The sequence below is a fragment of the Euprymna scolopes genome, chromosome 27 (genome assembly GCF_053919585.1).
Source record: "Euprymna scolopes isolate OS-2025 chromosome 27, ASM5391958v1, whole genome shotgun sequence".
Taxonomy (NCBI): Eukaryota; Metazoa; Mollusca; class Cephalopoda; order Sepiida; family Sepiolidae; genus Euprymna; species Euprymna scolopes.
In genome coordinates this window covers 92,059,136-92,347,493 of record NC_136508.1, presented here as the reverse complement: position 1 = coordinate 92,347,493, position 288,358 = coordinate 92,059,136, and the positions used below count along the sequence as shown (strand labels likewise).

At 36.0% G+C, this 288,358-nt stretch overlaps 4 protein-coding genes across 4 annotated transcripts in view; 1 reads left to right on the top strand and 3 right to left on the bottom strand.

The window, feature by feature from the left end:
• LOC145248744 (uncharacterized) overlaps nucleotides 1-72,557 on the bottom strand; it is a 164,968-nt gene extending 92,411 nt beyond the window's left edge. The window contains exons 1-5 of the mRNA XM_080110390.1: nucleotides 72,449-72,557; nucleotides 70,455-70,592; nucleotides 12,213-12,341; nucleotides 9,354-9,375; nucleotides 6,173-6,210 (exon numbers count right to left, since the gene is read on the bottom strand). Of these exons, the coding sequence (XP_079966516.1) occupies nucleotides 6,173-6,210; nucleotides 9,354-9,375; nucleotides 12,213-12,341; nucleotides 70,455-70,592; nucleotides 72,449-72,557 (436 nt within the window). The remainder of the gene's footprint in view (nucleotides 1-6,172; nucleotides 6,211-9,353; nucleotides 9,376-12,212; nucleotides 12,342-70,454; nucleotides 70,593-72,448) is intronic.
• Nucleotides 72,558-76,537: 3,980 nt separating this feature from the next.
• On the top strand, nucleotides 76,538-77,125 carry LOC145248743 (uncharacterized). Its single transcript, XM_080110389.1, has one exon. The coding sequence runs from the start codon at nucleotides 76,538-76,540 to the stop codon at nucleotides 77,123-77,125; it is 588 nt and encodes a 195-aa protein (XP_079966515.1).
• A 5,788-nt stretch (nucleotides 77,126-82,913) lies between these two features.
• Nucleotides 82,914-229,292, bottom strand: LOC145248742 (uncharacterized). Its single transcript, XM_080110388.1, has 7 exons — nucleotides 228,866-229,292; nucleotides 143,751-143,888; nucleotides 133,164-133,301; nucleotides 130,695-130,832; nucleotides 111,864-112,001; nucleotides 99,024-99,160; nucleotides 82,914-82,970 (listed from the first exon to the last, which is right to left on the bottom strand). Exons 1-7 carry the CDS (start codon nucleotides 228,954-228,956, stop codon nucleotides 82,914-82,916), a joined length of 837 nt encoding a protein of 278 aa, XP_079966514.1. The 5' UTR covers nucleotides 228,957-229,292.
• A 37,702-nt stretch (nucleotides 229,293-266,994) lies between these two features.
• LOC145248989 (uncharacterized) overlaps nucleotides 266,995-288,358 on the bottom strand; it is a 126,171-nt gene continuing 104,807 nt past the window's right edge. The window contains exons 13-14 of the mRNA XM_080110827.1: nucleotides 275,161-275,242; nucleotides 266,995-267,147 (exon numbers count right to left, since the gene is read on the bottom strand). Of these exons, the coding sequence (XP_079966953.1) occupies nucleotides 267,072-267,147; nucleotides 275,161-275,242 (158 nt within the window). The 3' untranslated portion in view covers nucleotides 266,995-267,071. The remainder of the gene's footprint in view (nucleotides 267,148-275,160; nucleotides 275,243-288,358) is intronic.

Genomic DNA, 288,358 nt, shown 5'->3' with positions numbered 1-288,358 from the left:
GATATGTCACTTCCAGTATCCAAAAGACAATTTGGCCATTCAATCTAACTTCAATATATTTCCTTTTTTGACCATACATGGACTCTTTTTTAGAATCAATGGTCTTTATTTCAGGTTTACAGTATTTCTCCTTTTTGCATACTGTTGACTTGTGTCCTTTACACCCGCACTTATAGTATATTTTGCTTTTGATGTAGCACTCTTTTGTGAAGTGATTCTTTCCTCCACATTTTTTTTTAATTACATTTTCACCCCAAACAAGGCACATTGCCACTCAGGTGTAGGGGGCTACTATCAGGGTCAGCAACTACGGGGGGCACTATGCAGGGATTTGGGCAGCAATATGTCGGTTCACGTTGCACTTGAACTTCTGCATGTCAGTACAGTTAGGGAAGCATGATCCTGGAATGGAATTCCAGAGTCTAGCTGTTCTGGGGAAGAAACTACTGGAGTAGAAAGATCTTTTACATCTAGGGATCTCTACTGTGTGGGGGTGGGATTTAGCTGCCTGTCGGGTTTAACGAGGGTGTCTGCGTCGTGGGGGCACAAGTGTCTGCAGTTCGTCAGAGCATTCACCACTAAAATACTTGTAGAACAAGCAGAGGGATGCAACGTTTCGTCGATGGGACAGAGGCTGAAGCTTAGATGCCAGTTCAGGGCCTATCAGATTGGCGACTCTTTTTTGAACCTTGTCTAGGAGCGAGAGACTAGTAGTAGACGCACCAGCCCAGATGTGACAACAATACTCCGTACATGGGCGAATGGTGGCCTTATAGAGATACAGGATACTTTCAGGTGTCAGTAGTTTTCTAGCACGGTAGAGAGAGCCTACCTTTTTTGCAGCGGCCCTGGCAATATTTTCAATATAATTGTTCCAGCTCATGTTTCCTGTGAACGTTAGGCCAAGTAGTTTGAAAGATGTACTCTCAGACAGGGAGTCACTGGCCATTGCTATTGGTGGCAGAGAAGGTTTCTTGTAGTTATTGAAGGAAACCAGTTTGGTTTTGGCAGCATTGAATGTGACCATCCATTTATGTCCCCATTCCACTACAGATTGGAGGTCATCCTCTAGTGTTTTTGCCATTTCTTTAGATATGTGTTCATTTGTTTTCCTGTCATGCCTTTTATAGAGCATAGTGTCATCAGCATATATACCCATCTCAGAGGCAGTTTTGTCGGGGAGGTCATTAATAAATATGAGGAACAATAGAGGTCCAAGGATAGACCCTTGAGGCACTCCCGCATTTATATCACACTGTTTAGAGGTTCGACCGTCGAGGACAACCTGGATTTTTCTCTTGTCTAAGAAGGATTCAATTATGCTAAGTACTCTACTAGTGATACCGTATGATTTAATTTTCCTGAGGAGACCCTTGTGCCATACCCTGTCAAAAGCCTTAGATATATCTAGAGCTACCGCTCTGCCCTCCCCCGCTTTGTCCAGTGAATGGTATATACGTTCAGAGATTACATTGAGAATGTCAGCTGTGGAACGGGCTTGTCTAAATCCATATAGTTTGTCAGTCAGAAGTTTAGCGTCTGTAAGGTGCCGGACTAGAGCATGGTTAATTATGGTCTCAAATATTTTGGCGAAAAGTGGGAGGAGGCTAATGGGGCGATAATTTGATGGGTCAGTTCTTTCGCCAGAATTCTTGAATATTGGTACCACAGAAGCGGTTTTCCAACAGCTCGGAAAGCATGATTCATTAAGGCATTTGTTGAAGAGTTTGGAGAGAACTGGAGCTACTTCGACTGAGCACTTTTTTAATAGCACAGCTGGGATGAGATCAGGTCCGCATGCTTTGGAAGTGTCAAGATTTATTATGATAGCATGTACCTGAGCAGGGGTGATTTTTAGATCATCTAGCGTGGGGTCTGTCCGCAAAGGAAAGTCAGGCAGGGGGTGGTTGGTAGGGTCCAGTGTGGAGTTCGAGGCAAACCAGCTGGCAAGCATATTAGCTTTGTCGGTTGCTGAGCAAACAACCTCGTGATTGTTGGTTAGTGGGGGAATTGTTGATTGCCCATTGTTTACTACACTGTTGTTGATTTTCCAGAAGTCACGATTTCCTAATTTTTGTGCTTCGATACGTTTTTTGGTGGTTTCAGTAAATTCTCTCTTGGCTGTCGCTATTTTTTTCTTAACGTTATTTCTCGCTTCTATGTACTTCTCTTTGTTTGAACTGGACTTATGTCGGTTAAGTCTGCAGTGTGCATGCTGCCTTTGAGCAATGGCAGTTGCGCAAGTCGAAGTAAACCATTGGGGAGAGTGGGGCTTGCTATAAAATTTCTGCATGGGAACATGTGCTTCCATTGCTGTTTTGAACCATTCAGTGGTCTCATTTGCACACTGTTCGGCAGGAAGAGAAAAAATATTTCCCCATGGGGCATCTCTGATAAGATCTCTGATGGCTTCCCAGTCAGCCTTTTTAAAATATCTCGTTGTTTTGAGCACTGGCTCTTCAGTTTTGGGTCTAGAATTTAGGGCGATTTCTACCATTATCACTGCATGGTCAGCGTTCCCGGGTGGGCTGTTAGCATTTGTTGTACAATCCTCGGGAACTGTAGTCAGAAATAGATCTAGTGATGCTTGTTGTTCTTGCTGGTCAGGGAAACGGGTTGGAAACATAACCAACTGTGATAGGGAGTGAGATATAGCGAAGCTATGTGTTGTGCTGCCCGCTGCATCTGTGTGAGTAGAGAATCCAAGCCAGTTTTTGTGGTGAACATCAAAGTCACCAAATACATGGACTTGGGCGCTAGTGTCCAGGGAGAGTGCTGTGTCTATACTGTCGGAGACTTTGTTTATTATGGTGCAGTCCTGGGTCGAGGAAGAGCGGTAGAGAAAATAAAAGTAGCTAATGTTGCGTTGTATGGTTAGTCTAAAGCACATAAAGGCTTGGTTGTCCGTTTCTAGGTTTGTTTCTCTAGTCAGGGGGAGGGTATTACGAATGTAGACTCCAAGTCCGTGCATATGTCTGTCAGAGTCCTTACAGCAGAGTGGGAGATAGCCAGGCATGTTAAAGTAGTTAGAGGGGATGGAGGAGTGTAGGTTAGTCTTGCTTAGTGCTAAGATATCCGGGGTATTTGTTAGGAGAAATGCTTCAACATCAGCTAAATTAGTTCTTAGCCCACGGATGTTAGTGAATGCAAGCCTCAAGGGAGGAGGCAAGTTGAATTTGTTTGTCCCTAGGCCTGGTTTAAGCTTATTTTTAGATTTTAGTGTCATCATGGTTTTAAAGAGTTTCAGTTAGGTGAGGGGGAGCTGAACAAGAGGTTATGCAGGATATCAGACATGCAACGCAAGTAGACCAATTGGCTGACCCTTCTTCAACTAGGACTGTGGCCTCGGGAAAGCCCATCGGGACAGTATTTTTTTTACATGGTGGTCACCTTGCTTTACCCTTTGTATTTTGTCAACATTTTTCTCTTCGATACTAGTATTATCTTGTTTTAAATTTAACAGTTTCTGGCATTCCTCAGTAACTTTCTGTAAGTTTATTTCTATGTCTTGGTTCAAAATGGATAATATTCAAGAACGAATCTCTTTATCCGTCGAGGATGTTAACCCTTGCACAAATATCAAGCATTTAAACATGTCCTCTTTTAGGTCTTTCAACTTAAATAACTCGCATTGGGCATTTACTCTCCCAGCATTGGCGATAAAGTCTTCATCATCTTCTTTCAAAATATTTAAACACCTATAACAAGTATAAAATAAGCTATTCCGTTCCCTGAAAATGTTCGATAAAATTTCTATAGTCTTTTTAAAAGAAATATCTTCAGGTTTCCTTGGGAGTATAAAATTGGTATACTTGGTATTGTCATGGGAACCAAGTTTTTGCAACAGTAAAATAATTTTTTCTTCATCCGACTAGGCCTAACATCGTTTGGAAAACATATATTCGTATCTATGATAATATGCTGGAAACGTTAAGCCATTAGTTGGTTCATATAAAAATTCTGTCAGCGAAATTGCAATTCCTTCCGGAGTGAACCGACAATCCATTCTTTCTTCTTGTTTCATTAATATTGTTTTTAATACTTCATTTTGTTTTAACTGGTCTTTTTGTAAAAATTCCATCTGGCTTTGTTGAGCTGCCAGTGCTAATTGTATCATTTTTGTAAACTCGGCTAATTGTTCCATGTTGAAGAATTTTTTTTTTAAACACAGTAATAAAACAAAAGGTTAACAGTACGTGCACAAATTCACTGAATAGTTTTTTTTTTTAAACCACAAAAAAAATTCTTTTGTAGACAAGGTTTTTGCAACACACACGAAATTGACACTGAACCAACAGCATGTAAGCGTTCTTTTCCACCGTATTTTTTCCTTCTTATGAAACAAAAGAAATTTGAAATGGACAACTTTCAAAAATTGTTCTTTTCGATGCTTTGTAAAATGTCAATTTCTCTTCTTTATTTTTCAGTAGAACCGTAACAGACTGAATTAAAAAATATATAACTTACTTTTTGTGTGTGTCTTAGCTTTTTTTTTTTAGTAGTTGAATTTTTCCGTGCAGTATTTTTCTCTTCATTTTCCAATATATTTTTGGCTTCCAATATATTTTTGGCCTTTTTGTGAATTCGAATCCTGTCGCCATTTGTTATAACCTTACTTTAATTAGAATACAGCAAGAAACACGGGGTTATGGGTGAAAGACAAAGGGGTTTATTTACAAGGGAATACATGTGAAATAAGAGTTACTCGACCTCTTTTCTTACTTTAAAAATCATATGTGTGTGTGTGTGTGTGTGTGTGTGTGTACATGTTTTATATATGTATAAATATGTTAGAAACAGTGAAATAAATTTGTAGACAAAGAACTATATATAAAAAGCCTTTTTGTTGTATTTCATTGGCTTGATCTGAGAGAAAAATCCAAAAATAAAATAAAAATGTCAGTAAGACACTCCCAACCCAACCCACTGTTTTCTGGCATGGTGTGGGCTGAAAACAAGCAGGTTGCATACTATACAGGGCTGAAATTCTAGGCGGAGTCAAAGAAACTGGGATTTGGGGGAGAGTATGTGAAGTTTGTCCAAGATTACTTATTGAGGTACCTGGGGACGAAAAAGAAAGGATTGGGGTGAGGGCATCTTGGAGGTTTCCTGTTGGGGATGGAGGGGTCATTCACTCGGCTTGCTAAGAACCTAGTCTAAACACTTGTTGTAAGGGTCTGGAGTCCAGCAGGATTTGAAACCGTGTGCATCATGCTTAGGCAGGGAACACAAACTCTAACTTGGCATCTCTATGCACACACATATCCTTACTTTAAATAAGAATAAAACATGGCGTTATGAGTGAAAGACAAAGGGGTTTTATTTACAAGGGAATACATGTGAAATAAGAGTTACTCGACCTCTTTTCTTATTCTCTTCCTGTCTTTTTTCCTTCTCTCTCAGTCACGTGAGAGGGCAATATATCTATAGTTCATTTCATCCATGAAGGGATGTTAGGTTATTCCATTACATCACCTTCCTCCCAAGCTAAATTTTTCCATAGAATTTTGCTTCTACCATTTTTTCCTGATCAGCAAAAGATTCAACCCCGCGCTTTTCTTGCATTCTCGAACTCCATATAACTATTCTGGCCACGGCCAGGATCGCAAGAAACACCATTCATATTTCCCTGTCCCATGGCGGCTCTGCACTGTGGATGACGTACGACACGTCCAATGAGCAAGTTTGCTTGGGATCGATGCAAGCCATCACCTCGTTGACATACGCCCAGTACCGTCTGAGTCTGCTGCAATCAAAGAACACGTGTTCCAGTGGTTCCTCGGTTGGGGTCCTGCAGGGGGACACCTTAAAAACCTCACTAGTCTGTCACTTTTCAGTATGGCATTGAGGGGCAACGCATTTTGAACCAATCGCCAAGTCAAGGAATCCTGCTTATCTTGCAATGTGGTCGAAGTACACTGCATCTATTTAGTAGGAGACACATAACACTAACGATGTCATTAAACAAAGAAGTATTAATTAATGACCGAATTTGTCTTGATCAGAAATAACTAAAGTTTTGGTTCATTGTATTTGTATAGTCTTGAGTTAACATTGTGAAAAACGAAAAGACAATGGAATAAAGAATTTTAGAAAAGAAAGAAGAAAAATTAAAAAGAAAGAAAACAATGAATAAGTCGAATGAGTAGAAAAATAAATGTAAAAAAATTACCATCTAAATTGCAATCGTTTATTTCCTCGTAATTTTTCCTTAAAATGAGAAAAAAAAAATTACAATCATTTTCTTACTAAACAAAATTTTTACATGAAATATTTAACTATCAAGATTTTGTAACAGTTAAATGATGCCCATTAATAGATTGAGTCAAAAAAGAAATAATCTTAAATTACACTTCAGATTAAAAAATAAACATGACCCCCCCCCGAACAAATCATAGAAAAATTAAAGCAAGAGAATTAAACAAAGGATTTTCAATTATTAAAGTCAGATGTCATAATCAATCAATAATTGTGTATTTTTACAAATTAAGTAATGGCTATTTAGAAGAAATTTTTTTATGAAACAGTATTAAAAAATAACTAAAAAAAGATTGAAATGCAAAGAACAAAATGCATGACATAATTTTTATAATTTTCTGAGTGTGATTATTAATTTATTTATAATTACTATCAATCGATTACACCCACGTCATCTCTCGAAACATGCAATTATAGAGTTGTATAAACTGATTTCAACTTTTATCATATATCTCCTTATATACATCTTTTAATATCACAAACAGGTCACAATTAACCATGGCAATTTATACTCTCAAGAAAAATTTAACAGTGAGATTTCTGCTTGATTCAAATACAATTGCTTTAGCTTTGTCTGTTTTCTTTTGTTTCATGATTTAAATTGCTTGAATTATTTAAAACTAGTAGGGTTTGTGTCCTGGTGTTTCCTAGAGTGGAAAGAATAAAAAAGAATAATTTAAATAAAAAAAAAAAATTGACTATTATTTTCTGTAAACCTACCTTAATAATCAGGTGTGAATATGGCATTAAAATTTTTCACAAATAAGTACTTTTCTAGGTATTAAGCAAAAATATGCACGCGCTTGCACGTATAACAATAGTCACCACTTATAAATAATTACATTGCTTAACACCCGGATAAATACTTATTTGCGGAAAATTTAAATGCGATATTCGTTTTCAGCACACCCGAAAACCTTACGAAAACAAGTTTTTAAGGTAGGTTTTGTGTTGGTCTACCAGGCCATAATTACCAAATAAACACCACCCTTAAAAAATAATAGCCCCTCCCTCAAAATAGGTAGCTATAAAGTGGGTGTTCATTTTACGTTAAATTAATATGGAAAAGTGATCCCCACTTTTTAAAAGTATAATTTCTTCATATCTTGGAAACTGCTCGTTTCCTGGATTTTAACTGTTATTTTCATTTTCAGCAACCTCGAAATCCTAAAATAGTGGATTTTTTTTGTGGGGGGAAAGATCCTGCACCTTTACCAATATTTCAATCATAGTCATTTGCTTTCCTAATTTTGCATATGAATTATAAAATATCTGATATTTATCCAAAACCTCTGGCTTTGATGGAGGGGAGACTAAACCTTGCTGCTATGGTTTCAAATGATCTGAAATAACAGCAACGGAAGACTTGATTCCAAATATTTCTCATATGTTATATCTTCCCTCTTTGGTTTTCATATATAAAGTAAATTTCACAGTGTATAAGAATTATTTGATACTGGAGATATTCAAAATTGTACCCTGTTTCCAAAAGAAGGGAGATATAACATGAGAAATATTTGAATCAAGTCTCCTCTTGTGATTTCAGATCACTTGAAACAGCAAGGTTTAGTTCCCCCTCCATCAAGGTCAGAGGTCTTGGGGAAATATATATATTCTTTTTTCTAAAATTCAAAATGGCGTCATGAAAAAAAAAGAAAGGTATTTGCAACTCCTCTTCCAATTTTCAGATTTTTTAATCATGTCCAAACGCATTTTATTTCCTTTTGGTGAATTAATTGTTGATATTTCTTCCGATGAGTTCAGGAAAAAATAGATACACTGATTGATATAATAATTTAGTGATTGATCTTGTGCTACAAAACAGATACTGTAAGAAAACAAGTTTTTTTTAGGTAAATTGTGTTAACTGAATTAAAGGAATAAATTATAAGATGGTCAACATCATGAAATTTGATATATAGATTTTTTTTCATTTATTATATATATATATATATATATATATTATATATTATATATAATATATATATTATATATATATATGTATTATATATATATATATTATATATAAATGTATTATATATATATGTATTATATATATATATTATATATATATATATATATGTATTATATATATATATATATATATATAAAATATATTTTAGTCATCGACATCTGTTTCGTTGTTTCACAACTCATCAGTGCCGCTAGACTAACACCTATCCCAAGCCGAGGATCGAACCTAGAACCGTCGTGATGACAGTCGGCAGTTCTACCCCCTGACTACGGAAGCGGTGGCCGCAAATTAATCTGTCCGAATGTCTATTTAAATAAACATCCGTCCGCCGCTCGTAGAGGGTTCAAACGTTTGTTTGTAAACAAACCGTGAGCTTCGCATTTTTTCAGCTAAATTAAGTGGCAAGTGAGATTATTTACGATAGTGCTCAACCCAAGAGGGGGGCTTTATAAAATATATTTTATATATATATATATATATATATATATATATATATATATATATATATATATATATATATATATGGTGGTTGAGCATTTTGTCATTGCTGAGTTGAGTTCCAATATTCAAAGCTGCTTGATTGTTTTTTTTTCAGTTTGACTTTATAAGCATTTATCATTTTGCAAATTATTTGGCCCAGTCCAACAAATGCATTAACATATACCTCTGAGTAATTGTGTTGGTTTAACGATTTATTCAAACCATTGAATCCATCATTCACCTGAGCATGGAGTACTGTTGCCATATATGAGCAGGTGCACAAACCACTAGCCTCTCCCTATTAAATAAGGTAAAAAAATTCTAACTTTGTGTGCATTGAATTGTATCAATGCAGAACTGTATCTCTGTGTTTGTTTTATAAGTACTTGAAGCATGTAATATTAATAAGAAATAAGAATAAATGAATGGCTTTTTGAACTGGAATCAAATTATTCAAGACCTATCATGGAATAATATATAAATAGATATTATAACACATTAACCGTGAATCATTGAAAGTAAAAATAAATATTTACAAATATTACATAAATCGTTGAGAATTGGGACATAGCTTCAGTTACAGACAAACACCAAATTTCCATTTTAGCAAAATGCTTTCCTTTGAAAAGTGAATACTTACAATTTTAAATTTGGAGTTGGAGCTGAAGTAAAAAATTAAAAGAAATTTAGAAATTTATTTTCAAAGTTTAAAAAAAATTATATAATGTACAATATTCCTTGTATAAAAAAAGGTACTTTGTGTGTTTGTGGGCGAATTCATTCTCCTTTTTCACTCTGAAACGGATGAACCGATTTAAAAAAAATTCACATAAATGTACTTTTATGTTTTTAAGTGTATTCTTAGATATATTTTTTATTGGAATGCCTCCTATAAGTATCGAAAATTGATAATGGAAAAATTCTGGTTAAAGAAGGAACAGTCTGATAATAAGCAACGTTAACATCACCAGTGCATTTAAGAAGAAGCCTGCATATAAAATCAACAGAAGGTGATCTGAGATGACGTTCAAAATACAGTTGCACCATGATACTTGACTTTCGCATTTTAAACTTTACTTCAAGCCATTATATATAAAAAAATAATTTTATAAAATCAGCAGTAGGCTTTCTTCAGTGAAATGCAGATTACAATGTGTTGTGGAATAAGTCGCTGTGGACAGGCATGTGAAGCTTCATCTCTGTGCACCGTGGTGCGTTCCTGGCTAGAGCAGGCAATCAATTGATTTGATTGAAAAATGGGTGATTGCATTGATTTCCATGATCCTTGACTTTACATGTCTGTTTTCCTCAACGTTAACTTTCTTTCTGTCCCGAGCATTTTTCTCTCCTTTTTTCCTTTCTCTTCTCGTGCACACTTCCTAATTTGTATTTGGCAACTGTTGTTGCTAATCTCTTCACAAGTCAGCTATCCTCCGCTGCTGCTGATATTTTCCCACGTACTCATATGCACCATGTTACATCCCCTCCCCACATTTTTAAATGGCTTTGTGCTTAATTTGTTTTGATTGTATTATTCTTTCCAAACTTTATGTACGCCAAATCAAGCGAAAGAATTCGAAGAGCCTTGAGATATAATTTAAGAGCTAATGCAGATGAAGAATTTGTAACATTTTTTTTTTTTTTTTTTTTTTTACAAAGGCGTCACCACATTATCAAGGCCCAGAGGCCACTCAAGGATAAGGGTTAAAGAGTGTACAGTAGAAATCTACAGCAGATGTGCTTACAGTTATATTGCATAGGATTAGCAAATCTCTCGACGGTGGCAATCTTTCTAGGGACATTGCTCTTGACATATCTAAAGCCTTTGATAGGGTATGGCATAAAGGTTTACTTCATAAGATCGCTAGCTATGGTATAGCTGGAAAAGTCTTCTCAATTATTAAATCATTTCTTTCTGATAGGTTCATAAGAGTAGTAGTTGAGGGGCAAAAATCAGAAGCTCACAGTATTAATGCCGGTGTCTCTCAGGGGTCCATCCTGGGCCCAACTCTTTTCCTGATCTACATTAATGATCTTCCAAATCACATCCTTACATCATTTGTAGACATTTATGCTGACGACACTACCATTTATGGTAGCACATCTAAGACAGTAAACGACCAAGTTCTCTCCAATTCTCTCTCCTCTGATCTTGAGCACGTAGTGCAATGGGGAAAGGAGTGGCTGGTTACTTTTAATGCATCTAAAACCAAGCTTCTCTCTTTACATCATCAACATTCTAATCCACATCTGGCATCAATTGAAATGAATGGCTCGCGTCTTCAGGAGGCCTAAAGTTTTGACAAGCTTCTGGGCTTGAACTTTACTCCTGATCTTAAATGGAACACGTACATCAAATCTGTTGCCAAGGCCGCTGGAAAAATGGTGGGCTCTTTCTATCGATCCGGTAAATATCTCACTGCTGATGCTATTCTCTATCTATATAAGAGCCAGGTACGTCCAAGGATGGAATACTGTTGCCACATCTGGGCAGGAGCTGCTAGAAAGGACTTGTCCTGCCTTGATAGAGTTCAAAATAGACTTCGTAGCCTCGTAGGAGATGTCCTTTTCTCCTCCTTGCAACCTCTATCTCACAGAAGAGATGTTGCGAGTTTGTCTCTGATGTATCGTTATTTTCATGGAAAGTGTTCGACTGAGCTTCAATCTATGGTCCCCCCTCGCCAAACTTTCACAAGAAACACTCGTCTAGCTGTAAACACTATCAATAATTCCCCCCACTCTTTATCTGTGCCTAAACCTAAACGTAGATTCCATGAACAAAGCTTCTTTCTTAGAACTGCACGCCTGTGGAATTGTCTTCCGTTTTCCTGCTTTCCGGCTGACTACAATATGGTTGTGTTCAAGTCTAACGTAAATAAGTTCTTGATGAGCCGTTCCATATAAGTTATTAAATTTACCAAATTTTCATTACTAATGATTACTATATTGTCCAATTTCTACTGTACACTCTTTAACCCTTATCCTTGAGTGGCCTCTTGGCCTTGATCATGTGGTGATGCCTATGTAAAAAAAAAAAAAGAAAAAAAAAGGGGGCCATTTTTCAGGATGTATCCATGTTACTTGATGTGTGAAGTCCAAGGAATGAAGAAAATACGAATTATTTAAATGAGATGAATCAAGTGTTAGAGGAGGAAGATGAAGGACAATGTAATAATAGTTTTAATAGCGATAGAAGGAAAGTGAAACAGTATAAACCAAATAGAAATAATTGTAGAATATGAATAGAGAGGGAGTGAAGAGCAGGAGAAAGAAATGGTTATGAGCAAACAATCAAAGTCAACAGAAAAATATAGCCATTGGCTAAATATAAAATCAAAAGCAGAAAATGAAAATCCTCTTTCTGTCAATTGGGATTGTGTTGATCAACACAGAAAACTTCAAGTAACAGAGGGAGTAAGTTGTTTAATTTTACAAACTCTTCTAATTTGTTATCCATGCCTTCTGATTATAATACATGAAGCAAAAGTGGCACACTTACCGGTGGGAGTTGAATGATACTTCTTTCGTAGGTAACAAAAGTAAATGCAACCGAAAATGATGCACATCAAAAAGTTACCTGACGCCGTGCCAATCAGTCCAGCTGTGATCAATGCTGTATTCGACTTGACTAAACAGAAAAGGAAGACAAATTTGGCATTAAAAATGGAAGCTTTGCAGAGTCAGAATATATCAGTCCTAGATATTTATCTTTATTTATATAAAGTGTATATATTTGTATATACAGGATTTAATTAACTGATTTTGGAACACCGCTGCTAGAGGTAAGGATGGGCAATGCAGATTATATGTAGTTTAATTTAGTTTTACGAAAAGAAGGAAAAGAGAGTGGAAGTTCTTCATGAAAATTCAGATACCCCAACTTTTTTATTAGACATCAATTGATAAATATTCTCTAAATTTCAGCTTATTTGGAGTATTTTAAAGGGTTTTTAGGGAGTATAAGCTTCTATTTGAAAATTCAAATGCATCAGATTTGCATTAAATTTGATATATTCATTAGTTATCAATTAAGCAAAATCCCCTGAATTTCAGTTTATTCTTACAACCTCTTAAATTTCAGACATTTTTTAGAATCAAAATCACGTAATGCATTTTAATGTAAATGCAATAAAATATTTAAATTCCGAGAGTGAATTTGAAATTCCTTCAGCTGAAAAAAATCCTTGAACCAGATTTTGTGATTTTAGGTAATACGTCTTCCCAAAGTGATTTTTGTTTTTTGTTTGCTGTTTTAAATAACTTTTCAAACCTCCCTTGTTGCTGTGTGAATTATTGTTGTTAAATGGCGTGTGACACTTTGGTTAATTCCGACATTTGTTCCATTTTGCTAATATAGCAATAAGAAAAAAACCTTCTTCCATTTTGCTAACATAGCAATAATAAAAAAAAACCTTCTTCCATTTTGTTAACATAGCAATAAGAAAAAAAGCCTTCTTCCATTTTGCTAACATAGCAATAAGAAGAAAAAAAACTTCTTCCATTTTGCTAATATAGCAATAAAAAAACCCTTCTTCCATTTTGCTAACATAGCAATAAGAAAAAAAAACTTCTTCCATTTTGCTAATATAGCAATAAGAAAAAACCTTCTTCCATTTTGCTAACATAGCAATAAGAAAAAAAAAACTTCTTCCATTTTGCTAACATAGCAATAAGAAAAAAAAACCTTCTTCCATTTAGCTAACATAGCAATAAAAAAAAAACTTCTTCCATTTTACTAACATACCAATAAAAACAACCTTCTTCCATTTTGCTAACATAGCAATAAGAAAAAAACTTCTTCGATTTTGCTAATATAGCAATAAAAAAAACCTTCTTCCATTTTGCTAACATAACAATAAGAAAAAAAGCCTTCTTCCATTTTGCTAACATACCAATAAAAACAACCTTCTTCCATTTTGCTAACATAGCAATAAAAAAAACTTCTTTAATTTTGCTAACATAGCAATAAGAAAAAAAACCCTTCTTCCATTTTGCTAACATAGCAATAAAAAAAAACTTCTTCCATTTTGCTAACATAGCAATTAGAAAAAAAAAACTTCTTCCATTTTGCTAACATAGCAATAAAAAAAAACTTCTTTAATTTTGCTAACATAGCAATAAGAAAAAAAAACCTTCTTCCATTTTGCTAACATAGCAATAAAAAAAAAACTTCTTCCATTTTGCTAACATAGCAATTAGAAAAAAAAAACTTCTTTAATTTTGCTAACATAGCAATAAGAAAAAAAAACCTTCTTCCATTTTGCTAACATAGCAATAAGAAAAAAACTTCTTCCATTTTGCTAATATAGCAATAAGAAAAAACCTTCTTCCATTTTGCTAACATAACAATAAGAAAAAAAGCCTTCTTCCATTTTGCTAACATACCAATAAAAACAACCTTCTTCCATTTTGCTAACATAGCAATAATAAAAAAAAAACTTCTTCCATTTTGCTAACATAGGAATAAAAAAAAAAACCTTCTTCCATTTTGCTAACATAGCAATAAAAAAAAACTTCTTCCATTTTGCTAACATAGCAATTAGAAAAAAAAACTTCTTCCATTTTGCTAACATAGCAATTAGAAAAAAAAACTTCTTCCATTTTGCTAACATAGCAATAAGAAAAGAAAACCTTCTCCCATTTTGTAGTGACAATAAATTTTTCCAAGTACAAACACATTCTTACTTTCTGTAAATATTGAAAAAAAAAATGCTTTTTTGTACATTTCTTGTTAATAATTTCCAAGAAAAAATGTGTATGAAAAACAATTAATCACGTTCTGTAAGTAACAATGAGTCCTTTATAACTTTCTTTTGTTAATGTAACACCACTCTGGGTGGGACATCATCATGCATACAGGTAAAAAATTGTGCACTAACCCTAAGTCCCAGTGGCTACACTTTAAACTCTATTTAGTGGTGGACTCCTCAAGGGTGACCAGACTTTTACTGGTCACTGGAAAATACCGCTCAGATGCTCAGAACACACAAAACATGCACGGCCCTAAGCCTGTGTAGTATCATTGTTTATTTCGGCCGGCTGTACGTGCTTTGGCTTCATGCTGAGTTCTCTTTCACAATGGCCTGGTCTGTGTCTTCACCGTCTGGCATCAGGGTAGATCTGAAATCAACTGCACCTTCAATTTCTCTCATAAACAAAAACATAATTATTCATCGAAAGTTCTAAGACTCTGATCGTTCATAAGTTGTGATTTTAAATACAAATGCTCAGGGGAATAGTGACTTCTATTAGTAAAGTCGGGCTTGTCTCTTCAAAGTGTAGATTCAGGGATTTAGCATAGGGGAGACTTAAATCAAGGGTTTCTCTCAGACTAGTGTGAAAGTCCCAGGCAGTTGGCAGAGTGTGTCTTAAGTCAGGAGTTTCTCTGATTGGTGTATAGGCCCCACGTGGTTGACAGAGTGTATCCTGAAGGCTATCCTTGCCTTTCATTATATTAAGAATCTGGTGCGCTTAACTCTGCCTTCAATTCCCAAAATTCGATTTCACAATTCTCAGAAAACCAATCTTCGGCAGCTTTTGAAATCCTCAAGCTCAAAAAATAAAATCAGTATCTTAATCAGTATCTCTGACTGCTACTCTCAGCAGAGGGTCCTTTGCTTTCATCCTCCATTGAGTCTGTACCTTTCACCATCACTCATAGGGGAAGGTCCCTTCTTTTTTTGCTTCATTAGCATAACAAAGGGGTTTTTTCCAAGTACTGTTTCATATGAGTAAAAGCATGAGTAATTTGGTTATCTTTTTGCCGTGATCAAATTCTCTGGACAATAATAAACACTTGACTTTCTATCCACCATCTTGTTTTTCCTTATCCAAAGAATCTCATAATATCTGACCAATATTTCAGGTGACCTAATAATAAATTTGGACCACCCACAATTTGGTTACCTGCTTTTCTTCACAGGAGTGGCCTGTTCAGATGAACATGTCAAATCACCAAAAGACGCCATTTCTGACATTTTTTTTTTTTTTGGTTTAGATATCTTTGTATTGGAACATCACATTTTCAGCTAATGTTTTTTTTTTAAGGCCATTTATGTTAATAGAAATTATCATGAAAGAAAACAGATTTTTTCTTTATCCACAAATAAGTGTGTGCATGTATTAAATTAATACCATAAGAACCTTTCCCAACAATGCTCTTTCTTTCTATCATCATCATCATCATGAACATCATCGTTACATCCACCGACAGTCACATAAGCATTTATTATCAACTTGTTTATTGTGAAATCATTTTGAATCTTTCAATGTTAGTTTTTCTACCTTTTTTTAGACATGTGAGTTCATTTTGAATCTTTTTCACTATTAATATGTGCTATTTAAAGTCATAGAGTGGTATTGACTACAGTATTCAAATAAAAATCTAGTAAATCAGATTACTGAGCGAGTATTTGCGGTTGGAATTGGTATTATCAGCTCGAAAAATACAATGTTTACCGATGTATTCGAAAATTACAAATGGCGGGGCACTCTCTGGTAAACACGGTAAGCTTGAGAAAACGAGTTAAAACTAAAAAAATGCACAAAATACTGTTAAAAACCCACCGAATATATGTCAGCCTATGTCATGGTAACTGTAGGGAAACGCGTGACTTACCTAACTAGCATGTGTGCATAATTCAATGGGTCAGTCGTAGAACGAAATGAATGAAGAAGAAAGAAACAAAAATGGCTGCCTGATCTCTTTATATGCCTGCAATGTGACCACCTGATATGCAAATGAGATGCTCCTGGTTGGAGATAAAAGAGTGTTAATTTTTTAGAGGGACGTTCATTTTGAAGTTGGATTTCAAAGAAGTTCGTTTGGAGTTGAGAGAAGGTACGTTATGTATACAGAAGTTTGGAAGTTGGAAGTTTGGACAACAGTGTCAAACTTACCCAGGAAATTATTGTGGTTACGGACAGGAGAAATAGCACTCAAGTTATTGAATTATAAGCTATTTCGGCTCTCGGTGTGCGGTGACTCGAAAGGCAGAAAATGGACAAATTTGACTTTCGCTTGATACCTGAGTTTGACGGATCAACCACTGGACTGTCTGTCGTTGAATGGGTTGAGAAGATCTGTACACTATGCAGAATTAAAGAACCAGCCACAGTCATTCCTCTGAGGTTAACTGGAGGGGCCTATGCAGCCTACCAGCAACTCGGGGATGAACCAGACTGGGATACAATCAAACACAGCCTCTATACAGCGTTTGGTACAGATCCATTTGTTGCATGGCAACAGTTCACGAGCCGGTGACTTCACCCCAAGGAAACGGTTGACGTGTACCTAGCTGACCTACAAAAGTTGTCGGTACCATTTGCTAGGGTCAACGATAAGATATTAAGATGTGCCTTTTTAGTAGGCTTACTTGAGGAGGTCAGCAAACTGTTGCGGGCATCGTCACGAATTGATGAATTGACAACAGACGAGTTATTAGCCTGAGCTCGAAACATCTGTAAGGAACAGGAGCCAAGTGCAGAAGCAACTAGTGTTCAACATGCAGCTGTCAAACCGCATGGAGGCAATGTAGATTCTCTCCCAGGTAGAATAAGCGTGTAGACCCAGTGTGCTATAAATGTGAGGAGGCCAATCATTTTGCTAAGGAGTGCCAGAGAGATAGGAGGTGTGTATATCCACGAGCACAGAGAACAGTACAATGCTATCACTGCAATAAGTTTGGGCACATATCTCGCAACTGTTCGGGGAAACAACGTTGGGGGCAAAGTACTATCGCCACTCTTGCCCCTTGCCAACCAAAAAACATAGGATTACCAGTCATTGGCGTTAAAATTGAAAATGTGCAGTGTTCAGCACTCATAGACATGGGTGTTCCCGGTCTATAGTTAGTGCACATCACTGTCAGATGTGGCGGGAGCAACCAGTTGGTATTATGACGATCAATAGCTTGTCCCAAGCATGTTGTGGTGAAGGGACAGTCACGATCTGTACTGAGAAGGGTGACACAGCCAAAGTTGACTTTCTGGTGATGCAAGAAAAACCCCTTGGCTATGATATGTTGATTGAAATCGATGCAATACAAGCACTAGGAGGCGTCATAATCACAGTGACTGGAGGTGTAATGCTTGAAGAAGGGAAACAAGTCTGTGCAGCCATGTCTATTGAAGAAAAAGACTTCTGTGCTACGTTTGATGACAACGAAAAGGCGTGGACTGCAAAGTGGAAATGGACTATGAGCCAGGCATCAGATCGGCTGTGCAACAATTCCAGAGTATGCAGTTTCCACGAAGTATAGCTCTGCATATAAAGAACTTCAGATGTAGATTGATAACGGATGATTAATACCATACCCACAGGAACGTCTGGGACCACCCAAAGGATTAATTCTGTTCATGGCTGTTGAACAACCTACTAAAGACAAAATTTGGCCCGTAATGGATTACCAAGAATTGAATCAACATGTTGATGCTTTCAGTGGAAACGTAGATGTGTGCGCTGCTAAACTAAGAAAGAGGCGTCAGAAAGGGAGTAATGTAGCACTGCTGGATTTGAAGAGAGCCTATCTGCAGATACGTGTCCATGGGTCATTATGGCCATTTCAGACAATGATAATCAAGGGAAAACGATATTGTTTGACACATTTAGGTTTTGGCCTAAATGTAGCACCCTTAATAATGACAACTATTATTAAAACTGTTTTGATGCAGGAAGAGACCACAGCAAAAGCTGCTTCAGCTTACATTGACGATATCTACGTTAATGAGGATATAATGTCTGCAGATGTGGTTCAAATAAAACTGGAATCGGTTGGGTTAATAAGCAAAGGCCCTAAGTGCCTAAAGGATGGAGTGCCCATGTTAGGCCTAGAGGTCTAAGAGAAGGGCAATACTTTGCGATGGAAGTGAGCGAGCGTGATTCCAGTGTTACCCAGTGTATTGACAAGATGCATTGTGTTTTCTATTTGCGGTAAATTAGTAGAACATCTACCTGTCTGTGGATGGCTCCGATCGGCAACAGGAGTGTTAAAAAGACGAGTAACTGCAGTAACTAAAGGATGGGACGACATGGTGGATGATGATTCTCTCCAGCAAATGATGGCTGAAATGTTGTCCAGAGTACATAGAAACGACCCTGCCCAGGGTGAGTGGCAAGTATCTGGAAACGAACTGAATGCATGGGTTGACGCAAGTTCACTGGCTACAGGTGTCGTGTTGGAACAGTTGGGTGCTGTTGTGGAAGATGTGTGCTGGCTTCGTCCGAAAAATAATGCCCGGCATATAAATTTGGCAGAACTTGATGCCACGTTAAAAGGGCTTAATCTTGCATTGCAATGACAGGCTAATGTTGTGCATCTCCACACTGACTCATTGTGTCTTTACCACTGGTTGACCGATACCTTGACCGGAAACGCTCGAGTTAAGACTAGAGCTGCAAGTGAGATGTTAGTGTAAAGGAGACTGGCAATAATAAAGCGTAAATAGTTGACGAATACAGCTTGCAGAATTTGGCTGATAGTTTGACTAGAGTACCAAAGAGGTGGATTGATGTAATGAGGCAGGGATCTGATCCTCCACAACAGACATGCGCGGCCATAACAGATCAATTAACACCTGACCAGATCCGTACAATACATCAGCAAAGTGGACATCCCGGAATTCGGAGGACAACATATTTTGTCCAAAGAGTGTGCCCTTCAACTAAAAGAGCATCAATCAAGGCAGCTATACGCTCATGTGAAGAGTGTCAGTGAATGGATCTGGCACCATCCCAATATCAAAAAGGGAAGCCTGAGGTGGAGGACAACTGGTATCGAGTAGGAATGGATGTAACGCATTATGAGGGCAAGCATTTTTTGACCTTGGCAGATTGTGGTCCAACGCGTTTCATGATATGGCGCCTGTTGACACGACAGCTCTCAACTGTCGTATAATGCTAGAAGCATTATACGACAGTTGAGAGCTGTCTTTTTTTTACGTGGTGCCCCACTTGAAATTCTGACTGATAACGCCACTACGTTTCGATGTCAAGAATTTCAGAAATTCACACAGGAATGGGGGATTAGAATGTGTTACCGATGTGCATATTTTCCCGAAGGTAATGGTATAGCGGAGCGGTGTCACTGCACCATTAAAAGAATTGCAGCCAGGACACAGTGTTCTATTCCAGAAGCTGTATACTAGTATAATGTGACACCAAAGGACAATGCAACACCAGAAACTGCACCACCTAATGGGATTTACCACTATGAACAGCGTATAAAAGGAATTGATGTCACACCATCAGTGGTTAGCATTGTCAATACACCATATCAAGTGGGAGACCATGTTTGGGTAAAACCCCCCCAAATGCTGGGTGTACTGTAAAATAGTGTAGTGGCAATAGTGATGAGAACGATGGACATGAGGAAGTAATACCACCAGTTCCTCATCAAAGTACCCGAGAAAGAAGAATACTGCCCACCCGTCGTGATTGTGAAACACCGCCTACAGCACCACAAGAGGGGATGATGGAACATACTGAGGAAGATGGGACCAAGGAAGTGATGCCTCCGATTCATCGAAGGAGTTCCCGACAAAGACGGATACTGCCCCCTTGCCCTGATTGTGAAACACCGCATAGGGAACCACGAGAGATGATAATGGAACAGACTGGTGGCAATAACGGTGGTAATGAGGAAGATGGCAATGAGGAAGTGCTGCCCCTGATTCTTCGAAGAAGTACCAAACAGAGAAGACTGCCCCCCTCCCCTGCCCTGTGTGTGATCATGAGATCAGGGGGGAGTGTAGGGAAACACGTGACTTACCTAACTAGCACGTGTGCATAATTCAACGGGTCGGTTGTGGAACAAAATGAATGAAGAAGAAAGAAACAAAAATGGCTGCCTTATCTCTTTATATGCCTGCAATGTGACCACCCGATATGCAAATGAGATGCTCCTGATTGGAAATAAAAGAGGGTTGATTTTTTTAGAGGGACGTCCATTTTGAAAAAAGTTGATTTAGCAGAAATTCGTTTGGAGTTGAGAGAAGGTGCGTTACGTATACAGAAGTTTGGAAGTTGGAAGTTTGGACAACAGTGTCAAACTTACCCAGGAAATTATTGGGGTGATGGGCAGGAGACATAACACTCAAGTTATTGAATTATAGTAAAATATATTGAGCGAGTTTCTAACAATATTTTTGTCAGTTTTTTTAGTTTTAACTCATTTCCCCAAGCTTACCGTGTTTACCAGAGAGTGCCCCGCCATTTGCAATTTTCGAATACATTGGTAAACACTGTATGTTTTTCGAGCTGAATAAACATGTTAAAATAAAAACACTAAAAAATTATCCAGTTAGGTAGAAAAGTTGCCTTTGATAACATTTATTTGCTATATATTTGTTTTTTGACAACTTTTTGGAATCTATGTGTACAGTAATACAAACCCAATAAAGCATAAGTAAAAAAATTCTTCTTGTTTTTCTTTTTTTTGTTCGATAAAACTTATTTTCGGTTTGTATTACTGTACACATAGATTCGAAAATGTTGTCAAAAAACAAATATATAACAAATAAATGTTATCAAAGGCAAGATAAGTTACTTTTCTATCCAACTGGAGAATTTTTTAATGTTTTTATTTAATGTAACATGTTTATTCAGTTCGACAAACATACAGTGTTTACCGATGTGTTGGAAAATTCAAGATGGCGCCGAACTCTCTGCTAAACACGGTACGTTTGGGAAAATGAGTTAAAAATAAAAAATATGCAAAATACTGTTAGAAACTAGCACAATATATGTTACCGTGACATACGCTGATATATATTCAGTGGGTTTTAACAGTATGTGGTATAGTTTTTTATTTTTAACTCATTTTCAAAAACTTACCATGTTTAGCAGAGAGTTCGGCACTATTTGGAATTTTCCAACGCATCGGTAAACACTGGATGTTTTTTGAGCTGAATAAACATTTTACATTAAATAAAAACGCAAAAATATTATCCAGTTAGGTTGAAAATTAACTTATCTTGCCTTTGATAACATTTATTTGTTATATATTTGTTTTTTTTTGACAACTTTTTCGAATCTATGAGTATAATAATACAACCCCCTTATTTTAACAAACTAGAAAGTACGCTTTTTTGCCGAGTTGTTTTTATATAAGAAAATATGAATGCTTTTCCTTTATTAAAACCGTGGTAGCGTTGTGCTTTAAACTAACAATTTATTTTAACAAACTAGAAAGTACGCTTTTTTGCCGAGTTGTTTTTATATAAGAAAATATGAATGCTTTTCCTTTATTAAAACCGTGGTAGCGTTGTGCTTTAAACTAACAATTTATTTTAACAAACTAGAAAGTACGCTTTTTTGCCGAGTTGTTTTTATATAAGAAAATATGAATGCTTTTCCTTTATTAAAACCGTGGTAGCGTTGTGCTTTAAACTAACAATTTATTTAAAAATAAATAAATAAATTTTTACTTTAGCTCCATCTCCACAATTTTTAACATGGGTGGGTAAACGTTGTTTATTCTGCAAGCCGTTCTTAACATGGGGAGGATGGGGGTATTTATTCCAAAAGCCGTTTTTACATAGAGGTTAGAGTGTTTATTCTGAAAGCCATTCTTAACATCGGAATATTGAGGGTGTTTATTCCTAAAGCTGTTCTTAACATGGGGAGATTGTCGGTTTTCATTCCAAAAGCCGTTCTTAATATTGGGATGTTGGGGTGCTTATTCATGGCTGCCAGTGAATTATAGTGCATAGCACAGGTCTTTATATCTCGAAAACTACTTGCCTCTGCAAATTGTAAATATGCATTTCTTATTCAGTATCATCAAAAACCTTTAAGATTGTAATTTCAAAACAAATCGTGGAGGGGGACCTAATGTAACAAAATACAAAAAAACAGACACCGTGAAATTTACATTCATTAAAAGCATAAAACAGGAATTGTTATATTTACGAAATAAAGCATAAGTAAAAAAAAATTTTTTTTTTTTTTGATAAAACTTATTCTAAAAAACTTGGAAGTATGCTTTTTTTCGGAGTTGTTTTTATATAAGAAAATATGAATGCTTTCCTTTATTAAAACCGTTGTACACAATAGCATTGTGCTTTAAACTAACAATTTATTTAAAAATAAAAGGTAAATTTTTACTTTAGGTCCACCTCCACAATTTTTAACATGGGCTGGTAGGCATTATTTATTCTGAAAGCCGTTCTTATTGGGAGATTGGGGGGTGTTTATTCATAGCCGCCAGTGAATTATAGTGCATAGCACATGTTGCAATATTTTGGTTCTATAATGGGGTATGATCCCACACAGTCGGACGATTCTATTTATAAACGATGCTGCTAAGAACTGACGAATCAAATTAATTCACGTTCTGCTACCAACCAATCCGAAACCAGAATTACTTCATAAATATTAAACCTTTTCTGGAGCAATTTCACATGTTCTTTTCCGTCTCGACACGGTAAGAATATTTTGTTCTGTGGAACTGTCTACTACAAACAAGTCACCTCCCAGGACTTGTGTGTAACAGCGAACCATCTGAAACTGTTCTGAAACTCAAAATGGCTTACACTTCTAGAGGTTATGGGCCCAGTCTGCGTCTTTATTTCGATGGATCCGAATCAAAATTCGAATTGTGGCAAGTTAAATTTCTAGGATATCTACGAATCCAAAAGCTACACAAAGTACTACAAACACAACCTGAAAACAGAAATGACCCCGAATTCATTGAAAAGAACGCAACTGTCTTTGCGGAATTAATACAGTGTTTAGATGACCGAAGTCTCTCACTGGTAATGAGAGAAGCTCTGGACGACGGCTGCAAAGCATTAAACATATTGAGAGAGCATTATTTATCGAAAGGAAAACCCAAAATTATTTCTTTATACACTGAACTGACCTCTCTAAAACGAATGGAAGCCGAAACTATTACTGATTATATTATAAGAGCCGAGACAACTGCAAATTCTTTAAAAATGTCTGGTGAAGTTATAAGTGACAGTCTGTTAATTTCCATGGTCCTTAAGGGATTACCGAGTGATTTAAAGCCATTTACCACCATGATAACCCAGAAAGAAAAACCCATGACTTTTAGCCAATTCAAGGTAGCACTTAGAAGTTACAAAGAAACTGAAAAAATGATCACAGAAAAAAACGAATCCACAAATATCATGAAAATTTAAAAATACGCACATAAAAACACCAAAATCGAATTATACCCATGCCAGGAATAAAAAACGCAACTTTGCCAAAAGCAAGTTTTTTCCTAAGAAAAGTACAAAAATTATTTTTTATAATTGTGGACGACCTAATCACAAGAGTTTCCAATGTAGATACAGGACTCAAAATGGCGACTACATTAAAAATGTAGAGAGCTCTGTTAGCGAACATAAATTTTTATTTTCGTCTACATTTGATGCTTCAACAAACAATAATAATTTTCTTGTCGATTGTGGGGCCACGGCACATGTGATTACAAAGGAATCTGATTTTATCAATTTTGATCCCAACTTTAAACCATAAAATCATTTTGTAGAACTAGCTGTCGGGAGTCGAGTCAATGATATCGTTTTGAAAAGAGGCAATGCGAAAATCTCGCTAAAGAACAATAAAGGTGAACTATGTTTCTGTATTCTAGAAAACGCTCTTCTAATCCCAAAATTTAAACAAAATATATTTTCTGTACAAGCTGCCACAAAACAAGGTGCAAATATAAACTTTAGCCCCAATAAATCAAAACTGGTATACCCGAATGGAACTGTATTCGACATTAAAGAAAATGGAAGACTATATTATTTAAATAGCGTAGTCCCATCAAAAACCGCCTGCCATGATCTACAGACATGGCATAAAATTCTTGGACATTGCAATATTCCTAATATCAAAAAGTTGCCGACTGTAGTTGATAGAATGCAAATACAAACATCAAAAACCTTCAACTGCGACGTCTGTACGCAAGGGAAAATGACAAACTATCAAAACAAGATACCAGACAAAAAGGCCCAAAAAAAAAAATCCTATCAATGGTGCATTGTGACTTGAACGGTCCCGTAGAACCGATGGCCAGAGAACATTATAGATATGTGTTGAATTTCGTAGATGACCATTCAGGTTTAATAATGGTTTACTTTTTAAAGAACAAATCTGATACCCTGCTAGCAACTAAGAAATATCTTGCCGACATGGCTCCCTACGGTGAAATCAAGTGTATTCGCTGACAACAGTGCGGAATTCACCAATAAAGACTTTGAACTTTTACTAATTAACCATCATATCAGGCATGAAACATCAGCTCCTAGATCGCCACACCAAAACGGGACTGCTGAACGTGCATGGCGGACACTTTTTGAAATGGCAAGATGCCTACTCATTGAATCTAAACTCCCTAAAAACCTCTGGACGTATGCACTTATGGCGGCAGCCTATATACGCAACAGGTGCTTTAACAAAACACTATCTAAAACTCCATATGAATCTTTCTGCGGTAAAAAACCAAATTTAAGCAGAATGCATATATTTGGTTCAACTTGCTTCGCATATATATAGAGAAAAAGAGTAAATTGAATATTAAAGCCGACAGAGGTATATTTCTTGGATACGATAAAAACAGTCCAGCCAATTTAATATTTTTTCCTGAAAAAAATAAAATAAAAAGAATCCGGTGTGTAAAATTCACAGACACGTTTAATTGTAAAGACGAAAACCCGTCATATGAAGAGGATGAAATTATATTACCTCAAATAATTAGAACAAACGAAAACAATAAAAATGACGGAGACGAGAGTGTCCATGATGATGATGATGATGGTGATGATGATAAAGTCGAAAGATATCCCAAAAGAAATAGAAGACGACCCGATTTTTTTGTGGTCGACAATATAAAAGATTATCAAATCGACTATTGCTATTCAATGGAAAATGCGCCAAAAAGCTTCAACGAAGCAATTTATTCAGAACATAGTGATGAATGGAAAATTGCCATGAAAAAAGAAATAGATGCCTTAACTGAAAATGATACCTATACGGTGGTGCCTCTCCCAAGAGATAAACATATTATTTCTACCAGATGGGTCTTTACAAAAAAGAGTGCAGCATCAGGCGTAGAACAGTACAAAGCAAGATTTGTTGCTAAGGGGTACTCTCAGATTTACGGTAAAGAATACTTTTCTACGTTTTCACCGACCACAAACCTAACGACAATCAGAATTTTACTACAAGTCGCATCACAATATGACCTAAACATCCATCAAATGGACGTAAAAATGCTTATTTGAATGCCCCAATAGACTGTGAAATTTATATTACCCCTCCAGAGGGATTTATAATGAAAAATAAAAATAGCGTGTGGCGACTTAACAAGTCATTATACAGTCTAAAGCAGAGTGCTTAGTGTTGGAACACAGTATTTCATGATTATATTATTAAACAACAATTTAGACAATGCGCTGTAAACTCCTGTTTATATACCCAACACAAAGGCAATAAACTACTGATTTTGGTTTTATGGGTCGATGATATTTTAATCGCATCAAATTGTGACACTGTTGACCGATGTTAAGAACAAATTAAGTAAAAGATTCAAAATGACCGATCTTGGCAAAATATTCTGGTTTGGGGGATAGAATTTACTCAAAGCAAAATACTTATTATGATGAATCAATCGAGATACATTGACAAAATACTATTAAAATTTGGAATGGGAGAGTGCAAGAAACGCTCTACACCGGTCGAAAATGATATTAATAAAAATATACACACAGAATCTGAAATACTGCTGAGCAAAGAAATACAGACCCGAATAAGTTTAAAATGATCCAAGTTTATAAAAACAAAAAATTATCGATTGCCTTTATTTCCCAAGGCTGGGGTTAAAAAAAGACCCTTAAGGAAACATTTAAAAATACATTAAAAAAATACAAAAAAAAAAAAACGTCAAGCCTTACTTGCAAGAAAGGCTGAAAGAAAAGAACATATAAAAACGGAAAACAGTCCTTGTTTAGAATTCAGTCCTTTTAAGAAAATGTTCAGTCTTTCTTTGACAAAATGTTCTTTTTTTTTTCTTTTCCGAAAGGACAAACAAAAAGTTTCTTTGACCTAAAATGGGAGAAAAAAGTAATTTCCTTTGTGAAGGCTCATGTGCCTTTTAATTCAAAGGGGAGAGAAGACCATAAAGCTGCTTTGGTAGGCTTTATGTGTACAAATGCGGGGTAAATTCTTGAATTATGGAAGATTTCCTTTCTGAAGGAAACTTTGGTTGGAAAATCTTTCAAAGAGGGGATTTCCTTTCTAGGGGCGATATTCTGCTCGTTTCGTCGGCGGAATTAAATTTTGTTCTTCTTAGAAAAGAACTCCTCAACACACGGTAGTTTCCTTCGTTAGTCCTTTGCGAATAATAATTTACCAGTTGTAAGAGTCGTTTGTCTTTTAATAACCGGTATTAATCTTCCAGCCGTAAGACCTTGTTGTCTCATAATGACTGAGAATAAAATAACGTTAATAGTTTAGTACCAACCAATGAAGTTCTAAACAAACGTCTTTCTCCAAAGGAGGAGAGAAAAAAAACCCGTAGAATTTAACGTCAAGAATCCTTTTTGACGGAGCCGAATAGCGTCCTTCCTCTTGGCCGGCTAGATTCGAACTGACGAAAAAGGGCAAAAGCCCTTTCCTCCTCCTCCTCCGCCCCCCTCCAGAGGGTAGGAGTGGAGCCGACTGCTACAAAGCGAACTATACCGATGCTGATGATGATGGAAGTGACCTGCCGGTCAAGGAACGCATTCTTTGACCCAAATGCAGAGATATTGAATGGGTATGAATAAAAAAATAAATAAAAATTATTTCTCTATTAAAAATTTCAACAGTTTTTTTACTTGCTAACAAAAAAACACTGTAAATTATTTTTTTTTCATGCCTCCTTATTTTTTACATAAACAGTAAATTCACTTGCATTATTGTTTGTTCACTTTACATTTATATATAAACCATTGTATTAACTCCTTCTTTTTTATGCAGCCTGCCTTATCCTTTATATATATTAATTTTGACACTTTGCGGTGTCGTTTACTTTTCCAGTTTTTATTTGTTTTTTTTTTTTCCTCTTTTCTATTTTGATCAAATTAAAAAAAACTTTGTTTCCGCCAACGTTACTTGCATTACTTTTTTTTCATCCTGCTTTTTATTTATATTTTTTTGCATTTGCGGTCTACAATTGCCTTATCTCAGTGTATGCTATTTCATTTCGCTATTTGTTCTTTTTTGTTTTTTTTTACAACCGTTTTTTTTTTTGCATTTGCGGTGTATAATTGCCTTATCTCAGTGTATTTCATTTCGCTATTTGTTTTTTGGTTTTTTTTTACAACCGTTTTTTTTTTTTGCATTTGCGGTGTACAACAATTGCCTTATCTGAGTGTATGCTATTTCATTTCGCTATTTGTTTTTTTGGTTTTTTTTTACAACGGTTTTTTTTGCATTTGCGGTGTATAATTGCCTTATCTCAGTGTATGCTATTTACTTTCGCTATTTGTTTTTTTTTGTTTTTTTTTACAACCGTTTTTTTTTTGCATTTGCGGTGTATAATTGCCTTATCTCAGTGTATTTCATTTCGCTATTTGTTTTTTTTTTGTTTTTTTTTACAACCGTTTTTTTTTTGCATTTGCGGTGTACAACAATTGCCTTATCTCAGTGTATGCTATTTCATTTCGCTATTTTTTTTGGTTTTTTTTTTACAACCGTTTTTTTTTTGCATTTGCGGTGTACAACAATTGCCTTATCTCAGTGTATGCTATTTCATTTCGCTATTTGTTTTTTTTGGCTTTTTTTTTACAACCGTTTTTTCTTTTGCATTTGCGGTGTACAACAATTGCCTCATCTCAGTGTATGCTATTTCATTTCGCTATTTGTTTTTTTGGTTTTTTTTTTACAACCGTTTTTTTTTTGCATTTGCGGTGTACAACAATTGCCTTATCTCAGTGTATGCTATTTCATTTCGCTATTTGTTTTTTTTGTTTTCTTTTTTACAACCGTTTTTTTTTTTTTTGCATTTGCGGTGTATAATTGCCTTATCTCAGTGTATGCTATTTCATTTCGCTATTTGTTTTTTTTTTGTTTTCTTTTACAACCGTTTTTTTTTTGCATTTGCGGTGTATAATTGCCTTATCTCAGTGTATGCTATTTCATTTCGCTATTTGTTTTTTTGGGTTTTTTTTTACAACCGTTTTTTTTTTGCATTTGCGGTGTATAATTGCCTTATCTCAGTATATTTCATTTCGCTATTTGTTTTTTTGGTATTTTTTACAACCGTTTTTTTTTTTGCATTTGCGGTGTACAACAATTGCCTTATCTCAGTGTATGCTATTTCATTTCGCTATTTGTTTTTTTTTTTTTTACAAACGTTTTTTTTTTTGCATTTGCGGTGTACAACAATTGCCTTATCTCAGTGTATGCTATTTCATTTCGCTATTTTTTTTTGTTTTTTTTTTTACAACCGTTTTTTTTTTGCATTTGCGGTGTACAACAATTGCCTTATCTCAGTGTATTCTATTTCATTTCGCTATTTGTTTTTTTGTTTTTTTTTTACAACCGTTTTTTTTTGCATTTGCGGTGTACAACAATTGCCTTATCTCAGTGTATGCTATTTCATTTCGCTATTTGTTTTTTTGGTTTTTTTTTACAACCGTTTTTTTTTTTTTTTGCATTTGCGGTGTATAATTGCTTTATCTCAGTGTATGCTATTTCATTTCGCTATTTGTTTTTTTGTTTTTTTTTACAACCTTTTTTTTTTGCATTTGCGGTGTACAACAATTGCCTTATCTCAGTGTATGCTATTTCATTTCGCTATTTGTATTTTTGGTTTTTTTTTACAACCGTTTTTTTTTTTTTTTGCATTTGCGGTGTATAATTGCCTTATCTCAGTGTATGCTATTTCATTTCGCTATTTGTTTTTTTGGGTTTTTTTTACAAACTTTTTTTTTTGCATTTGCGGTGTATAATTGCCTTATCTCAGTGTATGCTATTTCATTTCGCTATTTTTTTTTTTTTTTTTTTTTACAACCGTTTTTTTTTTTTTTTGCATTTGCGGTGTACAACAATTGCCTTATCTCAGTGTATGGTATTTCATTTCGCTATTTGTTTTTTTTTTTTTTTTTTTTTTACAACGGTTTTTTTTTTTGCATTTGCATTTGCGGTGTATAATTGCCTTATCTCAGTGTATTTCATTTCGCTATTTGTTTTTTTTTTTACAACCGTTTTTTTTTGCATTTGCGGTGTACAACAATTGCCTTATCTCAGTGTATGCTATTTCATTTCGCTATTTGTTTTTTTTGGTTTTTTTTTACAACCGTTTTGTTTTTCATTTGCGGTGTACAACAATTGCCTTATCTCAGTGTATGCTATTTCATTTCGCTATTTGTTTTTTTTTGGGTTTTTTTTTACAACCGTTTTTTTTTTGTTTGCATTTGCGGTGTACAACAATTGCCTTATCTCAGTGTATGCTATTTCATTTCGCTATTTGTTTTTTTTAGGTTTTCTTTTTCAACCGTTTTTTTTTTTTTGCATTTGCGGTGTATAATTTCCTTATCTCAGTGTATGCTATTTCATTTCGCTATTTGTTTTTTTGGTTTTTTTATACAACCGTTTTTTTTTTTTTGCATTTGCGGTGTATAATTGCCTTATCTCTGTATTTCATTTCGCTATTTGTTTTTCTGTTTTTTTTTTTTACAACCGTTTTTTTTTTTTTGCATTTGCGGTGTACAACAATTGCCTTATCTCAGTGTATGCTATTTCATTTCGCTATTTGTTTTTTTTTGTTTTTTTTTTACAACCGTTTTTTTTTGCATTTGCGGTGTACAACAATTGCCTTATCTCAGTGTATGCTATTTCATTTCGCTATTTGTTTGTTTGGTTTTTTTTTACAACCGTTTTTTTTTTTGCATTTGCGGTGTACAACAATTGCCTTATCTCAGTGTATGCTATTTCATTTCGCTATTTGTTTTTTTTTGTTTTTTTTACAACCGTTTTTTTTTTTGCATTTGCGGTGTACAACAATTGCCTTATCTCAGTGTATGCTATTTCATTTCGCTATTTGTTTTTGTTTTTGTTTTTTTTTTACAACCGTTTTTTTTTTTGCATTTGCGGTGTACAATTGCCTTATCTCAGTGTATGCTATTTCATTTCGCTATTTGTTGTTTTGTTTTTTTACAACCGTTTTTTTTTGCATTTGCGGTGTACAACAATTGCCTTATCTCAGTGTATGCTATTTCATTTCGCTATTTGTTTTTTTTGTTTTTTTTTTACAACCGTTTTTTTTTTTGCATTTGCGGTGTACAACAATTGCCTTATCTCAGTGTATGCTATTTCATTTCGCTATTTGTTTTTTTTTGTTTTTTTTACAACCGTTTTTTTTTTGCATTTGCGGTGTACAACAATTGCCTTATCTCAGTGTATGCTATTTCATTTCGCTATTTGTTTTTTTTTGTTTTTTTTACAACCCTTTTTTTTTGCATTTGCGGTGTACAACAATTGCCTTATCTCAGTGTATGCTATTTCATTTCGCTATTTGTTTTTTTTTGTTTTTTTTACAACCCTTTTTTTTTTTGCATTTGCGGTGTACAACAATTGCCTTATCTCAGTGTATGCTATTTCATTTCGCTATTTGTTTTTTTTTGTTTTTTTTACAACCGTTTTTTTTTTTGCATTTGCGGTGTACAACAATTGCCTTATCTCAGTGTATGCTATTTCATTTCGCTATTTGTTTTTTTTTGTTTTTTTTACAACCGTTTTTTTTTTTGCATTTGCGGTGTACAACAATTGCCTTATCTCAGTGTATGCTATTTCATTTGGCTATTTGTTTTTTTTTGTTTTTTTTACAACCGTTTTTTTTTTTGCATTTGCGGTGTACAACAATTGCCTTATCTCAGTGTATGCTATTTCATTTCGCTATTTGTTTTTTTTGTTTTTTTTTTACAACCGTTTTTTTTTTTGCATTTGCGGTGTACAACAATTGCCTTATCTCAGTGTATGCTATTTCATTTCGCTATTTGTTTTTTTTTGTTTTTTTTACAACCGTTTTTTTTTTTGCATTTGCGGTGTACAACAATTGCCTTATCTCAGTGTATGCTATTTCATTTCGCTATTTGTTTTTTTGGTTTTTTTTTTACAACCGTTTTTTTTTGCATTTGCGGTGTACAATTGCCTTATCTCAGTGTATGCTATTTCATTTCGCTATTTGTTTTTTTGGTTTTTTTTTACAACCGTTTTTTTTTTTTTTTGCATTTGCGGTGTATAATTGCTTTATCTCAGTGTATGCTATTTCATTTCGCTATTTGTTTTTTTGTTTTTTTTTACAACCTTTTTTTTTTGCATTTGCGGTGTACAACAATTGCCTTATCTCAGTGTATGCTATTTCATTTCGCTATTTGTATTTTTGGTTTTTTTTTACAACCGTTTTTTTTTTTTTTGCATTTGCGGTGTATAATTGCCTTATCTCAGTGTATGCTATTTCATTTCGCTATTTGTTTTTTTGGTTTTTTTTTTACAACCGTTTTTTTTTTGCATTTGCGGTGTATAATTGCCTTATCTCAGTATATTTCATTTCGCTATTTGTTTTTTTGGTTTTTTTTACAACCGTTTTTTTTTTGCATTTGCGGTGTACAACAATTGCCTTATCTCAGTGTATGCTATTTCATTTCGCTATTTGTTTTTTTTTTTTTTACAAACGTTTTTTTTTTTGCATTTGCGGTGTACAACAATTGCCTTATCTCAGTGTATGCTATTTCATTTCGCTATTTTTTTTTGGTTTTTTTTTTACAACCGTTTTTTTTTTGCATTTGCGGTGTACAACAATTGCCTTATCTCAGTGTATGCTATTTCATTTCGCTATTTGTTTTTTTGGTTTTTTTTTTACAACCGTTTTTTTTTGCATTTGCGGTGTACAACAATTGCCTTATCTCAGTGTATGCTATTTCATTTCGCTATTTGTTTTTTTGGTTTTTTTTTACAACCGTTTTTTTTTTTTTTTGCATTTGCGGTGTATAATTGCTTTATCTCAGTGTATGCTATTTCATTTCGCTATTTGTTTTTTTGTTTTTTTTTACAACCTTTTTTTTTTGCATTTGCGGTGTACAACAATTGCCTTATCTCAGTGTATGCTATTTCATTTCGCTATTTGTATTTTTGGTTTTTTTTTACAACCGTTTTTTTTTTTTTTGCATTTGCGGTGTATAATTGCCTTATCTCAGTGTATGCTATTTCATTTCGCTATTTGTTTTTTTGGGTTTTTTTTACAAACTTTTTTTTTTGCATTTGCGGTGTATAATTGCCTTATCTCAGTGTATGCTATTTCATTTCGCTATTTTTTTTTTTTTTTTTTTTACAACCGTTTTTTTTTTTTTTTGCATTTGCGGTGTACAACAATTGCCTTATCTCAGTGTATGGTATTTCATTTCGCTATTTGTTTTTTTTTTTTTTTTTTTTTACAACGGTTTTTTTTTTGCATTTGCATTTGCGGTGTATAATTGCCTTATCTCAGTGTATTTCATTTCGCTATTTGTTTTTTTTTTTACAACCGTTTTTTTTTGCATTTGCGGTGTACAACAATTGCCTTATCTCAGTGTATGCTATTTCATTTCGCTATTTGTTTTTTTTGGTTTTTTTTTACAACCGTTTTGTTTTTCATTTGCGGTGTACAACAATTGCCTTATCTCAGTGTATGCTATTTCATTTCGCTATTTGTTTTTTTTTGGGTTTTTTTTTACAACCGTTTTTTTTTTGTTTGCATTTGCGGTGTACAACAATTGCCTTATCTCAGTGTATGCTATTTCATTTCGCTATTTGTTTTTTTTAGGTTTTCTTTTTCAACCGTTTTTTTTTTTTGCATTTGCGGTGTATAATTGCCTTATCTCAGTGTATGCTATTTCATTTCGCTATTTGTTTTTTTGGTTTTTTTATACAACCGTTTTTTTTTTTTGCATTTGCGGTGTATAATTGCCTTATCTCTGTATTTCATTTCGCTATTTGTTTTTCTGTTTTTTTTTTTTACAACCGTTTTTTTTTTTTGCATTTGCGGTGTACAACAATTGCCTTATCTCAGTGTATGCTATTTCATTTCGCTATTTGTTTTTTTTTGTTTTTTTTTTACAACCGTTTTTTTTTGCATTTGCGGTGTACAACAATTGCCTTATCTCAGTGTATGCTATTTCATTTCGCTATTTGTTTGTTTGGTTTTTTTTTACAACCGTTTTTTTTTTTGCATTTGCGGTGTACAACAATTGCCTTATCTCAGTGTATGCTATTTCATTTCGCTATTTGTTTTTTTTTGTTTTTTTTACAACCGTTTTTTTTTTTGCATTTGCGGTGTACAACAATTGCCTTATCTCAGTGTATGCTATTTCATTTCGCTATTTGTTTTTGTTTTTGTTTTTTTTTACAACCGTTTTTTTTTTGCATTTGCGGTGTACAATTGCCTTATCTCAGTGTATGCTATTTCATTTCGCTATTTGTTGTTTTGTTTTTTTACAACCGTTTTTTTTTGCATTTGCGGTGTACAACAATTGCCTTATCTCAGTGTATGCTATTTCATTTCGCTATTTGTTTTTTTTGTTTTTTTTTTACAACCGTTTTTTTTTTTGCATTTGCGGTGTACAACAATTGCCTTATCTCAGTGTATGCTATTTCATTTCGCTATTTGTTTTTTTTTGTTTTTTTTACAACCGTTTTTTTTTTGCATTTGCGGTGTACAACAATTGCCTTATCTCAGTGTATGCTATTTCATTTCGCTATTTGTTTTTTTTTGTTTTTTTTACAACCCTTTTTTTTTTGCATTTGCGGTGTACAACAATTGCCTTATCTCAGTGTATGCTATTTCATTTCGCTATTTGTTTTTTTTTGTTTTTTTTACAACCCTTTTTTTTTTTGCATTTGCGGTGTACAACAATTGCCTTATCTCAGTGTATGCTATTTCATTTCGCTATTTGTTTTTTTTTGTTTTTTTTACAACCGTTTTTTTTTTTGCATTTGCGGTGTACAACAATTGCCTTATCTCAGTGTATGCTATTTCATTTCGCTATTTGTTTTTTTTTGTTTTTTTTACAACCGTTTTTTTTTTTGCATTTGCGGTGTACAACAATTGCCTTATCTCAGTGTATGCTATTTCATTTCGCTATTTGTTTTTTTTTGTTTTTTTTACAACCGTTTTTTTTTTGCATTTGCGGTGTACAACAATTGCCTTATCTCAGTGTATGCTATTTCATTTCGCTATTTGTTTTTTTTGTTTTTTTTTTACAACCGTTTTTTTTTTGCATTTGCGGTGTACAACAATTGCCTTATCTCAGTGTATGCTATTTCATTTCGCTATTTGTTTTTTTTTGTTTTTTTTACAACCGTTTTTTTTTTTGCATTTGCGGTGTACAACAATTGCCTTATCTCAGTGTATGCTATTTCATTTCGCTATTTGTTTTTTTGGTTTTTTTTTTACAACCGTTTTTTTTTGCATTTGCGGTGTACAACAATTGCCTTATCTCAGTGTATGCTATTTCATTTCGCTATTTTTTTTTTGGTTTTTTTTTACAACCGTTTTTTTTTTTTTTTGCATTTGCGGTGTATAATTGCTTTATCTCAGTGTATGCTATTTCATTTCGCTATTTGTTTTTTTGTTTTTTTTTACAACCTTTTTTTTTTTGCATTTGCGGTGTACAACAATTGCCTTATCTCAGTGTATGCTATTTCATTTCGCTATTTGTATTTTTGTTTTTTTTTTACAACCGTTTTTTTTTTTTTTTGCATTTGCGGTGTATAATTGCCTTATCTCAGTGTATGCTATTTCATTTCGCTATTTTTTTTTTGTTTTTTTTTTACAACCGTTTTTTTTTTTTTTGCATTTGCGGTGTACAACAATTGCCTTATCTCAGTGTATGGTATTTCATTTCGCTATTTGTTTTTTTTTTTTTTTTTTTACAACCGTTTTTTTTTTTGCATTTGCATTTGCGGTGTATAATTGCCTTATCTCAGTGTATTTCATTTCGCTATTTGTTTTTTTTTTTACAACCGTTTTTTTTGCATTTGCGGTGTACAACAATTGCCTTATCTCAGTGTATGCTATTTCATTTTGCTATTTGTTTTTTTTGGTTTTTTTTTACAACCGTTTTGTTTTTCATTTGCGGTGTACAACAATTGCCTTATCTCAGTGTATGCTATTTCATTTCGCTATTTGTTTTTTTTTGGGTTTTTTTTTACAACCGTTTTTTTTTTGTTTGCATTTGCGGTGTACAACAATTGCCTTATCTCAGTGTATGCTATTTCATTTCGCTATTTGTTTTTTTTTGTTTTTTTTTACAACCGTTTTTTTTTGCATTTGCGGTGTACAACAATTGCCTTATCTCAGTGTATGCTATTTCATTTCGCTATTTGTTTGTTTGTTTTTTTTTTACAACCGTTGTTTTTTGCATTTGCGGTGTACAACAATTGCCTTATCTCAGTGTATGCTATTTCATTTCGCTATTTGTTTTTTTTGTTTTTTTTTTACAACCCTTTTTTTTTTTGCATTTGCGGTGTACAACAATTGCCTTATCTCAGTGTATGCTATTTCATTTCGCTATTTGTTTTTTTTTGTTTTTTTTACAACCGTTTTTTTTTTTGCATTTGCGGTGTACAACAATTGCCTTATCTCAGTGTATGCTATTTCATTTCGCTATTTGTTTTTGTTTTTGTTTTTTTTTTACAACCGTTTTTTTTTTTGCATTTGCGGTGTACAATTGCCTTATCTCAGTGTATGCTATTTCATTTCGCTATTTGTTGTTTTGTTTTTTTACAACCGTTTTTTTTTTGCATTTGCGGTGTACAACAATTGCCTTATCTCAGTGTATGCTATTTCATTTCGCTATTTGTTTTTTTTGTTTTTTTTTTACAACCGTTTTTTTTTTTGCATTTGCGGTGTACAACAATTGCCTTATCTCAGTGTATGCTATTTCATTTCGCTATTTGTTTTTTTTTGTTTTTTTTACAACCGTTTTTTTTTTTGCATTTGCGGTGTACAACAATTGCCTTATCTCAGTGTATGCTATTTCATTTCGCTATTTGTTTTTTTTTGTTTTTTTTACAACCCTTTTTTTTTTGCATTTGCGGTGTACAACAATTGCCTTATCTCAGTGTATGCTATTTCATTTCGCTATTTGTTTTTTTTTGTTTTTTTTACAACCCTTTTTTTTTTTGCATTTGCGGTGTACAACAATTGCCTTATCTCAGTGTATGCTATTTCATTTCGCTATTTGTTTTTTTTTGTTTTTTTTACAACCCTTTTTTTTTTTGCATTTGCGGTGTACAACAATTGCCTTATCTCAGTGTATGCTATTTCATTTCGCTATTTGTTTTTTTTTGTTTTTTTTACAACCGTTTTTTTTTTTGCATTTGCGGTGTACAACAATTGCCTTATCTCAGTGTATGCTATTTCATTTCGCTATTTGTTTTTTTTTGTTTTTTTTACAACCCTTTTTTTTTTTGCATTTGCGGTGTACAACAATTGCCTTATCTCAGTGTATGCTATTTCATTTCGCTATTTGTTTTTTTTGTTTTTTTTTTACAACCGTTTTTTTTTTTGCATTTGCGGTGTACAACAATTGCCTTATCTCAGTGTATGCTATTTCATTTGGCTATTTGTTTTTTTTTGTTTTTTTTACAACCGTTTTTTTTTTGCATTTGCGGTGTACAACAATTGCCTTATCTCAGTGTATGCTATTTCATTTCGCTATTTGTTTTTTTTTTTTTTTTTTACAACCGTTTTTTTTTGCATTTGCGGTGTACAACAATTGCCTTATCTCAGTGTATGCTATTTCATTTCGCTATTTGTTTTTTTTTGTTTTTTTTACAACCCTTTTTTTTTTTGCATTTGCGGTGTACAACAATTGCCTTATCTCAGTGTATGCTATTTCATTTCGCTATTTGTTTTTTTTTGTTTTTTTTACAACCCTTTTTTTTTGCATTTGCGGTGTACAACAATTGCCTTATCTCAGTGTATGCTATTTCATTTCGCTATTTGTTTTTTTTTGTTTTTTTTACAACCCTTTTTTTTTGCATTTGCGGTGTACAACAATTGCCTTATCTCAGTGTATGCTATTTCATTTCGCTATTTGTTTTTTTTGTTTTTTTTTTTGCATTTGCGGTGTACAACAATTGCCTTATCTCAGTGTATGCTATTTCATTTCGCTATTTGTTTTTGTTTTTGTTTTTTTTTACAACCGTTTTTTTTTTGCATTTGCGGTGTACAATTGCCTTATCTCAGTGTATGCTATTTCATTTCGCTATTTGTTGTTTTGTTTTTTTACAACCGTTTTTTTTTTGCATTTGCGGTGTACAACAATTGCCTTATCTCAGTGTATGCTATTTCATTTCGCTATTTGTTTTTTTTGTTTTTTTTTTACAACCCTTTTTTTTTTGCATTTGCGGTGTACAACAATTGCCTTATCTCAGTGTATGCTATTTCATTTCGCTATTTGTTTTTTTTTGTTTTTATTACAACCGTTTTTTTTTTTGCATTTGCGGTGTACAACAATTGCCTTATCTCAGTGTATGCTATTTCATTTCGCTATTTGTTTTTGTTTTTGTTTTTTTTTACAACCGTTTTTTTTTGCATTTGCGGTGTACAATTGCCTTATCTCAGTGTATGCTATTTCATTTCGCTATTTGTTTTTTTTTTTGTTTTTTTTTACAACCGTTTTTTTTTTTTGCATTTGCGGTGTACAACAATTGCCTTATCTCAGTGTATGCTATTTCATTTCGCTATTTGTATTTGTTTTTGTTTTTTTTTACAACCGTTTTTTTTTTTTGCATTTGCGGTGTACAATTGCCTTATCTCAGTGTATGCTATTTCATTTCGCTATTTGTTTTTTTTTGTTTTTTTTACAACCCTTTTTTTTTTTTGCATTTGCGGTGTATAATTGCCTTATCTCAGTGTATGCTATTTCATTTCGCTATTTGTTTTTTTTTTATTTTTACAACCGTTTTTTTTTTTTGCATTTGCGGTGTATAATTGCCTTATCTCAGTGTATGCTATTTCATTTCGCTATTTGTTTTTTTTTGTTTTTTTTACAACCGTTTTTTTTTTTTGCATTTGCGGTGTACAATTGCCTTATCTCAGTGTATGCTATTTCATTTCGCTATTTGTTTTTTTTTGTTTTTTTTACAACCGTTTTTTTTTTTTGCATTTGCGGTGTACAATTGCCTTATCTCAGTGTATGCTATTTCATTTCGCTATTTGTTTTTTTTGTTTTTTTTACAACCGTTTTTTTTTTTGCATTTGCGGTGTACAATTGCCTTATCTCAGTGTATGCTATTTCATTTCGCTATTTGTTTTTTTTTTTTATTTTTACAACCGTTTTTTTTTTTTGCATTTGCGGTGTATAATTGCCTTATCTCAGTGTATGCTATTTCATTTCGCTATTTGTTTTTTTTTTTTACAACCGTTTTTTTTTGCATTTACGGTGTACAATTGCCTTATCTCAGTGTATGCTATTTCATTTCGCTATTTGTTGTTTTTTTTTTTTACAACCGTTTTTTTTTTTGCATTTGCGGTGTACAATTGCCTTATCTCAGTGTATTTCATTTCGCTATTTGTTGTTTTGTTTTTTTACAACCGTTTTTTTTTTTGCATTTGCGGTGTACAATTGCCTTATCTCAGTGTATTTCATTTCGCTATTTGTTTTTTTTTTCTAACAAAAAAACTCCATAAATCAATTTTTTTCTACGCGCTTCCTTATTTTTTACATAAACAGTAAATTCACGTGGATTACTGTTACGTCACTTTTACTATTTACCACAAACAAAAAACCATAGAATTCTTTCTTTTGTTTTATTCTTTCATTAGCAATTTGTCCATTTACTGCTTAGGAAACCCCTTTTCCTTTTGGCTGTTCTTTGGATCTAAAGTCGTTCTTGGTAAGGTGGCGTTAGTTTTTCCATTTAAAATGCCCATGCCTCGACTCCATGCTTAACCAACCCAGGATTGGGATCGGCTTGCATTCCACTATGACCCAATAATGATTGCAGTTTGAGTCACCAGGTTCAAATCGGCACAATGACTGAAGTGTGTCCCTACTGCAAGGCTCTGAAATTTAAAGGGGAAACTAAAGGATTGTGTTGTGCCAATGGAAAAATTAAACTACCTCAACTTGAAGAACAACCAGAACCATTAAAATTTTTGCTTGCTGGATATACTGCTGAATCAAAGCATTTTCTATCGGACATCAGGAAATACAACTCATGCTTCCAAATGACGTCGTTTGGTGCAGAGATCATTACAGCACAATTCATGCCAACTTTTAAAGTTAAGGGACAGATTTACCATAAAGTTGGATCTCTGCTTCCTTGCCCAGACAGTCATCATAGATTCCTACAACTGTATTTTATCGGTGATAACAATGATGAACTGAATGCACGCTGTGGAATTTCAACTGGCACAAGAAGGTCCATTGTTTCCGAACTGCAAGACATGCTTCATAATAAAAACAATTTGGTGCGTTTATTCAAAACTGCAATTGAAATGATGCCATCTGATACACACAAGATTGTTATTCGTACTGACAAAGCTCCTGCTGGAGAACACGTGCAAAGATTCAATGCTCCAACTATAGATGAGGTGGCAATTGTTATAGTTGGAGATCAATTTCAACTGAGGGATATTGTCCTTTATAGGAGAAATGATCAATTGACAAACACTGCAGAAACTCATCGATGCTATGATGCTCTGCAATATCCAATCATTTTCTGGGATGGTGCTGATGGATATCATTTCAATGTTAATATGATAAATCCAGTTACTGGTGAGGAAACAAAAAATACAGCGCAATGAACTATTATTTATACCGATTAATGATTCGGGAAAATGAAACCAATCACATTCTGAAATGCTGCTAATTGTTTCCACCAATACATCGTAGACATGTACGCAAAAATTGAATCTGAACGTTTGCTATTCATACGTTTGAATCAGTAAAACTTTGCTTTGAAGAATATGTTCTCTTGCGAGGTGCAGTTCAAATTGATGGTAATACTACAAACGTTGGAAGACTAACAATTTTGCCGTCTTCATATAAAGATAATCCACGTCATATGCATGAGTACACTCCGGATGCTTTTTCATATGATCGTCAGTATGGTCGTCCTGACCTGTTCATTACATTCACATGCAACCTTGCCTGGGATGATATACAGCAACTATTATTTCCTGGACAATCATCAGTGGATACGCATGATATTACAGCACGTGTTTTTAGACAAAAGCTGAAATCGCTAATAGATTTCATTGTTAAGCATAAAGTCTTTGGGTTTGTGTGCTGCTGGATGTATTCAGTGGAGTGGCAAAAGAGAAGATTACCACACTCACACATACTAAGCTGGCTCTATAACAAAATCAGTCCAGATCAAATCGACAATGTAATATGTGCTGAAATACCTGATGCTGACATTGATAAAGACTTGCATGAGGTTGTGACAAAACATATGATACATGAACCTTGTGGTATATTAAATCCAAATTCACCATGCATGAAAGGTGGAAAATGCTCTAAGCGATATCCTCGGGCATTACTATCAGACACAGTTACAGGAAATGATGGATATCCTTTATACAGGAGAAGATCTACAGATAATGGTGGTAAATTAGCAATCATACAAACGTGCAATGGTGATATTGAAGTTGATAACTGGTGGATTTTTCCATATTCACCTTTGCTTTCAAAAACCTACAAATCGCACATTAATGTGGAATACTGTAACTCAGTTAAGTCCATCAAATACATTTGCAAGTATGGGAATAAAGGTGTAACACTAAAGAGAGGCCACACCAGACTTGTAGGGTTGATGTGACGTTTCTTTTGGTTAAAAGTAATTTTTTGTTCCCGGACGATGATCGGGTTTTGAAGGAATAAAAATTATTATTAATTTTTTTTTTGTCAATAAATTCTGAGTTAAGTCTGTTGTTGAGATGGCGGCGGCAAAAGTGCCTTTGTAGCGAAAAGTTAAATCACATTCTAAACTTCAAAAGCGAAAAATAATGCATAAAATATTTTAGCCAAAAAACACAGGCGTTTGATCTGAAATAGCCGAAATCATAATTGTACAAGAACCAGAGAATTGGGAATTGCACACCCGCGATTGCCAAAACTATGAGCCAAGTTTGATCTGTGAGTTTGACAGTTGAAAAAGTCGGGTTGTTTTTGATCTGAGAGAAACACACGCAGTGACTCGGCATTGTGTTTTAGAACAAAGAATAGGAAAAAAATGAATTGTCCGAAATTTCAAAACAATAATACATATTTTTATGACGTATCGAGAATTGTCATTTGGTGAATCAGGTCGAACGAAAATTGAAGTTATGAAATATTTTTGCTCGGATGGGAAAATGTGTTGTCCGATAAGTTCAAAGCGACAAATGCATTCTTGGTCTTTTGACGTAATCAAAATGTCTGATATAATGGAATGGCCGACAACCAGAACTTAATTCAAAGATAAACTAAAATTCCTTTGAATTATCAAAGCGAAAAATGAGATCAATAGATAATTTTAAAACAAATAAAATCGCGTGATTTACTTTCAGTCAAAGGAAAAATAATTCCATTAGTAAGCCAGGGAGGAGTTAAATAATACAACGTGTAAGTTGGGCGTTAATTAAAGGAGGAGTCAATCCAATTTTGGAAATAGACCAATGAAAAAAGGGCCCTGTCGAAGTATAATCAACCAATGAGAAAAGGCCCCGTCGAATTATAATCAAGCAATTTGATTGGTCGATGACGAACATGGGTGTCGTCATCATTCCATAATTGTATAATAAAAGAAATGAAAAATCAGAGATTAAGTCAGAGTCCGGGTCTGAGATTGGGAATCAGAGTCAAAGAGAGCTAAATCGAGTTGTTCCGTCCCGGCAGAATCACCTCTCCTCTCTCTCCCCCTCGCTTGTTGCCTGATAACTCAACGCTTATAACGTGTCGATCACTTAACGAGAATTACGCAAAGTCCGCGATACCGACCAGGTATTTCAACAACAGAAGCTCAGTTGTAGAACTAACTGCTTGCTTGAATTAATTGTCAACTATATGTATATGCTGTAAATACTTCTTTTATGAATTTCCGAAATATATATTATATTAACCAACCTCCAGAGTTTTGTTGCTGATGTGCGTTGATTCCTATATGTGTATATTTCTTTATTTGCCATTTGTGACACCGTATCCGTCAACGAACACCCAGAATAACTAGACGATCCACGGAGAACAGGCCTTGAGGACCGAGCATCCGAGAAGAATCCCCAACGCCTTAACGAAGAACTCACTGGGTGACGCGACGTACTAACGGTTGGCAGACCTGGTTGCCCCGTCGACATATCATAACTGTACCGACCAGGGTGTAGATCATAACTGGGCCGCGATCAGAGGTTCAAGGTCGTGTAAGACCACGTTACAAGGTTACAAAGGCAACGATATGGCAGTTTTTGGTTTGAAAACTCAAGGCAATGATACGAATGCAAACATACATATCGATGAAATTGCATAGTTTCAAGCTGGAAGATATATAAGCAGTAATGAAGCTGTATGGCGAATTCTTTCATTTCCCATACATGAACGAAGTCCAGCTATTGTTCACTTATCAGTACATTTAGAAAATGGACAACGTGTTTACTTTACAGCTTCAAATGTGCAACAGATAGCTCATAATCCCCCCGGCGACAACATTAACGGTTTTTTTCACGTTATGTCAAAAAGATGCTTTTGCATCAACACTGCTCTATTTGGAAGTGCCCATGTATTACACATGGAATAGGAGTAGGAAATTATTTGAACAATGCAAACGAGGAGATAGGGTAGACGGGCACCCTGGAATTTACAAAGAAAACACAATAGGCCGACTTTATGCTATTCATCCCAAACAAGATGAATGTTTTTTCCTTCGCATGCTATTGGTAAATGTCTCTGGTCCAACATTTTTCCAGCACTTAAAAATTGTCAATGGTGTTACACATGCCACTTTTCGCAGTGCATGTTGAGCACTGAATTTATTGGAGAATGACGGACACTGGGATGAATGCATTAATGATGCATGTTACACATCGCATCCAATTCAAATTCGTGCATTGTTTGCCATCATATTGACAACTTGCTCCCCTTCATCTCCATTAGAGTTATGGGAGAAATATAAATCACACATGGCCAAAGACATTTTGCATCAAAAACGCAATGAAACTGCAAATACCTACCTGGATTTTACATCAGAAATTTATAATGAGGCATTGATACGGATTGAAAACTTGTGCTTAGAAATTGCAAAGTCCTCAGTCAATTGGGATTGACGTCACCGAATCGATCTGCTGCGACTTTGTTTGATGTAGAATTGCGTCGGGAACAAACTTACAACACAGATGATCTTTTGTTGTACATTCATTCAAATATTACAAAACTAACTATTGAGCAAAAACACATTTACAACAAAGTAATGGAAACAGTCAATAATGGGGTGGGAGAAATTTTCTTCTTAGATGCGCCAGGAGGAACTGGTAAAACCTTCTTAATTAAATTAATTTTGACAACCATTCGATCACATTTGTAGAAGACTAGGATATAAATACTAGGACCTTCACCTTCACCGAGGTGCACGACTTATATGACCTTCACCTTCACCGAGGTGCGCGACTTGACACAAAAAAAACAACTTCTTAATCAACTGCTAACGCATGCATCACTGTAACGTCCAATGACAACAACAACAACCTTCTAACTCTAACATCTCACTGGCTGCCTTAGTGCGGACTCTCGTTCCTCCTGAAAGAGTGTCGGACACCCAGTGGTAGACGCAGAGAGAATCCGTGTACAAGTGCAACTTCTTTGACTGCCATTGCAGTGCCAGATTTAAACCCTTCACAACAGCATCCAGTTCTGTCAGGTTGATGAGTTGAGCATCATTCACGGGTCGCAGCCAGCATGCGTCTTCAATTACGTTTCCACGTTGCTCCAATAGCACTCCCAATGCCAAAGAACTAGCATCAACCCACACATTCACAGTGTCTCCATCGACACACCATTCTCCATGGGGAGGGTCCTCCTTGTCAACTCTCTCTAGGGTTTCTGTCGTCATCAGAGTTAGAAGAGCATCATCAGATACATCATCCCAACCTGTAGTTACTAAACTTGCCCTGCGTTTGATGATGCCCACAGCTGCTCGGAGCCAGCCACATGCTGGTAAGTGACCAATAAGTTTCTCACACAAGGAAAAAATAGTCCGCCGCGTAATAACATCAGGGATGTTTGGAATCTCACTGCCATGCCTCCATCGTAAGGTACCGTCTTTCCCGCAGACGTCCAATCCTAATACCCGTGCTCCAGCCCTCAGATGTTCGGGATCCTTGCACTCCAACCCGAATTGAGCTAACTTTTCTCTGACGTGCGACGCAGATTGTATATCTTCATTTACATACACATCGTCAATATAGGCCAATGTTGCATCCTCAGTGGTCTTTTCCAGGGACAACACTGCATTTACAATGGTCTTCATGATTTGCGGTGCCACATTCAGCCCAAAGCCAAGTCGAGTAAGGCAGTATCTCTGACCCCGGAACCACACTGTCTGGAATGGCCACAATGTCTCATCCACTCATACCTGCAAATAAGCCTTCCGCAAGTCTACTATAGGCACATTGGAGCCCTTCTGGCGCCATTCTCTCAGCTTGCTGGCGCACACGTCAGCATCGGCAGTGTATGTCTCAATGTATCTATTGAGTTCACGATAGTCCAGCACCAGACGAACTTTTGATTTGTTATGCTGGACTACCGCCATTAAGGGAATCAGACCCTTGGGTGGTCCCAGCTTGTTGGGGTAGGGGATCAGCCATCCATCCTGGATCCATGCCTTAAGCTCCTTCTCGTATTCATTACGGGCCTTGTCGGGTATCGAGTACTCTGCAATGCTATTCTTGAGTTCGGTTGGCGCCCTTCCTTCTGTCCACTTCCAGGATGCAGTCCATGCTTTTTGGTGATAGTCGTAGTCCACCTTAAAATTAGGCCGATCAATGTGAACTGCAGCACACACTGGAGTTCCAAAAATCGTACAGTCCCATCTCTTCCGATAACAACTCCCCCCAATGCCTTAATAGCATCATATCCCAACAGTACATTGCATCCCAGCAAATCCCCTCGCATCACCAGCACATTAATGTCTGCGGCCACACGAGAGTCTGTGTGAACTTTGACAGTTCCGGCTCCACAGCAAGCTTGCGTATTGCCACCTATTGTGGTTACTTTGATGTTCTGCTTTGTCCAGTTTCGACACAACTTGGCACTCATGATGGTGTGTGAGCACCCGGAGTCTAGAAGAGCTGAACAAGGCACTTGGTCCATGTACACATTTATTGGCGGTTGCGCCTCAATTAAATCTTGTCCGGGGAACAGGGCGGCGCTGACGTCCTGCCCCCTGATGCATTTCCCGCACAATTTTGGGATAAATGTCCATAACTACCACATTGGAAACAGCGCGGGTGCCCCTGCCCCTTGTTAGTACAACTTCTTGCGAAATGGCCTCGCTGGCCACAGCAGAAACATCTCCCATTGGTCGTGGGTCTCAAACTGGGACTCTTTTCAGCATTAGTCTTGGTTGCCTGCGCCATCATTACAACCGGTTCCCTCAGGTCCTCCTCATCTCTGATAATGTCTCGAGCGCGTTCCAACAAATGTTCCATGGGCGTTACAGATATGCTGGTGGAAGCCCTCAGCAGTTGCTTAACATGGGTGGGAAGGCCGGTCACAAACGCATACGCGAGTGGCTGCTCTGACACTCCATTGCCAAATAGAACTGCAAGTTTCTTCAGCTCCGCGAAGAAGATGTCCACGGTTTCTCCTGGCATGAGCTTCCTAGAGGCAAATGTTTTGTAGGCTGTGCAGGGATCCATGGCAAATGCCTTGTATAAAGCATTTTTTATAGAGGTAGCATCAGCTATCTCCACGGCACTAAGTTGCTGATACAAACTCAGGGCGCCTCCAGCCAATCTCAGGGGAATCACGGTATGCACCCCCTTTACTTCACAGAGGTTGCAGGTCAGCTCAACCCTTTCGACCCAGTCGACAACAGAAGTGGATCCGTTGAATTCGGGTATCAGTTTAAAATCAAACTTTGCCCCAGCCATAGTTGTCCAGGAAAAGAGACAAAACGAAATAGCCGAAATAGCTTATGACCTTCACCTTCACCGAGGTGCACGACTTATATGACCTTCACCTTCACCGAGGTGCGCGACTTGACACAAAAAAACAACTTCTTAATCAACTGCTAACGCACGCGTCAATGTAACGTCCAATGACAACAACAACCTTCTCACTCCACCTGCCTTTTATACCACTCTCTCAATCCCTCCTCTTGCGCATGTGCCCGGAGATTCCTGACAACCTCGAGACTTCCGCTTATAAAAACCCAAGTTTTGTTGTCGCGCATGCCTACACAAGGCACAAACACGTGGGCGTTTGTTTTGTTGGTAAGTACTACAAATACCCTAACTCGGTACAAAATAAATAATAAAACGAATTGAATGAAGAAAACAAAGAACTCAAATGCTGGAATAAAATAAACATATTGTTTATTTTCTGTTGAGAAATGAAAGTCTTGGGTGTACACATGTTCATTCAGCCGTTGACGACTACGCGCGTGGAAGGAAAGGGGAATGCAATAGAGAAGCGCGAAGTGGCAAGTCAGCTTGTAGAAATAGAGGGTTAAGTTCAGTAGAGAGTCGCGCACATGTCTGTGTTGATGGACCAAAGCCAAAGGGGAGATAGAGTGAGAATGTCAATCCAGTTCGTGGAGAGAGAAAGGGTATAAAGTGTACGTATGGTCTGTTAGCTTTTTGTCCCACATAGTAGCAAGTGGCGTGAGGTACGCGCATGCACGCACATGCCGAAAAGGCACACTGTCAGTCTGTAGACCGCCCAGCTAGGAAGCTGGTCTGAAAAGGAAGAAGCCGCTTATTGCTCTTTCTTTTATACTTGTTTCCGGTGGTCTTTTACGCATGTGTGGGTTTCTTTTGAAAGGGGAAGTGACGTTGTCCTTGTGTGCGTACATGTGCGCGTGTGTGAGTATACACGTGAATGCGAGTGTATGTACGCGAACATGAATTTATGTACGTGTGTGGACGTGGGCGCGTATGTTTGTGTGCGTGTATGTATATGACAAGTAATATAGCTTGAAATGTGAATGCATATTTTTGTGTGAGACTAGAAAAGGCTCACGCATATTCTGACATAGCCTTAGCTCTTGCATCATCTGGAATAGCTGCAACATTACTGGCAGGTGGAAGAACTGCTTATTCAGCTTTGAAACTACCATTGAATATGCAATTTATGGAAACTCCATTGTGCAACATTTCCAAAACATCGAGTATGGGAAAGTTATTGCAGAAATGTAAATTTATTGTTTGGGATGAATGCACAATGGCACACAAAAAATCACTGGAGGCTCTGGATCGATCATTGCAAAACTTGCGTGGTAATGACCGACTCTTTGGGAATGCAGTATTATTGCTAATTGGAGATTTCAGGCAAACACTACCTATAATTCCTCGATCAACACCAGCAGATGAAATAAATGCTTGCCTAAAATATTCCACTTTTTGGCAACACGTGAGAACATTCCATTTGACTAGAAATATGCGTGTCCAGCAGCTAAACGATCACTCAGTAGAGTTATTTTCAAATCAATTACTGCAAATTGGGGATGGAAAACTGCCGGCTGATTTGACCATAGGGCAAATTACATTGCCACAAAACTTCTGTAATTTAGTGACAACAAAAGACGACTTGATTAAAAAGGTTTTTGCAGACATCCAATTTAACTACAAGGATCCCAGTTGGCTGAGTGAACGAGCCATTCTTGCACCCAAGAACAAAGATGTTCATGAACTCAACAGTATTATTCAATTGAACATTCCTGGTGAGTTAGTCACATACAACTCCGTCGACACTGTTCTTGAAGAAGCAAGTCAGTCAACTATCCAACAGAATTTTTGAATTCGATAGATTTTCCAGGGATGCCACCTCATGTACTGCAATTGAAAACTGGCCTGCCAATCATCCTGTTGCGAAATATTAATCAGCCCAAGCTTTATAATGGCACACGTCTTTCTGTAAAAAAATTAATGACTACCCTAATAGAAGCCACAATTTTAACGGGGTCTTTCAGAGGTGAGGATGTCCTGATTCCACGCATTCCTAAGATTGTGCAGAATACCATTTCAATTCAAGAGATTGCAATTCCCAATTAGACTGGCATTTGCTATCATGATTAACAAAGCACAGGGACAATCTTTAGAATTGTGCGGCTTATATTTACATACTGATTACTTCTCATATGGGCAATTATATGTTCTAGAGTCGGCAAACCAGGCAATCTCTTCATTTGCACTGAATTAGGAACCACCAGGAATATTGTGTATCCACAAGTATTGGAAAATTGAACACATCAGACACATGCATTTTTTTTGTACATTTACACCATTCACGCCACAGCAATGTGTAGCAGGGTATAGCTAGTGTGTGTGTGTGTGTATATATATATATATATATATATATATATATATATATATATATATGTGTGTGTGTGTGTGTGTATATATATATATATAAGTCAAGGGAGAAAACTTTAAGAAAATCATACACAAAAAATGAAAAAATTAGGCCTAAAAGCGGACGTATCAGCTAACATATAAATAACAAACTTCCTGGACGTCACGTTAAACTTAGATAAAAACACATATGAACCATTCTTAAAAGATAACGCTACTCCAATTTACGTAAACCCTAAGTCCAACGACCCACCATCAATTATAAAACACATTCCTGACTCGATCGTAAGTAGACTCAGTAATAACTCAAGTGATGAAAATGCATTTAACAGATCAACCAATATCTACGAAACAGCCCTAAAAAATAGTGGATACAAAAATATCGATATCAAATATAAGCAACAAAACACCAACAACTATAATAAAATTAAAAATAGAAGAAAAAGAACTATAATTTGGTATACGGCCTCATACAATCAAATGTTAAAAACAAAACTTGGCAAGAAATTTATAGATCTTATTGAAAAACACTTTCCCGCAACCAACCCCTTACACAAAATCTTCAATAAAAATACCTTTAAGTTATCTTACAGTTATTGCGAAAATTTAGAGATGATAATTAAAGCACATAATAACAAAATACTAAATGAAAACAATGTAAACAACAACAAAATGAACAATAAAAAAAGTAGACACCATAACAGAAATAAAACCAACACTAGCAGAAATAATAATAATAATAATAATAATAATAATAATAATAATAATAATAATAATAATAATAATGATAATAATGATAACAATAATAATAATAATAACAAACCAACCCCGGACAAGAACAACCATACCATAAATAAAAATACTAATAACGAACAAGATAAATGCAATTGTAGACACCGCACACTTTGCCCAGTCCAAAATAAATGTCTAACAAAAAGTGTAGTTTATCAAGCAACAATATTTGTGAAAGAAAACCCGAATAACAAGAAATATTACATAGGCATGACTTCCTTAGATTTCAAAACCCGATACTATGACCACAAAAGTACATTCAAAAATAAAAAAACACCGTATAAAAACAACACTAGCGAATAAATACTGGGAACTCAAAGAAAGCGGACATTCGCCAGTAGTCGAATGGAAAATAATGAGACAAGCTATCACGTGCAGACATTTAGACGACCCATGTAAATTATGCCTCCATGAAAAATTTGCTATCTTGTACTTTAAAGAACCTCAAAATCTATTAAACTGTAGACGAGAAATAGCAAACAACTGTGTTCACAAAATAAAACTTACTCTAGGATAGCGATACAAAATAGCTTTAAAACTAACAATAACAAGAGAAAACAAACAAATAAATAAATTAAATAAACATGAATATACATAAACGATCACACATATGTATATATATTTATATATATATATATATATATATATATATATATATATATATATGTGTGTATATATGTGCATGTATGTGTGTACACATAGGTATATTTATATATATAAAAAAAAAGGAGGGAAAAGATCTACCTAAAACCACTAACCTAGTTCAAAAACAGATCCTTTGTTCGATAAAATGCATGCCCATTGGCTGATAGGAAGGGGCGCGGTGGATACTAGAAAGCTGATTGGCTAACTAGAAATCCTCAACATATATAAAAACAAGAAGCAACCACAGAATTCGCGCATAAGCCTGACGAATCCTACAGTGGATGAAACGCAGAATATTCAGTGTAGCTTAATCGCCATATATATTTTATAAATTACTACTATATATATATAGAATAACATAAAATGTAAATAAACATCCAAATTAAAAGTAGGTCATTTCCAATCACAAAGAAAAGAAAAAAATCCTCACTAAAACTGTAGACAAATGTGTAAGGAAAGTCCTTTAAAAAAAATTACTGCGCCCTCTGTAGATGTGTAAGGAAAAATTCAAGATGGCGCCCGACTCTCTGTTTAACACGGTAAGTTCAGGAAAAGATGTTATAAATGTTGCAGCAATTCAATAACCAGTATACACCGGTTCTGCACGGAATCCAACTAGCAAGGTGTCTAGACGGACGCGAACGGTTACTCAGACCGGACCCAACAACGGTAAGATATCCTCACACGGCATGCGAAGCAACAGCAACACGATTCCCGACCAACTCAATCGTCGCTCCCCCAACGTCCTTTTCATCACCCGCTTTTATGGTCGTTGTAGGCCGGCTAAATTTGCATATTGCGAGAATTCGTGTGACTTTGCAAGATATCATCCTTTACAAAAGACGGCGACCGCCATCTTGATCATTCTTTATCTATTTTCGGTTGGTGACGCCGAGCCGGTCTCGAGGTAAGTCTTTCCTTTTCGTCCGTCTCTCTTACGCATCCACACAACACACAAACACGTGGGCGCTTATCTCCTGTATGCACATTACACTCCCCCCTGATCTGATGATCACATAGAGAGCACTGGGGGGGGGGCCTTTTAGTGCGTGTGCTTCTGCGAAGAGGTACATTCACCGTTTCAGATTCGGGCTCTGGATCTGGTTCCGCCTCATCAGATGAAGTATCGCTATCAGTCTCTGGAGGGGGCTCACTGAATCCGTGCATCAGCAGCTCATCACTAGATGCTTCACTGCTTTCTTCTGTAGTTGTGACGCACCTCGGTAGCTGGGCGAAGATCTCGCACATGTGGGGTTCCATCGACCAAAACAGACTGCTGGCTAATCACTCCAGATATTTGTCCTCGCTTAAACTTGTCGGTGCACCGATTTCCTGGGGGCCGCACCCACACTGGATCTCCCACTTCATATCTGTTACATGTTCCATTGTTGGCTGGCTGCGTAGTGTTGATTCCCTTCACTCCGACTCGGTACGTGTAAATAGCATTCGCAGGTGCGGTTGAAGGAGACGTCCCATCCTTTGGCGTAATGTTGTACCAATATGTGGCTTCCGTAATAGTACATCGCTTCCTGGCAGCAATTCTCTTGATGCTGCGATAGCTTCTTTCAGCAATGCCATTTCCTGACGGCACATGCGCACATCGCAACCGTAGTCGGACGCCCCACTCATCTAACAACTGCCGGACTTGCTGGCTACAAAACGCTGCATCATTGTCAGTCAGGAGCTCTTCCGGTGCACCTTGCTCAAAAAAAATGGATGATAGGTGGCGAACAACATTTGCTGAATCCTGTCTGGTCATCTGCCGCCACACCGCAAATCTCGTAGGCCCGCAATCAATGAGAGTTAGAAAGGGCTTGCCACTTTAATGGGTAATATCCATGGCCAGCCGCTGCCACACACTCTCAACTTCCAATCGACCCTTCTGCCATCGCTCTGGTGCAGGATCAATAGACTGGCAAGCCTCACAATTTCTGATGATCTGTCTGACATCCATCTTGGTCACTGCTGGGTATACGCGCCTCACAAAATAAAGGGTTCTCTTGATACCTGGATGTCCACTCTGTGCATGAATTTTTTGTATTTGACATGGGTCGAGTGCAACTGCACAAGATCAAGCAGTAATCTCCATTCCCATCTTCGCGGCTTCATACCATTTGTGAGGTACTCGGGTCAGTTGGTCAGCACGATTACAATGTGATGGCACCAGAGTGACGCTCAGTGATAGCCCATACTCAGATACCAGGTTTTTTAGCGTGTCTAGCCTTCTCCGTATTAACATTTCACTTGCTGCCTTGGTACGGATTCGTGTCTGTCCTGAAAGTGTGTCAGACACCCAGTGGTAGACACAGAGAGAATCTGTGTACAAGGTCAACTTCTTAGACTGCCACTGCAGGGCCAGATTTACCCCCTTTACAACAGTATCCAGCTCTGCCAGGTTGATATGCTGAGAATCTGTTACGGGCCGCAGCCAACATGCATCCTCGAACATGTTTCCTCCTTGCTCCAACGATACTCCCAACGCCAAAGAACTGGCATCAACCCACACACCTACGTTGTCTCCGTTAACACACCACCGCCCACAGGCAGGGTCTTTCTTGTTCACTCTCTCCAGTGTCTCTTTAATCATCAGAGTTAGTAGGACATCATCGGATATGTCATCCCAACCCGTGGTTGTTAAATTTGCTCTGCGTTTAATTACACCAACAGCTACGCGGAGCCAGCCACAGACCGGTAAGTGACCAACAAGTTTTCCACACCAAGAAAAAACGGTCCGCCTTGTAACGATGTTGGGGATGCTTGGAATTTCACTGCCACGCCTCCATTGTAGGGTGCCATCTTCTTCATAAACATCCAATCCCAATACACGTGCTCCTTCTCTCAAACGTTCGGGATTCTTGCATTCCAGACCAAACTGAGCCAACTTTTCTTTGACACACGACGCAGACTGTACATCTTCATTGACGTATACGTCGTCAATGTAAGCTGACGTTGAGTCCCTCATAGGCTTTTCTTGGGACAATACTGTGTTGACAATAGTCTTCATGATCTGTGGTGCCACATTTAGGCCAAAGCCGAGGCGTGTAAGGCAGTACCTCTGCCCCTGGAACCAAACTGTCTGGAACGGCCACAACGTCTCATCAACTCGCACCTGTAAATAGGCTTTTTGCAAATCCAATATCGAGACATTAGTGCCTTTCTGACGCCATTCCCTCAACTTGCTGGCGCATACGTCAGCATTGGCAGTGTAGACTTCAATATGCTTGTTAAGCTCCCTATAGTCCAGCACGGGCCGTACTTTCGACTTGTCATGCTGGACTACAGCCATCAAGGGTATTAGACCCTTGGGAGGCCCAAGCTTGTCCTCAGGGTAGGGGATTAACCAGCCATCTTGGATCAACGCCTTTAGTTCCCTTTCGTATTCTGCTCGGGCCTCACTGGGTATAGGGTACTCTGCAACCCCATTCTTGAGTTTAGTCGGTACCATTCCCTCGATCCACTTCCAAGATGCAATCTAGGCCCTCTTGCAAGAGTCGTAGTCCACTGTAAAATCCGGCCAATCGATGTGGAGCGCTGCACACACTGGGGCCTCCAAGAATCGCACGTTTCCATCCCGATGAATTGCAGCTCCCCCCAGCGCCTTGATGGCATCGTATCCGAGCAACAGGTCAAACCCCAGGAGATTTCCTTGGGTCACGAGCACATTGATCTTAGTGGCTGCACCGGTGTCCGTGTAGATCTCGACAGTTCCAGCTCCACAGCATGTCTGAGTCTCACCTCCTATCGTGGTGACTTTGATCTTTCTCTTAGTCCAACTTGGACACAGCCTGGCGCTCACTATAGTATGCGAACAACCTGAGTCGAGAAGTGCTGAGCAGGGTATCCTGTTTACGTAGACGGTCATCACTGGTTTCGCCTTGTTCAAATTTTGCTCGGGGAGCAGGGCGGCACTGACGTCCTCTCCCCTGATATGTTTCCCGCACAGTTTTGGGCTAGATGCCCCAAACCGCCACAATTAAAACAGCGCACACGCCGCCTGTTGGTGCAATTCCTTGCAAAATGTCCGCGTCGGCTGCAGCGAAAACATTTCCCATTGCTTGCAGGGTTTTGATTCGGAATCTCCTGAGCGCCAATCTGGCCTGTCTGTGTCGCCATCACAACTGGTTCCCCCAGGTCCTCCTCATCTTTGATGATGGCTCGAGCACATTCCATCAAGTGTTCCATGGTCGATGTTGAAACGCTGGTTGAGGCTCTCAGTAGCTGCTTCACCCGAGTGAGAAGGCCCACCACAAACGCGTACGCGAGCGTCTGCTCCGACACCCCTCCACCGAACATGACTGCGAGTTTCTTTAACTCCGCGAAGAAAACGTCCACGCTTTCCTCCGGTAGAAGTTTTCGGGAAGAAAATTTCTCATAGGCCGTACAAGGATCCATGGCGAATGCCTTGTACAGTGCAGCTTTAATTGCGGTGACATCTCCTTTTTCGGCAGCACTGAGTTGCTGATATACACTCAAGGCCCACCCAGCCAATCTCAGGGGAATCACAGTGTGTACCCTTTTTACCTCACAAAGGTCGCACGTCAGCTCGACCCTTTCAACCCAGTCGACAATGGACATGGACCCGTCAAACTCGGGTATGAGCTTTAAGTCGAATTTCGACTCGGTCATAGTCCTAGAGGCCAAACTGCCGAGATAGCTCGTAGAAAAATGTGTAAGGAAAGTCCTTTAAAAAAAATTACTGCGCCCTCTGTAGATGTATAAGGAAAAATTCAAGATGGCGCCCGACTCTCTGTTTAACACGGTAAGTTCAGGAAAAGATGTTATAAATGTTGCAGCAATTCAATAACCAGTATACACCGGTTCTGCACGGAATCCAACTAGCAAGGTGTCTAGACGGACGCGAACGGTTACTCAGACCGGACCCAACAATGGTAAGATATCCTCACACGGCATGCGAAGCAACAGCAACACGATTCCCCGACCAACTCAATCGTCGCTCCCCCAACGTCCTTTTCATCACCCGCTTTTATGGTCGTTGTAGGCCGGCTAAATTTGCATATTGCGAGAATTCGTGTGACTTTGCAAGATATCATCCTTTACAAAAGACGGCGGCCGCCATCTTGATCTTTATCTATTTTCGGTCGGTGACGCCGAGCCGGTCTCGAGGTAAGTCTTTCCTTTTCGTCCGTCTCTCTTACGCCCCCACACAACACACAAACAAGCAGGCGCTTATCTCCTGGATGCACATTACAAAAACAACAAAGAAACAGATGCATGTTTGCTCATTGGCTACAATAAATGGGTACAACTAGGACTTGCACTTTATCTTTAAAAATCAACATATATATCTATAACAGTTGAAGCATAAAGATTCTAGAGCAATATAATAAGGCATTAAAACTAGTCTACTTCTTAACTATTACCACGGACAGAACTATTACGATGAAGTACTGTCAACAAATGGATGAAATGTATTAGAAACTTTGACAACAACACTCAGCATTAGTTAACAGAAAGTTCCAATTCTTCTCCATAATAATGCCCGACCATATGTTGCTAAATTGACTCTGCAGACGTTGAATGAATTGGGCTATGAAACTCTGCCTCATCCGCCATACTCTCCAAACTTCTCACCTACAAACTACCACTTTTTCAAGCATCTCGACAACTTTCTGCATGAGAAATGCTTCAAAAACCGAAGCGATATCAAAAATGCCTTAAGCAACTTCATCGCCACCAGAACGCAAGATTTTGATGTAATTGGCATAAATACACTTGTTTTGTGTTGGTAAAAATGTGTTGATTCTGATGGTGCTTATTTCGATCAATAAATTTTTATTTGAGCCAAGATATGTTCATGTGAATTTAAAAGTTAAAAACCACAAGAACTTTCTTGTCAACCTGATAATGGAGCATTCAAAGTTTAGTTTTGCATTGCGTGTTAGTTTATTCCTTTAGGATATGCAGCACTTCCACTTGTTAACTGTTACCCCCTCCTTGGAAGTTGACCAGAGATTGGAGTTTCAAAGGAATAAACAGACGAAACCATGAAACTTTACCTGGAGGTAAAGTAGAAACCACCAATTAATAATTTTCAAACGTGAACTAATCTTTAGTGGGACACAATGTTCAAGGTTTTAATTATCTGGTGCAAAAATGTAGAAGGATTCTGTTAATCATACTCCAAAATATCCCATAGAAAACTTCCATTGCTAAAGTGAAGTCAGGTTGAGTCAAATTAACTCGGAACAGAAGTCTTTTAAATTCAATTGGAGAAACTGTTGGAATTAGAAGCTGTAGCAGATGAAAATTGCAACAAGCACAAGCAGGAGCGAATTCTGGCAGTTTAAGATTTTAAATCTACTTTCTTCCTGGCTTGTCCAATCACAGGCCAGCTCTCAGTCATGTGACCGAGTGTATAAAACATGAAATCGGCAACAAGCTCTCTCTCTTTCTCCCTGGCTACTGCTGACAGCAGACATAACCTGGGACCTTTGGTCCCGGGCTAGTGTGAGTACATACAAGCCAACACGGCTATCTTCAAACACCGACTTGCTTCCACGTGTGGGTCACACACATACTCTCTTTTCTACCATGGGACTCTAATCCTTTGCCTCCGTCTCTACATGCACGCACGCTCCTATAGCACCTATACACAGGAACATTTTTCTCATGAAACTGGGCTGTCTAATCAACGTCTCCACATCAGAAACTCTTTTCACAACTACTATAAATACAAGAACATATGAACAATGAACTAATTTCTCTTTCAACAAACCTTTCTAATATCCAATCTATGTTTCCAAACAAAAACACATTCAGCTACTAATCTGTTTCTCTCTTATACATGCTATTAACGAAGATAACCAATAAAGTTGTTTTTTAAATGTTAAAATGACAATTTCTTTTGTTTTATCTTTACAAAGCATTTTAAAAATGAGAGTCTCCTTTTGACATACCATTTAGAACCACAGGTTCTATAAATATTGAAGCAAGATAATAGAAAATGAAAATTTTAATTTTAATTTTAATTGTGTGTTGGCTTATCTGAGACTTCTAAGAAATTGAAGAATCGAAATGAAGGGAAATAGAGAGCTTACCTCGGATACGTCAATTGTGTTTTGGGCCGAGCGAAAGGGAGGGTTCCAAGATGCCGTCCATGGGTTTTTATTAGCGTTTACCCCATGCAATAATCGAAGAATCACGTTTGCTCTTGCGCGATTATGCAAATACATAATTCCCGGCTGCTATAAAGGCAGGACACTGGACAGGAGTCATGGGCATCCTGCAGAGTGTGTGTAGGTGGTCCTGGCGATTGGATTGTTCTTTGTGACAAATCACGTGCCTGTGAGAAGCGAGTTTTTTTTTCTTTCTGTTTTTTGTCTTCTTCTTTCTCTACAGGGTTTTTATTACAGACAAGAAATCCTTCTCTTCTAGAGGTGGGCGATACTGACTATTTCCTATCTGTGTTCCTGTTTTTTTTTTGCCTACTACATTTTGCTTCAAGCTATTTTGCCGTGACTATGGTGAAGGTGCGGATAAGCAGTGATATTATCATGCCATTCTCTGGCAAGGGAGACATTATAGCATGGCTGAAAAAAGTGAGACTTGTGGCACAACTTCAGCAGGTGGATGATGTAGCGAGTCTGTTACCTTTATATCTGGAAGGTGATGCACTGGCCCTCTAGATGGAAATGGAGGAGGACGATCAAAAGGAAATAGACCAGATTGGGGCCCGATTAAAGGAGGCATTTACCGATGCGTTTGCAGCATACAGAAAAATAACTATGGTTAGATGGGCTAGCGGATGTGTGGATGTTTACACCAACAAAATATCAGGCAGTTGGTTGGATTGGCTGGATTCGCAGGAGATGGCTTAGAGAGATGCACAAAATTGACTTTCGTCACTGGGTTCGCCATGTCAATTGTTCTTCAACAGGTGCTGAACATTAAAGTCCTGACCATGGGGGAGCTAATGTCGAGAGTAAGAATTTTGACGATGACTGGGGAACAAAATCAGGATGTGGTTGCAGCCACACGCTCACCCAACAACAACAGGGCCCAGAATATTCCTGTTAGTGTGACCTGTTTCCAGTGCAGTGTTAAAGGCCACCTTGCAAAGGACTGTCGAAAATGCGGAACACAGTGTTACCGCTGTGGTGAGAGTGGACACTGGGCTCGGAACTGCTTGGGAAATGAGCAAGGGGAGGACGCATAAGCGCCAGTCTCCTTCCCCACCAAGATGCGAACACGACGCTCCCGGTGATAAGCATCCATGTTGATGGGATGTGATGTTTGGCGCTTATTGATACAGGCTGCTCTAGGACGATTTTACATGCAGACTGGTACCGGTCTTGGAGAAAAACGAACGTGAATGTCAAAACGATTGGTGGAATGTCCCATGTGTGCTGTGGTGTTTGAGTGGTCTCTATGTCCACTGATGAATGTGCGTCCACCAGAATCGATGTGTTGGTGGTGCGTGGCAAACCGCTGGGGTTTGACTTACTTCTAAGGATGAATGCTATAAAAGCTCTGGGAGGTGTCGTTGTCAAGCCTACAGGATCAGTGCGGCTGGGCGGCAGGAAAAATATTAAATGTGCAGCCATTTCTATTAATGAACCGGATTTCACTGCCACCTTTGACCATCAAAACCGAACGTGGATCGCATCGTGGAAGTGGTCTGAGGACCACCCCCCTGAAAGGCTACACAATCGAGTGTCAGAATACCCAGTGCCGGCAGAAATCCGTGAAGAATACACGCAGGAGCTCCGCACCTGGATTGATAATGGTTGGCTCGTGCCATACTCAGAGAATAAATTGGGACCTCCCAAAGGCCTAATTCCCCTGATGGCTGTGATACAGCAGAACAAAACCAAAGTGCGCCCAGTGATGAACTACCGGGAGCTAAATCATTACGTAGACACATTTACGGCCAACGCAGATGTTTGTGCGGGTAAACTGTGCGAATGAAGATAAAAAGGTACAGGATCTCAGGAGAGCATACCTACAAGTCCAGGTGCATGAGACACTGTGGTCATACCAGACTGTGGAAATCGACGGGAAAAAATACTGTCTGACCCGTCTGGGGTTTGGTTTGAATGTGGCTCCCCTGATAATGAGAGCAATTGTCAGCGAAGTATTATCTCAGGAAGAAGTTGTTAGCTGCGCAGCATCTGCTTACATTGATGACATTTTTGTCAATGAAGATGTAGTGTCCGTGACTCATGTAAGAGAACACCTAGTGCAGTTGTAGTTGGAGTGCAAGAACCCGGAGCGTTTGAAGGACGGTGCACGGGTGCTGGGATTGGCGGTCAGGATGGAACCCAGTGAACTGCAGTGGAAGCGAGGAAATGCAATTCCAGAGGCTCCCAGCATTGTTACACGACGAACAATGTTTTCCTTGTGTGGTCAACTTGTCGGGCACTTTCCGGTGTGTGGTTAGCTTCATGTGGCTTTTGGAATACTCAGAAGAAGAGTAAGTTCGGTAACAAAGGGCTGAGATGATGAAGCAAGGTACGCCGTACTTCATCATATGATATTCAAAACCTTAAAATCTGCACAGCAGAACGATCCAGCTCAGGGAAATTGGTGTGTGGACGGCAAAAGCTGAATGTATGGGTCGATGCTAGCTTCCTAGCAATTGGTGCAGCCTTGGAGATGTGCAAAACTGTGTTGGAAGATGCATGTTGGCTGCGACCTGAAGATGACTCTCAACATATCAACTTAGCCAAACTGGATGCCGTATTGAAAGGCATCAATTTGGCTCTTCAGTGGCAGAACAAGGTGCTACACATGAAGACAGATTCTGTCCGTGTATACCATTGGATTTCAGACACGCTAACTGGATTAAGCACTCTCAAGGAGCTCGTGAAAGAGTACAGGCTGACAGTGGACGTGATGCTGGTTCCATCAGCACGAAACATCACTGACCAATTGACATGAGTACCACAGCGATGGTTTGAGGCAATGAAAAAGAAAAACGGTGATAGGCGTGGTTCACATAGATGAGCTGGATGAGTCAAATCATGGCTATTCACAAAGGTAGTGGACATCCGGGGGTGTGATGTACTACCTACTTTGTCAGAAGAAGTTGCCCAACCGTGACAAAAGCAACAGTTAAAACAGTCATACGGAAATGTGAGGAATGTCAGTCCATTGACCCAACACCAGTCAGGTGGGGAAAGCTGGAAGTTAACGAGAATTGGCAGAGAATTGGAATGGATATCATGCATTATGGCACCTTCCATTTTTTTAACTCTAACAGACCGTGATCCATCGCGTTTCTCCATTTGGAGGAAATTGGCAAGGCAGGACTCAGCAAGCGTGATTCATCAGTTGGAGGCAGTGTTCCTCGAACGTGACTCGCTGCATGAAATCCTTTTAGACAATGACACGGCTTTCTGCAGCAAAGCATTCCAAGCATTTGCACATAAATGGGGAGTTCACTTGCGATTCCATTGTGCATACGCTCCAGCTGGGAATGGCATAGCGGAGCAATGTCACCGTACAGTGAAACGAATAGCAGCTAGAATGCGATGTCCCATACAGGAGGCTGTCTACTGGTATAACATCACACCAAGAGATGACACATCACCCTTCACTGCGCCTGCCAACAGGATTTATTGATACGAGGTTCGAGTAAAGGAGACCAATCTCGCAACAGCGTCCCCAGGTCCCAAGAACAGCTCTTACCAGATTGGAGATCGCGTGTGGGTCAAAAGACTGCAAAATCGATGTACCACGAGGTTCGGCAAGGGTGAGGTGACCAAGGTAATCAGCCCTCAATCGATTTTGGTGGACGGTGTGACTCGCCACGTGATAGGTCTGCGCCCTCGCCATTATGTTGTTACATCGGAGGAAGGGGAAGACTCAGACAGTACAATGTCTTCTGAAAGGACAGAGTATGATGCACATACTGAAGAAGCGGAAGAGAGACCACCCGTCTTGCCATTACGAAGGAGTACCGACAAAGACAGCTACTACCCCCCTGCCCTGATTGTGAAACATCGCCTATGAAACAGACTGGTGGCAATAACGGTGGTAATGAGGAAGATGACAAGGAGGAAGTCCCGCCTCCGGTTCTTCGAAGAAGTACCCGACAAAGACGACTACCCTCCTGCCCCGTTTGTGATCATGAGATCACAGGGGAGTGTAGCAGAATTAGCAATAACCGAAATGAGGGGAAATAGAGAGCTTACCTCGGATATGTCTGTTGTGTTTCGGGCCGAGCAGAAGAGAGGGTTCCAAAATGGCATCCATGGGTTTTTATTAGCGTTTACCCCATGCAATTATCGAAGAATCGCGTTTTCTCTCGCACGATTATGCAAATACATAATTCCCAGCCGCTATAAAGGCGGTACACTGGACAGGAGTCATGGGCGTCCTGCAAAGTGTGTGTAGGTGTTTCTGGCGATTGGATTGTTCTTTGTAACGAACCACGTGTCTGCGAGAAGCCAGTTTTTGTTCTTTCTGTTTTTTTGTCTTCTTCTTTCTCCACGGTAATTACAGACAAGAAACCCCTCTCTTCTACTACATTTTTCTTCTTTTTATTTAAATTTTTTTACAATTCTTAAACTCTGAGGTCAACTTCATCATTAAATTTATAATATCACAAGATGACATCCACCAATGACGTTTTTTCTATGATAATTATATCATTATTTTAAAACACCAAACAATTTTATAATAAACTAGAGCACTTGTGACCCATTAGGTCAGTATTTATTATGTATATTATTAAATATTTCTCTCATTCCTCCTCTATTTCCTATCCTTATCGTTTTTCTATTTCAAATGATTGTTATCAAGAAAGAAATATTTACTTGAAAATAGATGATGTCATAATGGATAAATGATAGCGTTATGATAGTGTAGCAGGAATTCTTGCTGATTGCATCTTCGAGATGAACCAAGAAATTGAAGAATCAAAAAAAGTATTGCACAACGTGTTTATCTGAGGTTGAATCTTTAAAACAGAAAATAGCTTCTAGATGAACTAGGACCCACATCAACAATTAATATATAAATAAAAATGCACCAGAAAAAAGTTAGAGGTTATATCGACTGAAAAGTGAGAATAACTTCCACGAGAAGAGTAGTTAGAATCATCCAAATGATACAAATTATTTTTTCTCATTTTGTGGTTTGATAAAATTTTTAAAACCATTGTTTTCCTAAGTGATTACTTACTAGCATCTACAAAACAGCAAAGTTACATACGGTTTGCCTTTAATAGTGAGGGAAAATCAAACTACACTATAATGAACTTCTGTTGATCAGATGATAACATATATCCAGTTTGTTGCTAAGGTTGCTAGAAAAATGATTGAATCATTTAATTACTTCTAATGACTCTAGATGCATTTGTCAGCGTCAATGGACTGAAGATTTCCTATTAGCCCGATCAAATAATTAAAAGACGTCAAACAAATTGCAACACAATTTTTTTTTATACCATACATTCCTATAAAAAATCTAAACATATTAAAAGTCTTGCAAAATCGACTAATGGGAAATATGAAAATGTAATATCATTTATTACTTTTTTTACTCTTCACGCCAAACAAGGCGTATTGCAATTTGGACATAGGGGACTACTATTTAAAAGTGTGCCTAAAACAGCCTTGACAATATCCTCAATCTATTTCTTCAAATACATGTTTCCTGTGAATATTAAATCAAGGAGCTTTGATGATCAACTCTCAGGTAAAGTGCTATTTGTAATGGCAATTGTTGGTTGAAAAGTTTTTTCGTAGTTGTCAAAGGAAAGAAGTTTAGTCTAAGTAGCATTAAATGTAACCATCTTTCTTGGAAAACAAATCTAATAAACATAGATTTATACAGATGTTATCTGAATGTTTGGAATATTTCAGCGTATCGATGCCAATGTTGATGTTGACTGGATGATTTATGTTCAAATGAAAAATGCTGTCAGCCAATTGATTGCAATCGTTAGTTGCAAACACCCTTTTTAGGAAAAGGGAAAGCCATCTTATTATGTATTAATCTAGTCCAGCAAAGAATAAAGTCTTCAAAAGAGTTAAATAATTGACTAACACGAATATGGATATTGTTGGAACATTAAAAATGGTTTGTTAGTAAAAAATAAACAGAAAAATGTATTCTTGGAAATGCTATTATGAAAGATTGTTGACTATAGAGTTTTCATGGAACTGAGACAATCTAGAAGTTGCAGAAGTGGTATCTGGTGCAGCTATAAAAATTGAGGTAGAAATGGTACAAGAAGCTATAAGAACATTAAGGCTGGAAGAACCTCCAGTTTTCTTACAGAAATGTTAAAGGCCATGGGTGAAACAAATCAGATGAAAAGAGGTTATTCCAAAAGAATGAGAAATTAGTACAATTATAAATTGCAGATTACAAGGTCATCCATATATAAAATGTCATTAAAAATTAGTACAATATTATCAAAATAAAATGGAAGCAGAAAAAAAACAGTTGGCACAAAATAAAAGATTTGAGATGACCCTTCAGACCCTACAGAAATAGAAATTATTGGAATTTTTGTTAAATGGATGGCAAAATTGGTACAGACAAAACTTGTTCTCTGAGAACACGATTTGTAACAACGTTGATAAATGGGAGGTGATGGTGGTTCAGTGGTTAATGACATAGACTGACGATCTGGGTGTCTCAAGTTTAAATTCTATTCATTCCACATAATCACTTTCACTTAGGATGTTGGCAACCTTCATGTGATCCCTCCCATATATACTAGATGTCTTTCTAGAAAAACATTTGACTAGAAAAATATTTGGAAAACTAATGCCAACAATAGAATTTTTGGATTCATAGAAAATGAATGACTGTTGAATGAGGCTATTTATTTTTCCTCATATTTCAGGCATTATGAAAACATATACGGACAGTGAAAACTGAGCACATTTCAAACAAGTTTGGTTGTTAAGGAAATTGAGCAGAGTGGAACATATAAAATTGGTAAATTATATTTTACCTCAAAAGAATAGCGATCGAAAATTTAGTGAAGCGATACAATTTTAACCCAATTATTTAGTCCAAAACATCTGTCTTCCACAAAAGGTGGAAGTGCATAAACTTTAAAAAAATAGATGAGTGACCACTGTATGTATGTACAACAATATCTTTCTGCAAAAAATTAATGTTGTCAAATATATCAAGACTTGATGCACCAACTTAAGCTTCCATAATTAAGTTTATTTTTTAACTAAAATTTGTAAAAGAAAAATATGTAAAGCAATAGACTTCATCTCTAGATCCGAGCGATCGTTATCCCTGAAATATGTAAATAATCAAAGGAGATTATACAAACATGGGATTGCAAACAAGTGAATTTGTCCACTTATCTAAACAGTGAATAAGTGTCCAAATAATTTGTGTGTAACGCTTTGTCGAGACTGTGTTTATATTTTCTCTCTATTGCCTCCCCAATAGCGGAGTTACTATCTTTAAAAGCATTTCTGAGAAAATTGACTACATCCTATCTGCTCATCTGCCAGCTAATATTCGTGTCTGTGGAAACTTCAATGTTCACAATGTGGAATGTTTAACTCACTCAAACAAGATCGGTGATGAGGGGAGGTTCTGTCATGATTTCTCCATTGCTTATGACCTCACTCAGATTGTTCATGGACCCACCAGTGTGCCCGATAGTGATGATCAGTATTCAAGTCTCCTATACCTTTTTCTCACAACTTGCCCTGAACTGTGTTCAGCCTCCGTTCTGTCTCCACTTGGATCTTCCAACCACTCTGTTATATCAGTTAAGATAAAAATGAAATATAATAAGTCCTCAGATGTACCTCTCTATCGTACAGTATATGGATACTCTATGGCTGACTGGGATAGCTTCCGTACATTTATCTACCTCTGCATTCCATGTTTAAAAAGGATGTGTCGTCTATAGTATCAGATCTGACGGAATGGTTAATTGTAGGTATAGACCATTTTATACCCTCGAAAAAGTTCCAGCAAAACCCTAATAGCCAGCTGTGTTTCTCTCCAGAATATGCTACTGCCATCGCGCACAGAAATCACTTTTTCTATAGCTACCAATTTAATAGATGTACTGAGACTAAAGCTGCTTTCAGGACTGCCAGCAACTACTATAAAAAAGTAATAAAAAATGCAAGAGAGCTGTATGCTTAGTTCGTTAAATTCAAAGTAGCTGAGCAGCGGCTTGGTTCCCACCAGTTTTGGCAAATAGCAAACAGAATCCTGAACAGAAGCATGTGCTCTATCCCAACTATCATCAATGGACCTGAGGCCATCTCGTCAGCATCAGACAAAGCCAAACTCTTTTCCAAGATCTTTGCAGCTAATTCTACCCTTTGCGACCTAGGCCATCAACCCCCAATATTTCTTCCTGTATCAGAAAACATGCTATGTGATATACAAATATCTGTATGTGATGTTGCCAAGCTAATCCAAAACTTTGATTCCAGTAAAGCAACCGGCCCTGACGGTATTCCGATTATAGTACTCAAAAAACTTCAATCAGAACTAGCACCCATACTTACAAAACTATTTAAACGTTGTCTTAAGGAGAATTGCTTCCCATCACCCTGGAAAATCTCATCAGTATGCCCTGTATTTAAGAATCCAGGTGATCGCTCTTCTCCCTCTCGGTACAGGCCAATAAGTCTCCTGTGCGTCACGAATAAGTTGCTGGAATCTGTGTTACATAGAGAAGTAATCAACCATCTCAGCAAAAATAACCTTCTTAGTGACATGCAATATGGTTTCCATTCTGCTAGATTTACAGCAGATGTGCTTACAGCTATATCTTATAGGATTAGCCAATCTCTCAATGGAGGCAATTGCTCTTGATATATCAAAGGCCTTTGATAGAGTATGGCATAAAGGGTTACTTCACAAGATCTCCAGCTACGGTATAGCTGGAAATGTCTTCTCAATTATTAAATCATTTCTCTCTGATAGGTTCATAAGAGTAGTGGTTGATGGGCAGAAATCAGAAACTCGCAGTATTAATGCTGGAGTTCCTCAGCCCAACTCTCTTCCTGATCTACATTAATGATCTTCCAAATCACATCCTTACATCATTCCTAGACATTTATGCTGATGACACTACTATCTATGGTAGCACATCTAAGACTGTAAATGACCAAGTTCTCTCTGATTCTCTCTCCTCTGATCTTGAACAAGTGGTGCAATGGGGAAAGAGGTGGCTTGTTACTTTTAACGCATCTAAAACCAAGCTTTTATCTTTACATTATCAACGCTCTGATCCCCATCTGGCATCAATTGAAATGAATGGCTCTCGTCTTGGGGAGGCCTTATGTTTTGACAAGCTTCTGGGCTTGACCTTTACTCCTGATCCGAAATGGAGCACATACATTAAATCCGTTGCCAAGGCTGCTGGAAAAATGGTAGGATCCTTCTATCGATATCTCACTGCTGATGCAATTCTCTATCTATATAAGAGCCAAGTACGTCCAAAGATAAAGTACTGTTGCCACATCTGGACCAGAGCTGCTAGAAAGGACTTATCCTGCCTTGATAGGGTTCAAAATAGACTTCATAGCCTTGTAGGGGATGTCATTTTCTCTTCTCTGCAAGCTCTTTCTCACAGAAGAGATGTTGCGATCTGTCTCTACTTTATCGTTATTTTCATGGCAAGTGCTCGACTGAGCTCCAATCTTTGGTCCCCTTCCGCATCGCCAAACTTCACAAGAAACACCTGTCTAGCAGAAAACACTATCAATAATTTCCCTCACTCTTTCTCTGTGCCTAAACCTAAACGTAAAAAATGAACAAAGCTTCTTTCTTAGAACTGCACACCTACGGAATTGTCTTCCGTTTTACTACTTTCCAGCTGACTACAATATGGTTGTCTTCAAGTCTAACATAAACAAGTTTTTGATGAGCTGTTCCATATAAGTTAACAAATTTACCGAATTTTTATAACTAACGATTACTATATTGTCCAATTATCTACTGTACACTCTTTAACACTTATCCTCGAGTGACCTCTTGGCCTTGATAAGTGGGGATGCTTATGTAAAAACAAAGAAGAAGCAGTTTTATCCCTCAATGTTGATGGCACTTTTTTCATTGGGTGCAGAACGCTGATGTCATGAGGAAATCAACCATTAGCCAATAAAGAGATGCTGTTCTTCCAAAGCAATTTATACGAAAATCAATTTGTATTGCTAATTTACGTGGAAATCAATCAGTGTTGTTATTATTGAATTGTTTAAATCTTATGATGCCTTCTAAACAAAACACAAAAGTTTAATGAAAATGAACTTTTCAAAAACACAAAGCCTATATTTGATCACTTTGTTTGCTAAAGTGAAAATGCACACAGAGTTCTAATTTTGACGCATCATGTCCTGCAACCATGTTCAGTGCCATGAATAAAGTTAATAAATATGTAATGGAGACAGTCGACAATAGAACTGATGATGCATTCAAACAGTTAATCACTTAATTGTTACAATTTTTCTATCAAAACCAAATCGTTACGAAAATCACACTCAAGATGAGAACCGTAGTTCGATGAATGCAAATAATACAAATCAATATCTTTGTTGTAACAATCTGTACTAACTCAGTTTGTTCATTGAACATTTATTTCAGTTTCCTTATTTGCCATGTTTCAATTTTGTTCATATTTGTATTTGTTTTTGTATTTCACTCGAGGTAGACCAAATATGAAGTGATAATTCAAGAGTGCACGTTTGAAGAGATGTCTCACTTACAATGTCATTTTAATACAGAATCAATATGAAAAACAAATATAAACAATAAAAAGGTTTTATATAAATTCAAACATACAAAATTAACATATGAACTTGAAAGCAAGTAAAAAAATGTTGTATTGAATTGCTTGCAATAATAAATGTTGATCATTTCCTGATGTGGTGGATGTGAATGTATGAGTGTGGTTATCGATAGCGAGACATGTGTCTTTAATTGCATATATGCATGTCAGTAGCAAGTATGTGTGAAAAGCTTGATAATAGAACCGTACAAGATAAGGAATGATGAAAAGTTCATGAAGTTCAAATCTAAGGTGTTGGCTATATGTTATATTATAACCCTTTTTAAGAATTCAAAACACAACAACCATTGGTGTAAGCAACAGTCCGTTTTTTATTTCTCCTGTTGTTCTTGCTTATGGTAGATAGATAGATAGATAGATAGATAGAGAGAGAGAGAGAGAGAGAGAGAGAGAGAGAGTGGGGGAGCGACAGAGAGAATTATCGTGGCGTCCACTTGGTTGACAATCAAATCTCCAACTGCAATCTTTTTCCTTCTGTCACTTTTTCCTGTCAATCTTTTCAAAACATCCACGTAACCAGATTCCTTTCTGTTACATTTTTCATAACAATAACAAGCTTTGTTTATATTTGTGAGAAGTATTGAAACAATTCCCGTTTAGCTTGTCAATTTCTGACATTTCATCCGCGGACGCGTGCCACATTTTAATTCATGAACATAAATATATGTATATACACCTATACACATATATATACTAGCATGTCAACCCGGCTTAGACCGTGTCATTCGTGTAACATATATAAATAAAGTTCAAATCTAAGGTGTTGGCTATATAAATAAAGTTCAAATCTAAGGTGTTGGCTATATAAATAAAGTTCAAATCTAAGATGTTGACTATATAAATAAAGTTCAAATCTAAGGTGTTGGCTGTATAAATAAAGTTCAAATCTAAGGTGTTGGCTACATACATTTAAAGAGAAAAGAGGTACCATTGGTAAAAGATATGTCAAGAAATATGCAACAAACCATATGAAATAAAACCCAATGAATGCCATTAAAAATAGTTGGATCCTAAAGTTACACTCATGGCATGGTTTGCAAAAAAGGAGTAACATTTGCTTTGAGTTCTATTTTGAAAATGAAAGATTTATCAAGGGAGGTAACCCAATCTTTTAATAGAATTTTTATGGGTGATTTTTGAAATCTAAACAAAACAATGCAGATATTAGTCTCTTGTTTTGCTTGTCAATTAATACCCAATCATTTTAAGTAGTTTGGACTATTTACTTACAACCAAATGCTCGAGTTTGTACTGGTTTGTTTAGGGAAAGCGATTATCCTTCTTTCAGTGAAGAGAAGCTCAACATCACCAGAGACAATACGCAATTAATTTTGAATATCAATTCCAATTACTCATTCCGCAAAAATTTTAAATGGTGGAGTAAAATTCTTCTACCTTCAAGTTTTTAATTCATATACGTTTTAGTAATTAATTAGAATTAACATTTACTCATCAACATAATTTGATGCATTCGTTCAGTCTCCAAAGACAAAGGATACCCCTTGTAGAGGCAGCTGTGCATGTTATTGTGAGGCAAAGGTTGCACAATCCCTAATCACACCTCTCCTGAATCGGCACTGTTTGAGCCCAGTGGCAAGGAGAAGTCCAGGACGATTGGAAACAATGCCAAGTAGAGAGTACATACAGCACCTGGAATTCCCAAATGGTCACCCATTTAGTGCTGACCAGGTTCAATGTTGCTTAACTTCGATGCTCAGCAGACACCAGTGTGGAAACGTGATTACATGATACTCAACATAATTACAAGTGGAATTAAATATGTTCAATTGTAAATCTGATATGAAATATGAAAAGTAGTTATTTTTTAAATGATTGGATTTCAATGTTTTATTATTAACCATTAATATAATTTTCCATTCAATTTTTAAAATATTTCTTCATTCAAATTAATTGAAAAATTTGAATGAAATTTACTTTTTAATTATTTTTACTTCACAATATTTTCATATACATTTCAATTATTCTTTAAATATAATTCAATAAATTTGCTTACTTTCCTGGCAGTTATCTCCCTTGTATCCTGCTGCGCATTTCCCATCACTGCATTTCCCATTTGTTTTATTACATTTTCTGATGTCTTCACAATGACAGACCTTCGTACATTCACTGCCAAAGAAACCATTATTACATTCTGAAAAGATTGAAAAAGAAAACAATGACTTTAGTTATCAATAATGAATTTGCCAGCAGCATCTTTCAGCTGTTGTTTGCTCATCTGGTAGAAAATGAGCTAAAAAGATAAAATCACTTGCATTCTTCTCTTTTAGTGATACCATTCCACTCTCCAACAATTGCTGAATAATAATCGAACCATAAATAAAACAAACTTAAAAACATTATTAATGTGAAAAAGATTCATATTTTCATATTATATTTATAATATATACTATTTTTATAATGTATTTTTATTATTAAAAGAATTCGATTTGTTCTAACTTTTAGAAAGGGACAATATTAGTCCGTCTTAAAAACAGGCTGAGATTTTGAAAAACAAAAAAGAAATAGAGAGATTGTTGAATTTTATGTGAGAAGATATATTGACCCATGTTATATCCAATATACTTGAAGAGATGCATCTGCTAGAATTATTGTGAGAAAGAATGCAATATATAAGCTATATTGAATTGGAAATGAAAAGAAAAAAACGTGTTAGTATTTTTATTAGATAGAGATGGATAGTTAAAGTGATTGAAGTTAATCATGTAAGCGATCAAATCATAATTATTGGCGAGAGAATTGTCATATGTTTATGCACCATAATGTGACTTGAGTGAATATCTGAAAGATGAGTTTTATGACAGGCTTATTGCAGTAACTTGTAAGGTTGATGAGAAGGACGTACTTGTCGTAGGAGATTTGAATGGTCATGTTGGAAAGACTCCTGGTGATGTTGAGAGTATATATGGAAAAAATGGATATGCTGATAGGAATACAGAAAGAGATGAAATTTGTTTTTGTTGTGGACAAATTGGTTGCAAACACTTTTTTTTAGGAAAAGGGAAAGCCATCTTATTATGTATTAATCTAGTCCAGCAAAGAATAAAGTCTTCAAAATGGTTAAATAATTGGCAAAGACGAATATGGATACTGTTGGAACATTAAAAATGGTTTGTTAGTAAAAAATAAACAGAAAAAAGTATTCTTGGAAATGCTATTATGAAAGATTGTTGACTATAGAGTTTTCATGGAACTGAGACAATCTAGAAGTTGCAGAAGTGGTATCTGGTGCAGCTATAAAAATTGAGGTAGAAATGGTACAAGAAGGTATAAGAACATTAAGGCTGGAAGAATCTCCAGTTTTCTTACAGAAATGTTATGGCCATGGGTAAAACAAATCAGATGAAAAGAGGTTATCCCAAAAGAATGAGAAATTATTACAATTATAAATTTTTACAAAGGCAACAGGAATGCTTTAGATGGACATAATCAAAATTTAAAGCCATTTTCTATGGTCTACTGTGTTAGTTTGTTTATGCACATCTGTAATTGACGTTCTAAGGTATGAATATATTTGGATCTATAGCAGATTACAAAGTCATCTACATATAAGAAGCCATTTATCTCATTTAAACATTTTGCAATATTAAAGATTTTATATTGAATGGAATGACTGACAAAATATAAACTCGTGGAACTCCTTGTGTTCCTCGTTTGTTTCTAAAACCACTTTGCATGTTGGTAATTAAGCCATTGGTTTCCAAGTACCAGTTTAGTCTTCTATTTAACATTCTTTCAAAAGTTTTGCAAAGATAACTTGTCAATGCTATACATTTAAAATTTTGTGGAGTTGTACTCTCTCTTTTTGACTTAGGAATGGGGATGGGGATCCTGATAACTTCTTAATAGGTAGTTTTTCCTTGAACCATATTTGATTGAAGGTGTTGAAGTGATGCGTTATTGATTTCAGAGAAAGAAGACAACTTGTCAATACTTCTACTAATATTGTGACATTTCTTAATTTTTTAATATTTTGAGGGATTATTTTACTTGATATGGATTTTTGGATAAGGAAGGGTGATAGTGGTTCATCAGAAGTAACTTCTTGCACTATGAAGTGTGGAAAGGCTTTATTTGCATTGTCATTGTCCAAGTCCATCTCAGACTCTACATGTGGTCTATTAGTTTTTTTTTTATTCATAATAAGGTTAGAAGGTTTATCAGTCATGCTTCTCATCCATCTCGGAGCCCTTTATGGAAGGAGAAAAATCCCATTTGCTTTGGTCCTACAGGTCTACGTGGCTGGTATACTCAAACATGGGCAGGATTCATAATATGTGGTTTTACCCACCCAAGTATAGGTTTTCTGTATATTTTTATTATTCCTGTCATTTACCTTTGTCCCAGCTGGATTGATCATTCAGCCACTGCTTTATTAAGTCAGGAAGCCAATATCTAATTGACGTTCTAAGGTATGAATATATTTGGATCCATGGCGGATTACAAGGTCATTCATATATATATATATATATATATATATATATATATATATATATATATATATATATATATATATATATGGTCTATAGGAGAAAATATCCAATAAAGCTACTTGTTTGTGGTAAGTCATGTTATTGGTTTGTCACACTGGGTCAGGTGAAAATTTGGTACTAGTGCATATTATAAACTGGATTTCTGTAAATCATTAAACTTTGTGGTTGCCTTTTTTTATTTTAAATAAAAACAGTTCTTAAATGTTATTGATTGATTTTGTTTTAGTTTTATTTTTAGTTTTAGTAAATAAAAAACATTTGTAAAAAGTAGTTTTTAGTTTAATAATAATAGTCACCTGTATATGTTATCAACAATAACACCTAAGTGAAATTAATCAATCCTAATCCTACCAAAATGCCAACTGCTTTTTTTCAAATTTATTTATTTAATGTACTTTAATTATATGCGCATATATTGTCTTTAACTCCTTGCTTCCATGCGAGCCGTTTTTTTTTTTTTTTTTAGCTTTTTACCAACTGTTGTTTATATCTTCTCTCTTAAATTTATTTATTTAATGTATTTTAATTATATGCGTATAAATTGTCTTTAACTCCTTGCTTCCATGCGAGCCGTCTGTAGTTAGAACTCGACTCGAAAAATGAATAGCCTAGTCAAAGAATACCGAACAGGAGCGAGGATTTATCTTCTTTTTTTTTCTACTATAGAAGACAGAAGAACTTTATTTAAGTAGTATACTTAATATCTGAAATTACCGTACGCTTGCTTGTATTAAAGTGTCCTCCATGATATCCATACCAAACCACTGAACTTGGCTTATAATTTAACTATCACTATATTTGTAACTGCAATATACATAATCTTAGCTGTGATACTAGGGCTAATTTTCTGAGTAGATGCAACACTCTGTGCCTGACCTTAATGACTACAATTCCAAATCCCAATGAACTAGGTGTTCCTCTTATAACTGGGGGAAAAAACCCTGACAGCTAGCTACGAAATCTTAATATACATTTTACCTCCAAGACGACTGCGTTTGTCTTACCTGCATGGCAAAAAATAAAAAAAAAACAAAAATTTTTTTTCCCTTTCTTCAAACTAAACCTTACCTGTAACTCAAAAATCCTAATGGAGATCTACTATCTGTAAATAAATAACTCCTTTTCTCTTGAATGCTAACAATCTACTCCTTCCCACCAAGCCGCCACTAAACTCCCACATTGCACCGCATTTGTACTGGAATCTCTAACTTCCAGCCCCTAACCCTCACATGCAAACTGTTTTAATAGCCATCACTAAACATCTATACATTTCTACCTCTAAGACATGCATTAGAGCTCATTCCTATCCAGTAAGGTATTTAACAGCCTAAGCACTCAGAAGCAGGTATTTAACAGCCAAAGTACTCAGAAGCAAAGCGATCTGCATTGTAACGATGTTATCGTTTCGTTTCGTTACAATCCTAGTTTTGTAACAACGTTATCATTTCGTTTCATGACAATCCTTGTTTTGTAACAACCACGCATGCGCACTGGAAATAAAGTGCTCCATGTTTTATATTTAAAACTAACAACACGCGTCTTTTCGTTTCTCTCTATTAACCAACCACACAACACGAGCTAACACAGCTTGACATGGTGACAGCGGCGAGATAAAGGGAAAAATAAAATAAAACAACGATAAAAGTAAGACATTATATTTTTTTTTTCTCTTTTCTTTTCGAACCAAAACTTCGTAAAACACACACACACACTCGTTGAAGCTCGCAACAACACTACTACTACTATGGCTAATATATCGATACCAGTTCCCATTCTCGACTGGGACTCGCCTAACACTGCAGAGTCATTCAAGATATTCCAACAACGTTTGGAACTTTATTTCACAGCGAAGGGAACTAAAGAAGAAGAGAAAGTGCCTATCATTCTACTCGCAACTGGTGAGGAAGGAATTCGTAGATACAACAGTTGGTCTATGTCAAACGGAGACCGGAGAGACGCCAACAAAATTTTCAACGCATTTTTGGAGCAGCTGGAACCGGCAACCAACCACCGTATATGTAGGCTCGAACTCAGTAGATACCAACAAAAACCTACCGAGACGACCGACATATTTCTAAACAGGTGTCGCTTACAGGTGAAGAAATGCGATTTCACAGCCCATGAAATGAACGAACGTTTAGTAGAAATACTGATAGCCAACATGCCCATACCGGACTTACAAAAAGAACTGTTGAACAAGCCGACGGGCTACACAATAGAAGAGGCTGTGAAATTAGCACGCACATATGAGGCTTCAGCCGTGTATATAAACAAAATACACCAACTACATGGCCTGTCACAGATAGACACCATAAATCGCGGTGGTCGCGAACGCCAGGAAGGCAACAGAAATACCAGCAACTTGTGTAAAAATTGTGGACGGGACCACCGTTTTGGCAAGGAGCATTGCCCTGCCAAGAACGACATATGCAGCTCCTGCGGGAAAATGGGCCATTGGGCCAAATTGTGCTTCTCAGCGAGACTCAGACCCAGGAAACAAGAAAAACCCTGGCACAAAAGCCGCAGCCAGCCAAGGCACAGACAACATGGAACAGGCCGAAAAGTCGACAGCGTTGCTGAGCATGACGACCGAGCCACAACAAAACTACATGCGGCGATGGAGCACCTCACATTCAGCACTATTAACAGTGAACATCCACTGCACAAACAAAAAACAACACAAAATGAAGCGTTTGTCAATATCAACGTTATATTGACAGACCACCCAGGTACGCACAGCCTCAAACTGAAGGTAGACACGGATGCACAGGCAAACACACTACCTTTACGCATATTCTGCAGTATGTGCCCCTTCGCCATAAACGAAGATGGAAACCCAATAACTGGATCACTAAACCCAACGAAATGTGTACTGACAGCATACAACAACACTGAAATAAAATGCCATGGCACCACAAACATCAGGTGCAAATACAAGGACTCTTCATGGCTCAACACTCAATATTATGTGGTCAACACTCCAGGACCAGCTATACTGGGCCTGCCAACATCTGTAGCCTTCAACGTTGGGACAATGAACCGCGCCATATCCGTTCAGCAACAACCTATCAACAGCATAGATGATCTGATGCGTTTATACCCCGACAGATTCGACCGCATTGGCGAGTTCAAGAAAACACACAAGCTCACTGTCAACCCTAACACTTCATGCCACATAGACGCACCAAGAAGAACGCCAATAGCCATGCGGGAGAAGATCAAGGCTGAACTAGACAAGGTGGAGTCACAGAATGTCATTCGTCGTATTGAGGAGCCAACTGACTGGGTAAGCTCCCTTACATATGTAACCAAACGCGACAACACAATAAGGGTCTGCTTAGACCCAAGGGCACTAAACAAAGCCCTAATGCGGCCGTATCATCAAATCCCAACAGTTGAGGAACTCAATCACCGGTTTGCAGGTGCAAAATACTTCTCAAAACTGGATGCTAAGGCAGGATACTGGTCTATAAAGCTTGACCAGGAAAGCTAGATCCTGACCACTTTTCAAACACCATTTGGAAGGTACTGCTTCCAACGACTTCCATTTGGTTTAAACGTGAGCCAAGAAATCTACCAGCTCGAGATGGACAGAATACTTGAGAAGTGCACAGGAGCATGCGGTATAGCGGATGATATTGTTGTATATGGCTTAACAGAACGTGAACATGACAACAACCTAAGGCACCTCATGGAAGTCGCCACACAAGAGGGCCTCACAATGAATTCCAAGAAATGTGAGATAAAACGCCAGGAAATCTCCTTCTTCGGAAATATATACACCCATTCTGGAATGAAACCTGACCCAGCAAAGGTACGAGACCTACAGGAAATGCCAGAACCACGCAATAAAACAGAACTGCAACAGTTTCTAGGTGTAATGACATACCTATCCCGCTTTATTAAGGATTTCAGCTCAAAAACCACTGTATTATGTGACTTACTTCACAAAGAGTCAGAATTCCAATGGGAGCCATACCACCAGACGGTTTTCAAAAACCTGAAGAGTGAAGTGTCTGAAACGTCCCTGCTTCACTACTTTGACCCCAAGCGCCCTATCTACTTACACTGTGACGCAAGTCTTCATGGAATAGGAGCAGCGCTTCTACAACCAGACTCAGCTGGCAATTTAATGCCTGTCTTATACGCAAGCAAGAGTCTGACACAAACATAACAACGATACGCATGTATCGAGCGGGAACTACTGGCAATCGTGTTTGGCACACATAGATTCCACACATATTTATAGGGTCATGGTTTCCAAATTGTCACTGACCACAAACCTCTTGTCATGATCATTGACAAATCTCTCACCTCAGCTCCAGCTCGCCTACAACGAATGCTAATCCAGCTACAGGGATATAATTTCAGATTATCCTACAACAAGGGATCCGAAAACATATTGGCTGATGGGTTATCACGCCTGCCATCACCCGGTAATTCGGACCCTATCGATCTGGATGTTCGAGTTGACACCATTCGTTTCTCTGCTGACCGCATTGAAAAACTGAGAGACTGCACAACAGCTGACCCTCTGCTTAACCAGCTAAGAGATACCATTGTCATGGGATGGCCTGAGACAATCAAGCAACTGCCTACCGATATCAGAGAATTCTGGAGCCTAAGAGATCAGCTATCAATTGATGACGGCCTCATCCTTAAAGGACAACAAATTGTCATTCCTCAGACCCTCCAAGAAGATATCCTAAAGCAACTCCACACCGCTCACTTAGGACAGGAGAAAACTAAACTCCTAGCCAAAGACACTGTCTATTGGAAAAATATAAACAGAGACATCGAACAATTCACAAACTCATGTAGCATCTGTCAACAACATCAGCCATTACAAATGTCAGAGCCTCTTCTGCAGCACGACATTCCGACAAAGCCATGGGATGTAGTTGGAACAGACCTTTTCGAGCTCCATGGACATCAATGGCTGATCATAGCAGACTACTACTCCAAGTACCCTGTTATCAAACAGTTATCTGCCCACTCACCAAGCAGTGTTGTCATAAAAATAACGCAACAAACCTTCGCGGAGTTTGGCATACCGTCAAAAGTGGTTAGTGACAACGGGCCGCACTTCTCAAGCGCCCTTTACCACGAATTTGCCACAGAATGGGGTTTCAACCATCAGACCACCTCACCTCGAAGACCACAGGGAAATGGTTTCATAGAGCGCCAGATAAGGACCATCAAGACCATCCTCAAAAAGGCCAAGCAATCTAGGACAACACCCGAAATTGCATTATTGCATTGGCGCTGCACACCTATCTCAAACGCCATACCCAGCCCCGCAAGCTACTCATGGGTAGACGAATCCAATCCCCAATTGCAACAAAAATAGAAAACAACCACCAAGATCAGGATCAAATATATGATGCTTTTAAACAAAGGCAACACAAGCAAAAGAAATATTTTGACCAGCATGTACTCAAGGAAGACCTACCACCTTTATATCCTGGCCAGAGGGTAAGAGCACAAAACCCTACACACGGAAACTGGGACTTAGCAACCGTAGCTTCTCAAGCAGATGGTCCTCGATCATATCTCCTACAAACTGCAAACGGATATATGCTACGGAGAAACCGGCAGCATATTAGGAGTGCTCCAATAAGGCCAACACCACCACAAACGCCAAAGCATGTAACATTTGCAGAACCACCTGCATGTACAACTCAGTCTCCACAAAGAGACTCCCAACAATACACTCGCAGTGGCAGGATGGTACGACCACCATCAAAAATGAACTTGTGAACATTTTCTAGAGAAGTATAGCAAGCAATTCATGGGGCAGAATAATCCCCTGCTTTGCTGTAGCTATTCAGGCAGTCTACCCTGAATTAACCCTTACCTTTTATCATATATTGAATATGCTCAATATCATAATCTTCATATTGGTAAAGGGGGGATGTAACGATGTTATCGTTTCGTTTCGTTACAATCCTAGTTTTGTAACAACGTTATCATTTCGTTTCATGACAATCCTTGTTTTGTAACAACCACGCATGCGCACTGGAAATAAAGTGCTCCATGTTTTATATTTAAAACTAACAACACGCATCTTTTCGTTTCTCTCTATTAACCAACCACACAACACGAGCTAACACAGCTTGACATGCATTACATAAGTGTCTCCTCGAGAGTTTTGCAACGATTAATACGAAATTGAACCGACACTCCTTGTTATGCAAAATGTCCTATGACTCTTACTTGAAAATACCTACAACCTCAACTCTATTCGCACCTACTGAAAACCTGCCCATATATCTATTCACCTAATTACGCATGACTCAAAACTTGCTGTTTTATCCATACTATATTGCACTTACATCTTAACCCTCCTATCATCTAAAATAGTTTGGGCACAACTCGTAGCTCAATTCTTAATACCTACTCATACTGTAAGATTATCCTAGACCTAAGTTAACATAAACAAATAAATAAAAAGGGAAAGACTCAAACCACATTATCTCCTCCCTAACAAGACTTCTTACAATCATAGATGCTTACACTACATGAGTCCACTCACCCCCTTTATCCATTAACATTAAATAGCAATGTCCCTATATCACATTGAGGAGTGTAACTAATCAGCAGAGATATAACCTCCACAAACTAACCCAGTAACACTAACTAACCATGCGGGATTGCAGAAATACCTGGATTAGAACTTAGGCGTGCAGCAAACACTCTCAGTGCTGACGGACCCAGTAGGTCTTCCCAGATCATCCGTCTAGGAGAAGGAAAACTGTGAAACTAAACCAAAGGGGAGGGAGACCTCTTCAGTCTTGGATGACAACCTTCCTAGAGCTGGTGACTCAAACAAATTCACCGGTTTGCAAACCTAAACTGCTTAAAGAGTAGATAGGCTCTGTCTATCGCCCGGCTTCCATATCCTTCTTTGCCTATTAGTCAAGCGCAGAGACACTATCTCAGTGATTCGACAGAAACACCCAGCGGTAGATCTTGTTTCTTGGCTAGGGCAACAAACGCTGTTTTCCCAATTCCCGGCACACCCCACCCCTAAAACTGGACATTTGGGAGTGCTTGAGTATGAGATATGCCTGAGCAATTAGATTGGGTTGACCTTCTTCTAATGGGTTGAGGGTACCGGATTGACAGTTCCTGGCTGCTGTTCCCGACTGGTAGTACAGGAGCCCTAACTCTTTGGTAGCGCTTAGAGCGGCTGCTCCATCAACAGTTGAATAATATCGGGTTGTTTGTAGTGCCATGACGCGCATGGAAAGGGACCCTGCACTCATCCCCGGTGGGCTTTCCTGAGGCCACAATCCTAATTGGAGAAAGGTCAGCTGATAGTCTACTTGTGATGCATGTCTGATGCTCTGCATAACCTCTTGTTTAGCTCCCCCTTACCTAAACCGAAAGTCTTTAAAAAATATGACAACAGTACAATCTAAAAATAAGCTTAAACCAGGCTTAGGGACAAACAAATTCAACTTGCCTCCTCCCTTGAGGCTTGCATTCACAAATATCCGTGGGCTTAGAACTAATTTAGCTGATGTTGAAGCATTTCTCCTAACAAATACCCCGGATATCTTAGCACTAAGTGAGACTAACCTACACTCCTCCATACCCTCTAACCACTTTAACATGCCTGGATATCTCCCACTCTGCCGTAAGGACTCTGACAGACATATGCACGGACTTGGAGTTTACATTCGTAATGCCCTCCCTCTGACTAGAGAAACAAACCTAGAAACAGATGATCAAGCCTTTATGTGCTTTAGACTAAACATGCAACACAATATTAGCTACTTTTATTTTCTCTACCGCTCTCCCTCCACTCAGGACTGCACCATAATAAACAAAGTCTCTGACAGCATAGACACGGCACTGTCCCTTGACACTAGTGCACAAATACATGTATTTGGTGACTTTAATGTCCACCACAAAAACTGGCTTGGATTCTCTACTTACACAGATGCAGCGGGCAGCACAACTCATAGCTTCACTATATCTCACTCCCTATCAAAAACTGTTACGTTTCCAACCCGTTTCCCTGACCAGGAAGAACAACACGCATCACTTCTAGATCTGTTTTTGACCACAGTTCCCGATGACTGCATAACAAAGGCCAAGAGCCCACTCGGGAACGCTGATCATGCAGTGATAATGGTTGAAATCGCCCTAAACTCTAGAGCCAAAACTGAAGAGCCAGTGCTCAAAACAACGAGATATTATAAAAAGGCTGACTGGGAAGCCATCAGGGAACTAATCAGAGATGCCTCATGGAGAAATATTTTTTCTCTCCCTGCTGAACAGTGTGCAAACGAGACCACTGACTGGTTCAAAACTGCAATCGAAACGCATGTTCCCATGCGAAATTTTATAGTAAGCCCCACTCTCCCCAATGGTTTATGTCGACTTGCACAACTGCCATTGCTCAAAAGCAGCATGCATACTGCAGATTTAACCGACATAAGTTCAGTTCAAACAGACTGAAGTATATATAAGCTAGAAATAACGTTAAGAAAGAAATAGCGACAGCTAAGAGAGAATTTACGGAAACCACTAAAAAACACATCGCAGCACAAAAACTAGGAGCTCGAGACTTCTGGAAAATCTACAACAGTGTAGTAAATAATGGGCAATCAACAATTCCCCCACTAACCAACAATCATGAGGTTGTCTCCTCAGCAACCGACAAGGCTAACATGCTTGCCAGTCGGTTTGCCTCAAACTCCACACTGGACCCTTCCAACCACTCCCTACCTGACTTTCCTATGCGGACAGACGCCACGCTAGACGATCTGAAAATCACCCCTGCTCAGGTGCATGCTATCATAAAAAACCTTGACACTTAAAAAGCATGTGGACCCGATCTCATCCCAGCTGTGCTATTAAAAAAGTGCTCAGCCGAAGTAGCTCCAGTTCTCTCCAAACTCTACAACAAATGCCTTAATGAAGCTTGCTTTCCGGGCTGTTGGGAAACTGCTTCTGTTGCACCAGTATTCAAGAATTCTGGTGAAAAGACTGACCCATTAAATTATCGCCCCATTAGCCTCCTTCCACTTTTTGCCAAAATATTTGAGGCCTTAATTAACCATGCTCTAGTCCATCACCTTACAGATGCTAAACTTCTAACTGACCAATAATATGGATTTAGGCAAGCCCGTTCCACAGCAGACATCCTAACTGTAATCTCTGAACGTATATACCATTCACTGGACAAAGTGGGGGAGGGCAGAGCAGTAGCTCTAGATATATCTAAGGCTTTTGACAGGGTATGGCATGCGGGTCTCCTCAGGAAAATTAGATCATACGGTATCACTGGTAGAATACTTAACATAATTAGATCCTTCTTAGATAAGAGAAAAATCCAGGCTGTCCTCGATGGTCGTACATCTAAACAATATGATATAAATGCGGGAGTATCCCAGGGTTCTATCCTTGGACCTCTATTGTTTCTGATATTCATAAATGACACTCCCTGACAAAATTGCCTCTGAGATGGGTATATATGCTGATGACACTACACTCTATGGTAGGCATGACAGGAAGACGAATGAACACATTTCTAAAGAAATGGCAGAAACACTAGAGGAAGACCTCCAATCTGTAGTGGAATGGGGACAAAAATGGTTGGTCACGTTCAATGCCGCCAAGACTAAACTAGTTCCTTCAATAACTACAAGTAACCCTCTCTACCACCTAAAGCAATGGCCAACGACTCTTTATCTGAGTGTACATCTTTCAAACTCCTTGGTCTAACGTTCACAGGAAACATGAGTTGGAACAATTACATTGAAGGCATTGCCAGGGCCGCTGCAAGAAAGGGTGGGCTCTCTCTGCCGTGCTAGACAACTACTACTATTTCCAATTTGTTTTATTACATTTTGCTTTGTCTTCACAATGACAGATACCCTTACATTCACTGCCAAATTGACCATATGAACATTCTGAAAAGATTGAAAAAGAAAATATGCCTTTAGTTATCAAGAACAAATGACAGTAATTCTTACATCCACTGCCAAAGAAACCATTATTACATTCTGAAAAGATTTAAAAAAAAACATAAACCAATAATTTCAGTTATCATGAATAAATTTGCTTCTTGGCCTTCGGGCCGGGATCAAAGTGTAATATCTGTCCTGCAGGTGCTGCACTTGAGATAATTTGTACCAGTCAATGGAGAGGAAACCCTCTATACTGAGACAATTATTATTTTTGGTCACAACCAGGGTGCCCCCTTTTTTAACCTACTTTTAGGGGAGCTGGTTTCCCCCCACATTAAAAAACGGCCTTGTACCTAATTTGCTTTGGTGGGAAAGCAAATAAATACAATAAATTTGCATCCTTTATCTGTTGTTTGCTCATCTGGTAGAAAATGAGCTAAAAAGATAAAATCATTTGCATTCTTCTCTTTTACTGATACCATTCCACTCTCCAACAATTGCTGAATAAAAGACTTCAACTCACAAATTTAAGTAATGTTTAAAACCTTTTGAAATTAATGTTATTTATGGATTATTCGTATGATTTTGATTCTTCAGCCTACTGGTCCTGTCAGTGGGCATGAGAATACGCCGACTACCCCCCCTGCAGAGGGTAAAAGTCCCTCGATGGGGGTCCTGGATATGACCTTAAACTATATCCGATGGTGAGACCCCAGCTTGCGGGCTCCGGGGAGTGTGGAGCCACCCTTTAATGGCCATTGCTCCCAGGTCCACTCTGACCCGGAGTGATAGTACCTGTTAGGGTACCAACTATGGATTAAATAGAAACTGACTTGCAAAAAACAAATATATTCTATTAAAAAAACTTTCTTCAAAATCTTTGGATTCGGCATTAAATAACCTGAAAAGGGTTGATATGCCTTAAAACAAAAACAACCAACCAACCAATCTTCAGCCTACTGTTCTCATCTTGAGTGTCATTTTTATAATGTTTTGGTCAATGTACCCTCTGACCTTCAGGTGTATCATGTTGACCTCAGGAATGTTTCTGTCTAACTTGTGAATGTCATGCAAATTCTACAGATAACCAGTCCTCATCTTAAAAATTCAGAAACATTATTTATAGAGTTGAGAACAGTTATTACAAATCTTAAAGCTGTTTTTTTTTAACTAATCTTCTTGCGGAATTTTTAACTTTGATTTCAAATGATGTATTTTCAAATAAATTTTTGTTATAATACCTTTACTTTATTTATCATTTTAAAAACGTTTTTTGCTCTATATAATCATTTAAATTATTATTGTTTTAAAACAATTATGTTTTCCTCTCAGAATGCTGAATAAAAGATGAAAAAAAAGCAAATTCACATAATTTTCTTACTTGAATTCAAGCTAGGCTGAAAATCTAACATAACAACACCGTGATGGTTTAAGAATATTTGTGGCCACGACAGAAGCCTTGAAGATGATGAGCATAGTGGTCAGCCATCAGATGTTTACAATGATCAATTAAGAGTCTTAGTCTTTCCAACCATCATTTCCCAATTTTTTTTTATTGATTTATTGAGTATTGCTGCATATGAACAATGAACTAATTTCTCTTTCAACAAACCTTTCTAATATCCAATCTATGTTTCCAAACAAAAATACATTCAGCTACTAATCTGTTTCTCTCTTATACATGCTACTAACGAAGATAACCAATAAAGTTGTTTTTTAAATGTTAAAATGACAATTTCTTTCATTGTCTTATCTTTACAAAGCATTTTAAAAATGAGAGTCTCCTTTTGACATACCATTTAGAACAACAGGTTCTATAAATATTGAAGCAAGATAATAGAAAATGAAAACTTTAATTTTAATTTGTGTTGGCATATCTGATTGGTTGGTTGTTTTTGTTTTACGGCATATCAACCTTTTTCAGGTTATTTAATGCCGAATCTAATTATTTTGAGGAACGATTTTTAATGGAGTATTTTTTTTTTACGTCAGATTCTATTTAACCCATAGTTGGGACCCTAACAGGTACTACCACTCTGGGTCAGTGGACCTGGGAGCAATGGCAATTAAAGGGTGGTTCAACACTCCCCAAGGCCCGCAAGGTGGGGCCTCACCATCGGATATAGTTTTAGGTCATATCCAGGACCGTTGTATAAAGGGTTCTTTTTAACTTTTTTATAAAGGCCAATTTTTTAAGATATGAGAGTATCGTGTGGGGATTGTTTTTATCAAATAATTCTTTAATATTGTTTTCTTTGTAGAATCGATTTCTTACGGTTACAAAATCAGTACATTCAATTAATATGTGTTTGATTGTGAGTGGTGTTTGACAAGGTATACAGATGGGTTGGCTTTCTTTTTTTAGGAGATATGAGTGGGTTAAGTGAGTTAAGTGAGTATGGCCTATTTTTATTCTTGTTAGTTTGACTTCTTCTTTTCTGTTTAGTTTCGTATTTTGTTTTTGTTTTTTGATTTTTAGCATGATTTCGTGAAGTTTGTTGTTAGGGTGTTCATTCCAGTAGGTTTGCCATTTCTCTGTTGTATATGCGTTGATACGTCTTTTTAGATCTATTTATGGAATTTTAAAATTTGCATTGATTGGGAGATTTAAGGCGTTTTTTGCTGCAGAATCTGCTAATTCATTACCTTTAATACCGGAATGGCTCGGTATCCAGCAGAAAATAATTTCTTTTTTACTTTCAGTTAATTTTTGGAGTAATTTTGCGATTAGGGGGTTGTCCATCTTTTTATTTTTAATTGCTTTTAGAGTAGATTGGGAGTCTGAAATTTGTTTTTTATTTTGTTATTGGAGGCGAGTTTGAGAGCTAGGATTAGAGCATGTATTTCAGCACTGAAGATTGAGGTTTCTTTTGGGAGGTTTGATTGTTTTTTGATTGATTTATTGAGTATTGCTGCAGTTGCTGTTGCGTTATTTTGTTTAGACCCATCCGTATAGATCTGTGTGTGGTCTGGATACTTTTCTTTGATTTTATCAAGATCATCATGATAAGTTATTGGATGAATATGTATCTTTTCATATTTACTTAAACTTAGGTCGATGTTAGGGGATACGATTTTCCAGGGAGGGGTTTTGAGTAGGACAGTTTCGTGAATTTTAGTTATGGGTAGACTTGCTTCTTTGGAAATTGATTTTATTCTAAGTCCAAAGGTTTTGATTGCATTTTCTTTTTGGTCGAAAAGGTGTTTACGGTTTGGATTTAAAGTGCTATTGTGTGCTGGGTTTGTGGGGTTGGCTGTAACACTCAATATGGTTTCCGTTCTGCTAGATCTACAGCAGATGTGCTTACAGTTATATCGCATAGGATTAGCAAATCTCTCGACGGTGGCAACCTTTCTAGGGCAATTGCTCTTGACATATCTAAAGCCTTTGATAGGGTATGGCATAAAGGTTTACTTCATAAGATCGCTAGCTATGGTATAGCTGGAAAAGTCTTCTCAATTATTAAATCATTTCTTTCTGATAGGTTCATAAGAGTAGTAGTTGAGGGGCAAAAATCAGAAGCTCACAGTATTAATGCCGGTGTCCCTCAGGGATCCATCCTGGGCCCAACTCTTTTCCTGATCTACATTAATGATCTTCCAAATCACATCCTTACATCATTTGTAGACATTTATGCTGACGACACTACCATTTATGGTAGCACATCTAAGACAGTAAACGACCAAGTTCTCTCCAATTCTCTCTCCTCTGATCTTGAGCACGTAGTACAATGGGGAAAGGAGTGGCTGGTTACTTTTAATGCATCTAAAACCAAGCTTCTCTCTTTACATCATCAACATTCTAATCCACATTTGGCATCAATTGAAATGAATGGCTCTCATCTTCAGGAGGCCTCAAGTTTTGACAAGCTTCTGGGCTTGACCATTACTCCTGATCTTAAATGGAACACGTACATCAAATCTGTTGCCAAGGCCGCTGGAAAAATGGTGGGATCTTTCTATCGATCCGGTAAATATCTCACTGCTGATGCTATTCTCTATCTATATAAGAGCCAGGTACGTCCAAGGATGGAATACTGTTGCCACATCTGGGCAGGAGCTGCTAGAAAGGACTTGTCCTGCCTTGATAGAGTTCAAAATAGACTTCGTAGCCTCGTAGATGTCCTTTTCTCCTCCTTGCAACCTCTATCTCACAGAAGAGATGTTGCGAGTTTGTCTCTGATGTATCGTTATTTTCATGGAAAGTGTTCGACTGAGCTTCAATCTATGGTCCCCCCTCGCCAAACTTTCACAAGAAACACTCGTCTAGCTGTAAACACTATCAATAATTCCCCCCACTCTTTATCTGTGCCTAAAGCTAAACGTAGATTCCATGAACCAAGCTTCTTTCTTAGAACTGCACGCCTGTGGAATTGTCTTCCGTTTTCCTGCTTTCCGGCTGACTACAATATGGTTGTGTTCAAGTCTAAAGTAAATAAGTTCTTGATGAGCCGTTCCATATAAGTTATCAACTTTACCAAATTTTCATTACTAATGATTGCTATATTGTCCAATTTCTACTGTACACTCTTTAACCCTTATCCTTGAGTGGCCTCTGGGCCTTGATAATGTGGTGATGCCTATGTAAAAAAAAAAAAAAAAAGTTTTGTGTAGTATCTTAAACCAAGGTTTTGATTTCTGAGCATTGGAGGAGTTTCATGTGCTTCTGCATACAGGCTTTCTACAGGGGAGGTTGGAAATGCTCCTAGTGCTAGTCTTAGTCCGGAGTGGTATATTGTGTTGAGGGTTTTTAGATATGACTTTCTGGTGGATTGATATATGAAGCTACAATAATCTATTTTTGATCTAATTAATGCTCTATATAGTTTCAGTAGTGTGTTCTTGTCAGCTCCCCAATCTGTATGGGCGATGACTCGTAGGAGTTGTAATGCTTTATTACATTTGGTTTTGATGTGATTGATGTGTGGAATGAAATTTAGTTTTTTGTCAAAAATGATTCCCAGGTGCTTGTGTTCATTTACGAATGGAATTTTTTTGCCTTCAATCTGTAAGGTTGGGTCAGGATGGAGTTTGCGTTGGTTGCAGAAATGGATGCATTTTGTTTTAGTTTTGGAGAATTTGAAACCATTTTTAGTTGCCCATTTATTAATTTTATTTATGTTATGTTGTATTTTTCTTTCAATAGTGTGAGTGTATTTAGATCTGTAGCTGATTGAGCAGTCATCTACATATAAGGAGCTATGTATATCAGGAGAGAGTTCTTTTATAATGTTATTGATTTTTATGTTAAAGATAGTTGTTGATAATATGCTGCCTTGGGGCACTCCTTCTTGATTTTGTGGGTCTGATAAAGTTGAGTCTATGCGAACTTGGAAAGATCTGTCTGTTAGGAAGTTTTTTTATGAATTCAGGTAGTCTGCCCCTTAGTCCGATGTTGTGGAGATCTTTTATGATACCGTGTTTCCAGGTAGTTTCATATGCTTTCTCAAGATCGAAAAAAAAACAGATGTTACGTGTTCCTTATTGATAAAAGCTTCTCTGATATAATTTTCCAGGTTAGTGATGTGGTCTATACATCCTCGATTTTTTTTGGTATCCACACTGGATTTCAGAAATTATTTTGTTGTCATCTAGATACCATATAAGACGGTAGTTAATCATTCTTTCGAACGTTTTGCATAGGCAGCTTGTGAGAGCTATTGGTCTGTAGTTTTCTGGGTTTGATGTATCTTTTCCCAGTTTGGGTATTGGCATTATTGTTGCGTTTTTCCATGAAGTTGGGAAATCTTTTGTTTCCCATATTTTATTATAAATTTGGAGAAAGAGTTTTAATGATTCGGGTGGAATTTCTTTAAGGAAGCTGTAGTGCACTTCATCTGGTCCTACAGCTGAGTTATGGGATTTTTCTATGGCGGTTTCTAGTTCATTGAGGGAGAAGATTTCATTGTAAGGCTCTTGGTTTTTGGAGTTAAAGTTTATTTTGTACTTTTCTTCATGTTTCTTAAGTATTTGGAATTGTCTATTATAGTGTTTTGATGATGAGTTTTCGGCAAAGGTTTTAGCTAGTGTGTTAGCAATATCTTTTTTATCAGTTATTTTCTGTTTATTTGTAAGAAGGTGTTTGATTGAATTCGGATTATATTTTCCAGTTATTTTCCTAATCATTTCCCAGACGGTTTTAGGTTTAGTGGTGATGTTGATTTTGTTGACAAATTGTTGCCAGCAGGATCCTTTGCATTCTTTAATTGTTTTTCGAGTTTTAGCTCTTTGGTGTTTGCATTTTATTAAGTTGCTGGTTGTGGGTTGTTTTTTAAATTTTCTTAAGGTTGCCTTTCTCTGTCTAATGGCCGTTTTACATTCTGGATTGAACCATGTTTTTTTTTTCCAGGAGGAGAATTTTTGGGTATGCATTTTTTGGCTATTGTTATGCGTACTTCCGTGAATTCTTCTGTTGTTTGGATTTATGTTCTGTTAGTTTTAGTGAACAAAGTTCTTTAAATTCGGCCCAGTTGGCTTTGTTTGTGTTCCACCTGGGTATATGGTTTTGGATGGAGTTACTGTAATTGATTATAATAGGGAAGTGATCATTTCCACAGGGTTCTTCGTAAGTGCTCCATGTATAATCCAAGAAGCTTGATGGATCACACATGGTAAGATCAATGGCACTAGTTGGTCTGTTTATTGGATTTAAGTATGTGGGATTTTTTTGATTGAGAAGGCACAAGTTATTTTTGTTAATTAATTGTTCGATTTTGTTTCCTTTTGAGTTCGTGACTTCGCATCCCCATAACGTACTGTGGCAGTTAAAGTCTCCTAGAAGAATGAATCGTGAAGGTAGTTGTTTTATTAAATTTTCTAGTTCATTTTCATTTATTGGTTCATGAGGAGGGAGGTATATTGAGCAGATTGTGATTGTTTTGTGCAATGTGACTTGAGTTGTAATTGCTTGGAGATTTGTTTTGACCGAGAAATTGCTTTGAGGTATGTTATTCCTTACAAGAATTGAGGTGCCTCCATTAGCACAAAGGCCTGTGTTATGGAAATAGTTGTATTTTTCATAGTTTGGTGTTTTGAAATGGTTATTGTTTTGTAGGAATGTTTCTTGTAAGCAAACAATGGCTGGGTTGAAGAGTGAGATAAGTATAAGAAGTTCATTATAGTTAGATCTTATTCCACAACAATTCCATTGGATAATTTGTTGTGTTTTATTTCTATCCATGAGGCTGTTTAGTTTTCCTCTATTTCAATCTCTTTAGAAGTAGAGGGTTTATCTTTTGTCGGAGTTTGTGTCTTTGGTAAAGTGCTTTGCTGGGTTTTTTTCTTTTTTTGTTTAGATCTGGACGTCGATCTGGATCTTGCTTGAGATGTTGCCGTTTTGGCTTCTTGTTCATTTTTCCCTCTTGATTACTTGTGTGTGGTTTCTCTTTTTTTATCTAGGGTGTTTTCGGTTTCCATTTTTTCTAGAATTTGGAATCTATTTTGAGTATCTATTGTTTGGTTTTCTTCTTTTCTGGAACGTTCTTTATTTGCTGTTTTATCATTGCTTATGTTTTTATTAATTTCTGGTGGTTGTTTTCTTGGTTTCTGTGATAATTTTTTTTAATGGTTCTGTTGTGGATGGAATATTATTTTCTTTGTTTGGATTTATTTTTATTTTATTTCCCAGATTTGAGTATTTTTCTTTTAGGCTATTTTGAAATTCTGGTCATTCTTTAATATTTAATGTGTTTATCAGTTTGTTTATCAGCTCCCTATATTGATCATGTATTTCATTATGTTGGCATGGTTTAGTTGTCTTTTTTGTTGTCTCAGCATATGTGTTGTCTTTCATGTACGTCTCAACTATTTTTCTGGCTTCTGGAAAGGTTGTGTTTTTTTTTTTTTGTACTTTACTTCTATAATTTCTCTTTTCTTTTATATGTTTTGCATATTTTAGAGAAGACCGGTTGATCTTCTTTGCAGTTTGCACATTTCACCTCATTTATGCATTTTTCTTCAGTGTGGTCAGGCTCTTTGTTGCCGCATTTTCCACATATTTTTATTCCTTTACAGGCTTCTCTATGATGTCCATATTTTTGGCAATGGAAACATTTTAATGGAGCTGGGATATATTGGTCTACTTTTACATTTAAGTAGCCAATTTTTATTTCTTTAGGTATTGTTGATTTGTTAAACGTTAATATATATGTGTTGGTTGTTATTATTGTATTGTTTCTTTTTATGTTTATGCGGATGTGGTTGATTACTCCTTGTTTTTTCTAATTCGGTTTTTATTTCTTCTTCAGTTGCTAGCGATAGTTCATAAGTTCAAATTACTCCTTTCGAAATGTTTAGTATTTTATGGGGAAAGACTTTGCACTTGTACTCATGGAAGTTCTTCATTTTGAGTAGAGATTGAGCATCTCTAAGATTGGTTATCTCAACTAGTAGATTTCCATCTTTTGTTTTTTTTTATCATTTTTGGTTTACTTTTTTGTGGATAATGTCTTTTCTATTAGAAAAGGTGATAAATTTCCAATTTTTTTATTTTCGATTAATTCAATAACCAAGAATCATGGGAAGTTTCCTTCGTCTATAGCTGGAACGGTTTTTCTAGTTTTTAATTTTTGTTCTTCATCTGAGCTTGAGAAGTCAGAGTCAGAGGAATGGTTTCTTTTAAGGGTTTTGAGGGGGATGCATTTGTTTTTATCAGCCATGGATTTTGGGATTTATTTTTCATCAACCATGCTCCCTACCCACCTCGGAGTCGAAAATTGGGGAATAAATAAAAAAAAAATGAAAAAAAAAAAAAATGGGAGTAACTTTAAGTTTCGTTCTTTGTTGTGATAGTTGGTACTTTGGGTGTAAGTGCTAGGGCTTCGTGTGACTGGCCAATTGGTCGGATCGGGCCTCTCCGACCGCCCGTCTAGCCGAAGTAAGGGCCGAAGTAATGTGTTGCAGTGCCTAGACCTTTATGCACCCAAGTCTAGGTTAGCTCAATCACCAGGATCACGTCCTAAGCCATTACGGGTAGCAACCCACGGCTAACTGGTTGTCCCATTGAGGGATTTTTACCCTCTGCAGGGGGGGCAGTCGGCTTATTCTAGTGCCCTACCAACAGGGCAAAAAATAAGGGGGGGGCGACGGGGTTGGGAAGTAGGGAAGGAAAAGGAAAGGAGAGGGGAAGGGGGGTTGTTTTGGTTTTTGGTTTTGCAGAACATAATTAAGTTTTACAAAAGAGAATAGAAAACAAAAACAGAAAATCGAGGTAGGTGCATTTCGTCTCAGGAAGCCAATAGACAGCCTGATCTGGTAGCACCAGTGGCATATCTGAGACGTCTAAGAAATTGAAGAATCATGAAAAGTATTGCACAACTTGTTTATCTGAGGTTGAATCTATAAAACAGAAAATAACTTAAAACAATATTTTGAAGATAAAGAAAGAAGCTTTAAAAAGTGTGAGTACATACAAGCCAACACGGCTATCTTCAAACACCAACTTGCTTCCACGTGCGGTTCACACACGTACTCTCTTTCCTACAATGGGACTCTAATCCTTTGCCTCCGTCTCTGCACGCATGCACGCACGCTCCTACAGCACCTATACACAGGAACATTTTTCTCATGAAACCGGGCTATCTAATCAACGTCTCCACACCAGAAACTCTTTTCACAACTACTATAAATACAAGAACATATGAACAATGAACTAATTTCTCTTTCAACAAACCTTTCTAATATCCAATCTATGTTTCCAAACAAAAACGCATTCAGCTACTAATCTATTTCTCTCTTATACATGCTACTAACGAAGATAACCAATAAAGTTGTTTTTTAAATGTTAAAATGACAATTTCTTTTGTTTTATCTTTACAAAGCATTTTAAAAATGAGAGTCTCCTTTTGACATACCATTTAGAACCACAGGTTCTATAAATGTTGAAGCAAGATAATACAACATGCAAACTTTAATTAGTGTGTTGGCATATATGAGACTTCTAAGAAATTGAAGAATCATGAAAAGTATTGCACAACTTGTTTATCTGAGGTTAAATCTATAAAACAGAAAATAACTTAAAATAATATTTTGAAGATAAAGAAAGAAGCTTTAAAAACATCAGAACAGCAATTTTTTCAGACAAAATTTAAAAATTAATAAATTTAATTATTAATGTCAATTTATTTACAAAAATAAAAAGTAAAATACAAAATCAAGTTAACATTTTTTTTGTTTCTTTTTAATAATCAGCAGAAACAGAAAAAAAGGTTTGCAAATAGGCCAAAAGTAAAATAAAACCAACAATTTTAAAATTTACAGTTGACAGCTTGATGAGATATATTAATATGTTGAAGAGAAAGAGGTCAACAAGGTTGATTGAACTCAAAATTTGATGTTATAATAAACTTCCAGGATTATCTCCCTTTAATACAACTCTTAAATGTACTCTGCTAACAAAAAGATGACTACCATGCATGCTATAACAGCAATAAAAATACTAGCAGCGTGTCGGAATTTTGATTGTTGTTTTCTCCGGAAAATCCAACCTATCATGGATACGCCAGATTAATCTCCCGACAACCACCTCTCCAAAAGCCAAGAATAGAGGACACTGTATCCCTGTCTAACATACATGAGATGATGGATGTGGCAAAGATGGATGATAACGTAGTGATGGTAGATGACACATCTAACAGATATAGAGGTGGAAAACCAAGACTCGATTAGACACAAACCTATGAGTTTGATCTCACAACGCAGCAGGAGAGTAACATAAGCACCAAGACCATTGTCTCCACAAATGCAAGAATCAACTCAACTACACAGAACTTTCCAAAGCACATTGAACTCAAATTTGAATTCTGGGAAATAAAATGGAAATAAGATCTTAACTATACACAAGTTTCATTTAACTCTAATTCTAAAGATTGAGGGGTCAGAATCAAGACTGTCAGTCATTGTGCATAGAAAAACTGGAGCTTGTATACAACTTCTATGAGATGACAAAAATTGAAACATATTTCTCCTCTGTGTAAAGTGGACTTAAGTCTTCCGAGTCCGAGACTAGCACTGAATTTATAACACCAGATGATGACCGGTGTTCCACTTTTTTCTGACTCATCTCATCAGTCTTCTCCATTTTCTACATGCCTCCTCCCCCACCTTATGACCGGTATTTTTGGGGAGGTGATTGTACGAGAGAATAATCTGCCATTTCCATCCAACTGTATCTGGTATTGTCTATTACACATGGTCTCGATAGCTCTCCCCAGTTTTATCCATCTGACATAAACTGCCGGAATATGCCGAGTTCTGCCAAGCAAATCTTAAAAACATTAAGAAACAGAGAATAACAACATTCATCATTGAAAAAAAAAAATCGAAAAACAATAAAATAAAATATAACAACAACCTCCAATCAATAAGGGTATGTTTAGAGCCCACCCTACATTCTTTTCCGGCATAGTTAGATTAATTGCCATGTGCTGCTCCATTATTTAAAATTAATTGCCATGTGCTGCTTCATTATTTAAAATTAATTGCCATGTGATGCTCCATTATTTAAAATTAATTGCCATGTGCTGCTCCATTATTTAAAATTAATTGCCATATGCTGCTCCATTATTTAAAATTAATTGCCATGTGCTGCTCCATTATTTAAAATTAATTGCCATGTGCTGCTCCATTATTTAAAATTAATTGCCATGTGCTGCTCCATTATTTAAAATTAATTGCCATGTGCTGCTCCATTATTTAAAATTAATTGCCATGTGCTGCTCCATTATTTAAAATTAATTGCCATGTGCTGCTCCATTATTTAAAATTAATTGCCATGTGCTGCTCCATTATTTAAAATTAATTGCCATGTGCTGCTCCATTATTTAAAATTAATTGCCATGTGCTGCTCCATTATTTAAAATTAATTGCCATGTGCTGCTCCATTATTTAAAATTAATGAGAAAGTTTTTTTATCCCCTTTTCTTCAAATTTATCAAAAAGTGTATGCTTGGATTTTTATAGGCTAATCACTTTTGTTGTCGCATTCTGATTGGCTAATCAACTTGACCAGCACTCAACATATTTCGGTGGTTTGCATAAGTTTCCGATCTACCCCTATTGGACATTTACGAAAATCCAGTTTGTAATATGCACTAGTACTGAAAAATTTTGTAGGAAGTTGGAACACATTGAAATATAGGTTATGTACAAGTTCTGTTTTTTCTATCTATACATAACTGCTGACACTCCATACTTAGACCCAGAAAATTCTGAAATAAGACTAAGATCAAACTTGTAAATTGTCTAAATCGCTTGAATTAAAAATCAGACCTGATCATTTGCTACTGTTGTGTGCATTTTCACTTTAGCAAACAAAGCTCTGATTTTGATGAACTTTTTCATGTGTAATGTCTTGCAACCATGTTCAGTACTATGAATAAAGTTGCTAAATACACTGCTGATCAAAAATTTAATCCTGCTCCAGTTTCTGAAGATGGCTTAACAAAGTTCATTTTTTTTTAAATATTGTTTGCCATTTCGATAAACCTCTCTTGTCATCCATCACCAAACGTCTTCAATTGAGTTCAAGTCCTGTGAGCATGCAGGATGTCCCAAGAGATGGACTCCATTTTCTTGTAGAAAGCTCAAGGTCCGTATTGCAGTGTGAATTGCAGCATTATCCTGTTGGAATAACCATCCATCCCACACAAACGATGACTCTCCATCATCAAAGATGCTTTTTGTAGCATAACCAGCTGCTGTCTGACAACCTGAACCACCTGGAGCTTCATCGTCCATCTATAAGAAAAGGCACCTCATACCATTATAGACACTCTACCACTATGACGTGTGGAAAAAATTTCAAGACGCATGTTTTAGTCATGCCAGCATTGCTGGGAGCCATCAGGACCATCTAAATTTAATTTTTCTCATCAGAAAACAGGACTTTCTTCCACTTCTCAACGTCCAAGGTTTGGTATTCACGACCAAATCTCAAACGGTCCACTTTGATTTTCCATAATTCTCAGTGTTCTTTAGAAAGTTGCAAATAACAGTTTTACTGCGATTTACCTTAGCTGCTATCGCATGCTGTGACAGACCTTGCTAATAAAATAATTAGTTTTTGGACACGGAAAAAAAAACAACAAAAGCATTTATTTAAGCAGCAGAAAGTTAGACAGTGTTTGGATTGGATAAAGAAGGAATGAAAAGTTCTTTGGCCACATTGGTCAGGCAGCCATTCTCTGTGGAGTTCCAGATTGGCGGCAGTTGTCTTCTGTGAAAACCGTCAATGCTGCTATGTCGAGTGGACAGGGATGGGAGATAAGGGAGAGAGATGTCTGGATTTGAGTTCCCTCTACTAGCTGACCACTGTTCCCAAAAGAGACTAAAGAAGTTCTTTAGGGGACAGGTGAATCAAAGCACTCTGCCAGCTGATTGGTCAGTGTGTCCTGAATCACTCAGTGGGGGGGGGATGGGGGGGTGCATTAATTCACAAGATAAAATAGGCTTTTTTTGTGACTTCTACACCCTCTTTCACTTAACTGAGAGTTTAACAAAAAGTGAATGCAGTTGAAGTGAAAATGTTCATATCAATGTTAATGACATTGACTTTTGAAAAAATTAAAATCCAAAATAATCTGTTGTAATTTGATAACAAAATATATATTAAGATATCTCTCTCATTCTCTCTCTCTCTCTCTCTCTCTCTCTCTCTCTCTCTGTTACTCTCTTCTTTTTTGTCTCTCTATTTGAAAACATTAAAATAAAAAACAATCTGTTGTAATTTAATAACAAAATATATCTTAATCTCTCTCTCTCTCTCTCTCTCTCTCTCTCTCTCTCTCTCTCTCTCCCTGTTACTTTCTTCTTTTTTGTCTCTATTTGAAAATATTAAAATTAAAAACAATCTGTTGTAATTTAATAACAAAATATATATTAATCTCTCTCTCTCTCTCTCTCTCTCTCTCTCTCTCTCTCTCTCTCTCTCTCTGTTACTCTCTCCTTTTTTGTCTCTCTATTTGAAAACATTAAAATCAAAAACAATCTGTTGTAATTTAATAACAAAATATATCTTAATCTCTCTCTCTCTCTCTCTCTCTCTCTCTCCCTGTTACTTTCTTCTTTTTTGTCTCTATTTGAAAATATTAAAATTAAAAACAATCTGTTGTAATTTAATAACAAAATATATATTAATCTCTCTCTCTCTCTCTCTCTCTCTCTCTCTCTCTCTCTCTCTGTTACTCTCTCCTTTTTTGTCTCTCTATTTGAAAACATTAAAATCAAAAACAATCTGTTGTAATTTAATAACAAAATATATCTTAATCTCTCTCTCTCTCTCTCTCCCTGTTACTTTCTTCTTTTTTGTCTCTATTTGAAAACATTAAAATTAAAAACAATCTGTTGTAATTTAATAACAAAATATATCTTAATCTCTTTCTCTCTCTCTCTCTCTCTCTCTCTCTCTCTCTCTCTCTCTGTTACTCTCTTCTTTTTTGTCTCTCTCTCTATCGCTCTCATGATGAACTTGATGACCCATCAGCAGATGTAGCCAACAACAAATCACCCCCTTAATCTAAAGAGGATGTACCTATTGTTTTATTGTATCTAACACTCAGGAAGCTGGTTGCCATGCCCAGATCATAACAACCATTTCAGAGACATTCTCATGGCACAAACAAACCAAGACACTCCACGCAAACAATATTAACGCACTCAGATGGGATCGGAATTAGGAGTATGCTGCTTTCATTTAAAGAAGCAATGATTTAAAGAAAAATAACTATCCATCATTTTTCTGTTTTTGTTTTCAGATTTTTTTAATATAATTTGCATGAAAAGTTGATTTTGTCTAAAAACAATATCTGAGGGATGCTGATGGTGCATCCAACCTTTAAAAATGTTAAAAATTTAAACGGTGATAAAGTAAACCTTGCGGAAATATAAAAACCAGAGTCCAACAAATGCGAGCACATAAAACAGATATCAAATCAATGATGATAGAAATCATTGTATGTGTGCATCTGAGGCATCTATTTCTTTTCATGTTGAAAGTGTTTCTCTTTGACAAGAGCACTAAAACATGTCTAATCTTGTTTTCCAATTTTATTTCTTTTTTTCAAAAGTGACAAGAAATGGCCAATGTTATTTTAATATATTCTCCATCTTTTTCAGATTAATTGAATATTGATGAGCTTCATTCAAACTGATTGGCAGTTTTACTATAAATTCTAACTTGAAACAAAGATGTCAACTTCACAACCTAAAAAAAAATAAAGTGAATCATCACAACAAAACAAGATAACATTTAAAAAAGTCATTTGCAGTAAAAACAACAAACATCGTAAAGGTAGTTGCTTTGTTGAATTTGAAATATGGACATGTTCTGAAAAGGACAATTTATCTCATTCTTATTCGTTGAATCTCTACGGTTCCAGATGAACATTGTCTGAAGATAGCGGTTTCAATCCCACCCAAAGCGTGCCAGAGGTAATTGGTCAAAAATGTGGTGAGACGACAACAACTACGGATGGCAGTGATGGCTGAGAATGCAGTTAGGAGATTCGAAGCTCCTATCCGTCGCGGTTACCACCTGACGAAGGCCAGAGGAAGTTGGCCGAAACGTTGTGCATCAATAAAAAGATAAGATGAGACTAATAGTCCGAAATAAAATAAAAATTAACAAAACAAGATAACATTTAAAAAAGTCATTTGCAGTAAAAACAACAAACATCGTAAAGGTAGTTGCTTTGTTGAATTTGAAATATGGACATGTTCTGAAAAGGACAATTTATCTCATTTACATATACGTTTTAAAAACGTTCTTATTCACCTGTGTGCGATTTCTGGTTGCAACAGCATCACTTATTTAAAATTAATTTCACTGGAAATTCTTTTTGATATTTAGAACTGAACCTTTTAAGAATTCACTGCCTTAATAATAATAACTAGAATTTTACGCATTATATTCTTTTATATTTCTTTTCATAGCTTCAACGAGTAGAAAATATAATCTATTGTTATTTCTCTCCTTTGATTTAATTAGATTCATTTAATTCAGATACAAACTGAAAATGCAGAAAGAACAAAAATGACTTTCTGTTGACAGACATAAACATGCGAGTAGGCAAACGATTCATACATCTTTTCATAATAGAAAAAATATCAGACAAAATCAAAAGTGTTAAAGTAGAGTTCAGTAAACTTGCTTACCAGTTTGGCAGTAATACCCCTTGTATCCAGCTGTACAATTCCCATCATAGCATCTCCCATGTTTTTACTGCAGTCGTAATAGTTTGCACAATGACAAGTGTTCAAACATCCACTACCAAATTTACCAACTGAACAAACTGAAAAAAAGAATGGAGATAAGACATAAATCAATGAATTATTATGATTAACTGAGTTTAGATCAAAACCAAATTAGATTTCTTTGCTTTAACATGGACATCTTCGTAAACATTTTATGCGAAAGGCAAAAGAAATAAAAGTGCAATCCTATTTCAACTTTAACAAAAAATAAAAATAAAATCTAAGTAAAAAAGACAGAATCACTGGGTTTTGTTGTTTTGTTGTTATTCCATTTTATGAAGCCAAACTAAATCGCATCTTATCGGTTAAAAGAAAATTTTTTTAATTATTTACTTATTTTTTTTATTAGTTCCATTTTTACATTGGTTCAACTTTTGACAAGTTCAGGTACTTTAAAAACATCTGCAACCTCCCAATTTTGTCCATACAATCCATTCTTTACTGCATAACTAGCAGGGAGACCTGACGTTGCCCGGGATTGAATGTCATTGAAATCAGTGAAATCGCCTGCTCTAGTTGAGAATCCATCATAGTGCACCAAGAGGAAGCTTCACATGTCTCTCCACAGTGACTTAATCCCTAATACATTGTAGTCTACATTGCACTGTAGAGAACCTAATGTCGATTTTATAAAATTATTTTTATATAATGGCTTGAATTAAAATTTAAAATACAAAAGTCAAGTATCATGGTGCAATTGTGCTCTTAAAAGGAACATTCATTTCGAACATGTCCTATGTCTTATCAAAGAACCTACTGTTGATTTTATATTCTGGACCCTTCTGCTTGTGCGGTGATAAAACTTCTCAAATACACTTGTGATGTTAGACCATATAAGAATGTTAACTTTGTGTCAAAATTGGACCGTTCCTTCTTTAATCAGATTTTTAGATTATTGATTTTCAATATTTATTGGGGCATTCCGATACAAAAACTCTCTAAGAACACTCCCAGACACAGAGTATATTAATGCGAAATTTAAAAATAATCAACCCGGCTGTTTCCAAGTCCACAGGAAATGAATACACACACAAACACCCCCACACACAAGTTTTCTTTTACATATAAGTAAAGATAATAGAATCAATCAATATTATATGAATATCTAACATTAGTTACATTTTTGAAATGCTGAGAGAACTTGTTTCAGCAATTGATTACTACCTCATGAAATCCCAATGTTTATTGAGGTGAGCGATCAAATTGTTTTTTTTTCTACCATGTTGTATCATAGTCCATTTTACTAAGCTATTAATAATGTTTAGGAAGTATTCAATCTATAAATAATAATGAAAAGTATTTAAAATCTTTGAAAAAACCAAATGAATAGTAAAATGTAACCGGTGTTGTCCAGCAACAAAAAGTAGTATTATGATGAGATCCCTGGCGACACCAGATGATCTTACTTTTCAAATAGAGGATGAGGTATGGTCGGCATGCTGACACTTGATCAAGGAAAAACAGATGTTTATGAAAAATGTCCAGAAGAAATAAAACATTTCAATGGGAAATAAATAGTTATCGCTTATCACATCAGTGCCGGGGTGGGGTTTTTAAGAGAAAGACAAATAAGAATTGACATCTATCAACAACGAAAAGGTTGTTTTTAAAATCTCTGAGCGATATGGAAGACAGCTGGGGTGACTAATAACTCCTAATTACATGATAAGTTAGTTGGACAGATAAATAAATAAATTGAACCTAGGGAGAGATATGGTCATTAATGAGGGAGAAGGTTCGGGACAAAAGAAAGAAGAAAAAGGGAGTACAAATTAATATGATAAAAGAAGAGAGGGAGAGGAAGGGAAGAAAAAGAAAGAATAACTCCAAAAAGGGGGAAGGAGGAATTTCTGATTTGATAAAAACGATTGACTTTTTGGAGTTAGGGTCCTTGGTCCTTTTTTACTGACTGGCATTCGAGGCGTCCACATCGCTCTCACCCCGCCTGGGGGGGGGTAAACCCTCATAAGAGCTTAGTTGAAAAGCTCTTGTTCTTAGCTGGGAAATTGATTAGTGGAACTTAAGTATGCAACCTGCATCATGAAGCTTGAATCAAAGAACTCGACTAAACAAGTGTAAAACGATTTATGAATAATTATTTTGTTTCGTTATATAAAAATGTCCCAGAGTTTTTCCTTGTTTTCGATTTGCTGCCTGAATGAAGATGCAGTTTATTTGACACCAGATGATGAAGGAGACAGACTGGATCCAGCACAAAGCCAGAGTGACGACTGAAATCGACAATGTTGCCACACGGACTTAGGGTCATGCACATTTGCGTGCCCTGAGCAGCAGAGAGATATTTTCCAGTGACCAGTGAGAATCTGGTCACCCTTGAGGGGTCCACCACTAGGCAAGTAAGAATGTAGCCCTGCTGGGTTGCATCTATGGTCCTGTGAGCTGGGAGCGACGAACACGGCCAGAAGTACATCACAAGTATGCTCCCGTGAACCAGGATAGCGACGGATGCGGCCCGGCCCTCGGAAGAGAGGGGGTTAGAGTTATAGTATATAGAATGTAATAATGAGAAATAAATAAAATAGCAATGATTATATAAGAACCATTTACGCAAATATTGCCTAATTGTCTCTGAACAGCGCATAGTGTTTAAATGACATAAAAAGAAACTGTTAATGGACAATTGTTTGATTGAAGATGGCTTTGTGTTTACTGATTGTCAACCTAATAATCGGTTATTTAGGCAATAGAAAGTCTTATCCTTCCTTGAAAGAGTTCAAAATAGACTACATAGTCTAGTGAGTGATGCACTTTTCTCTTCCTTGCAACGTTTTTCCCACAGAAGAGCCATGGCGAGCCTGTCTTTGCTTTATCGTTATTTTTATGGCAAGTGCTCATCTGAGCTCCAATTTATGGTCCCACCTTACCAAACTTTCACAAAAAACACTCGTCTAGCTGAAACTACTACCAATAACTTCCCTCACTCATTATCTGTGCCTAAAACAGATTCCATGAACAAAAGCTTCTTTCTTAGAACTGCACGTCTGTGGAAATCTCTTCCATTTGCCTACTTTCTAGCTGACTACAATTTGGTCGTCTTCAAGTTAAACAAATTCTTGATGAGCCATCCCCTTAAGTAATCCAATTTACAAATTTTCACTACTAACGATTACTACGATATTGTCCCATTGACTACTGTACACTAATTAACCCTCATCCTCGAGTGGCCTCCTAGCTTTGATAAGTGGTAACTCCAATGTAAAATTTAAAAATAAAATTTGAGAATGTCATTCTGAAAAAAAAAAAAAGAGTAAATGAAAGTAGTGTACAGTCTTTAGATGAAAAATTCAGAGTAGTTGCGATAAAATGTTTTTCTTTGCTTTTGATTAGCTACGGATTATTGCAATTTGTCAACTCTGTCCTTCATTAGAAAATGTAACACCTCTTTGGTTTTAAATTTAAAAAAAAGTAAAGATGTTTATATAAGTCAACATAAGTGACCCCCCTTTACTAGAAATCTTCAGATATCACTCCAGAAATATAAACAAGGCTTAATGCTGTACAATTTAAGGTAAAATCCATTGAAAGCATACGGTGGTTATATGAGAAAATAAAGCTGTGCACGCATTATAAATGTTTCTTTTCTGTGTCTTATGTTATACATTAGTACATTAGGGGTCATTTTGAGTTAAAAATTTGTTTACTGAACCCATCTGAACTAGAGAAAATTGTTGCGGGGGCCGGTCATCCGGAGACAATCGACCCAACAACTAACAAAATAGACACAGGCAAAAGGTAAACAGCATAAAGGCAAAGAAGAATGACAGACACAGGTTGTTTGGTTAAAGACGAGGGTTCGCCTTTTGTTTTGTATAAAGGAAGCAAAAATCGTTTAATCTGGGTGTTGGTCGCCTGGAAGGTCGCACGTCACTGGAGGCAAGGTCTGGAGGTCCGGACTGGTACTCTGGACGTAGTGTGGTTCAGAGGGTGATCGCTGGGTATGGAACGGTCAGCTGGGCGTCAGAGCGATCCGGAATGAATGGTGGACACTGAGAGCTCGGAGGTCAGTGTTAAGGAACGGACGACACTGAAAATGGAGGGATCAGTGTTTTGAAATGGACGACACTGAGAACGGAGGGATCAGTGTCTAGGAACGGACGACACTGAGAGCGGAGGGATCAGTGTTTAAGAACGGACGACCGGTAGGGAGCCAGATTGCAAACCAGAGGAACAACGTGCGAGCGAGGTAGCGGACCAGAGGTGCAAGCGAAGTAGCGGACCAGAGGTGCAAGGTGCAACCGAGGTAGCAGACCAGAGGTGCAAGGTGCAAGCGAAGTTGCAGGCGGGAGATGCAGGTGCAGTGCAGGAAGCTGAGGCTGCAGGCAGGAGGTGCAGGAAGCTGCAGGCAGGAGATGCAGGCAGCTAGAGGCTGCAGGAGGCACTAAGAGCTGGAAAAGGCTGCTGCTGGAACTGTGATGAGGAGGGCTAACAAAGTAAACAAAGTGGTAGGTCTTTCGTAGGAACCTAGCCCTGAAAAGGGCTCTTTGAATTACTGCTGTTGTTGCATCGGCGCTGGTTTTGGTTCTGAAGTGGTTCCTGACCGCTGCTACTACTGCATAAGATCCTTCGGCAAGTGAGTGGATCTCCAAATTCGGGGACTCGTAGCCCCCTAGCTGGCTTAACTTTTTTGGCCGAGACGCGCTTTCTTTGTGGAGACAGGGTGTTACAAGTGACGTCACTCTCGGAAAATGAATAAATGAAGGTCATTAATTCCAGACGAAATTTTTACAAATCAAACTTAGTTTAGAAGTTTGAGAATTGTATTTTAATTCATTCCGTCTGAAACAAAAAGACAATCATTTAGCTTTTAATCATAAAAGATTAATTTTTATGTGTATTTCCTTTAACAGCGAGGATGCTGGGGAAAGGAGACATAAGTAGGTCAGCTGGCCTTGCCTTTTAGGTGTGGCTATTCGTCCACTCTCCTTTCTTTTCTTCTGTCGCTCATGCTAGAAATGACGCATACTTGTTTTATTGTATATAAAACGGTGGAGTGGGGGGAAGAGGAAGGTAGTTTTTCTTGTCCCCACGACAAGGCCCTCTCCCTGGATAATTGATCATACTCAATTACAAATAGGGCTCTTTGAATTACTGCTGTCTTTCCCCGTTTTTTGGAGGAGGAGAGGAGTTTTTTTTGCAGAGATTATAGTTATAGGTAAAAACATTAGAAACACTTCAAACATTGGGGAAGGCACTTAAACTATAAAAAATAACGGTAACATAAATGTATGAGCACCAAAATTGTCGGGATTATTTCACCAACAAGAAGAGGGGGGGGGGGGTAAGAAAAGGCAGTAAGGGCTTGCAACGAAATGGTGACGTTGCTTACAAGCAGTCTTTTCTTGTAAAGGTAACAATTAACAGGTAACGTTTGCCGAAGAACAGTAACGAGGTAATCAGCCTAAGAGACGCCAACCGACTAGCAAACTAGGTAACTAGCTTCTTAACTAATCACTAACCCGTAGTGAGACAACTCCTTTTATACATACTAACTCTTAGTGGCGAGAATTCCAACGTGATTTCCAACGAGATTAGAATGTCTATTTAACTTAGTAGGAAATAGACATCCAGTTTTTCAGTAACGGCAAAGCAGCAGTTCAGTGTGTTTTCTTCCCTCCGACCCACCCCCGGTAAGTCAAATCAGTTTCAATTCTTACACACATTCCCCACAACAAAAAAAAAGAAAGAATTCCTGATTAAGGGGAATAAAACAGTCAGTTTAGACCCTTGATAGGCTGGGTTTGCCCCTTGTTAAGTCTCGAGGATTGCAGTTATTACAGCACCACTGTTCATCTTCTGGTGGTGCTTCTATTAGGCCCACACAGTCGAAATGAAACCAATCATCGCATGTATCACATGCTATCATTGGTATAGTATCTTCTGGTCTGTTGCAGGCTGGACAGATCCAAATTATCGTGCTTTCTCTCCTTTGCAGGTCAAGGCTCACATCTTGAGAGCTTGATGGTTCCATGTCTGTTGGGTCGGGTTCTTCTGGCTGTTGAGAGAATTCTAGAGGAAATAGATGTTTGATGGAGTGCATGTCTATAGTTCCATTCCCTTTCTTCACCTTCACCATGCATAACAAATTATCACTTCCTCGGATTAGGTCGAGGACTTTACCTAGGGACCAAAATGGCCTAGTCTTCAGAGGACTTTTAATGAGTACTATATCTCCTGGTTTTATCTTATCTTCAAAGGAAGAGTCGGCTAGATTCAAGGTTCTTTCTGTGAGACTCAATAAGTAGTCTTCATTCCAAAGTTTCCTAAACTTTTCAGACTATCTTCTCGAGAACGCAGGGTTTGAATCAAGTCCCTTCGTGCAAGTGGGTCCATGGTTTCCAGGTCCTGGTCTTCAACCCTCATTAATATTCCACGACCAACATTGGCGTTCATGAGAGAGTTTGGAGTTAAAATGTCCAGCTCCGAGTCAGAGCTTATGTATGTCAGGGGGCGGCTATTTACTGCTCTTTAAACGTCCAACAAAATGGTTAGTAGACCAAAATAGTCTACTTTTCCTCTTCCTATAGCTTTATATAGGCACGATTTTATGGTCTTGATAGACCTTTCCCAGCTGCTATAGTACCAAGGAGAAAACAGTGGAATAGTACAATGTTTAAGGTTGTATGAGTTGAACCGTTCTTTAAATTCATCTGCTATCATCCCTTTGTTTATAATTCTGGCAGTAGCAGTAAATGTACGGGCATTATCCGAGTAAAGGTGAGTGGGGATTCCATTCACGTTCGTAAATCTGACAAAGGCCTGTATGAACGATTTTACAAACATATCTGGTACTAGTTCTAAATGTACTGCCCTAATGATGATGCATGTAAAAAGGACAATGTACATTTTATAGTCGCCATCTTTCCCTTTAACATGAATATGGCTGGTAAAATCCACAACATTATGTAAAAAGGGTTTGGAAAAATTCACACGCGGAGTCAGTAGGTTGGTTGGATTAGGTGTTGAGAAGGAAACAGCATTAAACCTTTTACATTTGGCACAAGTATTAACCACATTCTTAATAGCCTGTATGGCTTGTCGTATTCAGTAACCTACTAATCTCACCTCATTTAATGTTGTGGTCAAGCCTAAATGTTGACTTCTTTGATAATAATAATCAATTCTATCAGACGATGCTTTTTTCCCAATAAAACCGGATTTGGAACTTCATATAGGTTATATACAGATTTTTCTATTCTTCCCCTAGATCTTACAATGCCTTTGGGGTCCAGAAAGAGGTTCAAATCTTTTACCAACTTGGGCACGTTATTTCCTTCAGGATTTAATAAAAAGTCTAGCTCTGCTGAAAAAGATTGCTTCTGCATTGTTTTAAACAGGTAGGTATTTGTCTGTAACTTGGGATCCATCACTCGCTTTTTTAATCTATTAAATAACTCAAAGATCAATGAAGTTACACTAATCAAATTACTAAGGCTGGAAAATCTCTCCAGCTCGACTACAGAAATAGCGACTTCATTCTCTGTTACATAATTCACCGAGGGACAAATCCACCCCATCTGAGCCTTAGAAGGGCAACCCAATTGATCATGGTGCCAGAAGGATTCTTCCTGCCTTATCCATTCAGGCCCCTCATACCAAAGAGGAAGGTTTTCTTTAAATCTGTTAATAGTTAGGCCTCTGGTGAGGAAATCAGCCGGATTGTTAGCAGTGGGAACATACCTAAAATTCACTTTTATATCAAGATCAGTTTTAATGTTCTCACTCATTTGAGTTATGTCCTGTAATCTATGTCTTAGAAATATATTTTTTGTTTGGACAAAATCAGCAAGAACCCAAGACAGAACTACTTGGGCATCTGTAATCACATAAATATTTTTTACAGTAATGTCCTTTAGGGACTGTTTAATAAAAGGGAAACATTTCACAGCCAAAAACATAGATAAAAGTTCCAACGTTGGGAGGGATCTTCCTTGTAGAGGAGCCATTTTTGCTTTTGCAAATACCAAGGGTGATTTTCCATCCTTTACCGCATACACTGTAAACCCATATGCGGATTTAGCCGCATCACAAAAGAAAAATAATTTTGTGTCCTTTCCTTCACCTAAAACTCTCCTCGGAAAGGATACAGAGTCAATTGTTGACAGGTCACTTGCCAGTGTTTTCCAAACAGAACACATGCTTTGAGAAACAGGATCATCCCAATTCAGCTTTGGTTTCCAAAGTTCTCTCATTAATAAACGACCTCGCACTGTTACAGGTAAATAAAGGGAGAAAGGATCAAATACCTTTGAGGTCTCGGACAATATTTTTCTCTTGGTTGATGCTTCCACGTCGCATGATGGTGGTGGAACCCTTATGGAATCTTGCACAGGGTCGTATAGATAACCCAAGACTTTTTCACAACCAAAATCGAATGCTGATAAGGTTCCATCAGCCTCCATTTTCTTCTTGAGCGCTACACAGTTAGAATTACATGATTGCAAATCCAAATTTCCTTCGTGTAGACGCTCTCTCACAGAGGTATACAAGGCAGATAGGGTTTCAGAGTTATTCCCAGTTTTAACTAGGTTATCAACATAAAAATTAGACTTCAATGCTTCTGAACACTCATCCAAAGGAAATTTGTAAGCATGGAACTTTAACACATAATTCAAAATAAAAGGGCTTGCATTGAAACCAAATATTATGGTTTTGTAATGGTAGCAATGCAAGTTTTCACTTTTCTTTAAAAAGAAACAAAATCGATTCCGATCTTTTTCAGATTCCAACCGAATCATCAGAAAAGCATTTCTGATGTCGGCCAAGAAGATATATTTGTTCGTTCTGAAACGGATTATCAGTTGTAGCATATCAGTCATCAAATTTATGCCTGGATATGCTGCTTCGTTTAATGACACAGAACCCTTTTGCTTATAAGAACAATTAAAAACTGGTCTTATCTTTGTAGTTGTCTGGTCAGTTAATTTTAACACAGGTCTATGGGGAATCCATGTATAGTCTTTAAAATTTTTAGGGGTTAGAATTATTTCTTCAATAATACCTTCGTCTTGCTGTTGAAAAACTTGAAGGTATTGGTCATACAACTTTTTCTTCTCACGATTCTTTGTTAGTTTATCCAGAATCCGTAAAGATGCACTATAATTAGAAGGAACAGATTTTAATTTGTCCTCATACCACTGAAGATGCACATGATATAAACCATCTTTAAATATGATGGAATCTTTAAACTGTTTCACCTTCTCTTCATCCAAGGTGGAGAACTTTTCGTCAGTAGGTAATCCAATTGATTCGAGATTAAACATGTTCTCCAACCCTTGCTCAACGTTACTGTCTTTAAACCAATTATTTAGAGGGTCTGGGTAACATTCCTCCGGGTGAATTACACAGTTGATTCTGGAAGTCTTGAGTGGTGGCGTTCCAGCCAAAACTTCTGCATAATTTACTTTTGTTTCTTTTCGTTTCTTGATCTGGCATTCAAAGAGAAAAGAGTTAACATTTCCGAAAGGGATCAATCCTTTTTGTGTTTCAAAAGAAGCTCCATACATACAAGGAATCACCTTTAGGGATTCTAGGTACTGGATTGCGTCAATCCCTAGCAACCCATCTATAGTCAATAAAGTTTTCTTGCCATAAAAATGAGCGGCCAGTCTACGATTCTTCAGATTTCTAAGCATCTGGGGGAGGCTTTCCAGATTATAAGACAAATTTAATTTTGTCGCCAGAATTGGAAAGGTATGGGTTTTGCCAGTGAACAAATTTAAATCCAAAAAGATTTCTTTAAACATTTTAGGTTGGTTGTTTTTGTTTTACGGCATATCAACCCTTTCCGGGTTATTTAATGCTGAATCCAAAGATTTTGAAGAAAAATTTTTTTAATAGAATATATTTGTTGTTTTCACGTTGGTTTCTATTTAACCCATAGTTGGGACCTCAACAGGTACTACCACTCCGGGTCAGAGTGGACCTGGGAGCAATGGTAATTAAAGGGTGGCTCCACACTCCCCAAAGCCCACAAGCTGGGGCCTCACCACTGGATATAGTTTAAGGTAATATCCAGGACCCCCATTGAGGGACTTTTACCCTCTGCAGGGGGGGGGGCAGTCGGCGTATTCTAATGCCCCACCGACAGGGCCAAAACATTTTAGGACTTGTACCTAAAAAAGTTTTCACATCAATAGTTCTATCCTTTGCTAAGGAGAGGCAATTCAGATTTTTTAAAAATTGAATCGTCCAGGTAAGTCCTCTGACTGCCGGTGTCTAACAAGCAGTTAACTTTTACTTCCTTATCCCCTTTTTTCACAATAATTCAAATTATAGGAGACAGGAAAGCGTTATCACAGTCTTTAGTGCATAGGCATGTGTCAATATGAATATTACTAGTAACAGAAGAACACATGGCAGTCACGTGTTCCTTAGATTTACAACGAAGACAACAAACTTTTCTAGATGTCTTCAATGGACACATATTTCCTAAATGGGATTTTTTAATACAACGAAATCAGAGGCGTAGCTCTCGACACTTTCTTATTTTGGCCTCATGGGTTGTATAATTACTACAGTTGTCAGACAAATGTTCACTCGATTTGCAAAAATCACATTTGGTCTCTGTTATCAGTTTTGTGTTGAACGTCTCGAGAAATGAGGATTCAGTTGGTGTCTTAAACTTAAGTTGCGGCCTAGGTTTTACCGTCATCTTAGCAGGTGTTCTTGCAACAAGCACTTGTTTGACTATTTTCGGGGTCTCCTTCAACAGCACAGACAATGAAGGGTAGTAACTGCCAGAAATTCGCAGGAGTTCTACTTTTATTGCTGGTGGGATCTTCGCAAACAACACTTGCGATATTATAATTGCTCCGGCTATCATCATACAAATCGCAATTGTATGAAGACCTTAATTCCCACATGTCAGCCTGGGTCTTCACAATAAAATTTTTCAATTCCTCCAGATTCCCAGGATTATCCAACTGAAAATCCAGTATTCCCTGTATAATCTTGCCTCTTATTTCTTCCTCGTCCACATATTGGTCCTTTAAAAGTTTCAGGGCCATCAGGTAACTTTCTTCAGAGGGAGAAAGGTGATCTATCAATTGGAGAGCCTTGCCTTCTAATGAACATCTTAAAAAATACAGTTTTCCGTGTCCGAAGTAATGGACTTAGCACAATTTTCAAATTTTACCAAAAAGTCCTTAAAACTCCTTTTGTCTTTTTTAAAGTCATTTTCGTTGAAGTGAGGTTTCTTCAACTTTACCGAAAATGATGCTAGGGTTACCAATTTGGAAGGTGAAGATCTCTTATCAGGGGTCACCGGGTTCTCTTGCTTAGGAATCGAGTCAATATCTCCATCCAATGAGGTGACCGCTGGGGTCTCGGCTTGCTCAGTCTCTCGCAGTAAACTTAGCCTTCGTCTGACATCCTATTTAAAGCGAAAGAAGGCAGTACTTAAGCTGGCCAGGGTCTCTGCATCTCCTTTAGCATAAATCTCCTCCATACCAAATGAAACGGCTTCCAACTCTTCCATCCATTCCTCAATTTCCCTCTTGAAACGAGAAAGCACTTCCTCGGGACTCTTTTCTTTTTCTAGTCCTTCTAGAGTAGTCAGCACATTTCTTTGCAGAAGTTTCCGTTTAAGATCAAGCTCTTCCATAGAGACTGAATCCTCCATGTTATAATTCAGGCAAAAGACAGCAAATACTAGAATAATTCAATTCGAGAAGAGAAGTTTTGTTGAAATTTTGTCAGGATTATTTCACCAACAAGAAGGGGGGGGGGAGGGGTAAGAAAAGGCAGTAAGGGCTTGCAACGAAATGGTGACGTTGCTTACAAGTAGTTTTTTCTTGTAAAGGTAACAATTAACTGGTAATGTTTGCCGAACAACAGTAACGAGGTAATGAGTCTAAGAGACGCCAACCGACTAGCAAGCTAGGTAACTAACTTCCTAACTAATCATTAACCCGTAGTGAGACAACTCCTTTTATACATACTAACTCTCAGTGGCGAGAATTCCAACGTGATTTCCAACGAGATTAAAATGTCTATTTAACTTAGTAGGAAAAACTGGGTGTCTATACACCCAGTTTTTCAGTAACGGCAAAGCAGCAGTTCAGTGTCTTTTCTTCCCTCCGACCCACCCTTGTGTTCTCGTCGAGTAAGTTTTTTTTATTCAAGAAAATAAAAGGTACTCATTTTTGTTTACAAGTGCTACTAATCTGGACTTGCACCAATTTTGTTGTTAATAATTACCCATAACTGTAATCTCTGCCCCCCCCCTAAAAAAAAGTTCAAGCAAAAAAAAAAAAAAAAAAAAAAAAGGCCAGTTGTCAATTTGGTCTCATTTCGTTTTCCGGGACGCTTAGTCTGACTTTTTGATCACCTGTTTGGTTGACCATATTAGATATTTATCGTTAGTTATTTAGACGAGACATAAACATTTAAATCATGATTTTCTCTAGTTCAGATGGGTGCAGTAAACAAACTTTTAACTCAAAATGACCCCTAATGTACTAATGTATAACATAAGACACAGAAAAGAAACATTTATAATGCATACACAGCTTTATTTTCTCATATAACCACCGTACGCTTTCAATGGATTTTGCCCAATTTAGATGTGTAATAAAGAAATAACAAGTTATCTGTTATGTTATGTGATGATCATGTGACCACATAACAAGTGAACTAGGAAATAATCCTTATAAGATCAATGTCACATCCAATGATTTTTATGAGTTTTAATTAAATGTATTTTTTGTTAAATTTTCTTACCAGTTTGACAATTATATCCCATGTATCCTGCTTCACATCCATAACGAGTACATCTTCCATCTGTTTTATTGCAATGGCGTTTGTTTTGACAATGACATGTCTTCAAACATCCAATGCCAAACTTACCATATGGGCATGCTGAAAAGAATCAAAATAACAAACTCATCAAATCGAAACATAAATAAAACGAAGTTTAAAACATTATTAATGTGAAAAAGATTCATATTTTTATATTATATTTATAATATATATATATTATTATAATATATTTTTTATTATTAAAAGAATTTGATTTGTTCTGACTTTTAGAAAGGGACAATCCAGGGTGACCAAAAAAAAACGGGCCCCAACTCTAATTAGGCCCCGTTTCTTAGTGTTTTGTCCGAATGAAATGAAACTTTGGTCAAAACTAGTTTATTATATTCAAAACATCACATCAAAACACTAGGGTATTTGGCCTTTTTTTCTCTGTTCACTGTAAAATGCTCAGAAAAACAATTGAATGTCCTCTATTCTTTTTGGGTCACCCTGTATTAGTCTGTCTTAAAAACAGGCTGAGATTTCAAAAAAAAAAAAAAAAAAAAGAAAAAAAAAAGAAATAGAGAGATTGTTGAATTTTATGTGAAAAGATGTATTGACCCATGTTATGCCCAATATACTTAAAGAGATGCATCTGCTAGAATTATTGTGAGAAAGAATGCAAAATATAAGCTATATTGAATTGGAAATGAAAAGGAAAAAACGTGTTAGTATTTTTATTAGATAGAGATGGATAGTTAAAGTGATTGAAGGTAATCATGTAAGCGATCAAACCATAATGATTGGCGAGAGAATTGTCATATGTTTATGCACCATAATGTGGCTTGAGTGAATATGACAGGCTTATTGCAGTAACTTATAAGGTTGATGAGAAGGACATACTTGTCGTAGGAGATTTGAATGGTCATGTTGGAAAGACTCCTGGTGATGTTGAGAGTGTGCATGGAAAAAATGGATATGCTGATAGGAATACAGAAAAAGATGAAATTTGTTCTTGTTGTGGACAAGTTGGTTGCAAACACTTTTTTTTTAGGAAAAGGGAAAGCCATCTTATTATGTATTAATCTAGTCCAACAAAGAATAAAGTCTTCAAAATGGTTAAATAATTGGCAAAGACGAATATGGATATTGTTGGAACATCAAAAATGGTTTCTTAGTAAAAAATAAACAGAAAAAAGTATTCTTGGAAATGCTATTATGAAAGATTGTTGACTATAGAGTTTTCATGGAATTGAGACAATCTAGAAGTTTCAGAAGTGGTATCTGGTGCAGCTATAAAAATTGAGGTAGAAATGGTACAAGAAGCTATAAGAACATTAAGGCTGGAAGAACTTCCAGTTTTCTTACAGAAATGTTAAAGGCCATGGGTAAAACAAATCAGATGAAAAGAGGCTATCCCAAAAGAATGAGAAATTTTTACAAAGGCAGCAGGAATGCTTTAGATGGACATAATCAAAATTTAAAGCCATTTTCTATGGCCCACTGTGTTAGTTTGTTTATGCACATCTGTAATTGACGTTCTAAGGTATGAATATATTTGAATCTATAGCAGGTTACAAAGTCATCTACATATGAGCCATTTATCTCATTTAAACATTTTACAATATTAAAGATTTTATATTGAATGGAATGACTGACAAAATATAAACTCGTGGAACTCCTTGTGTTCCTCGTTTGTTTCTAAAACCACTTTGCATGTTGGTAATTAAGCCGTTGGTTTCCAAGTACCAGTTTAGTCTTCTATTTAACATTCTTTCAAAAGTTTTGCAAAGATAACTTGTCAATGCTATACATTTAAAATTTTGTGGAGTTGTACTCTCTCTCTCTTTGACTTAGGAATGAGGATGGGGATCCTGATAACTTCTTAATGGGTAGTTTTTCCTTGAACCATATTTCATTGAAGATGTTTAAGTGATGCGTTATTGATTTCAGAGAAAGAAGACAACTTGTCAATACTTCTACTAATATTGTGACATTTCTTAATTTTTTAATATTTTGAGGGATTATTTTACTTGATATGGATTTTTGGATAAGGAAGGGTGATAGTGGTTCATCAGAAGTAACTTCTTGCACTATGAGGTGTGGAAAGGCTTTATTTGCATTGTCATTGTCCAAGTCCATCTCAGACTCTACATGTGGTCTATTAGCTTTTTTTTTTATTCATAATAAGGTTAGAAGGTTTATCAGTCATGCTTCCCATCCATCTCGGAGCCCTTTATGGAAGGAGAAAAATCCTGTTTGCTTTGGTCCTACAGGTCTACGTGGCTGGTATACTCAAACGTGGGCAGGATTCATAATATGTGGTTATACCCACCCAAGTATAGGTTTTCTGTATATTTTTATTATTCCTGTCAGTTACCTTTGTCCCAGCTGGATTGATCATTCAGCCACTGCTCATTAAGTCAGGAAGCCAATATCTTCAGACAGCCTGATCTGGTAACACCAGTTGTAGAAAAGGGGTGCAATTCAATTTTTTTTTTTGTGGTACTGGTAAGCATTAGGGACACAAGAAGTGCAGTGGAATTACTAATCCGTTGTGAAATGATAACCAGTTTGTGTGTAAAAAGTATATAAGAGAATGTATACAGATGAGCAACTGTTGAGGACAACTTGGATTCTTCTCTTACTTAAGATTTACTTATGTTAAGTGTTCGTCCAGTGATACCATATGATCTGATTTTCCTGAGTTTGGTGGAGATTCCGTATAACATAATATTCTGCAAAAAAAATTCACTTTCTCAGTCAGTCTGGGTGGAAATAGCTTCCAATTTTCCTCATCCTATAAAGGTTACACATAAGTTACACTTTTTCTATGCACAACTACTGACAAAAGGTAATACAATCCAGGTGCGCAATGGATAAACACAAACTGACAAATTAAGACATAACAGTGGAATGAGTTTTAAAGTTTCATCCTATAAAGGTTACACATAAGTTACACTTTTTCTATGCACAACTACTGACAAAATTTTTCTTTTTTTTATTACATTTTCACCCCAAACAACGCACATTGCCACTTTGGTGTAGGGGGCTACTATCAGGGGCAACAACTACTGAGGTACTATGTAGGGATTTGGGCAGCAAGATGTCGGTTCACATTGAACTTGAACTTCTGCACGTCAGTAAAGTTGGGGAAGCAGAGACCTGGAATGGAATTCCAAAGTCTAGCGGTTCTGGGGAAGAAACTAATGGAGTAGAAAGATCTTTTACATCTAGGTATCTCTACAGTGTGGGGGTGGGATTTAGCAGCCTGTCGGGTTTGCCGGGGGTGTTCACGTAGGTGTGTCAGAAATTTCGTGAAAATAGTGAATAATTCCACCCCATCTTTCCAAGCTTATAACTCCTCGAAAAATGTAATTCAAGCCTTAATATTTTTTTTTTCAATTAAAGGAGCAAGAACCAAGGTTTCATTAAAAAAAAACAAACAAAAAAAAAACAACGTGTTTTTTTTTTAAAAAGGTTTTAAACTTCGGACTTTACAGGTAAATTTCTAAAAAACAGTTCTGTTTTTTGTTTTAAATTTGAATATATTATTTATTGACCTTTTCTCTTCAATTTGTGAGTAAATTAATTATTTACTTTTCAGTGAGTAAATTAATTATTTACTTTTTAATAGAAACTTGAAAATGGGGGGGGCGTGAATTAAAAAAAAACGTTTGTCTAAAATATTATATTCAGTTTATTGGAAAGAACATAAAATTTCACATTGACCCTGAAAATATCGTAAAAATAGAATAAATAGAAAAATTTTGATAGATTTTTAAAGTTTAAAAATTGAAAAATATTGAGTTCGGAAAATTCATTACCGTTTAAAAAAATATATATATTTCTATTAATTTTAAAACAACTTTAATAGTTTATTTTGGAAGTATAATCCATAAAGAAAATAAATAACCCACTTTTAACAGAGAAATTACGAGATTTTTATATTTTATTCGCAGTTTCGGGTAAATGAACACGGCATATTGAATATAGCAATGTTTTATATGTTGCATTGATGTGAAGAAGTGTGAAGAAAAAAGATTAACATTAGGTTTTAATATTAATTTAATTTTTTATATCCTACTGCCTAATTTCTACATTTTGTCACCTTTTTATATTCATAACAAATTCACACACAAATTTATATATAAGCAGAGCCACTTTTGATTGACTTAAATTATAAACGTTTTTATACTTATTGCTTTTACCAGAAATTCTGCATCTATCCACATGTGTACGAACCATTTGAATCACTTTCGATTTGAACATCACAGGATGAACATCTGCTTCTCTGTACATCACAACAAATGTATTAATTTTTACATATATTTAATTGGTGGATTGCAAGAAGAGAAAAATACTATTTCTTCAATTAAAATTTAATAAAAATAAATATTAACAAATGGCTACAATAAGTAAATAAGTAATTATTTCAAGAGACATGACAAGAAATGTGTCATAAATTATACGAAGGAAAACGCAGTGAATACCATAAAAATTTATTTGATTTTGACAAACTTGGATCCAAGAGTAAAATAATCTGGAGATATCAGGTAATTTACCAAAATGTTTAAATAATCAAGCAAAATTCTTCTACCTTAAAGTTTTTAACCTGGATATTTCTAAGTAATTAATTTAAATCGATATTTTAATTAATTAGCTTTTCTAAAACCAGTGCTCATCTATTCATTAAAATAATTCATAGTTGAATATAAGTATTTATTTTTTAAAAGTTTGATTTCAATATTTGATTATTAACCATTAACATAATCTTTCACTAAATTTTAAAAATATTTTCTTCATTCAAATTATTTGAAAATTTGGGTTATAGTCAGTTAACATACTTCCTAACTTCCAGCGTGACTGCTACTAGAAGTTCTTTTGCTTTTTTCTCTCATGCCTATATCTCTCCTGGGCATATACTCTTATTATTATGTTTTTTTTTTATTTTATTTTTTTTAATTTCATAATCATGAAAAGTTTTTTCCATTTTATTTTAATTAAGAATTATTGAAATTAGTTCTATTTTTTTTTTTAAATTATTGAAAACAATTTTTTGTGCTCATTTTTTTTATTATTGAAAATACATTTAAAATCTTTTTAAACTACTTGTGGGATATTATGTATTGGATACGTTTTTTTTATGTTTGAATTTTTTTTATTTTGATTTCGATAATTTTATTTTTATACTTTCACTAACATGGATACCCTGTGTTACTCGGGTGGACATGAAATTCGGTTTGGACAGAGCTGCTATACAAAGGGATATTGAGCAACCCTCTCAGAAAAGAATGGAGGAAGTAAGTGACAACCTTGATCTCCCAACCAAAAGAATGAATCAAAACAATTTTTGTTTCAATAAAAATAACAGCGAGTGCTCATGCGACCGTAAAAATAAATAAATTATCCGTGTAGGCAAGCTGAAACCTGAAACGTGAAAGAGTGAAAGAAGAAAAAAAGGGTAAGTGGCAAATGCTTTTGTCAACCGTACTATGACGACTTATGACGTTATGATCCTGAAATACAACGTTTATAAACATAAATGCTTACATAACTTGCAAAAAATGATATCGAGAAAAGTGACCCCCCCCACCCCCTGGAAAGAAATGGTCCATCAGCCGCACCACAGACAATCTGTTTTTCTAATTCTCAGATACAATGCGCTGGAGGGCTTGCTCTTTCAGATGGTATCAGTTTCGACCTGATCCAATGCAACCAAGGAAAGTTTTAGTGGATATATGAACACACACACAAACACACAATCCGACGTTTGAAACATATAATAAAAGATAAGACAACAGGGGAAATAATTTAAAACCATTTTCTAAAAAAATTGATGTTGGTAATAATATTTCAAAATAAATTTAATTAAATATATTATGAAATTTTTTTTTTTTTTTTTTTAGTCAATTTTCACCCCAAACAAGGCTCAATGCCACTTTGAAGTAGGGGGTTACTATCGGAGATATAAGTTGCAAGGGCATTATGAAGGGAGATGAGAAGCAAGATGTTTGTTCACATTACACTTGAACATCATTTGTAGACATTTATGCTGACGACACTACCATTTATGGTACCACATCTAAGATAGTAAACGACCAAGTTCTCTCCAATTCTCTCTCCTCTGATCTTGAGCACGTAGTACAATGGGGAAAGGAGTGGCTGGTTACTTTTAATGCATCTAAAACCAAGCTTCTCTCTTTACATCATCAACATTCTAATCCACATTTGGCATCAATTGAAATGAATGGCTCTCGTCTTCAGGAGGCCTCAAGTTTTGACAAGCTTCTGGGCTTGACCATTACTCCTGATCTTAAATGGAACACGTACATCAAATCTGTTGCCAAGGCCGCTGGAAAAATGGTGGGATCTTTCTATCGATCCGGTAGATATCTCACTGCTAATGCTATTCTCTATCTATATAAGAGCCAGGTACGTCCAAGGATGGAATACTGTTGCCACATCTGGGCAGGAGCTGCTAGAAAGGACTTGTCCTGCCTTGATAGAGTTCAAAATAGACTTCGTAGCCTCGTAGGAGATGTCCTTTTCTCCTCCTTGCAACTTCTATCTCACAGAAGAGATGTTGCGAGTTTGTCTCTGATGTATCGTTATTTTCATGGAAAGTGTTCGACTGAGCTTCAATCTATGGTCCCCCCTCGCCAAACTTTCACAAGAAACACTCGTCTAGCTGTAAACACTATCAATAATTTCCCCCACTCTTTATCTGTGCCTAAACCTAAACGTAGATTCCATGAACAAAGCTTCTTTCTTAGAACTGCACGCCTGTGGAATTGTCTTCCGTTTTCCTGCTTTCCGGCTGACTACAATATGGTTGTGTTCAAGTCTAAAGTAAATAAGTTCTTGATGAGCCGTTCCATATAAGTTATCAAATTTACCAAATTTTCATAACTAATGATTACTATATTGTCTAATTTCTACTGTACACTCTTTAACCCTTATCCTTGAGTGGCCTCTGGGCCTTGATAATGTGGTAATGCCTATGTAAAAAAAAAAAAAAAAAAAAAAAAAAAAAAACTTCTGCATATAAGTACAGTTGGGAAAGCAGAATCCCGGAAGAGAGTTCCAAAGTCTTGCAGTTCTGGGGAAGAAACTATTGAAGTAGAAAGCTTTCTTACACGTAGGGATATCTACTGTGAAGGAGTGGGATTTAGCTGCTTGTTGGGTTTCTCGGGGGTATTCACATCAAGGAGGTACAAGTGCTTGTAGTTCGTCAGAGCATTCACCATTAAAGTACTTGTAGATTAGGCAGAGGGATGCAACATTTTGTCGATGGGACAGAGGCTGAAGCCTAGATGACAGTTCAGGACCTATCAGGTTGGTGACTCTCTTTTGAACCCTGTCCAAGAGTGAGAGACAAGCAGCAGATCCAGCAGCCCAAATGTGACAACAGTACTCCATACATGGGCAAGTGGTAGCCTTATAGAGGTACAGGATACTTTCAGGCGTAAGTAGTTTTCTAGCATGGTACAGAGAGCTCACCTTCTTTGCAGCAGCCTTGGCAATGTTCTCAGTGTATCTCTTCATGTTCCCTGTAAACATTAGGCCAAGGAGTTTAAAGGAAGTACTTTCAGGTAATGTGTTCTTAGCCATTGCTTTTGGTGATAGAGAAGGTTTCTTGTAGTTATTGAAGGAAACAAGCTTAGTCTTGGCAGCATTGAATGTGATCATCCATTTTTATCCCTATTCCATTACAGATTGGAGGTCATCCTCTTGTGTTTCTGCCATTTCCTTTGATAGGTGTTCATATGTTTTCCCCTCGTGCCTTTTATAGAGAGTGGTGTCATCAGCAAATATACCAATCTGAGACACAATTTTATCAGGGAGGTAATTTATGAATATCAGGAATAATAAAGGTCCAAGGATAGACCCCTGAGGTACTCCCGTATTTATATCATATTGTTTAGATGTACGACCGCCGAGGACAACTTGGATTTTTCTCTTATTTAAGAAGGATTTAATTACATTTTTTTTTTTTTTTTTTTTTTTTTACACAGTGGTCACCACTTATCAAGGCCCGGAAGCCACTCAGGGATAAGGGTTATTGCAATACATTATGTTAGTGTGAAGATTTGATGAAGTGTTTAATTAAGGGGGCGGTTCATTAGGAATTTGTTAACGTTGGACTTGAAGACATCCAAGTTGTAGTCAGGTGGGAAGCAGGCAGGCGGAACAGAGTTCCACAGGCGTGCAGTTCTAAGAAAGAAGCTTTGTTCATGGAATTCACGTTTTGATTTAGGCACAGATAAAGAGTGGGGGAAATTTTTCACAGTGGATTCGACTAGACGGGTGGTTTTCGTGAAAGATTGGCGAGGGGGGACAAGAGATTTGAGTTCAGACGAGCACCTGCCATGGAAATAACGATAAAACAAGGATAGGCTCGCAACGTCTCTTCTGTGGGAGAGAGGTTGCAGGGTAGAGAAAAGGGCATCCCCCACTAAGCCACGAAGTCTATTTTGTACTGTGTCAAGGCAGGATAGGCTGTTTTTAGCAGCTCCTGCCCAGATATGGCAGCAGTATTCCATCCTTGGACGTACTTGACTTTTATATAGATAGAGAATTGCATCAGTAGTGAGATATCTTCTGGAGCGGTAGAAGGATCCCACCATCTTTCCAGCGACCTTGGCAACAGACTTGATGTACGTGTTCCATTTCAGATCAGGAATAAAGGTCAAACCCAGAAGCTTGTCAAGACACGGGACCTCTCTCAGACGAGAGCCATCCATCCCAATTGATGCCAGATGGGGATCAGAGCGTTGATGATGTAAGGATAGGAGTTTGGTTTTAGATGCATTAAAGGTAACTAGCCACGTCTTCCCCCACTGAACCACGTGCTCGAGATCAGAGGAGAGAGAATCAGAGAGAACTTTGTCATTTACAGCCTTTGATGTGTTGCCGTAGATGGTCGTGTAATCAGCATAGATGTCATAGAATGATTTAAGTATGTGTTTAGGGAGGTCATTGATGTAGATCAGGAAGAGAGTTGGGCCCAGGATTGACCTCTGAGGGACTCCAGCATTAATACTGCAGGCCTCTGACTTTTGTCCATCGACCACTACTCTTATGAGCCTATCGGAGAGAAATGATTTAATGATTGAGAAAACATTTCCAGTTATACCGTAGCTGGAAATCTTGTGAAGTAGACCCTTATGCCATACTTTGTCGAAGGCTTTTGATATGTCAAGAGCAATTGCCCAAGAAAGGGAGCCTTTGTCAAGAGATTCACTAATCCTGTGAGATATAACCGTCAGCACATCTGCGGTAGATCTTGCAGAGCGGAAACCATATTGTGTGCCACTAAGAAGGTTATTCCTGCTGAGGTGGTTGACAATTTCTCTATTTAATATGGATTCCAGCAACTTACTCATGACACATAGGAGACTTATTGGTCTGTACTGAGAGGGAGATGACTTATCACCTGAATTCTTAAATACAGGGCAAACTGATGAGATCTTCCAGGGGATTGGAAAGCACTTCTCCTTAAGGCAGCGCTTAAACAGTTTCGTAAGTATGGGAGCAAGTTCTGGTTGAAGCTTTTTTAACACTATAATTGGTATGCCGTCAGGGCCAGTTGCTTTACTGGAATCAAGGTTCCTGATTAGCTTGGTGACCTCATGCACGGATATTTGTATGTTACCTAGCTTGTTCTGTGTTATAGGAGGAAATATGGGGAGTTGCTGGCCTTTGTCGCATAGGGTAGAATTAGCTGCAAAGTTCTTTGCAAATAGTTTGGCCTTGTCTGACGCTGACGAGATGACCTCTGGTCCATTGATAATGGTTGGGATAGAACGCACACTTCTGTTCAAGATCCTATTTGTTATTTGCCAAAACTGGTGGGAACCAAGCCGCTGATCAGCTACCTTGGATTTAACAGACTGGGCATATAGCTCTCTTGCATTTTTTTATTACTCTTTTACAGTGGTTGCTGGCAGTCCTGAAAGCAGCTTTAGTCTCAGTGCATCTATTACGTTGGTAGCTATGGAAAAAGTGATTTCTGTGCGCGATAGCAGCAGCACATTCTGGGGAGAACCATAGCTGGCTGTTAGGTTTTTGTTGGAATTTTTTAGATGGTATGAATTGGTCTATGCCTACAATTAACCATTCGGTCAGATCTGATACTATAGAGGACACTTCCTTTTTAAACATGGAGTGCAGAGGTAAATCAGATATGAATGTACGGAAGCTATCCCAGTCAGCCTTAGAGTATCGGTATACAGTACGGTGGAGGGGTACGTCTGGGGACTTATTACATTTCGTTTTTATCTTAACTGATACAACGGAGTGGTTGGAGGATCCTAGAGGAGAATGAACGGAACATGAACATAGCTCAGGGGAAGTTGAGAGAAAAAGGTCGAGGAGGCTTGCATATTGACCGGGTGTATCGGGCACACGGGTGGGTTCGTGAACAATCTGAGTGAGGTCATAAGCAATGGCAAAATCATGACAAAACCTCCCCTCATCGTCTATCTTATTTGAATGGGTAAGCCATTCCACGTTATGGACGTTGAAGTCACCACAGATGTGGATGTTAGCTGAGGGATGTGCAGACAGGATGTGGTCTATTTTCTCAGATATGCTCTTAAAGATAGTAACTCCGCTGTTGTGGGGCCGATAGAGGGCAAATATAAATGCAGTGGTGCTAGCAAGTGCAACCCGGAAGCACATATAGGGTAAGTTAGGATCTTCTCTAGAGATATCCCTGCCACACGGGAAGCCATCTTTAATGTAGGCACATATTCCATGCCCATGGCGATCTTTGGGGTCAGATTTAGCTGTTAAATTATAGTATCCGTTAATTATGAACTCATCTAGGGAAGTGGTCGGCCCTATTCCAGTTTCGCTTAGAAATAATATGTTCGGTTTCGTCTCCTGTAATTGGGTTTCAACCTCTGGAAGGTTGGAACATAGACCCCTGATGTTGGAAAAGGAGACCTGGTAGTAGGGGTCTACGTTGGAAGATGGGGTTCTAGCTTTATTCGAGTTTTTTTTCTGGAGATATTTCATGTTGAGGTTTTGGGATTTGTGGAAGAGATCGGCATATTTGGTTAGAGCAGTACAGAGAGGGAAAGTAGGAGAGAAAAAGACAGGAAATTTTTTTTTTTTGTAGCACACAAAAAGGTAAAGCCGTAACAATTACCCACTAGTATGGGATCGAGAGGCCCCACCAGAGACTACTACATGGTCCACATCCACTCACCAAATGGCAATACAGCAGTCCCAGTACTTTGCGCCTGCTGATAGGGCAGCCTCCTTAGTGGTTAATCCAAGGTTCGGGTCCTTGACTATCAGGCGGATAATGTCAGTCCAGACAAAACGTTTACCTCCAGCACCCTTACTAGTGACATGGCCACAAGGACAGACATAGAGACAGAAAAATTTCCGACATCTCAGACTACTGTTCACCAAGTACTACCGACCTTTAAGCAGCTTTTTCTTCACCCTTTGTCAGAAAAATCACTCATTGAATGAGGACTGAGGGACAAAAAAGGAGAAGCGAGAGTTACTGGAGCTGCCGATAACACATTCACTGTATTATCTACTCTCCATTTAAAAAAAAAGGGGGGGGAAAGAGGGGAATGGTACAAGTGACTTATTTATATCTAAGCGGTAAGTTTTGTCCAGTGAATGGTATATACATTCAGAGATTACAGTTAAGATATCTGCTGTGGAACGGGCTTGCCTAAATCCATATTGTTTGTCAGTCAGGAGTTTAGCAGCCGTTAGGTGCTGGACTAGGGCTTGATTAACTAAGGACTCAAATATTTTGGTGAAAAGTGGGAGGAGGCTAATGGGGCAATAATTTAATGGGTCAGTTCTTTCACCAGAATTTTTAAAGACTGGTACCACAGAAGCGGTTTTCCAGCAATTGGGAAAGCAAGTTTCATTAAGGCTTTTGTTGTAAAGTTTGGAGAGAACTGGAACAACCTCAGCGGAGCAATTTTTAATAGCATAGTCAGGATAAGATCAGGTCCACATGCTTTTGAAGTGTCTAGGTTTTCTATGATACCATGTACCTGAAAAGGGGTGATTTTCAAATCGTCTAGTGTGGCGTCTGTCCGCAAAAGGAAAGTCGGGGAGGGAGTGGTGTGCCAGGTCCAGTGTGGAGTTGGAGGCAAACCGACTGGCAAGCAGATTGGCCTTGTCGATTGCTGTGCAAGCAACCTCATGCTTGTTTGATAGTGGGAGAATCCTTGATTGCCCATTATTTACTACATTGTTGTAGATTTTCCAAAAATCACGGGTTCCTAATTTCTGTGCTTCGATGCATTTTCTGGTGGTTTCAGTGTAATCTGTCTTAGTTGTCATTATTACTCTCTTACAATTACTTCTAGCTTCTATATACTTCTGTTGGAACTGGACTTTTGCCGATTAAATCTGCAGTTGCACAAGTAGAAGTAAACTATTGGGAAGAGTGGGGCTTGCTATAGAATTTCTGTGTGGGAACATGTGCTTCAATTGCAGTTTTGAACCATTCAGTGGTCTCATTTGCACACTGTTCCGCTGGAAGAGAAAAGATATTTTGCCATGGGGCATCTCTGATGAGTTCCCTGATGGCTTCGCAATCAGCCTTTTTGTAATACCTCGTTGTTTAGAGCAGTGGGCCTTCAGTTTTAGGGCGAGAATTTAGGGTGATTTCTACCATTATCACAGCATGATCAGCATTCCTGAGTAGGCTGTTGGCATTTGTTGTACAATCATCGGGAAATATAAATCAACTTTAAATAGCAATCTTAAATAGAACACTTATAACAATTCTCTCACATAAACAGTAACTAATATACAGCTATTTAGTAAAATCGATTTTCCTTCATGTAATATGCAAATGAGATCACCTCTTAATCATATATTTTGAAAGAATCATACTATATATATAGGAATGAATGAAATAGTAAAGTAATGGACCTTTTGTAATCAAACAGACAGACAGGAATACGAATTTATATATATATATATATATATATATATATATATATATATATATATGATATATCCTGCGGCGGGTGGCCGTAATAAAAGGATATTCAAGAAAGGTATTCCACCAGGGAAATAAATGGATAAAGAGGTTCTGAAGTAATAAAGAAATAGAGAAGTTTATTGAGAATATTTACAGAGACAGCATGTTACGTTTTTAAGTGTTCCCGCCCAGAGAAGGCTCTCACAACCTGTGACCGGTGATAACGTTCTTTCGATAAAAAGTTCCAGCGGTGAATTGCTCATCTCGCCATAACACCTCCCCCTAAGACAATTTCTCCCAAGAGAATTTGGCTTAATATCGTTTGCTTTTTGGCTTGGGGCTCAGCCAGTTAACTTTTCTTTTCACCCTTGTACTTTTTCTCCTCAATATCGTTTGAGTGGGTGGAGTTGGTGGAGAAGCTGGAACTCTCAAATCTAGAGTAAGTTCTGTTAAGGGTTGGGGAATATCAAAAGAATCATACAAAACCTCTAGGGGCAGGTCATTTTCTTCTGCCTGTTTGTAGTCATCAGTGTGTCGAGGTCTTAGCTGATTTATATGCCTGCGTCAGTCGAATTTATTACTTCTTACAGAATATAGCATGTGTCCGATTCTTTTCATGATAATCCCCTCCTCCCAAAAGTTTTTTCCACTCCTGTAATTCAGAAAGAATATTCTGTCACCAGGTTTGTAAAACCTTGTTGGAAAATTTTCTTTTGTTGTTGTTACTCTGGTTGCACTTGGTAAAATTCTGTCAAATACAGATCTGATTTTCCGTGCAAACATCAGTTCAGCTGATGACGAACCGGTATCAGTGTTTGGGTTCGGAGTTATCCTGTACACCGATAAAAATTGTTCAAGACTCTTCTCGTCAGTGTCCATGCCTTGGTTTTTCTTCAAGGCTCTTTTGAATGTATCGACGAACCTCTCTGCTAGGCCATTTGACTTGGGTGGTAGATTGCCGTTGTTAAATGTTCAATGGCTAGAGCCTTGCAGAATTCTTCAAATTCTTTGCTGGTAAATTGGGTGCCGTTGTCGCTGACAATAGTTTTAGGCACTCCAAAACGACTGAAGAGAACTCTTAGTGCATCTATTGTACTCATCGAAGTAGGGTGTTTGTATTTAAACACTTCTGGCCATTTTGTGAAACTGTCGGCGACCACTAAGAAATAATGTCCATTTAAAGGACCTTCATAATCGATATGTAACCGAGTCCACGGTGTATCAGTCTTTGGCCACGGTTGTATCTGCACAGGTGGTGCCTTTGCTGCTAGCTGACACCCTTGACACTCTCTTACGAGTTTTTCAATGCCCTGGTCCATCCTAGGCCAATACGTATATCCACGCATTTAAAGCTTTCATTCTCGACATGCCTGGATGACCTTAAATAAAGAGAAAATTAAAACATTGCAAAAATTGAAAATTCTTATGTACGCGGACCTTGCAGGTTTTGCCTATTTTAGGGCATTTTACTTAACGCACTATTTAATAAGTTTACTTTGCCATACTAGTGTCATTATGTAGTCGTGATGTATTTAAAATTCTTCTCTGAAGCGTAGTCGGTATGACGACTCTGTCTGCGTATATCAAGGTGTGAGCACCAATGGAAAATGGTAAAATTTTAGGATCTTTCTTTGATTTTCCATTTAGTTGCACCAACTTTTTCATTTTCACAATATAATCATCCTTTTCTGCTGCCTTATTTATTTCGTCTAGAGTCACTGGTAACTCTCTGATTGTGTTGCACAGTAATCCGGAGAGTTCTTTTTCCTCTGTCAATGCAGCTATTACTGTGTCTTCCAAAGGTTCAGCACACTTTTGGATGAGCTTGGACAGTCCATCTGCATGTCCGATATTTTTGGATGAAATATACTCCATTTTAAAGTTATAATTTAGTAGAATTATGCTCCATCGTTGGAGTCTGTTCGCAGTGTGCGTAGGTATGCCTTTTTAGAGCCAAAAATAGTCAATAAGGGGTTGTGGTCAGTTTGCAAAGTAAACATCCTTCCATAAATAAATCTATGGAATTTTTTAATGGCATAAATAATCGCCAAGCTTTCTTTTTCAATTTGAGAATAGTTTCTTTCAGCCGGCAAAAGTGATCTGGATGCATGGGCTATTGGCTTTGTTGATCCATCGTCAAGTTTATGGAGAAGAACTGCTCCTACTCCATAGTCACTTGCATCTGATGCAATAATCAATTCTTTCTGTGGATCAAAATGTGCTAGAGCTAAATCTGATAGCAGGCATTTCTTAATATCTTCAAACGCATTTTGGCATTCTTTTGACCAAATCCACCTTTGTCCTTTTTTTAACAAATCATTCAATGGTGCTCTCAACTTATGCATGCTTGGAATATAAATAGCATAATATTGAGCTAAACCCCAAAAAGATTGTAACTGGGCAACATTATTGGGTGCTGGCATCCTCTCGATTGCTTCTGTTCTCTGAGGATCCGGTCTTCTGCCTTGGCTGTCGATAATTTGACCAAGATATTTTATCTGTTTTAAAAAGAATTCAAATTTTTCGGCACTTAACTTGAAACCAAATTCCTCAATTCTTTGGAAAACTGCTGTGATGTGTTCCTTATGTTCCTGTACATTTTTACTTTTGACAAGGATGTCATCCAAATATGCGATTGCAACATCTAAATCAGCAAGCATCGTATCCATTATTTGCTGAAATAGTGCTGGGGCCACTTTTAATCCAAAAGGAAGTCTTTTTAGTCGGAAAAGTCCTAGATGGGTATTGATACGCAAATACTTAGAACATTCTTCACTGACTTTTACCTGAAGGTAAGCTTCCGATAAGTCGATTTTGGAGAAAATTCTACCTCCATTCAGCTTTGTAAAAATGTCTTCAGGAGATGGAAGTGGATAACTATGATCCATCAGACAGTCATTAAGGCCTGTAGAAAAATCGGCACATACACGAATCTTCTTATTCTTCTTTTTAACATACACAGTGGGGCTCGCCCACTCAGAATAGTCAACTTTCAACACCATTCTTCTGTAGTCTTTTTAGTTCAATTTCAATATCTTCTTTTGAAGAAAAAGGCACATTTCTTTTTGGTCTAAAAACAGGTTTTACATTCTGTTTTAATTCCAAATTTACTTCAGTTTTGGTGCACACTCCTAATCCCTCTGAAAAAACTTTGGGGAATTCACTTTTTAACACTGCCAGAAAATGGCCATTTTGTTTGGAATTTTTCTTTTCCAACGCTCTTACATTATTGCAAACTGAATTTATGGGTAGCTCCCATAAATCAAACAAAACAATCCAATCAATTCCAAAAAGGCAAGAATTTATTCCTGGAACAACTGAAAGGTTTGAGGAAAAAGTTTTCGATCCAAGAGAAAAACTGCAATTAAATTCTCCCATGAATTTTAATCGCTCTCCGGAAACACCTTTTGCAATTTTTTGTGTTTTTCTCTGTTTTGGACCACCAATTCTCTTCCCGGTCACTTCGTCGATAATTGATATGTCGCTACCTGTGTCTAAAAGTAGCCTCACTGAGTGACCATTTATTTGTGTGTGAACGAATTTCCGTTTCCCTCCTTGTTTTATTTCTTCTTTGGACAAGACCACATTTACTTTTGGCTTCCATTTCCATCTTTTGTCTTGCTTAGTTCGGCAGTGGGATGTCCGGTGTCCCACTAGGCCACATTTGGTACAATGTTGGTCTTTATAAAGGCAGTTTTTTCTTAAGTGCGGACCCGCACAACTCCAACATTCAAAACTTTTCCCTTTGTCTTTTGGAAATGTCTTCTGTTTTACTATCTGGACTTGGGATGTGACTTTTCCCTCTATCCTCGTAGTGTCCCTTTTTACATTTATCAACTTTTGACATTCTTCTCTCACTTTTTGCAAGTTCATTTCCGGGTCTTGCTCCATGATTGATAATATCCTTGACCTTAAATCCTTGTCCTTCGGTGCTGTCAGTCCCTGGACAAATATGTAGCACTTAAACATGTCCACTGATAAATCCTTTCATTTAAACAGTTCACACTGGGCGTTGACTTTGCCCGCATATGTGACAATGTCATCAGTTTCGTCTTTTGACATATTTAAACACCTATACCGTGTATGAAAAAGACTATCTCTTTCACCGAATATAACACACAAAATTTTCACCGTTTCAGAAAAAGAGATCTCTTCCGGCTTTTTAGGCAATATCAAATTCGTGAATTTAGTATTTTCTTCTGTGCCCATTTTTTGGAGTAATAGTGTTATTTTTTCCTCATCCGACCACTTCTCACATCGTTTTGTAAATATCGTTTCAAACCTACAATAATAGGCTGGAAAAGTGTCACCTTTTTCTGAAAGCGAGTTCGCTATACCTTCAGCTGAAAAAAACCTGGATGCACCCTCCTTAGACGGCATACCAATTATAGTGTTAAAAAAGCTTCAACCAGAACTTGCTCCCATACTTACGAAACTGTTTAAGCGCTGCCTTAAGGAGAAGTGCTTTCCGACTCCCTGGAAGATCTCATCAGTTTGCCCTGTATTTAAGAATTCAGGTGATAAGTCATCTCCCTCTCAGTAAAGACCAATAAGTCTCCTGTGTGTCATGAGTAAGTTGCTGGAATCCATATTAAATAGAGAAATTGTCAACCACCTCAGCAGGAATAACCTTCTTAGTGACACACAATATGGTTTCCGCTCTGTTAAATCACTGTTAAAATAACACTTGACAAAATTTCAAGATACTCTTTTTTCGTCTACTTCAGCAGACACACATAAGCTTCTTTTAAAAATTTTCTTTATTAAATAAACACAGATCCCTCAGTATTGTTCATTTCTTGGTTTTTTATCGTATTAACAAAATACAAAAAACACATAAAAATATCTCTCATGAAGAAAGTCACAATTTACACACACACGTTATATAACGTCAACTCTTTGGGAGTTTAAAAAGAGAAAAACGGAGTTTAACACGTCAATAATATAAAAATTATTTTTTACTTGCGTAAATTTGTGGCAGACACCAGTCTTTCACTTTCTCAGAAGCTTTTTCTTCAATTAAAAGTGAACTTTGTGAACAACAATTTTCAGAATGTTCTCGGTCGGTTACCACGTGTTTTTTTGTTTTTTTTTTAGATGAATTTACAGTTCGTATCTCATCTTCGTCGCCAGTTGAATTATCCTGCAGTGGGTGGCCGTAATAAAAGGATATTCAAGAAAGGTATTCCACCAGGGAAATAAATGGATAAAGAGGTTCTGAAGTAATAAAGAAATAGAGAAGTTTATTGAGAATATTTACAGAGACAGCATGCTACGTTTTAAGTGTTCCCGCCCAAGGAAGGCTCTCACAACCAGTGACCGGTGATAACGTTCTTTCGATAAAAAGTTCCGGTGGTGAATTGCTCATCACGCTATAACAATATATAGGTAAACATATATTTAATGTATAAATTCAAATGAACAACTTTTATTTTTTAAATTAAAAAAAACAACATTTTTATAAGTTCATAAACATATTTATTTAAAATTTCTAATAAGATAAAAACTTCCATTTTTTTTATTCTGTTATTAAAAGTGCAAATAAAGACTAACTGTTATGTTTATGTGTATAATTTTGTCAATTTCTATTGCATATTTTTCAATAATATCTTATTTATATTTTATTTCAATAAATTGCTCTAGAATAGAAATACTGAAAAATAATAAAAGTAAAGGAAATGATTTGTCATCAATTCCAGTAGCAGCTATGCCAGAAGTTAGGAAGTACATTAGCTGACTATAACCAAAATTTGAATGAAATTTACTTTTTAATTATTTTTACTTCACAATATTTTGTTACACATTTCAATTATTCTTTATTCAATAAATTTTCTTACCTTGTCGGCAGTTATCTCCCTTGTATCCTGCTGCACATTTCCCATCACTGCATTGCCCATTTGTTTTATTACATTTTGTGTTGTCTTCACAATGACAGTCGTAATTACATCCACTGCCAAATTTACCATATGGACATTCTGAAAAGAAAACATAAACCAATGACTTCAGTTATCAAGAATAAATTTGCTAGCAGCATCTTTCAGCTGTTGTTTGCTCACCTGACAAAAAATGTGCATTGTGTTAGCTTATTTATGGAAAGCCATTAGCCTCCTTCCATCAAAGAGAAACATCATCACCGAAGGCAATAAAGCAATTGATTTTGCATATCAATTATACGGACACATTCATAAAAGTTGAAATCGTAAAGTTCAGTAAATTTGCTTCCTAGTTTGACAATCATCTCCTGCTCCATGTTGTTTTATTATATAAAGGGAAATAACTCAATCGATTTACAGGGGAATTAACACAGACAATGAAAATTAAATGTTGGTAATGAATGAAAGTTCAAAATATATGAGAACATTCTCGTGAAAAACAGTTTTGTCTGTAAAAAGAAATTGAGTACACATATTTGTTTTAACTGTTGTTGTTAGCATAATGACATCTCACTTCACAGTTGATGTGAAATGTCATATTTCTCCAAGGATGCCAGCTAAAGTTAAAGAAACAGTCATCCCAACAGAACTTGAATAAGGTGCCTGTAACCACTACACCATACTAACTTCTCAATCCATTTAAGGGAGATAACTCAATCTTAATAGAGAAATGTCTATGAGAGAGTTTTAAAGTCTTAACAAAACAATCCAGATGTTAGTTTCTGCTTCGAAGAAAAAAAAACAAAACAAAAATCACTAATTTTGATTGCACTGTTCTGAGTTTAAATTTGAGTTGTCTATAAAACTTAAAAATAAATCATATTTACATACAATAACACACAAATACTAAGTAAAATCTAACAAAGCCGCAGTAATTCAGGTTGATAATTCATCATACTGGCTATAGGGAAAAATCTGTGGGAAGTTTAAACAAAAAGTATGTATGAATTCCATTTGTTCTATCAATGCGCAATTACTGACAGTGCTAATTCGAACCCAACAAATTCTGAAATAAAAGTTTGATCAAACTTGTCCATTGTCAAAATCACTTGAACTAAAAATCAGGCTTGTATTTCTGTATTGTCCTGATTTTTATACACATTTACAGAAGGTTGTTCATTAAAAAACTACATTTGCTGATCAACTTTTCAAAAGTGTAAAGTCAACATTTGATCACTTGTTTGAGATCATTTGCTACTTTAATGTTTATTTTTAATTTAGCAAGCAAAGCTTTGATTTTGAGGGACTTTCTCAAATATGTTTTGCAACCATGTTTACCACCATGAATAAGGTTGATAAATATGTGACAAAAGACAACTGAAAACAATCACTGACAAAACCAATAAAATGATAAAAAAGTTAACCACTTAATTGTTCTGCTCCCCCACCCTCTTTGGCTTCTATTTGTTTATCACTTTTTCATCAAATAATTTTTCTTTACTGCATTATCTTGAATGGAGAGGAAAGTTTCTCAATCTTACAGATAACCATTTCTTTTATTTCTCACTTTCCTCTTACACTCAGGTTTTTATTTTTATTTTCAATAAAACTCATGGATAAGAAAGTTGAAATTATTTTGAAGTGAAGAGAGCAAAGTTTTAAAAACCTGGTTCTTAGTATTAAATAGAACTGCTTTTGTTCCAGCTTTGACTTGATAAAAAATGACATCTATTCTCCTTTGCTGCAGCAAAAAATAACAAACACCTTATGGGAAGGGGGAATAGCCATAGCTAATGATGTTGTTGTATAAGTTAATAATTCTAACTTGATTTGAATATGAGTTATTGATTTCATTCTAACCTTTCTCAAATATTTTGTGTATTTATGCATACAAAAAAGAATGACACCCAATTTTATCTTTAAATATATTTATTCATTTTAATAATGAAGCTTCACTCTTTAGATAAATTTTCTTTTGACATTCACAAAAGATTAGAGCAATTATACTCATACAAATTTTACATGAAAGGTTTCTGTATTAAAATTAAGCCAAACTAACTTATATATGGGGTCACAGCTGACCCTCAAGCCAAACTCTGTCAACAATTAAGCTATTAAATAAGCAAAAGCGTAGCACTTCTTCAGGTGTTATGTACGCATAGTCGTAATCAAAAAGCCAATTCAACATCACCTTTGGAAATGAAATTCAATCTATTTGTCATGTGGCTAATCATCCAACCAGATAAGAAGTATGAGACTAAAATCACTATAAGATCAATGTCATATTCAATGATTTTTCCAAAATAACCTAGTCAGTGACATGCAATATGGTTTCTATCCTGCAAGATCTACAGTTGATGTACTTTCTGTAATTTCACATCCAATAACTTTTATAGGTCTTAATTAAATATATATTTTACTAAATTTCCTTACCAGTTTGACAGTTATATCCGCTGTATCCTGCTTCACACCCATAATGAGTACATTTTCCATCTGTTTTACTGCAATATTGTTGGTATTTACAATGACAGGTTTGTGAACATCCAATGCCAAATGTACCACGTGAACATTCTGAAAACAAAAATCCAAATAACAAACTCATCAAATCAAAACATAAATAAAATAGACTTTGAAATTTATTGTGAAAAAGATTCATATTTTTCTATTAGATTTATAATATATAATATTATGCATTTTTATACTTGAAAGAATTTTATTTTTACTAATTTTTGAGGGGTGGCACAATATTAGCCTGTCTTAAAACAAACTGATATTTTGACAAAATAATTCATAAATCGGTGCTTTAATTTATATAAAATGAGAAGAATTTTGATTAGAAGAAAATAGTGGTGGGACGATTAATCAAAATCATTAATTTTAAGAATCGTATATTTTGGGGGGAATTGGAATCAGAATTGCATCGTTAAAAAATACCTTAGATCTATGTTTCTTTCATTACGATTCTCTTATATTTTTAAGTTGAACTGTTTGCTTGAAGTGAGATTAATGCTCTCAAAAATTTATGATAAAAACGTCATAGAACTTTTCATAACATTTTTGATATGATGTACAAGAATTTTATTAACTACTTTAAAGGTAATTTTTATTTATCTTAATTTGGAAATTTCTTTGAATTTTTTCTTTCTTTGAATTGAAAAAAAATTTTTTTTTTACTTTTAGCTTAACTTGCTTTTAGTAATAAATGCTTTTCTACATTAAAAACCGACCTTGTGTCTAACTCTGCTCTCGAGCTGACGCAAGTAAATAGGAAGTAATATGGCAGCTGAAAAACGTTTTTCGATCATCATAAAAGCATTACAATACATTTAAACCATGAAGAATTTCTGCCATGCGCACTTGTCGTTCTAAGTTTACTAGCCAATACTTGTGTTTTAAAATTAAAAAGAAAAAAAAAGTGCTTTAAAATAATTTTGTTTTGGGAGGGGGGTTTCAGGCGCCCCTATTATCCCAAAGAACCAGCTATGTAAACATTTTGCAACATTTTTCAATAATTGTTTTTTTTTTAATTCTTTACAATCAATTTTTATTTAAAATTAAGAAATTATTTTCTAACATATTTTATTTATATATGTTTACATTTTGTTTTAAAGTAAAATTAAGAAATTAATTTTAAAAATATTGTTTATATCCATCTTCATTCAAAAGGATTACTTTTTGGTAGCTTCACCGGTTGTTAACTTAAATTTTCCAAATGTCAGAATGAGGCTCGTCTGCGGAACCTACTTATCTAAGCTTCACCGATTTTTGTTATGATTTTATCTGTTTCTCTTTTTTTTTTTATTTATTTATTTTTTTTTGCCAGAGTTTATGTAATTATTAACAGAAAAATTGGTGAAAGCCAAAATGGAATCCACACTATTTTTAAATATTATTTTCAAGTTTAATTAAAGTTTTACGATACCATTTTCTTATTGTTTTTCTATTCTTTTGTTATTTTTAATTTTTTGCTGAATTCAACAAACAAACAAACAAACAAACAAAATGAAAGCAAAACAAAACAAAAAAAATTTGGTGCTTATGCACTTATGTTACCGTTTTTTTTGTTTTTTTGTTTTTTTTTAATCGTTTAAGTACCTCGCCCAATGTTTGAAGAGTTTCTAATTGTTTTTTAAAGGAAAATTGGTGAAAGTCAAAATTAACACTTGTGGCGATAAACGAAAATAAACAAAAAGCTTTAGCGTGTACGTACCTATCATGGAATGTCGTAGATCGAAACACAGTGAAATGTTATTTGGTGATAGTGCACTTATTGATTCACGCTATTTTTAAATAGTATTTTCAAGTTTAATTAAAGTTTTCTGTTCTTATTAAATTGTAAGGTGAAAGTACAGAATAGGTACACAACACCCTCCCGTCCCCATGTTAAGAATGGCTTTCTAAATAATGTCATTATTTCAACATGGCTCAATAAGTGCATTAGTACCTTTTATTTTTTTGAATAAAATTAAAACTACTCGATGAGAACGCGACTGTTTTTGTTTTAATAATTATTTTTTATTCAAAAATAAAAAATAAAAATTTCAATTATTCAAAACATGTTTTTTCCCCAAAGCTAATTGAGATTTTTTTAATTACAATATTTTTCATGAACATGCTCTAAAAATGTTTCAAAATTATCTAATATTTTTTCACTTTTCATGTTATAAGCCTCTCTATACATGACCTCATTGACATGAGACCATTTCATTTCTCCTACTGATCACGATATGAATTTCAGTCCTCTTTTAATACGAGATCAGTAGGCTTCAGTATTGTTGGTGCAAATACTAGTAAGCGGATCCACAAAATTTTGTGAATGGTTTATAGTCTCATGAACATAATTAAACTTGAAAATAACATTTAAAAATAGCACGGATTCCATTTTGACTTTCACCAATTTTCCTGTTAATAATTACATAAACTCCGGCAAAAAAAAAAAAATATCCATCCCCCAAAAAAACAACAACGCAAAACAAAAACAAAAAAAAAACATAAAATCATAATAACAAAAATCGTGCGCAAATTTCAAGCCAAAATAAAAACAAATAAAACTAGGTCACACCTGCAAAAATTCTTTCCTTGTAAAAATAATAACTTCTCCCTCAGTCGAACAATGTACAATATCGGAACTGATGCGTATTTCGCTACAGGGGTAGCATTCATGTATGTCCGCCCTTTTTCTTCATATTTTTTAATATATAAAATAACTCCTGAAATTGATTATTAATTTCATGGGGCATGTTTAATTCATGGTTTAAAAATATTTGTTTTGACTTTTATCTTCAATGAAAGAAATTTTATGAAAAAAATCAAATCGTTTTCGAAATTCCCTTAATTGTATTTCCTCTTTTTCTCTGTACCAATTTATTTTGCTACACAAAAACTTTCAATTATAAAATGGTATATTTCAAAACAACAATCCCATGGGAATCGGAATTGGAATCATACTTGGTATCGGAATTGTTAATCAACATTTTCCTGGAATCAGAAAAAATTTAGGAATCGTCCCAACACTAGAGGAAAATTAAAAAAAACAACAACAATATATTATGATTGACATTAAACGAACTTTGATCAAAACGGAGTAATGTTGCCACATCTGAGCAGGAGCTGCTCGACGCACCCTATCCTGCCTTGATAAAGTTCAAAACCATATTTGAAACCTAGTAGGTGATGCACTTTTCTCTTCCCTGCAACCTCCTTCCCACAGAAGAGATGTCACAAACCTCTCTGCTCTATCGCTATTTTCATGGCAAGTGCTCCTGAACTCCAATCTATGGTACCTCCTTGCCAAACTTCCATAGAAAAAACACTTAACTAGCTACAACCACTATATATAATTTCCTCCATTCCCTATCTGTACCTAAATCTAAATGCAGATTCCATGAACAAAGCTTCTTTCTCAGCTTCTTTAGCCTGTGGAACACTGTTCTGCTGGCCTGCTTCCCAGATGAATACAACATGGTAGTCTTCAAATCCAATGTAAACAAATTCTTGTTGAGCCGTCCCCATAGATAATCAAATTCTACCCAATTTACACCATTAACAATTACTCCACTAACATCTTACATTCTTTAACCATGATCCTCGAGTAGCATTCGGGCCCTGATAATTGGTGACTCTCAAGTTAAAAAAAAAAGTAGTTTAAATCCAGAAAAACTGAATTTCGCAAAGTAAGAAAACCTTCTACCATAATAGTTTCTTCTCTAGGACTGTTAGACTTTGGAATTTCCTTCTGGGTTCCTCTTTCCCCGACTGTACTGACATGCAGAAGTTCAAGTGCAATGTAAATAGACATCTTGCTGCTCAGCTTCCCACACAATACCCCTATAAATTATGTCCCAGATAGTAGTCCCCGACATCAAAGTGGCATTGTGCCTTGTTTGGGGTGAAGATGCAATAAAAACATCTTAATTCATTTGTTGATAGTTGATTTGTTTTCAAAAAAAACAAAAAACATTCGTGTAAATCAAATTTTTTTACATAATTTTTATAAATAAGACTTTATTTCAATAAGTCATGCTTAAGTCACACGTGCATTCAGTTTGACTCAAAAAGAGAAAAGAATTCTCAAGCGGATTCAAACAGTCGAATTAGATTACCTTTGTGTCTTGAATAAAAACTCTGAAAAATCTCAAAGAAAGATGTTGCAACTGAGTTGAATGTGGACTGTGATGAAAATAAACTAAACAAGTTAGTGTTTATTAGTGTACATGAATTGCAGACTTGATTACAGCATGTATTAGTCAACGCCATGTTGGTTTTAGTGAAGTGAGTTTATAGTGTATGCTATCATTTTGTAAATATTTCTTGCCATGCTAAGTTATTTTGGGCGTGATGAATGTAAATGTGGGGTTTTCTACAGCAAGACATAAGTGTGCATGCTTTAGTCTTGAACAAGCTTAGTGACATGAGTGTGACATGAGTGTGACATGAGTGTGACAGTGGCAAGTATTTGTGAAAAGCTTAATAAGAGTCAGAAATGTTCAACATAAGGAGTGATCAAGAAGGAAGAAGAAGAAATGAATATTCAAATGTTGTTTGAAAAGCAATACATGGCCATTGAGTAGGTTTTGTTGCATTACAGATATGATGCGGGGAAATTAGGCCGAGATATTTTCCATAATTGTTTGTACTGTCGTGTCAGACGTATCATCTGGGTATATTGTGATGTTGATAATTAGAGGCAATGATTGTGCATTTTATTGAATCAACTTATTCCTTGTGTAATCAACCATGGAGATATTAGTTTGGTATACAATGACATTGTCCAGGTATTTCCTTGGAATTACAGGCACTGCAGCTCTTGTACCCAAAACAATAGGTCTTAATTTTGAAGCTACTACTTGAAGTAGTGGCAAAAAGGTGGAAGCTGTCATGATTTGCAGAGTTAGTTTTCTATGCTTTACCAAGTAAAAGTGAAGCAAGAAAGTAGCTTGGTTTCATTTTTACACCCTGTTTGTTTGACGATTTTTACACCCTGTTTGTTTGACAATTTTTACACCCTGTTTGTATGACAATTTTTACACCCTGTTTGTATGACAATTTTTACACCCTGTTTGTATGACGATTTTTACACCCTGTTTGTTTGACGATTTTTACACCCTGTTTGTTTGACAATTTTTACACCCTGTTTGTTTGACGATTTTTACACCCTGTTTGTTTGACGATTTTTACACCCTGTTTGTTTGACGATTTTTACACCCTGTTTGTTTGACGATTTTTACACCCTGTTTGTTGACGATTTTTACACCCTGTTTGTATGACAATTTTTACACCCTGTTTGTATGACGATTTTTACACCCTGTTTGTATGACGATTTTTACACCCTTTTTTTTTAACAATTTTTACACCCTGTTTGTTTGACGATTTTTACACCCTGTTTGTTTGACGATTTTTACACCCTGTTTGTTGACGATTTTTACACCCTGTTTGTTTGACGATTTTTACACCCTGTTTGTTTGACGATTTTACACCCTGTTTGTTTGACAATTTTTACACCCTGCTTGTTTGATAATTTGCACCAAATTTTGAAAAATTTAACACATTCTGCAAAATATGAGATTGGCAGATGCTGCATGTCAGGTTTCTGTTGAAATTATAAACACGAGAATGACAATTGTATGATCTTTGTAACCAATTATTTTGTCTTTGAAGCCTGTCATTACTTTGATGTCTGTGTTCCTATTTACTTGCATCTCACAAGGTTGGTTTTTAATGATAAAAGTTTAGCCTCCCAAATAGAGGAACCAAATTGGAACAAAAGTTTTTAATTCCCCAAGTCAAGAAAGATTTCTTATTCACTGACTGACAACAGAAAAGATGAAGTGTAATACGAGAACAGATACTACACTTTGTTCCTAGTCAAAAACCTACTTCGTCTCCACAACATTTGCTGCACACATTCAGTTCCTGCCTTCAAAAATTTATCAGATCATCATTCATTTTTCCAAGACAATCTATGTTGAGAGCGATCTGTATTGCTTCTACTGCCTTGATTGAATGTGGAATTCCCAAGATGCATGTATGTCTCTCACATTTTTTTCATATCTTAATATAAATTTAATTTTTTTATTCGACTAACTTTTATATCCTACTAATTTCTATATTTTCCTTTGTTTTTCCTTGATCTTATGTTGTAAATGTTTAATTAAAAAAATAAAATTGTAAACTTGCTTATGACTATTAAAATCTTATCCAGTTTTATGTTGACTACGATCGTTATTATTAATTAATTATCGTTGTTATTAACTATATTAACTATTAGCTAAATGTATTAAAATTTAGCCACATGTATACCTATGCTCGACATGTAAAAACTAGTATTTCTTGACTGAATCTGGTATATTTTCCTATGACCCAACAAATGTTGGAAGCCATGTTATATCAGCAGCAGTAAACTCTAAATTTGTGGGCTCCTTATCTCTGGTTTTGTTACTTACACGTCAACATGTGTAAGAGGAACACAAATTACAGTTTAAAACTACCAGTGACCTTCTTGTTTTTATGACGAACAATTATATAACAAAATTCAGATAAATATCCATTTTTATCTCTTTTAACTCTTACTGGAAGGGCAACCTATTGTCATTGTTTCCCTTAAAAAAGCCAGTTTGAACTGATATTAAGTACAATAGTTCGTTATTCTATTTTTTTAATGGAGAGTAGAAAATACATTATGGCTGTGTTCTCAGCAGCACCATAACTCTCACTTCTCCTGTTTTGTCTCTCAGTCCTCGCATACAATGAGTAATATTTCTGACAAAATCAAACTCTTTTCTAAAAACTTTACAGCAAATTCTACCTTTTGTGATCAGGGCAGCGTATCCCACCCCACCCCGTATTTCCTTCTGTGACTGAAAACAAACTATGTGACATACAAATATCTTATTAAAAGCCTTGACTCCAGTAAAGACACTGGCTCTGATAACATTCCAATTATAGTGCTCAAAAGGCTTCAACCAAAACTAGTTCCCATACTTAAGCATTGTCTTAAGAAGAAATGTTTCCCAACACTCTGGAAAACCTCATCAATATGCCCTGTATTTAAAAATTCAGGAGATCAGCCATCTCTTTCTCAGTACAGACAAATCAGTCTCTTGTGCATCGTAAGTTGATAGAATCTGTGTTAAACAGAGAATTGGTCAACCACCTCATCAGAAATAAACTACTCACTGACATGCAATATGGTTTCCATTCTGCTAGAGCTACAGCTGATGTGCTAACTGTAATATCACATAGGATTAGTGAATCTCTCGATGAAGACTTTGTTTTTATAGCAATAGCTCTTAATATATCAAAGACTTTTGATAGGATATGGCATAAAGGTCTACTTCAAAAGATTTCCAGCTATGGAATTGTTGAAAATATCCTCTCAGTTCTTAAATTCTTTCTCTCTGACAGACTTATAAGAGCAGTTGTCGATGGGCAGAAATCAGAAGCTTACAGTATTAACACTGTCATCCTTATGGGTTCCATCCAGGGCCTAACTTTTTCTTATCTTCATCAATGACATCCAAAATCATATTCTTATATAATTTGTAGATAATCATGTAAATAACAAAACCATCTACGGCAAGACTTCAACAGCTGGTAATGACCAAGGTCTCTCTAATTCTCTCTCTTCTAATCTTCAGCACAAGATGCAATGGGGGAAAAGGTGGCAGGTTAATTTTAATGCATCTAAAACCAAGCTTTACCATTTTTACTATCAATGCTCTGACCCCCATCAGACTTCAATTGAAATAAATGGTTTCTCGTCTTGGGGAAGTATCATGCTTTGACAAGATTTGCAACTGATGACATGGAACACATATTTCAAATCCATTGCTGAAGTTGCCAGATAAATGGTTGGATCGTTCCAGTATATATATCACTGCTGATGCAATCCTCTATGTGTATAATAGCCAAGTACATCCTAGGATGGAGTGCTGTTGCTACATCTGGAGAGGAGTTGCTCGAAACTTCCTATCCTGCTTTGATAGAATTCAAAACTGGTTTTGAATCCTGGTAGGTGATACTCTTTCCTCTTCCCTGCAGAAGAGACTTTGCTAGCCTGATTCTGCTCTATCGTTATTTTCATAGCAAGTCCTCATTTGAGCTTTAAGCTACTTGCCAAACTTTCACAAAAACACTCGTCCAGCTACAACTACTATCAACAATTTCTCCCACTCTCCATCTATACCTAAATCTAAATGCAAATTCCATGAAATAAGCTTCTTTCCTATAATTTCTGAACTCTGTTCAGCTGGCCTGCTTTTCAGCTAACTTCAATATGGTCATCTTCAAGTCCAATGTAAACAAGTTCCTGCTGAGCCATCCCCTTAAATAAATCATATCAACACTATTGTCCCATTGACTAGCGCACACTCATTAATCCTTATCCTCAAGTGGCCTTCAGGCCTTAATAAGCTGTGAACCCCCCCCTACTCTCCTTGCAAAAAAATAAATAAAAATAACTGTGTTCAACAATTTCTCATAATGGCATATCCAAGAATTGTTCTTGTTCATTTCCTGCCAACACTTCACTGTCATTTCGAATGCACTTCTTTCCAACAATATCCATATTTGTCTTTGCTACTTGACTTTTGGTCATCACTTTGTAATTTTTTTTTGCTTCCTTCATAGTGAAATAACCCACTACTCACATTTCACATTCCCTACTTTCTGTAGCTGAATACCCCAAATATTTTTCACGTGTTCTTCATTCAATCTCAACATCTTTTTACTAGGGATAAAACTTTCTCTTTAACTCATGAGCTTTCTTCAACATGAAATAGCAAATAATCAGTTCATGCTGTGCAACAAATTCTCCACAGGTATTACTTTCATATCACTTCAGAAACTTTTTGCTTAAGTGTGTGTTTTAGATTGTACTTGTATACACAGTTTTGTTGTATTTAGCAGTTCATGAAAGTCTCTTGTTTGTCTGTTATGGGCCTTTGACCAGAAGGCAGAATTAGCTTTTAAGAACATACTCATATGAATTAAAGAAGAACAAAAGATACCAGGACAAAGAGAAAGAAAAAAATGAGTTTTTATAATACACGCTAGAATTTGCTGAAAGAAAATGGCTGATTGAAAATTTTGTTCAATCAGGAATCAATACACAATAACCACATCAACTGCCACTGCTGCTTCCAGAAACTAAACCAGGAAGAAACCAGGAACAATCAGATCTTTAAAAGTCGACAGGATCACCAACAAGAAGAATATATTCACAGTTGCACCACCAAGGCTTGAGAATCTAGTCTATTCTACTATTTAATCTGAAGCTAGAGGGATTCATACCTTTCCCAAGAGTAGTAGTAAATGTGATACAGTACCTCTGACAAAAACTTGAACCCTAAACCGTGTCTGTACCCACTACACTATATCTCAATTCATTTATAACTTGATAGATTACAACATAAAGGGAAATAACTCAATCTTTTAATAAAGAATTTCTATAAATGATTTTTAAAGTCTTAACAAAACAATCAAGATATTAAATAGTCTGCACAAAATAAAATCAGCACAAACCAATGAACACTTGATTCCAAACAAATGATAATGCAGGAAAGGTTTTCAGAATACAGAAACTAGCATCAGTGATGGTCTGGGCAAACATTTCTGAGAGAGAGAATCTCCACTTTTTTTCTCCCTTAAGAGTTCAACATGAAAAAACAGAAGAACTTTCTTGTCAATTCCTGATAGTTTTCTGTTTTCAATTCTACTTAGGAATCATTTGAATCAAAAGTCAGGATTGGATTATGTCACACTGGGAAAGAACCTGGATCTATTTGGTTTTTAAAAATCAATAGAATCAACAAACAAAACTAAATGAGAGATGAAAATAACTGAATCAATGATATCCGCATAAGACAAAAATTGGTGAACAAGTGAAATGACGTTTTATTCAAGGAATATCATCAATGATTGGCTGAAAAAACTTATCAGAATAGTTGGTGACATGGATTAGTTCAGAATATTTGTTTAGAACCAAGTGTTCCTTAATTTGTGCTGATTTATTTAGTGTAAACCATAATCCTACTAACACTATGGGCCAAGTATATAAGGCAGTGGTGCTTTTCCCTTTGAGAATGGTTAACACCACCAGAGGTAGTAGGCAGTTGATTTTATATATCAACTCCACTACACATCCAAGGTTAAAAAAGTTAAGCAAAATTCTTCTACTTTAAACTTTTAACTCATATATTTTTATGTAATTAAAATTGACATTTTAATTAGTTTTTTTTTCCACCAGTGATCATCTATCCATCAACACAATAACAGGTTGAATATAAGTTAAATTAAATATGTTAAATTGGAAATCTAAAATCAAAAATGAAAAGTATTTTTTTTAATGATTAGATTACAATATTTTATAGCATAATGTTTTGTTCATTTTTTTTTTCAATATTTTCTTCATTCAAATTATTTGAAAATTTTAATAAAACCTACTTCTAATCATTTTTACTTCACAATATTTTCTTATAGATTTCAATTATTCTTTAAATATAATTCAATAAATTTGCTTACCTTGTTGGCAGTTATCTCCCTTGTATCCTGCTGCACATTTCCCATCACTGCATATCCCATTTGTTTTACTACATTTTGTGTTGTCTTCACAATGACAGTACTTCGTACATCCACTGCCAAATTTACCATCTGGACATTCTGAAAAGATTAAAAAGAAAACATAACCAATGACTTCAGTTATCAAGAATAAATTTGCTAGCAGAATCTTTCAGCTATTGTTTGCTCATCTCGTGAAGAATGTGTAGCGACTGGATTGTGAAGTGATTTCAATGAATGCTAAACACCAAATGGCATGAACAAGTTACTCTCTTTCTTTCTCTGCTTCATTGAAGTTCGCTTTCCTCTACTTATAAAGGTAAGTTGGTTTTCACAGGAACATGTTAACTCAAATTATTTTCAACCAATGAAAATCGTTTCAAACCCTAAAAAGTAACAATCTATGTAAATGTACTAGGTTGGTGGAAAAATAATGTCGTTTTTTGACGTTCAACTTCAAAAGATCATAACTCTTTTCATAATAAATTTTATTAATTAAAATAAGAACCATTAGAATCGACACAATGAGAAACACGTTTATTTATCCTATTAGCATAGAAATCCGGAGTTCTGGAAGCAATGAAGTCATTGAAGGCCGATTCGGCATCATCTCGGCTTTAGAAGAATTTTTCCTGCAGGAAGTTGTCAAGATACTTGAAAAAGTGATAATCGGTGGGCGAGAGGTCTGGTGAATTTGTCACATGAGGCAGAGTTTCGTAGCTCAATTCATTCAGCTTCTACACAGTAGTTGAGCAACATATGGATAAGCGTTGTCATGGAGGAGAATTGATCCCTTCATATTTGGGCACATACGTTAGAGCTTCTGATGCATTTCATCAATTTGTTGGCAGTACTTCTTCGCTGTAATCATTTTGCCCAGATTCAAGAAGCTGTGATGGAGGAGACCGACTGCAGACCACCAAACATTCACCATAACCTTTTTTAGATGCAATTTCGGCTTCGAGAAGTGTTGTAGAGCTTCTCCGGCAACCACTGTGCCAAACATCGCCGGTTATCAACACACATTACAATTCGCTCGAGAAATGGGTCATTTTTGTTGCGCAGAAAGAGGTGTAGAAGACACCTTAAAACAACAATTTTTTTGGATTATCGTTCAATTCATGTGGCACCCATTTATCCAACTTTTTTGACTTCTCTATTTGCTTTAAATGGCGAACAACTGTTGAGTGGTCGACCTCGAGTTCAACAGCAACTTCTTGTGTGGTTTTGTGAGGATTGGCTTCAATTAAGGCTTTCAAATGTTCGTTATCAACCGCAGTCAGCCGGCCATGACCATCTTCATCTTCGAGGCTCTTGTCACCATTGCAAAAGTTCTTGAACCTCTGTTGTACCACACATTCGTTAGTCGTTCCTGGGTTAAATGCATCATTGATATCATGAGCGGTCTCGGCAGATTTTCAGCCTAGTTTAAACTGGAACAAGAAGATTGTGCGGATTTGAATTTTGTCCATGCTGTTGAAAAGCCTGCAAAAAAAAAAGTGAATGAAGAGATTGAGAACGGTAACGAATAACACGATTCGATAGAGCAAAAAACACACTTCTAAATGATATATAACATGGCTATATATATATATATATATATATATATATATATATATATATATATATATATATATATATATATATATATATATATGTCAATGAATGAATTCAGAAATCATATATAAAAGTAACATGTGTGAGAAAACGATATTGTTTTTGCACCAAACTAATAATAAGCCAATGCAAACTTAGAAACTTAGTGAGAAAATAAACAACTAAAAACTAAAAAAAAATACTACACTAATCACCCGTACCAAACGATTGAAGGATGCAGCTTCACCCCCGCCCCATGACTTTGCCCAGGGCAAACAAGTCGCAAAGGAATCTTCGATGACTTACATACAGACCTTTTCAATCCATGCACACATTCTTGCACACTAGCATGAGCCAATCAATCAGAAATGAATTGCTATGCAAATCTATACACATATTAATAAAAATAAGGTAAACCAACACACATACACAATGCTATGCTGCCAAATACTCACATATGTGTATAATTTACATATGCATAAATGTTTTTGATTTATGAGGATATGACCCCAATGATTCCAATGATCTTACTTATAACTTACAGTTAGGACAATCAAACAACTAGAAGCCTCTAACTTTATTAAAAAAAATATCGAATTTTGGATGCAATTCAGTTCGTTGTCAACCTCCGTCTTGAAACGACTGAATCGTGACTGCATTAATTCTTCACCGCCATCTTTTTTATTAAGAATTACTCAACACTCAAGATCGTGACTGCATTAATTCTTTGCCGATCTGATTTACTACCGCCATCTTTGTTCAACATAATATCCCAACACTTAACATACATACTATTAACACAATGAACATTTGTTTATTTACTCAACTTTTTTTTACTAAAACTAGTTTGCATAAATGAACAATAACTTTATATGCTAATAAAACTGTAATATAAAAATGTTTTGTTATAAAGTTTTGTTTTCTCAATTTTTCTTTTACAAAACTTCATGTTTAGGGTTACCCATCAACACAAATACAGGTTGAATAGAAATATATTGAATTAAATATATTGAATTGTAAATCTAAAATGAAAAGTGTGTAAAATATTAATTTTTAAATAATTCGATTTCAATATTTTATTATTAACCATTAACATCTACATCGTATTCTGCTGCACATTTCCCATCACTGCATCTACCATTTGTTTTTATTACATTTTTTGTTGTCTTCACAATGACAGGAGTTCACATATCCTCTGCCAGATTCACTATTTGGACATTCTGAAAAGATTGAAACAAGACATAAACCAATGACTTCAAGAACAAATTTCATTCAACTGTTGCTTACTCAACTGGTGAAAAATGTGTTAAAATCCAAACAAACTGCTCATAAGTGAGAAGTCGATTTTTCAGCTGTTTGGCCAATGAGTTGCAGCACAGATTGATAACTTGACTCACATAACTTAGCTTTCTGTTGTTCTGGTGAACTGCTGCATAGTTGTAATACATGTGGACGACATGTGTGCAATAGGAGAAATATTTAACTAACAAACCATTTAAGAAATGGGCTGACCTTTGAAATAGTAATGTCTTCTTGGATACAAGATTCCATGCTGTTATTATGAGCCACTTGAAACTTGGAAAAATTCATACCTCTCCAGATACAAGACCCCATGGAGAGTAAGTATTTAATTCCATAAATAAACTGGCCTATGATTTTTAAGTAGTCTATCAAAAATGACGCAAGTAGGTATATATTTCAGCAGGATCAGCAGAGGAGATCAGTTGAGTTTCTGTGGTTCTCAGAGACAGGTGACCATTAGAGTCCAAAACTGATTGGCTGTTTGTATTTGTTGGACATGTTTTGACTCAATCGAGCTCAGAGTTCTGATTGAAATGTCATTTGGCAAAGAAGTATCATTGTAACCTCAAAAAATATAACTTTGTTACTGGTTTTAAACTAAATTTGTAGTTTTGTTTGAAAGTAGAATCTTATGTTATTACGGATCAAATATGTAGGATACAGCAGATGCTACACACATGCAAGAATTCACATCTGGTGCAGTAACAATTTGATTAACTCTCTAAAATACTACATATAAGTTCACATCTTGTACTCAGCGATCAGAATCAACTCTGCAGAATGCAACAACCACCAGATGCACATTTCCAGAATGAACCAGAAAAACTGAAAATATAAGGCAATTCCTCAAACAAAACAAAATAGAACAAAAAACAGCTAAGGCATCACTAGAATAAAACAACAAAATGGTGAAAACAATTCATTTTCTTTCTAATTCATCCTTCTATTGATTTTGTTTTATTCTCCCAACTCCCCACAAAATGAGAGCTAATAAATTAGCATTGAAAAGAAAATTATATTCCTTTAAATTAAAAGAGGTCGATTCTGTTCATGAATACATCAAAACAATGATGGAAATATTTGAAGTCAGTAGTGATTTAATTGATGAGGACAATAGAATTGTACATCTATAGCTACTCTTCCAAATTTCTATAATATGTTGGTGACAGCACTTGAAGCAAGTCAGGATGTTCTCGAATGACTTTTGTTCACTAAGAAAATGCAGGATGACTTAACAACTACATGGTTGTACATTTTGTACATCATGTGTTGTTGCCTAATGATAAAAAGACTAAGTGGATGGTGGACTCTGGAGCAACATGTCATATGTCTTATGATATGAAGAAATTCAATAAGTTACAAAAATTGCATGTAGCTGAGGAAAAGAATATGGAAAGTCATATTTATTGAGTCAAGTTTTCAACTTCTGGACGAGAAACAGAAAATAGTAGCTACAAGTTCAAAATTTGGGAACATATACTAACTATACTGCAGTAAAGGACAGGAAGTAGCCGATGCAGCAACTACATGCTCGGGTAGTAACACAAAAAAGTGGTATAGACGCTTTAGCCACCTTAGAACAAATAATTTGCTGAAATTAGTAAGAGGCCAACCAGTAATTGATCTTAACGATGATCTATTATTAAGATTATAAACTTTTCTAAGTCATGCTTGAATGGAAAACATCATTACTCCTTATTTTCAAAATTTGTCAGAAGACAAGTCACCCAACTCCTCAAAATTGTGTTTAGTGATGTTTGTGAAAAGATAGAGGCAAAATCGCTTGGTAGAGCTAAATATTTTGATATAATTATCGATAACTTGACATTTGTGTGAATATACATGCTTAAAGACAAGAGAGATATTTTCAAGAAGTTGATGGAGAAATCCACTAGACAAAATGTTAAGACTCTTCATACTGATAATAACGTGGAGTATACTTCAATAAAATTTAAAGAAGAGAGATATACAACATGAATATACTGTTCCGTAAACAACAGAGCAAAGTGGATTAGTTGACAAAATAAACCGGACATTAAAGGAAACAGTGCAAGCAATGTTGTCAAATTCAAAGCTGCCAAATAAATTGTGCAAAAGCTTTATCCACATTCTTCATATCAACAAATGCAGTACGGCGTGTGACTCCATATGTTACCATATAAATTTCATACATTGCCTAAATTTAAAGTTACTGCTATTTTCATTATTATCATTATTATCATTATTATTTGTGTTGCTATTAATACTACATGTTTTTTTATTGTTTTTATCCGTATTTGGCAAATAAGAAACATAGGCTGCTCAAACTGGTGTCAGTCGAAAACCGCTTACTGATGTACTAATGTTCCTCTTACCAAATCAGACTCCTTGATTTTGTTAAAAACTACTGGAAGCCATGTTTACATGCTTTCTTTATTTACATATATGGGCCATGACGGATGTTTTTTTTATTGTTTTTATCCGTATCAGCCATCACTGCCATCCGTAGTCGTCGTCTCACCACATTTTTGACCAATTACCTCTGGCACGCTTTGGGTGGGATTGAAACCGCTCTCTTCAGACAATGTTCATCTGGAACCGTAGAGATTCAACGTCTCTATCAACTAATAGTCTGAAATAAAAAATAAAATTAACATAAAAATGCTCATCTCAAAATAAAAAAATTCCAATTAAGGAATAATATATATATATATACCAATCGGTACGGACCCGACTATGGAAGATCAGATAATGAATAAATGTGGATTTATAAGATCAAAGAATCCAACCTTGATCGCCCTTCGGGGCCCGTGGCGCAGTTGATAGAGACGTTGAATCTCTACGGTTCCAGATGAACATTGTCTGAAGATAGCGGTTTCAATCCCACCCAGAGCGTGCCAGAGGTAATTGGTCAAAAATGTGGTGAGACGACGACAACTACGGATGGCAGTGATGGCTGAGAATGCAGTTAGGAGATTCGAAGTTCCTATCCGTCGCGGTTACCACCTGACGAAGGCCAGAGGAAGTTGGCCGAAACGTTGTGAACCAATAAAAATAAAACAAACAAACAACAACTAATAAAGATGAGACTAATAGTCCGAAATAAAAAATAAAATTAACATAAAAATGCTCATCTCAAAATAAAAAAATTCCAATTAAGGAATAATATATATATATATACTGGAAGCCATGTTTACATGCTTTCTTTATTTACATATATGGGCCATGACGGATGAGCCATGGGTGTAAAGGGTGGGACCAGTATGACCTTCACCTTCACCAAGGTGCGCGACTTGACACAAAAAAAAAACTTCTTAATCAACTGCTAACGCACGCGTCACTGTAACATCCAATGACAACAACAACCTTCTCACTCGACCTGCCTTTTATACCACTCTCTCAATCCCTCCTCTTGCGCATGCGCCCGGAGATTCCTGACAAACTCAAGACTTCCGCTTATAAAAACCCAAGTTTTGTTGTCGCGCATGCCTACACAAGGCACAAACACGTGGGTGTTTGTTTTGTTGGTAAGTGCTACACTCCCCCCTGATCTGATGATCACATAGAGTGCACTCCGGGGGTGGCCTCTTAGTTCGCTGGCTTCTGTGAAGGGTGGTATTTACAATCTCGGATTCAGGTTCTAGTACTGGTTCTGGGTGTGGTTCTGGTTCTGGTTCTGATCCTGCCTGATCAGACGAACTACAACTACCACTCTCTTGCTCGGTGACCTCACTTATCAGCAGCTCATCATCTGATGATTCATCGCTCTCTGTAGCTGTGGGATGTACTTCACTAGCTGGGTGAAGATCGTGCACATGGCGTGGGGTTCCATCAACAAGGATCGACTGCTGGCTGACCACTCCAGATATTCGTCCTCGCTTGAACTTGGTGGTGCACTGGTTTCCAGGTGGTCTTACCCAAACTGGATCCCCTACCTTGTATTTGTCATGACTCTCCTCGTCGATTGACTGGACAGTGTCAATGCCCTTTATCCTAACACGGTATGTGTGTATGGCATTGGCCGGTGCTGTTGTTAGTGTCTTCCCATCCTTTGGTGTGATGTTATACCAATACGTGGCCTCCGTAATGGTGCATTGCTTTCTGGCAGCAATTCTCTTGATGCTGCGATGGCTCCTCTCAGTGATGCCATTCCCTGATGGCACATGACCACATCGCAGTCATAGTCGGACGCCCCACTCTTTCAACAACTGCCGAACTTGGTGGCTACAAAAAACAGCATCGTTGTCCGTCAATATCTCTTCTGGCGCACCTCGCTCAGAAAAGATAGATGACAGTTGGTGGACAACATTCGCTGAGTCCTGCCTGGTCATTTGCCGCCACACCGCAAAATGAGTGGGTCCACAGTCGATAAGGGTTAGAAAGGGCTTACCACTGTAATGGGTAATATCCATCGCTACTCGTTGCCACACATGCTCAACCTCCAATCACCCCTTCTGCTATTGCTCAGGTGCAGGATCGAAAGACTGGCATGCCTCACAGCGCTTGATGATCTGCCTGACATCTGCCCTTGTCACTGCTGGGTCCACACGTGTCGCAAAATACAGAGTTCTTTTGATATCTGGATGTCCACTCTGCACATGAATTCTTTGTATTTGGCATGAGCTAATCGTGCCAACTGCGCAAGATCGAGCAGCGAACTCCATACCTGTCTTCACAGCTTCATACCATTTGTGAGGCACACGGGTTAGTTGGTCTGCACGATTACAGTGTGATGCCACGAACGTTACACTCACCGACAGGTCATACTCCAATACCAGACTCTTCAGGGTGTTTAGCCTCCGCCGGATTAACATCTCACTGGCTGCCTTAGTGCGGACTCTCGTTCATCCCCGAAAGAGTGTCGGACACCCAGTGGTAGACGCAGAGAGAATCTGTGTCCAAGCGCAACTTCTTTGACTGCCATTGCAGTGCCAGATTTAAACCCTTCACAACAGCATCCAGTTCCGCCAGGTTGATGTTTTGAGCATCATTCACTGGTTGCAGCTAGCACGCGTCTTCAATTACGTTTCCACGTTGCTCCAATAACACTCCCAATGCCAAAGAACTAGCGTCAACCCACACATTCATAGTGTCCCCATCAACACACCATTCTCCACGGGCAGGGTCCTCCTTGTCAACTCTCTCTAGGGTTTCCGTCGTCATCAGAGTTAGAAGAGTATCATCAGATACATCATCCCAACCTGTAGTTACTAAACTTGCCCTGCGTTTGATGACGCCCACAGCTGCCGGATCTAGCCACACGCTGGTAAGTGACCAATAAGTTTCCCACACAAGGAAAAAATAGTCCGCCGCGTAATAACATCAGGGATGTTTGGAATCTCACTGCCACGCCTCCATCATAAGGTACCGTCTTTCTCGCAGACGTCCAATCCTAATACCCGTGCTCCAGCCCTCAGACGTTCGGGATCTTTGCACTCCAACCCGAATTGAGCTAACTTTTCTCTGACGTGCGACGCAGATTGTATATCTTCATTGATGTACACATCGTCAATATAGGCCGATGTTACGTCCTCAGTGGTCTTTTCCTGGGACAACACTGCATTTACAATGGTCTTCATGATTTGCGGTGCCACATTCAGCCCAAAGCCAAGTCGTGTAAGGCAGTATCTCTGACCCCGGAACCACACTGTCTGGAACGGCCACAATGTCTCATCCACTCGCACCTGCAAATAAGCCTTCCGCAAGTCTACTATAGACACATTAGAGCCCTTCTGGCGCCATTCTCTCAGCTTGCTGGCGCACACGTCAGCATCAGCAGTGTACGTCTCAATGTATCTATTGAGTTCACGATAGTCCAGCACCGGACGAACTTTTGATTTGTAATGCTGGACTACCGCCATTAAGGGAATCAGACCCTTGGGTTGTCCCAGCTTGTTGGGGTAGGGGATCAGCCATCCATCCTGGATCCATGCCTCAAGTTCCTTCTCGTATTCATTATGGGCCTTGTCGGGTATCGAGTACTCTGCAATGCTATTCTTGAGTTCGGTTGGCGCCCTTCCTTCTGTCCACTTCTACGATGCAGTCCATGCTTTTTGGTGAGGGTCGTAGTCCACCTTAAAATCAGGCCGATCAATGTGAACTGCAGCACACACTGGGGTTTCCAAAAATCGCACAGTCCCATCTCTTCCGATAACCACTCCCCCCAGTGCCTTAATAGCATCATATCCCAACAGTACATCGAATCCCAGCAAATCCCCTCGCATCACCAGCACATTAATGTGTGCGGCCACACCAGATTCTGTGTGGACTTTGACAGTTCCGGCTCCACAGCAAGCTTGCGTATTGCCACCTATTGTGGTTATTTTGATGTTCTGCTTTGTCCAGTTTCGACACAACTTGGCACTCATGATGGTGTGTGAGCACCCGGAGTCGAGAAGAGCTGAACAAGGCACTTCGTCCACGTACACATTTATTGTCGGTTGCGCCTCAATTAAATCTTGTCCAGGGAACAGGGTGGCGCTGACGTCCTGTCCCCTGATGCATTTCCCGCACAATTTTGGGATAAATGTCCATAACTACCACATTGGAAACAGCGTGAGCGCCCCCGCCCCTTGTTAGTACAACTTCTTGCAAAATGGCCTCGCTGGCCGCAGCAGAAACATCTCCCATTGGTCGTGGGTCTCAAACTGGGACTCTTTTCAGCATTAGTCTTGGCTGCCGGCGCCATCATTACAACCGGTTCCCTCAGGTCTTCCTCATCTCCGATAATGGCTCGAGCGCATTCTAACAAATGTTCCATGGGCGTTACAGATACGCTGGTGGAAGCCCTCAACAGTTGCTTAACATGGGTGGGAAGGCCGGCCACAAACGCATACGCCAGTGTTTGTTCTGACACTCCATTGCCAAATAGAACTGCAAGTTTCTTCAGCTCCGCGAAGAAGACGTCCACGGTTTCTCCTGGCATGAGCTTCCTAGAGGCAAATGTTTCGTAGGCCATGCAGGGATTCATGGCAAATGCCTTGTATAAAGCATTTTTTATACAGGTAACATCAGCCTTCTCCACGGCACTGAGTTGCTGATATACACTTAGGGCGCCTCCAGCCAATCTCAGGGGAATCACGGTATGCACCCCCCTTACTTCACAGAGGTTGCAGGTCAGCTCAACCCTTTCGACCCAGTCGACAACAGAAGTGGATCCGTCGAATTCGGGTATCAGTTTTAAATCAAACTTTGCCCCAGCCATAGTTGTCCAGGAAAAGAGACAAAACGAAATAGCCGAAATAGCTTATGACCTTCACCTTCACCGAGGTGCGCGACTTGACACACACAAAAAAACAGCCTCTTAATCACCTGCTAACGCACGCATCACTGTAATGTCCAATGACAACAACAACAACAACCTTCTCACTCGACCTGGCTTTTATACCACTATCTCAATCCCTCCTCTTGCGCATGCGCCCGTAGATTCCTGACAACCTTGAGACTTCCGCTTATAAAAACCCAAGTTTTGTTGTCGCGCATGCCTATACAAGGCACAAACACGTGGGCGTTTGTTTTGTTGGTAACTACTACAGTCCTCTGAGAATTTAAATCCATTTTCTATGGTCTATTTGTTTATTTTATTTAGACAAAGTTTGAGTTTGCATTCGGCTGTGCATACAATAGCATGTAAGTAAAACATCTACATAAAGAGCATAGTTGATCGTCATTATTTATGTTTATAATAATATTTATTTTCATGTTGAAAAGGGTGACAAATAGGATGCCTCCTTGAAGTACATTTATTTCTTGTTCTTTGGGGGCTGAAAGTAGGTTACTCATCCGTACTTGAAAATGTCTATCATTTCAGAAGTTGCTGATGAAATCTGGCATTCTACCTTTAAGTCTAAATGCTTCTTTTATAAATGTTTCAAATTTAATTAAGTGGTCAATAGGATTTCTTTTCCTAAAACCTGACTGATGTTCTATAATCAGGGTTTTGGTTTCCAGCTACCATATTAGTCTCTCATAAATCATTCTTTTCAAGGTCTTGCACAGACAACTGATGAGGGTAATAGGTCAACAATTTATTGGATTTGAATGATCATTTTTGGTTTGGGTACTGGATCACAATAGCTTGCTTCCAGTTTTTTGGAATACTGTTATTTGTCCATATCAAATGTTTAATTATTTATTTGCACTAGATAATTTATGGAAGGTTTTAGCATTTTTAAGAAAAAGATAATGTATTTTATCAGGGCTAATTGCTGTACCATGAGATTTGTGTATTGCTTCTTTTAATTCTGTTCTATTGAATGGTTGGTGGTACTTTTGTTCATTTTTTGATATGAAGCTAATTTTTTCTTTTCTTCATTCTGTTTTATGATTTGAAATGGGGGGGGGGATTCCTAAACATTGTTCTGTTAGTTAGTTTGCAATATTTTTTTTTTGTGATTTTCATGTTATTGCATATAATATGTTTGATCGAATCCTTTTTGTCCTTCCTTGATCTTTTTCTGACCATCTTCCATACTCCTTTTTTTGTTGTTTACATTTATTTTTGATGCATAAGTTTTTCATGCAATCCATTTCAATTCTGTTGTAGTTTTTTGTGTTTATGCTCTGCTGTTTTTGTATCAGTCCAAATCTTCTTTTTGTTGGGTTATTTTTAAATTTTCTTAAATCAGCACATAGTGTTCTCACAGCTTTTTGCTATTCTTTGTTGAACCATAGTTTGTTGCATTTTTTGAACATAGAACAGGGAATATTGTCTTTGCAGGCAACAGATTTTGCACTGATGCAGAATGTCGATACACACTTAATCAATCAGCTGCAATCGCCTGGACATTTAAATCAATGCTGTATATTCATTATAGGATCCTCTAATGTAATAAAAGGAACAGATCAGCAGCCGTTAATAGGAGTATTTGCTGACAGGGACTTCAGCAAGATACATAATCCAATTTCAAAATCTCACGAAAGTCACACAAGGATGTTGATATGATCTCCTGCAATCGAATCTCCATAATGGATGCCCTTACTTACCTATTCTCTACACAACCCTTCTCCTAAGACATTCATTTTTCAAGCAAAATAGATGACATGGTGGAATTAACAACCCATGAAGCCATGACAGATTACACAACTCTAATCAACACAATTCAAATTTCTTATTTGAATTGTGTTGATTCCATGACTTCTGAGATGCCATTGACACACTACTGACAAATACTTATAGATGAGAGAATTATGGTGGCCTAATCTTTCAGAGGAAGAGTATTATACTGTTTATACTCAGCCTACCAAGACATGTTGGCTCGTTATATATCCATGAATAACCTTAGAACAAATTGCCACTTATGTATAATTATCATTTCCAGTCAACCTTTTGAGCCACTCACATTAACCTCAACTACTTTATAGCAAAAAGTAATGAATCTCTTCTGCATCAGATATATATATAGAGATGGCTTCAAGAAGTTTCCAGTTTTTTTTTTCATATGGCCACTTTTATTGTTTGTACACATGTAACTCTAGCCTCTGTGAAGTAATCTCCTCTGGCTACAATGCACTTGTTGTAGCATCCCAACAACTTCTGGAAGGTCCCATGAAAGTCCTCTTGTGTGAGCATGTCAGGGGTTCTCATCACAGCTTCTTTCATCTCCTTGATTGTCTTAGAGAATAACCAAAAGTCACAGGGAGCAAGGTCTGGATTGTAGGGAAAGTGAGGAATTGTCTTGTTGCCCATCTTGGTCAAATAGTCTATAACAAGGATAGAGCAACCTTGGTACAAACTTTGGGCAGATCTTCTGCATCTTCAGTTCCTCGCAAATAATTGTGTATGCAGTTATCACATTGACATCAAATTGTACACTTATTGTCTCTATAGACACACGACGGTCCTTATCCATAAAGTTCTTTATTTGGCCAATCAATTCTGGTGTTCTGACTTCCTTACTTTTCTTACACCTCATCCTTCATAGACTCCCTGCCTTCCTTGAATCTCTTATGCCACTCAAAAACTGAATGCTGATCACGTTGTGATAATGGTAGAAATCACCCTAAATTCTCGCCCTAAAACTGGAGACCCACTACTCAAAACAACGAGGTATTACAAAAAGGCTGACTGGGAAGCCATCAGGGAACTCATCAGAGATGCCCCATGGCAAAATATCTTTTCTCTTCCAGTGGAACAGTGTGCAAATGAGACCACTGAATGGTTCAAAACTGCAATTGAGCACATGTTCCCACACGGAAATTCTATAGCAAACCCCACTCTTCCCAATGGTTTACTTCTGCTTGTGCAGCTGCCATTTTTCAAAGGCAGCGTGCGTTCTGCAGATTCAACCGACATAAGTCCAGCTCAAATAAACAGAAGTATATAGAAGCTAGAAATAATTGTAAGAGAGTGATAGTGACAGCTAAGACAGACTATTCTGAAACCACCAGAAAATGCATCGAAGCACAGAAATTAGGAACTCGTGATTTTTGAAAAATCTACAACAGCGTAGTAAATAATTGGCAGTCAACGATTCCCCCTCATGAGGTTGCTTGCACAGTAAGTGACAAGGCTAATCTTCTTGCCAGTCGGTTTTCCTCCAACTCCACACTGGACCCAGCACACCACTCTCTCCCTGACTTTCCTTTGCGAACAGACGCCACACTAGACGATTTGAAAATCACCGCTTCTCAGGTACATGGTATTATAAAAAACCTAGACACCTCAAAAGCATGTGGACCAGATCTCATCCCAGCTGTGCTATTAAAAAAATGCTCTGCCGAGGTTGCTCCAGTTCTCTCCAAACTTTACAATAAATGCCTTAACGAATCTTGCTTTCCCGACTACTGGAAAACTGCTTCTGTGGTACCAGTCTTCAAGAATTCTGGTGAAAGAAGTGACCCACTAAATTATCGCCCCATTAACCTCCTCCTGCTTTTCGCCAAAATATTTGAGTCCTTAGTTAATCGAGCCCTAGTCCAACACCTAACGGCTGCTAAACTCCTGACTGACAAACAATATGGATTCAGGCAAACCTGTTCAACAGCAGATATCTAAACTGTAGTTTCTGGACAAAACAGGGGAGAGTAGAGTGATACCGTTGACTTTTGACAGGGTATAGCACGATGGTCTTCTAAAGAAAATTAGATCATATGGAATCACTGGAAGAATACATAATGTAATTAAATCCTTAAGTAAGAGAAAAATCCAAGTTGTCCTCGATGGTGATACATCTAAACAATATGACATAAATGCGGGAGTACCTCAGGGGTCTATCCTTGGACCTCTATTATTCCTGATATTCATAAATGACCTCCCTGATAAAATTGTTTTGGAGATGGTTATATTTGCCAATGACACCACTCTCTATAACAGATATGAGGGAAAAACAAATGAACACATATCCAAGGAAATGACAGAAACACTAGAGGATGACCTCCAATCTGTAGTAGAATGGGGACAAAAATGGATGGTCATATTCAATGCTGCTAAGACTAAGCTTGTTTCCTTCAATAATTACAAGAAACCTTCTCTACCACCAATAGCAATGGGCAAGAACACATTGCCTGAAAGTACTTCTTTTAAACTCCTCGACCTAACATTTACAGGGAATATGAACTGGAATAGATACATTGAGAGCATTGCAAAGAAGATTGGCTCCCTTTACCGTGCTAGAAAACTACTTACGCCTGAAAGTATCCTGTACCTCTATAAGGCCACCATTCACCCATGTATGGAGTACTGTTGTCACATCTGGGCTGGTGCATCTGCTCCTTGTCTCTCGCTCCTAGACAGGGTTCAAAAGAGAGTCGCCAACCTGATAGGTCCTGAACTGTCATCTAGGCTTCAGCCTCTGTCCCAGCGACGAGATATTGCATCCCTCTGCCTGTTCTACAAGTACTTTAATGGTGAATGCTCTGACGAATTGCAAACACTTATACTTCCTCGACGTAACTACCCCGACAAGCCACTAACTCTCACCCCTTTACAGTAGAGATCCCTAGGTGCAAGAAAGCCTTTTACTCCAATAGTTTCTTCCCCAGAACTGCAGGTCGTTGGAACTCCCTTCCGGGATTCTGCTTTCCCAACTGTACTGATATGCAGAAGTTCAAGTGTAATGTGAACAAACATCTTTCTACTCATCTCCCTTCATAATGCCACTGCAAATTATGTCCCTGATAGTAGCCCCCTGCTTCAAAGTGGCACTGTGCCTTGTTTGAGGTGAAAATTGAATTAAAAAAAAAAAAAAATAAAAAAAGAATATGTTGTGTTGCAGGGGGTTTCATATTAAGAATGGCAAGGGGTTCATATTAAGCCAATACATATAACGGGATATAACGATGATGAGGGAGAGACAGAGAGGGAGACATTTACACATATACAGTTCTGTTCTGAGATGCTTGGGACTTCATATATATATATATATATATATATATATATATATATATATATATATATATATATATATACTGAGGGTGATGGGGTGGTAGATGCACAGTTCTTATATTTCTTGTAACACATATAGAGAGGAGGAGGAAATACATAATCTTGTAAGGGTTACGCAATGTTCATATTAAGATGTTTAACACATTACCTTTTGATTTGTGGAATGATGACACAAAGACATCAGTTACAAAATATCGATGCAGATTCTTTATTTCATTGGACCGATCGAATGATGATGACGTCAGGAATTCACATTTGTTCTACATAGTTTAATCTTTCTACCCTTCGTTTCCAAAGGGCAGCTGACCACTGACTGACTCTCCTGATCTATGCTGACTAGCAGACTGAACTGTTCTGCCTCAACTGCCTGATCTAACTCTAGCTCCTATATCGAGAATCCCCCTTTTGCTATGACGTCAGAAGTGTGTTTTCCAAACGTGACCAATTCACGTGGCTATGCACACGTTTTTCCTAACACACTTTTGACAACAAAGAATTCTCAACTAACCTATTTTTTAACCAAACCTATTTTTTTTTACAATCCATTTTTAATTTGTATTGTTCATTCTTTTTAGCTGACATTTTTAATATTCAGCTTTATAACAGAATGAACAATCAATTCTTTTTACAATATCAACAATATCTAACTATTTATAATAGAATTTAACAATAGACCTTTTTAACATTCCGATTTCTAACATTCTATTCCTGAACGTTGCTTACAAGGTTCGAGTCTCGGCTTATCCTAATCTCATTTTCACTTATCTATTTTTCCTGTAACACATATATACATATGTATACACATAAATATACATGCATATATGTGTATATATATATATGATGATTGCTTCTTATTATTCTTAAGTTTGCATACACACCTATATACATACACATATATACATGATGATTGCTACTTCTTGACAGAAGTTTGCCATCTCCTCCTTAAGTGTTTTTGCTCCCATGTGCACATAGATGACTCTTCAATCCAGCTTTAGACCTACATGAAAGTTTACAAATGTGGCATAAAAACTGTCCTTTTGGTGAAGGTGATCGCATGCTAATATAGTGAATCCTGGAATACAGTGTCAAGCCACTTTTAGAATTGCAGATTAGACCACACATATGACAACTTTGCATTGCCAGGTGTGCTGTAGGAGCTTCCTCATAAGACTGTTGTCCATGTCTTTGATTATGTGATTTCATATGATTAAAAAACCAGCTTTTGACAGAAAGTATCTGCCACGTACAGTGCACTTTAGTTCCTGTTGCAATTTCTGACATTATGTTATCATCCTGCTTTCTTAATGACATCCTGCTTTTTCTTTATGACAGCAAGCTATACACATCGCTATTCAAAAATCTGACAACTTTCTTTGATGGTTTTCCTCCACAATGATCGATCTTCCGCTTGAGCCTCCAAGTTATACATATATGTAAACACACATACGTGCACGTATGTATCTGATGATTGCGACGTCTTGTAAGACAAGTGTCACTCCCTCAGTCATTGAATGTCCATGTCCCCGAAGATGACTTTTCAGTCCTGCCAGCGACTTCCACATCCTCAAGGAGACATGACACTGAAGACGGTCATTGGTTTGGATGAGACCAACAGCAACAGAACCCGTATCATCGTGCACTTTCATGTGATTAACAAGACCTGTGTTGGACAACAGAGTCCGATCACATACCTCACAGATCCAAAGATCTCCATGATTGGGTGGGAAGGTTTGGCGTTTCCTACATGCTCTCTTTAGCTTCACTCAGTGTACCTAGGATGCTTCAAATTGCTCTGCGACCTTGTATATCAGTGCTCTCCACTGCTTGCGATCATATGCTAGGGACTCCCAACTGTCAACAGGAACATGAAAGCTCACCAGATTCTCCTTGATGCTATCACGAAAATGTGTTTTAGGCTTGTGCTGTTTTTTTTTGCCAAGAAGATGCTCACCATAAAACAACTGTTTTGGGAGTTGATAGTCATCAAGCCGGACACGATGACCCCCCCCCCAATGCATCTGGTTCTTAATAACAATGTATACACATAAATATACATACATATATGTGTATACAGTAGTGTCCAAAACTAAGGGACAACATTTAAAAACCCAATATTTGTTAGAAATAACAACTGTGAAAAGATGAAATTTTGATAACTGGTAGTCGTTATCATCCATAATAATTTATATATCTATAAAAGTGAATGTTTCTGTGTGTGTGTCCGTGTGTGTGTCCGTGTGTGAGTCTGTGTACATTTCCCTATGCAATAACTCTCTCAATTTTAAGTTGGCTGTTAAGGGGTCAAAGTTCAACGATTTGATGTTTTGGATCTAACATTTTTTCATTAATTTTAATTAATTCCCTATTAGTTTTTTCAGTTTTCTTATGGGATGATCATCTTTAGTTAACTATTATGTGTAATTATATTCATGCAGATATTCTACATAATGTATCCTTGCATAATATTTGCGTAAAAAGTTTACAGGGAACACAAAATTGTTTCCATATATATTTATGCATGCATATGTATTTTTGTTTAATCTATCTATCTATCTAAATATCTAGATATCTAAAAAAGTGAATGTGTCTGTCTGTCTGTGTGTCTTGGTACATTTTCCTCTGCAATAACTGTCAATATTCAGTCTACAGACTCGAAATTTGATACACAGGGTACTGAGATTTGGGAAAATCTTTGTAATCGGTTTTTGGCCAGAAATTTGGCTGTTAAGTTCAACGATTTGACCTTTGAGAACTCTACCAAACTCCTCCAACAATTTTGGGTCTAAACACTTGAAATTTTAGATATAGGTTCTTTGGTCATGGATCTAACTTAATAACTTGATTTGAGCCCAAAAAATTAAACGTTAACGGGGCATAATAGGAGTCAAAGTTAAAAAAAATTGACCGCTTTTTTCTGTGTCTTTTTTTTGTTTTGCTCAACATACACCTCTAAACACCCGGGCAACGCCGGGCTGAAATGCTAGTCTATATATCTATAAAAGTGAATGTGTCTGTGCGTACGTGTGTCTGTCTGTCTGTCTGTGTAAATTTCTCTTATGCAATAACTCTGTCAATTTAAAGTCTACAGACTCGAAATTTGATACGCAGGGTACTGAGATTTGGGAAAATCTTTGTGATCGGTTTTCGGCCAGAAAGTTGGATGTTAAGGGGTCAAAGTTCAACGATTTGACCTTTGAGAACTCTACAAAACTCCTCCGACAATTTTGGGTCGAAACACTTGAAATTTTAGATATAGGTTCTTTGGACATGGACCTAACTTAATAACTTGATTTGAACTAAAAAATATAACCCTTAATGGGCTCAAAGTTAAAAAAATTGACCCTTTTTTTTTTGCTCAACATACACCTCCAAACACCCGGGCAACGCCGGGCTGAAATGCCAGTATATATATAAAAGTGAACATGTCTGTGTGTGTCTGTGTATGTACATTTCCCTATGCAATAACTCTGTCAATTTTAACGCTAGACTCGAAATCTGATATACAAGGTACTAAGATTTGGGAAAATCTTTGTAATCCATTTTTGGCCAGAAATTCGGCTGTTAAGGGGTCAAAGTTCTACGAGTTGACCTTTGAGAACTCTACCAAACTTCTCCGACAATTTTGGGTCTAAACACTGGAAATTTTAGATATAGGTTCCTTGGACATGGATCTAACTTAATTTATGTGAGCCCAAAACAATAAATTTTAAGGGGTCATAATAGGGGTCAAATTTAAAAAAATTAATGCTTTTTTTTTTTGCTCAAAATACACCTCCAATTACCCGGGCAACGCCAGGCACCCATGCTAGTATATATATATGTTTGTTTAATCTATAAAGTGAACGTGTCTGTGTGTCTGTATGTCTGTGTGTGTACATTTTCCTATGCAATAACTCTGTTAATTTTCAGTATTCAGACTCGAAATTTAATATACAAGGTACTGAGATTTGGGAAAATCATTGTAATCTGTGTTTGGCCAGAATTTGGCTGTTTTAGATATAGGTTCCTTGGACATGGATCTAACTAACAATAAATGTTAAGGGGTCATAATAGGGGTCAAAGTTAAAAAAATTGACTGCTTTTTTTTTTGCTCAACATACACCTCCAAACACCCGGGCAACGCCGGGCTGAAATGCTAGTCTATATATCTATAAAAGTGAACGTGTCTGTTTGTGTGTCTGTCTGTGTGTCTGTGTACATTTTCCTACGCAATAACTGTCAATTTTTAGTCTACAGACTCGAAATTTAATATACAGGGTACTGAGATTTGGGAAAATCTTTGTGATTAGTTTTTGGCCAGAAATTTGGCGATTAAGGATTTAAAGTTACACGATTTTACTTTTGAGAACTCTACCAAACTCCTCCGACAATTTTGGGTCTAAACACTAGAAATTTTAGATATAGGTCCCTTGGACATGGATCGAACTTAATAACTTGATTTGAGCCCCAAATGATAAATTTTAAGGGGTCATAATAGGAGTCAAAGTTTAAAAAATTGACTACTTTTTTTTTTTTGCTCAACATTCACCTCGGGCTGAAATGATAATCTGTATATCTATAAAAGTGAAAGTGTCTGTGTATCTGTATGTGTACGCAATAACTGTGTCAATTTTAATGCCACAGACACGAAATTTGATATACAGATACTGAGATTTGGGGAAATCGATGTGATCGGTTTTTGGCCAGAAATTTGGCTGTTAAGGAGTCAAAGTTTAACGATTTGACCTTTGAGAACTCTACCAAACTCCTCCAACAATTTTGGGTCTAAACACTTGAAATTTTAAATATACGTTCCTTGGACATGGATCTAAATTAATAACTTGATGTGAGCCTAAAACAATAATGTTTAGGGGTCATAATAGGGGTCAAAGTTTAAATAAACTGACCGCTTTTTTTTTTTTACTCAATATACACCTCCAAATACCCGGGCAATGCCGGGCACCACTGCTAGTATATCTATAAAAGTGAACGTGTCTGTGTGCTGTGTGTCTGTCTGTGTGTGTACATTTCCCTACGCAATAACTCTGTCAATTTTCAGTCTACAGACTCGAAATTTGATATACAGGATACTAAGAATTGGAAAAATCTTTGTGATTGGTTTTCGGCCAGAAATTTGGCTGTTAAGGGGTCAAAGTTCAACGATTTGTCCTTTGAGAACTCTACAAAACTCTTTCGACAATTTTAGGTCTAGACACTTGAAATTTTAGATATAGATTCCTTGAACATGGACTAACTTAATAATTCGATTTGAACCCAAAATAATAAATGTTAAGGGGTCATAATAAGGGTCAAAGTTAAAAAAAATTGACCTCTGCGCTCTCTACCAAATTACTAAAGACAATTTCTGGTCTAAACATTTGAAATTTTACATAAAGGGTATTCAGAGATAGGGCAAGCTTTTTAATTGGTTTGAGTCGAAAATTTGAGCTACAAATATATAAATCTATGTATATATGTTTGCATGTCTGCCTAAAACTTTTGACAGAGGCAACGTATTTCACAAGATCAGTATCGTTTTTAAGCTCGACCCTTCAGACGACAAATACGGAAAAATTGGCTAAAAACATTAATTTCTTCACCCTCAACTGGGCACTTTTCTACAGGAAGGGGTTGCTTTTTTTGCGGATATTTTCGAAAGTCATCCCCTCTTTTCGATTGTCTAGCTTTAATTTAAACCTACGTCACTTCCGGTTTGGCGGTGGTGGTAACAGCAAAAACGTCGCGTTTTTTTTCATATTCTTTTCCTCCTTCGCGGTACAGGTTCGAGCCTGCCTTCCTACTACTACTTTTTTTTTGCTCAACACACACCTCTAAACACCCGGGCAACGCCTGGCACCCATGCTAGTATACTAAAATTTGAATCATTTGCAAAGGATAGAAAAAGAATTATAACAATTATTTATTTATTTTCAAAATAGGAACGTCCAAAACTAAGGGATAAAACTGAGAAAAACAATATAAACAGCCAAAAAAACAATAAAAATACATATGCAATCAATATTTAGTAAATGAGCCCTTGCTCTCAATGACAGCTGCACATCTTCGACTACAAGAATGAATCAGTTCTTGACAATCCTCTATACTAATTTTAGACTATTCTTTTTGAAGCTTCACCCACAAATCCTCTGTGTTAGTGGGATTTCTTTCCATAACTTTCACTCCTAAGGTCTTCCAAAGATTTTCTATTGGATTTAAGTCAGGACTTTGCGGTCCATAATTTCAAAATCTTGCCTGCTAAGATAACTCATTACCACCTTTGCCTTGTGACATGGAGCATTATCTTGCATCATATTCTGTATGATTGGCACATGATCTTGAACAATGTTTTTATAGATCTGCACGTTTACACGAGTTTGTAACCGGACAAGAGGCATTGTTCCTTGGCTAGAAAACATTCCAAATACCATGATGCTTCCGCCCCCAAACTTGACAGTTTTCTTAGTATACTTTGCACTTAATCTTTCACCAATACGTCTCTTTACATTGTTTTTCTATCATTTCCAAATAAATTAAACTTGCTTTCATCACTGAAAAATACTTTTGCCCAATGTTAATTTGTTCAAATTACATACCTGTTTGCAAACTCTAATCTCTTCTTCTTATTCTTCAAACTAACAAGTGATTTCTCCCCTGGAGTTCGATTAAACAGCCCTATTTCTTTCAGTCATCTAGAAACAGTCTGTCTTGACACATTAACACATGAGGTACTATTCATAAACCTTTTAATTTCTGTGCAAGACTTAAAACGGTCCTTTAATGACATATGCTGCATTATTCGATCTTCTCTTGCTGAAGTTGTAGAAAATGTGTAAGGAAAGTCCTTTAAAATTACTGCGCCCTCTGTAGATGTATAATGTTGCAGCAACGTAAAGCAATTCAATAGCCAGTAAACACCGGTTCTGCACGGAATCCAACTAGCAAGGTACCTAGACAGACGCGAACGGTTACTCAGAACGGACTCAACAATCGGTTACTCAGAACGGTAAGATATGCTCACACCCACACGGCATGAGAAGCAACGGCAACACGATTCCTGACCAAGTCAATCATCGCGCTCCCAATGTCTTTCAATCACCCGCTTTTATGGCCGTTGCAGGCCGGCTAAATTTGCATATTGCGAGAATTCATGTGACTTTGCGAGATATCATCCTTTACAAAAGACGGCGGCCGCCATCTTGATCTTTCTTTCTCTATTTTCGGTCGGCGATGCCGAGCCGGCCCCAAGGTAAGTCTTTCCTTTTTGTCTGTCTCTCGTATGCACACACACAACACACAAACACGCGGGCGCTTGTCTCCTGGATGCACATTACAGAGGTTTTGTGGGGTCTGCCGGTTTTAAAAGCACTATTTTGCCATTATCATTGTAGGATTTAACAACCCTGCCTACAACACTCTTGGAACGTTTCACTTTCTCTGAAATCTCTCTAATGGTGTGCTTTTCCTTGTGTACTTTCACAATAGCTTGCCTCACAGAGTAATCAAGTTTTTGCCATTTCGCCATGGTGCCAGCTGATGCAAAGTTTACAAATGACTAAATAAGACTTATTCTTTAGAGGAAATCCAAAAATTTGAATATAGTATACTGTTTACATTGTTTTTACAATGTTGTCCCTTACTTTTGGATGTTCCTATCTTGAAAATAAATAAAAAATTGTTATAATTCTTTTTCTATCCTTTGCAAATGATTCAAATTTTAATGTTATTATGGATGATAAGGATTACCAGTTGTCAAAATTTCAGCTTTTCACAGTCGTTATTTCTAACAAATATTAGGTTTTAAATTTTGTCTCTTTGTTTTTGATACTACTGATATATACATATACATATATACATATATATACACATATATACATATACATATATATACACATATATACATATACATATATATACACATATATACATATACATATATATACATAAATATACATATACATATATATACACGTATATACATATACATATATACATATATATACACATAAATATACATGAGGATTGCTACTTCTTGACAGAAGTTTGCCATCTCTTCAGCAAAACGTTGTGTGCCTGTGTGCACGTAGGTGACTTTTTAAACTAGCTTTAGTCTTACATGATAGTACACATATGTGACATAAAAACTTTCCTTCTTGTAAAGGTGGTCATATGATAATATTGTGAATTCTTGAATGTCATGTCAGGCCACTTGTAGATTTGCAGATTAGACCACAAATATGACAACTTAATATTGTTGGATATGCTGCAAAAGTCGTTCTTTTCTTTGATTGTGTGATTTCAGATGATTTACAAAACCAGCTTTTGACAAAAGCTATCTGCCACATACATTGCAGTTCAGTTTCTGTTGTAATTTTTCTGACATTATATTTTTGTTCTGTTTTCTTAAAAACACGTTTTAAGACAGCAAGATTTACATGCTGCTCTTCAAAAATCTTACAACTTTCTCTGATGGTTTTTCTTCATCATGATCGATCATTTTCTTGGGCTTCTCGGTTATGTACAATGGTCTTTTAGCCTTATCTATCTCGCCATAAAACAGTTGTTTAGAAAGTCTTTTGTCCTTCATCCTAACCAAGTGTCGAGTCCAGCGCATCTGATTTTGAATGATTTTTATTTCAATACTGGTACTATTTGATCGTTCAAGAACTACAATGTCAGGCGTTAGAGTCCTCCAGTTAATATTAAGTATTCTCCGAATGCAACTTTGGTGAAACTTTTCCAATAGCTTGAGATGCTTTCTATATGTTGTCCAAGTCTCTGACCTATATATCAGCGTAGTGATAATGCATGCTTTGTAAACACTTAGTTTTGTTTTTGATGTGATTTCCCTATCTGACCACACGTTTCTCCAGTTTGCCAAAAGCAGAACTGGCTTTGGCTATTCTGTGATTCATCTCAGCATCAAGCCTTACGCAATGTACTACCCAGATATACAAAATTGTTTGGTTCAACATATGGTATTCCTATAGAAGGAGAATGCATAAGATGTTTTCTTGAGATTGATGGTAAGTCCAAAAGCTTTACAGGCCAGTGATAACTTGTCCGTAATCATGTGTGTCTGTTTCTGAATGTGAAACAAGGTCTGCATTATCTGCATGTAAGAGTTCAAGAACAAGTTTCTGAAAAATGTTCGACTTTGCGTTGAGATGTTTAAGGTTAAAAAGTTTACCTGATGTGTGAAACTGAAACTCCACCTCAATATCGCAATTGTTAAAACACGCACCAGCATCACAGCAAAATATGTGGAAAATAATGTAGGGCCAAACATATCACCTTGTTTCACACCGTTTTCAACTGAAATTGGATCAGACAGATCCATTAAAGTTTACTTGGGCTTTCATATTATGGTGTAACTGCTGAAGCAATTCCACAAAAACAGTAGGACAACCTAGTTTCCCATGAATCTTCCAGAGTGTATTGCGATTAATGGTATCAAAAGCTTTCGTCAGATTGACAAACATTTGAGACAAACGTACTCGCTGCTCCATATATTTATCCATTAGCTGTCATGCAGAGAATATCATGTCCATTGTGCCGCAGCCAGATCTAAAACCACATTGATTCTCTGGGATGATGGGCGAGGGCTGCAAAAAACAGCCTATCCTGCCTTAACAGAGTACAAAATAGACTCCATGGCTTGGTGGGGGATGCCCTTTTCTCTACCCTGCAAACTCTTTCCCACAGAAGATACATAGCGAGCCTGTCATTATTCTATCGTTATTTCCATGGCAGGTGCTCGTCTGAGCTCCAATCTCTGGTTCCCCCCCCCGCCAATCTTTCTCAAAAAACACCCGACTAGCTGAAACCACCGTCAATAATTTTCCCCACTCCCTATCTGTGCCTAAATCAAAACGTAGATACCATGAACAAAGCTTCTTTCTTAGAACTGCACGCCTGTGGAACTCTGTTCCGCTTGCCTGTTTCCCTCCCGACTTCAACCTGGATGTCTTTAAGTCCAACACAAACAAATTCCTGATGAACCGCCCCCCCCTCTAAATAATGACACCTTACCAATTCTCCAATACTATTGCTATACTATCCCTTTGATTACTGTACACACAATAACCCTTATCCCTGAGTGGCCATTGGGTCTTGATAAGTGGTGAACTCCATGTAAAAAGAAAAAAAAAAAGGACAAATCCATTTCAGCAAATGATCTTTGCTGAAACATTTCCTGCTGCTTCAAGCAAGCTAATGCCTCTATAATCACCACACTCCGATTTTGATCCCTTTCCTTTATAAATTAGGATCAATATTGCATCAATCCAATCTTGAAAGAGAGCATTACCATGCCAAACAGTAAGGATGAGTCTTTGGACTGCGGTGATAATGCTATCATCTCCAAATAGCAATAATTCAACAGGTATCCCATCAAGTCTGGGTTCTTTTCCCTTATTAATCTCTTTCAATGTTCTTTTGGTCTCATCAATGCTGGGATCAGTCATCATCTCACCAACGACCTCCTTTTGAGGGAGATTATCAATTACTATATCATTTACCTCAGACAGATTATCAAGAAGATCCCAAAAATGTTCTGTTTATCATTCTGTGATTCCCTCAACATTGTTAATAAGGGCAGAACCATTTTTGGATTTCACAGGTATCAATGTTGGAGGATAAAAAACTATCTATTCATTGGAAGAATTTATGTGGTTGTTGCTGTATAGTTCTGCAATTAGTCAACTGTGTCGAAAAATTCCTTATCTTATGTTGCCTGGCATACTACTTGTGCTTGGTTGATTGGGTCTATGGTTTGTTAAACCGACATCTAAGAAATCTCTGAATCACATTTTCATTAAATATGTGTGTAGACTGTTTTGCAATTTTTTTCGGGATCAGTTGCTTGTTCAACGGACATTCAAAAACAAACATAATTTACTTATGCACTGCTAAACAACGTGAATTTCCAAGTCTTATAAAACTCTTTGCAGTTAATGAAAAAAAAAATTAAGAAATTTACGGGCGAAGTTTGAACCTACAGACTACGTCATGCAAAAGAAAAAAAAATCACGCTAAGAACTTACCCACAATAGAATTTTCACAGCTCGTTGTTCTATCAATGTTGCTAAGCAATGATATGGAAAAGATGGCTTTACTGATGATAGATAAATTAAAACAGCTGTTTTGATTATCGATTATCGGAAATTATCGGGGGTATTCTGAGACAAAATTTAACTAAGATCACTCTCAAACTTATACACTAAAGTTCAATAAATTTAAAAAAAAATCTGTTCAGCTGTATCAGAGTCTATAAAGAACAAACTTACACACACAAAGTTGTATTTATATAATTATATATATATATATATATATATATATATATATATATAAAAGTGAAAGTGTCTGTGTGTGTGTCTGTGTACATTTCCCTATGAAATAACTCTGTCAATTTTAAGCCTACAGATTCGAAATTTGATATACAGGGTACTGAGATTTGGGAAAATCTATGTGATTGGTTTTCGGACAGAAATTTGGCGATTAAGAAGTGAAAATTCAACGATTTGACCTTTGAGAACTCTACCAAACTCCTCCTACAATTTTGGGTTTAAACACGTGATATTTTAGATATAGGTTCCTTGGACATGAATCTAACTTAATAACTTTATTTGAGCCCTAAACAATAAATTTTAAGGGGTAATAATAGGGGTCAAATGAAAAAAAATTGACCATTTTTTTTGTTTTGCTCAGCATACACCTCAAAACACCCAGGTAACGCCGGGCACCCATGCTAGTATATATATATATATATATATATATATATATATATATATATATATATATATATATATATAATATACCCATACGTATGCATACATATACATATATACCCATACATATGCATATATATGTATATGTATACATATGTATGGGTATATATGCATATGTATATATGTATACATATACATATATACCCATACATATGTATACATATATACCCATACATATGTATACATATATACCCATACATATCTATACATATATATCCATACATATCTATACATATATACCCATACATATGGATACATATATACCCATACATATGTATGCATATATAACCATACATATGAATACATATATACCTATACATATGTATACATATATACCCATACATATGTATACATATATACCCATACATATCTATACATATATATCCATACATATCTATACATATATACCCATACATATGAATACATATATACCCATACATATCTATACATATATACCCATACATATCTATACATATATACCCATGCATATGTATACATATATACCTATACATATGTATACATATATACCCATACATATCTATGCATATATAACCATACATATGTATACATATATACCCATACATATGTATGCATATATACCCATACATATGTATGCATATATGCCCATACATATGTATGCATATATATATATATACATACACATATATACCCATACGTATGCATACATATACATATATACCCATACGTATGCATACATACAGTGATGATCATATTTATTGGCACGGTAAAATAAAAGTTAAATTTTGTCTAATAAATTCTAAAAAAGGGATTAAATTAAAGAAAATAACAAAGTATATTATGTATTTTTAACTGGCCTTTCCGATGCAGCAATCGGATTTTAGAAAAAATAAATAACAAAGGAACAACAAACATAATTGCAAAAAACCCTTGTTCAAAATTATTGGCACGGCTTTGTTTTTCTTTTAGTATCAGTATAATATCAATCAATTTCCGGTTTACGTGCTTTCTGAACTTTTTTATAGCCATATTATGCTTGTTTAACGCTAATTCAGTGAATAATTTTTTTCAGATAATTTTTAGATAGCGATTTATTTAAACTATTATAAGTGACTAAATTATAATTTTCAATCGCCATGGTTAAAACTAAGGAACACAGCGAAGACGTCAGGAAGCTTGTTGTAGCATGCCATACCAATGGGGAGGGCTATGATAAGATTTCAAAGAAGCTAAACCTTCCCAAATCCACTGTTAGAGCCATAATAAACAAGTTCAAATCGCAAGGCCACGTTATGAGTTTAGAGGGTAGAGGGAGAAAAGGATTCTTTCCCCAAGAGATGAACGGAAAATTGTTCGACAAGTAAAACAAAACCCAAGGATCTCTGTTGGGGAGATTGTTGATGAACAGAGCACCTCTGGAGTGAATGTATCTCGACATACAGTTGGTAGAGTTTTGAAGAGAGCTGGTTTAAAAGCATGTCGTCCGAGAAAGACTCCCTTATTGAAGCCTATGCACCTGAAAGCAAGGCTAGCCTTTGCAAAACGTCATATTGATAAAGATGTTGAATTCTGGAAACGTGTTCTATGGACTGACGAAACGAAAATAGAGTTATTTGGTCATAATAAAGTGTCTTATATTTACAGAAAATCTGGCGAAGCTTTCCTGCCTAAGAACACCATACCCACAGTGAAGCACGGTGGAGGGAGTTTGATGTTTTGGGGATCCTTTGCTGCCTCTGGACCAGGGCGACTTGTTAAGGTCACAGATAGCATAAAAAAGGAAGATTATGTTAAAATATTGGATGAAAACCTGAAAGACTCTGCTAAAGAGCTCTCACTTGGTCGTCGTTGGTGGTTCATGCAAGATAATGACCCAAAGCATTCGGCTAAACTGACTAAGAAATGGCTTGAGGACAATCATATTAATGTTTTGGAGTGGCCATCACAAAGCCCAGACCTTAATCCAATTGAAAATTTATGGAGAACATTAAAATTGAGGGTAATGCAAAGGAAGCCTAAGAATCTTATTCAATTGGAGGATTATTGTCAGGAAGAGTGGGCTAAAATTACTACTGAAGAGTGCAACAACTTGATTGTAAACTATGAAAAGCGACTGAGGAAGGTAATCAAGGCCAAAGGCTATACAATTAATTATTAAATAAATCGTGCCAATAATTTTGAACAAGGGTTTTTTGCAATTATGTTTGTTGTTCCTTTGTTATTTATTTTTTCTAAAATCCGATTGCTGCATCGGAAAGGCCAGTTAAAAATACATAATATACTTTGTTATTTTCTTTAATTTAATCCCTTTTTTAGAATTTATTAGACAAAATTTAACTTTTATTTTACCGTGCCAATAAATATGATCATCACTGTATACATATATACCCATACATACCCATACATATGTATACATAAATATGTATACATATATACCCATACGTATGTATACATATATACCCATACATATGAACGCCTCTGTCTTGCATAGTTTCAGGTCACCCTTGGGCAAGGTGTAGTACCTGTTAGCCTCCCTCTCAAGTTCTGGAGGGTTACTATATTGTGAGAACTAGGGATATATAAATACATATGCATGTTTGCTTGCTTATGTGTATGTGTGTGTGTATGACCAGATGCCGGAGAGGTAAAACTCTGTGATAATAAAACATGCGCACTATGCCACTGCTCAGTCATGTCACTGTGCAACCAGTGGTATGGTGCCAGAGGGTACAATATGTGTAGCACAAGCATGTTGTGTCGCGATCTTTATGTGCAGATATCTTTCGAAGAAGAAGAAGAAAAAAAGTCCTATGGCGATAGGTGAGTGGCAACGTGTACAGGCTTAGCAGGCTGGAAGTGCATAGCTGCAAATCTGCACATAGGCGGCCAGTGATTTATCTAACATCGTCGACTAAATCGTTTACAGGGTGGAAGCAACTTCGGTGGATGATCTGGCGGCTGAGCAGCCTTTTCTAGGGATACACTGCTCACCCATGCATTTGGGAAGGGTCTAGAAAAGGTGACGTAAAAATTGTCTTTTATTAGCTGGTCGGCTTTCTGCGGTTGGCGGCTGCTCTATATTTGCAGGAGAAACAATAATAAACAAGGAAAATATAAATTTTATCAGGAGAGGAATAACCTAACTGTTGCTACGTGGAATGTGAGAACTTTGCTAGATGTCCTGGATAATGAAAGACCTGAGCTTAGGACAGCTATTGTTGCAAGAGAGCTCGCTAGGTACAGCATAGACATTGCGGCATTGTCTGAAACGTGATTGAGTGCTGAAGATCAATTGGTGGAAGTGGGCTCGGGATACACCTTTTATTGGAAAGGAAAACCATCGGGGTTGAGATGAGAGGGTGAAATCGGCTTTGCAGTGCGTTCTGATTTGGTGAAGAGGATTGAACAGCCAATCTGTGTAAGTGACAGAATTATGATGATGCGCTTCCCTCTTGCACACAGTAGGTATATGACGATTTTATCTGTGTATGCCCCTACCATGGGTCATGATGAAGACATCATCACAGCGTTTTACCGAGATCTCAGTCGTACCATTTCCTCTATTCCTTTATCTGAGAAGATCTTACTCATGGGTGATCTAAATGCAAGGGTTGGCAAGGATCATCACACCTGGGACTCACTCGGCCGGTTTGGTGTAGGTAGGGTCAACAGTAATGGTCTGCATCTTCTCCATCTATGCACCCAGTTTGACCTTATCTGTAACACTTTCTTCAGCCACAAAGAGGTCCATAGGTTTACCTGGACCCATCCTTGTTCAAAACAAGGTCACTTGATTGATTACATTATTTCCAGGAAGGCAGATTTGTGGGACGTATGTAGTGTGTGTGTTATGTGTGGAGCTGAATGCGGCACAGATCACTTTTTGGTACGCGGAAAGTTGAAGGTCTGTATAAGGAGGAAGTGTAGGTTGGGTGGTGTTGGGATTCCCAGGCGGGTTGATATGTCCAGGCTGGCTGATCCAACTGTACGTGAAAAGCTTCGATCTGTAGTTAATTCTGCTGATTTTGATGGGTCATGGGCGCATTTTAAAAATACAGTCTATGAAATAAGTGTAGATGTTCTTGGCTTGCGCAAATCTAAACATCAGGATTGGTTTGATGATAATGATTCTGAAATTACTCAAGTGCTAAAAATGAGTTGCACCATAAAATATTGTCTGCCTCTCATGAACGTCGAGAGTCCCTCCGACAGTCACTTAAAGCAAACAAGGGTATTCTCCAAAAGCGACTCCGCCAAATGAAGAATCAGTGGTGGGCTAAACTCGCCAACCAAATCCAGATGGCTTTTGACTGTAAAGACCTCAAACGCATGTACCATTTGCTTAAAAAAGCTTTTGGTCCTCAAACACTATCTACATCTCCCCTACTCTCAAGTGATGGAATTGCCCTTATAAAGGATCCTAAGAAGATTCTCCTTCGTTGGACTGAGCATTATTCTGATCTCTTTGAAAACCCCTCTAATGTTGATGAGGACGTCATCAATGAATTTTTATCACAACAGAAGCTTATTCATGAAATGTCCGTATTCCCATCTGAGAATGAAATTAGAGATGCAATCAAGGAAGTGAACGTGGGGAGAGCTCCAGGGCTTGATGCTATTCCTGTGGAAGTCCTCTTACATGGGGGTGATAAACTTGTTCATGAAATTCTTCATCTTATCACTGATGTCTGGAGGGGGTGTTCCCGTCCATCAGGATTGGATTGATGCAATTCTTATATCACTGTACAAGGGAAAGGGGCCCAGGACCGATTGTGGAAGTTATTGTGGGATAAGTTTGTTGGAAGCAGTTGGCAAAGTATTTTCCAGAGTTCTACTCAATAGATTGTTAAAGTATATTTGTCCATCCGTCATTTCAGAAAGCCAAAGTGGCTTTCGTCCGGGCAGAGGAACCACGGACATGATCTTCTCTGCTCGGCAGTTGTAGGAGAAATGTACTGAACACTGCGTTCCGCTTTATCAGGTTTTTGTTGATTTGACTAAGGCTTTTGATACGGTGAACAGAAGTGCCCTATGAATGATTCTGGGGAGGTTGGGATGCCCACCTCAATTTCTACGATTACTCAGGGAGCTCCACACTAATATGAAGGTTCGACTGAACTTCAACGGATGCCTGTCGGAACCCATATCGGTTGACAATGGTGTGAAGCAGGGTGATATCCTAGCACCTACACTTTTTAAAAATTTATTTTGCAACTATGTTATCATATGCCTTTAGGGAATGTTCTCTAGGTGTTTGTTTGCGTTTCAGAACCACAGGTAGGGTCTTTGATCTTCATCGTTTTCATGCTTCTACAAGGACCTTTCAACACCTGGTTCACAAATTGCTTTATGCGGATGACACTGATCTCGTGGCCCATGGTGAGAAGGATATGCAGGGTATCATGGATCTGTTTTCGGGGGCCTGTGCATCTTTTGGGCTTACTATTAGTCTTAAGAAGACGAAGGTCATGTTCACACCTCCACCCGGTAGTTTGTATGTGGAAGCAAATATTTTTGTCAACAACCAGAGACTTGCCGTGGTTGACACATTTGTGTATTTGGGTAGTACTCTCGCCAGAGATGGAACCCTGGATGCTGAGGTAAACTATAGGATACAGCGTGCCACTAAGGCTTTTGGTGGCTTAGAGACGTGAGTATGGTCTGACAGGGGTATAACTATTCATACAAAGATCAGTGCCTATCGATCTTGTATTTTACCATCCCTGATTTACGCTTCTGAGGCCTGGACAACTTATGGTAGACACATAAATGTCATGGAGAGAGTGCACCAGAAATTCCTGAGACACATTTTGGGTATCAGATAGAGCACTTTTATATCTGATGTGGATGTTCTCATGCGGGCTGATGTACCTTGTATCAAGAAGTTGATTATACGCAACCAGATGAGGTGGGCTGGACAAGAATGGATGACGATAGATTGCCAAAGCGCCTGTTCTATGGTGAAATTACACAAGGAAAGCGTCCACAACATAAACCGAGGAAACGCTTTAAGGATAACATCAAAGATAATCTTAAAGCTCTTGGTATTGACGTGTTCAGTTGGGAAAGTGCTTCCAATGATCGTAAAAAGTGGCTGTGATAGTTTTGAGAAGAAAAAAATATGAGCATGCAAAAATGGAGTGTAACATCCGGAAGAAAAATCTGTCAGATATATCAGGTCTGTCGGAGGATTTCATGCAGAACCACACCTGTGATTTATGCGGTAAAATGACTTTATCCGGAACTGGCCTAGCTAGCCACAAGCGTTCACATGGAGATCAATCTTTCTTTGATGGGGTAAACTTTGCAGGGCACAGATGTTCTGTTTGCTCTGTGGTCTGTAAATCGAGTTGAGGCCTAAAGCATCATATGAGCGTCCACAGTAGAGCAGCACCGGTTGGCATCCCTCAATCTCAGTTTAAGTGTGACCTTTGCAACAGACTGTGTAAAAGCAGGGATGGTCTGAAGAGCCACCTTCGTTCGCACAGAAAATAGGAAATGATGCATTCTTGATCACATCTCCACATGTATATATGTGTGTGTGTATAAGTGTATATATGTGTACATAATTATAATAATAATAATATATATATATTTTTTCAAAAATACATGAAAATAATTGAGTAATCAACAATAAAGCAAGGGAAAGGTGGTCTTCTGTCAAAAAGCGACAATTACCATATATACCCATACATATGTATACATATATACCCATAAATATGTATGCATATATGCCTTTATATATCCATATATATATATATATATATATATATATATATATATATATATATACCCATACATATATATGCATATAAATATATACCCATATATATATATATATATATATATATATACACATGTATACAAACATATACACACACACACACACACACACACATGCACATATGTATACATTTATATATCTACATTTATACATACATATATAGATGCACACATATATGCACATGCATATATTTACATACACATATATATATACACACATATATAAACATACATGCATACATTTATGTATGAAAATATGCTTATCCAATTATATTTCAGCTTTGATTTATGCCAATTCTTTAATTTATAAAGCCCGATATAACTACAGAGCATCTATTATATAAAAGCGAAAATGTGTGTGTTTGTGTGTGTGTATGTGTGTGTGTGTGTTTGTAGGTCTGCTAAAAACTTTCGACAGATGCGTTAGAACCTAACCAGACCGGTATCATTTTCAAGCTCGATTCTTCGGACAAATATAAAAAAATTGGCCCAAAACATTAATTCCTTCACACTCAACTGAGCAGTTTTTCACAAGGAGGGGTCGATTTTTGCATTGCCATTTTTTGCAAGTCATTCTCTCTTTTCAATCGACAACCCTTAATTTTAACATTTGGAACTTCTGATCAGGCGATAGCGACATCAGCAGAGGTGTCACGTTTTTTTAACCTTGTTTTTTTCTCCTTTGCATTACTACACCACCTAAACACTCGGGCAACGTCGGGCACCCCTGCTAGTCTAATATATAAAAGACAAAATGTATGTGTGTGTGTTTGTATGTCTGCCAAAATCTTTTAACAGAGGTAACGGATCCTGACAAAACCCATATCGTTTTAAAGCTTGACCCTTCGGACGACAAATATTGAAAACTTAGACAAAAATATTAATTCCTTCACCCTTAACTGGGCAGTTTTCTGCAGGGAAGGGTCAGTTTTTTTGAGTCGCCATTTTTGCCAGTCATCGTATCGGTTGGATTGACTTCACTTAATTTCAACATTCTAAATTTTCGATCGCATCATGGAGCATCAGTAAGACATCAGATTTTCTTTCACTTTCTTTTCTGCCTTCGTGTCACGTGCTCGAGCCTGCCTGCCTACTACTACTTTTTTTTAACACCTCGCTCCACATGGGCTGCCAACTGTTGTTTTGATTAACCCCTCCCGCTACAACCAATTTTTTTTACTCCTCCCTCCACCTGGCCTGCCTACTGTTGTTTTGATCTCCCCCCCGCTACTACCACTTTTTTTTGTAATATCTCTCTCTACCCAGACTTCCTACTGTTATTTTAACCTCTCCACATCCGGGCAATGCCGGGTACTCCCGTTAATCTATCTATATAGATAAATGGAAAAATGGGCACACGCGTTTCTGCATGTCCGCTAAAGGCTTTTTTTAGAGTAGGGGGGGCAGAGGAGAGAACTTTTTATATACTCTCTAGATTATAATATCTACGATTTGCAAACGAATGTTGTCTCTACATTTATTTTGAGTGAGTTTTTAAAAAGAAAAACAAAGTGATTTGTGGCTGGCATGTCTTGAAGGCAATCAGCTTTGATCACTATCAGGGAAACACTTCATATTAGACAATTTCTATTCATTAAGACACTGCCGGAGCTCCCCCTCTTTCTGGGGAGCTGGTTTTCCCCCAACATCATGGTGAAACAAATACGGCAAAAAGCTGAAGACTTAACTGGCTGTAGACTAGTTTAGCTTTCAGCTATCCTCTATGGCGTGATGGTTGACATTGCTAAATTTCAACGCTTTACACTTAGGCTCCCGTCTTGGCATAGCGGTAACATGTCACATTTTCTTTCACTTTCTTTTCCGCTTTCACGTTGCATGTTCGGGTTCGAGCCTCCCTGCCTACTAACACTTTTTTTTTCAAACACCCAGGCAACGCTGGGCATCCCTGCTAGTCTATATATATAAAAGGCAAAATGTGTGTTATTGTTTTAGTGTGTGTGTGTGTGTGTGTGTGTGTGTGTATTTTTTGTGCATATCCGGCAAAGGCTTTTTTGGGGCCGCGCTAGGTGGGTCACTTATTATATGCTCCATAGATTATAATATCTAAGATTTACAAAATGAGCTCGCATGTATCTTTAACTTTGATGACTTTTACACGCTATTTTCATGATTTTTCTCACTCGCCATGTGTTTCTTTGGCTTTTCAGTATAAATAAAACGAAACTGAAAGCGAAGATGTTTTTTCCCAACGTTTGATCAATGCTGGGGGCGGGGGGGGGGGACCCGTCATATAAGACAATTGCTATTCATTTGGACACTTCCCTTTTTAGGGGAGCTGTTTTCCCTTATTATCTTGGCAGGGGAAACTAACAAATACGCAGAAACTGGCTTGCAGCGCCAAAGTTAAGTCGCGTGATGTTTGACTTCATTAAATTCACGCACCTGTCATTTAACTTTTTAATCGTCAAATTAAATCAGTTTTCACTTCCTCTCCCATCGTGGCCGAGCGGGTAAAATGTCAGGTTTTTTTTGCTTTCTTTTTCACCTTTGTGTCAAGGCTTCAGATTCGAGCCTACCTTCCTACCTAAACTTTTTTTTTCTTTTACACCTCCAAAACACCCGGGAAATGCTGGGCACCCCCGCTAGTCTATAATATAAAAGCAAAAATGTGTGTGTTTGTGTCTGTGCATTTTTTGTGTATGTCCGGCAAAGGGTTTTGGCAGGGGGGGGGGCGGCTTGAGGCGGTTACTGTTTCTTAGTACCTTTTATATAGTACCTATCTACAACTTACAAAACGAGCTCGCATATATCTTTAATTTGGGCAAATTTTACGCACTATTTTTGCGATGTTTCTTGGTCTACGTGTGTTTGTTTGACTTTTCAGTATAAAAGCGAAACTGAATCCTTAGCATAATGCAACTCCCTGACACTCATGACAGGAATGTCCAGAAAAGCGATAGGTTTGATCAATGCAGGGGAAACCCTTTATATTAGACAATTGCTATTTATTTAGACATTCCCCTATTTATGGGGAGGTTTTCCCCAGCACCTTGTGGGAAACGCAGACACTGGCTTGCAGCCAAAATTGAGTTTCCCCATTCTTGAGGAAACAAAACCAAAAAAAACTTAAATATCAAGGCCCGGAGCCACTCAAGATAAGGGTTATTGCGTGTACAGTATGTTAATGTTGAGATTTGATAAAGTGTCTACTTAAAGGGGCGGTTCATCAGGAATTTATTTATGTTGGACTTGAAGACATCCAAGTTGTAGTCAGGTGGAAAACAGGCAGACGAGACTGAGTTCCACAGGCATGCACTTCTAAGAAAGAAGCTTTGTTCATGGAATTTACGTTTTGGTTTTGGCACAGATAAAGAGTGGGGAAAATTTTTGACAGTGGTTTCAGATAGATGGGTGTTTTCCATGAAAGATCGGCGAGGGGGGGGCAGGGATTGGAACTCAGACGAGCACCTGCCATGGAAGTAACGATAAAACACCCACTTTGGGAGAGAGGTTGCAGGGAAGAGAAAAGGGCATCCCCCACTAAACTACAAAACCTATTTTGTATTCTGTAAAGGCAGGATAGAGTGTTTTTAGCAGCTCCTGCCCAGATGTGGCAGCAGTACTCCATCCTTGAACGTACTTGGCTTTTATATAAGTAGAGAATTGCATCAGCAGTGAGATATCTTCTGGAGCGGTAGAAGGATCCTATCATTTTTCCAGCGACCTTGGTAATAAACTTGATGTATGTTTTCCATTTCAGATCAGGAGTAAAAGTCAAGCCCAGAAGCTTATCAAAGCATGGAGCTTCCCCTAGTCGAGAGCCATTCATTTCAATTGATGCCAGATGAGAATCAGAGCATTGATGATGTAAAGATAGGAGCTTGGTTTTAGATGCATTAAAAGTAACCAGCCACTTCTTCCCCCACTGTACAACACGCTCGAGATCAGAGGAGAGAGAATCAGAGAGAAATTTGTCATTTACAGTCTTTGATGTGTTGCCATAGATGGTCGTGTCATCAGCATAGATATCAATGAATGATTTAAGTATGTGTGTTGGGAGATCATTGATGTAGATCAGGAAGAAAGTTGGGCACAGGATGGAACCAGCATTAATACTGAGGGCCTCTGATTTCTGCCCATCAACCACTGCTCTTATGAGCCTATCAGAGAGAAATGATTTAATAATTAAGAAAACATTTCCAGTTATACCGTAGCTGGAAATCTTGTGAAGTAGGCCCTTATGCCATACTTTGTCGAAGGCTTTTGATATGTCAAGAGCAATTGCCCTAGAGAGGAAGCCTTTGTCAAGAGATTCACTAATCCTATGAGATATAACCGTTAGCACATCTGCTGTAGATCTAGCAGAATGGAAACCATATTGCATGTCACTAAGAAGGTTCTTTCTGCTAAGGTGGCTGACTACTTCTCTATTTAATATGGATCTCAGCAACTTACTCATGACACACAGCAGACTTATCGGTCTGTACTGAAAGAGGGACGACTTATCACCTGAAATCTTTAATACAGGGCATACTGATGAGGTTTTCCAGGGTGTTGAGAAGCACTTCTCCTTAAGCCAACACTTAAACAGCGTTGTAAGTATGGGAACTAGTTCTGGTTGAAGCTTTTTCAGCACTATAATTGAAATGCCATCTGGGCCAGTTGCTGTACTGGAAGCAAGGTTCTTACTATGATTTACAAAATTCTTGCTATTTACATTGACTTTTACAAAATTCTTGCTATTTTGGCTTCCCTCCTGTGTGTTTGGCTTTTTAGTATAAAAGCGAAACTAATTTAAAGTGAAGACAATTTTCCTGGCATGAGGGCCGGGAACATCCAGAAAGCAATGAGGTTTAATCAATGCGGGGGAAACTCTTTATATCAGACAATTGCTATTCAATTGGACACTCCCTTTTTTATAGGGTGCTGGTTTCCATTCCACCAACATCTTGAGGAAACAAACAACCAAAGTTAGGGAACAAAAAAAAAACTGCCTCGCAACAAAATTTAAGTGCGGTATTTCATTCACTCATTGGCGTGATGTTTGACCTCATTTAATTCAAGCACCTATCAATTAACTTTAATTGTTAAAAAACAAACGCTTTTCTGTTACTCTGTTGTCCTGGCCGAGCAGGTAACGTGTCAGGATTTTTCACACTTTCTTTTCCACTTGCCTCAAGGTTCAGGGATTGATCCTACCTACCTACTAAAACTTTTTTTTCTTTTACCACACAGGTAGTACTTCGCCCATTTTGTTTTGATCTACCCCCACCCCAATGCACAAACCTCCAAACACCTGATCAACGCCGGTCATCCCCGCTAGTCTATATATATATAAAAGTGAAAATGTATGTCCACAAAAGGCTTTTTTTATCAGACTTCTCGGTCGGCTCACTCCTTAAAACTTTTTATATGCTGTCTTAATCATAATATCTATGACTTAAGAATGGGGGTCGTGGCTATCTTTAATTTGTCTAACTTTTACGCGCTTTTCAGTATAAAAAAAGCGAATGATGGGGCGTGGGAAACAGAAACTGGCTTGCAGTGCAAAACTAGGTCAAACATCACACAACTTAACTTCCTCACACCTGTCGATTTCACTTTATAAACGTTAACTTAAGACACTTACCAGTTCCTCTCCCCTTGTGGCCGAGATGGTTAGGTCTCAGGTTTTTTTCATTTCCACTTTCACATCAAGGCTTCGGGGTTCAAACCTACCTTCCTACTAAAATTTATTTTTTCTTTTACACCTCCAAATACCCGGCCAACGTTTTTTTTTTTTTTTTTTTTAAACACGATTGTTTTGATCTTCACCCCCCCCCCAAAAAAAAACACCTGAGCAACGCTGGGTACACTCCCCCTAGGCAAAATGTGTGTGTGTTAGTATGACTGTGTGTGTGTACGTTTTCGTGTATGTCCGCAAAAGGTTTTTTTTCGAGGCCTTCTCGTGGGGGTCGTTCCTTAAAACTTTTTATATCACATCTAAATCATAATAGAACGGGGGTCGCCTGTCTATTTAATTTGCCCGACTTTCAAAAGATAAATATTCCACACATTCCGGTCGACACATGTTGCTTTCACTTTTCAGTATAAAAACAGCAAAACTGGATTCGAACCGGATGTAAACGTCACCGTCAACTATCCCGCAGTAAAACAATTTGACCTCATTAAAAACTGGGAAATAGCGTGATGTTTGACATTCACTTTTTAATTGCTTTTAGATTGCCTGTCGCTGTAGCACAGTTAATCAGACTTAGCCTATGGGCCTCAATGCTTGGGGTTCGAGCCTACCTGTCACCAAATCCGCCCCCCCCTATTTTTTCTCCCATTTTTAAAATCACTGTTTTTTATCGTTTCTTTTATATTTAAACAGGTTAAGTTTCCTTTTTGTTATTTTAACCCCCCCCCAAACACACACACCTACAAACACCCGGGCAACGCCGGGTACTCCCCCCCCAGTAAATCTATAATATAAAGGTAAAAAATCTGTTCAAATATATGTATGTATGTTTGTATGTATCGCAGTAACTTTTGACAAAGGCGATGGATTTTCAAAAGATTGGTATCATTGTGAAGCCCGACCCTTCGGACGACAAATATAGAAAAATTGACTAAAAATATTAATTCCTTCACCCTCAACTGGGCACTTTTATACAGGGAGGGGTAGCAAAACATTGTTGCTTCATGACGATTTAACCATACACGCATGCGCAAAAAATGTTCTTTCTTAAATTAGTTTAAATATAAAAAAAAAACAATTTCGCTGACGCTTTCATAGATCAGTCAGTATGGTAGCAGCTTCATTATATTAAGATTGCACGTTCGAGCCAAGATGTCACATATATTTTATTTTTGATTTTTAAAGTTTTAATATTGAAACAGGGTTATTTATGCCATTTTTTTTATTCGTTTTTTTATTTTTTATTTTTCCATCAAGTTCGCTGATTTTTTTTGTTTCCAATTTTTTTAAAAGAAGTTTTTACACGTTCGCTTATTCTTTTACATCACGTTCGCTGTTTTTTTATCATTTAACATCGTTCGCTTGTTCTTTATTTTCCATTTTGTTTTGATTTAAACCCCACCCCCACCACACCCCACTACACCTGGGCAACATCGGGTACCCCCGCTAGTCTATATATATATAAAAGCGAAAATGTGTATGTATGTATGTATGCATGTTCACTTTTTGCGTATGTCTGCAAAAGGCTTTTTTTGTCATCCTTCTCGCTCGGCTCGCTTCTTCTTAAAACTTATATATCACGTCTAAATGATAATATCTACAACTTAAGAATGGAGGTCGCGTGTGTATTTAATTTGCCCGATTTTCACGCGCCATTTTTCCAGATATTTTGATCGACACTTGTTTATTTTGCTTTTCAGTATAAAACAAGCGAAAACTGGCTTGTAGCCGCGTCATATTTCAAGGCCAAACATCACGTGACTTAAGGTTCTCGCACCTGGTAATTTCATTTTATAAACGTTAAATTAAGATGCTTTCCATTCCTCTTCTCTCGTGGCCGAGATGGTTAGGTCCCAGGTTTTTTTTCCATTTCGTTTCCACCTCCACGTCAAAGGTTTGGGGCTCAAGCCTACTTTCCTACTAAAACTTTTTTTTTCTTTTACACCTCCAAACACCCGGCCAACGTTTCTTTTTTTAAAACAGGGTTGTTTTGATCGCCCTCACCCAATACACACACCTACAATATATATAAAAGCGAAAATGTGTGTTTGTATGTATGTATGTGTGTTTGTATGCCTCGCAAAAACTTTCGACACGGGTCACAGATTTTTGCCAGATCGGTATCATTTTAAACTTCCAACCTTAGCCCGACAAATATCGAAAAATTGGCCAAAAACGTTAATTTCTCCATCCTGAAATCAACACTTTTCTACGGGGGGAGGGGGTCAGCAAAAACCGTCCTCTCCTGACGAGTTCGCTTCTACGCATGTGTCATACGACGTCGTAACCTGATTTACTTTAAATATTTGAAAAAGCGACACAATTTCGGCGACGTCGTCTTAGCTCAGTTGCTTAGAGCGCGGCCTCATTATCTAAAGGTTTTGGGTTCAAATCGTGGTGTGAGATGTCTTTTTTTTTAATTTTAATATTGAAGCAGGGTTATTTAAGCTATTGTTCACGTGTTTTTCATATTTTTTAACGTTCGTTTTTCCTGTATTTTTTACTTCGCTTATTCTTAGGTTTTCATTAACACACCCACCCCCGCCCGACCACACACACCCAAAAACACCCGGGCAATGCCAAGTACCCCCCGGCGTTATTTAAGCCATTTTTCATGTGTTTTTTTTTTTTTTCATTTTTCAGATTTTTTAAAGAAGTTTTAACGTTCGTTTTTCTGTTTTCTTTTTCGCGTTTTCTATTTTTGTTTTTCCTATTTTTACATTTAACATCGTTCGTTTGCCTTACGTTAATTTTTTTCATGTTTTTTTTCGATGTTTTAAGTTTTAAAATATTTACTTCGCTTATTCTTATGTTTTGATTAACACCCCGACCGAGCACACACACTGAAAAACACCGGGGCTGCACCTGGTACCTCCCCGCTAGTCTATATATATAAAAGCGAAAATGTGTGTATGTATGTATGTTTGTATGTATGTACGTATGTTCGCATAAAACTTTCGATAGACAGAACAAAAATTCACAAACTTGGTATCATATTGAAGCTCCATTCATCAACCGAAAAATATCGAAAAATTGGCAAAAAACTTTAATTTTTTCACCCTGAAATCCACAATTTTCTACAGGGGGGGGGTCAACAAAAACCGTTCTCTCATGACGAGATCGGTTCTATGCATGCGTCAGATGACGTCATGACCTGATTTAGTTTAAATATTTGAAGAACTGACACAATTTCATGTACGTCGTGTTAGAGGGTTGGTTCATTATCTAAATGTTTTGGGTTCGAATCGTGGTGTGAGATTTTTTTTTTTTCGATTTTTTAAATTTAAATATTGAAGCAGTGTTATTTAAGCCATTTTTCACGTAACGTTCGTTTTTCTGTTTTCTTTTTACTTCGCTTATTCTTAGGTTTTCATTAACACCCCCACCCCCGACCGACCACACACACCCAAAAACACTCGGGTACCCACCGATTTTTTTAATTTTAATATCGAAACAGGTTTATTTAAGCCATTTTCCATGTGTTTTTTTTTTTTGGTTTTTAGTTTTAACGCTTGTTTTTCTGTTTTCTTTCTTGTTTTTTCGATTTTTACATTTAACATCGTTCGTTTGCCTTACGTTAGGTTTTTGTGTTTTTTTTTTCGATGTTTTGATTATCCCCCGACCGCCCAGGTACCCCCCGCTTAAGTTTCAACGTTCGTTTTTATGTTTTCTTTTTTTACCTCGCTTATTCTTAGGTTTTCATTAACAACCACACACACCTCCAAACACTCGGGCAACGCCGGATACCCCCTCCGCTAGTCTATAAATATAAAAGCGAAAATAAATAAATATTCTAAACGTCTATTCATGTGTATGTATGTATGTATGTATGTATGTATGTATGTATGTGTGTTTGCTTTTTCTGTATGTCTACAAAAGGCTTTTTTCAGAGAAGCGGTCGGTCGGTTCACAACTTTTTAAATCACATGTAAATCGTAATATCTCAGAGTTGTCAACAGAGCTCGCCTGTCTATTTAATTTGCTTGACTTCGGGAAGATAAATATTCAACAGTTTTCGCTCGCCACATGTGGATTAAGCCTTTTCCTATAATTAATTCTGGCGGTATTTTCTGGTTTCCCCCTACCCCCGCGTTCCGCAGTAAATGAAATGCTACTCCTCAGTCAACAGTTGACCTCATTAAGTCATTAAAACGTGCACCTGCCAAATCTAAGTAATTAAATAAATTCAAACGTGTTTCCGTTGGTATGTCGCGGTGGTGCAATGGTTAACGTTGCACTTTTTTTTTCACACTTTGATTTACAATTTTGCCTCAAGGGTTCCGGTTCGATCCTCATACTTACCTACCAAAACATTTTTTTATTTTAACCCCCCCCCCGGAGTTTTCACACATACCTCCAAACACTCGGGCAACGCCGGGTACCCCTCGCTAGTATAATATAATTCTCACCTGTCTGTTTAAATGTATGTATGTTTGTATATCTGCCTAAAACTTTCGACAGAGGCGATGGATTTTCACGAGATCTATATCGTTTTAAAGCTTGACCATTCGGATGACAAATATTGAATAACTGGCTAAAAACATTAATTCCTTCACCCTTAACTGGGCACTTTTCTGCAGGGAGTGGTCGCTTTTCTCGCAGATATTTTCAAATGTCATCCTCGCTTTTCAATTGACTTGCCTTAATTTAAACCTTCGCCACTTCCAGTTTTGCGATGGACGCAACAGCAAAGACGTCACGTTATTTTTTTTCACGTTCATTTCCTCTTTCATGATACAGGTTTGAGCCTGCCTGCCTACTACCACTTTTTTTTCTCAACACACACCTCCAAACACCTGAGCAACACCGGGCACCCAGAGCAAAATAAAAGGCAAATGAACAAGCGCATGTTTTGTATGTCTCGAAAATGCTTTTTTTCGCCGACAGTCTGGGGGGCGGGGGCCTTACTATCGCTTAGAACTGTTCATATAGCCCCTAGATTATAATATGTACGATTTGCAAACGCGCATTGCGTCTAGATTTATTTACGTCGATTTTTACAAAATTATTGCTATTTCAGCCCGTCTTGTGTTCGTTCAGCTTTTTTGTATAAAACCGAAACTAATTCAAAGCTAAGGCAGCGTTCCCGGCAATCACACCAGGGAACATCCAGAAGCAATCAGCTTTGATCAATGTGGGGGCCAAACTCCTTATATCAGACAACTGCTATTCAATCTGGACAATGGGGAGCTGGTTTCCCTCCCCCCCAACATCTTGGGGAAACAACCAGCCAAAGTTGGGTAAACAAACCCAAAAGCTGCTCCGCAGCAAAAGTTAAGTCTGCAACTTCTATTTGACCTCAATAATGAGGTCAAATAGAAGCAGCAGAGTTAACTTTTATTGCGGACACGTGTCAATTCTGTTTTTAATACTCAAATAAATAAATAAATTCAAATGTGTTTCAGTTGCTCTTTGTTGGCCGAGCGGTTAACGTGTCAGGTTTTTTGCACACTTTCTTTTCCACCTTCACCTCAAGGCTTCGGGTTCGATCCTAACTACTTACCAAAACTGTTTTTTTAAGAGCCCCCTCCCAAACCCAAACACCCGGGCAACAATTTTTTTTAAAGAAGTTTTAACATTGTTTTTTTTATATATATATATGTTTTGATCAACACGCACACCTCTAAACACCTGGGCAATGCCGGGTATTCCCGCTAGTCTATATATACAAAAGCGAAAATATATGTTCACTTTTTGTGTATGTCTTCAAAAGGCTTTTTTTCCGACAGATTCTTGAGGTCGTCGCTCATTTATAAAACTTTTTATATCACGTCTAAATGATAATATCTACGACTTAACAACGTTCGGGTTCGATCCTCATGCTCACCTACCAAAAATTTTTTATTTTAAACCTCCCCTCCCCCCGGAGTTTTGATTTACTTCCAAACACGCGAGCAATGCCGTGTACCTAGTCTATATATATATAAAAGCGAAAATGTATGTATGTGTGTGTGTTTGTATGCTGCTAAAAACTTTCGACAGACAGGACAAAAATGAACAAACTTGGGCTCATATAAAAGCCCCATCGTTTGCCCGAAAAATTGTCCAAAAACGTTAATTTTTGTTTTCATCCTCAAATCAACGCTTTTCTACAGGGGGGGGGTCATTTTTACATTTAACATCGTTCGTTTGCCTTATGTTAGTTCTTTGTGTCTTTTTTTAATATTTACTTTGCTTATTCTTATGTTTTGATTAACACCCCCCACCGCCGTCCGATCACACACACACCTCCAAACACCCGGGCAACGCCGGGTACGTACTGCTAATATATCGTCTATATATATGAAAGCGAAAATGTGTGTATGTATGCATGTATGTATGTATGTGTGTTTGTGTGTCTGCTAAAAACTTTCGACAGACACAACGAAAATTCACAAGCTCCATATCATATTGAAGCCCCATCCTTTGCCTGAAAAATATCGAAACTTTGATCAAAAACGTTAATTTTTTCACTCCGAAATCAACAATTTTCGACAGGGGGGGGGGGGGTTCAACAAAAACCGTCCTCTCGTGATGACGACCGGGTCTACGCATGCGTCAGATGACGTCATTACCTGATTTACTTTAAATAGTTGAAGAACTGACTAAATTTCATGTATGTCGTGTTAGCTCAGTTGGTTAGCGCGTTGGTTCGTTAACTAAATGTTTTGGGTTCGAATCGTGGTGTGAGATGTCTTTTTTTTCGATTTTTTAAATTTAAATATTGAACCAGTGTTATTTAAGCCATTTTTCACGTAACGTTCGTTTTTCTGTTTTTTTTTGTTTACTTTGCTTATCCACTCCCGACCACACACCCAAAGGCACCTGGGTACCCACCGATTTTTTAAATTTTAGTATCGAAATAGGCTTATTTAAGCCATTTTTCACATGTTCTTTTTAACGTTCGTTTTTCTGTTTCTTTTTTGTTTTTGTTTTTTCGATTTTTACATTTAACATCGTTCGTTTGCCTTACGTTAGTTTTTTTTTGTGTTTTTTGTTTTTCAATGTTTTGATCACCCACCATGTGGGTACCCCCCGCTTTATTTTTCAGATAAGTTTAAACGTTCGTTTTTATGTTTTCTTTTTTTACTTCGCTTTTTCTTAGGTTTTCATTTATAACCACACACACCTCCAAACACTCGGGCAACGCCGGGTACCCCCCGCTAGTCTATAAATATAAAAGTGAAAATGTGTGTATGTATGTATGTATGTATGTGTGTTTGTGTATCCGCTAAAAATTATCGACAGACAGAACCAAAATTCACAAACTTGGTATCATATTGAAGCTCCACCCTCCGGACAACAAATATACAAAAATTGGCCAAAAACATTAATTTTTTCACCCTGAAATCAACAATTTTCTACAGCAAAATCCATCCTCTCATGACGAGATCAGTTCCACGCATGCGTCAGATAACGTCATGACCTGATTAGTTTTAATATTTGAAGATCTGAAAGAATTTCAGGTGTGTCGTGTTAGCTCAGTTGGTTAGAGCGTTGGTTGATTATCTAAACGTTTTGGATTCGAATCGTGGTGTGAGATTTTTTTTTCGTTTTTTTAAATTGTAATATTAAAGCAGTGTTATTTAAGCCATTTTTTCACGTAACGTTCGTTTTTCTGTTTGTTTTTTTTACTTCGCTTATTCTTAGGTTTTCATTAACACCCCCACCCTGACCGACCACACACACCCAAAAACACCCGGGTACCCTACGATTTTTTAAATTTTAATATCGAAACAGCCATTTTTCACGTGTTTGATAGTGATTTTCTTTCCCAGGTTAACTTTCATCAAATGTTCATGGAGCACAGGGTCATACTTTTTTTTTTTTTATTACATTTTCACCCCAAATAAGGCACATTGCCATTTTGGTGTAGGGGGCTACTATCAGGGGCAGCAGCTACTGGGGTATTTGGCCAATAAATTTACCAATTCTAGAAAATCCCCTTTTTTTTATCTTTTTTATCATTATGGATGTCTTCCTGGTGACCCCATAGTGCCAGATTCTGCTTGGTAAGAAACCTGATGATGTCCAGCAATCTAGCTAGAATTTCCCGCCACTTCTTAGTTTCGTTCTTAATAAGATGTTGCTCTACTTTGCCCACTATGTTTCCTTCAGCAAGTCAGATCTCTAGATCCTTCCAGTTGAGAAATGCTTGAGGAATATTAAGTGGAAGTAAAATGATTTTTCATTTCAGAGACATTGTAGCATTTTAGAACTCTAACCAAAAATTATTATTTTCCTCATGGAAATAAATTCTGTAAGCTTTTTGGGGGGAGTAGGTCTGAGCGATTACGCATAGTTTTACAACCTTGCCAGTCAGACTTTGGCTTAGTGAACATTTCTACAATGTTAGAGTAGCCTGTAAATGATGATTATTCATCATTTTAGGTTAAATTAATGCACGAAAGTTTAAATTTAAAGATAATTGTTTATGCTTTTTTCCAGCAAGATTTTCAAGGTGTCCATATGCAATCACATAAAACAAAATGAAAGTCGAATAAAACAAAAACAAAAATGTCATTTTTAGCCAAAGGTGTTAGTCTAAAATTCTCACAATATTAGTAAAATGTAGTTCTATTATAATTATCTGTATCCTGTTTTTTTTTTTTTTTTTTTGCATTAAAACAAATCAATCTACTACATATGTATGACATTGTCAGTAGTAATAAACAGGGCAAATATTTATGATTAGGATAAACGCATGACCATTCTTTGGTAGATAGAATGTATAGAATAGTTAAGAATTGTTTTCTATATAGTTACTATGTTATTTAGAAACTCAATAATATATGTCCCTCACACACAAGTGCATTTTTTATTTGCGATAATATATGCAGACATAAGGTTTTAGAGCAATTAAAAAAAAAAGAAAGATAAAAACATATCAGTAATTAAATATTTAGAAATTTAAAAAGAATCAGGAATCTGATCGGATCGGAATTCAAGACAGAATCGGTAATTGAATCGGAATCAGGAAAAAATTTGAATCTTCCCATCAATAGTACACACACACACACACACACACACACACACACACACACACACACACACACACATATATATACACATATGTATGCACACAAAAACACACATATATATACATGTATACACATATGTATACACACACATATACATGTATACACATATGTATACACACACACACACACACACACACACACACATATATCAGGAGCAACTATCAGGGGCAACAACTACTGGGGAACTATGTAAGAATTTGGGCAGCAAGATGTCGGTCCACATTGCACTTGAACTTCTGCATGTCAGTAGAGTTGGGGAAGCAGGGACCTGGAATGGAATTCCAAAATCTAGCGGTTCTGGGGAAGAAACTACTGGAGTAAAAAGATCTTTTACATCTAGAGATCTCTACAGTGTGGGGGTGGGATTTTGCAGCCTGTCGGGTCTGTCGAGGGTGTTCACGTCGTGGGGGCATAAGTGCTTGCAGTTCGTTAGAGCATTCACCATTAAAATACTTGTAGAACAGGCAGAGGGATGCAACGTTTCGTCGATTGGACAGAGGCTGAAGCTTAGATGCCAGTTCAGGGCCTATCAGATTTGCGACTCTCTTTTGAACCTTGTCAAGGAGAGAGAGACTAGTAGCCGATGCACCAGCCCAAATATGACAGCAATACTCCATACATGGGAGAATGGTTGCCTTATAGAGGTACATGATACTTTCGGGTGTCAGTAGTTTTCTAGCACGATAGAAAGAGCCCACCTTCCTTGCAGTGGCTCTGGCAATGCCTTCAATGTAATTGTTCCAACTCATGTTTCCTGTGAATATTAGGCCAAGGAGTTTGAAAGATGTACTCTCAGCTAAAGAGTCATTGGCCATTGCTATAGGTGGTAGAAAAGGTTTCTTGTAATTATTGAATGAAACTAGTTTAGTCTTGGCGGCATTGAACGTGACCATCCATTTTTGTCCCAATTCCACTACAGATTGGAGGTCATCCTCTAGTGTTTCTGCGATTTCTTTAGATACGTGTCCATTTGTTTTCCTGTTGTGCGTGTTATAGAGTGTGGTGTCATCAACATATATACCCATCTCAGAGGCAATTTTGTCGGGGAGGTCATTTATGAATATCAGGAACAGTAGAGGTCCAAGGATAGAACCCTGGGGCACCCCCGCATTTATATCATATTGTTTAGATGTACGACCGTCGAGGACAACCTGGATTTTTCTCTTATCTAAGAAGGATTTAATTACGTTAAGTATTCTACCAGTGATACCGTATGATCTAATTTTCCTGAGGAGACCCTCATGCCATACCCTGTCAAAAGCCTTAGATATATCTAGAGCTACTGCTCTGCCCTCCCCCGCTTTTTCCAGTGAATGGTATATACGTTCAGAGATTGCAGTTAGGATGCCTGCTGTGGAAGTGGCTTGTCTAAATCCATATTGTTAGTCAGTCAGAAGTTTAGCATCTGTAAGGTGATGAACTAGAGCATGGTTAATTAAGATCTCAAATATTTTGGCAAAAAGTGGGAGGAGGCTAATGGGGCAATAATTTAATGGGTCAGTTCTTTTGCCAGAATTCTTGAATACTGGTACCACAGAAGCAGTTTTCTAACATCCCGGAAAGCAAGATTCGTTAAGGCATTTGTTGTAGAGTTTGGAGAGAACTGGAGGTTCTTTGGCTGAGCACTTTTTTAATAGCACAGCTGGGATGAGATCGGGTCCACATGCTTTTGAAGTGTCAAGGTTTTTTATGATAGCATGTACCTGAGCAGTGGTGATTTTCAGATCGTCTAGTGTGGCGTCTGTCCGCATAGAAAATTCAGATACGGGTTGGTTGGAAGGGTCCAGTGTGGAGTTTGAGGCAAACCGACTGGCAAACATATTAGCCTTTTCGGTTGCTGAGCAAACAACCTCGAGAGAGAGAGAGAGAGATAGATAGATAGATAGATAGAGAGAGAGAGAGAGAGAGAGAGAGAGAGAGAGACATATATGCATATAGACATATATACACCTAGGGGATCGGACAAAAGGACACCAGACAAACCTACCAGCTAATTAAAGCAAAACAGATAAAACCCCAAATGAATCAAAAACATTAAAAATCACTTTTTATATTTTAATTAAATTTGGAAAAATTAGACACTGGGGGACGAATTTTGGCAAGGTATGAAAATTAGGCATCTACGGCATAAATGTCAGTTGAAGGTAGTTTAAGAGCATTCTTAAAGACGATATAGTTTTAAATAGGATTCAAGTGTCTCTCACAAAAATATACATATTTTTAAATATTTACTCTTGTTTGAAAGCAAGTAAGTCGGTTTTTCTAAGTTAGGTACGCGTTCTAAGGAGATTTTTCTTGTATTATTTTTTACAATTATTATATTAATAAAAAAAGTGAAAAATTAAAATCCTATTAGCAGAATAAATTCATCATAATAAATTTCGTTTTAATCATAAATACGTCAGTTATAAAATTTTATTAATAGTTTGAAAAAAATCAATTATTCCGTGATTGTTCGAAACTTGACAGACATTCGGCAATATTTAAGCTATCAAATAGTAAGCCACTTAAATAGTATTTGAGGTGTAGCACTTTGTTCTTATTCAAAATGATGTTCCCTGATATGACGGTCATCTGTTTAGAGTCGATTTTTATTCTGTACTTGCTTTGCTAATTTTCCGTTGTATCATTTGATTATTACTGATGTTTGAAAGTATTTTTCTTGACAAAAATGTTTTGCGTAATTTTTCAACATTTTTTGGAACATGTAAATCAACTGCTTACTTTGAAAGGTTACGTAGAGAATTCATGCAATTTGTTTAAAACTTTGTTTTACAAATAAAACAAATTTACACCGTATTTTGATGTTATGATTTTAGTTTTAGTGATAATTTAAAAAAAACAATACATATTAATCATTAGTACCGATAATGAAAAATTTAATTAAAAATTTAAATCAATCGGTTTTGGAATCGTAAATTAGGGACACATTTTTCCGATTCCAATACCTCCAAATGTTCTGATTTTTTTACAACCTTTTCGGTATAAAATTTCAAATTTTTTGTTAGCTTTTATTTATTCTTATTTATTTTTTCTATTTTGTATTCTTGCCCTCTCAAAATGCCGCCTCGGCATGTGCCACTCGAAAAATAGGGACACATTTTTTCCGATTCCAATACCTCTAAAAGTTTCGATTTTTTAAAACCTTTGCGGTATAAAATTTAAGATATTTTGTTAGCTTTTATTTATTTTATTCATTGTTTTCTATTTTTCCCCTTTCAAAATGTCGCCCTCTGACATGGGCCACTCGTAAAATAGGGCACATTTTTTCTGATTCCGACACCTCCAAATAGTCTGATTTTTTAAAAAAAACTTTCCGGTACAAAATTTCAAATTTTTTGTTATCTTTTATTTATTTTTTCTATTTTTGCCCTCTCAAAATGCCGCCCCCTGGCATGTGCCGCTCGTAAAATAGGGACACATTTTTCCGATTCCTATACCTCCATAAGTTCCGATTTTTAAAAAACTTTTTGGTATAAAATTTCAGATATTTTGTTAGCTTTTATTTATTTTTTCTATTTTCTATTTTTACCCTCTCAAAATGCTGCACCCTGACATTGGCTGTTCGTTTTTCTTATTCCTATACCTCCAAAAGTTCCGACTTTTTACAACGTTCCGATTTCTGTTAACTTTTTTTTTCTATTTTCTATCTTTAACCTCTTAAAATGCTGATATGTGCACTCATAAAATAGGGACACATTTTTCTGATTCTGATATCTCTAAAAGTCCCGATGTTTTACAACATATGGCATAAAATTTCAGATTTTTTGTTAGCTTTCATTTATTTTTTTACCCTCTGAAAATACCCGACTGGCACGTGCCGCGCGGAGCGGATTGCCCCCTCCCCCCTTGATACGCCACTGTGCCTGCCTACTACCACTTTTTTTTATCTCCACCCAAACTGCCTAATGTTGTTTCGCCCCCCCCTCCTGCTACTACCAATTTATTTTTTTAATACCTCTCTCCACCTGAACTGCCTGCCGGGGTTCCATACTACACCACCTCTACACACACGGGCAACGTCGGGTACCCCCGCTAGTCCATTATATAAATCTCAAATGTTTGTTTGTATGTCTGCTAAAAACTTTCAACAGCTGCATCGGACCGGGTCAAAATCGGTATCATCTGAAAGAGTGATGTCTCGGATGCATAATATGAGAAAATTAGAAAAAAAAATTTTTGTGGAGGTCAACTAGACCATTTCTTGCAAAGAGGGTCACTTTTTGCGTCGCCATTTTTGCGAGTCACGCATATGTATCAAACTGAAACTATATTTAAAAAAATTATTTTGCAGAGACATGACGCCATAAGTCGTCGTAATTTGATGGGCAAAAGCATTTGTCAGTAACGTTTTTCCTTTCTTTCTTCCTTTCGCGTTTCAAGTTCCTGCCTACTGCTGCTATTTTTTTTACTGTAGTCACAAGGCCACTCTGTGCTATTTTGATTGAAAAAAAAAGTTGTTTTGATTTTTTTTATCAGAGTGGGATCAGCACGCGGGCTGCCAAAATAGTGGGGAAGTTGTCATCTATTTCTTTTATTCTTTTCTGGGGGTTGCTAAATATCCTTAGCATAGCAGTTGTCGAAACAGAACTTCATACCCACCCGGGCAACGCCAGGTATCCATGCTAGTAATACAAAAAAACAACAAAATTTCTATATTCCAAATTTATAGATGCTGTCCATCGTACCGTTTATTTCTTACAGCATATTACTGTCAAGAATTGAACATTTTAATTTGAAATATAGCCTTTTTGTCATTCATGTGTGTGTCTGTGTGTGTGTATATATATATATATTCATATATATTGTTACTAGCGGGGGTACCCGGCGTTGCCTGGGTGTCTGGAGGTGTGTGTGTGGTGTTAAATAAAAAAGAAACTGGGGGAGGTAAATGTTGGTAAGATCGAACCCGAAGCCCTGGGGCGAAGTTTGAAAATAAAATCGGCCAGCCAGAATGAGTTACTGAAAGATGTTTGAATTTATTTAAGTAAGAATCAAATTGACAGGTGCGCGCATGGAAGTCATCGAGCATTGCGACGACGACGTAAGCATTGTTATAAGCGAAGTAGAAAAAGAAACTAACGTTAAAACTTAAGCGGGGGGGGGGTAATCAAAAAATCGAAAAAAAAACACAAAAAACTAACGTAAGACAAACGAACGATGAAAACAGAAAACAAACACGTGAAACATGGCTTAAATAAGCCTGTTTCGATACTAAAATTTAAAAAATCGGTGGGTACCCGGGTGTTTTTGGGTGTGTGGTCGGGGGTGGATAAGCGAAAAAAAAACCCAGAAAAACGAACGTTACGTGAAAAATGGCTTAAATAACACTGGTTCAATATTTAAATTTAAAAAATCGAAAAAAAAGAAGACATCTCACACCACGATTCGAACCCAAAACGTTTTAGATAATGAACCAACGCGCTAATCAACTGACCTAACGCGACGTACATGAAATTTGTTCAGTTTTTCAACTTTTTAAAGTAAATCAGGTAATGGCGTCATCTGGCGCATGCGTAGAACCGGTTGTCGTCACGAGAAGACCGTTTTTGTTGACCACCCCCGTCGAAAATTGTTGATTTCGGAGTGAAAAAATTAACGTTTTTGGCCAATTTTTCGATATTTTTCGAGCGAAGGATACCGAGTTTGTGAATTTTTGTCGTGTCTGTCGAAAGTTTTTAGCAGACACACAAACATACGCACATACATACACATTTTCGCTTTTATATATATAGATTACTGACTTTCATAAAATGATGTTCATCAAATGCCATAACATAATCAGCAAATTCTTAGCTCAGCCATACTAATAATTTGCTAATATCTTTTTATCCTCTGAAGAAAAGAATTCTTTGAAACTCTGTGGATTAAGGATTTTTTAATAAATTTTTTATGGTATTCTGTCAAACAATAAATTTACTTGTAAACCTTAATTCGCAGTCTGGAGTTCTTTTCCTCATATATATATATATATATATATATATATATATATATATATATATATATATATATATATATAAATTTGTATTCCTGCCTGTTGTTTGTTTATTTGTTCACAATTTGATTAATATACACAAAAGATCCATTACTATATTGTTTCATTCATTCTGATATAGAGTATGATTCTTGCAAAATATACGATTTAGAGGTGACGCCATTTGCATATTGCATTAAGGAAAATCGATTTTATTAAATAGTGGTGTGTTAGTTATTGTTTATAGTGAGAGAATTGTTTTAAGTGTTATATTTAAGTTTATTATTTAAATTTGATTTATATTGATAACACATTTAATTTAATTTATTTTTACCGACATCGATTTTTCATAAACCGGTTTGAGTTATTTCCCCTGTGCACAAATTTTGTTCTTTTTGTTTTTGTTTTCTTTTTCAGCGGATATTAAAACTAAAAACTTTCCAGCATTATTTTTGGAATTAATTTAAATAAAATAATTTCTGTGATTCGCAATTAACGTAGTCCCGTGGATTTTCATTTTAAACTAAGCAAACAATTCAATTCAACTACGAGTCTTTATTTAAAACAAAAACAAAAAAACTTTCATTTGCGTTTTTTTTTACCAGTTTTCTTTTCTTCACATTTTTTTGACATCGTAACTGCTAAATTATTTCTTTTCATAACACAATAAGTAATAACTCATCATTTTTATAAAATGCATTTCAGTTAACACAACTTCTACTTTGGTATTTTTGAGACTGAATTATTTACAGTGTGGGGGTCGCCTGACCTTTTTTTGGGAACTGACTTCCTCCACAAATAATAAAAATAAAAATAAGAAATCTTATGTGCAACACAAACGGAGGTTTATTTCCGGAATAGAAATAACAAATAATAACAAGTTAAAACATAGTTCTCAATATTTCAGAGTTCTTTTTTTTTGAGTTCATATGAAAGGTGGAGAGTCTCTTTTTTTGTGTTCTTTGAATGTTCAAATATGTAACATAGACAATATTAATGTTCGTCTGTTAAAAGAGAGTATTAATGCGCGGAGCAGTGGAAATGAAATAATTGATGTTTGCACGCGTGGTAAGTCCATATGAGAAAGCGTTGAATGAGTCGGAAGAGTTTAAAGAGACGAAAGAATGCTCGAAAGGCTAAGAGACTAAAGAGATAGATTTTGTGTTTGTGCATGTTTATATTTGATTTGATTGGCTCCAAACGAGCTCTAAAAAATCAGTTTTAAAATGTGTCCTAGGAGGAATTCCATTGGACGGAAGATATCACATGGGGTGCTTTCAACTACGTACGCACCTTTGGTATATAAAGGTCACGTCGGAATTTGCGTGGGTGTCATTTTTCATTTTTTTAACGCGCCGAAACAATCAATTGCACTGCGCGCCTAAATTGTATTTAACGATTTTAAATTTGAATATTAAACTGTGCCAACTGGCACAAATACTCCCCCCAGATTGGAAAAAAAATTTTTTTTTTTTAATATGTAATGTATTCCTTGAAATGTTTCGGCCAGTGGACTTTCCTACCCGTTTTTGTCGTGGGTTTGGTGTCCTGGTCATTTTCTGCTGGTCTCCCATGTTCTAAGGGAATTTGTTCTGGTGGGGAAATTGTCTGAGGGTATTCCTCAATGTATGCTGGTTTAATTCGGTCGATCGCGATGTTGTCTTTCCTGTCTTTCCGTTGGACAGTAAAATATTTTTCACTTCTGTCCAAAACTTGGTATGGTCCAGTGTAATTTGGACAAAATGGCTTTTTGACCGTATCATTCCTGATAAACACAAATTTGCATGTGTGAAGGTCGTTCGGTATATAGGTTTGTTTGTCAGCCCTCCTGGTGGGGGTAAATTTGAGAGAAGACATTTTGTTCTTTAATTCCGTCACAAATGTAGCCGTGGGTGAAATATCTGTGTATACATTAAAATACTGTCCAGGTAGTGTGACTACGGATCCAAAAACTAGCTCTGCTGGTGTGCTTTGTAAGTCTTCTTTTATTGTGTTTCGGATCATTAATAGGATTAATGGTAAATTATCTGACCAGTCCGCGTTGTTAAGACTCGTGGCCAAAGAAGTTTTTAGCTGTCTGTGAAAGCGTTCGACGAGGCCGTTTGAGCAAGGGTGATAAGCAGTAGTCTTTATGTGGGTTGTTCCCAACAATTGGTTGAACTCTGCGAAGAGTTTCGATTGAAATTGCGAACCTCTGTCCGTTGTGAGTATTGACGGTACTCCAAAAATTGCTATCCAGTCTTTTAGTATTGTTCCAGCTACTGTCGCTGCCGATGTGTCTTTCACGGGTATGGCTGTTGGCCATCTGCTGAACCTGTCGACTATGGTGAGAATGTGGGTGTGTCCTTTTGAGGGCGGTAATGGCCCCACCAAGTCAACATGGATATTGGTGAACCTGGCATCAGGCGCACTGAAAGTGCCCAGCGGTGACTTCGTGTGCCTGTGTATTTTATTTTTCTGACAGGATACACACGTCTTGGTCCAATTTCGAATATCTGCATTCATATTCGGCCAAACAAAGCGGTCTGTTATTATTTTTACGGTGGCTCGTTTGCCTGGATGCGACATATTGTGAAAATGTAGAAAAACATGTCGTCTGATGCTTGGCGGTATGTATGGACGCGGTTGTTCTTTTGCTGTATCACAATAAAGTGTTGTTACACTAAAAGGTACGGGCATTTCCTTCAGTTGCAAAGACGTTTTCTGTTGTACGCCAGTGAGTGTCTTGTCCGTCTTCTGTTCTTGTGCAATTAATTCCATAGTTAACGAACTGGAATTTAGTGAAGTTATTGCAGCTCGTGATAATGCGTCCGCCACGATGTTTTCTTGCCCCTTGACGTATCTGATGTCTGTGGAATATTGGGCAATATAATCAAGGTGTCTGATTTCTCTTGGACCATATTTATCTACATGCGTATGCAGTGCATATGTTAACAGTTTATGGTCAGTGTAAATACAGAAGTTTCTTCCTTCTAACAGATGTCTAAAATGTTTAATTGACAAATAAATTGCTAATAGTTCCCTTGAAAAGGTACTGTACTTTGTCTGTGTCTTGCTCAGTTTGGCTGAGAAAAACGATATAGGGGTCATTGTATCCCCTGTCAGTTGATGTATAACTGCTCCTACAGCTATGTCTGACGCGTCTGTTGTAAGTGTAAGCTTCGATTCTTCGCTGTCCTTAATATAATTCAATTTTGTGAAATTGACTAAGGCAGTTTTAGCTTGATGGAAAGCTTTTAAAGCTGATCCGTCCAGTTTTAATTGTTGGTTTTTCGTTTTGTTCTTCAATAATGACGTTAACGGTGCAAGGATTGTGGAACAGTTGGGTAAAAATCGTCTGTAGTAATTAATTATACCTGTGAAGCGACGAACTTGTCTAACAGACGTAGGTTGTGGAAAATCCGTAATGGCGCTTACTTTTTCGGGTAATGGTGATATACCATCCTTATCAATTGAATGTCCAAGAAAGTTTACTTCTTGTTGACTGAAAATACATTTGTCCAAATTTATTTTTAAACCGTAATGGGACAATTTTTTCGGACATTTTGTTGTCCCCTAGCAATGTACGCATGTATCGCAAAAGTTGTGACGGGGTGCGATCTCCCAATTCTACTTGGGTGAAAAGATTGCGTAACCTTGTTTCGTTTGAAAAGCCTGTCCGTCGTAAGATGGCCTTCTTAAGTTCGTCATATGGGTTGTCTTCAGGCACATTCTCCAATAAATCCGCCACCTCTTCGACGACGTCTGCCGGGAGTTTTTCCACCAAGTAACAGTATTTGGTTCGTTGAGACGTTATCCGCTTTGCGTCGAAAAGGGCCTGGATTTGGATAAACCAGGTCTTTATGTTGGTAGGATTAAATGCTGGTATATTTACCGTTAACGTTGCCAGAGGTTTTTCAACACAGGAAGGTTCCATGTTTGTTTTCTTCGCTCGAAAGTGATTTCAAAGCCTTTAAACTGTCAACTGACTTTTTCCGATGACGCGGAGCTTGAAATTGTGGTCGAAAAATAATTGTCGCTTTTTCCGCTGAGTCATGGTTGTTTAATAGTTTATAAGATTCCGTTGTGCATATGATTTCTGCGTCGGGTCACCAACTTGTGGGGGTCGCCTGGCCTTTTTTTGGGAACTGACTTCCTCCACAAATAATAAAAATAAAAATAAGAAATCTTATGTGCAACACAAACGGAGGTTTATTTCCGGAATAGAAATAACAAATAATAACAAGTTAAAACATAGTTCTCAATATTTCAGAGTTCTTTTTTTTTGAGTTCATATGAAAGGTGGAGAGTCTCTTTTTTTGTGTTCTTTGAATGTTCAAATATGTAACATAGACAATATTAATGTTCGTCTGTTAAAAGAGAGTATTAATGCGCGGAGCAGTGGAAATGAAATAATTGATGTTTGCACGCGTGGTAAGTCCATATGAGAAAGCGTTGAATGAGTCGGAAGAGTTTAAAGAGACGAAAGAATGCTCGAAAGGCTAAGAGACTAAAGAGATAGATTTTGTGTTTGTGCATGTTTATATTTGATTTGATTGGCTCCAAACGAGCTCTAAAAAATCAGTTTTAAAATGTGTCCTAGGAGGAATTCCATTGGACGGAAGACATCACATGGGGTGCTTTCAACTACGTACGCACCTTTGGTATATAAAGGTCACGCCGGAATTTGCGTGGGTGTCATTTTTCATTTTTTTAACGCGCCGAAACAATCAATTGCACTGCGCGCCTAAATTGTATTTAACGATTTTAAATTTGAATATTAAACTGTGCCAACTGGCACAACAGTTTATTTTCGGTGCAACAGACCATAAACATATGAATTTATTAAGGAAACAACGGCCCAGTTGTTTACATATAATCGCCTAATGAAAGGAGAATTGTGTTTTTCTTTTGCTAATAATTAGTGTAAGTTGCTATTAATTAGTATAAGCTCGAGCCGTTGTTTCCTTAATAAATTATTTCAGCTAGAGCCGATGAATTGTCAGATATTTTTTTTTTTTTTTACTTCGTTTTGTTTTGGTAAGGTTTCATTATTATTTAACATTTATTTGTTGTATATGTTGTAAGATACGAAACGACGGCTTAAATTAAATACATGAGATATTTCTTCCTTTACATCCGGTCACGTGTCATATCTCAGTCCTGGTCGGCCATTTTGGATCCTCTCGTCTAGGTCGACCATAGAAATAATAAATTAGCAGACTTTTTAAAGTTTAAGTTTAAACAATATTTTTTAATTAAAAATTGAATCGCGTGATTATTATTAAATTACGTGAGTAGTTTATAAACGATACAAATTAATATTAAACACGCGTAATCTCTTGCAATTTATTATTTCTCTATTTCAAATTTAAATTTATTAATCATAAAACCTTCGGTACTTATGTATTTTTGTTACCGTGCTAAAAAAAAAAAGGGTGCTTAAGATATCGTGGAACGTTCTGTTTAAAATAAAAAAATGTTGTTTAAAATAAAGAAGTAAAAAATGAGAGAAGATATCGTGAAAAAAAGATCGTGAAACGTTTTAAACTAAATAAGTAAAAAGTTGGGCTTCTTTAAGTTGTTTTCAAAAACAACTTCTGAAATACCATATTATTGACATAGTAACCTACCGGTGATTAGGGAAATTAGTTCCTTATATGTGATAAAGGGCTCGAGATTATTTTTCCACCTAAACTCCAGTCTTGCCCTTAAATCTCACTATAAAATCGATTTTTCCAAGTACATTTTAGGTGGGGGGCATTCCAACCTCCGAAGTTTAGTTTAAAATACGATCTAAAAGTGTAAAAAGCAAGAAACAACAGCAAAAAAAACAACAAAAAAAAAACAAAAAAAAACACGGAACATTATGGAGTTTTTTTTTGGGAGGGGCCGGGGAATTAGCGATTTTTGAAAATTTAAGACGATAAATTAAAAATCTAGCGATTTTCTGGACATTTCTTTCTCCTGATCTCGCGGGTTTTTTTAAAAAATCTCAGTTGACAACGCATCACTAAAAAAACACTACAGGCGTAATGTAAACAGAATGTGTTTACAATATCGGTAAATTTTCAATGGGTTTAATTACATGATTATTGATAATGTAACCATGTGATTGAACTTTAATTTAAATTAACCACACGTGGTCGCAAAATGAATGCCGACGCTCAAAGTGTATACACATTTTGACTCCTCCCTTTACTTAAAAATTCACCAAAAATCAGGAAATTAACGAATTGTAATGAAAATTGCAGTATTTTTCAAATAATGATCGCAGAATATAATGAACTAATTATTTTTACTTAACTCTTAGTGAAAATGTTTTATTTTGTTTAAACAAAAAATACCTTTACTAAAGTTATGGTTTTCAGTAGTAAATAAAAAACGCAAGAATTTATTTTTTCTTTTTTTAAAGCATCGTAATTTGTAACAATAAAAAATAATTTTTACAGTAACATTACGAAAAAATCCCCTAAAGTCTGCATTAATGAATTCAATATAACTCGAAGAAAAATGAATTTCTCACATACTATTCAAAAAATTAAAGATTCAATTAGATTCCTATTTTAGTCACCTAAATTATTTAGGGTGAAATGAGTTTAGGAATTTATAGCCAAACCTAAATATTTTTTTTGGTAAATATCCAGATACGCTACTACAGAACAGAATGTAGTAGCGTATTTGGATATTTACCTTTTTTTTTCTTGCTTAAAAAAATAGCATTAATACAGTAAGTTAGGTAAACTGACTTTTTCGTTTAAAAATGGAATTATTTCCCTTTCGTTATTAACTTTTTTTTTTAAATTTTTTTTTTTTGAATAAATATTTTGTGGGGTTTGTATTACTGTACACATAGATTCGAAAAAGTTGTCCAAAAAGAAATATATAACAAATAAATGTTATCAAAGGCAAGATAAGTTACTTTTCTACCAAACTGGATATATTTTTCGTGTTTTTATTCAATGTAACATGTTTATTCAGCTCGAAAACCATACAGTGTTTACCGATGTATTGGAACATTCAAGATGGCGTCTGATTCTCTCTTTAACACGGTAAGTGTGGGAAAAGATGTTATAAATAAAAAACCGGATAAAATACTGTTAAAAACTCGCTCAATATATGTTGCCGTGACATGGGTTGACATATATTCGGCGGGTTTTTAATAGTATTTTGTATAGTTTTTTATTTATAACACCTTTTTCCATACTTACGGTGTTAAAGAGGGTGTGAGACGCCATCTTGAATTTTCGAATACATCGGTAAACACTGTATGTTTTTCGAGCTGAATAAATATGTTACATTGTATAAAAACACAAAAAATATATCTAGTTTGGCAGAAAAGTAACTTATCTTGCCTTTGATAACATTTATTTGTTATATATTTGTTTTTTGACAACTTTTTCGAATCTATGTGTACAGTCGTTGTAATTTTGCTTACTAATATTTCACTTCTTAAGAAGTAGAAAATTGCAATATTAGCCGCCCCCAATTCCATAGGACGTATATAGTTTCGGTTAATATATACTTTTATTCATTCCGTACACAAAAGTACTTTCATGCACGCATAAAGAAATAAATAAAATAATTATTATTTTACAGTTTTGTGTTGATTTATATTAAATCTAATAATGTCTAGTTTTAGTATTTGATCTTTTTGACTTAACTCAGTTTAATAACTAATGTATTATCTGCAGAGAAAAATTATTTTCTTAAAGCTATCTCATTTATTTATAAGTAATTTGGATAAAACAGGTACTTCGGGAAAAAGTACACCCAACTTAGATTTCGGACGACAAATATAATCGAGTATATACCGGACAGCACTATAATTGCCAGTGGGGTGGGGTGGGAGGGTTTATCGTAGTTCTGGGTTATTGAAAGAACTTAAGAACAAAACCGAGTTAGCTAAACAATGGTGGTTATTAAAAAATGAGAACCGATCCCCAGTGATTTCATGGTCAATCCTATGTTATTCGGACGTTCCAAACGGCTTTAGGCAGAGATGCAGTTTATGCCTCGAGGAAAAAATAAGAATCCTGAAGTACGAACACAATAATCTCCTAAACAAACGAGATGAACTGATGGCCAGATGTAGACATAAATGTAAATTTAAAATAACCAATAACTCCAGATCCGACGAACAGATAATTCTATAATGGTAAAGACACCGAATTTAACACCACTAGATTATTTACGATAAAATTACTAAAGCCATACTTATAAAAAAAACTACAACCCTTTTTAAACCAAATCTCATTTAACACTGGGACAAATATACTAACAGTATTTAATAACAAGAAACTAAATAAATAAACTATAAAACAAGAAAATCGAAATTAAAAAAATAAAAATAAAATAATTCACCCCCAACTCTCCTGCACCCACCTTTATAGCCAATTAAAAAAAATATATAAATATACCAAGCCTCAAAGGATAAGAAAAAGAAAACAACAACAATCACTCCTAATGATAATCGGATGCACCAATAGAAGGCGCTTGAAAAAATATGGCCAAACAACAACTTTTGGGCGCCATTTTACATAACATACCTGCCGAAATTTAAAAAAAAAAAAAAAAACACTCGGCAAATGGAAAAGATATCCAGAAGAATGGAAAAAAGAATAACTCCACCGTGTTCAATCAGACATGCTTGAACATATATCTATATATATATATAAAAGTGAAAGTGTCTGTGTATCTGTGTGTCTGTGTACATTTTCCTATGCAATAACAGTCAATTTTTACTCTACAGACTCGAAATTTGATATACAGGTTAATGAGATTTGGGAAAATCGGTTTTTGGTCAGAAATTTGTCGATTAAAGGGTCAAAGTTCAACGATTTGACCTTTGAGAACTCTACCAAACTCCGATAATTTTGGGTCTACGAACTTGAAATTTTAGATATAGGTTCCTTGGATATGGATCTAACAATAACTTGATTTGAGCCCAAAACAATAAATTTTAAGGGGTCATAATAGGGGTCAAAGTTTTTTAAAAATTGACCTCTGCGGCCTCTTCCAAATTACTCAGAAAATTTCTGGTCTAAATATTTGAAATTTTCCATAAAGGGTATTCAGAAATAGGGCAAGCCTTTTCAGCAGTTTGGGTCGAAAATTTTTAGTTACCAATATATAAGTGTATCTATGTATGTCTGTTTGCATGTCTGCCTTAAACTTTCAATAGAGGCGACGGATTTTACCAAGATCAGTATCGTTTTAAAGTTCGACCTTTCATACGACAAATATCGAAAAATTGGCTAAAAACATTAATAGCTTCCCCTTCAACTAGGCACTTTTCTACAGGGGGGGTCACTTTTTTCGCTGATATTTTCGAAAGTTATCCTCTTCTTTAGGTTGTCTAGCCTTAATTCTAAAAAATGTCGCTTCCGGTTTGGCTGTGGTTGTAACAGCATAAACGTTAGGTTTTACCCCGTTCTTTTCCTCCTTTGCAGTAAGGGTTCGAGCCTGCCTTCCTACTACCACATTTTTTTTTTTTTTGCTCAACATACACATCCAAACACCCGGGTAACGCCGGGCTGAAATGCTAGTATATATATATATATATATATATATATATATATATATATACTCTTCAGAATAATGAAATGAAATATATCTACTAGTATACAAATAGACCTATATATGTATATATATATATATATATATATACATATACAGGGTTGAACAATAAAATTGTTGTCCTAGAAAAAATGACATGATTCCATTTTCATTTGATGAAAACCGATTTTCTTTTTTTTGTTGCAGACCATTTAGTAGTTGGCCAGTTGTGTACAAATCCCAAGAGCAATAGGAGTCTTCTATCATGTCTGAAAGTGACAAAATGCTTGACGAGCAAGATCAGAGATGTGCTGTTGTACAACTCATGCTTTCTACCGATATATGTTATGACAACAGGACCATTGCCAACACCTTCAAAATGCAAATCTGGACGGTTCAATGCTTGAGGTCACAGCTCAACAAAGTTTCCGGCCATGGTTATGGTCTTTGGTGCGGTTTCAAATGAGGGCCACATCATGCCACCTCACATCTTCGAAGTCAGCTTGAATGTCAACACCAAAGTGTACCTGGATGTGCTGAAGAGTGTGGTGATTCCCGGGTGCAATCAGGTGGCCACTAGCAGATATTGGGTGTGGCAGCAGGACTCAGTGCCGGTCCACAAGTCCAAAGAGTCCCAGGCTTCAGAAGGAGTTCTACGATTTTGTACCCTTCTCTCACTGACCCCCTCCTCCTCCTCCTCCGACCTGAACTCATTGGACTACTTCGTTTGGTCATATGTCAAGAACATCACTAACCCTAACCTCCCACAATGCCAAAGCCAGTCTGATTGCTGCCATCCACCGAGTATTCACCGAATTCCTGCTGGTGCTTGTGGAAAAAGCCTCCTTCCAGTTCTGGACCTGTATTGATTGAGGCTGAAGGCGGCTACATTAAATAGGATGTCAGCTCTGCTACATAACCAGGTTACCTGAACTGATTTTAAATTATTCAACAAAGAGTACAGATAAACTTGAAGGACCTTATTCTGCAGAGTTTCAAAAAAATGCTCTAATTTCTACTCATCAGAGGAAAGAGGTTTGCAAAATATAGAATAAACTTTGCAGATTAATGCATTAAAAGAAACTACAAAGATGAATTGAATCATGTATGCATAAAACAGTTTTTATAAAGTTTCATATTATAAAAGCAGGAAAAAGGGAAAATGTAGAAGAAAGAAAAAAACACATTTTTACACACAAGACATTTAAACTCTAATTTCTGGGTATTTAATCAAATTAATGTCTAAGTACATATTCATATACTTAACAATATTATATAAAATATATTTGATTTTCCCCTCTCTCAAGTCAAATATCATAGAACTATACTCACATGTGCCACAAGTAATTCCAATAGCTGACGCATGTTTCTGGAAATTGCTGGTCCATTTCATTACATTTTATAATTCCTACATTATTCCTGACTGAGCTGACTCTCCCAAAGCAGTCATGCTTAGTAGGCATAGAAATATAATTCACTAAGTCAAAATAAATTTACTATAAGTTTACCATCAATCATCAGGAACTTCAGATACACTTCCCAGAAAAGACTGTCATTGTTTTTTATTCAATCATTTTGCAAGATTATCTTTTACCCATTATGATTTTCTCCAGATAAATAAGCACCATTTCCTTTAGCTTTAATTTTTTTTCTAGCAATTTTATGAGTTACTTACAAAGTTTTTCTAGAATATCAGATTATAATTGCCAAACACTAAGGAAAACAATTTGCAAAATAGAGATATGATGGTCAATTCAGTAAAAACACCTGAAAACTATTCTCACACATACAATTACAAAGTACAAGTTCATATTTGTAATTCGTTATAATTACTATAAATATAAGCTTAAGATATACTTTGCATATTGCAATATTTACTCTACAAAAACTGTTTGCCTTCAATACTCATATAACATCATCAAAATTTTGTTATTCTAATTTAAATTGTGAAAAAACTTCATTCAATGCAGATAAACTCAATCTGATGTTATTTTACTTTTATAACTGCTTTTCTAACACATTAGTTCTAAAAATGGATTAGATCGTAAATTAATATTATCAAATTAAAAAATAGGTACGTTATATATATATATATATATATATACATTGTATCACAAAAGTGAGTACACCCCTCACTTTTCTTAAAATATTCAAGTATGTAGTAGGCAAAAAAAAATAAATGTTCTGTCAGCAACAGTACAACTTCAAAATAGTCAATATCGCCCACCTCCAGAAGAGAGGGAATTCCTGTCCGTGATAACCGTGGTAAAAGAAGACACACTCCAATCGCCAGAAACACCCGCACAAACAATTTGCAGGACACTGCCGACTCGTCTCTAGCCTCCTGCTTTTATAGTGGCTGGGAATTATCCATTTGCATAATCACATGAGAAAGAAACATGATTTTCCGAGAGTTGCATGAGGTAAACGCTAATAAAAACCCTCGGACGCCATCTTAGAATTCTCTTTTCCCCCCAACCGGTGACACAACAGACATACCCGAGGTAAGCTCTTTTTCCCCTCATTTTAGTTATTGCTACTTCTGCTACACTCCCCCCTGATCTCATGATCACAAACGGGGCAGGGGGGCAGTCGTCTCTGTCTGGTACTTCTCCGAAGAACCGGAGGCAGCACTTCCTCCCTGCCATCCTCCTCATCGCCATTATTGCCACCAGTCTGCTCCATAGGCGGTGTTTCACAATCAGGGCAGGGGGGCAGTATTCGTCTTCGTCGGGTACTCCTTCGTAGAGGCAAGACGGGTGGTCCTTCCTCCGCTTCTTCAGTATGTACATTATATGGCTCAAAATCCTCTTCGTCGTCCTGCATCATATTCTCTGTCTTTTCAGAAGACATCATACTGTCTGAGTCTCCCTCTTCCTCCGATGTAACAACATAATGGCGAGGGCGCAAATCCTTCACGTGACGAGGCACACCGTCCACCAAAATCGACTGAGGGCTGATCACCTTGGTCACCTCACCCTTGCCGAACCTCGTGGTACATCGATTTTGCGGTCTTTTGACCCATACGCGATCTCCAACCTGGTAAAAGCTGTTCTTGGGACCTGGGGACGCAGTTGCGAGATTGGTCTCCTTTACTCGAACTTCGTATTGATAAATCCTGTTGGCAGGCGCAGTGGAGGGAGATGTGTCGTCTCTTGGTGTGATGTTATACCAGTAGACAGCCTCCTGTATGGGACAACACATTCTAGCCGCTATTCGTTTCACTGTACGGTGACATCGCTCCGCTATGCCATTCCCGGCTGGAGCGTATGCACAACGGAATCGCAAGTGAACTCCCCATTTACATGCAAATGCTTGGAACATATTGCTGCAGAAAGCTGTGTCATTGTCTAAAAGGAGTTCATGCGGCGCACCACGCTCAGGGAACACTGCCTCCAACTGATGAATCACGCTTGCTGAATCCTGCCTTGCCAATTTCCTCCAAATGGAGAAACGCGATGGACCACAGTCTGTTAAAGTTAAAAAATGGAAGGTGCCATAATGCGTGATATCCATTCCAATTCTCTGCCAATTCTCGTTAACTTCCAGCTTTCCCTTTTCCCACCTGACTGGCGCTGGGTCAATGGACTGACATTCCTCGCATTTCTGTATGACCGTTCTGACAGTTGCTTTTGTCGTGGTTGGACATCTTCTCCTGACAAAGTAGGTAGTGCGTCGCACCCCCGGATGTCCACTATCTTTGTGAATAGCCATGATTTGACTCTCATCCAGCTCGTCTGTGTGGACCGCGCCTATCACTGGGTCAAGACCGTTTTTCTTTTTCATTGCCTCAAACCACCGCTGTGGCACTCGTGTCAGTCGGTTAGCAATGTTTCGTGCTGATGGAACCAGCGTCACATCCACTGTCAGCCCGTACTCTTTCACGAGCTCCTTAAGAGTGCTTAATCGCCTCCTAATAAGCATCTCGCTTGCTGCTTTGGTGCATACTCGCGCCTTTCCAGTTAGCGTGTCCGAGACCCAATGGTATACGCAAACAGAATCTGTCTTTATGTGTAGCACCTTGCTCTGCCACTGGAGAGCCAAATTGATGCCTTTCAATACGGCATCCAGTTCAGCCAAGTTGATATGTCGAGAGTCATCTTCAGGTCGCAGCCAACATGCATCTTCCAACACAGTTTCACACATCTCCAAGGCTGCCCCAATTGCTAGGGAGCTAGCATCGAACCATACATTCAGCTCTTTGCCGTCCACACACCAATTTCCCTGTGCCGGATCGTTCTGCTGCGCAGATTTTAAGGTTTCGAACATCATACGATGTAGTACGGCGTACCTTGCTTCATCATCCCAGCCCTTCGTTACCGAACTTACTCTCCTTCTGAGTATTCCGCAAGCCACACGAAGCCAACCGCACACCGGAAAGTGCCCGACAAGTCGACCACACAGGGAAAAGATTGTTCGTCGCGTAACAATACTGGGAGCCTCCGGAATTGCATTTCCTTGCTTCCACCGCAGTTCATTGCATTCCATCCTGACTGCCAATCCCAGCACCCGTGCACCGTCCTTCAACTGCTCCGGGTTCTTGCACTCCAACCCGAACTGCGCGACGTGTTCTCTCACATGGGTCGCGGGCACCACGTCTTCATTGACAAAAATGTCATCAATGTAAGCAGATGCTGCGCGGCTTATAACTTCTTCCTGAGATAGTACTTCGCTGACAATTGCTCTCATTATCAAGGGAGCCACATTCAAACCAAACCCCAGACGGGTCAGACAGTATTTTTTCCCATCGATTTCCACAGTCTGGTATGGCCACAATGTCTCATGGACCCGGACTTGTAGGTATGCTCTTCTGAGGTCCAGTAGAGACACGTTAGCACCTTTTTGTCTCCACTCACACAGCTTAGCCGCACAAACATCTGCGTTGGCCGTAAATGCGTCTACGTAATGATTTATCTCCCGGTAGTCCATCACCGGGCGCACTTTGGCTTTGTTCTGCTGTATCACAGCCATCAGGGGAATTAGACCTTTGGGGGGTCCCAATTTATCCTCTGGGTATGGCACGAGCCAACCATTATCTATCCAAGTGTGGAGCTCCTGCGTGTATTCTTCACGAATTTCTGCTGGCACTGGGTACTCTGACACTCGATTATGCAGCCTTTCAGGGGGGTGGTCCACAGACCATTTCCGCGATGCGGTCCACATTCGGTTTTGATGGTTAAAGGTAGCAGTGAAATCTGGTTCATCGATAGAAATGGCTGCGCATTTAATACTTTTCCTGGCGCCCAGCCGCACTGATCCTGTAGGCTTGACAACGACACCTCCTAGAGCTTTTATGACGTCGATCCCTAGAAGCAAGTCAAATCCCAGTGGCTTGCCATGCACCACCAACACATCGACTCTGGCAGAACACATCGACTCTGGCAGACACACCTTCATCAGTGGATACAGAGACCGTTCCAACACCGCAGCACGCATGGGACATTCCACCAATTGTGTTGACATTTACGTTTGTTTGTCTCCAAAACCGGCACCGGTCTGCGTGTAAAATTGTCCTGGAGCATCCTGTATCAATAAGCGCCAAACATCGCGTCCCGTCAACATGGATGCTTATCACCGGGAGCGTCGTGTTCACATCTTGGTTGGGAAGGAGACTGGCGCTTATGCGTCCTCCCCTTGCTCGTTTCCCGAGCAGTTCCGAGCCCAGTGTCCACTCTCACCACAACGGTAACACCGTGTTCCACGTTTTCGACAGTCTCTTGCAAGGTGGCCTTTAACATTGCATTTGAAACAGGTCACGTTAACAGGATTATTCTGGGCCCTGTTGTTGGGTGAGCGCGTGGCCGCAACCACATCCTGATTTTGTTCGTCAGTCGTCGTCAAAATTCTCACTCTCGACATTAGCTCCCCCATGGTCAGGGCTTTGATGTTCGACACCTGTTGAAGAGCAATTGAGATGGTGTCAGGGAATCCAATGACAAAAATTAATTTTGTGAGTCTCTCTAAGCTTTCTCCTGTAAATTCGGCCAATCCAACCAACTGATTTTGTTGGCGTACACATCCACACGTTCACCAGCCCATCTAACCATAGTTATTTTTCTATATGCTGCAAACGCGTCATCAGTAAATGCCTCCTTTAATCGAGCCTCAATCTGGTCTATTTTCTTTTGATCGTCCTCCTCCATTTCCATGTAGAGGGCCAGCGCATCGCCTTCCAGGTATAAAGGTAGCAGACTCGCTACGTCATCCACCTGCTGAAGTTGTGCGACAAGTCTCACTTTTTTCAGCCACGCTACAACGTCTCCCTCGCCAGAGAACGGCTTGATAATATCACTGCTTATCCGCACCTTCGCCATATTCGGGCCGAAATAGCTTGAAACAAAAATGTAGTAGGCAAAAAAAAATAAATGTTCTGTCAGCAACATTACAGCTTCAAAATAGTCAATATCGCCCACCTCCAGAAGAGAGGGAATTCCTGTCCGTGATAACCGTGGTAAAAGAAGACACACTCCAATCGCCAGAAACACCCGCACAAACAATTTGCAGGACACTGCCGACTCGTCTCTAGCCTCCTGCTTTTATAGTGGCCGGGAATTATCCATTTGCATAATCACATGAGAAAGAAACGTGATTTTCCGAGAGTTGCATGGGGTAAACGCGAATAAAAACCCCCGGACGCCATCTTGGAATTCTCTTTTCCCCCCAACCGGTGACACAACAGACGTACCCGAGGTAAGCTCATTTTCCCCTCATTTTAGTTATTGCTACTTCTGCTACATGGGACAACACTGAAAATAAGCCGCGCATGCGTGGTCTCCCTCTTGTGCTGCATGTGAGATGACGCCACAAAAAATAGAGAAGAAATGATGAATGTGAGAAGTGTGAAGGGCCAAAGTTGCCTTCACATTTTTGCTAAGTTTCAGAAAAACCTAATGGATGGGGCAAAGTTATGGTGTAAAAAGTGTCATTTTTTGCAATTTTGGGGCATTTGTGATCCCTTTTGAGCTCCTGGGAATGTTGAATCCCAATGAAAATGGACAAATGATGCAGTTTCACACCGTAAGACATGTATATTTGAATTCAGCACCATGGAAAACTATTATATAGACATACATACCAAGTTTTTGAGTGATAAAAAAAGAGCTCCAAAAAGGCATGTTTTTTAGCCCTAAAAGTCCCAGAGAGATACAAACCAGAATTTTGCCAGGGTTACCCATACTGAATTTTTATTAAGAACAATGGCCTCCATATTTTGACCACGTTTCAGGAAAATCTAATGGATGGATCAAACGCAATGGGGCAAAAAGTGTCATTTTTGGCCATTTGGCGGTATTTCTGACATCTTTTGAGCCCTTGGAGATGCCGAATCCCAGTGTAAATGAATAACAGTACAGTTTCAGGCCTTAACACATGTCTATTTGAGTTGACCACTGTGAAAAAACACTATATAATCAGACATATCAAGTTTTTGTTGAGAAATATGAAAAAGGGGTCACTGAAAGTCCCTGGGGACGTGAGCCAGAATTTTGCCAGGGTCACCCATACTGGATTTATATTAAGTATAATGGGCTCCACATTTTGGCCAAGTTTCAAAAAATCTAATAGATGGATCAAAAGTTATTGGGCAAAATGTGTCATTTTTGGCCATTTTTGACCTCTTGAGCCCCTGGGAGCACAATGGAAATTTTTGTAAAAAAAAAATTTTTTTACTGTGCACATCTATTTAATGAAATACAATTTGTGACAAAATTTCAGGAAAAACTAATGGATGGTTATCTGGCAATAGTCCAGATGCATGGACGCATGAAAACACGGACATTACTGAAAACATAGGTCCCTCTCTGATAAATCGGGAGACTAAAATCATTTTTTGACACAATGAAAAGTAGTCTGAGTGTGAGAGGTGTACTCACTTTTGTGATACACTAACTGCTTTTCTAACACTTTAATTCTAAAAATGAATTAGATCGTAAATTAATATTATCAAATTAAAAAATTGGGGTGAAGTCGCCGGCTCGTGAACTGTTGCCATGCAACAAACAGATTAATAAAACATAAACATGACCGTCTTCAATGTGAGAAAATAAAATAAAACTGCTGAATGTTTTTTTAATATTTCACCAAACAACCATCACATTCAAAATTGAACTGTATAATTCCTTATTGACCATTTTTACTTATTCAGCAGGAAATAAATCATTACAATAGTGACGACTTTAAAAAAAAAATAATGATATGCTCCAAAATACCAGTGTTTGGTTAAATAAAATATTTTTCATATTCCATCCTGGGTAATGTTGGGGACGAGTTCTGCTAGCATATCATATTGACAAGTGTACGAACATGTTCTTGTGCATTAATTTGGTGAAATGCTCCGAGATAAAAGTTCAAATAGTTGTGTATGAAAGAGTACATGTATATATGTTTTTAAAATGTGGCCAAAGACAATAATGTATTTTTGGAATTGGTCAAACATGAAAACAATATATAATTTACCAATACCAAAACGCATATTGTAAGAAAGAAAGAAAGCGGGGAGGGGGCATTGAAGAGAGGTAAAAATAATCAGGGGACAACTTTGCTTTAATTATTCAAATTTGACCTCTTGGTACTTGATAAAAAATATACTCAACCAACCTGCTGGGTGTGATGGAATTTGCACTTGTATTTGTAGGTCATTTCTTTGGAACATTCCAAGACTAAGTCTCTGTACCAACAGTCACTTTATGTGTATGTGTGTGTGAGTGTGTATATGTGTGTTTGTTTGTTTGTGTGTGAGTGTGTGTTTGTGTGTGTGTGTATGAGTGTGTGTGTGTGTGTTTGTTTGTGTGTGTGTGTGTGTGTGTGTGTGTGTGTGTGCGTGAGAGTTCCTTCCAACAGATTTAATCTCTACTATTATATAAAAGTCACTTTATGTGTATGTGTGTGTGAGTGTGTGTATGTATGTGTGTGTGAGTGTGTGTGTGTGAGTGTGTGTGTATGTGTGTGTGTGTGTGTGTGTGTGTGTGTGTGTGAGAGTTCCTTCCTTATAAAAGTCACTTTATGTGTGTGTGTGTGTGTGTGTGTGTGTGTGTGTGTGTGAGTTCCTTCCTTATAGGTTGCCAAACGGCTGAGCCTATCTTTTGCAAATTTCACACAAAGCTAATTTATATATCTGACAGTGTTCTTAGATATGTTTTGTACAGAAATCCATCCGATAAGTATCAGAAATCGAAAAAATCCGATCCTAAAAACAAGTTTTTTTCTTATAGATAAAAAGAAGAATTTTTACAAGAGAATTTTTGAACGCTACACCCCCAAGGAGATAATAAAAAAATATTTGTTCTTATAAAAAACAGAATCATTGAAGTCTGGATGAGCTGCAGAGCATTCGACTACAGATCGAATGATCTCGTGTTCCAGCCTGGGTGTCCCTCACCAATTTATTTTATTTTTTTCTTGTTAATAAATTCAATTTACAATAAAAGAAGAGGTACGATTAAAAATCGCTACAAATCATTTTTTTTTTTTTTCATATTTTAAAACTAAACATTAATCAGACGTGACTTTTCCAGAGCATTCATCGTCAAGCCAAAATATCAGCTGACGTGATATTGTAAACAAATATAGATGGAATTTGATGGATGACATTATCATTATTATTTTTTTATTTTTTATTTTTTCTTACAAATTGGTCCACTGGGTAAATTATTCCTTATAATATATAATTATATAATATTCAATAGAGTATTCATTCTATAATAATACATCCGCAATCTGCAAAAATGACCATTTAGGAATACCAGGCATTTTACATAGTTTTTTACATATCCGTTCTCCTAACTTTTGTCAAAAATCATCTCCCCTGACAAAAAATTATGTGTGTGACTAGGAATAGTTTAGGTCTATGAAAAAACATGAAATCAGAATTTGAATCTTTGCATCATTCAATCTTATATTAGGTTGACAAGAAGGTTTTTGCGGAATTTTTAATTTTGATTTCAAATGATGTATTTTCAAATAATTTTTTGTTATAATAACTTTACTTTATATATCATTTTAAAAGGCGTTTTTTCGCTCGTTTAAAATACAATTGTTTTAAAACAGTTATGTCTTCTTTTCAGAACATTGAATACAAGATAGGAAAAAAGCAAATTCACACAATTTTCTTATTTCAATTCAAGCTAGGTTGAAAAGCTGCTGAAATAGCTCATGATATCAATGAAACGTTTTACCCAGGAAATACTACTGAATGCACAGCATAATAATGGTTGAAGAAAGTTTTTGATCAAAATAAGCATCATCAGAATCACTTTTGCCAACACAAAACAAATGTATTTATGCCAGTAATGTAAAGATTTTGCACTTTGGTGACGATGAAGTCACTGAAGACGTTTTTGATATTGCTTAGGTTTTTGAAGCATTTCTTACACAGAAAGTTGTTGAGATACTTGAAAAAGTGATAGTCAGTAGATGAGAGGTCTGGAGAGTATGAAGGGTGAGGTAGAGTTTTGTAGCTAAATTCATTCAACCTCTGCAGGGTCGATTTAGCAATGTGTAGTCAGGCATTGCCGTGAAGGAGAATTGGGACTTTTCTTTTGACTAATGGGTGTTGTTGTCGAAGTTTCTGATGCATTTAATCTATTTGTAATGGTTTTTCCTGCATTCAAAAAACTAATGGATGAGACCAGTTGCAGACCATCAAACAGTCAGTATGACTTTCTTTTAGTTAAACTCTGGCTTCAGGAAGTGCTATGGAGCTTTGTAGGCATCTAACCACTGAGCTGAGCATCACTGGTTGTCATAAAGAACCCACTTTTCATTGCAAGCCACAACCCGGTTGAGAAACGGGTTGTTATTGTTGCGTAAATGAAGGGAAGATGACACTTTGGCATTTCTTTTGATTGTCGTTCAATTTGTGAGGCACTTATTTATCAAGTTATTGTCTTTCCAATCTCTCTCAAGTGGTTGGAAATCATTGTATATGTTACGTCTAATTCAGAAGCAAATTCTCAAACAGTTGTGCATGGATTGGCTTCAACTAAGGCTTTTAACTGATCACTGTCAACATGTGATGGCCAACCACTATCTTCAAGACTTTTGCCGCTGTCACAAAATTTCTTAAACCACTATTGTGCTGTGTGTTCAGTAGTGGTTTCTGGGGCAAACACTTTGTTGATATCACAAGTTGTTGCAGCAGCTTTTCAGCCTAGCTTGAATTGAAATAAGAAAATTGTGCAAATTTGCTTTTTTCCATTTTGTATTCAAAGAAGATGTAATTGATTAGAAACAATTGTAATTTAAACAATTAGATAGAGCGAAAAACTCTCTTTAAAATGATATATAAAATAAAGTTACTATAACAAAAAATTATTTGAAAATACATCATTTGAAATCAAAATTAAACATTCTGCAAGAACTTTCTTGTCAACCTAATATAATTTTTATTAAGAATTATAACATACATTATTTTAAATATACAGTACCTGAATATAGTGTGAAGCAGTAGTACCCTTACTCCAATCCTATTTAATTCCATACAACACTACCTCCTCTGTACTATTTAATACTAAGTACATCATACAATGGTCTTTAATAGAATAGGTTGAGCAATACAAGACAAAACTTGATACTCAAAAAATTTTTTAAATTCTAGAAAAAAACTTGGATGGAAATTAAAAGTATTCTTTAAAAAAAAATATTATAAATTCAGTTAAAAATAATTTTTTTTAAATGTGAATGGAATTTAGAAATACCAATAATTCCTTCCATATTGGTGAATTTTGCAAACTAAAGAATTCCAAATCCAAATATGTATCATTTAATAATCATGAATTATGACAGTAAAAGTGAAATAAGTATGTAAAAATCATAAATAATCTTATACAGTGCTAAATCAAAAAAGTTTGATATCGGTAAACAATTCAGAATTTAATTTGTCAACTTCTACTGCTTTGGATACTCAATATTACGGAATAAGTTTTTCAATGATTTATCGAGTTGTTTGTAAAATAAAATATTTTACTGTCATTTTTGACAGAATTTGTTGTACACAGGTTTTTACAAAAAAAATAGCATTGGGATTGGCCTGACTGATGTGATGACTAGATGCGATGGCTAGATGTGATGACTAGATGTGATCTTGTCACAGCTTTCTTTGTTGATTATCGAAGACGGGAATGTGGACATGGATAAATAGTGTACATTTCTACTTATTTGGATAGGATGTTAGCTAGAAAAGGTGATATAAATTTTATATTGTGTCCTATATTCAAGTAGTTAGGTCAATTAAATGAAAAACCAGGTATGGCTCAGCTAAAGTTAGGGAATAGGTCTAAACTAACTGGATACTGCAAGTTGAATACTTTCTTGCTGCAAATGTAAATGAAGGTAAAGAAAAGGAACTTAGCGTGTGAGAGCTAAACGCTCGTCCCTGGGAAGCTTGGTTAACCAGAGTACACTTGTAGAGTGTAAGACGCGAGGCTGGTAGGACGCAAGGCTGTAGGGCAAGACTGCAAGACTAAAATGTAAGACTAGACTGCAAACAAGACAAGACGCCCCTCCCTTAAAATGGTAGCTCTTTTATATCCTGTTTCGTATCTGGTTCGTAGTTATGTCGCTTATAACAGTTGCAAAGACAGTTATTGTGAGGTCTTGGTTGTCATGAGCATTACAACAAATCACCAGGACTTAATAATCTGTCCTACAAATTGTATTTGAGTCTGTTGCGCATATTTGTGCTGATTCTGACAAATATGTTCAATCATTAGTTTGATGATGGTTCTATTTCAAGTTAACTCACCAAGGGAATGGTCACATTGCTAAAGAAGCAGGACAGGCATGGCAAAGAGGAACTAGACATTTACAAGCCCATAACTATACTTAAAACAGAGTTAAAGATTTTTTCTAAGATCCTATCAAAGTTGTTGCCAGGTGTTATTAGAGATTTGATTGAATTTGAGCAGAACTACGATGTGAAGGGGAGATCTATTTAGAACTTGCAGCTGATTTATACAATCCTTGAGGGAGGAAGATAGAAGATAACATAGAAGCCTTGCAGATTAATTTGGATCAGTCCAAAGTTTTAACAAGGTTGACCATTACTTTTTGGCATCTGTTTTACGGACCACCAGTTTTAAACTGGACTCCCACAAATAGATTTCATTCTGTATCATGCACCTATGGTTGTAGTGCAGGTAAACAAAAAGCATTCACAATCTTTTGCTACATCCCTGTGGGTACGTCAGAGCTGTCCACTGTTACCTCTGCTCTACTTCCTTGCATTGGAGCTGTTACTTTAGCTCAGATGTAGAGGAGGTAAGTTTAATCCTACGCAGAATCAGTTTGTTGAGTGAAGTGCGAGCCAAGGTTTCTGCATTCACTCATGACACAACTGTACTTCTGAGACATCAAGATGGTAACAGAAACGTTCAGATATTATGCAATAATTACTAGACAAAATCAACTATTGCAAATCAGCCTGCATTTGAACCACCCTTCTACCTCCTTTTTCTGGACAGATGACCAGATTTAAATTCTTGGCATGTGGTTTGGACTAGACCTCAAACTCAAGAAGAGTTGATCAGGAGTACAGGAAGAGGTTGAAGCGTCAGTTTTCACTTGATTTCAAAGGAAAATCTCCTTAGAAAGTAGGACTGGGGCATGTATCACTTACATCTTTCCTCTCATCCTGTGCTGAGTGGTTGTATTTACCCTGCTTGCAAAATCCTAAAGGTCCTCCAGCACCTTCTGTCCTCATTTTCCTGTGACAAAAAGAGGCATTGGGTTTGCATGACTGGAAGAGAGAATCTGCTTTGAATGAAGTTGGACACCAAGTTAAAGTTATCTTAACAATTCTCTCTGACTTGGCGATTAGCATGGAATGTGTTATCCCTCAATGCCATCCATCACAGTTTCAGAATAGAGGGTTCACCCAAGTATTCCTCCATGACATGCTTAAAGAAGAAATGCCTGAGCACACTTTCTTTGAATGCTGCAAACTCCAGTGGTATTGGAGATTATATCAATGAGGTAACATTTTGTATCAATCTAGAGCATCTTCTGCTGCTAACTGTATCCTACATAATTGACGGACTGCCATGGTGTTTCTCACAATCCTGACTGTCCTATAAATGGTGGTGTGGACGTTGCATCTGAGAGACGACCAAGGGGTTGAATCTTTTGCTAATCAGGATCTGATCGTTTTCTTCAAACATCAACTGATGGTTAAGATCAGATGGGATAAAAATAGATTACATTTATTGGATTTTGAAAAAAAAAAAAAGGTGGCTACAAGTCGTGAGCTTGTTTGTAGAAATACAAGTATGAGTATGTGTTCCTCACTTGAGCATATATTACCAAGAATAACCAATAACCCTTCACTGTACTTACACTTTTGATGGATTTGTGACTAATTTGTTTCAAATGCAAGTTTTTATATTTTGTGTAAATAAATATTTCAAAGTGTAGTATCTGTTCTGAGCATCCCAGCAACAACAGAAATTTTACTATCAATGAAAATGTGACAACGCAATATTACAACTGTATATTAGAGAATATCAATTTATTAAAAACAATTTATAACATAAATATGCAAATTATAAAGTTTTAAATAGTTTGTAGCGTTTGCATTTTATTATACTGTATTACAAAATGTTATGCATCATAGAATTAAATAAACATAATTTGTTTTAATGTTAATATAGATAGAAAAAAATTTCTAACCTTTACAACTATATGAAAACAACTCTTTTAGTCCTAAGTCCTTCGTTCGAAAACTCCTTTACTCATAAGTAATTAAATCTCTTGTAATTACTGCATTATTATGCTTCCAAAAATTTATGCTAGTGCTATTATTATTGTAGGGATAATCAGATGTTTACCATGAAAAACTGTTTTGGGAATTTAAAAAACAAAATATTTTATTTCATGACTCCCCAATAGTGTGGACCAAAACACCACTTCCCTTAAAATACAAGAACAAAGATTTCCCAGATATCATATTTACATTTTGGTTCCAAATTCTTTTTATGATATTAACCTGGTATCCTTTTTCTTTTTCTTGTCACGCCAACTCACGCAGACTTCTTAATTTTCATATGTGCATTTTTTGGCTACTACTTCTAATCTCTTCACAAGACAGCCATCATTGCTGCTGCTGATATTTTCCCATGCGCTCATATGCACTACATTACACATTTGTTTCCTTCTAGAGTTTAATTGCATGAATGTATGATTTAGGGTAGTTTTTATATTTAAAGAATGTTTACTCTAGCTATGAAGCAATCAGATTCATCAGGTTTTATTACTCCATCAAGCTATTTATTGTAATAAACCAATGGATGTTGTTTGAGAGGAGTTTTAGAGCACCATGGTAATTTTTATAGGCTTGATGCTTTCCTGAAGCCACTAACTGTAGACAAAGAATAAACTTTACTTTGAAATAACTAATGAAATAGTTTTAAAGAAAAATATTTAAATAAATACAAATATTATAACTCAAAAATAAATCTAAAATATTGATAAATCCAAAAAAAAAAAAGGACAGGGGGAATTATTTTAGTTCCTATGTGTCAGAGGAAGGTCACCTTTTGTTAATTTTTCCTATTTAAAAGAAATCAGCAAAATTAACAAAAGCTATTTATCTATATCAATCAAACACGGTGGTGTTTGAATAAATGGTTAAGTGACAGTTTTAGTCATTTAGAACTGCTTTAAAGCTTCATCGTTCACTCATTTTTTGACCAAATTTCAAACAATTATTACAGTTTATAGATCACCTTCTCACCTATATTGTGAAAAAAAATTTCAATTTTGGTTCAGTAAAACAAAAGTTATGATTAATTTTCTGGTGTTCAAAATCATAAACAGTATGTACAGAGGTGAGCGACGTTTTTTATGATTGGTTTCCATAGCAACCACGTCGCTTCAGTGACTACTGTTGATACTAATTCACTAATGAAAGCATTAAAGGGAGATAATTGGGGGGATTTTATTGAAAGCAGACGAGTGTCATACATTGTTATTACATATGTGTTTATGGAGGCAAAAAATAAGAATGAAATTAAACAAAGAACAAGTGAATTTATTGGAAGCCTGGAAAAATCATGGATTACAATAGAAAAATGTGAGCATGAAAAGTAATATGATTAAGCTTAAACATGGAAAACTAAAGGACTAATTATTAAAACTGGAAAAGAAAAGAACCAGATATTCCAGTAAAAAAATATAATAAATTTATAACTTAAAGTATTGCAGCATTAAATTTTTTTAAATTCAATTTATAACATTATATAATCAATCCTTAATGTTGTAATATTTTAATTTATAAATGTATTATATTTTTTACTAGAATATCTTGTTCTTTTCTTTTCCAATTTTAACAACTAGTCCTTTACTTTTCCATGTTTAAGCTTAACCATATTACTTTTCATGCTCGCATTTTTCTATTATAATAAACCAATGGATGTTGTTTGAGAGGAGTTTTGGGGTGCCATGTCTTTTAAATAGGACAAATTAACAAAAGGTGACCTTCCTCTGACATATAAGAACTAAAATAATTCATCCTGTCCTTTTTCTTTTGGTTTATTTATCAACATTTTAGATTTATTTTTGAGTTATGATATTTGTATTTATTTAAATATTTTTATTTGAAACTATTTCATCAGTTATTTCAAAGTAAAGTTTATTCTTTGCCTACAGTTAGTGGCTTTCAGGAAAGCATCGAGTCAATAAAAATCATGCGTCAATTAAGAAAATGACTTCTAAAGAAAATTAGGCTGTTTATAAAAACCTGGCCTAAGGCCAGTTTGGAAATTAATTCTTAAGAACTGTCCAACACATGCCAACATGTAAAATGGATGTTAAACCGGATATGATGATGATTGCTACTGCAATAAATTAGTAATTTTTTTGTTTCTCATTCAAGCATAATTCACGTGAATCGTTTAAGCATCTACGTCTTGACTCATCTTAATATTTTCCAATCAATTATTGGTAATCATTTGCTTTCTTTGAGATCAATAATGATTCAATAATTAGATACTAAATAATCTGATACTTTTTTTGTTATTGAAAGTTCTATTGTGATGATAATACATCTTAAATTCAAGGGATGCACTTCCTATATAATATTTTTTAAGTTTTCATGTGTAAAGATTGTGGCTTGAAACACAATGTCTTTAGTTAAGCAATTATTTTGTAAAGGGCAATATTCACAAGATTTGCAGTTACAGTATTTCTTGCCATTGTTTATTTTTAGTGAAGTAATTACTATTACTGACCAAGTTATTGCTAGTTTTTGTGATTACTATTATTATTATCATCATCATCATCTATACATTAATACGATAGCGTATGTGTTCTTTTGTGTGTCACACTTTCTGGTAAATTTCATTGATTGAGATTTAAGAAAACTCGCTATCGTATTAATATATAGATTATACTAAATGTGAGTCAATGCATTTGGTGAGTGTTTAATGAAATCCCAGGCATAACTCCTCCTTTTTCTTGAGTCGGGGGAGACGATAGTCTGACGTGTTTACTTCTGGTGATGACGTCATTATCTTCTGCTAAAAAAGATGCATATGATATATTTATGGTGTACTACATTGACATAAGATGTCACATTCCAAAAATCACATGGATGTACTGTTGATTCCCAAAATCAGGTAAATGGATCAGTACACGTTAGGGGCTTATTTGTAACATTCCAAAAATCATGTAAATATATCAAGTATATCCTGAGTTCATGTTTTCGTTCTTAATGTCCTCAGGGCAGTAATTGCAAAAACTCTTTTTAAAGAGGAGGGATTAAAGTCACTGGAATCCTGAGACTGAGACTACAATCAAAAATTCATGTTCAAATAATGGTTGCCTAATCTCTAACCATGTTAATGTTTTTATGTATTAATTTCGAAAAGCTGCTGCAACAGTTTATGATTTAAACATTTCTTTATTTCATAGATATTTTTAACAGTGGGGTGGGGGATATAAAGTCAATCCTGGAAATAGCTGCAACCATTTACATTTTAGACATTACTTTATCTAATGTATATTTTTAACAGTGGGGTGGAAGATAAGAAGTCAGTCCCGTAAATGGCTGAAACAGTTTACGTTTTAAACATTACTTTATTTCATGCATATTTTTAACAGTGGGGTGGCAGACATAATTTCAGTCCTGGGATTGGATGAGATAAGTGTTAATATATACTAGCAGTATACCCAGTGTCACCTAGGATTGAATGAGACAGGTGTAAAACATATAGTAGCAGAATACCCAGCATCACTCGGGATAGAATGAGATAGGTGGAATATATATACTAGCAGAATATGCAGCATCACCTGGGATTGGATAGATGGAACATATATACTATGAGAATACCCGGAATTAATTGATGTGTTTGTAATGAAATAATCAGCCCATGCAATATATAAAACTATTATTTTAGTAAGGAAGGGATTATGTGGATAAAAATTATGAAAAATGATTGTCAAAATAAGTAACATATCCAGAAATTATGAAAAATGATGAAATGCGAGTTAATTGATTGGTGTGTTTGTAATGAAATAATCAGCCCAGACAATATATCAAAGTTATTATTTCAGTAAGGGGGGGGGGGCGATATGTGGGTCAAAATTATGAAAATGATTCTCGAAATTAGTAACACATCCAAGAATTATGAAAAATGATGAAATGTGAGTTAATTGATTGGTGTGTTTGTAATAATCAGCCCAGACAATATATCAAAGTTATTATTTTAGTCAGGGGGGCATGGGCGATACAGTTTTAACAAAAGGGCTAAAATAATATGAAGGTGTCTTCATTCATGCTGAACGCCCACAGAATGCCCAGCAGCAATATATTACATATAAAAGATGCCGCTGTGGAATTTCCACAGGTCCTGCTAGTAATAATAATAATAATAATAATAATAATAATAATACCAAGAACATTGAAGATGCATATCCATATTCTCTATCCCGTTTCCCATACCCTCCCATTAGCCAATCGCCCCCCCCCCCTCTAAAAAAAAAAAGAATGATGCCAAATAGCCGAGAAGGGTCAAGGGGGATGGAAAGACTGAGGAGAGGGCACTGACCAGTCCTCTGCTGGACAAGTGTGACGAGAACTGAGACCTTGGAGAAGCTTATTGCCACTCAAATTCCAGTGGCGACCAATGGCCGTTGCTAGCAAGAAATCAATGGTAAGCGGTTGTTGCGATAATGCAAATTAATTTGCAAATGATATCAGAAAAGGCGGAGAGTACGGAAAAACTAGGGAGATTGTTGTCACCCAGCTTCGAGGGAGCACCACAGGTTTTCAAGGAGAGATCCTTTAGGACCTGCATGAAAGCTCCTTGTGAACCAAAAATAATAATAATAATAATAATCATAATAATAATAATAATCATATCGTATGAATCCGAACATTCTATTGTTGGTATTAGCTTCCTCCATATTTTTCTAGTTAGAATAGTTTCTAGAAAGATATCAGGTACGGGAAGGACTATGTGAAGGTCACCAACATCCTAAGTAAAGTGATTTTTGTGGAACGAACTAGATTCGAACTTGGGAGCAGATCGTCAGTCCGAATATTATCATCTATAATATAAATCTCACCTGTCTGCTTAAATGTACGTATGTATGTATGTTTGTATATCTGCCTAAAACAGAGGCAATGGATTTTCACGAAATCGGTATCATTTTGAAGCCCGACCCTTTGGAAGACAAATACCAAAAAATTGGCCAAAAACATCAAATCCTTCACCCTGAACTGGGCACTTTTCTACAGGGAGGAGTCACTTTTTTCGCCAATATTTTCGAAAGTCATCACCTTTTTTTTCAATTGTCTAGGCTTAATCTAAACCTACATCACTTCCGGTTTGGTGATAGACGCAACAGCAAATGTGTCACGTTTTTTTTTACATTCTTTTCATCCTTCGCGGTATGGGTTGGAGCCTGTCTGCCTACTATCACTTTTTATTTAACTGTTTTTGCTCAACACACACCTCCAAACACCCAGGTAACGCTGGGCATCCAGGCTAGTTATTACTATTATTATTATTAGTCACTTTTAACTGTCATTTACCATTTTGTTATTGTGGGATTCGATGATCATTTCTAAATTTTCACAGCAAGTGTAGGACAATTTTAAGTAACTGAAAATTTCATGCTATGAATTAATTACAGATATATGTTTTTTTCTTGAAAAGATTTAAGAATTTCTTACCCAATTATTTTAGCATCTGTTTATACAGATATACCTTTTTGTTACTCGAGTTATTACTAAGCTTACTTTCAGTAGAACTAGGAATATGTTTTATGATTGATGAAGGTGGATGGTTGGACTTGGGTTCATGTATATTAGGTCAAAAAATTTTTAAAGTACAAATATTGTGATTTAAAAATAAATCTAACATGGTGCTAGATAAAACAAAAAATACTTTAGTACCCACATGTAAGATAATGTTACCTTTTGTTAATTTGATCCATTTAGATTTCTCTCAAACACTCATTGCCTAATAGTAAAAATCGTTTGTGAGGAAGAAACAAAACGAAAAAATTTGATTGGTTAGTAGCTAGAGTATATACTAGTTAGATATAAAATACACCTTGAATCATACATTCATAAAATTTAAAGTTATTTTAGGACACAAGATGGGCTCAACCTTCCATTAAAAAATCAAAATATATCAAATTTGCATTGTATTTGATCCGTAGTCATTAAACAGCAATTAAGCACAACATTCTGTGGATTTCAATTTTTTAAGATCGCTTTTGAGACATTTGAGAATCAAAATCATGTAATATATTTGCATCAAAATTGGAATAAAAAATCTAGACATAATGTTTAGTCGTATTATAATCATATTTCACGGATAGTGTATAAAAGGCTTTCAATTTGTGTGTGTGTGTGTGTGTGTGTGTGTGTGTGTGTGTGTGTTTATAAACTCTACACTCTCATAAAATGTCCTTCATTAGAATCCAAAAATTATTCTGTTTTTCTTTTGTATAAAACCAATAAGAAATTTTTTTTTCTCAAAACCGTCAGCATCCTCAGAAATAAAAAGTGAAGCAGACTGAAAAATACATATTATTCAAATATAAACTTTAACATCCATAACACAAAAGCCAAACATAATCAATGGAAAGAATAAAAACAAAATAAAGATTAACTTACCGTTTCCATTTGTTTGAACGTTTTGTAATAAACAAAACATAAGTAAAATACAGAGAAAGGAGATCTTTAAGGCCATCATTAATCTTGTCATTAACAAAACACTTTTATAGTTATTTGGGTCAATGTATTTTACAAAATGAGCATTTAGAAATCTCTCCTCATTTAAACAATAAGCCAATATCCGTGTTCAAACTGTCAACAACATACACAGCTCTATTCAAATTCCACTTACAAATGTCTATCCACTTTTAAATTTCATGTGAATACTTCCTTTGTTCATGAATGCAAACCAGGATGAGGCAGATAATATCGTTATTTATCGTTATCCTGTGAATTTAACCAAAATTTCAATAACTTTCATTTTTATGATGTAAGTGAATAAAGAAACAGTTTTTTGACAATCCTTTTTCCAGTTGCAATGATGGTGAAAATATTATCAACCAACTATTATCAATGGACCTGAGGTAATCTCGTCAGCATCAGACAAAGCCAAACTCTTTGTCAAGAACTTCGCAGCTAATTCTACCCTTTGCGATCAAGGCTGCCAACCCCCAATATTTCCTCCTGTATCAGAAAACACACTATGTGATATACGTATATCTGTACGTGATGTTGCGAAGCTAATCAAAAACCTTGATTCCAGTAAAGCAACTGGCCCTGACGGTATTCCAATTATAGTACTCAAAAAACTTCAACCTGAACTAGCGCCCATACTTACAAAACTGTTTAAACGTTGTCTTAAGGAGAATAGTTTCCCATCTCCCTGGAAAATTTCATCAGTATGCCCTGTATTTAAGAATTCAGGTGATCGCTCATCACCCTCTCAGTACAGGCCAATAAGTCTCCTGTGCGTCATGAGTAAGTTGCTGGAATCTGTGTTAAATACAGAAGTAATCAACCATCTCAACAAAAATAACCTTCTTAGTGACACTCAATATGGTTTCCGTTCTGCTAGATCTACAGCAGATGTGCTTACAGTTATATCTCATAGGATTAGAAAATCTCTCGACGGAGGCAACCTTTCTAGGGCAATTGCTCTTGACATATCTAAGGCCTTTGATAGGGTATGGCATAAAGGTTTACTTCATAAGATCTCTAGCTATGGTATTGCTGGAAATGTCTTCTCAATTATTAAATAATTTCTTTCTGATAGGTTCATAAGAGTAGTAGTTGAGGGGCAAAAATCAGAAGCTCACAGTATTAATGCCGGTGTCCCTCAGGGGTCTATCCTGGGCCCAACTCTTTTCCTGATCTACATTAATGATCTTCCAAATCACATCCTTACATCATTTGTAGACATCTATGCTGACGACACTACCATTTATGGTAGCACATCTAAGACAGTAAACGACCAAGTTCTCTCCAATTCTCTCTCCTCTGATCTTGAGCACATAGTACAATGGGGTAAAGAATGGCTGGTTACTTTTAATGCATCTAAAACCAAGCTTCTCTCTTTACATCATCAACATTCTGATCCACATCTGACATCAATTGAAATGAATGGCTCTCGTCTTCAGGAGGCCTCAAGTTTTGACAAACTTCTTGGCTTGACCATTACTCCTGATCTTAAATGGAACACGTACATCAAATCTGTTGCCAAGGCCGCTGGAAAAATGGTGGGATCTTTCTATCGATCCGGTAGATATCTCACTGCTGATGCTATTCTCTATCTATATAAGAGCCAGGTACGTCCAAGGATGGAATACTGTTGCCACATCTGGGCAGGAGCTGCTAGAAAGGACTTGGCCTGCCTTGATAGAGTTCAAAATAGACTTCGTAGCCTCGTAAGAGATGTTCTTTTCTCTTCCTTGCAACCTTTATCTCACAGAAGAGATGTTGCGAGTCTGTCTCTGATGTATCGTTATTTTCATGGAAAGTGTTCGAATGAGCTTCAATCTATGGTCCCCCCTCGCCAAACTTTCACAAGAAACACTCGTCTTGCTGTAAACACTATCAATAATTCCCCCCACTCTTTATCTGTGCCTAAACCTAAACGTAGATTCCATGAACAAAGCTTTTTTCTTAGAACTGCACGCCTGTGGAATTGTCTTCCGTTTTCCTGCTTTCCGGCTGACTACAATATGGTTGTCTTCAAGTCTAACGTAAATAAGTTCTTGATGAGCCGTTCCATATAAGTTATCAACTTTAGCAAATTTTCAGTACTAATGATTACTATAATGTCCAATTTCTACTGTACACTCTTTAACCCTTATCCTTGAGTGGCCTTTTGGCCTTGATAATGTGATGATGCCTATGTAAAAAAAAAAAAAAAAACGTGAACGAGATATACTGTAACAGTAGATCTTAATAAGTGGTGACTCCCTTGTAAAAAAAAACTCTTTTTTGTAACATTTATCTTTTAATCAAACTGCAATCCCACCATTTATGCAATCTTACCATTTAATGAGTGTGAGCAACCCCAGAGGTCTCCATTTATACTGGAATAAAAATAAACATGATAAAAAAATATATATATTTTAATCTCTGCATTTTGAGCGACAGAGCCTGGTTGAATTGCAGGCCTGACTAAATTACTAGTTGAAAATGTATCACTACCAATAGCATCCAAAATCAATGATTCAACTTCCTTCCATTTAAAAAGGGGCAATTGAAACCTATCTGATGACTTTTCATTATCATGCAATGTAAGAAAACTCAGTTATGTCTTGCTTGTCCACAACAAATTAAAAATTAACCAACTTTTAACATGTTCTACTGATCAGAATTTAAACCAACTGAAACCTGAAGGCAACGATTACTACAATATTGTTCCGTTGACTACTGTACACTCATTAACCCGTATCCCCAAGTGGCCTCTGGGCCTTGATAAGAGGTGATTCCTACGTAATAAAAAAAAAAGATAACATCTGTGTCATTTGAAAATACAGCAATTGGTTTTGAACCATTGCAAAAATGAAAAGTGGATGCATTTACTAACTAGCAAATTGTTACCATTACTGACCAATGAATAAAGTCTATGAAACATGTGTACAAAGTATGACGGTGTATGGAAGTAAAACCCGGCTAGTAAAGGTTGAGTACATGCATTGTATGGAATGAAATCATATGAGAATTATACAATGGGTGTGTAATACGAATCTTTAAAACAACCTTAGATCTGATGAGCTCAGAGGAAGATAATTTTTTTTTTTTTTTTTACACAGTAATCACCACTTATCAAGGCCCGGAAGCCACTCAGGGATAAGGGTTATTGCAAGTACATTACGTTAGTGTGGAGATTTGATGAAGTGTTTACTTAAGGGGGCGGTTCATTAGGAATTTGTTAACATTGGACTTGAACACATCCAAGTTGTAGTCCGGTGGGAAGCAGGCAGACGGAACAGGGTTCCACAGGGGCGTACAGTTCTAAGAAAGAATCTTTGTTCATGGAATCCACGTTTTGATCTAGGCACAGATAAAGAGTGGGGGAAATTTTTCACAGTGGATTCAGCTAGACGGGTGTTTTTCGTGAAAGATTGGCAAGGGGGGACCAGTGATTGGAGTTCAGACGAGCACCTGCCATAGAAATAACGATAAAACAAGGATAGGCTCGTAACGTCTCTTCTGTGGGAGAGAGGTTGCAGGGTAGAGAAAAGGGCATTCCCCACTAAGCCACAAAGTCTATTTTGTACTCTGTCAAGGCAGGATAGGCTGTTTTTTGCAGCTCCTGCCCAGATATGGCAACAGTATTCCATCCTTGGACGTATATAGGGAAATCTGTGCAAAACAGGAGACTTTGTTAGTTTAGTCACATTGAAAGAACAGATGAGATTTTTTTGATTAGTAGAATAGTTGACATAGCATGGTAAATTGGCAAGAAAAATAAAAAACATGGAAAGAAGTAATAAATATAAATTTAAGAGAAAGAAGGATAAATAAACACTTGGTCAGAGATAGGTTAGTTTGGAAGTCAGTTTCTAAAAACCGTTTCACACATGCCAGCATGTAAAATAAGTGTTAAACGAAAGATGATGAAATTATAAATATAATGTATTATTTCCATATCTGTTTCTGCTACGGTTGAGTTAACCCATTAATGCCCAAATTTTTTTTTAGTTATTTTGTTTGGTAATTATGTTTATTTTTGCTTCAAAATATAAAATGAAATTGTTATAAAATTGTAGTCAAATCAAACTGGACTCTTGTCAGCATTCAAATGCCGTTATAATCTCCGATCTGTTCAGTCTGATTCTCCAAACTCGACTCGCTGCCATCTTGACTTCAGGTCTTTTATTACGTCATTTTAACGTGTAAATTTTGATATGCAAATTACTGCATATCAAACTACATCCCCCCTGATTCTTAAAGATAGCTCATCACTTTGGATACCTTCTAGCCTCTTCCCTAGCAACTCGGACCTCTACTAGACACACAGCTAGCTCTCACTAACCGGCTAAGCACATTGAATTTCGTTTTAAACAAGTTGATCAAATCGCATTGTAAGTTCTTTTATCAGCGATGCCTTTTTTTTCAAAAACAAACGAAAAATAAATCCAACTTGAATTGTACTTTCATTAAAATAACCCTTGTTTAAAAGCAACAACTTTTTTTTTTAAATACAACGGAATTTCAGAGTCCGTCACTTGAATTGCCATTCAAATTTCTATACAACGATGAATTTTCAAAGTTCGACTTGCATGTACATATAAAATGTTTTCCATAGTTCAACAAATTATCGTCAAGTCCGAGCTTCGAATGCGTTTTCTCCTTAGCATCAAATTTTTGCAATGTCCGGCTTTTGATTATGCATATAAAATTATCCACAGCATGACGAATTTCCACTTTGACTTTCAAATGAGTATTTAATATTCAACCGAATAATCGTATGTTAACAAAAAATCGTTTAACTTCTGGCTAAAGTGTATGGAAATTTTTAAGCATGACACATTTAAAGTGTATTGAAATATTTAAAGCACATTACATTTAATGTGTATTGAAATATTTAAAGCACGTTACATTTAAATGCTATTAAACATTTTATGTTTTTATAAAAATAACTACCGGTTAAGTGTTTCAATAAATTTGCACATATTTTAAATTATCCATAGCATGGCAAATTTTCTTGTTGACTTCTGAATGTGCCTCCAACATTTAACCAAATCATATTCCAACACGTTCACTTCATGACGACAATTAAAAGAGAAAATCCAACAAATCCTACCGGGAGTTTTTAAAATTCAACATCAATTCTCTTGACACTTTTTTAAAAGTCGACGCAAATTATTTCAGTTTTTCTCCTTTTTTAATGTCTTGACTAAACTGTACAAATACCATTAATTTATGTGCCAAAGTTTTATATATCACAAATTGAAGATAAAAGATCAATAAAGAACATATTCTAATTTAAAACAAAAAAAAAGAATAGTTTTTTGTAAATTTACCTGTAAAGTCCAAAGTGTAAAACTTAAAAAAAAACAAAAAAACATGTTGATTTTTTTTTAATGAAAGTTCATGTTATGCTTACATCGTCAAGTAAATACCAGACGCTGACGGCAAATTTTTCTATTTCATTGAATGTTTTCTTTTTTAGATATTTAAAAAAAATTTAGTTGATGAAGAAGTATTAAAATATATCAATCAAAAACTCGTGTATTTCATTAAAAGAATTTTTTTAAAATAGATGAAGCAGATTTTTTGTTCTAGGGAAAAACTTATAAGTGAATGTGCGTTTCTTTTTTAACTATGGAGGATGAAAATACTAATTTTGGTTAACACACGCAATAAAAAAGAGACATTATTTATGCCCTTGGACGAAACCATACTTCATAAATTTCATTTTAGCAGCAGCTATTTAACGCTTTGCACAAAACACGTTACAAAAATGCGATTTTCTAGGACCCTCGCTTTAAAAAATCCTTTTATTTAAAAAATACATGGAATTTAAAATATAAATATGGATAAATTCTTAACAATGAAGAATGGAACTACTCATTTAACAGTAATTTTTTAGGTAAGTGATTTTTTAGCATTTATATATATACATATATTTATAAGCAAGTCAAAATATGTTGATTTTCTTTATATTTTTTTAAACATCTATATTCTTTATATTTTTTCTTAACATCTATTGACAAAAAAAATTTGTACATTCTCTTGAAAAAAATCTAACTTTTCTCTACTTTCACCTAACTATTTACAGTGTTCATATAAAGCATTGATTTTTTCTTTTTATAATAAAAATTCTGTTTTCAAAAAGAAATGCTTACTGCCAACTTTCTTTTTTAAAAAAAATGCAAGTTTTCCTGAAAAAGAAAACAAAAAAAAACTTTCACCTAACAATTTATGGTAAATATTCACCTTTTCTTGGGGGAAAAAACAACTTTTATTGATAAAAAAAAATTGCAAAAATAATAAAATAAATAAACAATACAAAATGCAATTTTTTATGAGGAATGTGTTCCATTTTAACAAACTGAGCCACAGCAATGCGTGGCCGGGTACAGCTAGTATACACATAGATATTTAGTGTTAATTAAAAGTATTTCTGAAAAAAAAAAAAAAAAACTAACTGTTCAGTAAATATTAAACAGTTTATGTGTGGTTCTTAAAAAGGACCATGGGCATTAATGGGTTAAACTGAAGTGATTTATTGAACTGCCTTTGTACTGTCACCTGGTGCACATCCACGCATAAATGTGTGTGTTAGGTTTTGGCTAACCCTAACCTATGTCAGTTGGATAATTGTCTCTAATAAGAAAGATTCTGAGGACATTGTTAGTTCATTTTAGCCAAATTTAGTCAATACTAGCAGAAAAGCCCGATGTTGCCCGGGATTGAATTGTGACACGATGGGGACCGAGCGATGCCAAGTGACCTTGCTAGTCGACACGAATTCAGAGGAATTCGCACGGCTGAATTCTAATGATGATGGTGGTTTGATGTTGTTTTAAACAGAAAATGTCTATGGGATTTTGTCAGAAAGAAAAAACAAATAATTGTTCTTATCTTATTGCTATTATATATCTGTTAACAACGAAAAGGTTGTAGAAATTAGGGAAACAAAGAGAGGGAGGAAATTCAAAAGAAGAAAAAGAAAAGGGAGTACAAATTAATAGGATAAAAGAAGAGAGGGGGAGGAAAGGAAAAAAAGAAAGAATAACTCCAAAAAGGTGGAGGGAGGAATGACTGATTTTATAAAAACAAGACACTTGGCTAATTGGTGTCTTCTTTCGCTTCAGCAGTTGATCCCTTCCTGTGGACTGATGGTAGATGAAGAACGGAGAACTTGGTAAAGGAAAGAAAACTGCCAGCCCCCTAAGTTGCATGACTAGGCCAGTGTGTAACTATTATTTGTATAGTTGAAGATAATAATCAATTCTATGTTAAGAAAAACCAATTAAGTTTTGACTTTCTTTTCTTTAATTGGAGCGCCGTTGTGAATGCAATATATTTCTCCAATAGCCCAGGTGACGGTTGGAAGCTGATTTGAAAGCGGAACCGGAGAGCGACCGACGACGATGGCGAAGACGAATTCGACCACTAGACGAAACTACGGGTGACGCCACAGGTATCAGCTACAGGTGCATCTCAATCACGAGCCTATGAGCTGAGCTTCACTGTAGGGGTTACAGAATGAGGAATCAATAATGTTCGACACTTCCACTACTTTTATTGTTATCAAAATCTGTGAAATTGCCCATTTTAGTCTGGGATGAACCACAATACACCAGGAGGAAGCTTCATATGCCTCCTTACAGTGACTTACCCCACAATACATTGTCATTTACATTGCATTGTAGACAACTTAGTGTTGACTTTATAAAATTATTTTTATATAATTGATTGAAGTAAAGTTTAAATTGCAAAAGACAAGTATCCTGACTCAATTGTGCTCCAAATAGAAATATTCATTTTGAACGCACTCTTGTCTTATCAAAGAACCTGTTGATTTTATATGCTGGACTTTTCTATTTGCGTGATGATAAAACTTGTCAAACGCACTTGTAATACTAGACTTTATAAGACTTTATAAGGGTGTTAACTTTGGTCCAAAGCAGACTGTCCATTCTTCAATTGGATTTTTTCGATTATCGATAGTTATTGGAGGCATTCTAATACAAACACCTATCTAAAAACACACCCAGACATATAAAGTATATTTGTATGAAATTTCCAAAAATATCAGACATAAAGCTACCATCTGCCTTCACTATTGATAACTATGAACTCGAAGTCATTCAATAGCTCACATACCTTGGCTCCACCATAATGACAACCTCTCCCTTGACATTGAAAGAAACAAGATGATTGGAAAAGCAGCTACGACGTTTGTTTGCCTCACATCCAGAGTGTGAAGGAAGACTAAGATAGCAGTGTACAATCATGGCTACTGAGAGAGTAGGCCAGTGAACATGACAGCGTGACGTTATTTTCCTGGTCAACATGTAGGTATAGAAAGTTTCCGGTGTTCAAACACGCGTCCATAAAAAATATTTTTCGTTGCCTTAGATTGGGCAGGTTTTTTATTCTCCTAAAGAGAAAAACAATTCTTCATTGATAATAATTGCACATTGGGATAATTTTAATCGAACAAAATATAACAGCAAGTGGGTTGTTTTTTAATTTTTATATCTATCGGAGGAAGTCGAATATTTCATTTTATTTGTTTTTTTTAAACTGCAAAACAATTTTTATATGCAAATATTTTTTTAGTCCGTTCTTTTAATAATAAATAAATCTTTTCATTGAGTATTTCCAAATATTTTAAAGTTAGGAGCATTTTTCGCAACAGTTTTTTTTTTTCTTAAAAAACAATTGATAAATTCAATATTTTTTAAAAATATATTTAAAACTTAAGTTTTTGTTTGTTTGCTTTATATCATTTTATCTGTAAATAATTTGCATGACTGAAATGGGAAATGAAATAGGAAATTTTTTATTCTCTTGAACACATTCACTTTATTCTTTAAATTCTTTATTCTCTCGAACACTTTATTCATGCAAACACAAATTCATCTTAAAAATTCATTAACTAATCAGTTTTAATTAAAGTTTTGATATGAACTAAAAATAAAGAGTACATTAAATTTTAGTTAACATATTTTCTTGTGTTTATCTTATAAATAAATATTGTTTGGTATTTGTACCCCATACTTACCGTCCTGAAATAATAACGTTATTTAGAAAGCCATTCTTAGTAGGGAGAGGTTTTCTAACTATTCTGCACTTTCACCTAATAATTTGATGAAAAAAAAAGATACCATAAATTTAATTTGAAAATCCTATCTAAAATATAGCATGGTGCATACACTGCACAAGCACCATTATTATTACTATAACAACAATAAAAAAAAAGGTACTTCACGGGAACGCGGACCCAGTGTAAACGGGTTTTAATTTAATGATTGCCCCCTAAAAAGCGCATACGCATTGGTTTATTTAATCACAAAAACTTTTTTGAAGGTACTATTTGAGGCAAAAAAAAAACAAAGGCCAAATTTGAATATGCATGAAAAAATAAATGTAACAAAAAAATAAAAATATTAGTGTGGAAAATATATAATCATAAAAATAAATTAAAAATAAAATAAAAACAAATACAAAATAAAAGTATGAATCAAGTTGAATTAAAGAAATAAAAAATTTTTTTTAAATAAATACATGCTCGATTACAAAAAAATTAAAACCCGTTTACGCAGGATCCATGTTCCCTGTGAAGTGCCAAAAAACACTGTAGATGATCTTGACTGGCACCACACCAACTAGATGTGAAGAGTCAGGGAGGATGGAAAGTCCGAAGTGGGACAGTATTAACCAGATCTCCACTGGAAGTGTACAGTTAAAATCTGGTACCTTGGGGAGGCATTTTGTCACCCAAGCCTCAGGAAACACCAATGGCCAATGCCAATGAGAAATCGATGGCAAACGGCTGTTGCGATAACGTGCAATCATCTGATGTGCAAGAGGTGGAGAACATTGAAATCTAGGGAGACTTGTTATCACGCGGTCTCCAGCGAATACCACAGGTTATTGCCAGTGAGCGATCACTGATGATGGCCTGTGAGACAACTCCTATGTTGACCGAAATAATAATGTCCCCTCCCAAATTCACCACTCCCTGAATTAATATTATAGATGTTTACTATATTTTCTTAGTTTTTAACCAATGTTTATATTATAGTATGATTGTCTTTTAGTAGTTATGTGAACTTCATTTCCGTATTCATGTATTCTACACTGATATGAAAATGAAGACTATAGTGGAGTATAGGATTCCTAACTATGTGACTGACGAAAATATGCTACACATTTTGATAAAAAACATGGGAAAAATGAACCTAGAAGAACAGAAAACCAAAACTTTAAATATAATTTCTGTATTAAAAGTAATAGTTATTTAAATATTTCAACATATAATCTTGTGGAGGGGGAAAATCCAGCTCCCTAATAAGGGGCATTCTGGATAGGAGCAAAAATAAAAATTGTCTCAGTCATGAAGGATTTCTCTTCCACCGGCAGAGGACAGAAAAGATGAATTGTAACATTAAAACAGATACTACTACACCGTGATCTTGTCTTGAAGACCAAGAATTGTTTGTGTTTTATGTTTCTTTAATTGTTTGTTCCCTAAATTCATAATTCAGTTTTATTAGTATTAGATTGTATATTGCGTTAAAATTACGTAATTTTAGAGAGATAATATTTATATTTTATATTGAATAAAGTTCAGTTTCATTATTAATCGAATTGGGTTCGTTTTAATGCTTTTTTTAAAAATGCCTTCATATAGTATCGACAGTAACAGTTCGACAAATCTTACCTGCATTGCCTGCAGGCATTTTTCAGTTAACAGGCCTTTTATATCTCGGTGGCCGTGATATAACACCTGCATCATCAACATACTGCGACATACGGCAACAATACATGAACTGCCTATGCCAGGCAGCTTCCACCTATGAAACCTCCACTGCACCCTTGGCAGCACAGGATATCCCACCCAAAGATTCAATCCTCTGTGAGTTTTCCTGGCAAGTACACATAATGCAAACTATGCTGGTTGGACATATTCCAAAGGACATTCTGTATGGAGAGCTGGCATCTGAGAAGAGGCCCATCGGCGACTCCTAACTTATATACAAGGATGTTGTAAGAAATGACATAAAGGCAATTAACATTGACATTGGATCCTGGGAGAGAGTTGCAGATAATCACTCAAGATGAAGAAAATCCCCGAATCAGCATCTGAAAGCAGGGGAGGAGAATGCTGCCACAGAGAAGTATGCACATAAAGGAGAGCACCAAAGCAAACAGATGTTTGTGATCTTTGCCACTCTTGCATTGGTCTCTTCATCCATAAGTGGTGCTATTTCAGTCGAGCAGACAACCAGAACAACTAGGCTAAGAATGCATCACCCATAGTCGACCCTGACAGATGGAGGCCTATAGCTAGATGATTGCCTATTAAAACTAAAGAGCATTTCACCTGAGGGAAATTTTGATTGTTGCAGTAAAACAAAATTACATAAAAGGTGAATGTATCTAAGTACACATATATGATTTATAAGTATTTTTGAACTCCATTAAGCTTTCCCATTTATCAAATCTCACAAAATTTAGATCCAGACAGAACTTATGTGATGTCTCAATTAAAAGACATGGCTTTGATTAGTTAACTGTAAAATTCCTGCAGGATCATATGATAGCATTAAATTTATTATTTATGACAAGTAAAAATAAAGGAAAATCAAAAAGACTTGACTTACCAGTTTTTTCTTGTTTAAACATACATTTATTTTCATATATTTTCCTCTCTTTCTTAATGACTATTTTCTGTTGGTAGAGTTAATATCAACACTCTTCATTGTAAAGTTTCTGTTTCATTGTTCTCATCATGGACTACTTTGATTGGCATTTCACCATGACATGGTTTTAATCTTTGTTTCGTCAATCCTAACCATGGTACCAAAATCTTGTGTAGCAAATTAGTTTTCCACATTTCTGATTTGCCAGAGTCGGCCAAAAGGACGGATGTCTCAGGTTAAGTCTAATATAAAGATATAATGGTTAAATTCTACAATTAAAGTGAATAATACAAGTTATTTTGTGTAGCATTTATAATCACTTTATCAAATGAAGAACAATACACATATGTAAGATACATAATCAATTTATTCTATCAGTTTTATCTATTATTATCCCTGAGTGGCTTCCGGGCCTTGATAAGTGGTTATCACCATGTAAAAAAAAATAGGTACAATACTAGAAGCAATAACTGGTAAATTGACACTTTCCAACTCTCCGTGTCAATTGATTCCAGCCATTTTTACTCTCGTTAAATAGAAACAAACCACAGTCATGTGGTTGAACCACATCACAACAAAAGTCAAGTTGATGCAAAGTGTTGCACGCCTAAGCGAACAACTGGATAAACCAACAATATGTACTCAACCATGTGCAATCACTTCGCCCATTTGCTTCTTTAGTGGTTCGGCTCATAAAATGTTATAGTTTGAAAAATGTCACATATTTGTGCTTTCCATGATGAAAACATGAGGTGATAGGATATATAATGGCGTAGTTCCTGGCCTTAGTAGGACCATTTTTAGATGATGGTAATATCTTGTTTATATTGCCAAGAACTGCACCTACATTTAATATGAATTGTTGGGTATGAAAGTTATGCTTTGCTAAAGGAAAAAAATGAAGAATATATATATATATATATATATATATATATATATATATATATATATATATATATATATATATACGTCGGAATAGTTTTTATTTAACAATCAGTGGTTATGTAAACGTGAGATTGTAGGTTTACAAAATGTTACTGGCAGTAACATTCTATAAGTTATCGCATCTAAATCAAAAATTTCTCGAAATGCAAGATAGAGCAAATAAATTAAATTGTAATTCAATGAATTTCAAAAAACTCTCATTGAAATGAAATGAAGTGGTTGAGTTTCATATCAAAGACTGTTTATTATTCTAATCAAGACAAAGAATGCTTTAGAAAGTTAATCTCCTTAACCTATAGGGTTTCCATGTCTACCATCTCATTAGAGGAGAGAAAATATTAGCAAATAGTTATAAAGGTATGCACCCTATTTGCTAAAGTCAGTGAGACATGGAAAGTCAAAGTGAAAATAATACATTTGTCAGAAGTCCTGTAGCAGGAGTGTTGTGGTGGCAACCACTTATTTGCATATGCGAATAACATAACACTATAAATGGCAAGCCTAGGTTGGCCTTTGTGTGTCTTACTCAAATGCCACCGGAAGTGACGCCGAAGAGCGTACATGTCCTCCCACCAAGACTCTCTGACTCGACACCGTCATTTGTACATATTGTAAATATACCTTTTCTTTAATACACTTATTATTGCGTTATCTTGTTGTTTGCGTCTTCATTGTATTTCCTTACTAATTATTGTTCAACCTTGCAACCACAACAGTTGGCGACGAGATATGAAACGTCAAATATAACAGTTTGACGAAGAACTATTTAAAAAAAAAAAAAAAAAAAAGGTACAACGCAAAGGTTGACCATTTTTTTTAAGGAATGCAAAGTGTTGACGAGCAAACGGATGTTACGCTAAAGAGAAGTTTCAACTCAAGTGAAAAAAAAAACTCTAACGTGGCAAAAGCGACAATTTACGCCGTTTTCTGGGAATCCGACTTGCAAACGAATGTAAAAGTGAATTTTTGTTTGTCGCTACACGACAAATCTTACTAAAGGACCAACTTGCAAACGAAAAGCGAACTTTGTTCTGTCGCAAAAACGACAGGTCAGACCCGTATTATGAAAAGCAAGGAAGTAACCTACGAAAAAAGTTCACCAGTGGATTCTAATTACTGTTCTCCGTAAACAAAACAACAACTAAAGGACTTTTTAATTAATGTTTTGGTTGACGTCGGTACTAAAAGGAAATACCACAGCTAAAACTAAAATTCAAGGAAAGGATTTTTTTTTTCTTGAAGTTGTCACTGAATAACGGATAATACAGTAAAACGTCACGGAAAAAAAAGGTAATCTCAATTTAAGAGGTATTTTAATTACTAAAATACTAGAGAAAAAAAACTCAAAGAACTAAATGTACTGCATACATTTATTCAATTGTGACTCGATTAAAAAAACCAAAAAAAACCCAAATTTTTATTTTGTGGAAAGAGTTACTTATTAGTAAGTGCCTAAAAACGGAAAGTCAATTCCATTTCGTGATTCCAGATAAACCTGTTTTTTTTTTTTTTGCACCGTGACTCGCAAAAAGAATATATTATTGCAAGCAGCGATATTATTATTGAAAACAGGAGCTTACAGCAATTTGCTTTTTTGTTGTAACCCAAACCGGTGTATATTGTACATGGTACAATATTTTTGTTTTTAACTACACACTAAAAAAAAAAAAAAACAAAAAAAAAACATGGAAGACTTATCAAAAATGTTCATGCAATTTTTACAAGCACAGGCTGAGCGGGATGAACGCAGACAAGCTACACAAAACGAGCTTTTGCAAACACAAATACAGGCACAGGCTGACCGCGAGGAAAAGAGAGAGGACAGATTATTGAAATGGCAGCAGGAACAAGAAGAAAAGCAGAAAATGGCACAATTAAAGCAGAAAAAACTGCAATTGGAACAGGAAGAAAGGCATAAGAAACTGCAATTGAAACAGGAAGAAAGGCATAAGAAACTACAATTGGAATATGAAGAAAGACAAGATGAACGTTTTGTTAAAACACTGGAACTACTAAAGAGTAATCGAGAAAATGTCGACAGTGTTAATTTCTCCCATACAACTATTTTTAATAGCATGGACACATTTCATTATGTGCCTGAGGAAGAGAAGAATTTTGAAGATTACTACACAAGATACGAGGATGTTTTTCAACTGGACTGTAAAAATTGGCCAAATAGTCAGAAAGTGAGCCTCTTACTCAGAAAATTGGGTACATCAGAACACAGCAAATTCGTAGATTACATATTACCTAAAAAAACTGCGGAATTAGAGTTCATGGAAGCTGTAAAATTACTAAAAGAATTATTTAATCCAAATATATCTCTTTTTCATAAAAGATGGCTGTGCATGAATCTAAGAAAGATGGACAACCAAGATTATTTGACATACGCATTAGTTGTCAATAAAAACTGCGATAATTTTAAGCTTGCAGAACTAATGGTAGAAGATTTTAAATGTCTAATCTTCGCTCAAGGGTTAGTTTCCACGAAAAATGCAGAAATACGCAGACGAGTGTTGTCTAAGCTGGAATCTGAGCAAGATTTAACCCTCCAGAAACTAGCAGAAGACTGTGAAAGGGCCATTACACTAAAAAAGGATTAAAAAAATATAGAAGAATCCGGAGTGGCATATGTAAGAAAAGTTAGAAAACCATACGCACCAACCAAGAACTTTACAAAGAAAAGCAATGGAACGGGATATTCCAAAGATAATAACCATAAATATAGTACACAATATAACAAGCCTCTTCCTAGATATAACTGTAAGAGATGTGCAGAAAAGCATTGGGAATCAGATTGTCCTTATAAGAAGAAAAAATGCTACATTTGTAAGAAGGTGGGACACAAAAGCGATTGCTGCAGATATAAAGATTACACCAGAAAGAGAGTACAGCAAACAAAATCAAATACAAAATTAGACAAAGATCGTCGAAAATACGTAAAAGTGGAAATATTTAAAACATCAATAAAGTTACAACTCGACTCCGGCTCCGATGTTTCTATAATAAACCTGAATACGTGGAAAAAGTTGGGAAAACCGGCCATGATGAAAACTAGTAAAGCAGCCCGGACAGTAACTGGTGGTGGTATAAAATTTGAAGGAGAAGTTGTCCTCCCGATAAAATTGAAAGGGATTTCAAAGAAATTAAAAATATTCGTACTAAAAAATAGTGAAAATCTGTTTGGAATAGATTTAATTGAGAAATTCGGACTATGGGATAAGCCAATCAATACATTCTGTAAAAAATTAGAATGTTCTTCTCCAACAACAGTAAATATAAAAGACGATTTAAAAGAATTATTTCCTGAGGCATTCACGACTAACTTAGGTCGCTGCAATAAATTCAAGGCCTCGTTTGAACTTAAAGAAAACGCCAACCCAATTTTTAGAAAAAAGCGAAATGTTCCGTTCGCTGGGTTGGAAAAGATTGATAAAGAATTAAATAGATTGGAACAGACGGGAATTCTATCAAAAATAGAACACAGCGAGTGGGCAGCCCCCACCGTATACGTAAAGAAAAAGAATGACGAAGTTAGAGTGTGCGCAGACTTTTTGACCGGGGTCAACTCCCTATTAAAAGATCACCATTACCCCCTACCAAGCCCAGAGGAAATATTCACGAAGTTGAATGGGGGTAATATCTTCTCCAAGATAGACTTGAGCGACACGTATTTGCAAATACCGGTCGAGGAGAATTGCTCAAAAATACTATGCATCAATACGCATAAGGGATTATACAAATACAACCGATTGCCTTTTGGCATCAAAGTAGCGCCTGCCATCTTTTAGTAAGCGATGGACACCATGCTAAGTGGTACTGAGTGCGCATGTGCATACCTGGACGACATTGTTGTCAGGAGCAAATCCCTAGAAGAACATAAGGAACATTTGAAACAAGTATTTACTCGAATACAAGAATTCGGCTTTAAAGTAAAAGAAAGTAAATGTGACTTTTGTATGAGTGAGATTAAGTATCTTGGACACATAATAAACAAACATGGACGACGTCCAGACCCAGACAGATCTGCGGCAATAAAAAATATGCCAGCACCTGATAATGTAACAACCTTGCAGAGTTTCTTCGGACTCGCAAATTATTACCAATCTTTTATTGAAGGAATGCATAACTTGCAAGCCCCCTTAAATAATCTGCTTAAAAAGGATACACCGTGGAACTGGACGCAAGAATGTCAAACCGCTTTTGACAAAATAAAGAGTGCACTAACATCCGAATTATTCTTAACGCACTTTTACACAAACTTAAAAATAGTCGTCGCTAATGACGCTAGCTCCTACGGCTTAGGAGCATGCATTCAACATATTATGCCGGATGGGTCTAGAAAACCAATAGCGCATGCTTCGAGAACGCTGATACCAGCCAAAAGGGCATATTCACAAATCGAAAAAGAAGCGTTGAGCATAATCTTTGCCGTGACTAAATTTCACCGATATTTATATGGTAGACAATTCATACTTGAAACCGACCATAAACCGTTAGTCACGATCTATGGATAAAAAAAAGGATTGCCGGTATACACCGCAAATAGATTGCTGCGCTGGGGTACAATACTACTTAATTACGATTTCCAGCTACAACATCTAGCATCAAAAAAGATTGGCCATGCGGATGGACTGTCAAGACTGATACCACAGAAACACAATCTGGAAGAATCAGTCATTGCAGCAATTCGGACAAATGTTGAAGTAAAAAATATGGTAGCAAACATCATTAAGGAACTACCTGTAACTTTGTCGGACATTAAAAGGGAAGCCGAGAAAGACGATATATAAAGGACATAAAAGAGAAAATTATAACGGACACAAAGGTGCAGGAAGTTTTCTCCATATGTGACGATGTGTTACTGTACAGCGAGAGAGTGGTAATACCCAAAACATTGCAGAATAGGATGTTAAGAGATTTCCACACAGGACATCCGGGGATAAATCGAATGAAGTCGTTAATGAGAAGCTACGTGTACCGGCGTAACATGGACACTGACATAGCGACAACAATTGATAAATGTAAAGGATGCCAGTTAGCGGCAAAATCTCCACCTATAGTACACAAACCTTGGCCGAAAACCGACCAACCATGGTCGAGAATCCACATGGACTTCGCTGGTCCAGTAGGTGAAAACTATTATTTAATTGTAGTGGATAGTTTCACAAAATGGCCGGAGGTAATGCGTTGCAGGAATCCAACAACGAACAACTCAATAGGGTTCCTACACGAGTTGTTTGCAAGATTCGGTGTACCAGACACACTGGTCACTGACAACGGAACGCAGTTCACATCCGCAGAGTTTAAGGAATTTTGCGACACGTTCCGAGTGAAGCACATCACGACTCCGCCGTATCATCCAAGGTTGAACGGCCTCGCGGAAAGGTTCGTGGACACGCTAAAACGAGCGTTAAAGAAATCCATTGGAACACCAACAGAAAAAGCTTTGCAACAATTCTTGCAAGTATATAGGATTACACTACATCCTAGTACACCATCAAACATATCACCAGCTGATCTAATGTTTGCCAGAAAGGTAAAATCAGCGTTTGACAAACTATTGCCAAGGCAGGCAATTATCCGAAACACTACACACACGAGAAGAAAGAAATATAACTCGGGAGATCGAGTATATTTTAAGTGCTACAGAAATAACACATCTTACTGGGAATGTGGAGTAGTGGATAAACGCATTGGTGATTGTACATACATGATTAAAGGTCCACAGAATATACATAAAAGGCACCTAAATCAGATAAAAAAACGTCATATCCAAGATGATGATGATACGACAACAGTCGAAGAGGAGGACACCATAGATATCATATACGAATCTTTTAATTTGGAACCGCCTCAAAATGCACCTGAACCCCGATGATCAGGTAGGAAAAGAAAAGTGAATGAACCATTAATGGTAAACCCAAAAAGAAAAAGATATTGAAATCTGTGTGACTTCAAATCTTGGGAGGGGGGTGTTGTGGTGGCAACCACTTATTTGCATATGCGAATAACATAACACTATAAATGGCAAGCCTAGGTTGGCCTTTGTGTGTCTTACTCAAATGCCACCGGAAGTGACGCCGAAGAGCGTACATGTCCCCCCACCAAGACTCTCTGACTCGACACCGTCATTTGTACATATTGTAAATATACCTTTTCTTTAATACACTTATTACTGCGTTATCTTGTTGTTTGCGTCTTCATTGTATTTCCTTACTAATTATTGTTCAACCTTGCAACCACAACAAGGAGGATTTGTAGAAAAAGGATATGAATGTTTTTGTTGATCCAAGTTGCTTGGTAAAATCCATATTATACGTTCTTTACATCCGTTTGGTAATAATTTCCAAGCCATATACTGGGTAATCCGCATAGCTGTGTATATATCCGAATTCAGGCAAGTGACAAGTGCTTGTTTAAATTTGTTTTAGGTCCATCGAAATAATTCAGAGTCTGGTGGAAACCTTTCCATTAGAAGTTTATATTATTTTTAGTGGGGCGAAGTGTTAGAGAGACTAGGTAGTGGTAAGTGGTAGGAAGTGGGGTGAGACATATGTGCATATTCATCCTTATATACACATGAACACACATATACAAACACACACATACACACAATATACATATGTATATATACATACAAATATACATACACACACATATATACATACATATATATAAAAAGATATATATACATATACACACATAAGCATACATACATGTATATAAATAGATATCTCTTCAAGTAGAATCAAAGAATCATAAAGTTTGACCGGTCGCTTTATTGAGGTCAAGTCGTGCACAAGATATAGGGACTTAGTTCGGGGGGGGGGGAGAAGAGGAGGAACAAGAAGAATATAGAGATAAGAACAAAAACCAAAATAAAGCTATAAATAAAAATAAAAAGATGGGCCAAATACGTAAATGGAATAATTCTTTTTTTCCGGATTTTTCCTAGTTTCATCTCAAACCTCATTGTCAGTTTAAATCGTATTTGTTCTGTCAACTCAAGTTATATATACTGCCCACGAGGTTCTAATTATTAATAATTTTATACGTATCTATATTTCCCTTAGAAAGAGGATTGACATAAAGTTTAGAATATGCTAATGTTTATGAGCTAATTGTGAAATTAATTCTAATTTTATTGATGGAACGTTTTATCTTTATTTTATGATCCTTACGGTAATAGTTCAATGCTAAATAAGTTAAAACAAAGGTAATAAAGTACTGATAATACCTTACTGAAAAACGTTTAAAATCAGTAATATCCATAACCTTATGCTATTTAATAATATTTAACTGGGGAAATTTTCTACTGCTGCGTTCCAATATATACAAAGTTACCTATAAATACTTGAATACATATACATGCACACATACATCTACACACACACACACATATACATATATATATATATATATATATATATATATATATATATATATATATATATATATATACACACACATATACATACCTACGCATACATATACATACATACACACGTACACATGCATGAACGCGTACAATATATATATTTTTTACATACACGCAACCATACAGTTTATACACACATACGCTCACTTATTCTATATATACTTACATCTAAGCCCACATATACCCACATATAACATGTGTTCAATATATACCCAGATCTACCCTTATAATGAAAAAAAAAAAAAAATATTTAGACATAAAAAATGTTTTTAGACACAAAAAAAATGTATACCATTATTTAACACTATTAATTATAGCAATAATTAGTGTATGTAACTTACCTAAGTTTATCATAGATATTTTTTATTTTTTAACCCTTACACTGCTAATTTAACATTAATAAGATGAAAAAAGTGGGATTGTGTAACTATGGTTATAGAATTTTATTAAACTAGTACCGAACAGGGATAACGCATCAATGAGTATAGTTCTTTCTTGTTTATACGTACGGATCTGGAGATTACCTTGCAATGGGGAATTTTTACTCCTTTTCTGGTTAGTAGATGGGGGCGGAATTTCAAATTCTTTAATTGGGAAGCTACATGTTTTTGGAAATACTATTATAATTAGATCTTAGATTGCAAATTACGTGTAGGAGATTTAAATTGTAGTATGTTAATGTGCTTATAGTAAGGCTCTACTTAACATGTGCATATATACAAAAAGAGAAAGTTATTTTATGTGTTAAAAGAGGTGATTAAGAACCGATCTTTAGAAAATGAACATTATTATATTAACAAAGTAATTGTTTAGATTTTAGTCAAGACTGGTGTGTATTTAGTCCTTTGTTTTTACCTATTTCTCATTTATACCGAGAGTGTATGTTATTTTATTTTAAGATGGCTGTATTTACATTTTTTCTTGTGTTTACATCTGGACACTAGCTCATTCTTGGTATTTATTATGGGTTTATTGAAGGTTATGATGTTAACTGCCTCGGATATACAAAGATTGCAAAACTTATCTCCTGGGGCATATGATCTAGATTTATTCAGTATTCTCCATTTAATTGAATATGGAATTTTCTTGTCCTCTAGGCTGTTGATTAATTTAGTTAAGGATGTACTATTATTATCATTGTTTTGAGATCTTTCATTTCTGAAGGAATGTAGGTGGTTTGAAATTCTTATTTTCATTAAGCTTGATGATGCACCTATATACGTGAATGTTTTCCTTGTTTTATTACTGTTTATTTGTTCATCAATCCCATTTCTATTGAGTCCTATATTGGGGGGCTGGGCAAAGATGGGGCATGGGGATTCATAGCCTTGGTTCTGGTTAGTCCTAAACTGGTCTTCACTGGGAATTATATTATTGGATACGTTAGCCTGGCTGTTATTGTTTCTGTTATTATTATTATTCGAGCCCTCACCATATGTTTCCCTATATATGTTTGCGTTCTGAACGCTTCGACTATATTCATTGTTTTCCTCGTTTGGTTGGTTGTTTTTATGTTTTGGTAATTGCGTGACTGTGGAGGCGTATACCACGTCTTTGTGAATGCAATCGTTATTAAGGGGGCATCCATTTTTATTTAGGCAGTTACATTTGTTACTAGGTATTAGGTCAATTGGTATATCCAGCGCTTTTTTAATTTTCCTGTTATTTGTTGAAATTATTATCTGTGCTAGATTAGGCATTGTGGAGTATGAGATTTTTATGGAGTTTTTGTTTAATATGGTACTATACTTATGAGAGTATTTAAAAGATTTTTCCACTATTCTGAAAAATTCTTTTGGAATGTTAGTTTTTACATTGGAGCTAAAAGGAGGATTGAACCAAATGGCATTCTTACGTCTTACTTTTCTCTTCTTATTAAATTGTTTTTGATTTGGGATTGGGCTGGTGGCTGTGTATTTAGTGAGGAAATTTGTATTGTTAGGAACATTTTGGCTTATTCTGTTGCTGTTATTTTTTATTGTCATATTATGAGTAATTACTGAGTGTAGTTTTCTCGCTAAAGGGTGTTTTTTGTTATATTCTATGCATTCTTTATATCCTGAATTCCTTAAAGCATTATTGTAGAATGTCGATACCTGGTCAAAGGCTTTTTTGTTCGCTGATAGATTTGATATTTTTTTGGAGATAGATGGAACTGCTGATTTGATTATTAACTTATTTAGCATTGAACTATTACCGTAAGGATCATAAAATAAAGATAAAACGTTCCATCAATAAAATTAGAATTAATTTCACAATTAGCTCATAAACATTAGCATATTCTAAACTTTATGTCAATCCTCTTTCTAAGGGAAATATAGATACGTATAAAATTATTAATAATTAGAACCTCGTGGGCAGTATATATAACTTGAGTTGACAGAACAAATACGATTTAAACTGACAATGAGGTTTGAGATGAAACTAGGAAAAATCCGGAAAAAAAGAATTATTCCATTTACGTATTTGGCCCATCTTTTTATTTTTATTTATAGCTTTATTTTGGTTTTTGTTCTTATCTCTATATTCTTCTTGTTCCTCCTCTTCTCCCCCCCCCCCGAACTAAGTCCCTATATCTTGTGCACGACTTGACCTCAATAAAGCGACCGGTCAAACTTTATTATTCTTTGATTCTACTTGAAGAGATATCTATTTATATACATGTATGTATGCTTATGTGTGTATATGTATATATATCTTTTTATATATATGTATGTATATATGTGTGTGTATGTATATTTGTATGTATATATACATATGTATATTGTGTGTATGTGTGTGTTTGTATATGTGTGTTCATGTGTATATAAGGATGAATATGCACATATGTCTCACCCCACTTCCTACCACTTACCACTACCTAGTCTCCCTAACACTTCGCCCCACTAAAAATAATATAAACTTCTAATGGAAAGGTTTCCACCAGACTCTGAATTATTTCGATGGACCTAAAACAAATTTAAACAAGCACTTGTCACTTGCCTGAATTCGGATATATACACAGCTATGCGGATTACCCAGTATATGGCTTGGAAATTATTACCAAACGGATGTAAAGAACGTATAATATGGATTTTACCAAGCAACTTGGATCAACAAAAACATTCATATCCTTTTTCTACAAATCCTCCTGCTACAGGACTTCTGACAAATGTATTATTTTCACTTTGACTTTCCATGTCTCACTGACTTTAGCAAATAGGGTGCATACCTTTATAACTATTTGCTAATATGTTCTCTCCTCTGATGAGATGGTAGACATGGAAACCCTATAGGTTAAGGAGATTAATTTTCTAAAGCATTCTTTGTCTTGATTAGAATAATAAAAATTCTTTGATATGAAACTCAACCACTTCATTTCATTTCAATGAGAGTTTTTTGAAAGTCATTGAATTACAATTTAAATATATATATATATATATATATATATATATATATATATATATATATATATATATATATATATATATATATATGTGGACATGCATGCATATGAAACGGAAATCAATGAAAGATTGAGAGAATAGAAGGGTTACTAGTTATCAAATGTTACCTAAAACATAAACAGAGTTTTGTAAATGCAAAAATTGAGAAAAGCGAAATGCTATAACAAAACATTTTTATACAAGTGATAAAAATATAAAAGTTCTTTCAGTCATTTGTACAAACATGAGTTTGGTGAAGAAATTTGTATTAGTAGTCACAAGACAAAATATTCATAGTGTGAATATATGCATATGTAATGAATATAAGTATTTGACAGTGTGACATTGTGTATGTGTGTTGGTTTACCTTGTTCTTGTTAGTGCATTGTGAGTAGCAATTCATTTCTGTTTGCCTAACTCATGGTAGTGTGTAAGAATATGTGTGCGAGATGAAGAAAGCTGATATATGAGTCATAGAGTCTTTTCCACCTCCTGGAAAAGGGGGGGGGGCGTCGAGTAGATATTGTGCAGTCCTGTTGAAGGTGTGGTGAGTTGAGAACTGTCTCCCTAAATTTTGGCTGTTTATTTTATAAGAATGGCTTACTAGTTTCATGTACACATGTTGCTTTTTCATTTGGAAAATGTTTTGAGTTCACACGTTTCAGTGTAAACCGACTTGATGAAGAGAGTGAATCTCAAAGTAGAGAAAGAAAAAAGGGTAGCAATTAAAGCCATTAGCTTTTTAGTATTCATAGAAATCACTTTGCTATTCAGTCACTACAGCAGAAGAGAAGACACTTAGAAAAAAAAAAGACACTAAAATTTAATTTTTACATGTATATTCTTTACTGTGATTGGCTATCCTTCCTTTACTTAATCTTCTAATCAATTTTTTAACTAATCTCCTCCGGCTGTAATGCACTAGTTGTACTGTTCCAATAACTTCTAGAAGGCCCCTTCAAAGTCCTCTTGTGTTAGTTTATAAATAATCCTCGTCATAACATTTCATCTCAATTGTCTCATGATGACAGCCTCTAAGGTTTTTCTTGAGCTTAGGGAATAATCAAAAGTCACAGGGAGCAAGGTCTGGATTATAGAGGGTGAGGAAGTGTTTTGATGCCTTTGTCTTAATCAAATAGTCCATGACAAGGATGGAGTTGTGGACTGGTGTATTGTCTTGGCCTCTTCTAACAGAATCTCTTCCTGAATTCCTTTAAAACCTTAACATAGTATTCCTTGTTGACTGTCTGTCCAATGAGAACCCAGTGCATGTAGATCATGCCCGTGCTGTCATAAAAAGAGATCATCATAAGTTTCTGGATGGATTTGCTCTGTCTAGCTGTGTTGAGTCAAGGAGAGCACACCATGTTTCCACTGAGAACTCTGTCTCTTGGTCTCCAGGTCATAGCACTAGATCCAGCTTCTATTGCAGGTCACCAGAGCATCAAGAAATGCAAAATCTGAATTGATCAGCTCGACCATCTTCCTACTGTTATGACAACATCTTTCTTTCTGATCTTCTCTGAGCTCCCTTGGAACAAACTTCACGCAAATCTTCCCCATCTTCAGTCTTCATGAATAATTGTATGTACAGTTCCCACACTGACATCAAACTGTGTACTTATTGTCTCTATAAACACACAATGATTCTTATGCATGAAATTCTTTATTTGGCCGATCAACTTTGGTGTTTTGAATTTCTTACTCCTCCCACACCTCATCATCCCTCACACTCTTTGCCTTCCTTGAATCTCTTATGCCACTCAAAAACTGATGCTTCATTCATGCAAGATGGTAACAAAAACAGTTTGAAGCATTCCATACATTTCTGTGGCATTTTTTCCAAGTTTAAAACAGAATTTCACTGCATATCATTCTCCTAAAGTGTCTTAATGTCCACATTATATTTTTGAAATTCACCAGTTGTGACAACCAGGCTTTAGTAGAGTGTATTCATCTTCCTGCTGTAGCTGTTCATTTGAACCTGAAATCATAAAAACTAGCAGGACCCGTGGAAATTCCACGGTAGTTAAAATCTTTTAAAACACATCAGTAAGAAATTCCTTATTGTTATATTACAAAAATGAGCGTATGGAAGCAAGTAGAACAAAGAACTTTAGTTTAAACTTTTATTGAAGGTCAATGCGATCGTAACTGATGCTGTTGATATTGTCAGGAAGTGCTGGTGATGATTGAGGCGGTGACAGGGATGTCGATTAGCTGCTTGGAGTGAGAATAGTGGTCAGTCAGCAGGTTCTGGGGAGTCAGACTGTGAATTTAAAAAAAACTGTGTGACATTGTTGACATCAATTTTGTGAAAGTTCTGATGACCCCAAGTTGTTTAATATTTCAGGACATCTTGGATTACATGTATAGGTAAGGAATAGGTCTGGCTTCCCATATTTACAGAAAACTGCCATTGCATCTTGATACAGTTGTTGAAGATTCCTAGGACTTCCTGTAAATGAAGATGGTAGAATAACTGGTACACCAGAATCGCCATCTTCATTCCTTGCTAAATGATCCATTAAGCCAGAATATTGAGCAGCTCTTGGTTGACTTTGATAGCTTTTAATGAAGTTAAATAAGCAACCGTCAACTTTTACATATGCAATAGACTTTTCTATTTATTTTGAATTTAATTCAATGAAGATTTGGAAATTCACAAATATTTTTTAAGTCGAATTATTGATATAGATTTCAATTAATGCATCACAACTTCCTGATAATATAAATAGAACACTTTGAATTTTCTGTACAAAAGTTTTTTCCATAAAAACATTGTAATCTGTTATAATATTCAGATTCTTGTGTATTACATGCATATAAAATGGAGTGTTTCTGTAAATCTTAAGAAGTACAGTTAAATTTTGATTTTTCGATAATCAAAATGATGTGAGGTAGGTTGTACCTATCAAATTTATGTCAATGTTATATAATTAAGTAAAGTTAAACAAACTGTACACTACTTTTTCATCAAATTATGAATTTTAAATATAAGGAAAGCAATTTTTAAAAATTCTTTTTCCAAAATCATATTTACATCCAAGTTAATTTTTAGATTCCATAGCTGTTCCTGATTGTTTTCATAACACTTCACGGTAAACAATATTCTTAGTATATGTTACACCACACTTTCTTCCCTGATTATCATCTCTATGCAGTTGCATTACCTTAAATTTCACACTGTGCTTAGATCGAGCTCTTGAACATGCCACATACAGTTGACCATGAGAAAATACAGGTTGTTGAAGATATATACCAACCTTATCAAAAGTTTGGCCTTGTGCTTTATTGATGGTCAGTGAATATGCTAATCGTATTGCAAACAGTATCCGATGAAACGCAAACAGAACATTTGTATCATTTGGCTTTAACTTAATTCTTGGAATGATAACTGTGGAACCTCTATTAGATCCATTAATTAAAATAGCAATGATGCTGTTTTGATGACATTCTTTTATTTTCATCCTAGTTCCATTACAAAGTCCTTGATTTATGGATAAATTTCGCATTCGCATTACTATTGCCCCTATTTTCACATTAAGTCGGTGAGGTGACATTCCAGATGGAGTTAATGAATTTATGAACTCGATAGGATAATTTTGAAGTTCAGCATTATCATCGGAGATGTAATCTTTACTTAAATATGTATTTATGCCTCCAGGAAGATTATTTAGAATTTCTACATTTACTGTTAAACATTCTGTATTTTTTGGAGTCATGATGATTCTATTTTCCATTTCTTGAGGGCTGCAATCAAATATTTCTGAGATTAGAGAACCATTACATACCGAATCATCAGGAACATCTATGGCATCTACAGGAACGTCATTAAGACTGCTCGTTAGTGTACCATTACCAAGATGAAGGAGCCATCTAGAAAACTCCTGTTCATTTATGTTAGTTCTGACGTTTTGTGTTAGTTGTAATTGACTGAAATGATGCCACAATGGGCATCTTTTAAGACAGGTGTCTATAATAGATGTAAGTGATCCACGTGGCACTACTGGCAAAATTTGCCTGAAGTCACCTCCAAGTATGAGAAATTTTCCACCAAATATTTTATCGTTACCCATTATATCTTGTAAACATCTATCTATAGCAAGCAGTGCATGATTAGGTATCATAGAGGCTTCGTCTATGATGAATACCTTTACCTTTCTCAAAAAAGAAGCATGCTCTGATACAGGAGAAACGTTACAGACACTGGTTTCTGTCAGAGGTACAGGTAGTTTGAATATACTGTGGAGTGTTTTCCCTGAAGTTAGTAGCATCGCAGCAATGCCGCAGTGGCGGTTACAGTACTGCTGGAGGTGAAGTAATCATATAACATGTTGAATAAAAAGGTTTTTCCTGATCCGGCTGGGGCATCTGAATAGAAGCAATTGTTGTGTGGGGCTTCTTTTTCAGTTGCCATGACAGCCTTGATAGTTTTAAAGACCTCTAATTGTTCATTGTTTAACAATTCAACATTAGGCCCGTTTGTATTTCGAGTCATATTATCTATTGGAGGATCACCTGTTGGTTCAGGTAAGCCCATTGCCTGGCAAGAAGAACCATGCTCATTAAATATTGCTTTTATCAAATGAATAACTGGGGGATATGTATATACACTGGCCCCCGCCCTTTGCGGCCCGGGCGACAAGTGTAGTATCTGTTCCGACAGATACTGCAAGCAAAGACCATATGTGGGGGTAACCCCACATATCTACCTTTGTCAATGTAGGGGCAACCCTTCATACCAACAGTTCCTATCAAACTCCCATTTCCCACCCATCGGGAGCTGGTCCCCATTCCCCCCCCCCTCTCTCTACATTAAAAAACGGCCTTGTGCCTAATTTGCTCAGTGGGGAAGCAAATAAATACAAACTGGGGGATATGTATAATATATCCACCAGTCCACTACACTTTACCGTAAAATTCGGCTAAAACAATTGTTGACGAATTACCTCCTTTGAATCGATATCGTCTGCTTGTGACAATTGAAGCGAAAACCTTATTAGGTATTAAATGCTAAAACATTTTAATACAGCTGGCTAATTGGCTATAAAGTAAAACTTATTCCGAACTTTGATCTAACATTTTAATTTAAAAAAAAAAAAGCTTAACATTTTCTTGTACCTTTTTTTTTTATATTACGAAAAATGTAAGCATCATGCTGAAATAATAAAAATGCCATTCTTAATAAGGGGAGAGGGTTTGACTATTCTAAACCTTCACCTAAATAACCATTTAATGAAAAAAATGTTTAAAATGTTCTTGTATCTTTTTTATAATTTTTGTTAAATAAGAAAAATCAATAAACTTTGATAACACTATTGTAAGAATCATGCTGAAAGCCATTCTTAATATGGGGAGGGGGGTTAACTATTCTGAAACTTTACCTAACAATGTAAAAAAAAATAAGGGAAAAATATATGTATGAACAATAAATATTTCTTTAATTAAATAAAATATATTGTAAATCTTTAAATAAGGAATAAATATTTATTTAAACCATAATTATTGAAACAGTATTTTACTGCATAAAAAAAACGGTTATGGGGAGAAGGGTTAACTATTTTGAACCTTCACCTAAATAGCGATTTAATGAAAAAAATATTTAATGGTCTTGTATCTTTTTTTATAATTTGTTTTAAAATAAAAAAAACAAACTTTGATACCGCTATTGTAAGAATCATGCCGAAAGCCAGCCATTCTTAATATGGGGATGGGGGTTAACTATTCTGAAACTTCACCTAACAATGTAATAAAAATAATGGAAAAAATATATGTATGAACAATAAATATTTCTTCTGTTAAATAAAATATATTGAAAATCTTTAAATAGGAAATAAGTATTTCTTTAAATAAATTAAATCGTAAGTAATGAAGCAGTGTTTTATTTCATATTAAAAAAAAAATTGTTGTGTCCATTTTTTATAGTATTTAAATATGTATGCCCTGTCGGTGGACATTAGAAGATGATGAATGTCTGTAAAAGAAGCAAAATAAAACAGACAAAACATAAATAATAACTATGTAAACAACGTGAAGATGTATAAATGTTACAAAATTACCCGATTCGGCATTAAATAACACGAAAAGGATTGATATGCCGTAAAACAAAAGCAAAACAGAACAAGACGTAAAATATGTTTTGACTCTGTGTTACTCAGTGTTGCGAATGGTGACTTTGGTGATTTATTTAATAAAGTCATTCTTGACTTTTGTAACATTTATTTCTAAACATACTTTTTGTTATGTAAGGCTTACTCAAAAGTAAATAATAAAAAAAAAGATAAAGTGGCACAGTAATAAAAACAAACAAAAAAAAAAACAACTCGTAACGTTAAATGTAAAAAATATATTTATTACTGAATAAAATAGAATAAGCGTTCCGTATTCACTACAATAATAAACAGAAGACATCGTTAAAAATGTAAGTAAAATACTATACTATTTAAACTGTGGAACGATACCTTCTATGCATAATTGTCTTTAAAATAATCTAAAACCATAAATAGACAGTTCATATATATATATATATATATATATATATATATTTTTTTTTTTTTTTTGTTGTTGTTCGGGAAGTTTTGGAAAATAAAAGGGATAATGCTTTTTTAACTAATAAAGATTGAACAATAAAGGGAGATAATTCACATTAATTAATGTTTGCGATGATGATGACGCGTTTCATTAATTAATGTTTGCGATGATGATGAGGTGACACCGTACGGACAAGCATATTAATACATAGATTGGTCAATCATCTCATAAAATGTATAGCAAAAACACACTGAATTTTCAGGAGTCAATGTCGATCTTAAATGTCTGCACAAAAAAGTTTGGAAACTTATCGAAAGCACTTCCTTTATTACCTATGTTATATCCTTATTACATGCTGATACCTATATTATGAGATTCATACAATGTAATTATCGGTATTTTCATTTGAAAGGAAATAATCTAAAAAGGGTTGATATACCATAAAACAAAGAAGACCTAAAATAAAACCCTTATTTTTACAATCCAAAATAAAAAATGTTCTCAGCAAAAATAATCTATATATTAATACGATAGCATGTGCATTATTTTCTGTATCACGCTTAAATCTTTTTTTTCCGAGTGTCATTTCATTGTTAAGATCTTCAGTTTCTTGAAATAAATAATTTTACTAAGAATTCTTCATAAGTTTTGGTTTCGATTATAGCTGAAGGAAGTCAATTTTTTTTTTTACATGGAGGTCACCACTTATCAAGGCCCGGAGGCCACTCAAGGATAAGAGGTGTTGCGTGTACAGTAATCAATGAGATAGTATTGTAATAATCATTAGTATTGGAAATTTGATAGAATGTCTTACTTAAGAGGGCGTTGTCAGGAATTTGTTTATGTTGGATTTGAAGACATCCAAGTTGTAGTCAGGTGGGAAACAGGCAAACGGAAGAGAGTTCCACAGTCGTGTACTTCTGAGAAAGAAGCTCTGCTCATGGAATCTACGTTTGGATTCAGGCACAGATAAAGAGTGGGGAAAATTATTGACAGTAGTTTCAGGCAGACGGGTGTTTCTCGTGAAAGATTGGAGCTCAGATGAGTACTTGCCATGGAAATAACGATAAAACAAAGACAGGCTTGCAACATCTCTTCTGTGGGAGAGAGGCTGCAAGGAAGAGAAAAGGGCATCCCCCCACTAAGCTACGAAGTCTATTAGTACTCTGTCAAGGTAGGATAGCAGCTCCAGTCCAGATGTGGCAGCAGTACTCCATCCTTGGACGTACTTGGCTTTTATACAGATAAGATATCTTTTGGAGCGGTAGAAGGATCGGACTATTTTCCCAGCGTCCTTGGCAACAGACCTGATGTACATGTTCTATTTCAGATCAGGAGTAAAGGTCAAACCCAAAAGCTTGTCAAAATATGGAGCCTCCCCAAGATGAGAGCCATTCATTTCAATTGATGCACAGATGGGGATCAGAGTGTTGATGATGTAAAGATAGAAGCTTGGTTTTGGATGCATTAAAAGTAACCAGCCACCTCTTCCCCCACTGTACCACGCGCTCAACATCAGAAGAGAGAGAATTAGAGAGAACCTTGTCATTTATGGCCTTTGATGTGTTGCCATAGATGGTCGAGTTATCAGCATAGATGTCAACGAATTTAAGTATATGTTTTGGGAGATCATTGATGTAGATCAGGAAGAGAGTTCGACTCCAACATTAATAATGTGAGCCTCTGATTTTTGCCCATCAATCACTACTCTTATGAACCTATCAGAGAGAAATGATTTAATGATTGAGAAAACATTACCAGTGATACTGTAGCTGCTGGAAATCTTGTGAAGTAGGCCTTAATGCCATACCTTATCGAAGGCCTTCGATATGTCAAGAGTAACTGCCCTGGAAAGGAAGCCTTTGTCAAGAGATTCACTAATCCTATGAGATATAACCGTTAGCACATCTGCTGTAGATCTTGCAGAACGGAAACCATATTACATGTCACTAAGAAGGTTGTTTCTGCTGAGGTGGTTGACTACTTCTTTATTTAATATGGATTCCAACAACTTACTCATGACGCACAGGAGACTTATTGGTCTGTACTGAGAGGGAGAGGACTTTTCACCTGAATTCTTAAATACAGGGCATACTGATAAGGTTTTCCAGGGTGTTGGAAAGCACTTCTCCTTAAGGCAACGCTTAAACAGTTTTGTAAGTATAGGGGTAAGTTCTGGTTGGAGCTTTATCAGCACTATAACTGGAATGCCGTCAGGGCCAGTTGGTTTACTGGAATCAAGGTTCTTGATTAGCTTGGCGACCTCACGCAGATATTTGTATGTTGCATAGCATGTTGTCTGTTATAGGAGGAAATACGGGAAGTTGATGGCCTGCATCACATAGGGTAGAATTAGCTGCAAAGTTCTTGGCAAATAGTTTGGCCTTGTCTGATGCTGACGAGATGACCTCAGGTCTATTGATGGTTGGGATAGAACGCACACTTCTGTTCAGGATCCTGTTTGCTATTTGCAAAAACTGGTAGGAGCCAAGCCGCTGCAGGTTAGGCTGATCAGTTACTTTGGATTTAATGGTCTGAGCATATAGCTCTCTTGCATTTTTTATTACTCTTTTACAGTGGTTGCTGGCAGTCCTGAAAGCAGCTTTAGTCTCAGTACATCTATTACGTTGGTAGCTATGGAAAAAGTGATTTCTGTGTGCGATGACAGCAGCACATTCTGGGGAGCACAATGGCTGGCTGTTAGGTTTTTGTTGGAATTTTTGGATGGTATGAATCGGTTTATGCCAACAATTAACCATTCCGTCAGGTCTGATATTATAGAGGACACATCCTTTTTTAACATGGAATGGAGAGGTAGATCAGATATAAATGTACGGAAGCTATCCCAGTCAGCCATAGAGTATAGATATACAGTATGGTGGAGAAGTACGTCTGAAGACTTATTACATTTCATTTTTATCTTAACTGCTACAACGGAGTGGTCGGAGGATCCCAGAGGAGATAGAATGGAACATGAACATAGCTCAGGAGAAGTTGTGAGGAAAAGGTCTAGAAGGCTTGCATACTGACCAGTAGTATCGGGCACACGGGTGGGTTCATGAACAATCTTAGTTAGGTCATAGGCAGTGGCAAAATCATGACAGAACCTCCCCTCGTCATCGGTCTTATTTGAGTGGGTCAACCATTCCACATGATGGACATTGAAGCCACTGCAAATGTGAATGTTAGCCAAAGGATGAGCAGATAGGATGTGGTCAATTTTCTCAGATATGCTCTTAAAGATAGTAACCCCACTGTTGTATAAATGCAGTGGTGTAAGCTAGTGTAACCAGGAAGCACATATAAGGTAAATTAGGGTCTTCTCTGGAGATATCCCTACCACATGGAAAGCCATCTTTAATGTAGGCCATGACGATCTTGGGGGTCAGATTTAGATGTTAAGTTATTTTTTTCCTAAGTTTTGGTTTCAGTTTCAATTCAACCTGATGCACACAAGGATATATTTTTTTTTATTTTTGAAATCACAACCTTATGATATATAAGAATCGAATTGACTATAATAATATATGCAAACATATTTAAGCATATTTTATGACAGGGCTATGTAAGGCATCCCTGCTAGCTTAGATATATACTTTTGCAGTTTTAACAAAAGAGCTACAATAATATCAGGGCATCTCCATTTATGCTGAACATTCACAGAATATAAACATCAATATATCACATATGAAAGAGTCCACTGAGGAATTTCCACAGGTCCCGCTAGTTTCTATTATCATTATATAAGTTTTGTCATCAAGAATGTTTAATGAAATTGAATAATATGCCAACTTATGCATATAGGTAGAAACAACCTCTTAGTTTACTTGGCTAAGCTTAGCCTAAATTTTAAACCTTTTCTAGATTAAAGTTTACAGTAATAGATTTTTTTAAAAATTGGAATAAAGATTCTAAGTAAAAATTTAGTGGCGTAATGTCTTGATTTTAATCTTCACAAGAGGGAATAAAAATGGTGCAATATTATTCAGTTTGGAAAATATTAAAATCTTGAAAGCATTTTAAGACACTTGTATATTTAGCAAAAGATAACTGTGTGTGTGTGAGTGTGTCCACACATGGTAGATGGAGTTCAGGGCTGGGATCGGTAGTATTAATTTTGTCATAGGGTTGTTTATAATAATATGGTTGGAGCTTGTGTTCACATTGGCCATCCAGAAAAGGCAATGGTGATGCCTTGCTTTCTGTTAGAAATTAACAAATAATCTTGAAAATGGTGATATGAGGTATAGGGCTAGAGCACAAGCATATAAGATTTTTCTGTGCAACGGTTGATCCGTCAGAAAAATATTAATACATAATATCTTCACAGGTTTATGTTCAGAGTTCAGAGAGTAAAAGTGACAAATCACATAGTTCAATTGTTTTTTAAAAGTAATAAATTTGATTTATTATTGGAATCCTTTGAGATGAGTAAATTGTTTATTTGTGGACTATTATCCTCATTTTGATGTTTCACAATCCATTCACTACTATTTCTCTGGCCTTCATCAGGTGGTTAACTATGATAGGATGGGAATGCTGAGTCCCTCAACTATATCCTCAGTAATTACTGCCTTCCATAGTTGTTGTTGTCTCACCACTAGACGAAGGCCAGAGGAATATTTGGCTCAAACATTGAAGATGAGGATAACAGTCCGCAAATAAATAGAATTATTTTGATGTTTTGTTTAATTTAAAATTGCATAATTTGAGAACGAGGACTTAATGTTTTCTCGATTAATGAGAATTTGTCTTTTACTGCAACTTTGACAACTCGTGCGATGATCACGTGCATTCAGAGTGCTTTGAGGGTTATAAAAAGCATCCTCTACTGAAGTCGTCAACAAATGCCTGGCAGTTGAAGAAAGTCCATTCACAAAGTTGGAGTTGTTTGTACATTGTTCTGCGAAATGAGACCCCCTTTTTGTTGCTGTTGTTGTATCACAAGCTATTTCGTCTACATGGAGTCGGAGGGTGACTTAAAAACTTATTCCAGAGTTTGATAACTACCTCCGTAGGAAAAGGTCACAACAGAAATTTGTTGCAATTTTCATTTGCCTCGCAACAAAAAACACTTTTAGCAATATTTAAGAAATCCTTTTTCTTCTATAAATTTTATAATGTGTCAAGAAACATTTTACTGATTTTTATGACAAACAAAGGATAAAAAAAATCAGATCGTACGAATTACAATGAAAGGAAGGGAATGTTATATTGTTATTATTATTAGTATTAGACGATACCACTTGTGCGCGTATGTTACGTGAGTTCTTATTAGTAAAGATATGAGTCTTAGTGAGAGTTCTTGTCTTATTACATATGATGCTGTATCTTAGAGAGAGATGTTGTTGTAAGAGAGATTGTTCGTTTATAACTATTCCTATATTTTAAATGTTCATTACTTAGACGTGTAGATATGAAGAAAGCTCTTGGAATGATGAGATAGTGTTCAGACAGTCTTAGTGTAGATATGATGTAGATTCACATTGTGGATATGAGATGTCGAGACGTGTATGTAATGACATTTTATAACACAGACATATAATAACAATACAATTTACCTTTTTGTAGAAATCACAAACACAAAGATGAGCTTTATCACAAAACACATGATGAATTTATTTCTTTACGACCGGTCGTGATTTCCTCATTAAGAATTCAAAGTTTCACATTTTAGTTTCTGAAGTGACGTCTCGCTTCTGACGTCCGCCTGTCTCTAAGTTTTCTCACTGACCGTTTCCCCGACCAACTAACTCTCACTTCCTATATTGAGAAATCCATGCATCCCGGCCACGTGAGCAAAATTCACGTGTTTCAACATGCGCGACTTTGCACGTTTCCGACATTGATTTCCCAATAATCTATTTTTTCTTGTGTTGTTTCCACAAAGGAATTCAACCTACATATCTAATTTATTTAACCCATATTTTATTATCCACATTCTTTTAACAATTGAATAGTTTATTTATTATTTATTTCATCCGAATTAACAATTTACTGGACATTCCATTTAAACCTATTGTTCTTTAAAACTTATGTCCAGGGTTCGATTTCTGCTTTCTCTTATTTTCATTTTAACTAATCTCTCTATTTTTATACTTACATGAACAGGGAACAGCCCTTATCATGTAACAGGAAGACCTGAAACTCAATGTTTCGTCCAACTATTGTGTGGGCTTTGAAACCTAAAAATGGCAAAGGATGAGATAAAAAAAATGGATTCAATCATGAGTTTTTAATTTCCCACATACAACTAAAACAACATAGAGATATTACTTACCACATATCAGGCAAAATGGTGAGCATAAACTCGAATTATAACAGAAAATAATATCCAATACTTATGTGTGTCACTGTACATATAATTTTTTTTTAAAGATATGCATATATGTATTTGCTTACTTTTCCTCCTTACAGATTTTAAAATTTATTATACATTGAATAAAATATATATTCTCTCAAATTACACATCTTCTTGTCCTTTGCTACAGGATGGAATGATAAAAGTGTCGCCCTAAAGAAAACAACACTACAGCTTTATTTTAAAACTTTTATTGAAAAAATCAATTCAGGTAACTTGATTATGTAGTAGAGCTGACATCTATTTAATGTAGCCGCCTTCAGCCACAATCACCGCATCAAAACCGATCTGGAACTGAGAGCATGCCTTTTCCACAAGTGCTGGCAGGAGCTTGGCGAATACTCAGCGAATGGCAATGCTCAGGCTGGCTTTGGTGTTGTGGAAAGTCATGTTGGTGATGCTCTCGATGTGTGACCAAACGAAGTAGTCCAGCAGGTTCAGGTCTGGGGAGAAGGCGAGGGCCAGTGAGAGAAGGGTACAATATCGTAGCACTCCTTCTGAAGCCAAGCCTGAGTCTCTTTGGACTTGTGGGCTGGTGAAGAGTTCTGATGCCACAGCCAGGGTCTTCCAGCGGCCATCTGATTTCACCAGTGGATCAACACACTCTTCAGCACATCCAGGTACACTTTGGTGTTGACTTTCAAGCTGACTTCGAAAATATGAGGTGGCATGATGTGTACTTCACTTTAAACCACACCAAAGATTATAACTGTGGCTGGAGACTTTGTTTTTATCACTATAGGAATGTCCCTGTTATTCGTGGCAATCTAGTGATGAATTTTGAGGGTGCTGGCAATGGTCCTGTTGTCATAAACTTGGATCGGTACAGAGCATGAATTGTAAAGTGGTGCATCTCTGATCTTGCTTGTTGGACATTGTGCCACCTTCAGACATGATAGAAGGCTCATATTGCTCTTGGGATTTGTACACATCTGGCCAACTAGTAGATGATCAGCAAAAAAAAAAAATTGGTTTTCATCAAACAGAAATGGAATCATGTCATCTTTTCTATTGCGACAATTTTATCATTCCATCCTGTATTTTTTAGCTTTCATTTTTGAAAAAAAAAAAAAAAAAAATCTATGCAGTCGTTTTATGTAACAGTTTCAATTGTTGCTTGCCAAAAATGTAAATTTTAGACTAGAATGTATTGAGGGCTATTAGTATTTTGCTTGAGCAATATTAAAACAAGAGTAGTACAAGGGAAAAGATTGTGTACCATCATATCGAAATGAATGATTTATTATATAATTATTTATTCAAAAACAACTACTCTTCAAAATAAAGATAAAATTAACGATCTTTCATAAAATGCTTCATTGATATTTTATAGTCAGAGGGAGCAATTGTTAACTCGTAGACTGGATACGGCAGAATGTCCACACCATTCAATTATTCAGTTTTGTTGCTGGTCTTTTTGGTACAATGCAACTTTGCATAAAGCTGCAGAAGTTTATTAAGAATCTTTTCATTCAAAGCCAAAGGATTGATACTTTGATTAAATCCTAAATCTTGCATATGAAAGTTTATTTTTCTCAAATTCGTTTTATAATTTTGAATACCCGAAGCTTTCTGCCAAATTTGATACAATTCTGGCCAATACTTTTAGAGCCTATAAGTGTTTAATATTAATAGTAGTAGCATTATTATCACTACTACTAATGATGAAAAAAGATATCAGATTGATGCATTTGTCTTTATTTACGATCGGATTTCACATTTAGAATGGTATTCATCCTCTTTCCAACATCCTCAATTACTAAAGTCTTTCCATGGAAATATTGTTTGCAGAATTTGGTGTCTTACAATCAAAATATTCCTTTAATTTTTCCCTCCTAAAAAATAATAAACAAAAAACATTAAAAAAACCAAAAGAAATTCAACTTCCATTTACACATCAATATTCCATACAATCATAGAATTTGATTATTTCTATATTAATAAAATTGTGTGAACAATTCTAATGTATCTGTGTTTCTCGTGTCTACATTACTCTCACTTTATTCAATTTAGTATGAATCAATTATTTATTAAAAAACAGCAAGAGTATAAAATAAAATTAAATGATAAAAATCCTATATAAAAAAACACATAAAATTAATTCCATTACAGTGCATTTCGATTTCTTTGTAAACAAGTCAATCATTTTAAATCTTTCTTAAGAGTTGGAGAAAAGGAATGGATTACTTTGTCACACTTTAAAAGTATTTAAACTGTTGAATATCGAATCTCATCGCTGGAAACAGGAGAACACAGAAGTTCTTATTCATTCTGGTCAACTCCAATGAGTTTTTTTTTTAAATAAAAATTTAATTCTATAATTACCATAGGATTGCTTCCCTATAGACTACAGCATGACAGTCTTCAAATCTAACATTAACAAATACTTGTCCTAAACCATCTTTATCTGCTTATAAGTTTAATGTCAAAATTGCAAAAACATAATTTTATTTACAAGTAGGTTTTGTTATATGCACATTTTTTATTAGAAACATTTTGTTTCTTGGCCTTTTGGCTGGGAGCAAAGTGTAGTATCTTTCTGATAATACACTTCACCTTTTCTGTCATCGATCAGTGGAGGAGAAATCTTTCTAGACTGAGGCAATTTTTATTTTTGTTCCTATCCAGAGTGCCCCTTTTTGGGGAACTGCATTTTCCGCACATTAAAAACTGACCTTACGTCTAACTCTGCATTCGTGTGAAGGCAAGTAAATAGGAACATTTTGTAAATAATTTTTTCAATAGGAAAACAATTTTCTTTGAGATCTGTGGTAGAAAAGTTAGAAACGTGCATATTCTTTTTTGTTATGATTCAACTAGAAGTAAAAGTTTTAAAATTCGATGTTACAGAAAAGAAAAAAGCGTCTTTTTGGTCGGTGCTTAAAATTCATAATTCAAATAAGCATATGAACGGGCAAAATACAAGGGAGATAATTTCTATTTTTTTTAAATGCCAATTTTTCTTCCTTACACTCTGATCTCCCTTCTGTCATCTGTTCGGGATTTACACAATTCTTTCAAAGTAAAATATTTAAACTAAAACATGGTTAGATCCTTCTACCGCTCCAGTAGATATCTCACTGCTGATGCAATTCTCTACCTATATAAAAGCCAAGTACGTCCAAGGATGGAATACTGTTGCCACATCTGGGCAGGATGAGTGCTAGAAGCAGCGTATCCTGCCTTAACAGAGTTCAAAATGAACTTCACAGCTTAGTGGGGGATGCACTTTTCTCTTCACTGCAACCTTTTTCCTCACAAAAGAGACATTGCGAGCCTGTCTACTTTATTGTTATTTCCACGGCAAATGCTCATCTGAGCTCTAATCTTGGTCCCCCCTCATCAAACGTTCACGAGAAACACTCGTTTAGCTGTAAACACTATCAATAATTTTCCGCCACTCTTTATCTGTGCCTAAACCTAAATGTAGATTCCATAGACAAAGCTTCTTAGAACTGCACACCTGTGGAACTCTCTTCTGTTTGCCTTTCCATCTAACTACAACATGGTTGTCTTCAAGCCCAACATAAACAAATTCTTGATTAAGTAATCCAATTTACCAAATTTCCACTACTAACGCTTACTATATTATCCCATTGACTACTGTACACTCAATAACCCTTATCCTTGAGTGGACCCCAGGCCTTGATAAGTGGTTACCCCTATGTAAAAAAAAAAAAAAAATATATGAATCGCAGACTACATTATGTTGGTACAGCTAGTCATATATTGGATTGACTCAAATAATTTCTGTTTGATGATCTTTAATTCAATTTATTATACAAACAAAATTAACAACTTGTATATTTGCTATTGTTTTCAATTACGTTTTCTTTTTTATGAAGACAGTTTTGATTAAAAAAAGTTTCAAATGTGCTTCTTCCACCTGTTCGTCTTTAATAAATTTTCGGTTTTGAAATGCATTTTTGTAAAGACCCAAAAATGGTGAAGGCAAGGTCAAGGGAATATGGTGGTTGCAAAATATTTTATTCTTGTACGCCACTTTTGTAGCGTGTCATCTGGCATTGAAATGGAGGAGGACAACCATTTACCTATCGACAACTGGACAACTGTGTGACGTTTTTCGTTCAGATTACACAATATACAAGTTTGCTTTTTTGTGTTTAGTTGCAACCGAAAAACCCATGCTAGACAATACAATTTCACACACAATAAAATTTTTCTTCCAAAGATTTCAGAGTTAATTGTGAGGATTTACTTTTATCAATCCATTACCTTTGCGTTAAATATTGTCATACAAATCAGATTTTTAATCACTTGTTAAACATGATAAAGAAAAGGCTCATTTCGTTGTCTTAAAAGATAATTTGTTGTGATGGAAAGACAATCTATCTTTTTTTTTATCACTTGGGAATGCGAAACAGTCCTAGTCTGTTATATTTACACATCTTTAATAAGTGGCAACATATGGTGAGCTGTGAATTATTAGTTTTTCTGCCAATTCACGAGTTCTTAAGTGAGAATCATTCTTCACTAACACGTTTAAAGCATCTTCATCGATGTCTGATGGCACTCAGGAATGTCCAGAACAAAACATTGTGAACCGATTTCTTGTCGATCTGTTATTAAATTTTGCCACATATGCTAGATATCTTCCTCCATCTCTGCATTTCCTTGTTCAAACTTCCACAACATCACATGTCAAATATGCAGCTTCAATCATTCCATATTAAGTGTGATAAAATTATAAGTATAAAACAACTTTGACAAATAGAAAAAACTTTTAATAAAATTCAAACTAGTAAACCAAAATTTTAGCTGTTTGGAATAACCAAAAACCATTTCAAAATTGTATCAACATAAGAAAAAATTATTTATGAATCAACATCTATCATATAAATCTCACCTGTTTGTTTAAATGTATGCACGTATGGATGGATGTATATCTGTCTAAAACTTTCGCCAGAGGCGAAAAATTTTCACAAGATTTTTATCGCTTTAAAGCTTGACCCTTTGGACGATGAATATCAAAAAATTGAGTAAAACAGTTAATTCCTTCACCCTCGACTGGGCACTTTTTTACAGTGAGGAATCACTTTTTTTGCCGATATTTTTGAAAATTATCCCCTCTTTTCGATTGACTAACCTTAATTTAAACCTTCGCCACTTCCAGTTTGGCAATGGATGCAACGACAAAGACATTACATTTTTTATTCACATTCTTTTCCTCCTTCGTGGTACGGGTTCGAGCCTGCTTGCCTAATACCACTTTTCTTTTTTGCTCAACACACCTCCAAACACATGGCAATGCCAGGCACCCACGCTAGTCTATATATATAAAAGCAAAAATGTATGTATGTGTGTTCGCTTTTTCTTTATGTCTACAAAAGGCTTCTTTCAGAGAAGCGGTCAGTCGGTTCACAACTTTTTAAAACTTTTTATATCACATATAAATCGTAATATCTCAGAGTTAACAACGAAGCTTGCCTGTCTATTTAATTTGCTCGATTTCGGGAAGATAAATATTCAACATTTGTCGCTCGGCGCATGTGGGTTAGTCTTTTTCCTATAACATCTTGGGGGGGGGAAAAAAGCGTTCAGCAGTAAATACTATCCCGCAGTCAAACTTGACCTCATTAACTCATTAAAACGAGCATCTGTTAAATCCAAGTAATTAAATAAATTCAAACGTGTTTCCGTTAGCATCTCTCGGTGGGGCAATGATTAACGTCATACGTTTTTTTTTCACACTTTAATTTACAACTTTGCCTCAACGGTTCGGGTTCGATCCTCATACTTACTTATTTTTTTTAACCCCCCCCCCCCGGAGTTTCCACACATACCTCCAAACACCCGGGCAACGCCGGGTACCTCTCGCTAGTCTATATATATATAAAAGTGAAAATGTTTGTGTGTGTGTGTATTTGTATGTCTTGCAAAAACTTTCGACACGGGCCACGGATTTTCGCTAGATAGGTATCATTTTAAAGCTCCAACCTTCGCCCGACAAATATCGAAAAATTGGCCAAAACCATTAATTCCTTCACCCTAAACTGGGCCCTTTTCTATAAGGAGAGTGCCAAAAAAATCGTTTCTTCATTTTCTCTGCTCCTGCTACTACGACAATAACGTCATGTTTGACCTAGAAAACGTTCACGTTAGTTTAAACCACCTGTAAGTGTTTTTAAAGGTTTAATTTCATCCGTTATTAAGTGTATGTCTCTTTGGCGTAGTGGTAACGTATCGAGCATTTTTTTTTCGCCTTAGCCTCGATGTTTCCGGTGCGAGCCTGTCTTTCTACCTAAACTTTTTTCCTCTTTTTTTTATGTTTGTTCGCTGTTTTACTTTGTTTCGGTTTTTCCAATTTTTCTTAACATCGTGTTTTTTTTATAATATTAAAACAGGGTCACCCACTCCCACATACACCCCCCAAACACCCGGCAACGCCGGGTACCCCCGCTAGTCTATAATATAAATCTCACCTGTGTTTAAATGTATGTATGTATGTATGTATGTCTGCCTAAAACTTTTGACAGAGGCGATGGCTTTTCATGAGATCAGTATCATTTTGAAGCTCAACGTCTCTGACGACAAATATAGAAAAATTGGCCAAAAACATTAATTTTTTCATGCTCAACTGGACAGTTTTCTACAAGGAGGGAGGGTCGATGTTTTGCGAGCCATTTTTGCAAGTCATCATATCGATTGGATTGACTCTGCCTAATTTTAATGTTCCGAACTTCCGGTCGCTTCATGGTAAGACCGATTTTCTTCCACTTTCTTTTCCCCCTTCGTGTCACGGGTTAGAGCCTGCGTGCCTACTACCACTTTTTTTTTGCTCAACACACACCTCCAAACACCCGGGCAACACCAGGCATCCAAGCTACTAATACATATTTATATTTGGTAGAACAAAAGGATAGAATTAGCTGAAGAATATATAATTTATCAATGAAAACGAGTTTGAAAAAAAATTGTAATGAGCAAAAATAATAAAATCTCTTGAAGCCCTTTTCATCTGACCCCCTTCAAAAGAGAAACGTCAGAAACGACACCAATAAAAACTAACAGAAAGTTGAATGTTAATGACAGTTGTCTCAAGAATATCGAAATTAAGGTTTGACCTAACATTTTTAAATCGAGAACCACTTATTGAGTAACTGTTAGAACAGATATACTGAGCAAGTGGTTACCAATGGCAGATTCATGCACTGGTACATTCCCAGATGTATTGAAAATCTGGAAATTTTGTAAATTGGATTACTTAAAAACTTGTTTACGTTGGACTTGAAGATGACCATATTGGAAAGCAGGCAAATGAAAGAGAGTTCAACAGGTGTGCAGTTCTAAGAAAGAAGCTTTCTTCATGGAATCTACATTCAAGTTTAGGCTCAAATAAAGAGTGGAGGAAATTATTGATAATGGTTTCAGCTAGACGAGTGTTTTTCATGAAAGTCAGGACAGGGGGCACCATAGATTGAATCTCAGGCGAGCACTTGCAATGAAAATAACGATAGAGCAGAGACAGGTTCGCAACGTCTCTTCTGTGGGAAAGAGGTTGTAAAGGAAGAGAAAAGGACATCCCCCACTAGGCTACAAAGTCTATTCTGAACTCTGTCAAGGTAGGATAAACTGCTTCTAGCAGTTCCTGTCCAGATGTGGCAACAGTACTCCATCGTTTTCTTTTGTTTTTTATTGTGAGACTAGATTATGTAATTGTGAAACAACTATATATAAAGCAAAATAGTTGGACTTGAAGACGATCATATTGTAATCAGCTGGAAAACAGGCAAACTGAAGAGAGTTCCACAGATGTGCAGTTCTAAGAAAGAGGCTTTGTTCATGGAATCTACGTTTTGGTTTAGGCACAGATAAAAAGTGGAGGAAATTATTGATAGTGTTTTCAGCTAGACGAGTGTTTCTCGTGAAAGTTTGACGAGAGGGAACCATAGATTGGAGCTCAGACGAGCACTTCAAGTCTACAGAGAGAGATACGCTGCGAAATGATGTGTATTCTCTCCTGATTACCCGACATTTTCTGGAGACCAAAATTAAATACTCTACAAGTTAAAACATCTGCTAAACTTGATTTTATATATATACATATATATATATATATATATTATATTATATTATATATCTGCAAGGTAAGCTATTTCTTCCAAACAACTTCTTTTCTTGGTTGCTTGCGTCATTGCAAGTTTCTACCACTGGTGTAGTAGCAAATATTGTATATATAATACACTGTCGTGGGGGCAAGAAAAACTACCTTTTCCTCTTTCCCCCACTCCACCGTTTTATATACAATAAAACAAGTACGCGTCATTTCTAGCATGAGCGACAGAAGAAAAGAAAGGAGAGTGGACGAATAGCCACACCTAAAAGGCAAGGCCAGCTGACCTACTTATGTCTCCTTTCCCCAGCATCCTCGCTGTTAAAGGAAATACACATAAAAATTAATCTTTTACGATTAAAAGCTAAATGATTGTCTTTTTGTTTCAGACGGAATGAATTTAAATACAACTCTCAAACTTCTAAACTAAGTTTGATTTGTAAAAATTTCGTCTGGAATTAATGACCTTCATTTATTCATTTTCCGAGAGCGACGTCACTTGTAACACCCTGCCTCGACAAAGAAAGTGCCTCTCCGCCAAAAAAGTCAAGCCGGCTAGGGGGCTACGAGTCCCCGAATTTGGAGATCCACTCACAGTAATTCAAAGAGCACTTTTCAGGGCTAGGTTCCTACGAAATACCTACCACTTTGTTTACTCTGTTAGCACCTCCTGCCTGCAGCTTCCTGCATCTCCTGCCTGCAACCTCAGCTTCTTGCACCTGCAGCTTCAGCTTCCTGCACCTCCTGCCTGCAGCTTCAGCTTCCTGTACTGCACCTCCCGCTTGCACCTTGCACCTCTGGTCCACTATCTCACTTGCGCCTTGCACCTCTGGTCCACTACCTCACTTGCGCCTTGCACCTCTGGTCCACTACCTCACTTGCGCCTTGCACCTCTGGTCTGCAATCTGGCTCCCTACTGGTCGTCTGTTCTTAAACACTGATCTCTCCGTTCTCAGTGTCGTCAGTTCCTTAACACTGACCCCCGAGCTCTCAGTGTCCACCATTCGTTCCGGATCGCCCTGACGCCCAGCTGACCATTCCATACCCAGCGAGCACCCTCTGAACCACACTACGTCCAGAGTACAGTCCGAACCTCCAGACCTTGCCTCCAGTGACGTGTGACCTTCCAGGCGACCAACACCCAGATTAAACGATTTTTGCTTCCTTTATACAAAATAAAAGGTGAATCCTCGTCTTTAACCAAACAACCTGTGTCTGTCATTCTTCTTTGCCTTGCATGCTGTTTACCTTTTGCCTGTGTCTATTTTGTTAGTTGTTGGGTCGATTGTCTCCGGACGACCGGCCCCCGCAACAACACCACAAAACAAACGCCAAAAATTTCAAAATACTTGAAACTATATACATTGAAACACAAAACCTGCCTTAACCAAATCACTTCATTTCAGCCCAAACACACTCAAATGCTTAAAAGGTCTAATTAAATGGAAGCTTTATGTTGTCTATAACAATGTTCGTTTAAATGAAAGAATGCTGCCTAAATAAATACTAATATATATATATATATATATATATATATATATATATATATATATATATACATACATATATACACATTCATATAACTATCATTTTTAACTTGATATACAAACTGATGCAGACATACTCATATACAACAAAACTATTGGTGTTTTTCAATAGCATAAACAGCAAAACATCTAAGCAAAAATTTCACCTACGTTTTCTTATCTAATGAGACATACAAGACAGAAATGACAAAATAAAATTTAAATGATACAAAGAACAGAAATCTTACCCAAAGGCAATTACAAGTCCAACGATGATAGCAATTACTACAACGATCCCGAAGAAGAGTTGAAGAATAATATCCATGTTAACTGAATTCAGAGTAAACAGAAATTTTTTTTAAAGAATCAATGTTGAAAGTTTAGTTTCTAAAAAATTACGTAATGGTTCATGCTGCCAAAAACACAATAAACTTTAAATTACTGATATGTATGCTATTTTTACCTTTAAAAGTGAAAATATGTTATTAGCCTTTTAAAACAGACAGGTATGTTATTAGCCTTTTAATAGTTGAAGTATGTTATTAGCCTTTTAATAGTGGAAATGTGTTATTAGCCTTTCAATAGTGGAAATATGTTATTTGCCTTTTAGTAGTGGAAGTATTGTATTTGCCTTTTAGTAGTGGAAGTATGTTATCAGCCTTTTAATAGTGGAAATATTTTATTTGCCTTTTAATAGTGGAAGTATTTTATTTGCCTTTTAATAGTGGAAGTATTTTATTTGCCTTTTAGTAGAGGAAGTATGTTATTTGCCTTTTAGTAGTGGAAATATTTTATTTGCCTTTTAATAGTGGAAATATGTAATTAGCCTTTTAATAGTGGAAGTATTTTATTTGCCTTTTAGTAGTGGAAGTATGTTATTAGGCTTTTAATAGTGGAAATATGTTATTTGCCTTTTAAAAGTGGAAGTACTTTATTTGCCTTTAATTAGTGGAAGTATGTTATTTGGCTTTTAATAGTAGAAAATATGTTATTTGCCTTTTAATAGTGGAAATATTTTATTTGCCTTTTAGTAGTGGAAATGTGTTATTTGCTTTTTAGTAGTGGAAATGTGTTATTTGCCTTTTAATAGTGGAAATATGCTATTTGCCTTTTAATAGTGGAAATATGCTATTTGCCTTTTAATAGTGGAAATATGCTATTTGCCTTTTAATAGTGGAAGTACTTTATTTGCCTTTTAATAGTGGAAGTACTTTATTTGCCTTTTAATAGTGGAAGTATGTTATTTGCCTTTTAATAGTGGAAATACGTTTTTTGCCTTTTAATAGTGGAAATGTGTTATTTGCCTTTTAATAGTGGAAATATGTTATTTGCATTTTAATAGTGGAAATATGTTATTTGCCTTTTAATAGTAGAAGTATGTTATTTGCCTTTTAATAGTGGAAATATGTTATTTGCCTTTTAATAGTGGAAATATGTTATTTGCTTTTTAATAGTGGAAGTATTTTATTTGCCTTTTAGTAGTGGAAGTATGTTATTTGCCTTTTAATAGTGGAAATATGTTATTTGCCTTTTAATAGTGGAAGTATTTTATTTTCCTTTTAATAGTGGAAATATGTTATTTGCCTTTTAATAGTGGAAATATGTTATTTTCCTTTTAATAGTGGAAATATGTTATTTGCCTTTTAATAGTGGAAATATGTTATTTGCCTTTTAATAGTGGATATATGTTATTTGCCTTTTAATAGTGGAAATATGTTATTTGCCTTTTAATAGTGGAAATATGTTATTTGCCTTTTAATAGTGGAAATATGTTATTTGCCTTTTTATTGTGGAAATATGCTATTTGCCTTTTAATAGTGGAAATATGCTATCTGCCTTTTAATAGTGGAAGTACTTTATTTGCCTTTTAATAGTGGAAGTATGTTATTTGCCTTTTAATAGTGGAAATACGTTTTTTGGCTTTTAATAGTGGAAATACGTTTTTTGCCTTTTAATAGTGGAAATGTGTTATTTGCCTTTTAATAGTGGAAATATGTTATTTGCCTTTTAATAGTGGAAATATGTTATTTGCCTTTTAATAGTGGAAGTACTTTATTTGCCTTTTAATAGTGGAAGTATGTTATTTGCCTTTTAATAGTGGAAATACGTTTTTTGCCTTTTAATAGTGGAAATGTGTTATTTTCCTTTTAATAGTGGAAATGTGTTATTTGCCTTTTAATAGTGGAAATATGTTATTTGCCTTTTAATAGTGGAAATATGTTATTTGCCTTTTAATATCGGAAGTATTTTATTTGCCTTTTAATAGTGGAAATATGTTATTTGCCTTTTAATAGTGGAAATATGTTATTTGCCTTTTAATAGTGGAAATATGCTATTTGCCTTTTAATAGTGGAAATATGTTATTTGCCTTTTAATAGTGGATATATGTTATTTGCCTTTTAATAGTGGAAATATGTTATTTGCCTTTTAATAGTGGAAATATGTTATTTGCCTTTTAATAGTGGAAATATGTTATTTGCCTTTTAATCGTGGAAATATGTTATTTGCCTTTTAATAGTGGAAATATGTTATTTGCCTTTTAATAGTGGAAATATGTTATTTGCCTTTTTATTGTGGAAATATGCTATTTGCCTTTTAATAGTGGAAATATGCTATCTGCCTTTTAATAGTGGAAGTACTTTATTTGCCTTTTAATAGTGGAAGTATGTTATTTGCCTTTTAATAGTGGAAATACGTTTTTTGCCTTTTAATAGTGGAAATACGTTTTTTGCCTTTTAATAGTGGAAATGTGTTATTTGCCTTTTAATAGTGGAAATGTGTTATTTGCTTTTTAATAGTGGAAATGTGTTATTTGCCTTTTAATAGTGGAAATATGTTATTTGCCTTTTAATAGTGGAAATATGTTATTTGCCTTTTAATAGTGGAAGTATTTTATTTGCCTTTTAATAGTGGAAATATGTTATTTGCCTTTTAATAGTGGAAATATGTTATTTGCCTTTTAATAGTGGCAATATGTTATTTGCCTTTTAATAGTGGAAATCTTTTATTTGCCTTTTAATAGTGGAAATATGTTATTTGCCTTTTAATAGTGGAAATATGTAATTTGCCTTTTAATAGTGGAAATATGCTATTTGCCTTTTAATAGTGGAAATATGCTATCTGCCTTTTAATAGTGGAAGTACTTTATTTGCCTTTTAATAGTGGAAGTATGTTATTTGCCTTTTAATAGTGGAAATACGTTTTTTGCCTTTTAATAATGGAAATACGTTTTTTGCCTTTTAATAGTGGAAATGTGTTATTTGCCTTTTAATAGTGGAAATGTGTTATTTGCTTTTTAATAGTGGAAATGTGTTATTTGCCTTTTAATAGTGGAAATATGTTATTTGCCTTTTAATAGTGGAAATATGTTATTTGCCTTTTAATAGTGGAAGTATGTTATTTGCCTTTTAATAGTGGAAATATGTTATTTGCCTTTTAATAGTGGAAATATGTTATTTGCTTTTTAATAGTGGAAGTATTTTATTTGCCTTTTAATAGTGGAAGTATTTTATTTGCCTTTTAATAGTGGAAATATGTTATTTGCCTTTTAATAGTGGAAGTATGTTATTTGCCTTTTAATAGTGGAAATATGTTATTTGCCTTTTAATAGTGGAAGTATGTTATTTGCCTTTTAATAGTGGAAATATGTTATTTGCCTTTTAATAGTGGAAGTATTTTATTTGCCTTTTAATAGTGGAAATATGTTATTTGCCTTTTAATAGTGGAAATATGTTATTTGCCTTTTTATAGTGGAAATATGTTATTTGCCTTTTAATAGTGGAAATATGTTATTTGCCTTTTAATAGTGGAAATATGTTATTTGCCTTTTAATAGTGGAAATATGTTATTTGCCTTTTAATAGTGGAAATATTTTATTTGCCTTTTAATAGTGGAAATATTTTATTTGCCTTTTAATAGTGGAAGTATGTTATTTTCCTTTTAATAGTGGAAGTATTTTATTTGCCTTTTAGCAGTGGAAATATATTATTTGCCTTTTAGTAGTGGAAATATCTAATTTGCCTTTTAATAGTGGAAGTATTTTATTTGCCTTTTAGTAGTTTAAATATATTATTTGCCATTTAATAATGGAAATATGTTATTTGCCTTTTAATAGTGGAAATATATTATTTGCCTTTTAATAGTGGAAATATGTTATTTGCCTTTTAATAGTGGAAATATGTTATTTGCCTTTTAGTAGTGGAAATATGTTATTTGCCTTTTAATAGTGGAAATATGTTATTTGCCTTTTTATTGTGGAAATATGTTATTTGCCTTTTAGTAGTGGAAATATGTTATTTGCCTTTTAATAGTGGAAATATGTTATTTGCCTTTTAATAGTGGAAGTATTTTATTTTCCTTTTAATAGTGGAAATGTGTTATTTGCCTTTTTATCGTGGAAATGTGTTATTTGCCTTTTAATAGTGGATATATGTTATTAGCCTTTTAATAGTGGAAATATGTTATTTGCCTTTTTATTGTGGAAATATGCTATTTGCCTTTTAATAGTGGAAATATGCTATCTGCCTTTTAATAGTGGAAGTACTTTATTTGCCTTTTAATAGTAGAAGTATGTTATTTGCCTTTTAATAGTGGAAATACGTTTTTTGCCTTTTAATAGTGGAAATACGTTTTTTGCCTGTTAATAGTGGAAATGTGTTATTTGCCTTTTAATAGTGGAAATGTGTTATTTGCTTTTTAATAGTGGAAATGTGTTATTTGCCTTTTAATAGTGGAAATATGTTATTTGCCTTTTAATAGTGGAAATATTTTATTTACCTTTTAATAGTGGAAGTATGTTATTTTCCTTTTAATAGTGGAAAAATGTTATTTGCCTTTTAGTAGTGGAAATATGTTATTTGCCTTTTAATAGTGGAAATATGTAATTTTCCTTTTAATAGTGGAAATATGTTATTTGCCTTTTAATAGTGGAAGTATTTTATTTGCCTTTTAATAGTGGAAATGTGTTATTTGCCTTTTAATTGTGGAAATATGTTATTTGCCTTTTAATCGTGGAAATATGTTATTTGCCTTTTAATAGTGGAAATATGTTATTTGCCTTTTAATAGTTGAAATGTGTTATTTGCCTTTTAATAGTGGAAATATGTTATTTGCCTTTTAATAGTGGAAATATGTTATTTTCCTTTTAATAGTGGAAATATGTTATTTGCCTTTTAATAGTGGATATATGTTATTTGCCTTTTAATAGTGGAAATATGTTATTTGCCTTTTAATAGTGGAAATCTTTTATTTGCCTTTTAATAGTGGAAATATGTTATTTGCCTTTTTATTGTGGAAATATGCTATTTGCCTTTTTATAGTGGAAATATGCTATCTGCCTTTTAATAGTGGAAGTACTTTATTTGCCTTTTAATAGTGCAAGTATGTTATTTGCCTTTTAATAGTGGAAATACGTTTTTTGCCTTTTAATAGTGGAAATGTGTTATTTGCCTTTTAATAGTGGAAATGTGTTATTTGCTTTTTAATAGTGGAAATGTGTTATTTGCATTTTAATAGTGGAAATATGTTATTTGCCTTTTAATAGTGGAAATATGTTATTTGCCTTTTAATAGTGGAAATATGTTATTTGCCTTTTAATAGTGGAAGTATTTTATTTGCCTTTTAATAGTGGAAATATGTTATTTGCCTTTTAATAGTGGAAATATGTTATTTGCCTTTTAATAGTGGAAATATGTTATTTGCCTTTTAATAGTGGAAATCTTTTATTTGCCTTTTAATAGTGGAAATATTTTATTTGCCTTTTAATAGTGGAAATATTTTATTTGCCTTTTAATATTGGAAATATGTTATTTGCCTTTTAATAGTGGAAATATGTTATTTGCCTTTTAATAGTGGAAGTATTTTATTTGCCTTTTAAAAGTGGAAATATGCTATTTGCCTTTTAATAGTGGAAATATGCTATCTGCCTTTTAATAGTGGAAGTACTTTATTTGCCTTTTAATAGTGGAAGTATGTTATTTGCCTTTTAATAGTGGAAATACGTTTTTTGCCTTTTAATAGTGGAAATACGTTTTTTGCCTTTTAATAGTGGAAATGTGTTATTTGCCTTTTAATAGTGGACATATGTTATTTGCCTTTTAATAGTGGAAATCTTTTATTTGCCTTTTAATAGTGGAAATATTTTATTTGCTTTTTAATAGTGGAAATTTTTTATTTGCCTTTTAATATTGGAAATATGTTATTTGCCTTTTAATAGTGGAAATATGTTATTTGCCTTTTAATAGTGGAAGTATTTTATTCGCCTTTTAATAGTGGAAATATGCTATTTGCCTTTTAATAGTGGAAATATGCTATCTGCCTTTTAATAGTGGAAGTACTCTATTTGCCTTTTAATAGTGGAAGTATGTTATTTGCCTTTTAATAGTGGAAATACGTTTTTTGCCTTTTAATAGTGGAAATACGTTTTTTGCCTTTTAATAGTGGAAATGTGTTATTTGCCTTTTAATAGTGGAAATGTGTTATTTGCTTTTTAATAGTGGAAATGTGTTATTTGCCTTTTAATAGTGGAAATATGTTATTTGCCTTTTAATAGTGGAAATATGTTATTTGCCTTTTAATAGTGGAAGTATGTTATTTGCCTTTTAATAGTGGAAATATGTTATTTGCCTTTTAATAGTGGAAATATGTTATTTGCTTTTTAATAGTGGAAGTATTTTATTTGCCTTTTAATAGTGGAAGTATGTTATTTGGCTTTTAATAGTGGAAATATGTTATTTGCCTTTTAATAGTGGAAGTATTTTATTTGCCTTTTAATAGTGGAAATATGTTATTTGCCTTTTAATAGTGGAAATATGGTATTTGCCTTTTAATAGTGGAAATATGTTATTTGCCTTTTAATAGTGGAAATATGTTATTTGCCTTTTAATAGTGGAAATATGTTATTTGCCTTTTAATAGTGGAAATATTTTATTTGCCTTTTAATAGTGGAAATATTTTATTTGCCTTTTAATAGTGGAAGTATGTTATTTTCCTTTTAATAGTGGAAGTATTTTATTTGCCTTTTAGCAGTGGAAATATATTATTTGCCTTTTAGTAGTGGAAATATCTAATTTGCCTTTTAATAGTGGAAGTATTTTATTTGCCTTTTAGTAGTTGAAATATATTATTTGCCATTTAATAATGGAAATATGTTATTTGCCTTTTAATAGTGGAAATATATTATTTGCCTTTTAATAGTGGAAATATGTTATTTGCCTTTTAGTAGTGGAAATATGTTATTTGCCTTTTAATAGTGGAAATATGTTATTTGCCTTTTAATAGTGGAAATATATTATTTGCCTTTTAGTAGTGGAAATATGTTATTTGCCTTTTAAGAGTGGAAATATGTTATTTGCCTTTTAATAGTGGAAGTATTTTATTTTCCTTTTAATAGTGGAAATGTGTTATTTGCCTTTTAATCGTGGAAATGTGTTATTTGCCTTTTAATAGTGGATATATGTTATTAGCCTTTTAATAGTGGAAATATGTTATTTGCCTTTTTATTGTGGAAATATGCTATTTGCCTTTTAATAGTGGAAATATGCTATCTGCCTTTTAATAGTGGAAGTACTTTATTTGCCTTTTAATAGTAGAAGTATGTTATTTGCCTTTTAATAGTGGAAATATGTTTTTTGCCTTTTAATAGTGGAAATACGTTTTTTGCCTGTTAATAGTGGAAATGTGTTATTTGCTTTTTAATAGTGGAAATGTGTTATTTGCCTTTTAATAGTGGAAATATGTTATTTGCCTTTTAATAGTGGAAATATGTTATTTGCCTTTTAATAGTGGAAGTATTTTATTTGCCTTTTAATAGTGGAAATATGTTATTTGCCTTTTAATAGTGGAAATATGTTATTTGCCTTTTAATAGTGGAAATATGCTATTTGCCTTTTAATAGTGGAAATATGCTATCTGCCTTTTAATAGTGGAAGTACTTTATTTGCCTTTTAATAGTGGAAGTATGTTATTTGCCTTTTAATAGTGGAAATACGTTTTTTGCCTTTTAATAGTGGAAATACGTTTTGTGCCTTTTAATAGTGGAAATGTGTTATTTGCCTTTTAATAGTGGAAATATGCTATCTGCCTTTTAATAGTGGAAGTACTTTATTTGCCTTTTAATAGTGGAAGTATGTTATTTGCCTTTTAATAGTGGAAATACGTTTTTTGCCTTTTAATAGTGGAAATACGTTTTTTGCCTTTTAATAGTGGAAATGTGTTATTTGCTTTTTAATAGTGGAAATCTGTTATTTGCCTTTTAATAGTGGAAATATGTTATTTGCCGTTTAATAGTGGAAATATGTTATTTGCCTTTTAATAGTGGAAGTATGTTATTTGCCTTTTAATAGTGGAAATATGTTATTTGCCTTTTAATAGTGGAAATATGTTATTTGCTTTTTAATAGTGGAAGTATTTTATTTGCCTTTTAGTAGTGGAAGTATGTTATTTGCCTTTTAATAGTGGAAGTATTTTATTTGCCTTTTAATAGTGGAAATGTGTTATTTGCCTTTTAATAGTGGAAATGTGTTATTTGCTTTTTAATAGTGGAAATGTGTTATTTGCCTTTTAATAGTGGAAATATGTTATTTGCCGTTTAATAGTGGAAATATGTTACTTGCCTTTTAATAGTGGAAGTATGTTATTTGCCTTTTAATAGTGGAAATATGTTATTTGCCTTTTAATAGTGGAAATATGTTGTTTGCCTTTTAATAGTGGAAATATTTTATTTGCCTTTTAATAGTGGAAATATGTTATTTGCCTTCTAATAGTGGAAATATGTTATTTGCCTTTTAATAGTGGAAATATGTTATTTGCCTTTTAATAGTGGAAATATGTTATTTGCCTTTTAATAGTGGAAATATGTTATTTGTCTTTTAATAGTGGAAATATTTTATTTGCCTTTTAATAGTGGAAATATTTTATTTGCCTTTTAATAGTGGAAGTATGTTATTTGCCTTTTAATAGTGGAAGTATTTTATTTGCCTTTTAGCAGTGGAAATATATTATTTGCCTTTTAGTAGTGGAAATATCTTATTTGCCTTTTAATAGTGGAAGTATTTTATTTGCCTTTTAGTAGTTGAAATATATTATTTGCCATTTAATAATGGAAATATGTTATTTGCCATTTAATAGTGGAAATATATTATTTGCCTTTTAATAGTGGAAATATGTTATTTGCCTTTTAATAGTGGAAATATGTTATTTGCCTTTTAATAGTGGAAATATGTTATTTGCCTTTTAATAGTGGAAATATGTTATTTGCCTTTTAATAGTGGAAATATGTTATTTGCCTTTTAATAGTGGAAATATTTTATTTGCCTTTTAATAGTGGAAATATTTTATTTGCCTTTTAATAGTGGAAGTATGTTATTTTCCTTTTAATAGTGGAAGTATTTTATTTGCCTTTTAGCAGTGGAAATATATTATTTGCCTTTTAGTAGTGGAAATATCTTATTTGCCTTTTAATAGTGGAAGTATTTTATTTGCCTTTTAGTAGTTGAAATATATTATTTGCCATTTAATAATGGAAATATGTTATTTGCCTTTTAATAGTGGAAATATATTATTTGCCTTTTAATAGTGGAAATATGTTATTTGCCTTTTAATCGTGGAAATATGTTATTTGCCTTTTAATAGTGGAAATATGTTATTTGCCTTTTAATAGTGGAAATATGTTATTTTCCTTTTAATAGTGGAAATATGCTATTTGCCTTTTAATAGTGGAAATATACTATCTGCCTTTTAATAGTGGAAGTACTTTATTTGCCTTTTAATAGTGGAAGTATGTTATTTGCCTTTTAATAGTGGAAATACGTTTTTTGCCTTTTAATAGTGGAAATACTTTTTTTGCCTTTTAATAGTGGAAATGTGTTATTTGCCTTTTAATAGTGGAAATATGTTATTTGCCTTTTAATAGTGGAAATATGTTATTTGCCTTTTAATAGTGGAAGTATGTTATTTGCCTTTTAATAGTGGAGATATGTTATTTGCCTTTTAATAGTGGAAATATGTTATTTGCTTTTTAATAGTGGAAGTATTTTATTTGCCTTTTAGTAGTGGAAGTATGTTATTTGCCTTTTTGTAGTGGAAATATGTTATTTGCCTTTTAATAGTGGAAGTATTTTATTTGCCTTTTAATAGTGGAAATATGTTATTTGCCTTTTAATAGTGGAAGTATGTTATTTGCCTTTTAATCGTGGAAATATGTTATTTGCCTTTTAATAGTGGAAATATGTTATTTGCCTTTTAATAGTGGAAATATGTTATTTGCCTTTTAATAGTGGAAATATGTTATTTGCCTTTTAATAGTGGAAATATTTTATTTGCCTTTTAATAGTGGAAATATTTTATTTGCCTTTTAATAGTGGAAGTATGTTATTTTCCTTTTAATAGTGGAAGTATTTTATTTGCCTTTTAGCAGTGGAAATATATTATTTGCCTTTTAGTAGTGGAAATATCTTATTTGCCTTTTAGTAGTGGAAATATCTTATTTGCCTTTTAATAGTGGAAGTATTTTATTTGCCTTTTAGTAGTTGAAATATATTATTTGCCATTTAATAATGGAAATATGTTATTTGCCTTTTAATAGTGGAAATATATTATTTGCCTTTTAATAGTGGAAATATGTTATTTGCCTTTTAATAGTGGAAATATGTTATTTGCCTTTTAATAGTGGAAATATGTTATTTGCCTTTTAATAGTGGAAATATTTTATTTGCCTTTTAATAGTGGAAATATTTTATTTGCCTTTTAAGAGTGGAAGTATGTTATTTTCCTTTTAATAGTGGAAGTATTTTATTTGCCTTTTAGCAGTGGAAATATATTATTTGCCTTTTAGTAGTGGAAATATCTTATTTGCCTTTTAATAGTGGAAGTATTTTATTTGCCTTTTAGTAGTTGAAATATATTATTTGCCATTTAATAATGGAAATATGTTATTTGCCTTTTAATAGTGGAAATATATTATTTGCCTTTTAATAGTGGAAATATGTTATTTGCCTTTTAATAGTGGAAATACGTTTTTTGCCTTTTAATAGTGGAAATACGTTTTTTGCCTTTTAATAGTGGAAATGTGTTATTTGCCTTTTAATAGTGGAAATGTGTTATTTGCTTTTTAATAGTGGAAATGTGTTATTTGATTTTTAATAGTGGAAATATGTTATTTGCCTTTTAATAGTGGAAATATGTTATTTGCCTTTTAATAGTGGAAATATGTTATTTGCCTTTTAATAGTGGAAGTATGTTATTTGCCTTTTAATAGTGGAAATATGTTATTTGCCTTTTAATAGTGGAAATATGTTATTTGCTTTTTAATAGTGGAAGTATTTTATTTGCCTTTTAGTAGTGGAAGTATGTTATTTGCCTTTTAATAGTGGAAATATGTTATTTGCCTTTTAATAGTGGAAGTATTTTATTTGCCTTTTAATAGTGGAAATATGTTATTTGCCTTTTAATAGTGGAAATATGTTATTTGCCTTTTAATCGTGGAAATATGTTATTTGCCTTTTAATACTGGAAATATGTTATTTGCCTTTTAATAGTGGAAATATGTTATTTGCCTTTTAATAGTTGAAATATGTTATTTGCCTTTTAATAGTGGAAATATTTTATTTGCCTTTTAATAGTGGAAATGTGTTATTTGCCTTTTAATAGTGGAAGTATGTTATTTTCCTTTTAATAGTGGAAATATGTTATTTGCCTTTTAATAGATGAAATATGTTATTTGCCTTTTAATCGTGGAAATATGTTATTAGCCTTTTAATAGTGGAAATATGTTATTTGCCTTTTAATAGTGGAAATATGTTATTTGCCTTTTAATAGTGGAAATATGTTATTTGCCTTTTAATAGTGGAAATATGTTATTTGCCTTTTAATAGTGGAAATATGTTATTTGCCTTTTAATAGTGGAAATATTTTATTTGCCTTTTAATAGTGGAAATATATTTTCCTTTTAATAGTGGAAGTATGTTATTTTCCTTTTAATAGTGGAAGTATTTTATTTGCCTTTTAGCAGTGGAAATATATTATTTTCCTTTTAGTAGTGGAAATATCTTATTTGCCTTTTAATAGTGGAAGTATTTTATTTGCCTTTTAGTAGTTGAAATATATTATTTGCCATTTAATAATGGAAATATGTTATTTGCCTTTTAATAGTGGAAATATATTATTTGCCTTTTAATAGTGGAAATATGTTATTTGCCTTTTAATAGTGGAAATATGTTATTTGCCTTTTAGTAGTGGAAATATGTTATTTGCCTTTTAGTAGTGGAAATATGTTATTTGCCTTTTAAGAGTGGAAATATGTTATTTGCCTTTTAATAGTGGAAGTATTTTATTTTCCTTTTAATAGTGGAAATGTGTTATTTGCCTTTTAATCGTGGAAATGTGTTATTTGCCTTTTAATAGTGGAAATATGCTATTAGCCTTTTAATAGTGGAAATATGTTATTTGCCTTTTAATAGTGGAAATATTTTATTTGCCTTTTGATAGTGGAAGTATGTTATTTTCCTTTTAATAGTGGAAGTATTTTATTTGCCTTTTAGCAGTGGAAATATATTATTTGCCTTTTAGTAGTGGAAATATCTTATTTGCCTTTTAATAGTGGAAGTATTTTATTTGCCTTTTAGTAGTTGAAATATATTATTTGCCATTTAATAATGGAAATATGTTATTTGCCTTTTAATAGTGGAAATATGTTATTTGCCTTTTAATCGTGGAAATATGTTATTTGCCTTTTAGTAGTGGAAATATGTTATTTGCCTTTTAATAGTGGAAATATGTTATTTGCCTTTTAATAGTGGAAGTATTTCATTTTCCTTTTAATAGTGGAAATGTGTTATTTTCCTTTTAATCGTGGAAATGTGTTATTTGCCTTTTAATCGTGGAAATATGTTATTTGCCTTTTAATAGTGGAAATATGTTATTTGCCTTTTAATAATGGAAATATGTTATTTGCCTTTTAATAGTGGAAATATATTATTTGCCTTTTAATAGTGGAAATATGTTATTTGCCTTTTTGTAGTGGAAATATGTTATTTGCCTTTTTGTAGTGGAAATATGTTATTTGCCTTTTAGTAGTGGAAATATGTTATTTGCCTTTTAGTAGTGGAAATATGTTATTTGCCTTTTAATAGTGGAAATATCTTATTTGCCTTTTAATAGTGGAAGTATTTTTTTTGCCTTTTAGTAGTTGAAATATATTATTTGCCTTTTAGTAGTGGAAATATCTTATTTGCCTTTTAATAGTGGAAGTACTTTATTTGCCTTTTAGTAGTTGAAATATATTATTTGCCTTTTAATAGTGGAAATATCTTATTTGCCTTTTAATAGTGGAAGTATTTTATTTGCCTTTTAGTAGTGGAAATATATTATTTGCCTTTTAGTAGTGGAAATATCTTATTTGCCTTTTAATAGTGGAAGTATTTTATTTGCCTTTTAGTAGTTGAAATATAT

Coding starts and splice junctions, on each gene's coding strand:
- LOC145248742 (XM_080110388.1), bottom strand. CDS start 228,956: ATGACAAGATTAATGATGGCCTTAAAGATCTCCTTTCTCTGTATTTTA. Junction 133,302..143,750: donor GGGAGATAACTGCCAACAAG/GTAAGCAAATTT, acceptor TTTTGTTTTCAG/AATGTTCACGTGGTACATTT. Junction 130,833..133,163: donor CGGATATAACTGTCAAACTG/GTAAGGAAATTT, acceptor TTTTCTTTTCAG/AATGTCCATATGGTAAATTT.
- LOC145248743 (XM_080110389.1), top strand. CDS start 76,538: ATGGACAGAATACTTGAGAAGTGCACAGGAGCATGCGGTATAGCGGAT.